Source organism: Vulpes lagopus, chromosome 8 (assembly GCF_018345385.1).
Source record: "Vulpes lagopus strain Blue_001 chromosome 8, ASM1834538v1, whole genome shotgun sequence".
NCBI lineage: Eukaryota > Metazoa > Chordata > Mammalia > Carnivora > Canidae > Vulpes > Vulpes lagopus.
The window spans coordinates 48965472-49206345 of record NC_054831.1 but is presented as its reverse complement, the minus strand read 5'-3'; the positions used below and the strand labels follow the sequence as shown (position 1 = coordinate 49206345).

General features: G+C 40.1%; 2 protein-coding genes and 1 long non-coding RNA gene across 3 annotated transcripts; 2 read left to right on the top strand and 1 right to left on the bottom strand.

Moving 5' to 3' along the window:
• Positions 1-6657: 6657 nt before the first annotated feature.
• On the top strand, positions 6658-15662 carry STOML3 (stomatin like 3). Its single transcript, XM_041767453.1, has 6 exons — positions 6658-6804; positions 6886-6958; positions 9963-10045; positions 11552-11755; positions 13418-13552; positions 15438-15662. The coding sequence occupies exons 1-6, from the start codon at positions 6658-6660 to the stop codon at positions 15660-15662; spliced, it is 867 nt and encodes a 288-aa protein (XP_041623387.1).
• A 5812-nt stretch (positions 15663-21474) lies between these two features.
• FREM2 (FRAS1 related extracellular matrix 2) lies at positions 21475-191283 on the bottom strand. Its single transcript, XM_041766940.1, has 24 exons — positions 185916-191283; positions 180728-180817; positions 117000-117146; positions 110838-111068; positions 101026-101151; positions 93046-93297; positions 64462-64611; positions 62115-62324; positions 60471-60668; positions 59516-59680; positions 58793-58975; positions 55263-55393; positions 53031-53189; positions 50948-51251; positions 48389-48520; positions 46404-46735; positions 35186-35378; positions 33405-33509; positions 31437-31564; positions 31202-31336; positions 30318-30444; positions 29295-29482; positions 28943-29089; positions 21475-27234 (listed from the first exon to the last, which is right to left on the bottom strand). Exons 1-24 carry the CDS (start codon positions 191083-191085, stop codon positions 26722-26724), a joined length of 9516 nt encoding a protein of 3171 aa, XP_041622874.1. The 5' UTR covers positions 191086-191283; the 3' UTR covers positions 21475-26721.
• Positions 191284-192010: 727 nt separating this feature from the next.
• LOC121497519 lies at positions 192011-219094 on the top strand. The gene is made up of 4 exons (XR_005989492.1): positions 192011-192077; positions 204089-204235; positions 211420-211550; positions 219034-219094. It is a non-coding gene; the product is annotated as an uncharacterized LOC121497519 (long non-coding RNA).
• The last annotated feature ends 21780 nt before the right edge of the window (positions 219095-240874 follow it).

The window sequence follows — 240874 nt, the reverse complement described above, 5'->3', positions numbered from 1 at the left end:
TGGAAAAAAAGGTGACGTGTGAACTGAGCAGTGTGGCTAGGTGAGGGAGAGGAGAGGAGAATGTGGGATATGAGCGCGGGACCAGGGGATACAAAGGCTCATGCAAAGGCACAAAGATGTGTGAGAACAGGGTGCTTTTTTACTGTAGGGGGTGTTTATGTGCTGTGAGCACATGTGGCTGAGGCAGCTAGACCCAGAAGTGAGAGACCAAAGCTCTGCCTCCTGAAAAACTGAATTACACACCTGCTAAGAGCCTGTGTGTTGAGCCTTGTCTCCTAAGGCACACTAGGGAGTTGCTGCTGCATTTGACTGATGGGATGAAGACTTATTGCAATTCCTCTTTAGGAAGCTGCAGGGCAAGGTGCATCTGCAGGGAGGTTGTGAAGTGGAACTTTAGTTGGGTGGGTGGGTTTAAATTCTTAAGCTGAAGGGGGGCATAAGGTATTAATAAATAGCATCTCCTTTTTTGAACATTTTAACATTCTATTTCAAAATATATCTTCAATATTTATTTAAAAGATCAAATGGTAAAAAGGAACTCTGTATACATGTGTCAAAAAGTTCATGTAACTCTCAAGCACAGATCATCCTTCTGTAGTTGAGATGTAATTATGATATTTGAGAGAACTCATGATTATGAAATTCTGTAGTCATAGGAACAGCAATGGTAAGATCATCATCTAGTTTTGATTTAGTAGTTTTACACTAAAGATTTGGTCTGTCTCTCTCTTTCTCTATCTGTCTTTAAGGTTCTAGAAGTTACCTGAAAGCACTTACAGTGAGGGGCTACATTGCTTTAAGGAACTAGGCACATTGAAGGGTAGGGCTTTATTCCCCTTGAAAATGTAGTTCTTGCCCATACAGAGGAGTCATCATTTGGAAGGACCAGAATATCCACAATGGATATTTAGAATATCTGGTAAATAAATAAATAAATAAATAAATAAATAAATAAATTACTATGTAAGTGGTCAAAATAAAAATTGCACTGAAGTTGAAGACTTTAGTCAAGACTATTGCAATAGAGGAGGGAGGCCAGAACTCAATCTGAATCAATAAGTCCTGAAACAAAGGGGTAGAGTGTGTTTAAAGCCAGGAGTGAGCTCCTGGAGAAATACTGGAGGGCCTTAGGTGGTGGTCAGAGGCCCTCTGTGTTTACTAATACTCTTCTCATATCTTTCTGACAGGTAGAATGCATATGTATGACTTGGAGCAAGGTGTCCACTCAAGTCAGGCTCCCCCATCCCACAAAAACTGGGAGGCCCACCTTCTCTGATGAATGGAATCATCAGGCTTCTATTTCTCCTCTTATTTTTTTTTAAGATTTTATTTTTTTTATTCATGAGAGACACAGAGAGAGAGGCAGAGACATAGGCAGTGGGAGAAGCAGGCTCCTCATAGGGAACCCAATGCGAGACTTGATCCCAGGACCCTGGGATCACGACCTGAGCCGAAGGCAGATGCTCAGCCACTGAGGCATCCAGCCATCCCATTGTTTTCCTCTTCTTAGCAACCACCCCATCCTCACCTCACACTTCCCCCAACTGATTCATATTCTCCACACAAGCATCTGAATTAACTATATTTACTGGATATCTTCACTCAGATAATTCCACCAACACCTTACCCTATCTCTAGCTCCATAAATGCCTAAATCATCCATGTTATTGTCCACATTAGAAATGCAGGGCTATCGCTGCCTCTTCCCTATCCAACTGCAGAAGTCAATAGATCTAACTGATTCCACCTCAAATCCATCCTCACTTACTCACTAATGCTACTGACTCATCAGTGCCACACCATAAGTTTGTGAACATTCAGGAAGGCTCTAGGATTTTGGTCTTAAAACAATGCTGTGACAAATGCTTTTTAATATGTGTGTGTGTGTGTGTGTTTTAAAAAGATTTTATTTATTTATTTATTCATGATAGACAGAGAGAGAGAGAGAGAGAGAGGCAGAGACATAGGAGGGAGAAGCAGGCTGCATGCTGGGAGCCCGACGCGGGACTCGATCCTAGGACTCCAGGTTTGGCAGGCGCCAAACCGCTGAGCCACCCAGGGATCCCCTAATATGTGTTTTTATACAATCATGTGGGATAAATGGCTGGCAGTGCAAGTGTTTGGTCCAAGAGATTAGTTTTTACAATTTTGTTAGATGGTAAGTGCCCTTCACTGATTTTGTACGAGTCCACACTCTCACCAATTGAGACACTGGGCCTACTTCCCCATGCCTGGCACCAGTACGCATCAGGTACTTTCTCAGTTATTACATTCTGATAGGTGAAAAGGATCTAAGTTTTAGACATATATTAAGTATTAAAAACTTCTTGTGCAAATGTCCTTATTAGGCTCTAAATACACATAAAGATATACTCAGTAGGAATAAGGAGTTGCCTGCATACCCAAAATTTGTATTTTTAAAAGACCACCTTCCAAAGCCTTGGACCATAGTGAGGTGGATGGGACTATCCTTATCCAGGATAAAAAGACACTCTGTGCATCCTAATAGAATCTCTGTTGCATTCGTGTTTATTAGTGTTTACTAGTAACGACGGCGGCTGTATATAAACATTCTCATTGTTAAAAAATGTAATAATCCAAAGCAATACAGATAAAGCTGAAATCCCTTTGACCATCCCCTGCTCAGTCCACTTTTATCTAGACAGGTCCCATAGTCATCAATTTGGTATATTTCATGATAGACCCGTTCCTAAGTATTTACATCCGTGTGTCCATCATTAGAAAACATGGCTTAGATTTGCAGATCTGGTGAGTCATGGCACCACACTAACACCTCTGCTTTGTCTGTTTTTATTTTTCAATATTTTGTTTATTTATTTGAGAGAGAGAGACAGAGTGCCGGAGAGCACAGCAGGGCGGGTGGGGGTGGGGACGCAGGGAGCCGGGGTGGGGCTGCCCCGGCCGGCGGGAGCGCGACCGGAGCCCGGCGAGCCCCCCCCCCCGCCCCCCCGGGCTCCCCATCACTTGTCCTTAAAGCAAAAAGAAAGACCCGGGATCCCCGGGGGCGCAGGCGGGATCCCGGGCCGCGCACCGCGGCGTCCGCCCTCGGGCCCGCACCAGCCGCGTCCCGCTCCCAGGCCCGCGGAGTCCACCTGCGGGGCCGCCGCCACCGTCACGGCCACCAGCCGAGGCTCGGCCCGCGGGGAACGGCCTTCGGGCCCCCGAGGCGCCTCCACCCTCGGACGGGCGGAGCCTGCTGTCGGGCGCCGCGCCGGGAGCGCGCGAGGGGCGGGGACCCCCGACAGGGCTCACGTCCAGCAGCCCCGGGGCCGTAGCGGCCGGAGCCCCGCTGGGTGGCCTCCCAGGAAGGGGAGCCCTGGCAGAGCAAGAGGGTCCCCCCCCCGGGGGTGCGACGAGGGCGGCAGAACGCTGGGTCAGCAGCGCCCCCCAGCCCGGGAAGAGGCGGGCGGGCTGCGGGGCGCAGAGCCTGGGCGGGGCAGGGCCCGCCCTCCGCAGCCGGGGAACGCCCTGGCTCGTGCCGTCCTCAGCGTCTTGATCTCTAAGCGACGCGGGACCCGTGAGCCCCACGAGCTGACGGACGCTCACGCCTCCTCGAAAGGCGCAGTGAGGCGAACGGGCCGACTGCACGGGCAAGCGCAGGCCCCTGGGACCTGGCTCCCAGCGCTGGAAAAAACGTAGAACCTGTCGGACCAGGGACTGGCCGTGAGCCTGGGGCCAGGGGTAGGGCAGGCTACTCCAGATCACTAGTACCTACATGACACGAGCGGTGGAGATGGATCTCAGTGAATAAAACAGGCGAGGCGACGTGCTGCTTATGTCTTGCTTTGGCTTGGTCAACAGTATTTAGATATTAGGTCAACGCTGCATATAATCCCTGCCCACAGATCTCTGTTACAATAAAATAGCTATTTCTTCTCTAAGCAGAAATAGCTATTGAGGTATTATGACATCATTTCAAAGCACCAAAGCAGAATGTGCATTATTACACTGAGATCATAACTCACAGCTTCCCAAATGGCAGGCATTAAAGAAACGCAGTATCACATTTTAGCAAGGTTGTGGAGCTATCTGAGCCCTCCCTATATGGGGACTCAAGATGCAATCATCTTGAGAAACTATTTCAAGTATCTGCTAAAGCTAAGCACAGTCTTGCTCTGTGACTCACTATTCCACTTCTAAGTAATACCTGAGAGAAATGAGTGGTGATTACAATGAAAATACATTCAAGAATGGTCATTGCAACCTTATTCATAAAATTCAAGAAATGAAGAGCCCCCCACATCCATCAATAGTAAAATGAATAAATAAAGTTATGGTACATTCAGCCAAAGGAGTACTACCCAGGATGAAAAAAGGCTACCTACTGCCATAGGCAAAACGTGGATGAATCTCAAACAAAATACTGAACAAAATAAGCCAGACTCAAGAGTGCATAATTTTTGATTCCATGTATAAGAATACATACTGTGTGATCTCCCTCATTTTGTACCATTTCACTCAAGAACAAGAAAAAATAATCTATTGTGTTTGGAATCAGAGTAGTAGCTGTCTCTAGTTTGTGGGGTTGTTGGTGGTTGGGTACTCCACTTAGAGCCTAATAAGGACATTTGCACAAGAAGTTTTTAATACTTAATATATGTCTAAAACTTAGATCCTTTTCACCTATCAGAATGTAATAACTGAGAAAGTACCTGATGCGTACTGGTGCCAGGCATGGGGAAGTAGGCCCAGTGTCTCAATTGGTGAGAGTGTGGACTCGTACAAAATCAGTGAAGGGCACTTACCATCTAACAAAATTGTAAAAACTAATCTCTTGGACCAAACACTTGCACTGCCAGCCATTTATCCCACATGATTGTATAAAAACACATATTAGGGGATCCCTGGGTGGCTCAGCGGTTTGGCGCCTGCCAAACCTGGAGTCCTAGGATCGAGTCCCGCGTCGGGCTCCCAGCATGCAGCCTGCTTCTCCCTCCTATGTCTCTGCCTCTCTCTCTCTCTCTCTCTCTGTCTATCATGAATAAATAAATAAATAAAATCTTTTTAAAACACACACACACACACACATATTAAAAAGCATTTGTCACAGCATTGTTTTAAGACCAAAATCCTAGAGCCTTCCTGAATGTTCACAAACTTATGGTGTGGCACTGATGAGTCAGTAGCATTAGTGAGTAAGTGAGGATGGATTTGAGGTGGAATCAGTTAGATCTATTGACTTCTGCAGTTGGATAGGGAAGAGGCAGCGATAGCCCTGCATTTCTAATGTGGACAATAACATGGATGATTTAGGCATTTATGGAGCTAGAGATAGGGTAAGGTGTTGGTGGAATTATCTGAGTGAAGATATCCAGTAAATATAGTTAATTCAGATGCTTGTGTGGAGAATATGAATCAGTTGGGGGAAGTGTGAGGTGAGGATGGGGTGGTCGCTAAGAAGAGGAAAACAATGGGATGGCTGGATGCCTCAGTGGCTGAGCATCTGCCTTCGGCTCAGGTCGTGATCCCAGGGTCCTGGGATCAAGTCTCGCATTGGGTTCCCTATGAGGAGCCTGCTTCTCCCACTGCCTATGTCTCTGCCTCTCTCTCTGTGTCTCTCATGAATAAAAAAATAAAATCTTAAAAAAAAAATAAGAGGAGAATAAGAAGGAATGAGGATTAAAAAGAAGTTGGGATAATGAATAGAAGGATAAAATAAGAATAAAAAGGTCAGCCTGATTTGTGTGTTCTATAAACTAGAGTTGTAAGACTTGAAGTGATTAAAGCTATAAAGTTTCAGTTATTGGAATATGATTTGAATTTAGCATCACAGAGTACTATTCTTGAAGCCAAAATGCCCCTGTTATCATAATGTGTGATTAGCAAAAAGACATCTGATGTAATGAGCCAATGTAACAAAATTCCTCTAGAAGTCAGAAATGTCAAATATCAGTGTCTGACACATCCCTGTAATATCTGTAAAATGGGAATAAAGGTAGTACTAGCCATGTACTAATGTAGATGTTAATGTATGGACCAAGTGCCATGGAAAAATAACTTCATGTAGTCCTCATTAAATCCTTCAAGGTAGTTGACCTCTATCCCCATCCTACAGATGAGAAAGTGGGGGCTCAGAAACATTGAGTGGCTTATCTAAGGCCCGGCACTTGTAGATAAGAGAGCTCTCATAGAAACTCATACCTACGGGCTCTTCAGAATGTTTTTCCTGTCATCCTGCCTCCCTTTGGGGATAATTGTACCTACCTCTGTGCTTCAGAGGTTGTCTTGAATTTCAACATGGAGAATTCTGGGCACCCAGGAATATGTCTTTTAAAATGGTACCCTAGTGATTCTGATGGAGGAAGTCTATGAATTATATACTGGGTAACAGTGTTTTATGTGTTTTGAGGATAATAAACCCTGTCAGTCCTACTAAATATAATGGTAATTGTTATTATTGATTGCTATGAGATTTTCTTGGAAAGGACAGGTCAATTTCAACCTAAAACTCTGGATGAATAGTGTGTGCATGCGTGTGTGTGTGTGTGTGTGTGTGTGTGTGTGTGTGTTTATTGCATTTACAGGTGTGCATGAATTTCAAGCTCCTTGTCAGCGCTTCCAGGCATGGCCAGCCCTCTTGTGTAGTAGCCTACTCATGCGACTGAATGGCTTTTCTAAGAACCATGTAAGGAGAGGATGGCCAAAGGGATCACAGGCTTGCTTTCTCTTCATTTCTTAGGCATCAGCAGTAAACGGCTTGGCGTGTGTGGCTGGATCCTGTTTTCCCTTTCTTTGTTGCTGATGATCATTACTTTCCCCTTCTCCATATGGATGTGCTTAAAGGTAACACCCTGGGAAATAAACTGGGCTCTTTCTATGAGCTGATGAACCATTAGGACTAAATTCTCTGCCTTAATCTCTTAGATCATTAAGGAGTATGAACGTGCTGTTGTATTCCGACTGGGACGCATCCAGGCTGACAAAGCCAGAGGGCCAGGTAGGACACCCCTGAAAAGGATCATGGGCACCTAATACCTATAACTGTTACCACCAAAATTTTCCCCAGCAGCCTCTCTTGATAAGCAAAGAAAAATCACAGGAAGCTGCTGGAGCCCTTGTCTGTTTGTAAAATGGGAAGATGTTGTTCTGCTATGTGAGTTAACAGGAGTGACCACTAGACCACTAGTTTGAGAGGTTGGAAATCTGACCTTGTCTCCTAACATTCCCTCTGAGAGATTCAGTGAACAGGAGCAAAGACTTGCTCTGTTACATTGGCCGGACTTCACTTGTTATCAAGAGCCCTAAAAGGAAGATAGAAGAATGAAGGGAGGGAGTAAATGGTCCAGTAGATGATTAAGTTACTCAAGGAGACTATTCCAGGATCTGGTTTTTGATTCTCACTCTTTGAAAAGAGCTAATGGAAAAAGTAAAAAGGAATTTCTTCTCCTGGCAAGCAGAGTAATAGAAAGCTGGAAGCCCTTGTACAATTCCTTTGATCAAATGTTGTGTTTCTTTCCATCCTTGCTCTACCTTAGAATGAAAACTGTTCCAAATTCTTCATGTTATAAGAAGATGGGATTTGGTGGAAGTGGGGGGGTGGACATGGGAAAGTGTTAGGTACTAAAACTCTAGAAGTTAGGTGTTGATTTAATTCTCATAACTTCTCTTGGTATGTATGTAGTGGAACTATATCAAATTGCTAATATTTGTTTTTGATTCTCAAGCATGACAATTTCACATGATAAATTCTAATGTTTTGAAAGGAGAGGCCATAAAGTACATTTAAAAAGTACTGTTATTTGAAGTACTTCTCTAGTAACATTTGTTTTCTGCCTCCTATTATGACTATAAGCTCTCGGGGGTGGGTGGGCAAGAACTATCTATTCACTGCTATACTGTATGTGCTCTGTGCTTGGCCATACACTATGGTAGGCACTCAGATATCTGTTGCAATAAAAAAAAAAGAGAAATTTCAAAAGCAGAGGCTTGTTAAGAGGCTTAGTCATTTCAAGTAGTATAAACCTACTTGTCTAATTTCATGAACAATGTACGGGAGAGAGGGCAAGAAGGACTTTTTATGGTTGTTCTTATGAGTTTGTCCAAATATAATTCATTCAACTGAGGTATAACAGGCCAAGGTTTACCCCATCCAGGTCACGTTGCATCTGGTGGGGCCAAGCTTATAAGTAAAGTAAAACTTCATTTGAAAGAAGTAGACTAGCTATAACTTGGAAGTCTCTAGAGAAAAGTGTATCTCTTTTAAATGAATTTTCCCAGAAGATTTCACCACTAAATGTCCCAGGATAATTACTCTCGTCATACACGTCTCTGGGGCAACTGAGTTCCCTCAGAAAGCCATAAAAGCTAGAGGGAAACAAGCCAAATTGCCAATTGTTTTCCATTAAACCTCTCCACTTTTGTAAATTGTAAATTATTCCTTAATAATGGAAAGTATTAATAATAATAAGTGTTACCACTTCTTGAGCACTTAATATATACCCGGCACTGTGTTTAGTACTTTATTTCATTATCGTGTTGAATCATGCTTAATCCTCACTACCATCTTCTAGAGATTCAGTAACTGAAGCTCAGGAAAGTTGTATGTGTTCCCAGGTCACAAGCTAGTAAGTGCGAGGGCTAAGACTTAACTGTAGTTTTAGGAGTCATAACCCCAACCAGTGACCTGGCACCAAAAAAGGAGGTAAATTAGGCCACAAGCCTCACTGCAAGTCTCAGGAGAGTTCAGAGACCAATGGAAAGAAAGCTCCTTAGCAGTGTTTTCTGTTGATGCTACCAGCCATTTGCATGGTACACAACCTACAAACTTGTTTCTCCCTTGAAAACAAAAACAACAGCACGAAATCTTTCTGGTGAACAAAAATGGATTGGTATCTCCATCTTGCTGACATCCCTTGTGGTTCTAATCTTTGTAACTCTTGCTGTAGAGAACATTCACCAGGCTCATGTTAAGGATCATGGGATCCTCAGTTGAATTTCTGTATCCCCACCCTTCCCCTACTCAGCCCCAAACCCAAATACTTCACAACTCAAAGAGAAGTGAAAGTGTTTATAATTGGGGGATGCCATTATCTTTGAACTAGAACATAACTCCGGAGAAATAGCAAATTCTGAAAAACATTGGTTTTAGGGACTTGGAAATGTATTTTTTTAAGATTTTATTTATTTATTCATGAGAGACACTGAGAGAGAGACAGAGACATAGGCAGAGGGAAAACAGGCTCTCCTCAGGAAGCCCGATGCGGGACTGGATTCCCAAACTCCAGGATCATGCCTGAGCTGAAGGCAGAGGCTCAACCGCTGAGCCACCCAGGGGTCCCAGGACTTTGAAATCTTAAGGAGATTTTAATTCTATTTCTTCAGTATTATTGAAGATGAATGAGAAAGCTGACAGTCAATGATATTTAAGATAAAATATCTATTACTTAAATCTTTTTTTGTACAGATATTTTTAATAAGGACACCAATTTCCAAAATATCCTTTTAAATTAATGTCAAGGGATGCCTGGGTGGCTCAGCAGTTGAGCATCTGCCTTTGGCTCAGGGCGTGATCCTGGGGTCCTGGGATCGAGTCCCACATCAGGCTCCCTGCATGGAGCCTGCTTCTCTCTCTGCCTGTGTCTCTGCTTCTCTCTCTGTGTCTCTCATGAATAAGTAAATAAAAAATATTTTAAAAAATTAATTAATGTCAAATTCAACTCTTGGGTAGAAGAAGGTTGAGTGTTTTAAAAGTAAAATCTAAAAATTAAATGTCAAGGATCTTTAGCTTTTTACCACAAGATTTTAATTTCTAGGGAATCACTTTTTTTAGTCACTGACTGGAAGGAGGAGCTAATTTTCCCTAAAGTTAGAGGAGTACATATTGAAGATTGTCTGAGAAGCATTTATAGTCTCATGAAAATAATGTGTCATATAGTTAGGAGATAATTTGTTCTAGTTAGTTTCGATAGGATAAACTTTAAGCTATCTTTTGTTTTTTATAGGTTTGATCCTGGTCCTGCCCTGCATAGATGTGTTTGTCAAAGTTGATCTCCGAACTGTTACTTGCAACATTCCTCCACAAGAGGTAATGCTGGGTAGGAATAAAACCTGTATCAGGCACCTGGGTCGCTCAGTGGCTGAGCATCTGCCTTTGGCTCAGGATGTGATCCCAGGGTCCTGGGATCCAGTCCCACATCGGGCTCCCCGCAGGGAGCCTCCTTCTCCCTCTGCCTGTGTCTCTGCCTCTCTGTGTGTGTCTCTCATGAATAAATAAATAAAATCTAAAACAAATTTAAAACAAAACAAAACAAAACCTGTATCTTCCCCATTACATGGACAGTTGAAGTTTTACAACATGTTTTCAAACTGTAAGGGACCTGCTTGAGGAACCAAAGGTGGGCTTTGCTTTTCCAATTGACAATAAAGCCGATGGCAAGGGCTGGACTGCTATAAGATTTGCAATGACTTGGAGGGGCAAATCCCAGGTAAGAGAGAGAAAAGATGCAGTTGGCAGAGAAACTGGGATGGAGAGCAGTAGATGAGAGGCTTGGAAGAGTCAGATAAGTCATATAAAGGAACTGAATTTAATTTGGTGGAGGGTAGGATCTGGTTAGGATATTATCCTCACTCTCACCTATCCAGAAGGTTTTTTAGTAAAATCTTTAGCATTCACTTTATTTGTGAGTGATTGGATGCAGCACAGCACAGTGGGTGTGGGGAAAGAGCACAGAGCCCATCTTCATTTGGATTTCAAATAATTCTTTTCAGTTCTTAAAGTGCTATAAATATCCAAGGCCAGTAGCAAGGCAATAGGGAAGAGAAACAGAATTACTAAGAACCAAAACGATCCAGGAAAAGGAAAGAAAATGTGAGTAGGGCCTATAGTGCAGGAGGGCAGAAATGATAGAAGATATGAGTCAATGTTAATTTTCTTTTCTCTGGTCCAGGAAACCCAGTCAAGACTCAGCAGTTTTAGTGACCAATCATGGTTCTTTTCTGGCTCCATAGTCCATAATCCTATATGGGAGAAGAGAGTTCTAGGTTCTACTACTTTGGGTCTGCCAGAGGACTCTCAATGGCTGCAAAGCACCTTGTCACATTATTCATAATATTAACACAGAGCCTCTATAAAAGCAAATAGAGGGGCTCCTGGGTGGCTCAGTTGGTTAAGCATCTGCCTTCAGCTCAGGTCATAATCTCGGGGTCCTGAGATCGAGCCCCACATCAAGTCCTACATTGGGATCCCTACTCGGTAGGGAGTCTGCTTCTCCCTCTCCTCTCTCTCTCTCTCTCTCTCTCTCTCTCTCTCTCTCTCTCTCTCTCTCCCTCCCTGTCATATAAATAAATAAAATTCAAAATAAAAAATGTTTAAAAAGCAAATAGATTTGTGCTTATTCTCACCATGTGCTTTTTCTCACCATGGCAAATCATCACCAACAAAGATGATATTATACTCTAGCCAGGGCAGATTTTTGGTAATGTTGGCATCATGCTCTCCTCCTGCAGAGAGGGCTCTTAGGCTGCCTGGCACTTTGTCATTTGCTGTGAAAGTCATAATGAACATGTGATTTTCCCTATCCTTGCCCTCTAGATCCTCACCAGAGACTCTGTGACTACTCAGGTGGATGGAGTCGTCTATTACAGAATCTACAGTGCTGTCTCAGCAGTGGCTAATGTCAACGATGTCCACCAAGCCACATTTCTGCTGGCTCAGACTACTCTGAGAAATGTCTTAGGGACACAGACCTTGTCCCAAATTTTAGCTGGCCGAGAAGAGATTGCCCATAGCATCCAGGTAAAGATGCTGAGAATGAATAGCCTGTATCTTTGGTTCCTTTATTTTAATTATCAGACTATCAAATATCAAATAGTAATTCAAAGAACCCCTGTCATGTGCATGCATGTGCATTCACACATGCAACACACACACACACACACACACACACACACAGCTGCTGTAAACACTGACCTTCAGTTTGTGGTTTTATTCCTTTACAATCACAAGGTGTAGATTTAAATATCTGAGAGGGAGGAGGAGAGCTGTAGGAATTGTACACCTTATCCATTTTCTTTGGAAACTTGGAAAATACAAGTTAGCATTGCACACATTAGGCTTTCCTGAAGAGGTTAGCATCCTTTTTAGTTGAAGTTGCTCCAGAAGGGCCACCACTTCTCAAACACCCCATGTCTTTCTGCACTTTAGTGGAATATTAGAGCAGGATTCAATTGAGACAGCAGAGGCCTGTGATCCCTGGAAAATCTGACATGGCAATACCTATATCAGTAATTATGTTGATAGTAATCATTATTCTAATATTGATGAGAATGTTGCAGGAATCCATCTCACCCCTTGCACGCCCTAGTTTATAGACAATTACATTTCTGTGTGGTCCGAAATCAATTATACTTTGATTCTGAACCTCCCTTCTGTAAGTTAGGAGGGAAATTCAGCTTTGGTCCTTGGCATCTCTTCCAGGACCTATGGTGGCACACAGACCCCAAAGTTTTATGAAATATTGTCAGTCTGTATAGCTCTGCAAATCAATTGTAAGAGCCCCATGAGTTTGACAACTCAGATGTTTCCCCAGCTACAGTCCAGTCACTGGGTTCTTGGGAGGTCTCACCATGTCCCACAATTCTGCAGAAATCATGAAAAGGCAAGAGATGGCTTGCCACTTGGTGGCAGAGATCTCTGCTGCTGCCCTCTGAGGGAACTACCCATCTGGTCTCACTATTTCTCAAGGCGTGCATTTTCATCCCTCCCTCTGCAGGATAACCAACGTGACATCATCAGTGGTCTTAAGTTTTTACAAAGGACAAGTATGTTTGATTTTAGGCTGCTTGTGCTAAATATATATATATATACCTGGCTACCTGGGGAGTAAAACTAGCCCACAGCAGAGGTTAAACAGAGCAAGGCACATAATATCTCAAAAAATACCCAATAACATTTACTGAGCAATTATGAGTCATTGGTAGATCTCTTACATGTATTATCTCCAAATTTCATAAAAATCCTGAAAGGAAACCTTTTATAGATGAGAACACTAAGCATCAGAGAGGTTAAGTGGCCCAGTGACTCACAGCTGCAAATGGCAGGGCCAGGACAATATCCAGGAGTGTCTGAGAAGCCCATGTGTCATTGACAAGAAAACGTGGGGTATTTGCTCAACTCTAGATGGATGGCACATATTTCATTAGGAATAGTTGGGGTGGGGGGTCCTGGTATGTCCTGAAAGATCTGTCAGTTTAAGCTTCTGAATTCTTCTTGGGAGTCACTTCAATTCCTGGGAGTCATCAGTAAGAACACCTTTTCCTTTCCCAAATTGTCTCACTCCAAATGCTGCAAATACTAAAGGAGACAAAGCAGAGGAATTTATCTTGCGAATATAAAGCATGTCAGAAATTTACATCATCTGCGTTCTGATCGATGTCCTTTCTTTTGCTTTGGAAACAGACCTTACTCGATGATGCCACAGAGCTGTGGGGCATCCGGGTGGCCCGAGTGGAAATTAAAGATGTTCGGATTCCCGTGCAGTTACAGAGGTCCATGGCGGCTGAGGCTGAGGCCACCCGGGAAGCCAGGGCCAGGGTAAGGGCCACTCCGTCTACACTGGAAGGCAAAATGCCCAGCTTTGGAGCAGATAAAGATGGACGTTGAATGACAGATCAGGCCTTCTCAATTATTTTGATAAGAAAAGGGGTTCTTTTTCATACTTTTTACTGAGAATTTCCTCCTGAATTAAAAGGTAATAGGCAGCTTAATACATCTTGAGGATTTTTTAAAAAATATTATATTTATTTATTTTAGAGAGGGAGAAAGAGTAAGTGTGAGCTGGAGTGGGAGGCAGAGGGGCTTTGGGAGAGGAACAAGCAGACTCTGTGCTGAGTGCAGAGCCTGATGTGGGGATCAGTCTCATGACCCAAGATCATGACCTGAGCTGAAATCGAGTCGAATGCTTAAACTGACTGAGCCACCCAGGCGCCCCTATCTTGAGGAGATTTGGCAACAGGTCTTGGGTCAAGGGGTGCTCAGTAAATGCTTAGTGACTTAGCAAGGTGGGTCCCAGGTTTGGCTGCATTTCAGTCCCCTAGACAGAACTGACGACAGCAAACAGTAATTGTCAGGCCTCACCTCAGACTCAGTAAAGCAGTCTCTTGTGGCTTAGGATTCTACATTTTTATAAAGCTAGTAATTATGACTTTTTTATTATTATTGAGGTACAATGCTAGATTGAGTTCAGGTGTACAACATACTGATCTGACAATCCTATATATTACTCAGTGCTCACCCCAATGGGTGTAGTCACCATCTGCTATAGCCAACCTGGTGCCTGTCTTTTGAACATTGCTGTTAAGCGTGGTAAGTTGTGCTGAACTGAAAGGGAGTGGTGATGGTGATGATGAAACACAATCCAGGCTAGAATTACAAGACGTGAGCATACCCTGGCCTCGAATGTTCTTGTGTCTGTTGGACCTGCAGCCTTCATGTCGGATGGATTTTCTGGAGTATCAGAAACCAGATGAGAGGCCTTTTGTATACTTCCTCAAGAACTAATGAGTTTTTCTCTACCCTCATCCCTCCCCCATCTCTGGTTTATCTGGGAAGCTCCAGGAGCTTCTCACCAGTGGACTTGGTGGGTGGTTTGGCACAGAGGTAGTGAGTACCCACTCCTGAGGCAACCGAATCAGCCTTGGGCAGGAGAGAACTAGAAGGGAAGCCAGCACTTAAGAGAGCCTTCCAGTGGGTGTTGTCAGACTGGCACTTACTGCTCCTGGTTAATCAAGAGCAGAGAGACTTGAAACAGTTCTTACATTGTAAGAGTGAGGCTCAACTGGCAGCAGAATGCAAGAAAAACATCTCCTAGGGCGAGTAAAAACAAGAGAGAGAAGCCAGGTGGAGGCCTTGGATTTCAGACTTCCCTGAAGGCTAATGCGGGGTTGGGGGCTCCAGAGAGATCTCCGAACAGAATTAAGGTGACCTCCCAGTCTACCGGGCTGGGTTAAAGGCGGTGCTTGTATTTGGTTTGCAAAGGAAATCTAGGGACTCATAATTTGTCAAATATCTCCCCGCTTCCTGCAACCTCCTCAGATTCTCCTACACCATTAGAATGTGAAACTGTCCCCCTTGCCAAAGAAGTAACTGGATGAAACCCGCATGGCAAAGTGGGGTCTGGCAGAGAGGCATCAGGATGCCACTGCCAGAAAGGGAAAGCCCTTGTTATAGTTGTCAACTTTTATGTCTGAGCTCTTTTTAAAAATTTTTATATTTTTAAAGATTTTATTTATTTGTTCATGAGAGACACAGAGAGAGGCAGAGACACAGGCAGAGGGAGAAGCAGGCTCCCTGCAGGGAGCCTGACGTGAGACTCGATCCTGGGTCTCCAGGATCACACCCTGAGCCCAAGGCAGATGCTCAGCCGCTGAGCCACCCTGGGGCCCCTATGTCTGAGCTCTTTTATTTCTGCCCCTTTTAGGTCCTTGCAGCGGAAGGAGAAATGAATGCCTCCAAATCTCTGAAGGCAGCCTCCGTGGTGCTGGCCGAGTCCCCCATAGCCCTGCAGTTGCGTTACCTGCAGACTTTGACCACCGTGGCCACCGAGAAGAATTCCACCATCGTGTTCCCTCTGCCCATGAATATTCTGGAGGGCATTGGTGGCATCAGCTACGATAACCGTGAGAAGGTTCCCAAAAGAGCCTGAGGTCCTCCCGCTGTCGCCAGCCATTGCTTTGGGAGTCCCTTCTAATTCTCAGGAGAAGCCAGCAGCTAGAAGTGCTGAGAATCGCAACATCACAGAAGCAGAGGGACTCGCTGCTGGAATAGCATTAGCAGGGAAACGCCATAGAGGCTATTAAAAAAAAATGAGGGCTGTGTACTACTTTTATTATTCAAGAGCATTAAACGACTTTGCATTATCCTTATTCGTCATTAGATAGCAGGCATTCCTGATTAGAGCAGGCACTTTCTTGCAGTAGGGGGAAAAAAATCTTTGGGTGACCGTGACTAAGATTTCAGCATTATTTTTGATTGGTTTTAAGAAGCCCTCAAGATAATGTATAAAGTAACAAAGGCCTCCTATTTCTATTAGATACTTGCTTTTTATAATGCCCAAGTGACTACTTGCTAGATCTCCAATAATTACAACACCCCCCCACAATGTTTGAAAGTCTGATTGATTTTGGAGTGAAAGACCCAAGTGGCATTGAGGTTTCCAGCTGCAAACTCATAGCTAACCCAGGGCAGACTGCACCCAGCTCTCTTGCTGCCTGGCACCCTGCCTGGAGCGGTGGCCTGTGCTCAGCCTCTGGGCACCTTTGTCAGCTGGAGGGAGAGGGCACAGTACTTACAAGTGAGAATGTTTATAATGGGTGCTGTTGGTTGGAATCACTGGAGAACATCATCCTGTGGACTTCATGTTTTCACCCATTACCAGTCCTAAGAGCCACCAGTTGTCAAGAATTGTTTGCAAACTCTATTCTCCCCCTCGCAAAACCCTCCAAACTGTTGAAAATAAAGAAGCCATAGAATAGAATACAGATGTGATGCATTTTAAAAATTGCTTTATCAGAGTTTTTTTTTTTTTTTTCCTACCACGGTACAATTTTCTTTTGAGTTCCATTTTGAGAGACAGGCTAAGATTTTTTGTTACCATTTATTGCATGTCTGCTATGTGTTAACACTGGGCTCAGTCCTTTATGGATGCCGAGGGGTATCTTTATTTTGCAGATGAGAAAGTGATGTCAAGAGGTTGAATAACTTGCCCAAGATACTGCAGCTAGTTTTGGGTTAGGATTTAAAACTAGGTCTGAAAAAAAAAAAAAAAAAAAAAACTAGGTCTGACTCCAAAGTCCTTGCTCTTAAACATCATCTAGGTTTCCTTGGGGGAGGTGGGAGGCGGGTAGGGATGGGGCTCTGCCCATTCCCTTTTGTATTTCAGGTTCTGGAAGCGTAGGTGTCCACTACGGTTTTGCACTGTCTTCAGGAGCGTGAAGCCATGCACGCACATGTGCACACCCCCCCCACCTATCTCACGCTCCTTTTCACACCGCCTGCATACTCTCTAGATAACCCCAGCCTTACATTCTCCCCACCAACGCCCTCATCTCTGCTCCCCCCCCCCTATGTGTTCCCCTCACACACATCCTGTCAACGTACAGATATTTGCTACATGTAAATGTAAAATAGGGATCTCATTCTACCTTTGGTTTTGTAACTGCTGTTTTCATGGAACCATATCATACTTGATATAAATTCTAGACAATTCATGGTTAATACATTTTTAGTAGATTCTACTGACTCTATAACTCTAGCACTCAACTTTAACTCACTGAGGTTCATATATTTTTTTTTTTCCTTAGAAGCTAAACACTTGCATTTTAACAAGAACTGGGGATAGAGACCTATCATAGCTCATCCCCAGCAGCCAGAATCCGAGTCTGTGAAGCGCATAGACACATAGCCAGTGACTGTACATCTAATGAATAGTGGTGCAGGGACTGACCACAGGCTTGGACACCTGTGGGATTGGGGTCACCTGAGGGGGGAGGCCCTACCTATACAAGGACAATTTTTGAGTGCCCTTCCTACTCTGCTTCCAGAAACCCATACTTCTTTTGTTTTCCACGATTGCACTAAAAATGCAAAACTTCATGTCAATGTATAGCAAACTCTAAACTGGTGGTTCTCCCTGAAGGTCAGAGTTCTCTCACTCATTAGATACTCTTTTTTGAAATGCACAGCCCACATGCATCCTCCTAGTGCCAGAATAGGGCGTGTGAGAGAGAGCTGTATCAGAATCTCTGGGCAGATGTGGTTTGGAAACTCTCTGGGGGATTCAAATTACTCCACTCCTCCCGCATTAAGCCTCATTAATTCTTTAGCATTGTGATAGGTCATTTATTATATTGCTTACTAAGGGGCTGACTGAAGAAGTCTCCTTTGAAAGAAAGTATTTTGGGGGGCAAATGGCAGAAAAGAATCAGGGAAGGTCAGGGCTCTCTTGGAAGGGAGGAGAGCTGGAAGGGAGGGCAGGACCAGGGCCGGCTAGGGGGAGGGGTAGTTGGAGGGGGATGACTGGGGGAGTGGGGGTGGAGGAAATAGCAGACAACCTCTCAAAGAGAGGGAAGCATCCAATCTTTTCAGATGCAGACCTGGATCATAGTAATCCCCAAGAAGATTTTTTTCTTTTAAGATTTTATTTATTTATTCATGAGAGACACAGAGAGAGGCAGAGATACAGGCAGAGGGAGAAGCAGGCTCCCTGTGGGGAACCTGATGCAGGACTCAATCCCAGGACCCTGGAATCACACCCTGAGCCAAAGGCAGACACTCAACTGCTGAGCCACCCAGGCGTCCCCAACTGTCTTCTTTATCTGTCTCATACTCTGGGCCACTACCTATCTGCCCAATCCCCCAAGGACCAGGTACCAGACAACTAGGGACAGTCCTATGCCCCAGACCCCACTGAAATTACTCAAATTGGTTAATCCCCAATCTGTTTATCCTGCCGTGGCTGTTTCTGCCCATGGGAACTACTGCTTTTAGCCACATTTTCTCTTGTTCCCTCTACCTCAGGACTGACCCTGTGTGCTTCCCTGTGTGTGGCCCCTTGGTGTAATGTGCCAGCTCCCTTTGGGATCTGTGGGTATAACAAACGTTCTTTTCAATGGCGATTGTTTCTTGATCTGTTGGCTTTGTCATATCTGAATAATAATAAAACTTAACTTTAAAAACACCGAATCATGAGCCTGGGGTTCTCATCCCCACAGAGAAAGTACTTTTCTCTAATTTATCTACACAGAGCAGACACCTGTTGTTGTTTTCTTAAAGATTTATTTGTTTGTTTAAGAAAGATGGAGAGAGAGAGAGAGAGAGAGGGAGAAAGAGAATGAGGGGAGGGATAGAGGTAAAGGGAGAGAGAGAGAATCTCCAGCAGATTCCATGCTGAGGGAGAAGCCTAATGCGGATCTTGGTCTCATGATCCTGAGATCACGGCCTGAGTCAAAATCAAGAGTCGGATCCTCAACCGACTGAGCCACCCAGGCACCTCAGAGCAGACACCTGTTTTAGCATGCAGAAAGTGACTCTGAAAATAATATACTCTCCGTAGGTCATACCCACAGAAAATCATATGTCTGTAAACTACAAACAAAACTTCTTTGATTCAGGCCCCTGCTTTGGAGGCCTTCTCTGAAGACACTTGGGAATCACCAATGCCTCTTAACTTAGTGGTGTCTTTAGAATTCAAGCCAAGTGGTGGTGTTCGTGTGCAGGGGGCGGTGGGGCTTCTGTCCTCATCGGAAGGGGTGGAACTGTGTCAGGCCACAGCCACTGTATTTTATTTATTTATTTATGAGAGACACAGAGAGAGGCAGAGACACAGGCATGTGTTGTAATGCCACGTATGTGTTTCGGGCTCATTATCTTCGGAATGGTTTCACCTCTGAGGAAATCCCGGGGAATATTTTTACCTCTTTCTGCATATACCCTTCTCCAGATGTCCTCCCCCTGGTGGGTACCCTGCATCATCTCTGACCTGCCTCTACTTCCTTTGAAGATAATCTAACTGTGCCCAATAACCTTCTCTACCACCTTTAACCACTTTGCAATCAGTCATACTTAAATTTCGAGGATGAGATCTTAGCATCTTGAAATGCCTTTCAGTCTGCTGGGAGTAGGATTTTCAAAACATGCTACCAATCTTCCTCTGTAGCAGCTTACTGGCATAGCTGTTGGGTAGGGGGGAATCAGTATTGTGTGGGCTCAGATTAGCCCAACTCTGCTCCTCCTAGTTAGGTCTACCTTCACTCATTCTGGTTTGGAGAATTTTCCCTTAAAGGGGGTGCCTCTGGGGTGATTGTGAATTTATGGCATGGAGATCTTATCTCCCAGTCAATATCCAGGTGTGGCTGGATCATGAATCTCCCCTTCCTTGGTCCCCTGCCCTAACTTCCTGAAGGCGAGGCTCTCTCCTTAGTAGCTGGGAAATTTCCCAGCACACACGCTTTTTCCTTTTCTTCTATAGTGAAAATGGACTGATCTTCTCATTTCTGTGGCTGATCACAGCGTTTCTGCTACAACTGGCCACTTCTTCCCCCAGTGCTCCACTCCTTTTCTTGAGATTATCCTTCAATAGCTCTAAAAGAGGCTGTCCTTGCATTTCCTTCTGGTATTAAATAGTTGTGGCCACCTATTAAAAATCTGACAATATAATAAGTCAAATGATAACTGATTTGTGTAAGTCCCCCAGCAATGGATCCAATTAGTTGATTCTTCTTCATTTGTGCAGCCTGGCAGGGTTTCATACCTGTAGTAAGGCCTAGACACTCTGCTCCCCAGGACAAAGTTACTCACCCAAATATGTAGTTTCTTCTAAGTATACCTTGCCTCTGACAGGCCTCCAGCTGTGTCTACACCTGTTACCACTGGTGAGTAAGCACTGAGATGCTGCAGGCAGATGCTGATGAGGGGCGGCAATATTTGGCCACCAGCATCAGAGAGGCACTGGGAGCACAGGTCCCATCCTGGAAGCCTGAAGGAGGGCATGCATGGCAGACTACGTGAATTCTTGGATTTTAGTGTAAATAAAAGTTACAGAACGAACCACAATCCCTTGACCATGTTAACACATTTATATTTACATGGGCTTTATTTATTTAAACATGTGATATATTTTGAGAAAACAGTTGTAGTTAGGAAACACAAGTGGCAGCAAGAATTATTTTAGACACGGAGGGAAGACTGAATGCCTCCAAATTATTTGCATAATTGGCTTCCAGGCATAAGCTTCAATAGCCAGCAAAATGAAGTACCCTAGCAAATAAACAACAACAAAAAAACCTAGACCCTGTTAGTTTTTGCAGAATTCCCATGGGAAAATCACAAAGGCTATTAAGCTCTGAAAATAATTCCATCACACACAGATATGTCACTCAGTGGCTAGATAAATATAAATTTACTGAGTGTTTTGGAGGGCTTTTGGAGGAAGCAGGCACTTAATGCAATTATAAAACACACAACTCCTTGTACAGGCTGAAGTTTTCTTTTAGAGACAAATGGGCTTAAATAATACCTTGCCAAAAACTTGAATTCCTAAAACCACAGAAAGAGACCCAGCTTTGTCCTTGTAATGTGTTTTTGTAATGTGCTCCATTTTGGGCCTTACAGAAATGACTTTTTATTCTTACCAGTAATTGCTTTTCTAGATTTTTCAGTGATTTGTATTGTAACGCTCTTTATTACTAATGTTAGCTTTTAAAAACCCACATTTCTCTCTTTTCTTTCTTCTTTTCAAAGTCACAGTACTGATGATTTTTTTTTTTTTTTTTTTTTTTTTTTTAGTACTGATGATTTTTATGTGAAGGGACGATCCAAACATTGGGAAAATAAATATCTGTAGTAGAAATTCACTTAGAGTTTTCAAGGAATCATGTGATCAGTGTAGGCAACATTTGGCTAATAGTGAAAGGAACACTGTGCATTTAATAATTACAATTGAAAACACTTCAATGCTGTTAACATTTTAATAGTTTTTTCGTTTTGCCATTTATTTCATCACAAAGTATTCAATCATACAAACAACTTCATATACGTGATCTCTGGCCTTTTATTTTTACTCAATTAAACCCTTAAAGGGATTGTGTGTGTGTGTGTGTGTGTGTGTGTCTGTGTGTGTGTCTTAAGTGTCAGTGTTGAACCTACTGAGAGAAAATCAAAGCACAGATCGTCATTACATTATTCAATATGATGCTTTTGATCTTTTGAAGGGAGCTCTTCTTTCTATCATCCAAAAGCCTTAACATTTTATAAAGAAGGGACACTGCACAAATCCTACGTTTACTTACTAGCTTTCAGATGAATAAGAATGCTAATTACGTAGTGGAAATGGCAATGGTTTCAAAACTAAAAGGGAAGCGTTACTGGAAGAATGTAAATCTCAGAGGAAGAAAAAAACCTAGTCAATGAAAGAAAGGAACCAAGGAAGGAAGAAAGGAAGGAAGGAAAGTAGAGATGTCAGCTACAGCAGGGTTTGGTTTTGGTTTTGTTTTTTTCTTCTGGATGTTGTTTTTTAATAAAACAATACTGAAAAAAGAAGCATACACAAACAGATATAATGGAAAAGGTAATACATGTACTTGAAAGATACGAGAGAAAGCAAAATTGTTTAAAAGTCTGTGAGTTCAATATTCTGGTCTGTTTTTCCAACAAAATTAAAATTGGAGGGAGGCTCACATTAGTATAGTTTGTTTCATCAACTTTAGTTCAACAGAGAACCAGTTTTTATTTAAAAGGTTTCTGTATGATCTTTCCAGTGAAAACTGTAGAAAAATATCATGCACTTCTATTTTAAAATCTTATTAAAATCAAAATAACTATCAAAGTTTAGTCTTTCATTCTCAACATCAAAGGATATGGCAACAAGAAGAAATAGTGAGGGAAACTTTGAACCTATGGATAATATTTTCTGAAAATTTTTATGTCATTACTGGGCAACACTGGAATCAATTCTAGGAAAACTCATTAAAGAAACGTAGTAATCTTTGAACTAATGTCAAAGAAAAATCCCATGATAGTGTGTTTACACAAATGACCACTCTGTTGACCTTCTTCAAAATCTCCATATGAACCCTTTCAGTTAAAACTGTATGTAGGGTCATCTTTTTCTAGAAATGAGATCTTTGGTTGTTTTTATACACACATGTGCCTGTGCGTGTGTGTGCGCGTGCGCACCAGATAATAGTAGTATTTATAGTTCTCTGCCAAAGTACTCATTTCTAAGCCATGGCAGTTGGTCTGATTGAACATTTAAGCCCTATTCATCATTTGCCCTACAGTTAGTAAAAACACCTGTTTTCTTCCTTTTGTTATTACTTTCATGCATAGAAGAAATGAGTCTCAAAGAATCATAGTTCCCTTGTTTTTCAAATGAATACCATTATGTAAATTTCAATTTTGCAAAACACTTGGATCTTTAAAGATTTTTTTTCTTTTTTCCTTTTAAAGGACTAACTTGGTCTCTAAGTCAAAAATAAATAGATATTTTCAAAATCGGAGCAGAGATCCCATTTCCAACTTTAAAAATCTAAATGTCATTAGATTTTTGCTCATTAATTCTGCTATTATTGTTACTTTACTGTTTCTCAATCTAGGACTATTTTAACCCTTAGCACTGATTTGTATGAGGAATGTCTCTGTGATTTTCATACAAGTCTATTTCCATTTTTAAAGTCGACCCTGGGGTTGGTACCCTGGAAAAGACTTAGAGGTATGATGACTTAATAAAGAAGTTGTTTGAGGCTTACAGAACTAAATCCCTTCATATTGAGCCTAGAGTTGGTCCTTCATATAACAAATGCTATGCAGTAGCATGGTAGAGGAATTCTAGTTGACAGTGTGGATGCTCGCGGGAGAATGCACTTCGGGAGGCGTTGGGGATGTTAATGGACGGGAACAAGAATTGATGTGCCATATCCTATCCTTGGAATAAAGTGGGCCTGTCCTCCATTAAGAGGAAAAGAATATGCAGGGCTACCCACATCCCTGTAATGGATTCTCTGTAGATTTGTGAAGGGCAATTCCATTAAGTTACTGATCTGAAATTTTGCATTACAACTATGATCAGAATGATCCATAGCATGTGGGGTTCTTTTAGATGAAAAACAACAGACTCCACTGTCGGTGCTCTGGAGAGATTTTTAAGTTGTGGTTCACAAACATGCCTGACTTGTTCTTGGTCCAGGGGAAAACGCAATGCAAATCTTGATTCCTGTAGTCTAAAGGAAGAACTACATTTGATTATAACCTGCCAGAAGACCAGGGAGGATATCTTGGCTTCTGTTTAATCTCTCCAAGTGGCTAATCCTAGGTGAGCATTTAGGAAGTGTTAACAGAGAGAATGAATTGTAATAAATAAAACCATCATTACAACGTAACGATGTATTGTAATGCTTATAGTTCACATGCTAGGAGAGCTCCTAAGGCTTCATATATATTTTTGTGCTTGGGGTTTCCTATGCAGTACAATTTCAATTATATAGTTTAAATTAAGGTCAGAAGCTACTGAGTATCTAAGGAGTGATTATAGCTTACATCCTGTTGTCTATAGGAAGTTATTTTATGTAATTGTTTTGATAATACCAGCATAATTCTCTAAAAACAGAATACTGGATAAAGGGTCTGTTTTATTGAACAATAAAGCATTTTTGCCTGATTCTCTTTTCCACTAGAAATGGTATTTTTATGATTAATGTATATAAAATCACACATTAAGTAAATAGATAGAAAGAAAAATCATTTTCTTTCTATTTACTTAATGTGTGATTTTATATACATCAATCATAAAAATCCAAGCATTTTATACTCAAGAAAGCTGTATCTGCCTATTTCCCACAGACCACAGACTCTTCTCTGTTTTCAAGGGGAGGAAGGAAAGAGAGAAAGGAGAGAAAGGGAAGGAATAGGCAGAGAGGAAGAAACTTTTCTTTGTTAAGTAAAGATAGACAGGTCCTGTATTTTGTAAGCCCTCCAATTCATATATGGCAGTCTCATTAGAAAAACTAATTGTATTGTGAAATCTGATATCAAACCAGTGTGGCCCAAAGGCTCAAAACAGACTTGTGGTGATGTTGCTTCAGTGATTAGTATATTCAGTGACAGAGCGGCTCACAATTGCACGAGAGTCAGGCTCTGAAGCAGCCTACTGCTTCCCAGCTACTAAAGGAACACAAAGTCAACTGAGAGGACTTGCTCTACCAGTCTTAGTGAAATTGAACCCAGTGCTAAGCTGTGAAAAGGCTTTTCGAAGCTTTTGAACCCTATTTGAAGCTGTTTAACTCATGCTCATTCCTATACAAGTTATGAGGTGACTAAAGTAGCTAAGCATCTACCAGAAGGCAAAGCAAAAGAAAAGGGGATAATTATGGAAGCATTCATGTTTATTCGACAAATGAACTCCTGGGCTATACAGTCCCTTTGGGGGACTTTTGAGTTATAGGTGGTATCTATAAATCCCCAATGGAAGGAGACTCTAGTTTACCATATTCTTTGAAAGACTTTGAATGTGAAGTGCAGAGCTGCCCAAAAGAAGAGAGGTATTAGATACTTCTCATCTGTCTCTCAGCACCAGTGTAGATTCCTTTTTTCAGTAAAGAGATGGATGGGGCTCACGGACACCAGATAAGATCCATCCCACGAGGATGTCCAGTGAGGCCAGGCTATGGAAGCAAGTGAAGAGATTCTAGGCAACACTGGAGGATTAGTTAGCCCCTAGGTACAGTTCTTTTTCTCCTGACTTTATTTTTGCTTGAAATACATTTACTAGCTTTTGGAAGATTGGTCATTGGACAACTGACATTTTCCTTCCCTTTCCAACTGAAATTTTGCCATTTGGTGAGAGTACATCTTTTTTTTTTTTTTTTCAGAAAGGCGATGGGAGCCTTGCCAAGCAAGCTCACTAAGTTTCTTGGTTTTTTAACACTGTAAGCAGTGTTACACATTATATTTCCAGATACCAAGAGGGACCTTGCTGCACCAGCTCACTGAACTGGAGATGTCAGAGAATGCTGCTCTCCTCCCGGATCAAAGAAGATGGCATCTCCAAGGCCATCTCTGGAATGACAGTTGCAAAGATTCCCATTTTTAGACCAGATGTTGATTAGAAAGTTAATAAAATGTGGCCAATATAAGTTCTGGACATGGTTGTGTGATTATACCACTCTGAGGGTCAGCTTCATGTATCATCTGTCAGAATGTTCTTTTATTCAATAAAGTATGTAGAAGAGGCATTTGGTCAAACATACTATATTAATAAATACCACTTTCTCCCTCCACCACCCGTAATGAGATTTCTCATTATCATTTATGGGTTCAATACTGCAAATATCTAGGCTCAGTTCTTAGAGAACATTGTCTTATAAATGTGAATCTAACTCTATAGCATTTCTTCATCATCAAAACTCCACCAACCCTCTCACTTCCCACAAATGTTGAGCACCAATAAGGTATACTATATCATGCAAGAGCTTGACTACAGGAGAGTCTTTCTTTGACAATCTCTTCCAGCCTTAACATATTCTTTGGTTTAAAGTTAATTAAGCAAATAAAACAAGGAGGCTCTGACGAGGTTGAAAAACAATTCAAATCCAAGCTAGTGAGTTACTTCCCCTCTATCTTTCCTTCCATTCCCTTCCATGTAGTATAAAAGCTGAATTATGGGTTGAGCCACCCCTGGTCATAATTCTATGCTGTTTTCGCCCATGAGAACACTTGTCCTAATAAACGGTGTGTTTATTATTCTTGCAGACTACTCATTAATACCTTTCTAGGAAGAAACTGTTATACAATGAATAAACAATGTGGTAATTGCACCTTTAAGATTCGTACTCATATAGCAACAATAGACTTATCTTAAACTTCTGAGAGAGTCTGCAGCACCTTTGAGTAGATCTGTCTCCACTGTGTAGAGAAAATGTCTAAAATTAGAAGTCCATTCCTGGCAGTCCATCTATGGCTCTGTGTCCCTGTGAATACATTGTTGCCACCTTCTGGGCCAGAGGAAAGCTGTGGTCTGTGGTCTGCATTTGTTTCTTTGATGCATGAAAGAGTAGACACAATTCAAATCCAAGGTTATTCATCAGTACAGTCAGGTCTTCTGAGTAGCTTCAAAACGGAAGTCCCCAGTTCTCTGCTGTTTCCAGAAGCATTTGGGTTTCTACTGTTTTTCTGAGGCACTTGGGGAAGAGGCTGAGTACCACCTGTGGTCATCAAACCTCTGAGCTGTCACAGTGGTGGCTCTGCGGAGGCATGATGGGCTTGCTGCTGCCTGAGCCCTTTAGAGCATCCTTTCTCCTGGCGCCCTTCTTGCTCTTGCACATCATCACTGTGATGGCAGCAAGGCAGAGGGTTAGCAATCCCACCGCGATGCCGCCAACGACTGTGACCAGGCTGACCTCAGAGCTGGAACGGTTGAGCTCCCGGGGGAGGACGCCATCAGGAGGAACTCGGCCTTGGGGGATCAGCTTCCGGCTGCTGCGGTCCAGGGCAATGTGCTGGATGTTTGTTCCCCGGTTGTTCTCAGCACCTATTTGCCAGGCCAGTGGGGGTGGGCTCCTGATCTCCCTCTTCTTCCGGCCCTTGCTAGTTGCCCGGGGCTTCCCTGGTCTCACTAAGGAGTGGTGCTGGTGCTCAGTGCTTCTTTTGCCAATGCCTCGATTGGCGTTGTCTTTTGATCTTACTGTGTAGACCGTGTGTATGTACCATTCTCGGCCCAGAGCGACCTAGAAAACACAACTCTATTTGTTAGAAAATTAAGTATCATGCCAACCTCATTCATGACTACTGCAAGAGAAATGAATGGCAGAGACCATAACATAATTTATTCAGTCTACAGAATTGATATACTTAATGTTTTTGCATGTGTAGTATGTGCAAGGCTTTGTGTAAAGCACTCTGAAATATTTTATGTGGCTCTTGAGGAAGTGTGTGCTGGTAAATACCTGAAATCTGTGACTGGTAGCCATTGAATGTCAGCACTGTAAAGAACTTTAAATATCACTTGGTTTGGGGTGCCTGGGTGGCTCAGTGGTTGTCTGCCTTCAGCTCAGGTTGTGATCCTAGGGTCCTGGGATCAAGTCCCACAACAGGCTCCCCACAGGTAGCCTGCTTCTCCCTCTATGTCTCTGCCTCTCTCTCTGTGTCTCTCATAAATAAATGAACAAAATCATAAATAAATAAATAAACAAATAAACAAATAAATAAATAAACAAACAAACATCACAGGGCTTAACTTATTAATCTAAAAAATGGGTAAATAAGAATGTCTAGCAATTAACTAACTTGCCAATATCACTCAACTAAGTTAGCGGTATCGCTTCTCGGCCTTTTGGTTAAGATCAAGTGAACTAAGTTAGTGGCAGAGGAAGGACTAGAACTCAAAACTCCTGACCCATGGACTCTCTCCCAGTACATCTGGCTGCATATTTACACATAAGACCATAGAGGAGGTCAGTTTTTCTGCTTTTTCAGGGCCTGTGAAAAGAAGGGATTGTCTGATGGCTCTCTGAAGCCGTCAGGATTTAGAAGGGGTCTAATGCATTCAGAGTTAACAGTGAAAACAATTTTCAAAAGTTATTCAAAATAACAAATACACTTCCTTAAGATTCTTTCTGTAGGGATCCCTGGGTGGCGCAGCGGTTTGGCGCCTGCCTTTGGCCCAGGGCGCGATCCTGGAGACCCGGGCTCGAGTCCCACGTCGGGCTCCCGGTGCATGGAGCCTGCTTCTCCCTCTGCCTGTGTCTCTGCCTCTCTCTCTCTCTCTGTGACTATCATAAATAAATAATTAAAAAAAAAAAAGATTCTTTCTGTAGTTTGAATAAAGATAACATGTTTGGCAGCCATCCACCTGCCTGGACAATTTTCAGTAAATTTCTGAAAAGGTGTACTTGCTTCCCCATTCACAATGGGAACACATCTCGGAATTTGTCTCATTTGCCCGCTCAGTCTTATGGTCACCTGTGTCTCTTTCTACTGTCTATTGCTGGGTTACGATATTCTTAGTTTATAAAACCTCTGAGGGTGGGGATTTACGAGTTGTGCACACTGGTTTTTCTGAATCCAGCAGTTGATACAAGATCACTCTAAGATGATCATGACAAGTCAACAGGAAGGAACTTTTGGGAATAAGAAAAGCAGAGTTTTCAAACATCAGACTTAGATTTACATTCTGGGCTGAATAAGGGTTTTCACTACACATAGACTTAAAATAATGCACTGATGAAAATAATAACAGCTAGAGTTTAGAGAATGCTCACCCCACGCCTACTCTGGTATGGGGTGTGGTTTACCTACATTATCTTATTCGATGTTACTGTTACTTATGCAATATTACTATCACTGCCATTTAGTATGAGACACTTGGATCATCTCAACATTAAGTAATTTGCGTGTGTTCACAGAGCTGTTTTAAGTGGCTTACTACTGGCCCACCTGAAAGAGTGGCATGGAGTCGACTTTAAATCCATCAGATCCAGGCTGATTCACTAAGAGAATAGCTTCAGGATCATCCATTGCTAGTTTGGCATTAAACAGGACATTTCCAAAACTGGTGGCTTGTGTCTCTGGTTGAGCTTTGTCCTTTAAGGAATAAGGAAAATGAGGAGTGCTGTAGATCATACCAACTTTTGCAAGTACAGAATGTTTTCTTTAGTTTTGTGCGAGTACAGATTACCTTAAAATGTCACCATTTACTTTCATTTGAAAAGACGCTATTGTTTTTGAGTATCAGACACATTTAACTTCGAACATCTATCTTGTTCATTGTTTGGGTCAAAGCACTTACCACAATTTTAAATCTATATAAGAGTGAAGGAGAATCGGCTAAGCAGCCATATTCTGCATTTGTGGGCTTATATTTGGGAACATAGCCATCAGCTCCAGTGCACAAGAACACCTTCTCAATGCTGCAGTAAAAGGAGTCACCCAGATTCTGGACAGGATCTACCATGACACGACCATAGATTGTATCACCTGAAACAGAGATGTGAAAATGTCACTTCTGTCCACGTGGCACTGCAAACAATTTGTGACAATAATGCCACTAGTGAGCACTTCCTTCTTTTCCTCCTCTGGCATCCAGTGTTGAAAGACCTTTAGGATCTCACTCACTCTCAGGCCTCAGATTCTGAGACCACTTTGGGGACCGGCCACAAGTGACTGAAGATTTATTGACCCTTGAATGCTCAGTCAGTAGTGGAAATAATCTCAAGGCTTGGCCTATAATTTAGTATTCATGATTGTACTGTGGTTAAAGTCAGCTCATATAAATAAATAATTTATGCAGAATGCAGACTAATAAAGTCTATAAAAAAGAAAAGATCGATAAAAAGCTGAGTTGGCTTTATTTGATTTTGAAAGAGAGCTTATGGAAATTCCCTAGTAGTCAATCATGTATTTCACAGCTATTACTGAACTCCCACTGTGTGTGTTAGGTGTTTTGCCAGGTGCCAGGAATGAGCCACTGAACCAGACAGATCTAACCCTTGCCCATGAGGCATTTACAGTGTCAAATATCTGTAGTATTTGCATCTATGCACCTTGAAAGAAGGGTCAAGAACAAAACATATATTTGTTCTAAAAGTCACTTAAGTAAGGGAAATAGAGATTAACTTCCCCAGAAGAAAAACCATCCAGTCACATATATCCAATTTCAGTGGCCTTATGCCATCCTGGCCAAAGTGGCCCAGTTATCTTCACAAAACCATCCCACCACGTTATAATTTCCCCTCTCAAACATGATCCCAATAAAGCAAAGAACAACAGATGCAGTGGCAAACAGCAGGTGTCGCGTTTATGAAATGGATACCTTCTGTGAAGGCAACATCACTCTCTTGCCCAAATCCCATGGATCCATCAGACAACCAGAGACTCTTCTTGGACAGGAGGTACATTTGGGTGTTCAAGCTAAACTCAGCCGCCACTGGATCACTGACCTAAAACCGAGTGTGAAAGTCCTTTGAGATGTTGTCGATTGTTCTGGGGGTGCACACAGACATTATTCACAGACACACACATTCGATGACATGTAGAACACTGAAGACTGCACTGCAATTGTCACATTAAAAAAAAAAACAAAACTAATGTAAGGAATTGTAACATGGGCTTTGAAATTCTTGAGAAAGTAAAACTGGTGAGTTGAAAGTTTTTTACTCCGACTAAACAGCATTACTCCAGTTCTTTTCCATTGGTTTAACGGGGTTTGTAAGGGACTTGTACATGTCCTGGTCAGGCAAAAGCCAACACCTAAGATAAGTCCTTGGACACAAAGTGTCATCACATTTCTTTTAATCCATCATGGCAGTTAGGCACCTTGAGATGGCACGAATAACAGGACATTTATTTCCTTGAAGACCAAGAACAAGACAAAGAAGGTACAGAAGAACTCTGGGGAGAGTCCTCAAATCTCCAAGGTGGCAAACTCCAGAAGGAGACAAGATCATGAGAGAAAAAAAAAATAACCCTTGTGTACTCTTCAACTACGGATTTTATATCCTGGACCAACAACAAAGGGCAGTTCTTTCCTGCTTCCTTCTTCTCTTGCTTCCTTCCTATCTGCTTTCCTTTTTTCTCAGCATGCAAGAAGTCAAGTTACTGTATGAATTTTATTTATTTTTTTACTGATAAAAGTAAGCCACGACCTCTTAAAGCAAGATTTGAGAAGTCACGGGAAGGTAACTCCAAGAGACACACCTGCTGGAATCGTATGTCGAGGTCAAAGGTGATGGGCTCTCTGGGGCTGCAGGTGACTGGCAGGCGGTACTCCTGATGCGATGGAGCAGTGCAAGGTAGCAGTTTTACGGTGTAGGTCCCCGAATAGTCACGTACCTTCAAGGAGAAGGGAGAACATTCATTTTTCACGTAAGGATCTGAGGTATGGTCAAAGGCAACAGAAAAGGAAAATTAAGTAAGAGCCTGAGTTACTTACTGCAAAGTCAGACACAAAGCTCCACTGCTGCACTGGCTGGTTATAGGTTGGTTCACTCCTGATGAGGCGCAAGGAGAAGGTCAGGCCCGGGTGATCAGCTGACATGATCATTGAGCTTGTAAAGGAACCTAGAAAATGCCAACAATAATAAGGTGTATAAAATAAATAAATTTGGTAGAATGGTTGTAAGAGCGCATAAGAGTTTAGAGTTTTCCAAGTACCTTATCATATATCGTTTGCATTTATTTTTTTTAAAGATTTTATTTATTTAATCATGAGAGACACACACACAGAGAGAGGCAGAGACACAGGCAGAGGGAGAAGCAGGCTCCATGCAGGGAGCCCGACATGAGACTCGATCCCAGGTCTCCAGGATCACTCCCTGGGCCGAAGGCAGGCACTCAACCACTGAGCTACCCAGGCGTCCTGTTTGCATCTATTCTTAATACTAAGCCTTCAGAAACACAGTGTTGGTATAATTATCCCCATTTTGTTCCCAGAGAATATGGACTGAGGCTGATTATAGTGACTCTCCCAAGATCACACAGCTAGGATAGGATATGTGCCTTCTGATTCCTAATTCAGGGCTTTATCCACTCTATGATTCTGTCAAAAGGGAATTGTGTAGAAATGCTCAAAGAGTTCAGGGCTACTTTCCAGAGAGGCACAGCAGAGCCATAAAAGCTGATGTGAATGTATTTATTGTGTGCCAGAGCTATGAGTTGAGCTTTAGTCTCTCAGCCTCCACACAGCTGGGCAAACCCAATTTCTAAGCGGAATCTAACTTTAATTAGATTGCCTGCAACGGTGTCTAAACAAAGATTCAGTTTGCCAGAAAGGTAGGCATGAGGGAGGGACCTGTAAAGACCAAGAAATCCTTTTCCAAGGCTGTCAATTAGAATAAAGCAAAATGATTCTTGAGTCTGTATTTCTTGTCATTCAGTTTCAGAAAAATACAACAAAACCTCTTTCTCTTCTGATTTTTCAGCCCTATTCCCTCCTTTGTTTGGAGCTCAGAATCAGAAAAACGAAGGCCGCAGAAGACAGTGAGTGAACTATTTTTCCCCGTCCATCTGACAATAGTTGGCAAACGGGCAAAATATGCAAAACTAAGTTAGTGATATGGAGAGTCAAATAAAATATTTCTAATGAAATGTCCTTTATAGTCCAAAAAAAGCCTGGACATTGGACTTTAGTGACTGCCTCCTTACTGGTATTCAAAGCTCAGTGTGCCACAGTTAGTGAAATGACATAGCCAATCTTTAATTGAAGATAATTAGTTCACATGTCTGAAATTTAAGTGTTGCAGTGAAGTGCCACTTCCAGCTCTATTATAAAGGTTTCTTACAGTGTCTAGAAAAGAGTTATGAACAGAGAAGTCCTTGCTGAACAAACAACCTAACTTCAACTTTTTATACAACAAAATTGAAATAGAGGAGGAGATTATGGTTGCTAATGCTCTTTATCCAAGGAAAACTCCACTTGAAACAAATGCAGTAGAGTTTTCTTTTAAATTTACTTTCATCATTTTGTATTTTCTCTCAAAGTCTACATCGATGACAATGGTTTTGTAGCTTCGGAAATGTAGCTGAGCAATCATCAAGCCCTCCTGTAGAGAAGTCACATTGACAGTTCATTTGAAATTAAAGGTTTCTTTTTTTGTCTTAAGATTTTATTTATTCATAGAGACACACACAGAGAGAGAGAGAGAGAGAGAGAGGCAGAGAGACACAGGCAGAGGGAGAAGCAGGCTCCATGCAGGGAGCCCGATGCGGGACTTGATCCCAGGACCCCGGGATCACACCCTGAGCCAAAGGCAGATGCTCAACCACTGAGCCACCCAAGTACCCCGAAATGAAGGGTTTCAAAGCTCACCGGGAAGCATGTTGAAACACGCACACATGTGGATACGGAAAAATCTGTGACCTGTTGTATAGGGAGTGGCTCCTGGTGGATAGCAGGGCTTACCGGGATGAGACAGCACAAACAATCCATGGAACTGAGCCTCTGTCTTGAAGTTCACAACCAAGCGCCCCTCTTCACCAATGCGCATGCTAGTCGGGTAGAGAGAACCTACATGGGGATAGTGCATAAGAATGGAAATACTGGTAACCAGGGACTCCTTATGTGCAGGATTTCTTCCAAGTTTGACTTCAGATATGTCTCATCTTTAAGCGTTCTAGCCAAAGGGTGTTATCCGAAGAATTATGAGTGATAAGTGAAGCAGACGTGTTCTGTTTCTTTGTTTTGTTCTGCTTTCTAACAAGAAAAGGTATCAAGAAGGGAGGCAAAATAGAATCAGGTAACATGAGTGACATCAATATGAAATATACAGATTGATTACAGGAGTCCAAGATTTTTTTTCCCCCTAAAAGCTTTAGTCTACATAAATGAAGCCAGAAATTGAGACACAGTAAAACTATCAAATTTTGAAGATTTGGGGACATGGAAGTGTGTCTCTGTTCTCCAGAAGTATTCCAAATTCTATAGGCTTAATAAAAACCCTGGAGCTTTCCCAAGACATCAGCAGTTTGACCAAAGTCAGTTCCAGATATAAGAAAGAAACATGAGCTCCTTATGTAGAACAGGAGAACCACAGCATGGGTCCATGTTAAAGTTCCCTTAAATATACATTTTCTAAGGCAAGATAGGGAATTAAAACATTGAAATATAAAATAATCTGGAATAATCGCCCAGGGTGATCATATTGCCTTTCACATAGTTTCAGGGCAATTTTAATCTGTTTATAGCGATTTTTTTTTTGAGATTTTAGTTATTTAGTTGGAGAGAGAGAGGAGAGAGCAAGCATGAGAGAGCCTGAGCAAGGGAAAGGCAGAAGGAGAGGGAAAAGGAGACAACCGCTGAGCAGGGAGCCCAATGCCAGGCTCAATCCCAGGACTACGAGTCATGATCTGAGCTGAAGGCAGATGCTTAACCAGCTGAGGCGTTTAGGTGCCCCTAAGACAGCAAATTTTGATGCAGTGTCACTAGTATTGTCTCTCTGGCTCCTAGAAAATAAGGCAGACATGATGCTCAGATAGGCATGGAACCAGAACAGTAGCAGGTGCCTGAAAAGAAACTGCACTCATTCTACAGATAGATAATTAGCTTCATGTCTCTGGACTTTGAATTATAATTCTGACACAGAGATTGAAACGAATTTTGGCAGATGATGATGGGCTCAGCAGTCAGTTGTACTTACACCACTCTTCCAAGATATTCAGCTAAAATATCACAGAATAATAGAATTTTAAAATAAAAAACAATTAGAAGCCTGGCCTACCTTTGAGAAGAATGTGAGTGCCACAAAGGTCAAGCAGTACGTTTAAGATCACAGAGCTAGTTGGCTGTGCAAGCCAGAGCTAGAATCCGGGATGTATCTCATTTTCAGAAACAAAATAGCACCAACATTTCTCTTGGGTTCATTTCTTATTTTCAGTTGGGACTTCCTCTACACATTTTCTAGGATCTAGGAAACCCATAGACTGCGTTGTGTAATGCATGAATGATCGATCACCTTACAACGGACCATAAGGGCTAAGTACCCATGAAGTGTATGCGGTGCTGCGTCACATACTACGCGGGATTCGAGGCACTGATATGATTCTGCTTTTCCGTGGCAAAATGAAAAACAATCTTACCTATTGAATATAAAAATAAAATGTATTAAAAGTCGCTTCTATTATTCCTAGCTACGGTGAAAACAAACAGACAAAGGCAGGGAGCCGCGCGTGCGCCCGCGCACCCACCTCGGAGCGCGGCCCCCGGCGGGCTGCCCACGCCGTCCCCCCACAGCAGCGCAGTGTCGTACACGAACGTCAGGCGCAGCCCCGCGCGCAGGTCGAAGTGCTGCCAGCCGCCGGCCCCCGCGGGGGAATGGAACACGTACGAGACGTACAGCGGCACCCGAAGAGTCACGTACGACTGCACCAGATTCAGGACCTAAAGCGATGAAACGGCACCTGTCAGCACGATCCGGGGGGCCAGCCTCGCAGAAGCCTTTCTCTCCCTTCACTCAACGAGAGGCTCTGCGTGGCCGCCGAGGCGGGGAGGGGCAGCATCTGCAGCTGCCCCCGCCAGTGCCGGAGCCACGAGCTGGCTGTGACCGCCCTGTCACCGCCCTGAGACCGCCCTGTGACCGCCCTGAGACCGCCCCGTGACCGCCCTGTGACCGCCCCGTGACCGCCCCGTGACCGCGCTGTGACCGCCCCGAGACCGCGCTGTGACCGCCCTGAGACCGCGCTGTGACCGCCCCGAGACCGCCCTGTGACCGCCCTGAGACCGCCCTGAGACCGCCCTGTGACCGCCCCGAGACCGCCCCGAGACCGCCCCGAGACCGCCCTGAGACCGCCCTGAGACCGCCCTGAGACCGCCCCGAGACCGCCCTGTGACCGCCCTGAGACCGCCCCGAGACCGCCCTGTGACCGCCCTGTGACCGCCCTGAGACCGCCCCGAGACCGCCCTGTGACCGCCCTGTGACCGCCCTGAGACCGCCCTGTGACCGCCCTGAGACCGCCCTGTGACCGCCCCGAGACCGCCCTGTGACCGCCCTGTGACCGCCCTGTGACCGCCCTGTGACCGCCCTGTGACCGCCCTGTGACCGCCCTGAGACCGCCCTGAGACCGCCCTGTGACCGCCCTGAGACCGCCCTGTGACCGCCCTGAGACCGCCCTGAGACCGCCCTGAGACCGCCCTGTGACCGCCCCGAGACCGCCCTGAGACCGCCCTGTGACCGCCCTGTGACCGCCCGGCCTTCCTCCGCAACACAGGACATGCGGGAGAAATCTTGAAAGTAAACTGCATTATTGGGGGTATCTGATACCTACGCAGTCCTTTTGGGGACATATGAAGTATTCCTAACAGCTTTATTAAGATAGGATTCACACACCGTATAATGCACCGATTAAAGTACACAGGACAACAGTATTTAATGTATTCGGCTTGGGGGGGTGCAAATTCCACCCACAATCAGTCTTAGAGGACACTTTCGTCACCTCCAAAGGGAATCCCAAACCTATTAGGAGTCACTTCTTCACTCCCTCCTCCTCCTCCTGGACCCTGGCAGCCACTAGCCTCTTTTCTGTCTCTTTGCATTTGCCGGTTCTGGACATTCCATTTACATGAGTCCTACAATTTGTAGTCTCTTGTGACGGGCTGTTTTTTTAACTTATGTTTTCAGGGTGCATCCGTGCTGCTGCACATTTCAATACTTTTATTTCTGAATAGCATTCCTTTGCATGCATGTGCTGCACATATTTATCTGTTCATTCGTTGATGGACAGTTGGATTATTTCCTGTTTTGAGCTGTTATGAAATAACACTGCTATAAGGCACTTTTAAATTATTATATAAAGCAAGACAGGAGAGATTTAGAAGCAGACATGTTTAGTAATGACATGTAAAAATAATTACTTGAAATGAAGTGTCTTGTTCTGAATTTTATACTTTCTCTTTTCAGGTATTTAGCCAGGTGAGTTAGGAGTAGTGGAGGATAAACTAATATTTATTTATTGAGCCTCTAAGTTCACAATAAAGGCTATTTAATATTTTTAATTTTGATATTTTTATTCTCCCCCATAATTATATTTATATGTATGTGTGGATGCCTGGAAGGTTGGATGGCTGGGGGATGGATGGATGGGTGGATGGACAGATGGAATAAATGATGCACAGAAAAGCAGAGAGAGGAAAATTAGGGTTCAAAGAAGCAAAACAAATTTCCCATAGAATTCTTTAAGTCTCCTGAATGGCCCTGCCAGTATTAGAACCCAGCCTCTGGCCTGTGTTTTTCTATTCTGTCACACCTCATCACATTCCAAACAAAGCTGAGGGCAGTCCTAGGATCACCTAACCAACCTTATCATACTTAATTCTCAAAATAGCTGGGCAAATATAGCTATCTTCTACACAAGAGGTGATGGACCTCAGTCAGATCATACCCTTTAGACGTTCCAGCTGGGCTTTCTGATACCATTCTTTTTTTTTTTTTTATGATAGTCACAGAGAGAGAGAGAGAGAGAGAGAGAGAGAGGAGGGAGAGAGGAGGGAGAAGCAGGCTCCATGCACCAGGAGCCTGACGTGGGATTCGATCCCGGGTCTCCAGGATCGCGCCCTGGGCCAAAGGCAGGCGCCAAACCGCTGCGCCACCCAGGGATCCCCTCTGATACCATTCTAATTCTATTTCCACACTGAGCTGGTGAAAGAGATCACATACATGTGTTAGTGAATAATATAAACCATGATAACAATTTATCGCTTTGTCAGAGAGTAAAAAATAAACTCGTTAAATTACAAAAAAATGATGACCTGAATTGCCAACAAAAATATATAGAAAGAAAACATCATCTGGGACACCTGGGTGGCTCAGTGATTGAGCGTCTGCTTCTCCCTCTGCCTGTGTCTCTGCCTCTCTCACTGTGTCTCTCATGAATAAATAGTAAAATCTTTTTAAAAGAGAGAAAAAAAGAGAAAAACCTTCATCCAAGCGAATTATTTGACTCTTAGCTGTGTAGTAGCCAGCACTCCCCATCATCCTCTAATCCAGCCAGTAGAAGAGGGGCTTAGCAACCAAAGTACTTTGAGATATTTATTAGTTAACAGTCAATATTACTGCATTCAGTGAGAACTTGATCTTGTAGTGCAATTTTAACACTCAGTGTAAAGAAGAGTGATTAAGTCAATGTATATCCCACTGGAAATTAATGTTTCATCCTATGATTTTAATAAACCATCGTCTTTAAAAAATTGGGCTTTAGGAATGAGTTTCCAATTAAACTTTCTAGTATAATTTTTGCCAACATTATATTTTATCAAATGTTACTGAGTGTGCTCTTTTGGAGAAAACTATAAATACTCACTTCCTATGAATAATTTACATGGCGCAAAGCTCCCTGACCAATTTTTATTTTCTTTCATTTGATTCTTGTGATAACCTGGAGTTTGACCATCTGTGGACATGGAATCAGCATCTTGTTGCATTTTCTTCTTCACCATGGCCAGGCCTTCTTTGTCTGCTTGGAATTTCAGTCTAGAGTAATTGGTGACAATGGAACAATGTCAATTATCTAGATCCCCTACCCGTTCATTCTTGTAAAATTGAAGAACGCAATGCCGTCAATCTAACTTCTGGACATCATCTTAATGAGGACTTAATTTTCTTTCAGCCTGCATCACAGGGATTTTTAAAGTATTTGTCTATACTAAAAGAAATAGATGTCAAATCTGGTATACTGCTCTCAAAGCAACTGTGACATGACAAAGGAGTTTACATGTCCTTACAGATGCTTGAAGTTTCTTCAACAAAACCAAATGATACTTCAAATTCCATATTTAGGGGATCCCTGGGTGGCGCAGCGGTTTGGCGCCTGCCTTTGGCCCAGGGCGCGACCCTGGAGACCCAGGATCGAGTCCCACGTCAGGCTCCCGGTGCATGGAGCCTGCTTCTCCCTCTGCCTATGTCTCTGCCTCTCTCTCTCTCTCTCTGTGTGTGACTATCATAAATAAAAAAAAATTAAAAAAATTCCATATTTAAAGGAAAAGTAGTGATGCCTGGCTGGCTCAGCGGTTGAGTGTTTGCTTTCAGCTCAGGGTGTGATCCCAGGTCTGGGGATTGAGTCTCATATCACGCTTCACGCAGGGAGCCTGCTTCACCCTCTGCCTCTCTCTGTCTCTGCCTCTCTCTCCATATATCTCATGAATAAGTAAATAAAATATTTTAAAAAATAATTAAAGGAAAAGTATAAGATACAAATTTTCTGGAAAAGGTCACTGATATAAATTTCTAGTACTGCAGCTGCTGCTACTAAGTGGCTAATAATGGGCAGCCAGTATATATCTGGAGAGTATTGCCAGCTGAAGAGACCAAAGAAATTCTGCTGGGCTGTGTCAGGTGGGGAGGACATGAGAAGAAAGGAAGGAAAATAAATATGCTAAATTAGAAATTATACATAGAATGTCACCTAAGGTGGGCACTCGTGTTGAGTTAAATCACACTAGATTGAGTTCTTCACTCATTCGGGCATCCAGTTTAAGCTACCCAAATTACATACTTCAGCTTTATTGAAGTAGGCAGTATATATACACACGGTTTCTTACAGAAATTGGCAGTATATACATGTACTAGTAAAAATTATCTATATTTACTTTGCTTCTCTGTAACTTTCATTTGAGCAAGGTTGTATTCTACATGTGTTGAACTTCAGCCTGTGAAGAAGTCAATTGGCTTGCCCAAGATTATTCAGTACAATCAGTGTTAACACCAATTATCTAGACCAGCACTACTCAACAAAAATACAATGTGAACCACACATGTAATTTAAAATTTTCTGGTAGCCAGACTTCAAAAAGTAAAGAGAAACATGTGAAAACTGATTTTAAGAATAGTTTACTTAATCCAATATGTTAAACATATTACATTTTAATATGCAATCAATATAAAATAATTTTTGAGATTTTTTTTTTGCTACTCTTTGAAATCCAGTATGTATTTTACATGAACAACACAGCTCAATTTTGAATGCTCTGTAGCCACACATGGCTAGTGATTACCATATTGGGCAGCACTGATTAGACTCTTCTAACCAAGGTCTTTTATTATTTCTAACCAAGGACAAACCTTCTAACCAAGGTTTGTCTTCTAACCATGCAGGTTGAAAACAATGATTATTTTAAAATACTTTATAATCCAATATCTACCCACCTTTATGTGGGATATGTGGTTTGTGCTCACTTCAAAGATTGCAAATTGAACTAGAGCTGTTAGAATATTATCTGAGGGCTACCAGTGGTGTGGATTTCCCACTGGTTGAAATTTCTTTCTGTTGTTCCTTCTGTTTCCAGGAATGTATCTGTGTCATCAAGATGGTGGTGTTTGTGAATGTGTAAAGATGCTCATAAATCTCAATAGCTTGCAGTAAAGCATGTCCTTAGCCAAGGGATTAGCAGTACTAGGAGTCTACACATCAAGGAACACTTGGAAGAAAGAAATTATCTAAATGACCAACAACAGAAGAATGGCTAAATAAGTTACAATGACCCACAAGGTAAAATATTATGTAGCCATCAAAAGTCATGTATCTAAAGAATTTTCCTTGTCATAAGAAAATGCTCACAATGTTAAGTTAAAAAGCAGTATACAAGATGGTACAAATAACATTACACTGCTATTAAAAATGTGTATGTACGTTGGAAAGCATTAGAAAATCTGTCTGTGCACAGTGATAATGGAATAATAAGGTTTGTTTTTACTTTTGTTTTTAGTTCCCCAGCTTTCCGTGATGCTGTCACTACTCTCACTTAAAAAACAAAGAAACTACATTATTAAAAAAATAATTTACAAAGTTGACAGACTGAGAAGCAACATGCTCTAGGAAAGTCACACATTCTGGATTCTTCTTGCTATTTCTTGTAAAGTGATTTAGAGTGACGTACATGTGAAAAACACTAAATTCAAGGACTAAGCATAAAATAATGGGATGGAAAAAGATGACTTCTAAAGCATATCCTTGCCCCAAAGTACCATGTTTCTTAGTCAAACACACAGTAACAAGGAAGAAAAATGATTCCTCAAACCAAATAACTAGGAAAAAACACATTTACTTTTCCAAAATCATTCCTTCTCCTAAGTAAATTACAATTTGATGTTTCAAGTGCACTTCCTTGGGGTTGCATTTCTGTAGCTTATTAATGTTCCTTGAATGATGTTATCAGTGTTTATGTAAGATTCTGACCTCACAACACCAATAGCCAGGATCCTGAAAAGTGAAATGAACTGAGGGTTTTCACTTGTAAAAGAAGTTGTTCTCTTTTCTTTTCTTTTTTTTTTTAAAGATTTTATTTATGAGACACAGACACACACACACACACAGACAGGCAGAGGGAGAAGCAGGATCCATGCAGGGAGACCGACGTGGGACTCGATCCCGGGTCTCCAGGATCACGCCCTGGGCTGAAGGCGGCACTAAACCGCTGAGCCACCGGGGCTGCCCAAGAAGTTGTTTTCAAGAGAAATATCACCACCAAAAATATCCAATGGTTTTAAAAACTTGGTTTAACTTTAATAACTATTTTGCATCATAAGTGCTTTTTATTGTACACCACAACAATTTAAGTTTTTATTTACAAAACACTGTCTTGTCACACACAACATACAGTGGAGCAGTACTCTTTATTTATTTATTTATTTATCTCTAGTTTTTTTGCTATCTGCAAAATCATTAAAAATGATTTTAGCATTGAAGATCATTAGAAAAGTCTGCGTTTCTTTTTCTTGGCAAGTAAAATTCTTAACTTTTATAAGAATGGGGTTTGACTCTTAAAATTCTACGTAGTATGGTCCCTGGCATAGAGTAGATGTTCAGTTCCTTTTTCTTTAATGAACGAATGCATAATGATTAAGGTGGGAAAAGCAGAAACAGTTTTAATATCAGCTAAAGCTAGCTCTAGTCAAACTGCATAAAACTTAATAAAACTTCATTTGTTATTTAGAGGTCACTATCTTGGATATATCAAGAGATTCCTTCAGCTTGGCAATTCTTTCTTAGAAGTTAAATAATCTGAATGTGAGAGGTTAGGGAAGGTAGAGAATCTTTTAGAGAGTGTTAGAAACCACTTTTCAATCACAAAAAGAAATGCAGGGGCTTGCCAGTGTTTGTAGCGGTAGCTTTAGCCACTAAGAATGCACAAAGAAAAAAAGTCAGATGTCATATTGTTCCTGGGGGAAGCAATTGCCAGTTAGTAAAATTTGTTTGTATAGTGACTGTGTTGATCTAAGGTGCTAAGTCTAGAAAAGGTCTAGAAGAGACAAAGCCACATCTATTAAAATACTTGGCTGGGGCTGTCTGCAGTGGCAGAGGACAGACAGACCTGGGGCAGCACTGGCTTCCTTCAGGATCTGTTGTCCAGCAGAGTGACCAAAACACCCATGAAGCTGCTATGAAGCACATTTAGCTCATATTGATGGTTTATCTTTACTTTTCCCCCATTTTCCCATCCTAAATTTGGAAACATAGAAGTTTGCAAAACTCTTATGAAACCCTAAAGCAGAATCTTTTCACCAAGTGTTTAGTTTGTTTTCCTTCAGATGTAGCCTCATAAAATGTGTTTTCATTTCTATCTGATCTGCTGGTACTCAGGTGATGCTGGAAACCACTGTTGGTAAGGCACCGACTTGAATAATTTTATCAGCAAGGGTGTAGATGTAATCTGGCATGTGTTTTCATGACCCCTGTAGGGTAGCATTATGGTCCCAAGGATAGACAGAGAAGTTCATTTGCCTTTCTTGCAATTATATCTGTGACCGCATCCATTCCTCACACACACCCAATAAAATGACATTTAATTCACTTAATTAAATGTCCAGACAAGAATCATGATGTAACTTGGTTAAAAGCACAGGCTTACAAGCAAATTGAGTTTGGGCACTTTATTTGAATTCTCTTTGCTTCAGCCTCCTCATCTCTGAAAAGGGGGAAAATTCATAGTTATTTCATAATGTTGCGAGCACAGAATTTGTGGGAATATGCGAAATATTTAGAAGAATGTGGGCACATGGTACACATTAAATGATTGTTAGCTATTACTATTATAATCATTGTTGTTATTGTTAGTACAATGATTAGGTATTTTCTCTTCTCCTATAGAACCCCAAACTAATGGGGAACATCAGGGAAATATCTGAAAGAACTATATTTTTTCCAATTTTAATTATTTTCTTCCTCCTCACCTATATTTAAGCAATGTGTGTGTTGGGGAGAGGTGGTGATTTAGGAGCATATCAACAGCTAGGAGAGAAGTAGAAGTTTAAGCCCAAGGAACAAAGTGGGGGGAAAGGAGATGACCATCTCTGAGCTCTACTCTAGAGCGAGCAACATGTCTTACTAGATTATATTAATGTTTAGTTTACACTGAGGCTTTTAACGTTTTATAACAAGATTCTGAAATTTTGGGATGCCTGGGTGGCTCAACGGTTGAGTGTCTGTCTTTGATTCAGATGATCCTGGGATCCTGGATTGAATCCCGCATCGGACTCCCTTTGGGGAGGCAGCTTGTCCCTCTGTCTGTGTCTCTGCCTCTCTCTCTCTGTCTCTCATGAATCAATCAATCAATCAATCAATCAATCCTGAAATTTCAATGATTTACATTGAACCTCGTCATCTATTTATGTTGATCATCATGGTGATGCTATTAAATTTATTTTCAACAATGCAAAAGCAAAAAAAAAAATCCTTTCAGAAGAAACTCCTGTAACCATCAGGCCAGCTTAAGAAGGTAACACAAACTAGTTAAGAAGTGGATGGGATAATTCTTCTATTCCTAGTGTTAGGTAACACAAGCCTTTCAAGTAGGTAAATCTTAACCGAAAAACCTGCAGTTGCTAGTTTTCACCTAATGGAGCAGAACCACTGGCAGCTCAACTATCGAAGCAGGGCAGAGACTTTCCCAGCTGGCAGTGGTAATGGGAAGGAAAAATACGAGTTAAACAATTAAAGAGAGGAACAATATTTAGCAAATACACAAGTGGCAAAGTTCAGTCAGTTTAGCTGAGCATTTTATGGTAAGATTTAGTCAGAAAGATAAACGCATCAGAGCTGAGCATTTAGCTGAGCATTTTATGGTTAAGATTTAGTCAGAAAGATAAACGCATCAGAGGGAATGGGTTTGTATTCAAAATGCCCTTCAGATCCTGGGGACGTTGGCAGATGTAACAGGACAGGACTTGAGCGGGCAAGTGCAGGGTTCTCATTAGAGAGGGCTATCTGGGTTGCAGATAGGAAAAATCAAAATGTGCTGGCATTTTGCGAGATGATGGAAAACATTCTTGAGGGTGAAAACAGACTATAGAGGAGATAAGACCCACAGAAGAGCCCCATGGTAGAAAGTGATTGTTAACAACGAGCTAGAACTAAAATGTAATCCTACCACCAAATCCAATTTTGTTTATGTGGTAGATCCTGTGACTTACACAAGATCCTGGGAGAAGAGCAACCAGAAAGAAAACAGGGATGATTTAAAAGTGGATTGAAGGGGCACCTGGGTGGCTCAGTCAGTTAGTGTTTCAATTCGTGATTTTGGCTCAGGTCATGATCTCAGGGTCATGAGATCGAGCCCCATGTCTGCTCAGTGCTGGCTATGGAGTCTGCTTCAGATTCTCTCTCTCCCTCTCCTCCTGCCCCCCCACCTCACCCTGCTCCCACTGCTCACGCTTTCTCTTTCTCTAAAAAAAATACAAAATACAAATACAAATGGATTGAAAACAAGCTCTGTTTGTTTCAAGTTAAAGGAATCAGAGATATTTGACCTACAAAGAAAAAGGCTGAGGTAGATTCATTATTATGAGTCTATTTTTATTCTGGGGGCAGGGCTTTTTTTTGCATGTCTTTCTGGTGGCAAAGATCCACTGGGGAAGAGGGACCAAAGAGGTAACACAAACAAGAGCTTATGTAATTTGCCCGAGGACGCAAAACTAAAAAAAACATCAGAGCAAAGCCAAATTTTGGTCTGCATTTGCTGGGTTCTAATACCCAAACCCTTTCCACTATTCTACCCTGTGCTCCTATTGGTGTTTGGGGATTTTCACTAATCCATGCAAATCTCTAAATATTTTACTGCTTTCAGAGGAGATGGAGATAATATCTTGGAGTCCAGTAGTCTCCAGACATAATGACTGGCTGCCCATTCCAAATCAACACTAGCTGAACGTGTCACGTTTCATAGCTCTGCCATGGGGCTAAACTGATACTCCGTTATTATCTCCATTTCTCACACTACTACTTGTTTTAAGCTTTAACAACACAAGGATATAGCACGGACAAAATTGGCCTCACTGGGGTTAAATCTTGAAAGACTTAGTACAGGGCAGCTCCAGTGGCGCAGCGGTTTAGCACCACCTGCAGCCCAGGGTGTGATCCTGGAGACCCAGGATCGAGTCCTACGTTGGGCTCCCTGCACGGAGCCTGCTTCTCCCTCCACCTGTGTCTCTGCCTTTCTCTCTTTCTTGCTGTGTCTCTCATGAATAAATAAATAAAATCTTTTTTTTTAAAAAAGAAAGACTTAATACATCCTGGGTACCATTCAAAAATTTAATGTGTAAGTCGACTCACATAAGCTCTTTTGTTTAGTCCAGAGTCATGTTTAGGACAGAGTCATGGCTTTTGGTTTGAACACTCATCATACTTTTGAGCCACACCCAGCATATTTCAGATTCTCTATCATAACTGCTAATGGAGACCTTCCTTCCTTATCATGTTGACAACTCTGTTGATGATGATGGGGGTGGGGATTGTGTGTGCATGTGTGTGTGTGTTGTGTATGTTATGTGGAAATGTTTGTGTAGTATGAAGAGGAGTCAGTAACTGTAGTGGAGAAATAACAATTAGCTTTCAATAAAAATACTTTTGACTATGGTAGTGATGGAGAAATGAAGCAGACTGGGAGGGAAAGGGAAGGAAACTAGGGAAGAATGAAGAGAATAAAAGGAGAGAAAGATGGCAGAAGAAGAAGAAAAGGAGGGAGAAAAATTGGATTGGCCCTAAGGATTGTAAATCCTCACTTTAGATGGTTTAGGACACATCATAGACATCTCTGTGTGTGTGTGTGTGTATACATATATATATATATATATATATATATATATATATATATATATGAAATGATAATGTATACTTTGAAACAAAATCAGTATTTGGATTTTTATATCAGAGTAGACTTGGAGTTTATGTTATACAGTGACCTTTTGATACAAAGATAATGTTATAAGCCCATTTGTTAAAAAAATGTGTCAAAAATTTAGACAGCTTGGTTCAGAAATAGACATGAATTTTCACACCACCCATGCGAGTTCCCGCTCCTACTTAATGATCTACACCACCAAGATGAAAGACTGGAGTTGGGATTTAGTCCTCATCTGTATACCTGAACAAAACCAACTGGTTTTTCCAGTGACGAAGCTCAGATGTTCAAAATTCCTACCTGTCCGTCTGTCCCGATGGTTCCTCCACAGTTGGTGAGAAGTTCTGACATGTCATAGTAGCTAACAAACTCCCATAAACAGGCTTCCAGGTTCAAGTTTCGATAGAAGCGTAAGGTACTGGAACCTCTGATAGATGAGCTGTACTGGTAAGGATGAGTCTCTCCAATTACTTCTGGATTTTTCGTAGCCTCAGTTAAGAAGCCATGGTGAGTCTTCACTTCAGTGTAATCTAGAAGATTGGAGCACTGGTGGTTTCCAACTCTTGAGCCATCAGGACTGAGGGTGAGCTCAAAGTTGGAAAGCTCTTTAGTGGAGATCACAGGGAGCATACCTGCAAGGAATAGTAACCATGTTGCCATTGTCACCAGCAAAGGACTTAGAACACTTATTTCTTTATCCTAGAGAAGACAAGTGTTATAAAATACTGTATAGCAATTACTACCAACATGGTATCCCAGGGATCCCGTGGCATTTTTCAGGAGATCTGTAACATTAAAGCTATTTTCATGATTCTAAAGACATTATTTGACTTTTCCAGCATTATTCCCTCAGTAGCACACAGTGGAGTTTTTTAGAGGCTACAAGTCCTCATATATTGCCATAGATTGAATGCAGAGGTAGATAAAATAATTCAGCTGTGTTTTATGAAGCCAGACATTAAGGGTATTTTCAAAAATGTAAAAAAAAAAAACAGCAATTTTTTTAATTCGTAAGTTATAGCTATTTTTCTGAAAAGCATGGTTTTCACATTAATATGTAATGGATTTGTTATTTTTAAATGAACGAAAAAATAAGTATTTAATGATTCCTTAGTTTTCATTTTAAATCCAGTCAATATTTATAGATATAACTCATAAAAACAATAGGCCTTTGAGATCCTATTTTTGAGGATGTCCTGAGACCAAAATGTTTGAAAGCTATCACTATACAGTATAAGCTAAAATATTTTAGGATTTGTGGGCCATAAGGTCTATGTGTCAACTGCTCGAGGTTGCCATGGTCAGCCGAAAGTTGCCACAGATGATTTGTAAAAGAATTAATATAACTGTACAATAAGACTTTGTTATGGACAATGAATTATAATTTCATATAATTTTCATGTTCCATGAAATATTGTTTTTTCCCCCAAACATTTAAAAATGTAAAAAATCCATTTTTTAGTTTGCAAGACCATATGAAAGCAGGCAGCAAGCCAGATTTGGCACAGGGGCCATAGTTTTTTGAGCCCTGGCATGAGCAATGCAGCAAAAAGAACCATGAGAAAGGTGTTTTCCCAGGAAAACCTTTCCATCTCTTGCTCTCAGAGCAGAACTCTGGCCTAACAAAAGAAATGGTCAGCTTCTATCATGTTCTGGCAGAGCTGTGGTTATTGACCACATCAGACAATGCAAAGGAGTAGCATGAGGGACCAGTCTTTTTTTTTTTTTTTTTTTAAGATTTTATTTATTTATTCATGAGAGACACAGAGAGAGAGGCAGAGACATAGGTAGAGAGAGAAGCAGGCTCCCTGCAGGGAGCCCAATGCGGGACTTGATCCCAGGACCCCACGGTCATGCAGTCATGCCCTGAGGCGGAGGCAGATGCTAAACCACTGAGCCACCCAGGTGCCCTGGGACGAGTCTTTCTATTAGGAACCATTATAAGGGGACACCTGGGTCCCCTGGTCACCTGGCTCATTGATCAAAGTCTGTTCCATCGTGCTTGGACAACGTATTAAATTTAATTGTACAGAATGCTTAAATCATCAGACTTTTTATTTTTTTATTTTTTATTTTTTATTTTTTTATTTTTTTTTTTCATCAGACTTTTTAAAAAACAAGATAGAAAGAAAGTAGAGTGACTTGAAAGAAACAGAAAAGCTTGAAGATCATATTGCAAAATGAACATTTATCATCTGCTTGGTGATTTCAAGTATTCAGTGGAATCAACCAGGTGCTGAGGAGCCCAAACCACTCCCATGGATGTGCTTACGCAAGCCACCTACCATCTATGTGTGGCATCGTGACGGTGAGCTTGATAAAGTTCGTGTACTCTGGGTCCTCGGGGCCTGTGTAGCGCAGCTTAGCTGAGAATGGCTCTGCTCCCACTGTCCCTGGCACCCTAGGCTGACAAAGACCTCAGGGAAAAATGAACATATTTATGCTAAAAGAACGTCATAGACAACACCTAAAGAATATTTTTAAGCTACACACGATAATTTTTTAAATAATAAAATTAAAAGTTCCCTGTGGACTGAGGCATGGCTAAAAGCAGCTATAAAAAAGTCAAAGGCCCTGGTGTGAGAAGTAAGTATAGCAGACAGTTTAGTAGCTACTTCTTATTTTATAAGGTTTGAGGAAAAAATAGTAACTGTCCAATGTACTTTAATACACACTGGACATTCTAGGTTATATTTACAAAATCATTTTAGTATAAAATGTGAACACAGTAAAAAAGGATTGAAAACCAACAGGAACAACAGCCAAACTGTGGAAGGAGCCTCGGTGTCCATCGAAAGATGAATGGATAAAGAAGATGTGGTTTGTGTATACAATGGAATATTCCTCAGCCATTAGAAACGACAGATACCCCTTTGCTTCGATGTGGATGGAACTGGAGGGTATTATGCTGAGTGGAGTAAGTCAATCGGAGAAGGACAAACATTATATGTTCTCATTCATTTGGGGAATATAGATAATAGTGAAAGGGAATATAAGGGAAGGGAGAAGAAATGTGTGGGAAATATCAGAAAGGGAGACAGAACATAAAGACTCCTAACTCTGGGAAACGAACTAGGGGTGGTGGGAGGGGAGGAGGGCGGGGGGTGGGGGTGAATGGGTGACGGGCACTGAGGGGGGCACCTGACGGGATGAGCACTGGATGTTATTCTGTATGTTGGTAAATTGAACACCAATAAAAAAATAAATTTATTAAAAAAAAAAAAAAGAAACCAACAGGAGAAAGTAACTATAGTTTAATTGAGTGAATTGGATGTTTACCCTAGAATAATATACCTATGACTAGTCATAAAGTAGCATTGTTTATAATCAAATAAACTAAAGGTGTACTTATTTTTAAAGCAAAAACTAAAGTCTCCTTAGAATCAGAGAACAAAATGTATACAGCAGAGTTTTCCCTCTATATAACTTCTTATGGCATGTGAATTAGAAGTTATAATTTATAATATACACACTGATACAAAACATACTGATACTGATATGCACATGCACATACTGAAACACATGATAGTGTAAGATTATGTTCTATTAACCATCTAACTATCTCTCAGTGAGTCTCTTTTGACACGAAAATCTTCCTCCAATGTGTCCTTCTAAAGAATTGTGATGTTTTCATTTTAATGTTATGGAAGGGATCAAGATGCTGGATTATAATCAAGAACACAATATATAATCTCTTTTCAATTTATACATAACAAAGGAAATAGACAAGTATTTATTAGAATAGCAATAAAATCAGAGGCAGGCTCCAGAACCTGGTCTGCCTGTTTTATTAATACAGGGATTCATTTTAAGGCATTGCTTAATTGTTTTTCCTTTTGGTACCAACGCAATAGTTTGGCTTTAAGAGATATTTAACAACCATGTGTTTTAATTCTAACAAAAGAGCATGTTTACTATATATGTGTTTACTATGTATGTTATCGATAAATATTCGTCCTGAGTATATAAAGGCGGGATGTGTAACCTTTCTTTATGCAACAATGGTTCTTTATGAATCAGTGTGTGTAAATAAAGTTTTAAAAATAGAATCTTATAAACAGACTTATTTTAAAAGTCTAACTTTAAAGTTCTTCTGCAGAATGAAGGATTAATACATAAAGTGGATTTCTTGTCTTTTCACGGCTGCTTCAGCTACATTCTATTCTTCACCCCCGATGTGTCTGGGCTCCAGCCCCGGACACAACCTCCCTTGTAATCACACAAGGTGTCGGCACCTGTACATATCTCTGCTAGCACTGTCATTCATTCCTCTGTCCCTGTCCCCAGCAAATTCCTACTTGTGCAATAAGCAGCTCATCATGTCGGAGCCACGTTGTCCAGATCTGACCTTTGCATACCATCCTGCTTCCTCTCACATGCTCCCCCATTTCTCTGCTTGTAGTTTCCAGAATATCTGGTGTTCTTTCCTGCTTCTATGAGTCATTGCTCATGTTTTTTTCTCTCTGCTATTTTCAAAATTGCAGTCTCCTGACCCACTCAGGGTAGAACTAGTCACTTCTACTGTGTGCCTTTTCCGGACTAATAAGGTTTATCTGTGTCTTCCGCCTGTTCTCCTCGAGAACAAGAGTCTTGCTTCCTTTTTCTTATCGCCAGCAGAAAGCATAAAGTCTGGCATATAACAGGTGATCAAAAAAATGTGGAATAAATACACATGTATTTTCTAATGAGTATTTCTGTAAACATGGACATCATTTCTTAAGTACTTGATGGCAAATATTAAGGAATGCATGCAGGCATTTGGGAGAACTAATCACCAGAAATCAGATATTCATAATATTCCATGGTACTTCAGTGGTCTTAATATGAGAATGGTAGCACATTACCTTCTTCTCTGCCGATGGTTACAATAGGGCTCATCAGCTCCAGGCCCTCATTGCCATTGGCATTCACGGCACGGGCCGCACACTGCACTCTGGAGCCGGGCTGGAAGTATATGGAATCTAAGGTGATCATCTTGGACGATGTAAAAAAGGTGTCAAAGTCCACTTCTCTCATGGGGCTGGTCACACCATCAGGCCCAGCGGGTGCACTAATTAGCCATCGGTACCGGGTCAAGGTGTCATTGATATTTTCACTTGCACAAATAGAACCTGTTTTGTCATAGTCTGAGTATTTAGGGTTGCAAGCCTATGGGAAACAAATAACCTGTTAGGGCCATAGTACAGAACAATGTGGAAGTTACACTTCTCAAGCTCTCTAGCCTAGTGTTTTCCTTGATGCCTTTTTCCATCTCTACACGCTATTCATGCAACCTTCACATTTCTATTCTAGCCCTAACAGTGTTCATGGACTCTGATTTCAAACAGAGTACTGGACATTTCCACTCTAACTTGATGCACATAAACTTGTTATGCTCTGCATCATCTCATGAATCTCCAAGTCCCAAATCATTCTTGTTCTCCCTCCCTCCCTCCTCACTCTCACCCCATCCCCCCCGGCCCCCACTTCCAGTGGGTCAGTGTCCTTGGCTGACTCTTCTTTTGCAATGTTCAAATTGGTGCCTTCCTTCCCATTCCCATCACCACTTCTTATCTAATTCAGGATCTTTCTAGTCAAGTGACACACTGTTGCAAGGTGACACTCCAAAATACCCTCTTCTCATGCCATTCTTCTGTACAAGATCCCCCCACTACCAACCAATGAAATCCACAGCCCTTAACACAACATTTGTTTATTTTTTTCAATACTTATTTATGTATTCATGATAGAGAGAGGCAGAAACACAGGTAGAGAAAGAAGCAGGCTCCATGCTGGGAGTCCGACGCAGGACTCAATCCCGGGGCTCCAGGATCACGCCCTGGGCCAAAGGCAGGCGCCAAACCACTGAGCCACCCAGGGATCCCCTAACATAACATTTAAAGACCTCTATAACTTGGCACCAAATCATTATTTGTGCCTTGGTAATTCAATAAACATTTATTGTGTGACTATTATACGTAGGGTCATTTTACCAGGTCTGTTGTTATACATCCCAGTTTTGCTCACAAGGAGCTTATAATTTAGTCAGGAAAAGGCAAGTAAAAAAAAGTAATAATAATATGCCATTTTAACGATTGTTAAAAAAATATTTTATTGGGACACCTGTATGGTTCAGTGGCTTGGCGCCTGCCTTTGGCCCAGGGTGTGATCCTGGGGTCCTGGGATCGAGTCCCGCATCAGGCTTCCTGCAGGGAGCCTGCTTCTCCCTCTGCCTGTGTCATTTATTCATGAGAGACACACAGAGAAAGAGGCAGAGACACAGGCAGAGGGAGAAGCAGGCTCCCTGCAGGGAGCCTGATGCAGGACTCGATCCCAGGACCCGGGATACACCCTGGGCCAAAGGCAGGCGCCAAGCCACTGAACCATACAGGTGCCCCTAATATGCCATTTTTTAATGATAATCCTCTAGATGTAGTTTGTGTTGTAATCCCTTCTTCCTGGAACAGCCTCCCCTTGTCTCTTATCATAAACTTTTAAAACCACATAAACACCCCAAGCCTCTCCTCACATGTGGAGCTGCAGCTCTAGCTGGTTTGTGACATTCTCATGGTAATGATCACTCTTGCCCTCTGGTAGAGTGACTGACTCCTGCATATTTTTCTCTTCCTTAGTTTTAAAGTTCCTTGAGTACAGAGTTCAACCCTTATTTATTTTTCTATCAATAGCAGACCCTGAGATAACACAAGATAACACACTGTGTATGCATCAGTTAATAAACCTTTGTTTATTTGTTTGTTGGATAAGGAAGAAAAATGGGAGCTTTATTTGATTAATGTTATATTTTCCTATCGTTCAAAGCTTATACCTCAAAGTAGTCCCACTTTTTTTTTTCTTCATGGCAAAGCCAATACTATATTGGTTAACATCTATAATTATTTTAAATAGCTATTTAACAATTTTTCTCAAATTTGTCAATTTCCTACTCACTGTAATACAGATAACAGGATAGCCAGACACAGGTCCTGCACTATCTTTAGCTCTGGAAGTGTCATCATACATCAGTAATGACACAATTTGAGGGACAGATGGGAAAGTGACTTCTGCCATGCTGTTCATTTCTTCTATATACACAATGGCTTTGGTGACCTACAAGGAAAAGATAATTATGCGTGATTATCAAAATACTTGGCTCAAGGAGTATCATTTGTACAGTATGATACCTAGGATGCTTGACAAGTCCCTGGCTTCATTATGATGAAAACTATCACTCGCAGAGCCCCAGCGGGGTAACAGGCCCTTTGTGGTTTGTTCTAGGTGACCCTGACACTTTGGCCATGTCTTATGGCACTGGGGGAAGGCACATGAGCCCAGAGCAGCCTGGGTTGACCAGTAGCCCATGAAGTATTTGGGTTCTAATTTTTTCTGCAAATTGGGATGATTGTAGCTAAATCTATCTTGGGTTATAACATGAAAGATCCATGAAAAAACCAGTTAGTTGGCAGGGGGAAGAAAGCTGAAAAGCAGGCTGAAGGAAAAGCAGATCCTAGGGCTCATGTGATAACATAGTCATGCTGACATGGATGCTGGCGAATATCGAGGCTTTAAATGAGCTAAGACCATTAAGGAGGGCACTGGATGTGAAGAGCACTGGCTGTTATATGCAACTGATGAATCACTAGCTTCTATTCCTGAGATCAACAATACATTATATATTAACTACATTGAATTTAGATAAAAATTTTTAAAAATAAATGAGCAGAGACCAGAAGTGTAGCCTGAAATCCGGGCAGAGTGAGACACAGTCACAGGCAAGAGAGGAATCTGGAAACATGTACTGGTAAGCTGCCAGGACACCTTGCTGATATATTTGTCTTAGCTCCTGAAAAACCTTCCAATATCTTACATATCATAGGTTGCAAATCTCTATCTACCAGCATTTGTAAAAGAAGCTATCACCTGAAGAGACTTGAATGAATCTCTGTTCCTTGCATCCCAAAGAGCTTAATAGAGTGCTCCATAAAAGTAACACTAAAAGAATAACTTTTAATGGGATCAAGACTTACAAAAAATATATGTGGAAAAAAATATATGTGGAAAATATATGCTCCATAAAAGTAACACTAAAAGAATAACTTTTAATGGGATCAAGACTTACAAAAAATATATGTGGAATAACTTTTAATGGGATCAAGACTTACAAAAAATATATGTGGAAAAAAATTTTCTGCCCATACTTCTTCATTTTTAAATATGACTTTAAAAAAAAGTTGGGATCCCTGGGTGGCGCAGCGGTTTGGCGCCTGCCTTTGGCCCAGGGCGCGATCCTGGAGACCCGGTATCGAATCCCACGTCAGGCTCCCGGTGCATGGAGCCTGCTTCTCCCTCCGCCTGTGTCTCTGCCTCTCTCCCTCTCTCTCTGTGACTATCATAAATAAATAAAAATTAAAAAAAAAAAAAAAAAAAAAAATGTTTAAAAAAAAAAGTAAGGCACTGTAGCAGAAATACCATCACGTAGTAAAAATTACAAAATGATAAGAAATACTTTGGAGGAAACAATCTTCCCAATTTGATCTCCTATTAATAGTAAAACAAATAATAAAAGAAATAAATTTAAGTATGGGTTTATCAACATCGGTCTGTGTCTACAATTATTTAGTTTTAAGAACTATTTGAGGTTTAAAGTTCAAAATTCTGTGGAAAAATGTTTACCTTGAAGAAAATCTGGTTGATGAAACTATGAATTTAATAAGCACAGAACATCAGTATTAGGATCATAACATTCTGGTCACTGAGGCTCTGGGCAGCAAGTTGATAAAACTAGGACTAGCAGTGGGAATTGTGAGGGTTAGCAAACTGTGTTGTGGATGAAAATGTATGTTTTAATGAGCAGCAAGCCTGAATTCAGCCTCATCTTTGTGCTGAGATGATGCTCTCTCTGGAAGTGAGTCTCAAACTCAGCAGTTACCGACTGAAATGGGAAGGCCAAGTGGGCTGACGTAGGGCTCACTGGCTCTGGTCTCTGAGTTTCTAGACACGTGATTTTTCAGAGAAAAAGTAATAGGAACACTATTTATGAGGTGATAAAGGGATTATGCACATCTCCTTTATCAAAGGCTTGCACAAAATCCCATTAGTCTATTGTACACGATGTGATGCTCAGACCCATTTTCCCCGATTAAAATGCTGGCTCTGAATTCATATCCATGTTCTGTTACGTACCTGCGTCTCTGCCACCATGTTCTCATCGGGTTTTAGGTGGACAGTGAAGGCCTCTCTCATCTCTCTGATCCCATCGAAGATTACTTCAATGTTAACAATATGCTGGGTTTCTCCCTCCTTAAATTCAATTTCTACAAATGCAAAGTCACAGATTTGAGACTTTTACATGTGAATATGTGAAGTTTGTCTCAAGTTTTCTTAACAGTGACTCACAATGAGGAACACATTGTATGCTGTGGCTCAGTATACTTGTGCATGCGTGTGTGTGTGTGTGTGTGTGTGTGTGTGTGTGTGTGTGTGTGTGAATAAAATGGAATCATGAGTTTGAGAAATATCACTTTTTTTCTGCTGTATGTTTTGCACCCAAATATTTTCCATTCTATTGCATCTCATCCAAAGAAGATTCTAATCAGAAACTACTAAATTGATTTGTTGACTCACAGCCTGAAAAAACACTGAGTTGTGGAACAGAAGATTAATCATGCTAATACGAGGCATAACCAGATAAACTGGCCTCTTGTTTTCAGAATTTCTGAAATGACAGGACACAAGTCAAGTGACTACAGTGGCAGATATTAAGTGTGAATGTGAATGGCACATGCAAGTGTATATATGGATAATAGAAGGTGGATATAAGACTGCTGAGCTTTTTAATATTAGATCAAATTATGTTTTCAAAAGACTTTCTGTTGTTGATGTTCATCTTGGAAATGCAGAAACTTTTTTTGGTAAATGTCAACAGGTATGCTTCCCTTAATCCTGTCCCTCCTCACTAAAATATTTGCTACATTGTCATGAAAATTAAACTCAATTATAAGAATCCTTTTTTAAAATGATTCATTTCAGGGACACCTGGGTGGCTCAGTGGTTGAGCATCTGCCTTCAGCTCAGGCTGTGATTCTCAGGTCCTGGGATCGAGTCCCACATTCCCACATTGGGCTCCCTGCAGGGAGCTTGCTTCTCCCTCTGCCTATGTCTCTGCCTCTCTCTCTGTGCCTCTCATGGATAAATAAATAAAATCTTTGAAAAAATATCAAATAAATTATTCATTTAAAAAGTCTTAAAATATTAAAAATTCGATGATTTTATTGAACTCAAGAGTCAGCAGCTACCCAATACCATAAGACTTGGATAAACTATTTTGTTGGTTTTACTATACCTTTTGAGAAACTGGCTCAGAAGAAAAATAAAAAAATATAATGCATAATTGTTCCAATTAGAGAATATAGCAGATGCTGTTTCTGATGCAACTGAAGTTCAATCATTATAATTCTAAATTATAAATTTTTTAAAATGTGGCAGAAGACAATGTGTCTTCAATGTGTTTTTCTTCTGCTACCTCTATTTTTTTTATTGTCAATTATGAAAAAGATTTTTTTTTGAGTTAGTCATCCAGATTCCTCTTTAAAGTAAGTTCTGTTTCTAGATATAGCCATTTTCTACATTAGCCTTAGCATGCTGTTGGTCTTAGTCTTAGTATTAGTCTTAGATTTCTCATACTCTGAGAAAGAATTTAGGGTTCTTGTGTCAGAGGATGAAGATAAGTGATTATTGCTGGCTCACCAATGTGTTCAGTCTGACTTGTATTACATTTCACTAAAAAATTAGTTTTTAGGGGCACCTGGGTGGCTTGATCAGTGAAGTATCCAACTCTTGATTTTGGCTCAGGTCATGACCTCAGGGTTTTGAGATCGAGCCCCGTGCTCTGCACGGGGTGTAGAGTCTGCTTAACATTCTCTCTCTGCCTCTCTCTCTCTCTCTCTGTCTCCTTTCCATTTGAGCACACCCTCTCTTAAAAAAAAATTAAAAACAAATAAAAACAAAGAAGATTAATTTTTAAAATGAAAAATATCTGAGGGTTTCAGAGGAAAATACAGATTTTTTAAAGTTCTTTTGCACGTTCCTGCCTGGCTAGTCTGCTGGTCATGACAGTACAGGCTTTTCTCAGCAGGGAATGGGCTTTCTGATTCAGTAATATTCCCATCATGTCAGTTCCCCCTCATATTTCACTCATTGAGTCTGATGCTCAATGGACAGAGCCACCCAGGAACCCCTGATATGTTTAAATTATTGCTTTCTTACAGTACACATGCTAGTTGATAGTTAAGTTTCTTCAATTACTTTAGTCCTTTATTTGTCATTTTAGATATTTTTAGCACAAAAAATATTTCAAGTTTCTTTTTTATCTTCATTATTTCTATTTATTTGTAAGGAACTGACCTGTTTTGACCATAAGGGAGGAATTAGAATATGGGTCAGAAGAGATTAAATTTTTTTATCATAAGCACTATATACAGCATGCTTACATTTATGGGTTAAGAGACACAAGCTGATTTACTGTCATTTAACCTTGTTCTGACATCATTGGACAATTTGCTACAGAAGTATAACTTTTATTTATGCTTCAGCAAAAGAATTATTTTGTTTCTAAGAAAAACATCTTCTGTTAAAGGTCATATTGTCCATCTTTAGAAGATGTTTCCTTAATGTAAAACCTGTTCCTGCTCATTATAGGAAGACTAGGTTTTTCTAATTTAGTGGCTAATCGGGTTTTTTTCCCTCTCCTTTCAGGTTGTAGGTGATTTATTTCGAATGTTATCCTTCTCTGCAGTGAGAATAATCTGAGGATAGCTCTGAAGCTCTACTGTTGTCCAACTGTTACCATATATGCAAAGAAAATAAGCTCCTTTGTAGAAGATGTTCTTTTTTTCTATTGTCTCATCAACTTTATTCCTGACTTAGTAAAACCTATTCGTCACTTTCTAAACTTTTTTTTCACAAGTTAGCAGATCAAGATGAATGCCTGAAGTTCTAGGATCAAGAACTACCAACAGGTAGTTAAAGGTGGGAAACTAGAAACAAAGTGGATAAGTAGAACTCTACATAATTTATAAACTTAATTTTGCACATCAATTTACATCTATTCTGTCAACAAATAATTCATAGAGAGAGAACTGATTTGTATTTATTATTCATAAAAAATAAATACTGAAATGGTTCAAAACTTTGAAAGAAGAGGAGGATAGATGAAAACACCCAAAACGAAATCCTAAGGCCTGGAAAATTCATGATCTCTTTGGTTGGCATTCCACCAACCTTTTATTGCCCTCCATTAACACAAAATTTTGTAGCTTAAAGTTTTAGATCATTGGTGTTCTATAAACTGAAAAAATATCTCAGCTATCCTGAATATTTTCAGTGTACCAGAATATTCTAGAATAGATTTTAGTATTTAATTACCATAATGAAGGTAAAACCTATTAAAAGTAACAATACATTCAGAATATAAAGTTATCTAGTCTATTCAAAATTTTCCTAAGTGCTCACACATAAGCCCTGTAAATCAAAAAGGGAAATTCTGGAACTAAAGTCTATTGCCTTTGTTTTTCTGAAGGAACTTGAAATTAATGTAAAGGAGTATGACTATTTTTATTTCACTGGATATTTCCCTTCTTTTTCTCAAGGCTGCCAGTGCCAATACATAGTGGGAGCACCACCCACCTGGGAGCAGACCCTGGGAACCCTCATACCTTCTGACACAGGGTGATAGTCTTCTCCAGAAGTGGCTGAGCCATCCTTGGTGTGGACTCTCACAATTGAAACCTTTGAAGTATCTCCTTGGCGAATCACTGGAATTTTCACAAATACTGACTGTCCTGGTTCCTTGGGTTCACTCACGCTAAATCTGGTTTCTCCAAATTTAATAACAGTCTCTAAAATTGTGGGAAATATGGACAAATTAAAATGTAAAGGAAATGTTTTTTCTTCATTTCTAATGTTTCGTTCTATATGAAGAGAGCTTAATTAGTATGACACTCCTGGCTTCTCTCTGTCCCCTCACTCATCATTATTGGTGAGTGGGTTAGGAGAAACCCAAGTGTTCCTTCCTTGGGATTTAACCAGCCTCAGGGAGCATGTACTCTGGGCAGCCTCTATGTGCCATGAGTCTTATGGGAGCAGGCCCCTGGGAGTGGGAGAGGAGGGAAAAACTGCTGGCCCAGGACTACCTCTACTCTACAGAAGGTATGAACATTTGGGATTTACCAGTAGATGTAAAGCATATTCTCCAACATAAACTTTCTATTTTAATCGTTTATTTGGTTTCCTGTTGGTCTTTGTCTATTTTTCCTATTTCTCAATTGCTTGAAAACCCTAGTCTGAAAAAGAGAGTTATTTTCTGAGCCACTTAAAACGTTAACATAGATGGATTTCAATTCCCAATTTACAAGTGAGGACAAGAAATAACTCCTTACTATCAGCATCATCTTGGATCCTTATCAGAGTTTCATTTTGTTCCCCAACTGCAGCCCCAAAGGGAGAGTTGCTACGTGGGGTTCCAAGAACCAGGCGGAGTTCTTCTACCTCTTCATAGAGTTTGTCATCCATCAGCTCAAGGACACAAGGCTTTTCAGTCTCACCTGGAGCAATGATGACAGCATGTCTGTTATATCCATCCCACCATCACATTCCAATCACATCCCCGGCCCAGAAGGATATATGAGCTACCAGAATATAAACACCACAAGGACAAGAATGTTGCCTTTTTTCCTGTTCTACTGATAGGGCAAAAGATAGTATCTGGCAAGTAATAAGCTTCAATAAGTATTTACTGAATAATGGCTAAACGTTTGAACATATGCATTGAGAGCCCCTATTTGTATGGGAAATTTCTTTAATGTCTGTTTTTAAGTTTTGCCACTCATCTTAGAAAACAAGTAATAAAGATTAAATACCAATTTTATGTATGAATTTCTAGCATTATGATCAGGGACCAAAACTTAGCAGCCTTGTACAGGATGATCAGAGTTAATTTCACACAGGGATTAGTTTCTAGTACAATTACTGGATCAAAGTGATCAAACATTTTAAGGCTCTAAATTGACATTAAAATTGTCGTGCCTATTTCCTTTCATTTCTCTCATTTGAACACTATTTCCCAGCATTGCAAAATATACACATTTGCTGTACCACCGAATACCTTTTGAATAAACAATACAGCACATTGCTGGAAACTAATTTGTAAAATGATAAACCAAAAAGACACTGATTCAATCTGTTACAATCCACTTCCCCTTATTATCTTACAGTACAGAGAAAGCCATGTCATAAGCATGTTGAAGTCAAGAACATACATTTTCCTGATACATATTTCTAATCAAAAACATGGCTTCCTCAAATTCCAAATAAACATGTCAAGCTCCACCTTACCAGGGAGGAACAGGATGACAGAGCTATCAATGTTTGGACGTTCCTCAAAGTCCGTCATCACCTGTGCGGACCCCTGTCGTGTGTAGCATCTCACTGAAGACCTATAGTGAATGTCTCCACTCCTGTGGATCATTGCAACTATCTGCCCATCGTTTTCATTGCCAGTATATACTCGTTCTTTGAACTGCATCTTAGGCACTGCAAAAACAAATGAACGCGTGGATCAAGATGAACAGAAATTTTCTTAAGGAAAATGGCTTTCAGAAAGCATGGTTTAGCAGAAAGAATAATGAAACATAAGTGAGCACTGGATTCCAGTTTCTACCCAGTCTCTTGACAATACTTTGGCCTTAAGGAAATCACTTCAATAAATTGTTTTGATTTTCTTATCTGTGAAATTCTGCTCTATTTCATGGAGTAGGCAGATGCAGTGAAATGCTAAAAAGTAGATAAAACCAGAGACTTTAAGATATCTATATCTATCATATGTTGCTTAATCATGAGCTTTTCAGAATTTCTGAAATTTCTGAATAATTTCTGAATAATTTCTGAATTATTTCCAAGTAACGCTTAATATTGTGCACACACTACAACCATAGACCATGTTAGAAAAGTTGATAATGGATATATTATACATATATTATATAAAGATGACAATGGATGTAGTATTATATACATAATATTAATGCATATATAAAATGTTTCATTATCTAATGATAATGAACATTATGTATATATTTTAGGTGATACTGATGATGGATGAATTAAATATAGGTCTCATTAACAATAGGTCACACTCTTCCAAGCAATGTCAAGATCATCATAGTTAAAATTATTCAGAATTCCTTTGTGAGGATGTGTCAGAGAGCTCTACCACATGGCCAGCAGCTGCTTGTCTTTAAACTATGTTTTTGGCACCTTCTCAGGGAAATTTCAAGAGTGTCTGGATGTAAGAAGATGATAGACTTGTGTTGAGAAGTAGAAAAAGACCATTACACATGGCTCTACCCATCTATGGCAAGGCAACACAATCAAGATATTGATGACAATCTCACTTTTTTTTTTAATGTAAGAGGAAGAATAAAAGTTTTCTTCTGAGACTGCCTGATTTTATCAAGATGGTCAGAAGAAACAGCAAAGACACAGACAGGATATTGCTATGAACTGAATTGCATTACCTCTAAATTCACAGGTTAAAGTCCTAACCCTTACAAGCTGAAAATGTGACCTTGTTTGAGGCTCTGGTCTTTGTAGAGGTAATGAAGTAAAAATGAGGTCATTAGAATGGGCTCTAATTTAATATAACTGCTGTCTTTATAAATAGGGGAAATTTAGACACAGTGGCACACGTAGGAGATGTAAAGACACATTAGGGACAAGATGGGTATGTACAAGCCAAATGAGAGGCATGGAGCGGATCCTTCCCACACAGTCCTCAGAAGGAACCAATCTGCCGACACCCTGATTTTGGACTTCTAGCCTCCAGAACCGCCAGATGAGAAATTTCTGAGTCTATAGTACTTTGTTATGGCAGCCCTGACAAACGTATACAGGTATATAAATCCAAGTTCATCATTTTTCTTAAGGTGTATATAAACTCCAGCCTATCATTTTACTCATCATTGTAAATTAATAAGCACTCACAGTCGGAGACAGAATCATTTATGGAAACCGTGGCTTTGCTGGGCTCGCCGAGGGCAGCGTTCATAGGCATACGAAGCACCAGTTCAAATTTCTCAATTCCCTCCAGCACTGGTTGCCCAAGATCATCCAGGATGATAACACGAACAGTCTGCATGTTGACTCCAGGTGCAAAATCTAAATTCCGACTGATTCCCACATAATCTGTTCCAGCTACACGCGTAACAGAAGAATTATTCCATTGGGGACGGATGAAATTAAAATTATGAGACACAAATTATGTAGATCTATTTATGATTCTTTAAAAAATATCTGTAAACCAGCATAACATTACAGAAGAATACATTAATGAAATGCAAAAGACTAGTATCATATCGGTTTTTGAGACGGTAGAACAAAGGTCAGGTTCTGAACTTCATTTTATTTAGGCCTAGCGAATTATTTTAGCTTTCGTTATATAACCCATCTATTTTTATTTTGGAATTCTTGAGTGGGGCTAATAAAAAATCAGGTCTGAAATAATCAGCATGACAATCATATACATGATTATCACAAATTACCTAGGAAATATATACATTTAAATTTTGTTGGGATCCCTGGGTGGCGCAGCGGTTTGGCGCCTGCCTTTGGCCCAGGGCGCGATCCTGGAGACCCGGGATCGAATCCCACATCGGGCTCCCGATGCATGGAGCCTGCTTCTCCCTCTGCCTGTGTCTCTGCCTCTCTCTCTCTCTCTCTCTCTCTCTCTCTGTGACTATCATAAATAAATAAATTAAAAAAAATTTTGTTAACATCAGTTAAACATCTGTATTTATTTTCCAAGTCTACAAGAGAATATCCTACTTCAATGTATGTTTGCCTGTTGTTGGTTAAAGCAACACATTTCAGATATAAGCTTTTGTCCCACATAATCCACCCACACTCACCTGAGGCAGAGAAATCCTTTATTCTCAAAGACCTATTTGATTTTTGGCTGACTTTTTCAGACCTTGGGACACAGACCTAGTGTTGACACCTCTATTTATGTCTAAATTAGTTACAAACAAAAGTGTCCATCAGTCTTTAGGCACAACATTCATAAAGACTGGGAATGGGCGATGAGGGTTTGATATTATTGCTTCTTTGTTTTTATAACTTATGTTCTTCTAATGCTCACTTTATATATATTCTCTTAACTTCTGAATACACGACTAAGAGTGTATCTGCCCTTAACTCCTCTTTTAAAATTTTTATCTGAATCTCCTTGTAGTTCTTCTTGTATTTTTCTTGTCCTCTGTTTCTTCGTCTTTATTCTCACCTCTCTCTTCTTCTGATTTGAATTTTTTCTTAAAAAATAACTAATTCAGTGAATCAAATACTTCTTGGACATTTACTACATTCAAAGCATTTTGCTGTTTCAACTACATTAAAAAGGTTAAAACTTAAGCTTGGCTTTTAAAATGGTTTGGCCCCTACTGGCTTTGTGTGGTGAGTGTGTGATGTGCGTATGATGCACATGCATGTGCATGTGTGTGCATGTGAGAAAGAGTGTGTGTTGTTGGCAATTTGGAAGGAATAAAAAAGGAAATTTCTAATCCTATGCTTACCCTATACTTTATGATCAACTCTTTGGAGATGTAAATTCCAGAATAAAAGGTAAGCACATATCACCTATATATCACCTATATAAGCACATATTCATTACTTACATAATGAAGTGTGGAAAAGTCTTTGGATCTAAAGCATTTATGGGGACATTTGGTTAAAATGAGGAGGAAACCAAATTGGAGATGCATGTACATGATACTTACACGTCATTTGGTTTCTGTGGGTGGTGGCCAGCATGATCATTCTTGTGCACACCAATGCCATAATATTCTATGGTAGTTTTACCAAGTGTACAGAACCAATTCATGCAAATAAGGGCAACAGAATTTAGTGTCATCATGTCTGCAATGCAGCCTCTGATTTGTGGCTTTTATTTATTTATTTTTAAATATTTTATTTATTTACTCATGAGAAACACAGAGAGAGAGAGAAAGAGAGAGGCAGAGATACAGGCAGAGGGAGAAGCAGGCTCCATGCAGGGAGCCCTACGTGGGATTCGATCCTGGGTCTCCAGGATTGGGCCCTGGGCCGAAGGCAGGTGTTAAGCCACCCAAGCTGCCCTGATTTGTGGCTTTTAACTGTGTTTTCTCACAGTAATAAATACAGTCTAGACTTACCAACGATATGATAACAATTTCAGAAAAATTTCTATTCATCCAGAATGCTTTAATAGGAGTGAAGTATTTTAGTTTTGAAGTATTTTGTGTTCTCTGAGTTGAACCCTAGAGAACAATCAAAAGAGCTGCTATAGGAAACTGCTCACCATCAGCAGAGGGAGGATCTGTTTTCCGAGACCTCACGGTGACACTGGAAGACCTGGACAGGTCGGTGCCTGTTCTCCACACCCGCAATTCCACATAGCCGGCGCTCTCGTCCACCAGGTACTCGACATCACCAAAGTAGAAGACAGGTTCTGTTAGAAATGAAACAGTGTGCCTGAGGTTAATTTTTTTTTTTTCCACATCAAGCCCAAAGGACGAAATTCCAGAGAAGAGTTAGTTTCATTTTACTGACTCCCTTATATCGTATTTTCTCCTTTCAGAAGATAACATCTCTTTAATCTGTAGATTTATACAATTTTCAGGTCAAAAGGCCTCTGCTGAAAACCAAAAATACTTATGGCTAAGTGCCTACTGGGACATTCTCATACTGAGGATTCAGTTACTCTGTTCTCCATGTACGGGATTACAAGGAACTCTAAATGTACTTCCTGTTAAGTTTAGCTGGTTAAATGACCCCCAAATGAAGCAAAATACACAGGCTGAAATGTTTTAAGTTTGGTAAGACTGCTCATTGTATTGTCTTTTACTCTGCCCTCATCCTACATTATGACATCTTCTCATCCGTTACATTTGGCCTTAATCCAGTGTATCTGGATCTATGATAATCACCGCACAATTAGCACCTATTGGCATAACTAGACTAAACATGTATGATTACCAGTCTTGAAGACTTTAAAGAGACCTGGACATGATTGCAGGTTACCTGTAGAGTTCTAGGGTGCCCTATACCAACTGAGGTTCCCCTAGAGAAATATGCTCATACCAAGGGATTTGTCTTAAACATGTAAGAAAACAATGTGACTTAGGTCATTAAGGTAGGACACATGCTTTGGAGACTCTGTATTTTTCTCCTGTATTGGTGATGAATTGACCTAATTATTATCACTCTGATTCTACCCGTGACTGACAGTTTACCTTGTAAAAGTCTGAGGGGTAGCAGTTAGTTGAATAACGGTGGACACTCAGTGATAATTTATGAACTTACTTATTTAAAAAACTCACTTTGAAATACTTACAGCCCATAAGAAAGTGTAGAAATAATACTAAGGGTATATTTTTACCCACTGTGAGCTTATTTTATAACCAAACTTTGACAAAGATAAGTTAATTTGAGCGTAGACACAGAATAATAGCTCTTTGAATTGAGAGGTTTTAGTCATCTGTGTCTGGTTTCACAAGACTCAAAAGGACTGAGTCTCAAAGGTCATATAGTTCAGCACTGCTCTTAAAACACAACACCCTTAAAGAGATGACCATCATGTTTCAGAGTATCCAACTGAATTACTAAACACACAAAAATCAAGCAAAACCCTACAATCATGGCTTATAACCAAAGGCAAGTTCATTCTGTGCACTGTTTAAATTGAGCATAAATAAATTCTTTATTTTTCTGTCCAAACAAATTACCTTTATTAAAACTAGATAGTTAAATTTTCTTTGTTTTTTCATGGGCAGGGGAGCATAATAAAAAGCATGTAGTTCCTCTGAACTCTTGAATCATACAAAGCCAATCTTGAAATTTTTGTCTGCATATTTTGGTTCACGGGGTGATGAATCTGGCAGGGCATATCTCACCCCTTTCTTATCCTTTCAACTTGGACGGTGTGAGGGCAAGTGAGTGTGTGTGTACAGATGGAGGTGTTAGCTTATTAACCTTAGTTAGGTAGACCTCAAATACAAGCCAATAAATTCCTTACATTTCTCACAACTAAATAGGTGGCAGAGGTGAAGAAAGAACTTGAGAAATGCTTATTCTGACCAGATGCCCAAACCAGCACATCTTTATGTTTTTTCAAAGGCTTTTAACATTATTATGCAGGCTTGCTCATTGATACCCAAGGTGATCTCTATCTCTTCACATTGCTGGCAAACCATAGCATCATACATATTAGGTTTCTGAATTACGGGACAGAGCCATGAAATGAGGTGAGGGGCGCACCTCTATAATAACAGCACCTCCCATCTTCCGGTCTCCCTCCTCCTCACAGATATGTAGTAATAATGGGATAGGTTAAGACACATAAGGGAATATGGCTGTTAAGCACCAAATGGGCTACATATCAGAGGCAAACTGATACAAAACATGTGTGTATTCAGATACATTCTGTAAATAATACATCAAATATTTTTATGTTATAGTTTAATGTGTACTTCATATAAGGAAAAATTAAGAGTCCTATGTAGTACTCGTAAAATTATCCAACTTGTCAATCAGTATAAAGAGTAATGATAATAGGTCCCATATTAGAAGATGAACTATGTATCTGACATATATGCTTTATATGTATGTGTGGTATGTGTGGAGTGTGTGTTGGGGGGGCAGTATGGTGTGTGTGGCAGAGTGGGGTGAGAAAGAGAGGAGGAGAGAGAGAAATGTGAGGGTCTGGCACATGTAACAATACAATAAACACTATGATTATGTGAATGATACATATAGTACTTCCATAATTGCTTATTATATGGTATGTTGTTACCTCCAGCAGAAAGAAAGGGGAAATGGAAGAAAGGGTTTAATCCTAAATGTCTCAATTTTACTATAGCAGCCAATAGAAGGCATTAGAAAAGATATTTATTTCCCTAAAATTAATTTTTTGAAAATCAGTGGATTTACTTACGGGATTCCTCTCCCTCTCTGGGCTTCACTGATGACAACTGGAAAATCGATCTATTAATCAACTGTAATCATTTCAGTTAAAATACAGAGTGATTAATGTAAGCTTAAAATACAATAGTTTTTTTTTTGAGAACAATTCTTTTTTTTTTTAATTTTATTTATTTATTCATGAGACACACACACACACACAGAGAGAGAGAGAGAGAGAGAGAGAGAGAGAGAGAGGCAGAGACACAGGCAGAGGGAGAAGCAGGCTCCATGCAGGGAGCCCAATGTGGGACTTGATCCTGGGTCTCCAGGATCATACCCTGGGTGGAAGGCAGGCGCTAAACTGCTGAGCCACCCAGGCTACCCTAAGAGAACAATTCTTGTAGTTTCTTAGGATATGAATAAAAATGAGTGGCTAGACATTAATATCTCTTTATCTTTTCAGTATGGTTGAATGAGGACTGAAAAGAATAATCATTATTACTTCAGTTTCTCAATACCTTGTCAAAAATCTCCACAACTTAAATATTGTGTCTAATTGTTACCATTTGGACAGAATCTCATGTAATATAAATGAGTTAAAAATCCTTCAAGCAATGAACTGTGTTATAATCACTCAAGATAAATGGCAAGATGCTCCTGGAACATTTTACCGTAGGTAATAAGCAAGTAAAAAGAAGCAAAGGCTAAATAAACCAAGACTGCCAACAGCTGAAGAATACCTACGCAGAATCCAAAAGAACTACTTGTTGTGGGAAATTGCTATAATTTATGAGAAGATTTTATCTCCCTTCTCTTCTAGAACATGTTTGTTTTGTCTAGGAGCTTGGTTTCTCTTAAAAGTTAACTGCGGACCATTGTCTATTAGTTTTGTAAAGACTCACAGTACAACTTCAGGTACTTTAGAAAAAGCCTATTTATTCTGTAATCTGATCTGAAATAGGCACTGTGCTGTGTAAGCCCATCGTCTTAGTGGAGAAAACTGACAGTGGCTGATACTACCTGGAATGAGAGAAGACTCTAATAAAGCCATGAATCCCATGGCCTTCTCCACAAATACAAAACAGTTATTCCTTGCCATTCCAGGGCCCATTAATGATACTCCAGAATATACGTTTATTCCCTCTGCGGAAGAAAGATACGTCATATCCAAATAGTGTGCATGAGAGCAGTGTAGGGGAGGTTTTAATTTAGCCTAGTGAAATAGCAGGAGAGCTATAAGGGAAGTTCAAGTATTCTCCTATTCTTGGCGGTGTTACACTTTGGGGTAAAGGGCACAGATGAAGGTATTGACTACAGACAAGTCTATGTTAGCTCATTAAACAATAACATGCTTGTAAAGAATTTACCTTAAAAAAATTAACACACTTTTCAGAGTTGGGGATACTTTCACCACCAACAGCCAGGATGGGATTGTGTCTGTTCGTTATAAATGTGATTGATGAGAAGGCTTGGCCTGCCACATAAGACACACACCAGCAACAAAGACAAAGGGAAAATAACTTGAGTTTCCCCACAGGGAGAAAGTAAACTTTTTTTCCCTAAGTCTGTGGTGTCTAGATTGATGTTTACAATTACATTGTGTCTCATGAGATGAAAGAAGTAGGTGCCAGTAGTAATTGCTATCTGGAGCCAAATCTTATTTACTCACATGTCCACAGACCATCAGTCAAGCAAGCTTTGTGGTTCTAACATGTTGGCTAAGAACAGAATGAAATACAAGATTTCATGCTGTCTTTTGGCTTAGTGCTGAAAAGAATACAAAGAAACCTCCCTAAATTATTTCCAACTCAGGTCTCTCTTCTGAGTTCTGGACCTAGATAACTAAGCAGGCTACTCAACCCGGTGAGGCTTCCACACAAACTTCTTCCAAAAGGTGTCAGTAGAGTCCCCTCCACTGCCCACTCCTGGTTTCTCTTGGGCTCACAAGTGCCACTTCCCTAGATTCAGCCAGTACACTTGCCATTTTAATTCCCCCAACAGCCACTCAACCACGCTCTTAACTAAAAAGGTCATTCCTCAAAGCAAACTTCATCATGGTGATCCAGCTGCAGAAAACCTGCCAGTGTTCCTCACTGTTCTTAGATTGTTCACAAATTCCTTAACATGACATGCAATACATCAGAGCCTCTGGTCTCACTAAGTCTCATTTTAGGCCCCCTTTTACTCAGTAGTCTAGTGTCTTGAATGTCTTAACTGTGTCACTTGTAATCTTTGCTATACCACCCCTGTAGTTTTCCACACTCCTTTCCTCCTCCTCCTCACGGGGATAACCCTTGCTCCTTCCAGACTTCTGTCTAGAAGCTACTTGTGCTGGGAAGCACCCTGTCTTCCCCATCAAAGCCCCCACTCTCTCCACAGGTGGGTTCTCCGAGTTTTCTAAGGAGAGGAATTAAGCCTCCTTTATTCACTGCTGTTTCTCCAATGCTTAATGTAATGAATACATGGCAGTAGGTGCTCAATCGATATTGCAGAATGAATGAACATCAATACAATAGGATTATTTGTTTTCAGGACAAATGAATAAATACATCTTTGTGGTGGATGAGTTAGAAGAGTATACTTTTGGGGCACCTGAGGCTCAGTCTGTTAAGTGTCCGACTCTTAATTTTGGCTCAAGTCATCATCTCAGGGTCATAGAATCAAGCCAACCTCTGGCTCCTCACTCAGTGAGGAATCTGCTTGAGATTCTCTCTCATCCTCTCTCCCTCTCCCTCTGCCTCTCCCCCCTCTCTGTTGGTCTCTCCCTCTCAAATAAATCAATACATTTTTAAAGAAGACTCCACTCTTAGCATCAGGTAGTGGAAGAAGCTTCTGAAGGAGGAGCAAGTGGTTGTCCTTGGAGTAAAATGACCTCAGAGGGCTGCCTTTTATATCTGGAGTAAGTCCAAGGGGAAAGGGAACTGAATCACAGTGAACTCAAAGAAAATGGGTTCTTTTTCTTTTTCAATCCTCTGTTCCGAGTTGGATGTGCATCAGAATCACCAAAGATTTAAAAACTGAATTGATGCTAGGCCTCTCCTCCCATTTATGGAATCAGAATTTCCAGCGGCTGCCCCTATTTTGTTTTTTTAATGAAAAATGTTTTTTTAGAGTAGTTTTCTGTTCACAGCAAAATTGAGCAAAAGGAAAAGAGATTTCCCATAGACCCCTCAATCCCCTCCCACACTGCACCAGTGTTTTAAAACACCTGTACAGGTGTCAGCAATCTGCATGCATGTTTTAGCTCATGTGCATGTCTTTACCAAATCACGACTACTTGCTGGATATCACACTGATTGTTTTGATTCAGGATCTTCATTCTCACGATAACCTTATGAGGTATGTACTGTGTTATCTTGTTTTCACATAGAAGGAAACTAAGGATTAAGGAGGTTAAGAGACTTGTCCAAACTCACACATAAGGGAAATGGTGGACACCCGGACAAAGCCCGAGTGCTTAACTGAGCTAACGTTAAAATGCAAGAGAGGGGGCTACCTGGGTAGCTCAGTGGTTGAGCGTCTGCCTTCAGCTCAGGATATGGTCCCGGGGTCCTGGGATCAAATCCCACATCAGATTCCCCACAGGGAGCCTGCTTCTCCCTCTGCCTATGTCTCTGCCTCTCTCTGTGTGTCTCTCATGAATAAATAAATAAAATCTTAAAAAAAAAAAAAACGAAGGCAAGAGAGGAATCATAAGACAAAAGGTTTTCAAATACCAGGTGTTGTATAGAAGTGTTGAATCACTACACCTAAAACTAATATAATATTGACATCTGCTTAAAGGCAGCTTTGTGATTTTATATCTTACATTCTCTAATCTAGCAGCAATAATTAAAAATTGAAGGTAATATGCCATTTCTTTTTGGTAGCTTTGATAATTTTCTCCTTTAATGTTAACATACTTGATAAGGAAAGGTAGACCTATGCTCAAAACAAGATAAACATCTCTGTGAACTAAAAAGGTAAGAACATCATAGTGGCAAGTGGAGCCAAAGTGAATGGTTCTACTCATCTCTGAAGTCTGGAGACAGGCTGTAAATCAACATTTGAGTCATAGAGACCAAATGAAAACATAATTCCACAGTGAGGGCAAAAATACAGATATTTTCTGGCAGCAAAGATGAAGAGGTTTTACTCATCTACAGATGCACACTGAGAAACTGCTAGAAGCACAGAAAAAATAAAGAAATTCAAAAGGAAGAACTGTACCTGCAAGAAGAGAACCAATAAATAAAATATTCTGGCAAAACTATAGGCATAAATAACAATCATAGTTGATATATTTAAATAGCAAAATAGCAATATTAACTAAAGTCCAAATATGACTTAAAGCAAAATTGTTAATAATGAATAACTCTCTAAATAAAAAGTTCACGAGGTTTAATCTAAAGTTTCACGAGGTAATAATCTTGAACTTCAAATAGGTAAACCAAAAATTGACAAGATTACAGGAAAGTACTGATTAACCTATAATTATAGTGGGTTTTTTTATTGCACAACTCTCAAAAATGATAGATGAGTTTGAACAATCTGTAGAAATATAAGAAAAGGCAACATAATCCTTGCCTAATGTATGTATGAATCTCTGCTCCTCAAAACAAAAGATTAGTATCCAAAATAAATTAAAACTCATATAAATCTGTATCAAAAATTCCTTTTTCTTTAAGGTTTTTTTTGTTGTTGCTGAGTTACAGACTGAGAGAGAGAGAGAGAGAGAGAGAGAGAGAGAATGCATGCAAGTGAGGAGGAGAAGAAGGAGAGAGAGAATCATAAGCACAGAGCCTGACATGGGCTCAATCGCATGACTCTGAGATCATGACCTGAGTTGAAATAGAGTTGAACACTTAACTGACTGTGCCATCTAGGCACCCCTAGCAAAAATTCTAACAGCAAATGGAAATACTGGAGTTATATAAACATTCAAGTCTCAGAAGAGGAAACTTTCACCATCATATGTAAATAACCTTAAAATGAGACATTATTTAATATTCGTAAGATTGGAAAAACCTAAATGGTGCAACAGGATGAGAAAATAGACATTGTCAGATGCTACTGGTGGGAGTGCAAATAGATTCAATCACTGTAGAGATTTGGCAATATCTGATAAAATTAAAATTGTATATTCAGCATGACCCATCAATTCTACTTTTTGGTAGCTTCCTACAGAAATTCTGCTCATGTATACTAAGAAACAGTTACAAGTATGTTTAATGCAACATTATTTATACTTACTAAACAAGGGGAAAACACAAAAGTCCGTGAATAAGGGAACGGATAATTAAAACTCATCTTAATGGAATGACTAAGTTGTACACCTGAAACTAATGTAACATTGTGTGTCAATCTTAACAAAACAAAACAAGACAAAAAAACCCCACACCTCATATAAATGCATCAAAATAACAGATCTTGAAAACACCATACCAATTTTTTTTTAAGAAAAAGCAAGTTGCAATAGATACATATCCAATTCACCATCATTGCTGCTTTGGGGGACTATGGTAGTTGAATGATATCACAAGGGACTTCGACTTTATGAAAGCGTTTAATTCTTTTAAAAGATCTGAAGCAAATGAAAAATGGTAACTGCTAGTTTTAGATGGTGTGCACCTGATCCTGTATTTTTTTTTACATTTTTGTAATAAAAAATTTTTACATGGTCGTTATAGAATGGTATGCATACGATGATTCATTTTATTAAAATGTATGTGTACGCTGTTAATGCATAGAAAAATAAGACAGAATATATGACAAGCTGCTAACTGGTTATTTCCCAGGGGTGGGATTATGAGGAAATTGACCTCCTTTGCTACATATTTCTTACATATATTAATTTGCATTGTAATTATTTAAACCTAATTTTTTTTCATGTAGCATCTTACATTGTAAATAAAAACAAGGAGGAAAAATCTGATGAACTTTCTCCTATAAATAACATCTTCAAAAACTTAGTTTTAAATAATTTTGACTGGGCGTTTGCCTACTTTTCTTTCAAGATATACTTTAAATACGTAAACATACATTCTTAAGAATGACCTCATAGTCTTTAAAGAGCATTTTCAAAATTCTTGTTGAAAAATAAAGTTCAAATGTGTATTTAAGGGGAAAGCTTAGAAGTATGTATCAGTTTAAAGGCATGTTTTGACATTTCTTTTTCTTGCCAACTATAATTTTCTCAGAGAGAATAAAGAAAAGTCAGTACATGTCTAGAATGCTGATAATTTAGGGAATGAATCTTCCCAAGATTTCAGCTGAGAATACACGGTGAGACTTTCTCCAAAAGGATAATGTTATCAGAGATTTTACTGCCAATATAGTTTCACTCCAAAACTCTGATTTTGTCTTACCCAGGGTCTCTATAAGTTTAAAATAAAATTTAAATGTTGCGGTCATCAGAGTTTTCCACCATCTAGTAGCATTTGAAAGTCTTTCTGAATGTTCTTTATTCAACAAATGTTGTTGAGCATCGTGTTTTCTAGAACTGGTGTTGTAGGGTTCTTTTGAGAATATTTTATTTTTGTTTCTATCCAAAATGGTATATTGCATAAACGGAGGGGAAGGAAAAACTGGTCATGAGCCACTAAATGATTCATCAACCCAATGGGATGCAACTTAAAATTTCCTAAACATTACTCTTTATGCATGTCAATGTTTCCTAAAGGTGGTCACAAATCTGTACTGTCCCCGAGGGGTTTTTAAAATGTAAATTCCTGGGGTCTCACCTCAAATCAACAAAATAAAAAACCTCAAAAAAATTTAAACTGTTTCAGGTCAACAGCCTGTCCAGTAGAAGTCTGAGAATCGCAATGTGTGTGTGTGTATGTGTGTGTGGGGGGGCGCAGTACAGAGACTGTGCCAGGCAACAGGTGCCGTGGTGCAGAGGCTCTTCACGTGTTGCAGTGTGCCAGAGGCAGCAGGACAGCATCTCAGAAAAGAAAATGTGAGCTTGCAGGCTGAGCAGGTTTTAATAGCAGTGAAAAGGACAAATGTCTCAGAAGGATTAGGAGCAGCCAAGGCCTGAGCATGCGTGGTGGGTTAAAAAGAGGTGAGGCTCCAGTATCTGGAGTTCCCCAGAGTGGAGAAGGTGAGGACCCAAGTTGAGGTGACAGCCAGTGGCAGCTGTGTGCATTCTTGCATTGGATGCCAAGAACTATCGAAAATGGGCCGTCATTGATCATTTTTAAGCAGAAGTGACACGACAGGAACTTGATTTGCAAAATGGGAACCAGGGTGGATTGAGGGAAGCAGGGCAAGACTAGAAGCTGGAGAAGGGTTAGGGAACTACACTGGAAGGAGGAGTTAGGGAGATCTTAAGATAGAATCTCAAAGTGGGAAAATTGAGAATTAGGCTTGGAGTTTCCAAAATAGAGGGGTGGTGCTTTGTGATCAATTAAATGTGGCAGGTGAAATGAAGTGGATGCCAAGGGATGTCCAGCTTGGTCAACGGGGCGGTTTTTTAATTGCGAAGGGTTGTCATTCATGGTGCTTTTGCCCACCGGTTGTTCTGTTCCATAATCATTCTCTCTATTTTCATTTGTTATCTTTCTTAAAACTCTTGGATGATGTCTCTGTGTCTCTCATGAATAAATAAATAAAATCTTGAAAAAAAAAAAGTCAGATGAGATGGGGCACCTGGGTGGCTCAGTGATTGATTGTCTGCTCAGGTCATGATCCTGGGGTCCTGGGATCAAGTCCCACCACAGACTTCCAGCAGGAAGTCTGCTTTTTCCTCTACGTCTCTGTGTCTCATGAATAAATAAATAAAATATTTTTTAAAAAAGCCAGATGAGAGTATCCTCTAGACTTTCACAGAGATAATATATTTAATTAAACCTAACGTTACAAGTGGTTGGCTTGTCACCAACCACAGGCTCTCGATAAACAGTAATCATTATTTTCATTATATAATACAGATACTTTCTATTCATATGTTTATTGTTAGATCTAAAACCTAATATAACGATAAGTGCTAGACAACTAAATGGTATGTATGTGAGAAAGGATATTTACTTACAGCAAGTGTGTGATAGGAAAAGATGTTATAGCCACACTGTGGAATACTATGTAGCCACCAAAGAGAATCCATAGAGTTTAAAAGTGATGGCATAAAAAGCTTTTCATGAGGGACACGTGGGTGGCTCAGCGGTTGAGCATCTGCCTTCAGCTCGGGTTGTGATCCCAGATCCAGGGATCGAGTCCCACATCAGGCTTCCTACGAGAAGCCTGCTTCTCCCTGTCTGTGTCTCTCATGAACACTTAAAATCTTTTTTAAAAAAGATTTTCATGATATATTGCCCTGGGAAATAAATACAGCATGAGCTCATATGTATAATATGATCATGTAGTAATAACAAATATGTAGTATTTTCCAGGCCTCTGAACGGCTCTAATACATATATCTCATTCAATCCTCCTAACTACCCTTTGAAGTAGGTACTATTACCATCTCTACTTTATTGATGATAACTACTGATGAAGTCTAGACATTTAAGATCAATAGCCAATACATGGAAAGGAAACCAGACCATCTGCCTCTAGAATATGTGCTAGTTGACACTTCACACAGCAATAATTACCTCTAATCAAAGTGAAAATAAATATGTGCATTTGAGTGTGTATATAAAAAAATCCACTCATCACACTCAAGTGACCTCAAGGAAGAGGTATGGGTTTGGTGTAGAAGATAATCAGACTCCCACCATCTAGTTGATGTACCTCTTTTTAGTATTCATGTAATAGTTTTGTGATAAAAATACTAATACTAAATGAGGATTAATCTGCATAACATACCTCCTTTAAATACAGCTGCAAAATATGATTAAAGAAAAAAAATATTAGAGAGCAAAAAGTCTGCCCTCTCCTGTTAAAATTTTTAAGACAGGGGCACCTGGGTGGCTCAGACAGTTGAGCATCTGCCTTCAGCTCAGGTCATGATCCTGAGGTCGTGGGATCGAGCCCTGAGTTCGGGTCCCTGCTCAGCAGGGAGTCTGCTTCTCCTTTTCCCTCTGCCCCTCCCTCTGCTTATGTTCTCTTTCTCTCTCTCTGGCATATATCTGTATCTATAGATCTATATCTGTATCTATGTATCTTTATCTATATATCTTTAAGATTTTTTTTTACCCCTAACAGGTTCTGGCATTTTTACCGACTTGCTGTGATATTTCACAGTGCTGTGGATGTGTACACTCTCTCGGGAACTGAGAGAGTTATTTCGCCTTCAAAGAAACCATTATCTCTGTATCCCAAGGCCCTGAAAAATTTGTCTTTCCTTTCTTCTATGTAACCCACTCCCAGTGGACAGCTGTCAAGACAGTCCTGCCTCTGACACTTCTCCCACTGCACTTGACACGCTATATTCAAATGACTCATCCACTCATTTGTGTTCCTCATTAGATCTTCCCAAAGGCAGAAATCATGTATTGTTCATCTGTAAACTCTAACGAGAAGCATGTAGACTGGCAAAGGAGGGGGTCATCAAGAAATGTGTGGAGACACAAGTGAAGATTGATAATTGCTTCCAGAGTTTCTAATCAAAAGTAATTATTGTGGCTCCAGAGCTCATCTTGTGAGTGAGAATACACCAATTAATATTATGGTTAATGTCATAGTAATATTACAATATAATTGCCACATTGACAGAGTGTGTGCCTCTGCAAGCCACATTAGAATGTCTAGAATTATTTTCCCTCTTTCTCTGAAAACAAGTATCTGGAAAGGTGAACATTTTCAGAAAATTTTCTTTAAAGATGTGTAACGAGAGTCTCCTTGAGTGACAAGACAGGAACACAACAGTCTATGTAAGAGAAAACTAGAATATTAGAACTCAGCTGTGAGATAAATTTCTTCATCAAAAAAATTATCATAGAAGGGAAAGGAAATGAGGTATCACTCTATGCTTAACCCCCCCCCATACCCTTAAAATTGTTACTGCTCCAAAAACCACTGATCAAAAGGCATACTTGTACATTTTCATTCCTACTGACTAATCTTTCTAAGTAAGATTTCAGAATCAATGGAGACTCTGACATCAGGGTGATTTATGTGGGAATCCCAAAAGCTGAACGAAGAAAGATTATGACCACCAGTGTCAAACACAATCTGTGTGAGTTCTCAGGAATAAAAGCATGTAGTTAACACTTGAATAATAAATAATCTTGACCATAGACTGCTCAACAATTGACACTTGAAACATGCCTGCAGGCGGCAGAGGAGGAGACTCCAGAAAAAATAGCTGAAACTACTCCATTTCAAGCTGAGAGGAATGTGCTTCTTTTTTTTTTTTTTTATAAGAATCCTTCTTCCTTATTCCTCCTTGTGAGTGCAACACAGTAGCAGCTTTGCCTTTGCCCCATAGCTTCTAGCATAGTACGTGAAGAGGAGTCTCCAGAGTCTTCCATCCTTTTGTGTTTTAGTGGGGGAAAAAAACACACCCAACTGTTCCACAGGCCATGGGTCTCTTTTTAGGCACTTCTGAAACATATGACATTGGGGAAGTCAACCTCTTTGGTTCTTGGATTTCTGGTCTCCAATATGAAGATAATCCAGTTGGGTCTGTGTGAAGTCACAGCACCAAGCTTTCAGGCCCATGCACATTCTTCTTGCCCTTCTTGGAGACTGGTGTTTTCCTTGGCAGCAATTTCTCTCATTTAGCATTCACAGAACCTGTTTGTGCTTACTTCCTGCATCCTTTATTGAAAAGAAGGTAGTTGCTTCCTCTCAAGGAAAGGAATGGTTAGAAGACCATTCCTGTCTCAGAAATGATTTGCAAACTAAAAGATAAACCCTAAACCAAGATGGTAAAAATGCAGACATGATTTCTCCTATGACTGATTACATTCAGGTAAAATGTACTCAGTAACATATAGGACTCCTAAGAAACCACCTTGTTTTATCATTCAGACTTGTGTTTTTGTTTTAATTTATAAAGAATCAAAAAAGTAATTTTTTAAAAAAGTAAAATTAAAAAATAAAGCCATAGGGGCAACTGGGTGGCTCAGTCTGTTGAGCATCCAACTCTTGATTTCAGCTCACGTCATGAATTCAGGGTCATGAGATGAAGCCTGTGTCGGGCTCCGTGCTCAGTGGGTAGTCTGCTTAGGATTCTCTCTCTCCCTCTCCATCTGCCCCTCCTGCATTCATGCTTGCTCGCGCTCTTTCTAAATAAAGAAAGAAAGAAAGCCATATCCCCTCCTAGCGTATCTCTCCACACATCCTGAGTTGGGATGGAGGAACAGTCATGGCTGAGATATGTGACCTTAGTGGTTAAAGGGCAGCTCAGAGAGGTCAGTAATGGAATCGGGCAGCTAAATAAATGGCTTTTATGGAGAAACTTAAAAGCCAATTCAAGGCTATTAGGGTTCAGATAAATATAGTGTCACTTAGAAGCTGTTGAGCATCTATAATCTAATAGCTAAATAGAAACTGAGCAGATAGAGTTGTCCAGAGCAATGGCGATGCTTCTTTGCAACCTTTAGGTGGGAGACTAACCATTGGTTGTCAGAGATGGACTTCAGAGAATTCAAGTGAGCTGAAAGGTATAATTTTTTCTTAAAATGTACACATTTTGTTATTTTAGCATTTTGTAAACACAGGAAATGTATTTTTTTTAATAAATAGAGCTGTATTCTCTTTTGGCTTTTTTTCATATTATAAAAAGTAGTAAATAATGGTAAGAATATTAAAGGTAGCCCTGGTCAGTCTGCTCTCTCTAGGCATTCATCCATTCATCTATTACATATTTACTGAACACCTATTATGGACTAAACGCCATGCTCCATGCTGGCCATACTGACGGAGACACAGCCCTTGTCTTTGAAGAGTTTCTGGTCCCATAATTGAAACAGAACGTCAATTGCACTGTTGTGTGGACAATAAGAATAAGGCTAGCTAAACAAACTGGTGTTCTAAGTACTTTACATATACTAACTTACTGATTCTTCATTACAGCCCTGTGAGATAGGTGTTACCCTGAGGAAACTGAGTACTGACAGGTGATCTATCTCCTAAGACAGAGCCAGGATTAGACACCAGGCAGCATGGTTTCTCAAGCATATAGCCTCCATGCATGAAGCAATTCTAGTTATGCTACCTGGTTTTGCTAATTACTGATGTTACAAATTATATCCATCTCCTTGCTCATTCTTCCCATCTTAAAATTACCATAAATAATCTTTCCCTCAATACTGCCACACCATAGTTCACAGCCAGAAGCACCACTATTTGATCTGAGAGTTTTTCCTTTCTTCCTTTCCCTTGAATAATAACTTAAGAGAATATCCATTATCTTTAACTTTTCAGCTCCCATTAACACTGAAATTGTTGGTACATGGCTTCATCCCCCAAAGCATCTGGTAATCTTCTCTCCAAGTTGACCGGTGCCCTAGTCCTTGCTAAATCCTCTGCCTATTGGGCATCTGTGTTCCTTCTTCTCTCTGTAGAATTTAAAGCCATGGACCATACTTGTCATCCTGAATCTCTTTATCCTTTTCCTTCTATAATACCACTCTCCTCTGGTTATTCTCTCATCTTTCCCCTGTTCCTTAATTGTGGGTGTTTTTCTTTTAAAGGACTAAAATAGGGATCCCTGGGTGGCGCAGCGGTTTGGCGCCTGCCTTTGGCCCGGGGCGCGATCCTGGAGACCCGGGATCGAATCCCACATCGGGCTCCCGGTGCATGGAGCCTGCTTCTCCCTCTGCCTATGTCTCTGCTTCTCTCTCTCTCACTGTGTGCTTATCATAAATAAATAAAATTAAAAAAAAAAAAAAGGACTAAAATAAGAAAATGGCCATTAGGTGTTCAACACATTACCTACACAGTAAGTACAAGTTAGTGCTAGTCAGTCATTATTCTTATTAGTAGCTGGATTTTGAGGCATTGATGGGAGTTAGCCAGGTAAAGCATGAGGGGGTGGGGGATGTTCCAAGCAGAAGCAGCCCACAGAGCTTCACCTGTTTGGGCAGAGCATTTAGAATGAATGGTACACTGCCCAGGGTGAGGAGGTGGGGGCGGGGTGGTAAGGAGAGAAACAGAAAGTAATGGCCAGGTCATACAGGACCTTGTGTGCTAAGCTAAGACGTTAGAACCTTAGCCTAGAAGTTGTCATGGAGAGGTGGGGTCAGTTTGTTTTCTTTTAATAGAGAAAGAGAGAGAGTCAGTGTGCCAGTGTGCCAGTGGGGGGGGGGGGGCAGAACGAGAGGGAGATAGAGAATTTTAAGCAGGCTCCACATTCAGTGCAGAGTCCTATCAGGCTCCACTTTACCACCCTGAGGATCATGACCTGAGCCGAAACCAAGAGTCAGACATTTCACCCGCTGAGCCACCCAGGTGCCTAAGGTGTGCTCCGTTTTAAGAAGGGGAGGGCGTGATAAAATGAGCATTTAGGGGTCTGGAGGATGGATAGGCTAGGGGTGGGCAAATTGGAAGCAGGGAGACAAGTTCATAGCAACTGCAGGAATCTGGGCAAAGTATGAAGCTAGCTGAACAAAGTGGCTGGCTGCTCAGCTGAGGAAGACAGTAAGGATACTATGGTCAAAGATAAAGGAGGCAGAGTTAGGGGTTTGGGGTGGGGGTGAGAGGAAGGAGTCTAGCACTGGTAGAAATGCTTATCAAGATTAGGAGCATAGGAGAAAAACCAGGAGGTTTTTCTTACCAGGGTAAGAACTACCTGCCCTACTCGTTTGTGTTTTCCTGATTTGCTTTGGTTTCTTTCGGAGGTTGAGTCACCAGACCCAGGGTAACTAGTGTGCCTCTAATACTTTTCCCTTACTGTTTCAAAGGAAAAGAAGATGATTCCATGCAGAAGTAAATTATTGGGTTTTCCATAATTACAACACAAGGGTTTGTCAGTTTCCCTCTTCACTGAAATGTCAAGGGATGCAATGTTTTGAACAAAGTAACGAAGGTCTCCTCAGAGAATTAATCACACATCTTCTCCTGCTAATAGTTTATTTGTCCCCTGAGTACATTGAACTGGATCCAGTAACTGGTTTTTAGACATACCGACATTTTAAAGAACTTCAAAATATGCATTCTGGATCAGCGTCAGTTAAAACACGCTAGTTAGATTCAGTGGGAAGACGGCGATCCTCTGGGAAGAGGGTATAAATTCTGTGTCTCTTTCAACCCCGATGCATAGTGTAGATAGCATCAGTTCACTGAGCTATATACACACCTTGCACCCTCAACCTGCAAGGTGTAATTTAGCCAACACCTATACCATTTACCACTGTATCTCATTGTTCTAGGATATCCCCTTGCAGCAGGGAGAATGTGAAGTTCTCTCTGGCCTTGGCTTTTCCAAGCTTTCTCTGGCAATGAGTGTGGTCTTGAAAAGTATAAATGTGAATTATGAATAAATGTGAATAAATGTGATTCTTGAAGAGGAGGAGGTGGAGGCGGAGGAGAAGGAGGAGGAGGAAGAGAAAGAGAAGGAGGAGGAGGAGGTGGCAAGAATGAGCTTCTTGTTGGTATTTTCAGCCCAAAGCTTTAGCTTTGTGATGTACTTCCTGGGGGTGTGACACAGGCTGTTTGTGAAACACCCTCAGGGAAATTGAAACAGATATATTGCAGCCTGAGGAGGTGTAAAAAGAGAGCTCTTTTTCTCTCACAACGCCTATATTCTGACTATTCAGACTTTTTAAAACGAGCTAATAATGCTCTAACGACCATTTAATTTATTTTCATAGGACTGTGTTTAAACTCGGAGACTGCTGATCTTGTCCTGTGACTTGGCTCATTCCCAAATGTGTGGTTGTCTTCACAATGGAGAGATTGTCATAGCCTAAGGGGACATGTGATAAAGCACATCAATTTGCCGGCTGCCAATTCGCCTGACTGTCTTCTCAGGTCTTTGTGTGGAGGAGACCTGGCCTTTCTGGAACCGAGGCCACACTGGATGCTCCTTTGAGAGCTCCCATTACCTGGGGAGCCCAGTCTTATCATTTGCCATGTTGGATCTGTTTGCCCCCATACATTGGGCCTGTCTTGTTTACCACCGTGTCTTCAGTGCTTTGGGGAGCACCCAGCAGTTAGTAAGGTGTGATAAATATGTAAAAGTGAGGACAGGACATATCTTCTGTTGCTTTTACCCTAGGACAGCATCTGGCATGTTAGAGATGCTCAGCAAATATTTAAAATAAATACATGTATGAACATATAGGATGCAAATGTGTGTTTCACTATGACAGGATGACGACCATTTTGTTAGAGAAAGGATGAAGAAGGTATTTATTTCCCTTGACGTGTGAAGGGAAATTTTTAGTTGTAATTTTAAGTGCTTCAAATGGCCTACTAAAGAAAAGAGGTAGTTTTGGTTTTGCTATCTTTTATATTCCCAAGGTAGATCATTATTGTGATTACTTGATATAATAGTGATAGAGTTCACTAGCTTTAACAGATAATATTACCATGTTCTTTACCAGGCAATCTTGTCTAGGTCAGCAGTAAGATTCTTTGCATCATTTAAGGGAAGATTTAAGGCTAATTACAAGAAAGGTATGTATAAGATTTATAAACTAGGAATAAAGGGAGAAAAAAGATCCAAATGTCTGCTCCAGTTAGAACGAACACCTGCTTCTTAGGGAGTTCATCAAACCTATCTGTACTGGGGCACCTGGGTGCTCAGTGGTTGAGTGTCTGCCTTTGGCTCAGGGTGTGACCCCGGGGTCCTGGGATCGAGTCCTGCATCGGGCTCCCTGCATGGAGCCTGCTTCTTCCTCTGCCTGTGTCTCTGCCTGTATGTGTGTGTGTGTGTGTGTGTGTGTGTGTGTGTGATGAATAAATAAAACCTTAAAAAATAAAAACAAAACCTATCTGTACCCTGTGAAAGATCACACATATCCATAAAGAGAAAGGAGGTACACAGAGAATGTGGTGACCCGGCAAAGAGCCCTAATTCCAGGAGAAGTGCTTCTGATTGGTGGCAGGTTTTATAAGGAAACAAATGAACAAGATTTACATTTCTACAGTGACCAATAAACTAGTAGAACAACGGTGTCGGAAAATAGTACATATATTCTAAAAAGTTTTTCCTACTTTTTCCTTCTAATACCATAAAAGGAGATACTGTTGTCCATTTAAAAATGGAATTTCTGAAGTGTGTTTTCCACAACAGACCACAGGTACATACGCCTTGTCTGGACTTAGTGAATAAATCATCATGCCTCTGTGAGTTCACTGTAGTATTTCATAGAATCTGGCCTTGCCTTACATCACAGGATGTGAAGGTCAAGTCTTTGAAGTTCTGCCTTTGGCCAAGTTGTAGCTTTGGGCTTTTGGCATTTTCTTTGTGCGTTATGATTTCAGTAAGAGGAGGCACTAGACCTCTGTATCTGTCAAATAATTGGCAATTTCTGATGCTAATAATAGCATTTATTAAGGGATCTTTTGTAATTTCAACCTCTCATGTTATTGTTTTTATTGTAATATCTCTTTTAGTAATTTTAACCTCACAAAAATCTGAAGTCTAGTATGTGAAAAGCCACTTTTCAGATTTATGATTTTTAGCACATAAAAATGTGACTGAGATCTTGAGGTTTCTACAAACGTTTAGTGATCTACTTCTAGGGTTTCAGTGATAATAAATCAGCAATATTTATCCTTTGATGTCTACAAGATGGTATTACATGGCCAGCACCCACTCTCCTGTGTGGAAGTGATGAGAGGCATTTAATGTTACTGTGAAAAATACAAAACAAACAAAAGACAGCATTCATTCATTCATAAGGACTTGACTGAGAGAGCCCAAACCCGATCCTTCAGAAGTGGGCAGATTGCTAAATGATGGAGAAAAAGCAGTGCTGGGGCATCAGGGTGGCTCAGGGATTGAGCATCTGCCTTTGGCTCAGGTCGTGATCCCAGGGTCCTGGGATCGAGTCCCACATCGGGGTCCCTACAGGGAGCCAGCCTCTGCCTCTGCCTGTGTCTCTGCCTCTCTCTGTGTGTCTCTCACAAATAAATAAATAAATATATATATATATATATATATATATATATATATATATATATATATATATAAAGAGCAATGCTGTTCCTCATCCAGTTGAAGTACCAGAAGGCACTACTATGGTTGCCTAATGATCCTTGGAATTAAAATTGGTAAAATGTGAACCTGAATAGTTTATATACAGAGTTCACACCTAAAGCCTGTACTGTCAGCATTTCAATTATTCTAGGATTCTCAGGTGCTGTATACATACATATAAGAGTACATAGCTTGTTTCACCTTGTCATGTTCTCTATTAAGATACCTCTTACTATCTTTGAGTAGTACATGTAGAATCAGAAGGCAGTTGTGTATAGTCCATGAGGTGGGCAGCTGAATGGTCAGTGCCATGGTCCCTCCAGTCTGCCCAGCTAGATGCTTTCCAGCTATGTGACCCTGAGTAAGTCACCTAACCACTCACAAATGATCAAATGGACGCATAATAAAACCTCACTTGTAGTTTGTGCGTCTGTGTGTAAAACAAAATAATTCAAGCAAAAAGCTTAGCACATCTAAGAAGATGCTCATGTCAGTTATTATTATTTTATGACATCTATGCTATCTATGAAGCCCTAAGAAATAAAGACACGAGTTAATTTAGTATTGTGACCAGTATGGTCCTACTCAAGATCAAAATCTTAATGTCTTAGAACCACCTTACCCAACCACACGCCTGAAGATTTACACCTCATGCAATTTAAGAGCTTATTTCTGGGCAGACTGGCCCTGTGTCCTGGCCTGATTCCCTGTGCTCACTTTCCTGTGAGCCACGAAGTCATTCTTCAATGTAAGTTATACAAAATGATTAGCTGGTCTCATAAAGAGCTCTGGAGCCTCTGCATCTTCTGGTAACAGCGGTGAATGTTTTCAGGTGCCTAGCAGGAGAGATTCAAGTGGCTGCTTGCCAAGTGTGTGTGTGTGTGTGTGTGTGTGCGCGCGCAGTGGAACCAAGCTCTCATGCCTTTCCTTCTGCGATCAACAGTTTTTAAAAGACTAAGGGAGTTCACAGTAGTATAGCAGCAAGGTCGTTTAGAACTACTGACCAAAACCGGTTGAGTCAAATGTACTCCCATTGCTAATGAACTCCCTTTGGACTCTAGCTCATGTGCCTTATTTTAAAACATGCCCCTGCACCTCAGTCTACTGTGAAGCTGTTCTGTGCTTACAGCTGGCCTCTGGGCTCTGAGGGCAGCTGGGTTCAGAATTAGGTAGAGAGGACCAGGAATAGGGACCCAGAGGGTCCCCTCACAGTAAGTCTCACTTCTTGGGACCCTCCTAACTCAGATTTAGTGAATGACTCACTCATTCACATCCACAAATGCTCTTTTTCTTACTTTCTCCCACTCATGCGTCTGTTAATAATGAATTAAGCCTGTAATTTCGCACACCCGCCAAAACCGTTATAATTTAAAAAAATGATATGAAGTAACTTTTTATATAAAAGGGCTTAAATTTAACTGAAAAGTTATATAAAATGAGGGAACTAAACCGCACCATTTTAAAGTTATTCTTTTTAAAGATTTATTGATTTATTTGGGGGGTGGGAAAGGGCAGAAGGAGAGAATCTTCAAGTAGACTCCCTGTGAGCTCAGAGCCAGATATGGGGCTCGATGCTGCAATCATGACCTGAGCCGAAGCCAAAAGTCAGATGCTTAACCAACTGAGCTACCCAGGGACCCCAATGTTAGTTATTTTAAAAAGAGGCAATATCTAAAACCAGTTTAAAAAAGGACCTAAAAGGGAACTTACTGTTTGGCAACTCCAATAATGTGCTTCATTTTGCACATTCCCACAATTTTCTTGTTATATAACAAGTGATACTTAATGACTCATCTGCAACTAACGGCCCTCAAATCTGTATATTAACATTTAGTAGACATACATTCTAATAACCTTTAATGATTATACTTGCACACCTAAACTTATTAGAAACACGTGAAATTGTACTGCTTAGTGATTTACACTTTTACCCTCTCCTCTCTTTCTCATGGGTCTCATGTATCCTTCTGCTTCCAATTATCACCATCAGGTGGGCAACTGTGCATGTAACACAAATCCCTAGCTCCAGCTTTGTTGGTTCTGTATTTATGGAGTCCTACTGCCCAGGTTCACTGGTGAGAACCCATAATGAACTTGAACTTGGTGTATTTAAATAGAATTGATACATTTTAATAGCATTTCTCATCTACTTGAAATCACCTTTCCCTTGGTGGGTTCCCTCACCTAACCTCCCATGGGACCTCCTTCTTTGAACCTGTCGAGTACATAGTTTTTTTAGAAACTTATTTTTTAAGTTTCCCTCCTCCCTCCTCTCTGCAGGTATTTTTAGTAGCAATTTGTTTCCTTGCCAGCCTGTCTCACTCTATGCTTTTGGTTCTAATCCTGTTCACTTCCATGCTATCGAATTTATAACCTCCCAACACAGCTCTGATTGTTGCGCTCTTTTTTCAAACACTTCCAGGTGCTTCCTATCCAATAAATTCAGAACTCCTTATCACATTCAATGGCACCATGGGAGGCTTCAAACCTCTTTCTCAGACTCTATGCTCATAATGATGCGCACCTCTCTTTTCTTTAGTGAGGTTTTAAAGTGCTTTCATACAGATCATGTTTGGGCTGCACAAAAATTCTGAAAGTAAGAAATTCAGGTGATAATATCCTCATGTTTCATTTGAGGAAAACAGACCTGAGAAGACAAGTGGATTAGTCAAGATTCCTTGACTAAAGAATATAGCAAAGTGTATCTACAGCCTGGGTCTGAGAGTTGACCCATGGAGTTGAGCACTCAACCTTCCTCAGAAAGGCACCCTGGTCAAACTGAGTGGTTCACTGGTCCTAGAGCCCTTCCCTCCCTCAAGGTTTCACTTATGTAATTTTGGAATACTTTGTTCTCCATTTACCTGAGTCCTTTCTGCCTGTGAAAGCCCTTCTCTGTACCCCCTCTGACTCACAGAGCGATCACGCGATTGCTTTGAATCCCACTCTGCCTTCTTAGTCTCCCTTTTACTGTTTCAAATTATTATTATAACAAATGATTCTCATGTAACCTTTTATGCAGCACTTAGTTTTTTTTTCTTTTCTTTTCTTTTTCTACCAAATAGACTGTAAGCATTGTGAGATTCTGGCCTATGTCTTAAATGTCTCTGTAGCTCCCTACCTATTGCACTTTGTGAACGCACAACAAATATTAGCTGTGTGTGTATATGATACGTGGGACTCAAATTTTTTAGATGGTGGGATATTTCATTTATTGTTTTATGTTGTTGTTTTTGAAGTGTAGAATACCTACATCATTGTATCTAGAATCCTTGCCATGTGGAAAACCCGGTATAATCTTTATTATTCAGTGCACTGTGGCAATACCTTTCACTCACTGAACCTCCACTGGCATTCATTAAATCCTTAGCATCACCAACTGTTTTAAATAGTCTGCTAATAGCTGCAATGAATTAATGATCTTGAGCAGTTAGAGACTCATTTTCCCATGTCTTGATTTTTAATCAAGCATACTAAATCAGAACGTAACCTTGTTACGTTGTTACCTTGCTGCAATGAATTAATGATCTTGAGCAGTTAGAGACTCATTTTCCCATGTCTTGATTTTTAATCAAGCATACTAAATCAGAACGTAACCTTGTTTTGTCAAGCTGTTACTTCAACAGAATTTGGCCCGATCCTTAAAATGACTGGTCTGGCTTTGCTGAATTGGAGCTTACCTTAATGCAAATAATACCGTTAAAGAAGAAAAAGGATGGTGAATGGGTCTTGAAGCTTGGCACAAATGAATAAAACATATTTCACCCACACGCTACATACCACAATGTATTTTTCTAGTATTAGAATGTTTTTTTTTCCTCTAAAGTAGTCCTGCTGTTGAGAAAGCTTTTCTGAGGTCAGTAAGCTTTTGAATGGCACTAAATTGAGTTACATTTACCATAGTGCTCACCACGCTGCCTCTGCCATGTCCCTGGCTCATATATAGAATGGTAATTTGTCCCAGGTGGTCAAGGAAGGCAGCCACTTTAGCTAAAACCCCTGAAGGTTGTCACATAAAAGCAGAAAATGGATTTTGCTCAAATGTTCCTTAATTAACTTCCAAAGACTGACAGCAAAGATGACTGCAATACTGTTAGCCTGGACTTAATACCCTTCCCAACGAACAGGTGCCGTAACCACTACTGAAGTACTGAGAACAGAAGACATTCATGGAGGATGCTTAGAGCCGCACAAAGTGGCAGCGTTATTCTTATGTCAGTGTGTAGCTCATGGGCAAGTCCCTTCTGAACACAACGAAGCCTTTAGCTGTTTCTTAAAGATTCAACACAAATTTGGCCAGGTGAATTTTTGCACTTCGAGCCTCTGTTATACACTCAAACCCTTGGCCCTGGGTGGGATCTTCTGATACTGGGACCTGTATCCATAAGTGGTCCAGGTCTTAATCTTCCCTCTGTACAAAAACATCAGTTCACAGCTTTAGTGAGGAATAATCTAGCTTTGGAGAATCAATTCACTTTTTAAAATTCTGATCGTTCTATGTTACAAAGTTCCAAAGACTATTTCTTTTTAGGGAATGGTTAGACCATTTGTCACCTGGTGTACCCATTATCACAGGAACAGACACAGCAACCAGAGCAAAGAGTGTTGTTAGAAAGTCAAGAGGAATGTTTCATCCAGGTTATGTAACAGGCCTGAACATATTCCCTACACTAGTTACAACTTATGGTGACTGCAAGATTGCCTACCCTCAGAACAATACACTTCCCCTCCCTATCAGTGTGGACCTATATTTATTCTTTTCTAGGTTCTATGACAATTTGCCTCCCTTCAATTGTCATTAGGTATTACTTATATTTTAATCCTCTTGATGAGTTTCAGGATTCATTATAGCCTAGTGATGAAGCACATTAAATCTGAGTGAAATAGACCTAATTTTAGGACATATATCCAACACTATACATCTGTGTGATCCTAAGCAATTTTCTTAGCCTGAGTCTAGTTTTTCCATCTGCCAACAGGAGGAGATTGGGCTTTGAGATTTAACGGGATAGATCATGTAAAGTTCTTGGTACACAGCAAGTGTTCAGAAGTGATAACTGCTCCTTTGTATTGATATTGCAGATGCATGAAATCAGACTTTCTCCCCATTAAACCAGCATTCTTTCTTTTCTCCATGATGAAAGTACTTTCTGGCTAGCAGTATTGTTTTCATTTATAAACTACGTATGGGACAGGCAAAACACACTTATAAGACGTCAACTTCTAAAATGAAAAAAATATAGGTAAAATTAGTATCCCCATTTTATTGATGGAGTATTAGAAACATGAATAAAACTTGACCAGACAGCTAGTAAGATATGAAGTATTCCAACAAAGATGACCACAAAACAAACTCCTCTTAAATAAACTTTGGATTTATTTTTCATATTATTTTTAAAAATGAGTGAAATATTTGCATGTTGAAAAAAAATCCCTCAAATAGACCTGTTAAAAATTTTCAATGAGCAAGAAAGGTTAAGATAATGATGTAGCTTATTGCATGCTAGATATTACTGATTTATAATGCTTTATAGCACTTAGACACTGAAATGTGTTTAATTCTTAGATTCTTTCTGGCATTTTCTTTACTGGGATTTCATACCCTTATAGAGACTACCTTCCTCTTCATTGTTTCCATTGTCTCCTTAGCATTTGTGGAGTGCACTCTTGTTTTTTAAAATAAGAGAAATGAGAAAAATATGCCCATATTATAAATAATACAAGCACTACTTTTGCATGTCCTCTTAAGCAATCTTCTCCCATGATTATATTATCATCAACAGAGACAACGCGCAACAATGTCTCCAGTGCATGACTACGTCTGTCCTAATCTTCAGACCCATATCTCCATTCTCCTACTTCATGTCCAGTGTTTTGAAGCTGTGCAGGCTCTTCAAATTAACTCGTTCTAAAAGAATCCATTGTTTCATCCCTAAACCCATTGTTCCCCTGCTTTCCCTAGCTTGGTGAACTGGACCACTTTAATTCGACTTCCCTAGCTCGAAACCCAAACATTCTTCAGACTCTCCAGTCCAGTCAATGGCCAAGTCATGCCCACTCTTTCTCAGCAGCATCTCTCGGATGTATCCTGGGCCCTTCATCCTCATACAACCACCCTGTTCAGGCCACTGTCACCTGTCACCTGCATTTCTCCAATAGTCTCCTGAGCAGTTCAATCTATCCTCTACATTTTAGGCAGGGCAGAGTGATCTTTATAAAATGCAAATCTGATTTTGTCATTCTACTTAAAACCTGTTAGTTGTTCCCTATTTCTGTTTCACTAATAATATACAACTACTCTACACTGGTCCTCTGAGACTGACCCCTTCCCCATTTCTCCAAACTCCTTTGGGCTCTGTCAAAAGATTTTTGCTCCATCCACACTTCCAGTCTCTTGGATGCATCGCATGCCCTTAGCCCCTGCACTTGGGAGTTGCTCCCCTAGAAAGCTACTTTCCTTCTCTCTTCCCTGGGGCACTCTGATACTATCTTCAAATTTTAGCTAACACATCATGTTTGGTTTTTTTTTTTTAATTTTTGTTCTGGGGATCCCTGGGTGGCGCAGCGGTTTGGCGCCTGCCTTTGGCCCAGGGCGCGATCCTGAAGACCCAGGATCGAATCCCACATCAGGCTCCCGGTGCATGGAGCCTGCTTCTCCCTCCGCCTGTGTCTCTGCCTCTCTCTCTGTGTCTCTCTGTGACTATCATAAATAAATAAATAAAAAATTAAAAAAAAAATTTTTTTGTTCTGTTTTGTTTTAATATTTTATTTATTTATTCATGAGAGAGAGAGGCAGAGACACAGGCAGAGGGAGAAGCAGGCTCCCTGCAGGAAGCCTGATGTGGGACTCGATCCTGAACCCAGAGATCACAACCTGAGCCAAAGGCAGACATTTAACCACTGAGCCACCCAGCAGAGCACTTATCACATTTATTTTATGCATGCCTCTTCACCTATTTGTGTATCCCCAAAGTGGGAAAAGCCCACGGGTTTGGAAGCTGTGGTTCTCTTGTTTGCTGTTGCACCTAACGGATGCTTGAACAGATGTACTCAGTTCACATGTTTTTGAACGAACAGATGTACGCAGGAGTGGATATTGGAGTCTCGCAAGGTATTGTTGAACAAATGAATACATATTCATTAAACAGCAATATTATATTATCCAGAGATTCCATCTCCTGAGTTACTGCAAAGACTCTTTAAAATGGAAATTTTCTTCTCCCAAAGCTAAATTTGTGCTGTACATTATTAAGCTAAAAATGTTTACATCCTTAATTTTAAAAAAGTTAGGTTAACAAATTTTGAACCTCTTTAAAATACAGGACACCATTTTATTTGTGAATAGGTAATGATGCATGTTTTGGTGAATATTTCTTTTTTGTGAATGCATTCAATGTGTATTTGCCTAGTTTCTTCATTACAGTGAAAGCTTTCTAAGGGCAAGGAGTCTTTATTTGTTTTTCTTTCTGTTATCTTTAGAAACTTTGTGGTGCTCCCCACAATGCAGGACATGAGTGAAAGTTGAATGATTCAATAAAAAACAAGAGATTCCAAACCAAAGCATTTTGCCCTGATACAGGAAGATTAATGGTGTACAGTAGCAAATATGTACCCTAGAAACGTTTTGACTCATGGAAGAAGGGTAAACACATTTTTGTTTCCACATTTCTCTTCATATTTGTGTGTAGAGGTTATATGGTAGATGTATTAAGATGACTTTCTTTTTCTTTTTTTTGAAGATTTTTATTTATTTATCCATGAGACACACACACACACACACACAGAGAGAGAGAGAGAGAGAGAGAGAGAGAGAGAGAGGGGGGCAGAGACACAGGCAGAGGGAGAAGCCTGATGTGGGACTCGATCCCGGGTCTCTAGGATCCCGTCCTGGGCTGAAGGCAGCGCTAAACCACTGAGCCCCCTCGGGGCTGCCCTAAGATGACTTTCAACAGCGAAACAGAGAGGCATCTTGTTAAGTGATGATAATTAAGGTCAGCTATAGTATATTGGGGAGTACATAGTGGATGTGGGAAATATTACTTGGCTGAAGGACACTAACTCTCTTACTCAAAAATTCTTTCTGGCTTTGAAAGTTAGGCAAATGGTAAGGATAAAGATTAGCCAGATGAAACAAAGAGAGTGTTTTCTGTTGTCTGTCTTTTGTACTTTTGCATGAATTCTTCTCAAAAGAGAAAACTCAAGGCACAAGCTATTTCTTTTTTTCCCCTTTTTTTCATGTCTTATTTTTTTTAAGTAATCTCTACACCCAACATGGGGCTCTGACAACCCCAAGATCAAGAGTTACATGCTGTTCCCACTGAGCCAGCCAGGCACCCCATCAGGCACAAACTATTTCTTGACCTGGGAAGATTAAGCCCTTCTGCTCCTTTTTCCATTTCAAAAGTGGAATTATTTTATGGTAATTGAGTTTCCCTCAGGAAAAGTGGTCTAGGATAAACCCTTCTCCTTTTTGGGGCGGGGAACTATCTGTTGGCTTTCATTTTCCATACATTTATTACTTTTCTAGTTATTCGTGTAACAGCCTTGTTCGATGGGTTTCTTTGTTAAACAAATTAGAATACTGAGAATAACATTGCAAAATATAAGCTTTTAAAAGTGAGACAAAACAAAAAGGACATAAATTAAGTTGATTACAATTGTTTTGATTCTTCCTCATGAAATCGGAAAAGTTTAACCACCTACCAGTAAATGGCATTGTAAAATAAAACTACAAAGAAAGAAAACACATGTAAGTGTGACTTTTGCCTTTTTAAAACATTAAATCAAAAAAAGACTAATAGATTGATGCAGCCAACTTTGAAATTTAATCACACTGTAAAACCAAGCATAAAATAAACATGCATGTTATGATACCTTTACACTCGCATTTGTCTGTCAGAGGTTGTGCCTCATGTTGGTCTGCCTGGTAGGAGGAATAATTTTCAAGTACTTTTTAGTACTTACCATCATCTTTGTCAGGGATGATCGTAACCTGAGTCCCTGGGAACTCTGATCCAATCCTCCCTCCCATGGGCATGCTCAGAAGGACATGGAATGTTTCCTCCTCTTCATACAGGGAGTCATCAATAACAACGATGCGACACATTTTCTCGTGCTCATCTTTGTCAAAGCGGATGACACTGGTGTGGTCCTCCGGCCTGGATATGTAATCTGAATAGGACAGCACTGATGTTGGTACAGTTCCGCCTGCTGTTCCTGGGGGCAGAGAATGTGAAAGGTGTTTATGCACCACAGGTTACATGGGTGTTTCCAGAAACAATTATTTTCTTTTTTTAATTATTATTTTTTATTGGAGTTCAATTTGCCAACATATAGCATAACACCCAGTGCTCATCCCGTTAAGTGCCCCCCTCAGTGCCCATCATCCAGTCACCCCAATCTCCCACCCAACTCTCCTTCCACTACCCCTTGTTCAATTCCCAGAGTTAGGTGTCTCTCATGTGCTGTCACCCTCTGATATTACCCAATCATTTTCTCTCCTTTCCCCTTTATTCCCTTTCACTATTTTTTATATTCCCCAAATAAATGAGACCATATAATGTTTGTCCTCCTCTGACTGATTTACTTCACTCAGCATAATACCCTCCAGTTCCATCCACGTCGAAGCAAATGGTGGGTATTTGTCGTTTCTAATGGCTGAGTAATATTCCATTGTATACATAGACCACATCTTCTTTATCCATTCATCTTTCGATGGACACCGAGGCTCCTTCCACAGTTTGGCTATTGTGGACATTGCTGCTAGAAACATCGGGGTGCAGGTGTCCCGGCGTTTCATTGCATCTGAATCTTTGGGGTAAATCCCCAGCAGTGCAATTGCTGGGTCATAGGGCAGGTCTATTTTTAACTCTTTGAGGAACCTCCACACAGTTTTCCAGAGTGGCTGCACCAGTTCACATTCCCACCAACAGTGCAAGAGGGTTCCCCTTTCTCCACATCCTATCCAACATTTGTGGTTTCCTGCCTGGTTAATTTTCCCCATTCTCACTGGTGTGAGGTGGGATCTCATTGTGGTTTTGATTTGTATTTCCCTGATGGCAAGTGATGCGGAGCATTTTCTCATGTGCTTGTTGGCCATGTCTATGTCTTCCTCTGTGAGATTTCTCTTCATGTCTTTTGCCCATTTCATGATTGGATTGTTTGTTTCTTTGCTGTTGAGTTTAGTAAGTTCTTGATAGATCTTGGGTACTAGCCCTTTATCTGATTGGTCATTTGCAAATATCTTCTCCCATTCTGTAGGTTGTCTTTCAGTTTTGTTGATTGTTTCTTTTGCTGTGCAGAAGCTTTTTATCCTGATTAAGTCCCAATATTTCATTTTTGTTTTTGATTCCTTTGCCTTTATAGATGTATCTTGCAAGAAGTTGCTGTGGTCAAGTTCAAAAAGGGTGTTGCCTGTGGTCTCCTCTAGGATTTTGATTTATTTTTGATTTATTTTTATTTTTTTTATTTATGATAGTCACACACAGTGAGAGAGAGAGGCAGAGACATAGGCAGAGGGAGAAGCAGGCTCCATGCACCGGGAGCCTGACGTGGGATTCGATCCCGGGACTCCAGGTTCGCATCCTGGGCCAAAGGCAGGCACTAAACCGCTGTGCCACCCAGGGATCCCTCCTCTAGGATTTTGATGGAATCTTGTCTCACATTAAGATCTTTCATCCATTTTAAGTGTATCTTTGTGTCTGGTGTAAGAGAATGGTCTAGTTTCATTCTTCTGCACATGGCTGTCCAATTTTCCCAGCACCATTTATTGAAGAGACTGTCCTTTTTCCAGTGGATAGTCTTTTCTGCTTTGTCGAATATTAGTTGACCATAGAGTTGAGGGCCAATTTCTGGGTTCTCTATTCTGTTCCACTGATCTATGTGTCTGTTTTTGTGCCAGTACCACACTGTCTTGATGACCACAGCTTTGTAGTACAACCTGAAATCTGGCATTGTGAGGCCCCTGGCTCTGGTTTTCTTTTTCAATATTCCCCTGGCTACTGGAGGTCTTTTCTGATTCCACAAAAATCTCAAAATGATTTATTCCAACTCTCTGAAGAAAGTCCATGGTATTTTGATAGGGTTTGCATTAAATGTGTAAATTGCCCTGGGTAACATTGACATTTTCACAATATTAATTCTTCCAATCCATGAGCATGGAATATTTTTCCATCTCTTTGTGTCTTCCTCAATTTCTTTCAGAAGTGTTCTGTAGTTTTTAGGGTATAGATTCTTTACCTCTTTGGTTAGGTTTATTCCTAGGGATCTTATGCTTTTGGGTGCAATTGTAAATGGGATTGACTCCTTAATTTCTCTTTCTTCAGTCTCATTGTTAGTGTATGGAAATGCCATTGATTCTGGGTATTGGTTTTGTATCTGCCACACTGCCGAATTCCCGTATGAGTTCTAGCAATCTTGGCATGGAGTCTTTTGGGTTTTCTATGTACAGTATCATGTCATCTGCAAAGAGGGAGAGTTTGACTTCTTCTTTGCCAATTTGAATGCCTTTTCTGTCTTTTTGTTGTCTGATTGCTGAGTCTAGGACTTCTAGTACTATGTTGAATAGCAGTGGTGAGAGTGGACATCCCTGTTGTGTTCCTGATCTTAGGGGAAAGACTCCCAGTATTTCCCCATTGAGAATTATATTTGCTGTGGGCTTTTCATAGATGGCTTTTAAGATGGTGAGGAATGTTCCCTCTATCCCTACACTCTGAAGAGTTTTGATCAGGAATGGATGCTGTATTTTGTTAAATGCTTTCTCTGCATCTATTGAGAGGATCATATGGTTCCTGTTTTTTTCTCTTGTTGATATGCTCAATCACATTGATTGCTTTACGAGTGTTGAACCAGCCTTGCATCCCGGGGATAAATCCCACTTGGTCATGGTGAATAATCTTCTTAATGAACTGTTGGATCCTGTTGGCTAGGATCTTGTTGAGAATTTTTGCATCTGTGTTCATGAGGGATATTGGTCTATAATTCTCCTTTTAGGTGGGGTCTTTGTCTGGATTTGGAATTAAGGTGATGCTGGCCTGATAGAACGAGTTTGGAAGTACTCCATCCCTTTTTATTTTTCAGAACAGCTTTAGAAGAATAGGTATAGTTTCTTCTTTAAACGTTTGATAGAATTCCCCTGGAAGCCATCTGGCCCTGGACTCTTGTGTCTTGGGAGGTTTTTGATGACTGCTTCAATTTCCTCCCTGGTTATCGGCCTGTTCAGGTTTTCTATTTCTTCCTGTTCCAGTTTTGGTAGTTTGTGGTTTTCCAGAAATGCATCCATTTCTTCTAGATTGCCTAATTTATTGGTGTATAACTGCTCATAATAAGTTTTTAAAATCGTTTGTATTCCCTTGGTATTGGTGGTGATCTCTCCTTTCTCATTTGTGATTTTATTAGAGTCTTTTCTCTTTTGTTTTTAATAAGGCTGGCTAATGGTTTATCTATCTTATTAATTCTTTCAAAGAACCAACTCCTGGTTTTGTTGATCTGTTCCACAGTTCTTCTGGTCTCTATTTCACTGAGTTCTGCTCGAATCTTTATTGTCTCTCTTCTTCTGCTTGGTATAGACTTTACTTGCTGTTCTTTCTCCAGTTCTTTTAGGTGCAAGGTTAGCTTGTGTATTGAGATTTTTCCAAATTTTTGAGGGATGCTTGTATTACGATGTATTTTCCTCTTAGGACTGCTTTTGCTGTATCTCAAAGCTTTTGAACGGTTGTATCTTCATTCTCTTTAGTTTCCATGAATCTTTTTAATTCTTCTGTAATGTCCTGGTTGACACTTTCATCTTTTCAGGATGGTCCTTAACCTCCACATGTTTGAATTTCTTCCAAATTTCTTCCTGTGATTTAGTTCTAGTTTCAAAGCATTATGGTCTGAAAATATGCAGGGGACAATCCCAATCTTTTGGTATCAGTTAAGACCTGGTTTGTGGCCCAGTATGTGGTCTATTCTGGAGAAAGTTCCATGTGCACTTGAGAAGAATGTGTATTCAGTTGCATTTGCATGTAAAGTTCTGTAAATATCTGTGAAAGCCATCTGGTCTGGTGTTTCATTTAAAGCTCTTGTTTCTTTGGAGATGTTGTGCTTAGAATATCTATCGTTTGTAGAAAGCGCTGTGTTGAAGTCTCCCAGTATAAGTGTATTATTATCTAAGTATACCTTAACTTTAGTTATCAATTGATTGATATACTTGGCAGCTCCCACATTAGGGGCATAAATATTCATGATTGTTAGGTCCTCTTGTTGGATGGATCCTTTAAGTATGATATGGTGTCCCTCTTCATTTCTTACTACTGTCTTTGGGGTAAACTTTAATTTATCTGATATGAGGATTGCTACCCCTGCTTTCTTTTGAGGACCATTTGAATGGTAAATTGTTCTCCAACCTTTTATTTTCAGACTGTAGGTGTCCTTAGGTCTAAAATGAGTCTCTTGTAGACTGCAAATAGATGGGTCTTGCTTTTTTATCCAGTCTGAAACCCTGCATCTTTTGATGGGGTCATTAAGCCCATTCACGTTCAGAGTTACTATTGAAAGATATGAATTTAGTGTCATCATAATACCTATTCAGTCGTTGTTTTTGTGGATTATTTCTTTGGGCTTCCTCTTTCTTTTACAGGGTCCCCTTATTATTTCTTGCACAGCTGGTTTGGTGGTCACATATTCTTTCAGTTTCTGCCTATCTTGGAAGCTCTTTATCTCTCCTTCTATCCTGAATAGATAGAATAGATATCCTTGCTGGATAGAGTATTCTTGGCTCCATGTTCTCATTTAGGACCCTCAATATATCCTGCCAGCCTGTGGAGAGGTCTGCTGTTCATCTAATATTTCTCCCCATATAAGTTAGAGGTCTCTTCTCTCTTGCTGCTTCTATAGAATAGATATCCTTGCTGGATAGAGTATTCTTGGCTCCATGTTCTCATTTAGGACTCTGAATATATCCTGCCAGCCTGTGGAGAGGTCTGCTGTTCATCTAATATTTCTCCCCATATAAGTTAGAGGTCTCTTGTCTCTTGCTGCTTTAAGGATTTTCTCTTATCTTTGGAATTTGCAAGTTTTAGTATTAAATGTCAAGGTGTTGAACAGTTTTTATTGATTTTAGTGGGGGGAGCCTCTCTATCTACTGGATCTGAATGCCTGTTTCCCTCCCCAAATTAGGGAGGTTCTCAGCTATGATTTGTTCAAATACACTTTCTGGTCCTCTCTCCCTTTCAGCGCCTTCTAGAACCCCAATTAAATGTCGATTTTTTCCTTCTGAGGCTGTCATTTATTTCCCTTAACCTTTCCTCATGGTCTTTCAATTGTTTTTCTCTTTTTCCTCAGCTTCCTTCCTTGCCATCAACTTGTCTTCTATGTCACTCACTTCACTCTTTTTCTACCTCATTAACCCTCATCGTTAGTACCTCCAGTTTGGATTGCATCTCATTTAATTGATTTTTAAATTCTGCCTGATTAGATCTAAATTCTGCAGTCATGAGGTCTCCTGAACCCTTTATGCTTTTATCCAGAGTCACCAGTAGCTTTATGATTGTGCATCTGAATTGGCTTTCTGACATCGAATTGTAATCCAAATTCTGTAACTCTGTGGGAGAGAGTATGGTTTCTGATTCTTTTATTCTTTTGTGGTGAGTTCTTCTAGTCATTTTGCTCAGTGCAGAGGGGCTAAAAACGAGTTGTACTGGAAAAAGGAAGAAAAAAAGAGAGAAAAAGAAAAAAAAAAGAAACCAAAAAAGGAAACCAAGAAAACAAAAACAAACACGCACAAAAAAAGAAGGAGGGTTATCCTGTGGTTCTATACACTGTAAATCCCTTGACTTCCCCTGGAGCTTTCCAGTGCTGCTTGGTCAAGAACTTGGTCTTCCCCTGTCCTTCAAGCTGGTCTTCTAGGGGCGGAGACTGGTGTGCTGAGTCTCAGGTGTGTGCACCTGGGGGAGCTGCCCTGCTCCCCCACCAGGTGCACGGCTCAGTGGGAGCTGTCTATCCTGTGAGGCCTCTGTTCCCTGGCGGCCCCTCTCCATCCAGGCACAGGGTGATACCAGGAGGGACAACCACACTGGCCACGGCCAGCTCTCTAGCCCTGGAATCAGCTCCCGCAGTAACTACATAACTCCCAGTCCGCACTGGCCTGGATGCTCCGGGGTCAGGGGGCACTGATCTGCACAGCTCCGGGCGCCCCACTGCAGGAGCGTCCTCACTGTCCTGTGCCCTCCCGCCTCTGCCTGTCCTCAGGGAGCGCAGGATGCTGGGCTGTGTCCCCTGGCCCCTGGGCTCCGCTGTGCAGCCCCTCCCGCGGAGCCCCCCTGGGCTGCTCCCGGCCCACTGGGGGCCCCACCTGGGCTGCTCCCGGCCCACTGGGCGCTCCAGCCCTTGACTGCACTCGGCCGCGGGGTTGGTCGCTCCCCCCCCCCGCCGTGCACTTCCTCTGTTAGTGACCCCAGAACCTGGGGGCCCCACTGCCCCTCCTGCGGTTCTGCCTGAGTTCCCTGCTAAGCGCCTTTCCGTCCAGGAAGAATCTGGTGGGGATTTTTTAAAGCTCCTGCTTCTCCAGGGCGGGGCAATCCTGTCCCAGAGGCTCTTGCCACCTGGCTTTAGCCTGGCTCCTCTCGGGCCCCTCCCCCACTGGATTTTTTTAATTTATTTTTTCCATCTTCCTACCTTATTAGAAGCGCGAACTCTTCTCTCTGTAGCATTCTAGCTATTCTCTCTTTAAATATCAGGCCGAATTTGTAGGTTTTCAGGATGATTTGAAAGTTATCTAGGTAAGTTGGTGGGGACAGGTGACTTGGGGACCCTACTCCTCCGCCATCTCGCCGGCCCCCTAACAGTTATTTTCATATGCAACATCTTCATGTTCAGTTCATATGTATGAACCTCCTCAGAAATTGCAATAGTGCCTATGTACTGTTTCAGCATCTTGAGTCATCTGCACAGTGGTCTCAAACATACAAAGAAAATCACATTTCAAGTGTTTTCCTCTCTACTTCCTGCCACTGGACATTCAGTAGAAGACAATATTACAAAATAATAGCACCTACAATTCCAATGCTTCCCGTGTGCAGGCAAAGTGCTAATAAGCACTTTTATATGCATTACCTTCTTAATCCTCTCAACACTCTAGTACAGGCTACACATTGGAGGTTTACAGAGGTTACACCACTTGCTCTGGGACCCAGAGCCCAAGGTGACCCTGAAGTCTGTGTTCCCGACCGCACTTCCTTCCTGGCTTTCAACTCATGTAACTACACTAAGGGGACTTATCACGATCGTCTCTCCGATATCAACCACATATATGACCTTTTCTTTTACATTCTTCGAAAATCTACCTGTTTCTTAGAAAGATATTATATTAATGAATATTATGTATTAATTTTAATTTTGTATTGCATAAAGTCACCTTTCAGAGGAGGCTTACCCAATGAGCAAAAGAAATATTTTCAAATTCAGAGGCGGCTTACCCAGTGAACACAAGAAATATTTGAAATTCAGAGGAGGTTTCCTCAATGAACAAAACAAATATATGGAAATTCAGAGCTTCAAACTAGTTTGAAATTAGTTTCTTTTCCTTGGGTCTATATTTCTCTGCTTCTCTCTCTCTCTTTTTAAAAAAGAATCCTCTGCTACTTGATTGAGTTTGGGTGGAGGAAGAAAACTTGAATTTCTTGCACTCCGAACAGCTTTTATTATCACAATAAGTAACCACACAAATCAGATATGTTTTGATAAGTAACAGCAGTGCTCCCAGGCCTTCTTGAAAGAGGTCCTCAGTAGTGTAATAGTGAAGGAAGACTTCTGGATAAATGCTTTTTTTTTTCTTCACCTTATGAAAACTGTAATAGTAAAGCACACCCCTCAAGGCATAATGTTATGGTTTCCAGATGTCAAAGAGGCTTATATATACATCTCAGGGTGGTGGGCGCAGTTCAGTTCTTTGGTAAACCGACGTACCTTGTTGTGTGTAACAGATCACCATCAGCTCCTGGCTCACGTCTCCACTCCTCCTAATGGGAATGAACAGCTCACCGATGTCTTCTTCAACAGAGTATTCAGACTGGGGAATAAATACAGTTGACTCTAAGGAGAAAACACAATCACAGCCACTATTGTTTTTGTCAGAGCTTCAAGAGCAATCCTATGCAAATTCAAATTGCTCTAACTTTTCCCCGTTGCATATTCTTTTAGAATAAAACCGAGTGAGGAGGAGAAAAGGGGAGCAAAAGTATATATAAAGCATGCAGGCTCTGGGCAAGTGAATTCTTAATCTTGAAATAAAATCCAAAGTGGCTTTTATCTCTACAAATTGCTTTTTTTTCTCAATGAATAAGGGCTCTTGACATACTTCCTTTAAAAGCAACTTTGTTCTTTGACATAGATCACCACCTTCCAATGATATAGTCAAATTTAAGAGGCAGAAGAGATGTCAGGGTCAGCATGTCCCACCTTGTACTTTACACATGAAGAAGCCTGGGTGCAGAGAGTTGAACTTGTTTGCCTACGCTTCTTACTAGATGAGTTGAAATTAAAATTTAGATCTCATAACGTGGACTCTAGTACTCTTTACATCAAATGTGTTCCTTTTGAATGATTAATGATTAAAAATATAATAATGCATGGTTCAACACTTGATTATTTTTTGTTTGGCTTGATTTTTAAATAGCAGTTCCTTGGGCACCTGGGTGGCTCAGTTGATTAGGCGTCTGCCTTTGGCTCAGGCCCTGGGGACTGAGTCCCACATCAGGCTCCCTGCTCAGTGTGGAGCCTGCTTCTCCCTCTCCTTCTGCCCCACCCCCTCCATGCTCTCACTCAATCTCAAATAACTAAATAAAATCTTAAAAATAAATAAGTAGCAATTTCTTTAGAATTCATAAGTCTATTAATCAGCTCTAAGGAACATACCTTTGGTATGTCCTTCCTCCCCTAGAAAAAGAACAATAACACATAGTATACAACATTGTATTTATATAATAAGTCTCAATGATTCATTTTTAAGGTAGTTGAAAAACACACTAGATAATAAAAATGGCATAACTAAATTGGTGAAAAATACAGCTCAATGTAAAAGTATGTTGAGTTTGGTAGAACATTTAGCTTGATAAATTGACATGATAACCCACAAACAGACACTTTGGTGACTGTGAGTCTGTTTCACTGAAAGTCGCACAGACACTTAGAAAATGCTTCACAGTTATTTTTAAAACAGCAAACCATACTGCTTTTGATGATTACAAAAGACCATTAGAATAAGACATGAGTGCTCAAGAGGGTCCATGATCCATCCTCTCCACCCTGCCCTGTGCCCCAGTTGCTGACTAATATGAGCCACATCAAAGATTTCCCTTGTGCTCTGGCTTCCAGTTGGGTCAGCCAAAGGGGAGCATGGGCAGGACTTGGAGGTCAAAAGTAGAATGAGGTCTGTGGCCTTCATTCCCCTGGCTCCTTCAGGGTTCAGGGCTGGCCACACCCTTTCCTCCCCAAGTAAAGGGCCCACTGGACTCCCTTGCTCACTCTTGGGGCTCAGCTAACTTCTTCTCTTGCCCTCAGGCCTAGAGGTGGTAATGGTGCCGTTTCTTACTAGACTTTAGTATGCTTGGTGGTTTCCCAATCTTTGCCTTTGACTTTGTAAATAGTCATATTATTACATTCTTTTTAAATTACTTGAATTAGTTTAAATTTAAATCATTAAAGAATTGAATGTGTCATTTGTTTTCTTCTGAGATTCTGATAGACCAGTTTTAAAAATAGTACTATTAAAAAGCCAAAATGGGTGGATACAAGATTTTATGACTAATTATTCATTTATCAAACATTGATTGGGTGACTTGTACTTGCCACACACTCCTACTAGGCAGAGGAGATATGGAAGTAAGCAAAATATCTGGTCTTAGGGGGTTTTCATTCTAGTTGGGGGTGGGGAAGAGGAACAAAATAAACAAATATACAAGAATGTATAGTATGTCAAGAAGTAACAAGTCATATGAAGAGAACAGAGTGTGCTGCAGGGGACAAAGGCCAGGGCAGGATATGTGCCATGGTGGGCCTGTGTTATATAGGTAAGTATCTCTGACAGAGTCACATTTGAGCTGAGATTGCAAGGTGGTAACCAGATGCCCTCCATGAATGGCTTACAGAAGAGAATTCCAGGCAAAGGAATGAACAAGTGAAAAGGGCCTCAGGCCAAGTTGTGCCAGGCGTGTATAAAGAATGGCCAGGAGGCCAATGTGGCTTGAGTAAACTGAATAAGTAAGAAAGGACAAGACATGAGACCAGTGAAATGGTGATTAGGTGGGTGGTAGAAAGATGGCTTGGTGCTTTCAGGATCACTGGGAGGACTTTGGGTTTAAGTCAGAGTAAAATATTATGCAAATAATCAAAGATTACCCAATGGGATGAAAACACATAATGGTTGTTCAAAGTCTGCCATAGCAAAGGAGTCAGCCATCATCACTTGTCTTTGGCAGACACTCAAAGGCAGGTGGAGGAGTTGTAAAGCTTTATACTGGAATAAAGGAGAGGCTGCAAGTGTGCCTTGACAAGAGGCTGTCGGTACAGGGAAGCTGTGGGCAGGCTAACTAGAAGTGGGGCATCCTATGTGACTAGTTACAGGTGCACATCTGGTTTCTCTGGTTGGTCTTTAGTTGAAAACGAGGACAAAAATGAGGAGGGAGGGAAGCTCTCAGTTATTGATCAAATTTTGACCATTTGAGGCTGATTGCTTCAGAGGCTGTGGTTTTGCTCCCCAGTTGTTGTAGACTGTGGGTCAGAGTTGTATTTTAATATGTGGTCTGTCCACTGTCTGTGTGTATATTTATCCATCTTTCAATATAAAAGCATGAGAAGTCTTTGAATATGGGGATAATGTAACTTCACATATTTTAAGAACATTATTTTTGGCTCTTGTGAGATAGACATTGAAGGCCAAGAGCTGGCGAGGAGCTTAGTTGGGAGGCTTTGCAACCATCCAGGACAAAGATCAAAGAAGACTGGATCAGGCAGTAGCAGCAAAGCTGATATAATATGGTTGTGTCCAGGACATACAAAGGAAGAGCCAGAAGAGTTTTCTTTTCTTTTTTTTTTTTTTTAAGATTTTATTTTTTTATTTATTCATGAGAGACACAGAGGCAGAGTCACAGGCAGAGGGAGAAAGCAGGCTCCCCGCGGGGAACCCGATGTGGGACTCAATCCCACAACCCTGGGATCACAACCTGAGCCAAAGGCAGACAATCAACCACTGAGCTACCCAGATGCCCCCCAGAAGAATTTTCTAATGGATCAGCTGTGGTATGTGAGAAAACAGAAGAGTCAAGGGTAACTCCAAGTTTCTTGACCAACTAGAAAGATGAAAGTGCTGTTTATAGAAGTGGAGGAGACTGCATGAGAATCAGATTTATGGGTGGATCAGGAGTTCCATTTTGGACATATTAAAATAAAGATTTATTATTTATTTATTTGTTTGTTTGTTTGTTTATTTGAGGTGTCTTTTAAATATCCAAGGTGAGATATCAAATTCGCCAGTTGGGTATACAATCCTGGATTTCAGTGGATAGGCCTAGATTGGAAGGATAAAAGTGGGAGTTACTGGCATGTTGTATATAAAGTCCAAGTCAGAATAAAATTATTTAGGGAGGGACTGTAGATAAAGACGACAATGGATCCAGGAACCAGCCTCAGGGCATTTAGAGGTCAGAGAGATAAGGAAGACTGAGCAAAGGAGGCTGAGAGGGGTCCCAGTGAAGAGAATAACCAAGGGAGTGTGGATAAGGGAGGCCAAGTGCAAAACATGTTTTTAAGATACAGGGACCGATCAAAGGTTTCAAATGCTGCTGACAAGTCCAGAAAGTTGAGAATCGATCATTAGGTTTGGCAAAGTGAAGTCATCAGTTATCTTTACAAGAACTGGCTCAGTGGAGCAGGGGGACAAAAGCCTGAAGGAATGGGAGAGAAACCGGAAGACAGTAGGCTGTTAATGGCAACAGAGTGACATCTGGAAATATCTTGTTTATTTTTAAGATGAGGTTTTGTAAGGGTAAAATTACTCCTACTATTATGAAGTAGGATTTTACCAAACATAAAATTTCAACATAGAAATGATCAAAGCACTTCATCAGAAAAAATACACAGAGCGCCACGGAACATTCAAGTCAGGTGTTCAATGAGTTCCAATGAGTTTCTTCATTAACTAACGGAAATGCAGTCTGGTATCACTTAGGTCATTTACTCCAACAGCATTAGTATAAATTTCACAAAAAGTTTTCTTTCTTTCTTTCATTTATTTATTTATTTATTTATTTATTTATTTATTTATTTATGATAGTCACAGAGAGAGAGAGAGAGGCAGAGACACAGGCGGAGGGAGAAGCAGGCTCCATGCACCGGGAGCCTGATGTGGGATTCGATCCCGGGTCTCCAGGATCGCGCCCTGGGCCAAAGGCAGGCGCCAAACCGCTGCGCCACCCAGGGATCCCAAAGTTTTCTTTCTTTATTAAAGTTTGCTGTGGACTGAATGTATCCCTTGAAATTTATACATGGAAGCCCTAACTCTCAAAGTTATGCTACTGGAGGTGGGAATGGTCAGGAAGTAATTAGGCTTAGATGAGGTCTTAAGGGTGAGGCCCTCATTTGGGGATTAGTATCCTTAAAACAAGAGGAAGAGATCTCTCTCTTTCTCAGTCTTTCCACTCACATGCACCAAAGAACCACCTTGTGATCACACAGCAAGAAGGCAGCAGACCACAAGCCTGAATCTGCTGGCACCTTGATCCAGGACTTCCAGCCTCCAGAATTGTGAGAAATAAATGTCTGTTGCTTATACCACTCAGTGTGTTAGATTTTGCTATAGCAGCCTCAGCTAAGGCAGAGTTGATCATATATAATACTTATCCTATACATCTAGTCTATACTGGCCAACTCTTTAAGATAAGTTATGCATATAAGTCCCACATAGGGCATTGTAACTTCAGACCTTGAGTCCTTGAGTTTTGGTTTTTCCTACACCTTAAGGACTTGCTGTTAGTACCACCAGGTTTGACTTATGAATAAAAATGGAAGCTAGGGGGATCCCTGGGTGGCGCAGCGGTTTGGCGCCTGCCTTTGGCCCAGGGCGCGATCCTGGAGACCCGGGATCGAGTCCCACGTCGGGCTCCCGGTGCATGGAGCCTGCTTCTCCCTCTGCCTGTATCTCTGCCTCTCTCTCTCTCTCTCTCTGTGTGACTATCATAAATAAAAAAAAAAAAAAAAAAAAAAAAGGAAGCTAGGTGTCTGGAGTTTGCTCTTAGCTCTGGAGCCCACTCCTGTACTTGGTCTGACAGAGGGTGAACAGGTCCAGCACCATGTTTAGGTCTTCTGCACACCTAACTTTGGACAGAAATGCGTGGTTTATGGGAGAAACTGGAAAAGGAGAGAGGGAGAAAAGCTTCCCCGGCAGATGTTTCAAGTTAGTTCCTCATCCAGAACACGATCTAAACACTTCACATACTTTTCCCTCCCCACTGGAACTTTCTGTGTGCATCTGTAAAGGATGGAGATTGTGGAATCAAACTGAAACAGGGGAGGATAAAAGCATAGAGGACAAAGTAGTGAGGGAGAAATCATGGCACCAAGAGAAGATTTTCCATGGGAGTGCCTCCAAGGCCACAAGCACCTGGGGCAAGCAAGAGGGGTGACAGAGAGAGGTTAAAATCTCTGCTTGGCGCTCTATTTTCTTTCTATTCCAGTTTTCCTCTTTGTACTGCAGACTTCAGTGTATGAGGAAACTGAATTTGTTGATGTACTCAGTAAATGACTAAACCCGTTTGTCTAGGAAGCTGTTGATATCCATAGTCATGGCACAATGGCATATCCCTCTTCCATGCTCCCAAAGCACTCTGTTGAGTAGAAGGAAAATCTCCCTTTCAGTCCTCCATTTTCATGCATCAAAATATGTCTGTTCTCAACAAAAATGTGGGCTTCTGAAGTCCCCTCTGACAGTTGAGCTGTGCCCGAGTGGCCCTGCTCTAGTTGGCAGGGAAGGTACGAGCATGGCAGCAAGATCTGCATGTGGCCATTAGGAGACTAGCTCCCTCCTATTCATGGCCACACCAGGACATCCAAGGATGAGGACTGGGGTGCACTCGTTCTCACTGGTGTCTGCTTTTTGAGGCAGGCTGCTGTCTTGCACAGAAGATGCAGGAAGACATAGTGACTGGACTCCCCACTCTTTAGAGAAGAGTCAACTGTATTCACAGCCAGATGGTCACAACATCTGGAGGCATGAGAGATATTGTAGAACATTCATATGGGCATGAGCAGTATGTCACGCAAATAAAGAAGCACCTAAATATATGTATTATCTTTGCAGGAGATGTAGATACTCATGAATTGAATAAAATGCATAGTTATTTAAAGTCTTTACCTAAATCACAACTATGTAACTTAAAAAATATAAATAAACAGAGTATTATAAGAGTATAACTATGAACACATGAGAATTCAGGATGTATGTATATATATATATATATATATATATATATATATATATATATGCTTTTGCGCGCGCGCGCGTGTGTAGAGAGTTTATGTTAATACATTGTTTGTCATAAAATATGGGAACAAACATTCTAAAATCTGTCACATGTGAAATTGAGAGCATTCTATAAACAAATAAAATGCCCCAATGGTACATAGGTCTACAAGGTAGCAAGGTAAAAGACAGTGAGTGGAAAAATGTATGTGTTAAGTACACTGTCTGCCAATAGTAAGTGATGAATTTCAATTATTATCATTATCAGTAGCTATGAGTAAGTAAAGAACCGGGAAAAGTATGTATTTGCATGTGTTTATATAAACTGGCTAATAGGTAAAAACAGCTTCCAGACTAAAAAGAAGCAGAGTTGGTTATTTCTTCTTATTATTCCCGTAACACTGTTCATACTTTGTTGTACCACATCACATTCTATTGAAAGCATTTATTTATTATAGGGCTCTCTTTCCCATTAGACCATATGAACTTTGATATAAAGAACTACATCCTATTATCTTTGCATCCCCAACATTATTGCTGGACTCAGCACAAGTATGAACTGGATACATTTTGAATGCATGCAAAATAAAATCTCATGTCATGTCCTGGAAATAATATGCAGAGGGGGAGTTTACATGCATAATGGTTCCTAGGGCTAGCAAATTTATATGTGAAGAGTTACAAGAGAGTGTAGAAGGAAACAATCAAAATTTTGAAACGATAGGAAAAGTGGTCCTTTATGGGGGAAAAAAAAGGATTCTTGAATCTCTCAAAATGAAATCTAACAGTGTTACTTGTGGTATTAGAAATAACAATAATCATATTGTGCTTTATGTTTCATAGAATCCTTTTATAAGAATGATGCATTATGAGAATCATTAATTTTTCTTATTTTGTACATTAGGAAACTAAATCTTAATAAAAGCTGTTTGATTTAAGGTCATAAAACTAGAAATGGTAGAACTGGGAATCAAAATCAGATCTTGTAACTTCAAGACCAATGGTCTCCAACAAGATGTGGAATATACCAAGCATTTTGGGATACTTGTCAGTTATCCTAAGGACGATCACAGCCTTGAGTGAAAAGGGCTGAACTTCATTTAGAAAATTCTAAAACAATTTAGGAGGCCACTACATAAAATGAAATTATGGCAAATTTGTGTGTGTCTGTGTGTGTGTGTTGTCTGCCTGTATTTTTTTTTTTAAGTTTTTATTTATTTATTCATGAGAGAAACAGAGAGAGAGGCAGAGACACAGGCAGAGGGGGAATCAGGCTCCCTGCAGGGAGCCCAATGCAGGACTGGATCCCAGGACCCCGGGGTCATGCCCTGAGCCAAAGGCCGACACTCAACTGCTGAGCCACCCAGGTGTCCCATGTATTTTTAAAATTCCACTCATCAGACCTATTCTGGGTATAGACTGTTACTCTGAGCATATACATAGGAAGGCACAAATGAGTTTAAGTATTTTTTTTTTCTTTTAGAGATTTGAGAGAGACAGCTGGGGTAGGAAAGGCAGAGGGAGAGAATCTTCAAGCAGACTCCCCACTAAGCATAGAGCCTGACTCGGGGCTTGATCTCAAGATCCATGAGATAACGACCTGAGCCAAAACTAAGAGTCCAACACTCAACCAACTGAGCCACCCAGGTGCTCCATGAGTTTAAGTGTCTTATTCCTTACAGTAAACTATGGCAATTATACCAACTGGCAAATAATATATCAAGAAATGGCATCAGGGATACCTGGCTAGCTTGGTCGGTGGAACATGTGACTCTTGATTTCAGGGTCATGAGCTCAAGCCCCACACTGGGCCTAGAGCGTACTTTAAAAAAAAAAAAAGAAAAGAAAAGAAAGAAACAAAAAAAGAAATGGCTTCACACAGGCTCTAACTGATGGGCAAGTTTATACGTATTACAGTTGCCACGGGCTTGTTTATTATGCTAGCACTCATCCAAAACTCAGAACTAGAAGAAAATTTAATTATTTATACCTAGATAGTGCAGATAAAACTAAATGTAATTAAATGCCAACTGTTCTTTAAAGGAAGTCTAAACATAATTGAACTTCAAATTAAACTAAAGGAGAGATGTTAAACAAACAGACCCAGAGCCCCATTTCTCTTACACTCTCTAATTATGTTCAGTCTTTTAACCCAGAGGTTTCCACACGTCTCCATTTCATGTACTCAGTAGATTGTATCTTCACAGAAAATTTAAGAGTTTTCAGCCCGACAAAATAAAGTAGGCTGGCAGTTGAAAAGAAAGTCACGTCTGGCTTCTGACAGGATTTCAGCTTTAGAAGAGTCTCTCCACCCTTTGTATAAATGCCAACTCTCAAAAAGCCATTCAACCTTTTTCTTTTCTTTCCTTTTTTTTTTTCCCCCTGACTGCACTGAGACAAGCCAGCACTGTAGAAGTATGGCAGGGGGAGGGAAGAGGTCAAGTTACACACAAAAGCAGTGAGATTCACTTTTACCAACATCAGCCAAAGGTGTGCCCTAACAAAGAAGCATCACCTGATATAAATTAAGAGCAAAAATACAAGACACAAGTCACCGAAGAGCAGGGAGAGGTCGGATATGTTTTATGTAACAAATGTGGAAGCATATGGGCCAAATGAAAATTTCTGGCTCATAAATATATGTAGGAAACTTGAACAATCAAATATTATGGGAAGCAAATTACTCCCTAAATGGTCTAATTCTTAAACTATTTGTTTAAAGGAAATTTTAAAAGACCTTAAGAAGTGAAGAACCAATTCAAAAAATGAGATGAGCAATATTCATTTCTAAAGGATAAAATTAGGGCAGCCCAGGTGGCTCTGGTTTAGCACCACCTTCAGCCCAGGGCCTGATCCTGGAGACCCGGGATCGAGTCCCACGTCGGGCTCCCTGCATGGAGCCTGCTTCTCCCTCTGCCTGTGTCTCTGCCTCTCTCTCTCTCTCTTTCTCTCTCTCTCTCTCTCTTTCTCTCATGAATAAATATCTTAAAAAATATTTTAAAAAATAAAGGATAAAATTAGAAGAGAAAGAATATGTTCATAATCCTATGTGCATTTGTGGTTCATTTACTTGGAACAATATTTCTTCCCTTATTAATTTATTAGTTTTTGGCTTCCCCTTCACATCAGCATATCTGAGAATATGGTCCCATTAGACTAGAACATTCTCCCCACAGAAACATTGAATTTAAAACTTCCTTTATAAGGTATTTTGTCATTAAAAACCCAATGGCAACAACACAAACAAGTTGATGATAGCTCTTACCATCTCCTGGGTCAATGATCTCCACTGTGGTCACTGTGGGAAACTCCAAAGCAGCCAGCACCGGCTCTGAGAGAACCACCTGGAAGGTCTCCGACTGCTCATGCTCCCCATCGCTCATGATCCGCACTCTCCAGGTTGCCCTGGTCTGGCCTGGGTTGAACTGTACTTGTTTCTGTGCTTTGCCCTTGAAGTCTTTGTCTTTTTCTGCAGTCCCATCTCTTGTGCCAATACCTTCACAAAAACATGGTTATCATTTTCTTAGTTTCAATTAGATTATTTAGGTTTTCCCTGTTGTTAACTTTTTGTGTTACTTTAACCTACATTTCACTAGATCCAGCTTTGATCCCATGAAATGGACAATTGGGTGCAGGTCCCACAGTGAAAGTGTTCTCCTGTAGGTGTGTTGGTCAGCTCATGATTGTTTTATTCTTACCTCATGATGGTTTTCCTGTATATTCTTTGAGCTATGTTTGTGTTAGATGGAACCTCTTATAAAGTAAGACCCCGTAAATTGATTATTCGTGTTCTGAATATTCTCACTCCTGCAAATTGGTTCAGTCTAAAAACCCTTCATATTTACTTTTCCATGTGTTTATGCTGCATGTGTCATTTGATAAATAACAAGAAAAATTCTCTAACTAGAAAATATAAACCAGTAAGAAACTCTGTTAGTCAAGAATTCTTTGATAATCAAAGTCGTAAATGACCAAGCATAAAAAAGAATTACAATATTGTCTACACGTTTACTGGAACTAGGACCCTTAGAAGAATCTAATTCAGTGATTCTCAGCATGACCACATCCAGGTTTTTTCTTGTGGAAGTCTTCAGAATTCCATGAAACCATGTGAACAGAATGGGAGAGCTAAATATTTATAGTTATTATAAGTAGTATGTTTGGCTTACTCTGATGGTTCACTCAAGGTCAACTGCAGTGAGCTGGGGAGGCTGAAGGATCTCTGAGTTTTTCACTACATTACAAGAGGATCCTTAACATTACTGTACCATGTATTCAAATCGTAGATTGTCTATAGTCAGCAGTAAACAAATTCAATGTCATAGAAAAATTATAAAATTGCAGTAGCACTTGTGTTAGTGTACCCTAAGTACTGAATCAGAACCTCTTAGCAAGTCAAGTTAATACTTTTCAAGCATATTTCTTTAAACATTGGCATTTTGAGAGAAGTTGGTAGGAAAAACAGGCTTTAAAAGGGAAAAATAAAATCTTGTAACTAGATTTAAAAGTCTGAAAATAAAGTCTTTCTAACATTTCTCATTTGTTTCAGAGAGTTGTTCTGTCTTCTGTTTAGATAACAGTCCTTATGTAAGATTAGTGTATTTATTGCTTCACCTGAATAACGTTACTGCTAGTCTCATCTTAAAATGAAAGTGAACATAAATATTTCATTAAAATATTTTTGTCTTACAGAGCTCAGAAAAACAACTGAGATACAAATGTTGCATTTTCTTTTTTTTTTTTTTAAGATTTTATTTATTTATTCATGAGAGAGACAGAGAGAGAGAGAGAGAGAGAGAGAGACAGAGAGACAGAGAGAGAGGCAGAGACACAGGCAGAGGGAGAAGCAGGCTCCATGCAGGGAGCCTGATGTGGGACTCGATCCTGGGACTCCAGGATCACACCCTGGGCTGAAGGCTGGTGCTCAACCCTGAGCCACCCAGGGGCCCCGCATTTCCTTTTTATTAGTAGATAAAGCATGATCTATTTAATGTCAGTAGGAAAAAGTGCACAGAATCAGGAATTTTAGCACTACATATTTTGTTCAATGTTACAGACTTCCTGTTAGCTCTCTGGTTCCTAATGCACACAGACAGGTTGTCAACACCTCTTGGGTCCACCATAATTCACTGCCAAGGTGATGATGATAGGAATCATTCTCTCTGAGGTTCCAGTGTACATGCTGCTCATTGATCCATCTATCCCCAGTGGCATGAGCCAGGCAAAGAATCTTTTATTTGGTGTCTGATAACCACTGCCCACTTCTCTGTTTTGTTTTGTTTTAGCAATCATGCAATTTTCCTTGGGATTCAAAAGGCAGTTAAAGACAAAAAGGAATGAGTATAATACAAGGAACGTCCACTAGTTCCAACTAGTCATCCTTACTAAGTGATAATCAAGTTATCCACCTAAAAAAAATTGTATGTTATAACACCAAATCTCACTGTTGCTGCTAAAAACATGTATAATTTTTTGGGTGGATTTTATAAAATATGCCCAATTATATGTAAGTTATAAATAGGCAAAACTGTTGATTCGCCAAGCAAAGAGGAATGGACTTCAATTTTTTTAAGATTTTATTTATTTATTTGAGGGGGGGGGAGAGGGAGAGGGAGGGAGAGGGAAAGAGAGATAGAGGGAAAGAGAGAGAGAGAGAGAGGGATAGCTAAAAGCAGGGGGGAGGGGCAGAGGGAGAGGGACAAGCAAAATCCTCATTAAGGAGGGACCCCAATGAGGGGCTTGATCCCAGGACCCTGGGATCATGACCTGAGCCAAAGACAGATGTTTAACTGAACGGAGCCACCCAGGTGCCCCTTCATCTTGTGAAAAAAAAAGACTGTTGTCTTAAATTGTTGATATGCTTCTCAAACATGAGATAAAACTAAAAAGGACAGGTTATATTTTTAGAGGATTAAAATAAGACAGATGAAATACTAAACTTGTTTTGGATCAAAAATAAAGATTTTCTTTTTATAGTTAACACACATACCTACTCTGAGTATAGTGCTTATCTATCTTGTTACTTATAGTGTGATCCATGGACCAGCAGCATAAGCAACATCTGAGAGCTTATTATTAGAAATGCAGAATTTTAGAAATCCCAGACCCACTGAATCAGAATCAACATTATAACAAGATCCAGGTAAAACTCATGTGCATTAAAATCTGAGAGTAGGTAGACACATACTAAATACTTCATAACTCCACAAGGACCTTTACTTACGTGCCCATTTTAATAAAGGATGAAGAAATGGCATATAGACTGGGGAGGCCACAGATTAGTCCACATTTTCATATAATGTGGTGGATGAGACAGTTCAAGTGCACACAATGCTCAAAAAATGCTCTTACTTGGAGATACAAATATTCAGCTGGTAAACCATATATGTTATAAGTAACATTATTAGATGGGGCAAAAAGAATTCTGGAAATCAAAAAGCTTACAAATTGGGCTTAAACTTACGTTTTTATTTTTTTCAAAAAGAATTAATTATTAAACAAAACATATTACTTTGATTTACTGAGTGAAACCACAATTGCATCTTTTCCTCTGGCATGAAAAAATGGCACAGAGGTCAAGCAAGGTACTTTCGGAAGGAGAGAATAGATTTCATACCCTACCTCTGCCACAGAGCAGCACTGGGATCTCAGGCAGGTTATGAACCTCCTCAGTTGTGGAGAATTTAAGAAGCACCATCGTGGGGTAGTTCAGAAAGTTAGCTCCGGGGCCAAATTTCAGCTCTGCCCCTTGGTAGCTTTGGACATCTAACAACCTCTCTGTTTCTTTACCTGCATAATGGGGTTTATCATGACACTGCTCTTATGGGGTTGACTATGTAAGGTATTGGGCACTAGGGCTGGCACATAATAAGAACTCAATAAATGTCAGCTATGATGGCCACTTCATAGTCCATTATGTAACACAATGCCTGGCACTGAGTAAGCACTCAAGAAAATATTAGGTTGAGTTAGCAAACAAAGTAAGTCGTAAGGAGTAAAAGACAAAAGTAAAAGTACCTAATGTATTTATTATTAATGTATTAATGTATTTAGTAAATGCTCAATAACTGGCAGTAATAAAAATCTTTGAAATTCAAACACCTTTATGAAATGCAAAGACATATTTAATTTATTAATGGGTTATATTGGTTATAAAGTGAAAAGTCACCTCTGAGAAAATATATATATATATATATATATATATATATATATATATATATACACTTCATGTAATTCATGGTTTACTAGCTGTGCTCCTGAAGGTAAGTGATTGTCTGCCTTTAGAGATGTCGTAAGCTATCTAATTCTAAAAGTTCATAAGTCAAAGTGGAGGTTTTAGGAAACAGGAACATGAAACACATTCATTGTAGAGCTTCCTGGAGGCTGCCTTCCTCTTTAATCTGCCTTCTATTCTCTATCCCAGCTTGAATCCTACTGCCATCTTCAGTGATTGATGGGTGTGGGCCACACACAGAAGTCTTTCCAACTTCCTATCTCCCCAAGTTACTAAGTAACGTGAGGTTAACCAAGGAGAGCTAAAGAACCTTTGTAGAATAGCTGGAGCTCATCTCCACCCATAGGAAATAAGAGTTCACAGAAAAAAATAACATTGGGAGAGAAAAAGAGCTCTTGTTTGAACATTTTAGGATTCAGCTTTAAAAAGAAAACGAAGAGAAAAATGTGGAAAGATTTCCCATTTTAAAATATCTTTCAACTATTAACTTTTCCATGAATTGCAGTGGATTTTGTGTATGTGAGTAAATTGAGTATACCCACCAGGAATTCAGGCAAAATGCAAATGGGTGAAGGCATCCTTAAGAATTGCTAAGGTTCTCTGTGTTTTAGTTATTTTCCCCCTATTCTCAAGCACAAAGCACAGTTAAGGCTCATCACTCGCAATAAGTAAAACAGGATGAGATTCCTGGTCTGCAGAGCGTGTGTGTGTGTGTGTGTGTGTGTGTGTGTGTGTGCGCAAAGAAAACATGCTCCTAACCAGAGAGCAACAGGAGTGTTCCCTGTGCTTTCAAAGGTTGGCACAGAGAGTGTAAATGACAGCTGAGAAGAGGTGCATGCGAATAAAGATGGAAGCAGAGCTGCCCTGGCTGCCCAGGGCCTGCAGGTGGACCCGTTCCCCTTGAGCTAAGTAATCCTAAGAGATGGGCAGACCGTAGTGTGAAAATCCCTCTTCTACAGTTAAAAAACAAAAACACTCCTTAAGAAAAAAGGGAGTAATTAATATCCAGCATCCAAACATCAGAGGGAACAAGGTGGGTGGGTGGGGACTGTGGCTGTGGCTAAGGCATGGTTTGTGCTGTGTGTGTGTGTGTGTGTGTGTGTGTGTGTGTGAGAGAGAGAGAGAGAGAGAGAGAGAGAGAGAGAGAGAGTGGGCACGTGCGAGTGCATAGGGATCTACTCATTAAGGCTTTTGCATTTCACGGACCAGAAAATTTTCAAATAATTGTTTTGCAGACAAACACAGGATTGCTCAGTTTTTATTCTTTTTTATTGCCAACATTTAAGATAGGAATCTTCCTATCTTAGCTGACAATGAAAGCTCTTTTACCGCATGAAAATTCTATCAGCCTAGATGTCTATAAAACATACAATACCAAAAATAATATGATTGCTTGGGGTGCTTTCACTTTTCATCAATATGCCAAATATTTTGTGCCATGTTAGTGTTTAAAGTTACCAATATACCTACTTTTCTCTATTTTATGCCTCGTGAAATTGAATGTGAGCTTGGATTGGCTTGAAAAAAGCCTTTCTTCTCTGCTTTTGATTCTCAGTTTGATTTAAAAGGGAAAAGCAGCAAAACAGTATTTAATATTTTACTGTTGGTTCTGAAGAAAAGCCATAATGTACATCTTTTATGTACTTTGTGTACTTTTATGTAACTTTTTGTGACCTGTGGCAGAGCATTCTAGTGCAACAAATAGTAAATCACACTTCAATGTGTAATAGGTTACTGAAGGGTTTTTCATTTGCTTATTATTAAAGTGGCCCTCATATATTTCTACATTGACATTCCTGCAGATTTGTATCTTATGGTTAAATTACTGATTCGCCTAAGCCTCTTCTAAGGTCTAGTGACATTTACAATTTTTTAACTTATGAGCGGCTACCGTCATTTTTGTAAGGTTAAATAACCTTATATCAGAGAAAGATCATATGTAAGGTAGAAGGTTTGGAGAGGTATATGCAATCGGTTACACATTTCCTATATTTGCAGCCTTTTGTCTCTGTGATTTAGCCTTGACACAAAACTCTTGACAGATTCTTTAGCAGTTAAAGAACCTTTAAATGTCAACATTCCCCTAAGCTTTAAATCTAGAGCAGTAAACTAAACATATTTTAATCATGGTAAAATTATGAACTTTCACTAGAAAAAGGGGGATTTTGAGACAGAAGCGCAAATTAAACTTACTTATAAATGAAGTCTCTCCCAAAAACCCTCTACGTTTAAGAACGACATCTAGAAATTTGGAGTCCTCATTGATCAGGTAATATTCCTTTTCAAAGGAGATCCACGCCCAATTCAGACGAAAATGTTGCTTGGTTAATTTGTTTCCTCCTAGAAAACAAAAATGTAAAGCCCCAAATCAGTGCTTTCTTGAATGAATGACCTTAAAAATTCCACGGATATCTTTAATGATGCAACGTTAAGAATCACTATAGTTACTTGGTTTGACACGCAACTCCAGAATACACACCTGGGGATACAGCTTCTGTTCGGCGACTGTCCTACAAAAATACAACAGTCGACATAATCCTTCACCAAATTCCCTGATCTTTAGAAGGCAACATGGGTAAGGAGCACACAGGGTAAGGAGCTACCGGGAAGGAAGGAAGGAAGGAAGGAGCGCGCGGCGCGCAGAAGCAATTCCATCGAGTTGCAGGACAGCCCACATCCCACAAGGTGTCGCCGGAGAGCAGGTTTTCTTTCTGAAGCGGGTCGCAAGGCTCATTTGTGAGGTTAAAAACACACACAAATTCACAAATACCTTTTTCTGGTTCACCGAGCAATTGGGTGGAAAGCTTTAATTATAACCACTTAAGAAAAAACAAATACCGCTTCTCCGCCTCCCTTCCCCACTCTACCCCACTCCACTCCGAAGGGCAAACAGCTCTTTTCAGCGCCTCCAGTCTACTCTCCAGATAAGGCTCCGGCCGCCTCCCAGCAGGATGGAGCCAGCCTGCCCGTCAGGAGAGGCCGAGCTGTGTCTGATCTCTAAGGTGCAAGCTGCTAGGCTGGGAACATGAAAGGAGAAATGGTTATCAGCTCGTCACTCTGCAGTATCCCTCCACTTCCTTTGATCTGCACCAAGTATTTCAGAGTGAAGTGAGGTTTATGGACAAAGGCATTGGTGACGTCTTCTAAGTCTTTCTGGAAAAGAGTGGGGAGAAGCCCAAATAACAAACACAGCCAGAGGCACCATTTTAACTCTAGTTTCTTCTCTTCTGAGTTCACACAGAGAGAGCTACTCTAGAGAAAAATGAGTCAGGAAAACCTCAGGACTTTAATGGACTGAGGGCAAAAAAATCTGCACAAGGGGAAACACCGAGAGAATGCGTACATGAAATCATGTTCATCTTGGCTAGAAATTTTTGACATAAAAGTCAGAGTGACCTGAGTTATCAGTTGACGAAGAAGAACACTCAGTGCAGCAGAAATTATTTAGGGAAAACATTTTTAAAATTACTGTGTTCGTGTCCTACTATTTGGAACATTGCTTCTAAAAAGTAATAGATAAGGAAGACGAGAAGAACATTTGATCAATTAAATTAACAAAGAAGACATTTCTGATCTCTCACTAGTTATTATATGAAAGCACCTCTGTTTTCTCTCTCACTTCGCCATCATTTAGACTGTGACTCCATCGAGCCCCAGATTTTTCCCCGAACTTCTTGTCACGCTGCGCCAAGTCATTCCTGGTCCATCCTAACACCTCCGGCCTCACGTCACGGTGCTTCTCTACAGAAACATCCAGTCACGCCCCACCTCTCTGAACACGCTGGCGGTGCCTGCACAGGCTCTGTCTCCTGCCTGGGTACCTGCGGCTCTTCTGGCGCGGGGTCACGATGCTGTGTGCTTCTACGTCGCCACCCAGTCATCACAGCCCTTGGTCCACACGCCGGTATGTGCTTCTCCTAACTGCCTGAGTTCCCCGGGACGGGACTGGCCAAATTCATCCTAGCTTCTGAGTCCAAAGTAGGGTCTGCGACACAATAAGGACTGAGGAAACCTAGGTAGTAAGTATGATTTTTAGGAGTAGAGTGTCTACTTTGTGACTCCTGCTTGTTTTATTCCTTTTTTTCATAATGCTTTTCAGCCAACACAAACCAAGCTCACTCTTCAGTTTTGACTTGTGGGCAGTAACACCTGACCTCTTCAGTTAACGCTTGTGCTCAACAAATGAATTTTAGTTGATAGTTCTGAATACTTTATTGCTCTTTCCTTATATCCAAGAAGAGATCACGAAGCACCCAGTTTCTCTATTTCTCTAAATTCTGACGCTCTTTAGCTAACTGTAAGATCTGATTCTAATCCTTTCCTTAAATATTCCAGAAAATATCACACTTCTAAATATTCCATATCTTAGGAATATTGAACCAGTGAGGCCTTGACATCCTATATAAAACAGCCCCAGTGCAAACCGCAGCGTGCTCTAGGCCCAAATTCGGATTAATTTTTTCTCCACAGTGCTTCCCATAACCTCGTATCCTATATATGTTTACTCTTTTGTCTATTCACTTTGTCTCGCCCTTTCGTAACACATGAGCCAGGAGGGCAGAGATTTCCTTCTGCCTAACTATTAGAGAAGTGCTTACTAAATGAGTGAGACACACTCTACAGTCTCTGTTGAAAGAAATTCAGTAGCGCTTCATTTCTCAGGCAATATTAATATCCTACATAAATGTAACAGAACTCTTTTGGTACTGAGTCTTTTGTTTGAAAAAAAGAAGTAATCGTTTTTAATAAAGGCTTTCTAAAACGTCCTGCATACTTCTATTCTTAAACCCTATGTGAAGGTTTTAAATGATTACCTATGAATGTAAATCACTGGGATTTGTGTTTATCTAGACATCCCCAGGGATTACTGATGATTCAGGGCCTCTTTAACCCTTTCCTTCCGTTATGAAGTAGCTTGCATGCATGGTCTTAGGAATAGCTAACTTCATCTCTACTTACAAACGTATAAAATTTTCTCGGGTTGATACTTACGTTCCAGATGAATGAAGGTGCCAGGTTACTGGTTAATCAAGGGTTTCAAGAGACACACAGTTAAACAAGTTTGCCAGGATTTCATATGTCTGCTGCTTTGAGATTTTATTTTATTTTTTTAAAGATTTTATTTATTTATTGATGAGAGACACATGGAGAGAGCCAGAGACACAGGCAGAGGGAGAAGTAGGCTCCATGCAGGGAGCCCGATGCAGGACTCGATCCTGGGACTCCAGGATCACACCCTGAGCTAAAGACAGATGCTCAACCGCTGAGCCAACCAGGCATCCCGAGATTTTATTTGAAATAAAATTCAGAAATAGTACCAAGAAACTTCGCTCTTGGTACAGTGACATGTGCTAGGAGAATTGTTTTAAATGCTTAGCATTCACTCTAAACCTGGGCTTTATAAGTACATATTTTGCTAGAAAATATGAAGTTAAGTGTATAAAGCTTAATGCTGAAAAAATGAAGTGCTACATCACCTCTGATTTATATTCATGTGAATCCTACTGCTTTTTGGAATTTGTAAAATCTCAGGTACTATTTCTCATGCAGGAGTAGTACAGGGATCTAAGGGATAAGCTGCACTTTATTGCAATTCTTGTTATTAAAACTGACCTTGCACAGTTGAACTTTGTATTTTATCTAAAGAATGAAAAGAGGGATCCCTGGGTGGCGCAGCGGTTTGGCGCCTGCCTTTGGCCCAGGGCGCGATCCTGGAGACCCGGGATCGAATCCCACGTCGGGCTCCCGGTGCATGGAGCCTGCTTCTCCCTCTGCCTGTGTCTCTGCCTCTCTCTCTCTCTGTGTGTGACTATCATAAATAAATAAAAAATTAAAAAAAAAAAAGATTTCAATGGTTTAAAAAAAAAAAAGAATGAAAAGACACATTATTTACTCATTTATCACATGCCATGCAAACTCCTCTAGAACCTTGATATGTGGGAATAATAAATGTTAATACTTTGACTAGCAATCGCTGCAGCTTACTGAATGTGAAATTGTAGGTGAAATTAACGTAAGCTATTGACAAATTTTTACTGCAATTTTACTTATTACTGACTTTATTATTTAATTTTATTTTGGGGGCTTATTTTATCACTTAGTTTAGTTTCTAGAACAGACTCTGTCATCTGTGATGCACAATGAATGAGTCTCAACGTCTCACTGGAAACAAGCTAAAGTCCCTAGCTGTGTCATAAATCCATAACAACAGGTGCCTGACAGCTGATAACCACACTCCCATAGGCTTTGTCCCCAAACCCTGACACTAAAGCCATTAAGAGTTTGATGAAAAGACCTCTTTTGAACTTTTCCAGCTGGTCTTTAGGATTCTTCATTTTCTTTTTCAGTGGGAACATAAGAAGTTTTTTTTCTTTTGTGTTTTGTTTGTTTTTGTTTTTGTTTTTGTTTTAGAATAACAAAGAATCACAACCTTCAATTAACCCCCCCTAAGAACACAGAGCTGCCTGCTTTCTCTAAAGACAAATTACACATCTTCAATACAAAACTAATGCCATACCTCTGACTTGTTTTGGTCAGGGTAATTTCTGGGTATCCATTTAGCTTTGACAATTTTTTAAAAATGTTTTCACAAATATTTTTCTTGGAGAAAAGTTAGTTACTGATAGAGCATAATTCTATTGGTTAGCTTTTTCTAGCTTGCTAACTTTTTGTTTGCCCAGAATAAAGTTCAAACTGAAAGCTGAAACTGGGAATCAACTGTATAGCCATTTTAAAAAGCTGGACATGTCTTTTAAGTGAGCGATAGAAATAGATATTTATATTAGAAAAGATTAAGGCAATGGTATTACCTGATTTACTGGGAAAATTAGGTGCCTACAGTTTGAAGCAGTTTTGTTCCTTTGCCTTAGAAGGCAAGGACAGTGGTTAACAACCATGCAGGTACCATCAACATCTGTGTTACTATTTATAGTGAAAATCAAAAACTAAAGCTAAAATAAGGGATTTATTTCATTGCCATTTCTGTACTAGAATGGTCTTTTTTTTTTTTAAGATTTATTTATTTATTTGAGAGAGAGAGAGCATGTGAGCAGAGGCAGAGGAAGAGGAAGAGAGAATCCCAAGGAGTGTGGAGTTCAACGCAGGGCTCGATCTCATGACCCTGAGATCACCAACTGAGCTGAAACCAAGAATTGGACGCTTAACCATCTGCGTCACCCAGATGTCCCTAGGATGATCTTTTAAACTTTGCTTTGCCTTAGAATCTTCCACACAAGAAACTTTAAGAGCTCCTAGAGCCCTGTCCTTTAGTCCTTAGATGGATTTCAAAGTTTACTGAAAATCCCGGATGCAAAGCTGAAGTCAACTTGGCTTTGAAACATCCCTCCCCTTACCCCTGAGAGTTGACATTCAATGATGGGAGATGGCATAAATACACATATGGCTCCCCTCCATATTCTGAGAACATACAGAGAGAATTTACAGGATGACTTTAAGTAGGCTCCATGCCCAATGTGGGGCTGTAACTCACAACCTTAAGATCAAGAGTCACATGCTCTACTGACTGAGCCAGCAAGGCACCTCGATAATTTTTAACCTATAGGAAAACAATATACACAGGATGAATTCTGGTGCAAAATACCTCCTAATCCCTCTAGAGAATCTCAATAATTTGTTCTGGGATCTCGGTTTAAGCATAGCTCCCATCCAGGATTCATGCCTATCCACGTTTGTCTGCAGAACTGGAGTGACAGACTCCATGGAAGCTGACTTTTTTGGGCTATAAAGGAGCTTCTGGAGAGAGAGCTCATTGTAAGAGACATGGATGGGGATACCTGGGTGGCTCAGCAGTTGAGCATCTGCCTTCAGCTCAGGGCGTGATTCCAAATCGGGGGATTGAGTCCCTCCCTCATCCGGTTCCCTGCGAGGAGTCTGCTTCTCCCTCTATGTCTCTGCCTCTCTGTGTGTGTCTCTCATGAATAAATATATAAAATCTTTAAAAAAAAAAGTAATAGACATGGATGTGTCGGCCACAATAATGTAGACTCTGTACAAAGTCTTTAACATTGTGGCAAAGTAGAGATTCAGAATTAAGTGTGAGGGTGTTAATCATCTCTAATTCATGCCCAGGCTTCTGAATGAACTTTTGGTTCCCACAAAAAGAGAAAACCGTAAGTGGAAATTTATTATTTTTTAAAGATTTTATTCATTTGAGAGACTTCGTGTAAGCGAGAGACAGAGGAGGAGCAGGGGAAAAGGCAGAGAGGGAAGGTGAGAAGTAGACTCCCCCTGAGCAGGGAGTTCGACGTGGTCCTCAATCCCAGCACTCCGGGATCATGACCTGAGCTGAAGGCACAGGCATAACTGACTGAGCCACCCAGGTGCCCCTCATAAGTGGAAATTTAAAGAGATACTTAACCTCTTTCGCACCAGGTTCAGTGCAGGATGTTTGAACATCCTCTTCATTGGATACACAACAACAGAAAAGTTCACCACTGGCGCCCAGGCCTGGTGGCTCCTGGGGCTGTATGCAGGTCCCTGCAGCAGGGCAGCGGGACACAGATACTGGGATTCCAGGCAGAGCTGTGGTGACACCATAGGGCTGCACTTTTTATGGGAAACACCCTTGAGCAGAAGCATGGGCTTGACCAACCAGAATTGGCACAACACAAGAACTGACCAATCAAAAGTGATCCTGGCCAAAAACAACTGGAATTCAATCTAGTACAGGTGTAAACGGGCTGAATATTAGGTCTGCACTGGGGACCTTGAAAACACTCGGAGGGGAGGGCTGGACACAACGGAGTCATAGGGTCATTTTGGTAATACCCACATCATCTCAATGCATGTCACAATAATAACCCTGCCAATGAGGCATTCCGACATTCTATGAAAAAGGAAAATACTGCCGGGCTAAATTATTAGCCTTAACCAAGTATGTGATAGATCAAGGATTCACTTGCAGCCTGCTAGTATTCTTTCTATGCTTCCTCTGAGTAACCAGATTAACTTCATTTAGGTCTGTATTCTATTTACAGATGACTCCAACTTCATTTTAATTTGCTCTAATTCACTTTACAAATGAGTGCTTCAGAATAGAAGCAAACCTGATGATCGGTGTGTTTCCCTCTACCAGCAGCAAACCTTCTCATGCTAATGAGAAGTGAGGCCGACAAAAGGCAAGAATCTGGTGGGAAAACAAAGGGGTGTTAAGGACAGTTCCAAATATTTGAGGCTGAATCATAGAAAAGTTAACAGGAGCTACTAGTAAGACCTGCTTGTTTTATGAATGAATATGGGGCCATAGCGAAAAGCCAGGAAGCTGGAAGGAAAACGCTTCCAGGCTGAATGAAGTGCTCCGTCAGGGCACAGCTAGGTCAGAGTGGCAAGCCTGAGCCTGCAGAAATCTTCCCTGTTTCATTCAGCTTGTCCGCCTCCCCAACCCCATCCTCCCCACCCCCCACAAGGAATGGAAAGTATTTATTTTCACCCCCTGTAACAAAAAAGAAATGAGGAGAACAATGAGCTTACATCTCCCAACCTTGGGCTTAAAAAAAAAAATTTCCTTAATCTAAACTTAATTTAACGGTGCAAAACTTTGCTTTCTTATTTAGAAGTTTAAATCCAGTGGAATGAAGGCCTCCCCTGTTGGTATGCACGGCCCAGACAAGGAATTCAGGTGTACATCCACAGAAGACAAAGGACAAAGCAAACATATAATTGCAAGGTGAGCTCTCATTTACAGCATGCAGGTTACTAGATGATTATCCGCAATCAAAATTAAAAGCTAACTTAGTCCTCTCAATGCTGTGCTCTGAGCGGCCAAGGAAACTTTGTTCTGAAAAAGAAAGTGTGATTCTGTGTTTTAAACAAGGACATAAGGACATAAACTAATTCAAGAAATAATTATGCAGGTGAACAATACAAATATAAACTTCAAGCATTTTGGAGCAAGAAGGAAGGCTGGATTTCTTATTTGCTTATTTTCTCCCAGCTGCATTTTATCAAGATCCAGAAAGCTGTGATTTAAATAAGATTAGCAAGCAGCCATTGGCAGAAGAGAAGTAAAACCTAGGGGTTTTCAGGTCTAGTCTTGTGGACTTTTTATTTAAACTGTGATTTCAAACATTGTTCAATATTGAACAGACAAGAGTCTGGCTCCCTGCTCAGCTGAGTGTCTGCTTCTCCCTCTGCCCTTTTCTCCTGCTTGTTCTCGATCTCTCTCTCTCTCTCTCAAATAAATAAATAATCTTTAAAAAAAGATTTATTGATTCTTTTTTTTTCGAGAGAGAGAAAGTCCACACACGACTGGGGGTGTAGGGGGTGGAGTGCAGAGATTCCCCAGCAGACTCCTTGCTGAACGCTGAACGCTGAACCCACCATGAGGCTTAGTCTCAACACTGAGACCCTGACCTAAGCTGAAATCAAGAATTGGTCTCTTAACCAACTAAGCCACCCAGGGGCCCCAACAAATAGAATTTTAAGAATCCCCCCAACCCTATACTTTCATAGAAACAATAACTGCTTTATCAAAAGCTGAGTTAAGTTTTGTCAAGAAGATCCACACCTTCTCCTGCCTCTGGGGAAAGGAAAAAAAAATACAAAACAAAACACCTGGTGCAGCAAGACTTCTTGCATGCACTGCCTGAGGGCAACACATTATATAAATTTATTAGATCTCTGGCAACACATTCTTAAAATAAATTTACTAGCCTGAAGGTCTCTGTTCAAACCAGAGCCTAATTCCTTTTGTGGCGCCAGACATCTCCCCCCACCCCAGGGAAACTCTATGGGGAAATGAAAGCAGTGCTTGGAGCACCTCTCCCAGTAACCGGTTTAGCACCATTTGGTTAATTCCCTGTGAAGTGAGGTTGTTTTCTAATTCCTATTTGTATAACAGCACCATGCACATAACACATAGCCATTGCGATTAACAAGGATTACAGTTTGAGCTACATTTTGGATTATCTTTTGAAAGTGTGCTGTATCCACACTGAGAGAAAAATATAAGAGAATAAAACCCCAGAGGTGCCTTAATCTGTTAAAAAAAGGAAGAAGAAGAAAAGAAGAAGAAGAAGAAGAAGAAAGAAGAAAAAAGAAGAAAGAAGAAGAAGAAGAAGAAGAAGAAGAAGAAGAAGAAGAAGAAAAGAAGAAGAAGAAGAAAAGAAGAAGAAGAAGAAGGAACCTTCTTTAACCTAAATTGTTTCTAGGGGATCCCTGGGTGGCGCAGCGGTTGGCGCCTGCCTTTGGCCCAGGGCACGATCCTGGAGACCCGGGATCGAATCCCACGTCGGGCTCCCTGCATGGAGCCTGCTTCTCCCTCCTCCTGTGTCTCTGCCTCTCTCTCTCTCTGTGTGACTATCATAAATAAATAAAAATAAAAAAAATAAATTTGATGGCCAGGAAGGAGGGATGAAGATGGAATGACAGCATAAGAGCCATTCTATGAATTAAAATACGGTGAGTGAATTTTCAGCCAGAATCCTGGAATATTAGAGCTAACTGAGAACACAATGGAGACACTTTAGAATTAGTCTGTTACTATGGCTGTTTTCAAGTCTTGAGTCAGGACACATGTTCATAGGTCTGTTTGTGCTCAGCAGCAAACATCAAGATTTGAAGTCTTGATTTCTAGACTTAAAATTTATTTATTTATTTAATTTTATTATTATTATTATTTTTAGACTTAAAATTTAAAAGAAAGATTGTGGCATCACATCTGGTTTTCTGGCTATTGCTCCTGTGACAAACTACAAAAGCCTTGTCTTTGAGGTCTGTCAAGGAAGGAAGGGGCTGAGAGGGGTGGGGAATGAAGTAGACTATCATCAATGTCATGTTTGTTTTCCACATTCTCTTTTCATTTATTTCAGATTAATTTTACAAAGCTAGCTTTTGTACTTAACTTGTGTATTATTTAATTAGTCAAACCCTTTGGTGACTGCTCTGATCCCTTTAAAATTATTCCAGAGCCACAAACACAGCCCTCTTTTTTTGCTGTCTCTGATTGATATAAAAGCCACTCGTTTGCATAGTTAGCTACTAAAGGAAAAAAAAAGACATAATAAGTACAAAGACAAGTCAGTATGGTCTCAGAGCACCAGCCCTTGTAGGAAAAAGATTTAGCCAAATACAGCATTACAAGAGTGTTCTGTTTTGTTTTTTAAAGACTTTATTTATTTATTCATGAGAGACACACAAAGAGAGGCAGAGACACAGGCGGAGGGAGAAGCAGGCTCCCTGCAGGGACCCTGATGCAGGACTCAATGCCAGGACCCCAGGGATCACGACCTGAGCCAAAGGGAGATGCTCAACCCCTGAGCCACCCAGCTGCCCCACAATACTGGTTTCTGAACAGAGCTCACAGCACATGTTGTGAAGTACAAGGATAGTTCACATGCAGTCCTCTCTAAGACTTAGACTCTAGTAAGGAGGGCAAACCAAATACCCTACATAAGTTATAATACAAAATGTAAAGGTAAACCGGTGAGCATGCAGTACCTCTGAACCACCCAGAGGAGGGAAGGGAAAGGAATCACAAGGAAACAGTTTCCAGAGAAGGAAAGCATGTGCACCAAAGTCCAGCTTTGTGGGGTTTGCAGAAATAAAGCGGGGAAGGAAGAAATAACCTGCAAAGTGAGGAACTACTAAGGGACATGGGGTAGATGAAGACATAATCTGAATTCTGCCTAAGAAATATTAACTTGGTAGAATTATTTAAGGAGTCATATGAATAGAGACAGACTAGGAATCAAAGATACCATTCACACATACCCCACAAATACCTCCCCTGCACAATGGGATTTTTTTGACAGCGGAAGAGAAAATCTGCATTATGATATAAATGAGTCTATAAATATTGCTGTAAGAAAAATAAAAATTTTGTATGCATTAAAAGAGCAATTCCTAAAATATTAAAATTCACCCATGAACAAACCAAATGGCTAACCAAAGATGCCCACAGTAAGCAGCCAATACCATGAATACTCGAACTACAGACCTGACATAAAGTCTTGCCAAACTACCACATCAAAGAACTCCTTATTAAAACTTTTTTGGCAACTAACTTTGTATGGATGGAAGTCAAGAAAGACTATCTTCCACTGAATTTTACCAAAGTTCTACAGTCTATACTTTGTAATAAGTATGTTTTAGAAAGACATTCATGTCTTTTTAAAACTTTGCAAAACTGTCCATTGCGTTTAGTCAATAATTTATAACTTGGATGCTCTTGCTTTCTAACCAGAAAGTTTAAAAAAATTTTAGTGTTTAATTCATTATTCCTGTCTGTTTAAAGAAAACTACTCATACTGAGGGAAAAATGTTATTATAAATCAGAAGCCATTATTAGTAACAATGATAAGGTATTCTAGTGATCCTTCAATAGCCATCTGGGTTAAAAACTTTTAAGTAAACATTGTCAGCAAGCTTTATGAGTAACTTTTGTAACAAACCAGGATGAGAAACTAAAACCTTTATTTAAAGGTCTCACAATTTAGGAATGCTATGTCCTCAGGGCTTGAAATTTTAGGCCTTATTTAAATATGCATAAGGGATACCTGGGTGGCTCCCCCGTTGAGGTCTGCCTTTGGCTTAGATCCTGATCCCTGGGATGGAGTCCCACATTGGGCTCCCCACAGGGAGCCTGCTTCCCCCTCTGCCTGTGTTTCTGCCTCTCTCTCTCTCTCTGTGTCTCTCATGAATAAATAAATAAAATCTTTAAAATAAATAAGCATAAAATCTGAAGTCATAATACATTTTTTTGGTTCTAAAGAAAATGGTATAAAGGAAAGTACTTTAAGAGCTCATTTATTTTGAGCAATAGAAAGAAACAATGACTACATTTCTTGGAGGAGTTTTGGGCCTAAGTGTTTATTTGGTAAAAATCCAAATGCATACCACAGGTGAAAGTTTCTCTCTCTCTGTATCAACCAACTTAAAAAAAACATGATTAGTGTGACAAATTCTTTTAGGCCAAGATAAACCATACAAGTCATAATATAAGCCTAAACAAGTAGTTCTCAGTGTGTGGGGGGAGGGGTGATGGGAGAGAATAAATGATTTTGCCCCGTGGGGACACTGGGCAATGTTGGGAGATGTTTTTGGTTGTCATAACAAGGGAGAAGGCGGGGAAGCTACTGGCACCTAGTGGGTGGAAGCCTGGGGGGTGAAGACCAAACAATGCACTAGACCGATCTCTAACCTCAAAAATGAATTAGAATTATCTGGCCCAACCATGCTATGGAGAAACTCTGGTCTAAACTTACTTTATACATATGTGTGTGTGTGTGTGTGTGTGTGTGTGTGTAATTATATACATATATTTACACACATGATATATATAAATTTTATTTTTTTTAAGATTTATTTATTTATTCAGAGAGAGAGAGAGAGAGAGGCAGAGACAGGCAGAGGAAGAAGCAGGCTTCATGCAGGGAGCCTGACGCGGGACTCGATCCCAGGTCTCCAGGATCACACCTCGGGCTGCAGGTGGCGCTAAACCGCTGAGCCACCTGGGCTGCCCCATATATAAATTTTATATATATAAATTTTATATATGTGTATATATATGTATATATACATATATAAATATGTAATATACACATACACAACCTAACATAAACATGTTACCTGACTTTACTCTTTAAATTTCATGTTTTATTCTTGATTGATAATACATGTGGTCAAATGATGGAACTGCCTCCTCTTACATAAATATGCAGAGCTTTTTAAAACCATTATGGATGTGGAAAAGTTACTACAACAAATTTTATGCTCTTGTTGCAGCAGTGAACCAGTAGTTTTTCTACACAAATTTATGGCCAGTCCTCTGGGAGGTAAGGACTGAGGATCTTTAGAAATGCACCAGACTGGGGACAGCTGGGTGGCTCAGTCGGTAAAGTGTCTGTGTTCAGCTCAGGTCATGATCTCAGAGTCCTGGGATGGAGCCCCATGTTGAGCCCCACATAGGGCTTCCACTCAGCAGAGAGCCTGCTTCTCCCTCTCCCTCTGCCCCTCCTGCCACCCATGCTCTGTGTCTCTATCTCAAACAAACAAACAAACAAATAAATAATGCACAAATAAATAAAAATCTTTAAATAAAAAGAAATGTACCAAACCGTGTCAAAGTGATAGTGTATGCATGATTTAGATTTTAGTAAGAAATAAAATATGTGGGTAATGATTTCCATTCTAGAGCTGTTGAGCAGATGACATTTCACTAGGATGCCTCTGAGCTGAGAGTATCAAGCAGAAGGGCTTTTCTGAGGCAATTACAGTAAGAAAGCAGACCTAGACACTGAACACAGGCCAGCCAACTTTCCATGACTTTCCAGAGCTGAAAGAAGAAACGTTGAATATTCAAATTCCTGTGTGTCCTGGCATCTACACACATATACATGTGCATGTGCACGTGTACACAAAGCCTTACTTTGCTTTTACAAAGAATAAAAATACAGTCTAAAACATTCTCCAAAAATATAGAATGCAGAGCCCTTTATACTGTTTTCCAATGAGAGATTCAGGAAAGCATTTCCCAAAATATGTTTTTTAAAACCTGTTTTTCCTGTTCATAGGTATTATGTTTAAAAAAAATCACTCTGAGCCAATGAGGAAGGAAATATCCTGGGATTAAGCGATGCATACGGAATTCTTTACTGCCACATGTCTTAGGGTCTTTAATAGGGAATGTATACTAAGACACATGGAAGGGATAGAGCATGCAGTATTTCCCAGTATCATTTCACCAAATGGAACCCATTTTTGAAGGTATCATTTTGAAGGAACCCGTGTTCGTACTTCGTGACAAATTGGCTCCGGGTATAAACCATTTAAAATCCAGATATGAGCAGACTCTTGCACAGTATTGACCATATCCAAGTAAGATAATTTCCAATTGTCCACATTTGACAGCAAAGGTTGGAATCTCACATCACAACTAAGGAGCTTTCCCTGTCTATTTGCTCTATAAACTATGGTTCAAGACAGTTCTGTTTCCTAAACTAGATGGCAAAGTAAACATGGCATGAGTGCCAACAAAAGTAAACTAATTTCACATACACACAACTGATTACTGGTCTCCTTGTTCCCGAGAGACCACAGGTATGGTCAGAGACACAAGTTTTGCTTTTTTTTTTTTTTTTAATAGCTTAACAGTATAGTGTCCCAGCCATGTTTTTTAATTAGTCAAATGCAGGATCAGATGTCACCAGAGACAAAGATTAGGATTTTGGCCAGTTCCAAAAAAACACAGCTGAAATCACTAACAATGTACAATGAGGCATGTCAGCCTCCCATTTTGAGTTGGATCTTACTCCCTGTGGATATTTGAACCCTATGATCTGCTCAACTCTGATAAGGGATTTAAAGGCTTACTAAAAAGAATGCTTCTGAAGCTATTAAAACAACCAGCACGGGAAGAACAGACTAAGCTGGGTTTTAGAAAGAGGATAAGGCTGCAACAAAAACTTCAAGGCTGATAAACAGATAAAAACAATGTGAAAGCACATTGTTCCCTAGTCTGTACTTCTTCCTCACCCTGATCAGTAACCACTTCCCATGAGAGTGACAATAAATGCAATAGTTCTGCATTCATCAATTTTAGAAGGAAGCAGAAAGACATCTTTGAGTCATCAGTGCATATCTCAACGGGCTGCTGTAATGATATTGACCAGTTCTACCAGGAAATACCTTTTCTTCACTGAAGAACCAAATGAATTCCACTACTGGGTTATATATGTATGGAACTGTACATCCACCAGGTGCTCTGGAGATTTAGGGCAATGCATGAATACACACACACACACACACACACACACACACACACTCTGGGCCATTAGGAAACAAAAACGGAAAATCTCTAGAAGATAAAATTCACACAAAGAGAAAACCAAATCATGAGTGCTTTAAAAAAATAATAGGAAAACTATCTTTGAGGAGTATAGAAGCTTCCCAGAATGCTTTAAGAGAGGAACATCTCATAAATCTGTGAGTACCTTGCTAACGATAAAGGGAATGAGATGTGGGGAACACCGTATTTCTTCCCTTTTTTACTGTCTTCTCTCAGTGGGGAAGGGCCAGGATAGGAGGGGGATGGGACTTAAACAGGAAATCCCTGAGAGACATTAGAGAAGCTGGATACAATGAATTTGCACAAGGGAACCACAATTGCCCTAGCTCGCACTGTGGTATCTATGCTAGAAGGCTGTACCTGGCCAGCATTTGCAATTCTGCCCTGGTTTCCACCAAAGACCCAGGCACAGATGCCAAGCAGGCAAGCTTTGTGTACCTCCTGTCTTGGCAAGCTTTTCTTCCACACCTTGACTTGTTCTCTGGGGTGGTCAAATCCCCTTCTGGGCATTTAAAGTCCTCACTCCTTGCAAGCTGTCCCTCCAGCTCTGCATTTTCATTCTTTACTTCTAACCTAATTACAAATTCTTGTCCCTGAACATTGTCAGCTATGGGACAACTTAGGTTAATTACATTTTTCACCCTAAAATATGCATAATTTTATTTTTGCAAGGCTTCTTATTAATGAGGAGCCTCTTGACCTTACCTATCCCTTTCCTAGAAGAGACATTTTTAAGTTCCACTAACATTGTTGCCTAATCTATACTGTTATTCTTGGCTAATCTAGAAAGGAGAAAAATTCATAAAAACCATGCGATTGACAGATGAATGGATAAAAAAGATGATACGTATAATATCATATAAAAATATATTACTCCGCCATCAAAAAGAGTTAAATCTTGCCCTTTGCCACAATGTGGATGGAACTAGAGGTTATTATGCTAAGTGAAAGAAGTTAGTCAGGGAAAGACAAACATCATGTGATCTCACTCATATGAATTTAAGAAACAAAACAGATGAATAGAGGGGAAGGGAAGGAAAAATAAAATAAGATGAAATAATGAAAGGGAGGCAAACCATAAGAGACACTGAACTCTAAGAAACAAACAGAGTGGTTGGAGAGGAGGTCGGTTGGGAACGGGGTAACTGGGTGGTGGGCATTAAGGAGGGCACTGGATGGAATGAGCAATGGGTGTTAAATGCAGCTGATGAATCACTACATTCTACCTCTGAAACTAATAAAAAAAATCCTATCACTGGTTTGCTTCATCTTCCTACCACCACCCACTGCCCCCACCCTTCACCCATGCCATTACTAGAGACAAGGTTTTGGCTAGAAAAATGATCTGAGTACTGTGAGTATAAATGTGAGCACTTCGATATGTTATGGCAAAATCCGGATCAGAGCCTCATTGCTCTTTATGGCCAAGACAGCTAGACAGCATTACAACTCTTTCACTGGGAAGAGTCTAAAGACACATGGAGCTCCAGCAGTACTCAGGTTTCTTTCCTACTTATGAACTTGTTTATAGGCCTCATCAAAAAATCAAATAGTCCTGGGATGTCAGGAAGAAAAGAGTCCCAAGTTATTCAGCCTCAGTCTAGAGTTCCTGGCTTGCACGAATGGTTTAAAGGCCAAGTGAGGACAGATGACTGGACATGAAAGCAACTGTAAGAGTTCTAGAAAACAATGTATCCCTGTACATCTTGTAATGACTGTTTGTGCTGCCCTTAGTGAGGCAAGATTCCCTTACGTCTATGTACACAGATCACAAGAGTGAGAAATGGGACTGGATTCTTCAGACAGAGGGATTGTGAGGCCTTGAATGTGTGCATCACCAGAGTGTGAACTTGGCACAGAGGCCAAAAACAGAGGCTAGTCATGAAAAGCCAGAGAAAGAAGAAGGAGGAAACATGAGGTAGGCAAGCATGGGCAGGCAGGAGTTCTCACTTTTGCCCCCAGCTCTGTTCTAAGAATACAGATAACAGCCCCACGCTGACCTTGTTGGCCTCCTGGTTCCAATCTGTGCTCAGGATATATTGGATTAAAAAAAGAAAAACCCAGCTTTTCTACAGCAGGATTTATATCCAAGGTGATGAGAGAGAACAGTGATTAGATCAATGTGCCAACCTAGACTTCTTAGGTCACTAGAGAAGGGGGCAAATTATGAGAAGTGTTTTAAATTTTATTTTTTTTCCCTTCTTAAAAATATTCTGAGAAAACCACAGAGGAAAGGTGGAAGTGACCCCTCGCGTTTTCAGGGAGCTGATTTTTTTTTTTAATTTTTTTTTTTTTTATTTATTTATGATAGTCACAGAGAGAGAGAGAGGCAGAGACACAGGCAGAGGGAGAAGCAGGCTCCATGCACCGGGAGCCCGATGTGGGACTCGATCCCGGGTCTCCAGGATCGCGCCCTGAGCCAAAGGCAGGCACTAAGCCGCTGCGCCACCCAGGGATCCCCTTCAGGGAGCTGATTAAGCACCAACCCTGATCTTTAGAAGTAGTTGTACCAAAATAAAAAATAAAGAATGATCTTATGAGATGTTAGGGAATGTACCCAAAGCTTTTAAATATGGCATGGCAGTCCAAGTAATTTATTTAAATGAGGTGTGTTTCGGGATCGGCTTTGCAGCTGAGATTGAACTTTCTATGAATATGTATCACAAAATATGAATAGTGTGTTCAACAATACTTTTTCCTTTTTTTTGTTTCAAGTATTTATTTAAATTCTAGTTAGTATATAGCACAATAAAGGTTTCATGAGTAGACTTTAGTGATTTATCACTTAAAAGTAACAGCCAGTGCTCATCACAATGCTTTTCTTTTTAAAATAAAAATACACTTTAAACAGAATTTAAAATAACTGAATGAGATTAAAACCTGGTTAATTTATGAATAGTTACCTCTAATCTTTCAGATTATACCATTTGTGTTCCTTTTAGTTCCACTTTCTTTGCAGGCATCAGCTTAATATATGAGGATTATTGGGCCACTCTTCCGAATTCATGTTTTAATGGCCATGACTAAATTAATTCTAAAAAAGTAAATTAGCTTTAGAGAAAAACAAGATGTAGTCTAAATGTATATTTTGACTTCTGGTGAGAAACAGGTAATTCAGTGAACTTCTATGTCATCTTGGTTTATATAAAAACTAAATAAATAATGGTTGTGATTTGTTACATTAGATCCTCTGAGTAAAAGTACTGTTGAAAATCTGCCTAACACCTAGATGAGGAAGGTGGCATTCCCTTTTTAAAGAGGTGACTTCTTTTCTATAGAATTATTTGTAATTATTTTAAATTTGGTAACAAGTTGGAGTCATTCAGAGAAAAACTAAGGTTTGCCCATAATCTATAAGCTAGAGCTGTAGTAATTGAATATTTTAGATGCTTTTGTTCTGAAAAACATGGATGTTAATAGTTTATACTCTTACCGGACACTTTTTAAAAATTTATTTATTTATTTATTCATGAGAGACACGGGGGGAGAGAGAGAGAGAGAGAGAGAGAGAGAGAGAGACAGAGAGAGAGAGAGAGGGGCAGAGACACAGGCAGAGGGAGAAGCAGGCTCCATGCAGGGAGCCCGATGTGGGACTCGATTCCGAGTCTCCGGGATCACGCCTTGGGCTGAAGGCAGCACTAAACCGCTGAGCCACTCGGGCTGCCCTAGCTGATGCTCTTTAAATTCAAAAACATCTGTGTGTTGACTCTGTTCACTTTATCTTTTTTCCACCTCTCTCCTTCTTTATTTGTAAGATTTAGGGGAATTTGTCTTTATATGTTTTGTTTCCAAAGTATTTCACTGACCTTCAGCGATATATTTACCTGTGATTGTTTCTATCAAAAAATACATGTACACCCATACACTGCTACCTGTTTTATTAGCCCATTTACTGTATAGGTAGTTATGAGCAGCTACCATGTATGGGGCACTGTGCTAGGTGCTGGGGACATGGATACAAAAGGCAAGCTCATGATGTAGTGGGGGGAAAGACAAAGGCATCTCTACTGCCCTGTTTGGTAAGGATAGAAATATCAGAGAACAAAGGGTACTACGGGTGTTAAGAGGAGGGACACAGACAGGCTTGAAGGTGCCGGAACAATGATGAACAGCTGTTATTATGCTGCTCTGTAATAAAGTGATGCCTCCTGGCTTATTGAGAGTTTAAGGCTTTCTGTACTGACACCAAATAGCCCCCATTGTGCCATTTGAGTTTCTGGGTTTGTTTTAAAAAAGATTTCTCTTCCTTCCACTATTCTAAATAGTCTGCTGTCACTTATGTTATCGATTTCTGCCTCTTTTATAGACTCTCTACCCCCATACTAGGGTTACCCATGAAGTCTTCTGGGAGCCTGAAATAATGAGACAAATGAATGCAGGCTCTAAATGAACCAAATGAGAGACACTTTGCCACAATCAGTCTTTTGGGGAAAAGGACAGTGGTAAAATACGTATCATCCAGAGGGATAAAAACTTGCGTGGAAAATTTACTCAAGCGTGCCATATATTGATTGTATGTCAACTGTGGATTTGGACATGAGGAGACTCCCCTTCCCCACATAGGGGCCTATCTATGAGCAAGGTGCATGGACTTAGAGCATAAGTTTTGTTCATGAAAGGTTCATTTTGCTTACTTACTCCTTTTTTTTTTTTAAGATTTTATTTATTTATTCGTGAGAGACTCAGAGAGAGGCAGAGACATAGGCAGAGGGAGAAGTCTGATGTGGACTTGATCACAGGACCCTGCGATCACGACCTGAGCGTAAGGCAGATGCTCAATCACTAAGCCACCCAGTTGCCCCTTACTTGCTCCTTCTTACCAGTGTTCTATATACATAAGTTTGTCAAGTATGCTGAGCTTTATGCATGTGAAATATTACAGTATTTTCAGTCCTAGTCCAATGTCTACATTATCCTAGAAAACCTAGTTCAGACCTTGCTTTTGGGCCATTTCTACCAACAATATGAATGCCTTTGCTCTGATGATTATTTAACAGTTGCAATAAGTTGTAAGTGTTGGTCCTTGCCAATGTAGAGAGAGGGGACCAAGTTAAATCCTAATTTAAATCCTAAACTCAAAACTCATTGGAAGAACTATTGTAGCTAGTAAAAAAATAAAAGGTTGAGGTTCATGATTAGAAAATTACACACAACTGACATTGTGGAATCTTCTACCTTCTTTGGAAGCCCCTTGAAAATTATAATCCTAAAACAAAAAGAATGGGATGATCCCCCAAGAACAAGAGAATAGGAAAGAATGCAACACAATCACATTTAAAATGTGGAAAACAAGAGTAACAGATTTGGAAGAGTAGAGAATGTTAAAAATGAAATCGGGGCTGGGAAAATCCAAAGACCTAATTTGTATCTAAGGACACTAAAAAGGCATCTACACTGATGGTACCACAGGGCTGCACACAGCTAGCGGGTTTTGTCTCCTGTGCCAAATTCACTTTCTGGTTCCCTTACTACTCCACATAATTGCTCTATATGAGGAATCTGATCCTATTTTTCATTTTAATGATCCCTGTCCCATATAAATTAGGGAATTCTGCTTCACAGAACACAGCAGAAATAGTCATTAGACTTACAGTGCCTGTTTTTACAGATCTCTAATAGTTGTATTCATTTCTATTCATCTGTTTTAAGTGGGTCCGTAAACCACTCAGGGTGAGTAGGGGCTCTAAACATAGGCTCAATCACAGGTAGAGACATTGAAAACCTGAACAGTTGGGTATCCTGTAAGGAAGAAATTTTCAAGACAAGAAAACTACTATCTACTTGTTATTTAATCAAAGTACTACTTTGCCTTATGTCAGTTCGATAACTCAAAGATGAACAGTAGAAAAAAATATTCAGAAAAACCCCAGTGCCTTCTTTCTCTCCAGACAATGGATCAGACTCAGCCCTGGATTTACACACTTTGGCTTTGGAAGAATTTTCAATGGTGTTTTGATTAAATGATTCCCACTTTTACTTCCTCACAAAAAAATGCATGCCTAGAGCGGTGGCTACATAACCTTCCATGTGGATAATGACTTTCCATGACTGATGGAACACAGCTGCTTCCTATCAGTGAGAAAATGAAAAGAATCCTTTCAAAAGGTTAGGGGTCAGGGAGCTCATTAAGTGAAGTGCTATTCAGGTAACAGCTTTCTCAGATTTGTGATGTTCCCTAGGAAAAACGAAGAGCAAGTAGGCCCAGTACTTTAATTCACTTCTGACAATGATTTCCCTGGAAAAACAGAGCCCCACACTTTCAGCTGTTTGCCACATAACTACCTTTGACAGACTCAAGCTGACTTCAACTGTCCCTGTATATTGATTTTTCAGAAAAATTTACTACGCTCCAAGTTTGTGGTAATTCCATGACTCGCTTCAGGGCACAAACCGTCTTCGTTAGGGAGAAATTCTGCTTATTTGTAACTTGGAATCAATATTTCTTCCATGTTTTATAATGTGTTAAAAGAGCACAGGATACTGCTGGCACTTACTCATTTTTCATTTCTGAATATCTAGCACTTCTGCCCCTTCCAAGTGCTGAATCAGGCATAAGCCTCACTTGTTTCTTTTGTGGCCATACTGCCCTCTTCTAGGGCAGGGTGGTTTTGTGGAAGAAACGTGAGCTTTGGAGTTAGCTATGTAGGAATGTGAATCCCAGTTCTCCCAATTACTATGCACCACTTGAGATACCTTATTAAACTCTGTGACTCAGTTTCCTACCTTGAGACATGGAGTAAATAACTTACCAGTAAGGAATTGTGAGTAAATGAGTATAAAGCCAAAATGTATATTCTTTAATATTATTACAGAAGTTTTGCGTGTGTGAATGTGTGTGTGTGTGTGTGTGTGTGTGTGGTGTGTGACCTGTATGTACACAAGAGAGTTGCACTGCTGAGCAGTGAAACTTTCCAGAAGAATTGTCTTCCTTGTCCCTATTAGAGAAGGCAAAGAGTCAAGCCTTGCAAGTCCAGTCCTCATTCCTATCTTCCTTTAAACTAATCACTATTAATGGGGCAAGCTTCCAAATTAATGTAACACATAAAAGTTTCCTGAAATCTTAATATGCAAGAACTCAATCTTCTTAAATGATCACATACAACTGTGTTTCTATTTGCAATTAAAATTTTAATTATTATATGTATTGGTGCCTACAGGGCCAGTAACACTCTACTAAATTTTTCATCATGACAAGTGCTGTAAAGTAATCAGACCCAGTACAGAATGATCCATTTGTTTCCTAATGAGGAATAATGCTTGCAAATAATCTTCAGTCTCTTTTGCTCTTGCAGCAAAGACTATAGCACAGAGAGTAACACGATCATTAAGTGCACCTACTGACTCCAAATAATATCAATTCATATATTTTCAAGTTCAGTTGAGAAGCCATGGCTTCTAATAGTGCACACATTGGTAAAACTCTATCTCACACTGTTCACATTTAAAATCTCATTTAGTTCACTTTGTTGTCATTTTTAATGTATATAAAACAAAATTATACATATATACATATTTTAAATATTTTGTTTATTTGAGAGAGAGCACGAGAGCACATGCATATGAGCAGGGGGGAGGGGCAGAGGGAGAGGGAGAAGTAAGCTCCCTGATGAGCAGGGAGGCCCAGCTCGGGGTTCAATCCCAGGGCCCAAGGATCATGACCTGAGCTGAAGGCAGATGCCCAACCAGCTGGGCCATCCAGGCGTCCCAAAATTATATATTCTATAATGTGAAACTGAGTATGCAATGGAAGTATTTTAAAATCATTTTTTCTCGGGGACCCCTGGGTGACTCAGCATTTTAGCACCTGCCTTCAGCCCAGGGCATAATCCTGGAGTTCCAGGATGGAGTCCCATGTCAGGTTCCCTGCATGGAGCCTGCTTCTCCCTCTGCCTGTGTCTCTGCCTCTTTCTGTGTGTGTCTCTCATGAATAAATAAATAAGTAAATTTTTTAAATCATTTTTTTCTCCATAAATTATTTGAGGAACTTTATTACTTACATTTTAACTAATTATTTATATAACAATATATTGAAGATATACTAAAATGGATTACTATCACAAACAACTTAAAATTTCCTTGAAGTTCATAAAACACAATGAAAATTCTCTGTAAAGATACAGATTTTTTGGGCTTTCAACTGCCACAAAGACACAGTTAAATTTTAAGAGTGGAAAGAACGGTTGAGGAACTATGATCCATTCTGTTATTTAAACAGATATAAATATAAGCCACTCTAAACTGAAGGATAAGATTGTATCGGCCTCAGCAGGCAAGGTCCTCTGAATGCACTCAGACCTTAATTGTGTATATAAATTTGAGGTTTTGACACCAGTATCACATTTAATAAAATAATCACATACTTTAAAAAGCAACTTTAAATTACATCATAGTATATAGTCTATTTTATCATCAATAAAACAAATTCTAGCAATGTACTACATCACCTAGTAAGACCTGGAATCCTGCTCTTAGGGGTACCAGGTAGGACCTCTTTGAGAACCAGACGAATAGCATGAAGGCAAACCATATTAGCTTTGTAAAGGTTGGGGGTGTTGGGGGTTTTGGAGGGATATGTACTAAAAGAGTGAATACAGGAGAGCCAGTGAAAGAAGGAAGATGAGAGGAGACTTCATGGAGAAGTTGAGACTTTGGCTGAGCCTCAGACAGAGAGATGATCAGAGCAGGCCGGCCTCAGGCTTCTAGAAAGAGCCCTTCTCGTACCAGCAGAAGAAGGTTACTACAGGTAGAACAATTTTGTTTCATGAAGCATCAGGTTGAAGCAGGCCCAGAACGCCAGGCAGAGCAGCTAACTGCTGCCTTATTTTTTTTTTTTCCTTCCCATAAAAATAAAAAAAGAGGACTCTACATAATGAACCCTCTGTTAACATTATCCACATCACAGCAGGTCTTCTGGTCCCACTAAAATTGGGTTGTGCAAGATCATCAATTAAATCTAAGTTGTCAAATCCATTGGGCAGGTTTTAGGACTTGTATTCCTTTGTCTGTTCTCAGTATTTGCCATTAAAAAAAGTCATATTGAATTATTTTTGAAATTCTCATAGTGATGGTGGTAATTATTATTTTACAATTATCACTACTTCATAATTTCTATTCCTACTCATACTTTCTTCACCAATAGCAATTATTGTGTACTTACTATGGGCTAGATATCAACGAGTTCTCTACATATATGATAATATCTCATTCTCAGGTAAATACTATGAGATCGATACTTTTATCAAGCCCATTTTTTTTTAAAGATTTATTTATTCATTCATTCAGAGAGAGCAAAGAGAGAGGCAGAGACACAGGTGGAGGGAGAAGCAGGCTCCACGCAGGATGCCCAACGTGGGACTCGATCCCGGGTCTCCAGTATCACACCCCAGGCCGCAGGCGGCGCTAAACCGCTGCGCCACCAGGGCTGCCCTCAAGCCCATTTTCAAATCAAGAAACTAGGGCTTGGAGAGGTTGGTTACCTTGCCTAGTATGATACAGCTAGTATTTCTGGGACCAAAGCTCAAAACTGATGTGACTCTAGGGTTTGTTTGTTTCCAAGCTCTCTGGATGTCTCATTTGTCTCAAGCTCTTCATGAGCTTCTCCTTCTCCAGAGATTCCTTAGCTACTCTCCTCTCCATGGTTCTATGCTTAGCAGTCTGCTGGTCTTACATTCTGTGTCTGACTTATCTTGATCCATTCTCATGGCTCCAGCTCCTATTTGACTCTAATTACTTTGAAATCTGTTGATTCATCCAACTCACGTTCATCAGTTCCAGAGGGAGATCATGCACCTTCCGCTGCACGTCTGCCGTGATGTCCTATAGGCACTTGGAACTCACAAACGTCCAAAGCTGAACTCATAATTTTTTCCCACAAAGATGTTTCTCCTGTTGTGTTCTTATTGTAGGAAAGAGTGCTCTCGTCCTCTCAGCTACCAAAGCAGAATATGAGTTGTGCTAGCTTCTGCCACTCATTTACTTCCATATCTAATCAGCCAAGCCCTAAACATCTTTGGAATCCATCCTTCTTTTTCTTTGCCACGGCAACTTTCTCATTTCAGCCCCACATAATCTTTCTGCAATAGCTTTCTACCTGACGTTATCTGTCCCCCATTTCACACTCTTCTATCTGCCATCCACCCTTCACTTAATTTCCTGATAATCTTCCTAAAGTGCTAGTCTATATTATACCATTTCCATTAGAAAATCCCTCACTAACTCCCTATTACCTTGAGGATAAAGTCTAAAACCTTAGAATGACATGCAAGAACCTTCATAGTTTGTCATCCTAAGTCCAGACTCATTTGCCTGGTGCCTCCATGCCAACTGTTCCCTAAAACACAAAGTGCTGGCCCAGAAACATGATGCATTCCACTCTAATTAATATTTAGTGAATATCAATTATACACCGAACACTGATCTATGCTGTTTCCTTCGCTGCTATATTCTGCTTTCTTAGAAATTTCTTGGGAGTTGCTTTAATTTACTATTAATTCCAGTTTTCAAATTATAGGTCAGAACTGGTATGTAGTCCACATATCAAAACAAAGTTTTCCTGTAGTCTCATGAATGCTAGATAATCTCTGGCTACTTGCACTTTGCCATAAACATTTGAGAAAAATATAATATTTTATTTTTTCCTTTAGATTTGTTTGATCCTGTTTTTAACTGCTAAAAATCTAAATAATAAAATCATGTACATTCCATCCATCTAGTATTAAAATAACAGCTGTTTAGAGACCTTTTTGAGTCCTAATGGTTCAAAAGCTAAATCTGTTCGTTCTTTTATTCATTTATTCAACAAACCTTGAAAATCCTTGATATGCAAGAGCTGCATTAGGGGTAAAAGATGAACAGATGAAGGAGACATAATCCCCAAGGGGAGATGGCCAGGAACACCAACAACTAAAATACCCACCTTTGGTACACCCCCCCCCCCCCAACACACACACACCCACACACTCATTCAGGACTCTTGTGGCAGAGGGAACAAAAATAAGTTGTTTCACATGAGTCACTAAAGAAGACATGCTAAAGCCAAATCTTCAAAAACAAAGAGGACTTAGTTTAAATAAAGAAGAGAGTATGGACATTTCAGCCAGAGAGACTCCCAAATACGGAGGCTACTAAAAGTAAGCGGTTAGAGAGAAAACAAATAAAAAGGAAATAAGGAAGCAGGAACAAAACTAAACAGCTCATATGTAAGCTACCCATCTGTATATCTTCTGCTGAAAATTAACACTATCCATTGGTTAATGGGATTTCCATCAAAAGGAAATATGTTGGTTTTTAACATCAATATAACTTTCTCTCTGTGGTGGTTTTTCATTATTTAAACTAAGAATGATCAGTTATTCTAAGCTTTGTCTTCCTAATGGTTGAGGTGTAACCAAGAATCTATGGGTCTCTATGTTCCCTAAGCCACATGTTCAGAACAGGCTTCCTGTATAATATCATGTTGCCTACCTAACATTAGAGAACATACTGTCTTAAACATTTGGGCAAAGGATGTAAAACATGGAAATATTTCATTGTAAAGCATCAGACAGATTTTATGTGTTGAAATAACAGAAAATATTCTAATGAATTATAAGTACCTTTTTTTCTTTCTAACTCTCTGGTTACAGACAGCAGTTTCGAAGATGTACCAGTGACTACAATCACGATACTTCCAAAAAGCCTCCCTTCACCCATCGGTCTCTCCACCTGTTTGCAGTCATCTGCTGTGGGGCCCATTTGTCTCCTTTTGAAACAATTTCCAAGCGCCCGAAGGCCAGAGAGCGTAAGCCAATTAAGGCCACTTGCTAAAAACCATCCTTTACAAATAGGTTACTTTCCAGTTAAAAATTATCTTTTCTGGGATCCCCGGGTGGCGCAGCGGTTTGGCGCCTGCCTTTGGCCCAGGGCGCGCTCCTGGAGACCCGGGATCGAATCCCACGTCGGGCTCCCGGTGCATGGAGCCTGCTTCTCCCTCCTTTCTCGCTCTCTGTGACTATCATAAGTAAATAAAAATTCAAAAAAAATTATCTTTTCAAGGTTTGAGGTCTCTTGTATCATTAAGTGAAGCTCTGGGGCAAAGAAAGCTTGGCTCCACAGGGTCGGGCGCTCCCCTTCCCAGCGCAGGCGGCTGAGGCGGGCCGGGGCGTGGACCTGGCTTCAGGCAGCCACTGGGAGCCACGCTCCTGGCGCCCTGTTCTGCCAGTTTTCACACGAAGTCGCAGCACCTGTGTGACTGGGGGGTCTGGCCAACAGAAGCCTACTTCCCCATCCTCATCGCCTAGAAACAGCGGCGGAGCCGGCGGTGCAGACGCGGAGGCCGCGAGAAGCGGTGGGCGTGGCGGCGGGCGCAGGTGCACAGCTCCCCTGCCCCCAGCCCCTCACCGGGCTCACCTCACCTGAGCGTTTCTGATACTGCAGGCTCAGCTTCCAGGGGTACTCTAGGAGCCCCCCGCCTCTGACTAACAGAAACAGCTCTGGACTCTTCACATCGCGTTAAGCTGTTTGGCAACACCTGCAGCGTCCTGAGTAGTTCGTGGGTAAGCAGTTTTTCAAAGTTTTTTCTACAATTTCTTGCTGTGATGACAAATGACTATTCCGATAAATGGACTTTTTGGTGTACTAAGAATAAAAACTGAAAAGGAAATGGCAAAGGAATGGTTTTTTTTTCCCCCACAGGTATAATCTGAGAAAACCACCAAAAAGAGCACGTTAACTCCCTCCCTTATTATTTTTTTTTTAAAGATTTATTTATTTATTTAGAGAGGCAGAGACCCAGGCAGAGGGAGAAGCAGGCACCATGCAGGGAGCCCGATGTGGGACTCGATCCCAGGTCTCCAGGGTCACGCCCCGGGCTGCAGGCGGCGCTAAACCGCTGCGCCACGGGGCCTGCCCTAACACCCTCTTTTAATGAACTTTACTTGCAAACACAGCCTATTGCTGCGGGTGGATGCTGCTGTCCTAAGTCCCCACTTATCTAAATTGGACCATGTAATTTCTAAACTAAAGGGCACATTTGGATTAAAGGGATTAACATTTTACACATAAGGGTGGTCTCAGTTTCTAACAACTATATAGGGTGAAGAGAATAGACTTCTTCATAAAAAGGAAAGTAGTGAGTAGTAGGTTTTCTTAGTATACTTCAACCAAAATGACATCACCGCAGATCAAATGGAGAATCAGATATGAGAATCCAGCTGTCTTCTATGAAGACATTAAATAGACAGCTAAAAATGTATATAGCAATGCTACTCTTCTCACTAAGAACACATAGTTATTTTTGATAAAATTGTAGTGTTATAGGTTCATTATTGTTATAGTTAAATGAGTATACAGTTAAATGAATTAATACATGAATACATAAAAGTCTTCTCAGCTTAAACTATGGTACATATCAATAGATATATCCCTAACAAAAGCTTTTTGAGGTCCTTAACAAGTTTTTCAGAGTGATAGAGGTTCCAGATCCAAAAAACCTGAGAACTGCTGTTATACAATATGCACAAACAATAATTTAATCACACAAGACTTCAACTGAAGAAAAATCTTTTAACTGGTTATATACGTAAAAGGCTTCATAGTTGCAAAACAAATACATTTCTTCCTACAATTTTCATCAAACCTCTCCTTTCTTATATTAGCCTATTCCTCTTGCCAGACTAAAAAATGCATGCTGGATACCGAAAGCTCAGTAACTGTGATTATTGAAAAAAAAAATACACACTCTATTTTTATAAATCAAAATCTCTTTAGGACAGATTAATTTTACTTGGTTTGTTTACTTGAAACTGGCTTTTAAAAATAAAACCATAAGTGCCTAATCATAAGGTGATCTATTTTATTATGTGATTGCTTTCCTTGCACTAACTTATATCTGTTAATGTATTCATTTGGCTTCCTAAATATTTATTTAAGTACCCACTTCTTTGAGACTAGAAGATTCATTTTTATTAGTAATTCAACATTAAAGGTAATTCTATATCATACAATCTGTCAAATGGAAGCTTGTGATTCCAGAAGATGTGTATCAGTGGTATTTTGTCCAAAAAATTTTAAAACAATAAAGCAAAAGAAAGGAATTTCAACTAAAGAATGATATTATGCCTCTGTTTCAATCCCTAGCTGCAGGTACATGTGGATTATAGATTCTTAAAAACTCCTTTGTTTTATTATAAGAAAAATCCTCTGCTGTTTTCCTAATACATTCCATCAGTGTTTAATGAAATCATATCAGTGAGTGGGACTCAACATTTTAACTGAAGGAACAGAATTTTTAAAAAATGTGTGTTTACTGGAGATGCTAAGGAGGAGTAGGATTTCATAAAATGTGTTGTCCTTTTTTTTATTCCTGTTCTAGTACAGGCACATGTTTCTGTGAGCTTTTCTGTGGTCTCCCGTTATCTTGTCTGTTGAATCTGCCCATCCTCAGAAAAAAACCGCTGTCCTTAGTGTCCTCTCCAACAGAGGCTGTTCTGTACCTAATATCTACTCTCCACAATATGAAAAGGAGGGGCTGATCCATTCCCTACTCCTTAGGGCCCCACAGAAGATGGTAGGTCTACTGCCATCTCTTAAAAACCTTTTTCCTCTTTGACTCCCACATTGTAGTCTAGACCTTGAGACACCTTGCTCTATGCTGGATGACTGTGGCAGCTGGTGAACAGTTTTCCTCTCTGTCATCTGCTGCCAGCCTTTGTGTAAGTAACTCAAGTACTACGATGAAGCCTCCTTCATATTCCCCTGTTAACTACCCTTATTACTCTTGCTTCAATGATTTCTTCCTTTCTGAACTTCCAACTTCATCAGTTCTACTGGCTTGCTTCAGTGATATTTTAGAAGGTCTGCAGAGCTAGAGGCACTGCACATACATTGTGGAATTTGAACCTGGTCTGTCTGGCTCCAGGGTCAGTTTTTCCCCCCACATCTTCTAAGCAGGGGCCTGGTCATGGTGATCTCTGAATCACGGCATAGAACCTAGTAGTCTAGCATAAAGCCTTACACACATCAGGAATTCAACAGACACTTGAATTGACAGTATACTTTGAAAATATGGCTTTGATAGCTAAATTAGTTTATGAGGTGAAAATAAATCACATATTATAATGAATACACAGTACTGATGTTTCCTCATTCATAGCAATTTCTGTTCATATAAATGTATATATATATATATATATATATATATAAAATATATATACAGCTTATGGACCTGAACAGTAATAGCTGCTTGACTGGCGTCAACTATTTATAAATCACTCTGTTCTGGCAAGATATTTTATTTTGCAGCTGTTAATATGGGTAAGCTTCAGGAGAGCTAGCCTGTCTGTTTTTTCAGAGTTGCTTCCCAGGCCTTGAACAACAACAAAATAATGATGACATGTGATTGTTGATGAGTTTTCTTCTCCTCTTGTCAGAATGCATATTCTGTTGACCATTCTTTTTTACTTGTCTAGGACTATTCTGGTTTATATCAGTTGTCTTGGTTTTCAGTGTGGTTGGTGCTCTCTTTCTCCTCAAAACTATCCTGGCTAGATAATGGATTACATAGTCCACATGACCTCTGCAGATAATGACAAGGGAACTAGATCATAGGAAACAAACTGAAGGTCACTGGAGGGGAGGGGGGTGGGGGCGTGGGGTAACTGGGTGATCCACAATAAGGAGGGCATGTGATATCGATGTAATGAGCACTGGGTATTACATAAGACTGGTGAATCACCAACCTCTGCCTCTGAAGCCAATAATACATTGTATGTTAATTAGTCGAATTTAAATAAAATTTTAAAAAGATTTTTTGGGGAAAAAAAAGGTCCCTGTCAAGCTAAGGCATCCAACAGAGGGCTTGCTGCTTGGCTACTTTTCATTGTCATCGTATAATTTCCAGGACACCCCATACCCCCTCCATTAACACCTATATACTGTCTTTAAAGCCAATTTATCTAAGAATAGTTTTTAATTATTCACTTTGTTTTAGTCATTGTAATTTTCTTGTTTCATACCTAGTTACTGAGTAAAATAAAATCAGTTAAGCAGAAATTCTTTATTTACTCAGTGGCTACAATTTCTAGAAGTTAATATAGACTTCTCAAAGCCTTCCTGAAACTTTTTTGTTTCTTGTCACCCATATGGAGAGTACTTTAATATAAGATTTTGAATGGAGCGCTGTTAAAAAAAATTGAAATTGAATGCTAAGCTTTGAGTTTTGCGTTTGAATTTAAATTCAGGAAGAAAAGTATGGATTCTTTTAATTTAGATGGTATTCATAGAAGCATTAGCATTTCTCCAGCAAAGACAAGAACTGTGGAGAAGAAAAACTTCAGAAAAATTGAGTTTCATAAGACTTTCATAGACATTCCGATGTACTTGAGGGAGATTTTAGACCCTAATTAAATTTTTTTAGAGACTTTAAGTACTCTCTATACCTAACGTGAGGCTTGAACATACAACCCCAAGATCAAGAGTCTTGTGCTCTACTGACTGAACTGGCCAGATACCCCCCTAGACTTTAAAACTTGAAAAATCTTGTCTTTGAAATTTATAAAATAAACAAACAATAATATTTCTGGCTATTTCTCTCATCTTACCTGCAGCACCTATAAAATGAAAGTGAGAAGCCTTATCTAGATGACAAAGCACAGTTCCATAAAAGTGTTCTAGCCTCGTAAGGGAAGCTCTGAATACATCGCAAAACACATAGGTCCAAATAATGGGTTTGGGGGAGGGTGGGGTAGGAGGGTGAGCTGCCTGAGGAATAGGCCAAATATAATTCTTTCACTTTCTTCTTGCAACTCTTTCCAAGAAAGTGCCAAGTCTTAATGAGAATCTCCAGCAATCCAGCATTCCTTTCTCCCAGAATAAGATATGATTCACACTGATAGAAAAGCAAAAGTGCACAAAAATCCCTCCATCACAAAAGTGCCTTTATTAATCACCTGCCCTGTACATAGTCCATATAGTAAGTTCTTATGTTCCATTTGCATTTTCACCACTGAATAACAGTTAGCAGAGAGAATCACTTTATAAGCAAAAAAGAATACCCTTTATAAATACCCTTTATCCATTAAATGTATACAAATCCATCCCCTCCTTTTTTAAGAAGACAAATGCATCATAAGCATACTGAGACAGTACAAGAGAAAACTGAAAAATGCCAGTTCTAGCAAAAACCTTTTTACATTGCACCTGGGCCCAGGTCTGCTCTGAGATGTGCACAGCAATGGAATCCCGGCTTAATGAACAATGGCAGTGTCCTTATACTCTTTCTAAACTCTTGTCCATCATGACTTTACTTGCCTCTATCACTCCTAAATAACTATCCTAATAATTTGAGCAGGGGGTAGAGTTGCTCCTCTTTATTTATCTACTTCATAGACTTGTAACTTTGTTCTGTTTCCTCTGTTTTATCACTTAACAAATCTGTATAAAACCATAGTTAGCCAACATAAGATACTTGATGTTTACTGCCAGACTGCATCTAGACTATCATTCCTCCTGATAGTGCTAATTCATTATATGAAACACAATTTTAAATACTCTGTAACTAGGCACCTTTGAAAAAAATATTAACCACTGTTTGACCATAAATGTTAAACTGCTAGTGATGAACGAGTCCACAGTAACACTTATGCAGAGGTCTAAAGCAAGCCTCAGTCCATGTATCACACATACAGTATTTTGTAGTAATATATCACTCACAAGTGAGTGCAGGGCTTTTGAAGAATTCTTTGGTATATAGAATTGACTAAGACTTAATCTAAGTCCTTTTGTAAGACTGAAGATGCTGAAAATAAAAGTAGCCCAAATCCTAGTTTGATCAAGAATTTAGTGATCATTAAAATAATCTAAAAATTATAATCTCATAGAAGCAGCCCAAGTGTCCAGTGGTAGATGAATAGATAAAGAAGATATGATGATATATATATATATTCCTATATATATATGTATATGAGAATATTATTCAGCCATGGAAAAGAATGGAATCTTGCCGTTTGCAATAATATGGGTGGAGCTAGAGAGTATAATGCTAAGCAAGATACTTCAGAGGAAATCAAATACCATGATTTCACTCCTGTGGAATTTAAGAAACAAAGTAAACAAGCAAAAGGAAAAAGAGAGGAGAGAGACAAAGTAGGAAACACTGTTAACTACAGAGAACACACTGATGGTTTACCAGAGGGGAGGTAGGTGGGGGATGGGTGAACAGATGATGGCAATTAAGGCATGCACTTGTCATGATGAGCACCGGGTGGATGTATGGAACTACTGAATTACTATACTGTACGCCTGAAACTAATATAAACATAAATATAAAAAAATAAAAGAGGGCAAGCATAAAAAATTTTAAAAAATCACAATCCTGGTGGTGTTGGTATAATGAAAATTATATGCTATTATACTTCTGAAACTGTAACAAATTCACATTCTTTTGGACAATGATGTGGCAGTACATTTCAAGGATGACATACAAATTCTTGGTACCATGTGATAAATAATCAGCAGAAGAAAGGTACCATATGCACAAAAAAATTCATCAGTCGATCCCATAGTGTGCATAGTGTGCATTCATGAGTTCTATGGAAGGACATATTCTGATCAGTATGCTAATTGGTATTCCCTGAAAAAGAAAATGTCTGTGATCAAATGAGTACAGGAAATTCTGAGTTAAAGCTTTACTTTCTTCAGAACTCTTAAACTTGTGTGACTCTTTGGGATGAAGATAAAGTAAGCATCACTTTTTAAATATATCTGACTATGAGACCGTGGAGCATCTCATGAGCTGAGCGTTCTGGAGAATACATTTGTAGACATGAAAGGGTGGGGAGTGTTTGCGGATGTTCTTTCTAAATCACAAAGCTTTTGTTCCCTGTTACATGGCCTTCTGAATAACTCAAATAGAGAACATGAGAGCTCATGCTCATTGTATATTCATTCATGCCTGTAGTACTAACCCTGCTTGGTGAAAATGGTAGTCCTGCCAAAAACGAAACCTGGTCATCATCAGAGACTCAGAATGCCACTAGGTAGAAAAAAAATGTATCATGTGCCCACCAGAGCAAAGCTTATCTGAGGATTCTGGGTCTGAACATACCATGAACTATTTATGTGAATTTAAGTATATCCTAAAACTCACTTTCTTCATCTAAGAAATGGGCCAACATCATGTCCAAAATATGTTTGTAAGGTTAAGTATGACTTACCTGAAGTTTTGGCAACGTTACTGGTGTATAACTACCTTTTCCTAAGCCATGTTCATACAACGAGTTTGAATTAACTTGTTTTGAGTTAATAGCTTTTTTTTTTCTTTTCTATACAAGCCATTTATTTGAAATGCCAACTATGTGTAGGATAAAGTCAGTGCTACATGCTTATCAGTAACAGTAGAAAAATAGAACCAGTGGAAACCTTTGTACCACTGTAATGATACTCAAAAGAGAAATCTATCGTTTTACAATGCTTCACACAGACGAATTCAAGTTTCGAGGTACCTAAATAAAAATACTATATATTTCTTTAAAAAACACTATGTACATTGAAGCGTAAACAAGTTTTACAAAGTACTGGTTATGCAGGTTGTAGAAAACACTTGCATGGGACATGAAATCAGTTTAAGAAAAATTTCTGAGCCTTTAGCATTGAAGGCACTTGACTTTATACCAGTAACAGCACAACCACAAGAAATGCAGTGTTAGAAGATGCCACCTCTCTGAAGTACAGATGTGGTACATAAACAGCAAGTGGGGTTCAGGAATCTTTAGCTTTCAGCCACCCCATCTAAGAGCAGGATTCCATACCCCCTGCCCATGGAACCCAGATACACAGTCACGTGTAGGTACACAATGAAGCTTCCAGAGCTTATCTTGTCTCTTAGAACCCACATAAACACACAAACACGAGAGGTTATTTTCAAGACACACACCTGCAAGTAATCTTTCTATAGGAACAGCCACAGCATTATAATATTCAGAATGTGGAAGAATGACACATGGTCTGAGGGTTTTCTAGAGAAAAAAAAAAGATCTGAAGACTTGCCAACAAAACAATTATATAACAGCTACTGCAATCTACAGGACAAAAGACAACATTTCATAAAACATTGTTCATACAACAGTGTTAATGGAAAAGAGTAAAATATCTTTTAGTGTGTGATGACAACTCTTTTAGTAACGTTATGTGTAATGAGGTTTGAAAGTAAACCACTTAGTAGACAAAGTAAACCACTGCAGAACGGGGAATAGCACCCATCACTGCTGCTTTAATAGTAACTTTCAACTGAAAGTTGAAGGTCAACAAAATAATAATTAAAAAAAAAAAGAGTCAAATAAACATTTCCCTTTGAGTTCGTTCCTAAGGTAAAAACATGAATGCCTCAGAATTGGAAAACAAGTGTCTTACAAGTGTTTCATGAAACGTGTTTCCCCATGAATGGCGGATTACACATATGAAAATCCCTATTTTGCTGAGTAGTTACTGAGAAACATTCACCCTTCCCCTGTGGAGATTGGGACATGGCAATGTCAGCCGTGAGCTCCTGTGGCTCCTGCTGCCCCCCCAGGCCCTGCAGCAACACCCACGTTCTCATGGACAAGGGCTGCCCGCTGGCGGAAGGTGAACAGCCAGTCAAAAGAAAACCCAATTAATAGGTGGCAATTGCAATAAAAAGTTATTGAGGACGCAAAACCAAGAATTAGGTAAAGTTTCACAGCTCTACAAAAAAGACTCAAATATAAAGATCTTGTTAAAAATCCTTAATATCCAACTGGTTCTGGAAATGCCAGGAGAGCTTAGGTCTAGGGGCGTGTGCCTAGAATGAGCTAATGGGCACAGGCCATGGTGCGTGGGAATCTGAAACAGCTGCTTTTCACTGATAATTTTTGCCTTTCATGCTGCTATTTCTTTTGGAGCCACAGGGGACTTTGAACTTAGCCATCAAAATCACAAAACTAAAACCAAAAATGTAAGTAGAGGACCAACAGCTTCTTGAAGAAACATGGACCTTCTCTTCCCTCTCCTGGAGCTAAATGGTAGTTCTCTAAACCACTGAAGGTGGCGATTGACTGACAGCCTGATTGTCTGCAGCCTTGAGAGGAGATCCTGGTATTTTGAGATATACTTTTCTTTTTTTTTTTTTTAATTTTTACTTATTTATGATAGTCACACAGAGAGAGAGAGAGGCAGAGACACAGGCAGAAGGAGAAGCAGGCTCCATGCACCAGGAGCCCGACGTGGGATTCGATCCCGGGTCTCCAAGATCGCGCCCTGGGCCAAAGTCAGGCGCCAAACCGCTGCGCCACCCAGGGATCCCTGAGATATACTTTTCCTGAAATTTCTAAACCAAGGGAAATGCCAGGTTCTACAGCCTAAATTTTATATTATACATACACTTTTTTCCTAAGAGCAATCTTACCCAGACTTCACATTTATCTTAGTACAGCATTAACAGATTTTAATGCCAAGTAAGCAATACAGAAGATTGGAGAGGTGGGTTCCAAACCCAGAGGCACACAGCTAATCTACCCTAGCCACCACACTTCACAAGATATGTTAGAAGTCCACTGATGTCTACCCTAGCACACACACCACACCTGCTTACCTTCTCCAAGTCATACCAGTCCACAATCCCACAGATTAAAGCAAGCTCCTCTCTGTACACAATTTAGTCAGATCAGCTACTACGAGTTTGAATTGTTTTTTCCATCATAAAATTACCCACTAAAATTATGAAATACTATTGGCAGAAGCAAAACAGGTCTGAAGAAAGATGATTGAGATGCTTTGCAGTGCAGAGAGGAGGAGAACATGGCAATATTTATTACATACACAGATAATTGCTGCCATTGCAGTTTGTTTGGTGTCCATTTATACATTTATGCACTACACTTTATTGATGGCTTACTCTGTGTCAAGAGCTACGCAAGGTGCCAGGTAAAATGGTAAGCAAACACGGTCCCTGTCCTCAGCCTGAAATACTTTAGCTATAAAAGTTTTCAAATGCATTTGAAAAGTGCAGTGTTGCTCTCCATTTTTTAAAGCATTTAAAATAAATAAATAGAACAATACATTACCAAGAGCGGTTCTTTTACAATTACTTACATTAATGATATAATAAATATTTCTATATCTTAGACTCAAATCTAAAATCTAAATACCTACGATTTAGAGTTGCTTTGGTGCAACAGATGAAAATTTCCAGGTGAGAACAGTTGAAATTATATCTAAGGCATAAAAACCACCTCTAATAAGCTTTGGGGAACTGAAACAATACCATCTTTGCACCTTAATTAAAGTCAGTCAAGAATCTTACTTTGTCAGGCCTGACAATTACCACCTTTCATTTCAACTATTTTAATGAAAATACCCAGCAACTTGGCAGACGTTTTACCGATTAACTCAACTACCACTTAACTCTTTTAGAAACATCTATCAGATTCCAAATTAAGGTGCAGCAACAGCTGTAAGTTCGTTACATGCGTAATGGGTAAATATTTTTATTTCCTCCACCCACAATCATATGCCTATACTGAAACATCACACAAGAACGGTTTGGGCAATAGGATAGGGTATGGGGAAGCAGCTGCAATTTCTTTGAGCTCCCCATGACCATAATCTTGACTAGTGAAGGGAAAAGAAAAAAGAAAAAGAAAAAAATATTTTCCAACCTCTCTTTTGGTTGCCTTTTCCAGCATTTACTGAGGGCATCTCAACCATTTAACAACCCTCCACCAGTCCCCCTGCGTATCATGTGCGTAGTGACACACATGATAGATGTCATTTACAAATTTATACCTCCAGAACGGTAGTGACTATATTTTTGATGCTCTGGCATCTGGGGCCTTGCTGCTGGTGGGGGAGAGACTGCTCCCTCCCAGTCAACCAACAAAGGTGAGCTGAGCCAAACTGAGAAGCAGCAAGACTCTTGGTCATTGTGACGTCATATCTAATCACCCATGAAGCTGGCCTCTCCAGGCTGACCAAATACATTTATTTTTGGCTTAAGGGAATTTCAATTTTCTTTTATCACTTTCAAAAGAAAGGCCCTGGAGGACACAAGTGACTGGAGGACACAAGTGAGTAATACTATCATAAGGATAATGTGTATGTTACATAAAAAACTATATTGGGAGTTACTCACTTTTCCTGGGTCTCTCCCATGCATACAGGAATATCCAAAAGGATGCATAGTATTTGCTGCATCTTCAAGAAAAAAATAATGATGACTGGAACCAAAGTCCCAGAGTTCTCCATAAGCAACCTGCCATGCTACAGATTCCTGGGAGAGTTATTTCATAGGAACTCTCTATTGTGGACTGAAGATTTGTTCCCTCTTCTCATTCATATGTTGAAGCCCTAACCCCTAGTGTGATGATATTTGGAGATGGGGCCTTTAAGAGAAGGTTGGGGTTAGATGAGGTCATGAGAGTGGGGCCCTCTTGACAGAATTAGTGGCTTTATCAGGGCAGGAAGAGAGATCTCTTTCCATCTTTATGCTCATGCCCTGAGGCCATGTGAGGACATAGTGAGAATCAGGCTATCTGCGGTCCAAGTAGAGAACTCTCACCAGGAACCAAAGTGATTGGCACCCTGACCTCAGAGTTCCCACCAAAATTGTGAGAAAATAATTTCCTTCTGTTTAAATAAAAACTAAACTAAACTAAACTGCTTCATAGCTATTGGATGGTGGATTCCAGTACTCTACCTCTAGTGTAAATTCTAATTGTCACATGTTTGCCATGGGGTCTTGGTTAAATTACTTTATCTTTCTGAATCTCTACATCTTTAAACTATAAAATATTTTATCCTAGAATGTTCTCATGAAAACGAAGTGAGATAATGCATAAGGCTCATAGTAAACATTCAGTCGAGTTTGGTTCCCTACTCTAAGCAGGGCTGACTTTCCATCTGTTGGCCATTCCTTCTTACTATACCTTCCACTACCCAACACAAACTAGTTCTAGATACTATATAACACATAGGACAGAAGGACTGGCAAGCAAAAGGACAATCTTTGAGCCTAGCCACACTGCATCATCTGACTCACCAGTAAATAAATCTCAAAGAAATACAAGCCTAACTCCAGAAACATTAGAATTATAACAAACACAGTGTTGGTAGAGCAAATAAGAACATGGGTTCTGCTACCCTTGGCTTGCATATTGCCTCTACTACTTACTATATGACCTTGAACAAGTTACTTAATTGTATCTCAGTCTTCTCACTTGTACACATGGAGGTAAGTAATAGACTCTACTTATAGGATAGTTGTGAGAATTAAGTAAGCTATTCACTACAAAGTGCTTGGAGTGAATGCCTGGGTTCCAGTCCTACAAGAAAAGATGTGAATGATTATTTTTCTCAATTCTCTCAGAGTGGTACATAGCTAGAACTGTTGCACATGCATGCTAAGGAAGTCAATTCATTTCATACAATGGATGCTTTTAGGCATTAGGGATTAATCCCCTCATGGAACCTCAGTTGAGAAGAGCTCAATACATAGATTTAGAAAGAGCCCAATAAATAGTAGTTGTTACTAAAGTTCTATTTAGAAGATAGTGAAGGTACAATTACATCACAGCTCACACACAAGGAGTCGAAGAATCCTTTCCACACATTTCTTTTTTTTTTAAGATTTTATTTATTTATTCATGGTAGTCACACAGAGAGAGACAGAGAGGCAGAGACACAGGCAGAGGGAGAAGCAGGCTCCATGCAGGGAGCCTGATGTGGGATTCGATCCCGGGTCTCCAGGATCGCGCCCTGGGCCAAAGGCAGGCTCCAAACCGCTGCGCCACCCAGGGATCCCTTTCCACACATTTCTTAATCAAAAGTTTTTCCTTCCCATTCCTTACCCCAATTCACCAAAAGCTAACAATGGAAACTGTTTTCATGTAAGTAGGAGCAGGGAAGGGATTTCAGGTAATCATAATTTAATTTAGTATTCTCAAATATTTCTTCTATGTTTGAAAAAAATGTATGCATGTGTTCACAAGCTCTCCACAGTGCGCATTTACTATGTGCCAGAGAGAGATGATAACTCATTTAGGATGAATAAACAAATTGACTGTGGTGCCTCCCCCCGCACCCCAGGGTATCTCCAGCTATGTTTTAAATACTTCAAAGCTTAAAATGTCAACATTCAGCTAAAATTTTTTGCAAACCTCTTCAACAGATTGTCAGAAATGACTAATATAAAGCACTTGAAATCTTATGTTTGATATTAACTCTGGGTCATAGACTGAATCTCTGAGGTCAATTCAACAGGCGTTAGGAGGGAAAAATATTACCAGTTATAAACTCTGTTTAATTTTCTTTAGATCATCTTTTTAAAGCAAAGGTTCTCAAAATGACACTGCCTGAGCCCTACCCTAGACCTACTGAATCACAAACTCCTGGGGTTGGGTCCATTAATCTGTGTTTTAACAAGCCCTCCAGGTTATTTTGATGCATGGTAAATGTGGGAGCCACTGCTCAAACAATATAGACTTAGCTTAGTTAAGTAAGCAAAAAAAAAAAAAAAAAAAAAAGAGGTCAGAATTTCAGGCAGGATTTTGAACCTACTTTTTCTAAATCAGTGTTTCGTAATCTTGGCTGCTTGAGGAATATATATATATATCCCAGCTCCAGAGATTCAGATTCCTGGACTGGATTTTTAAACCCCCACCCCCTACCCATTTTTAAAATCTGACCAGAGTCAGGGACACCTTGGGTGGCTCAGCAGTTGAGCATCTGCCTTTGGCTCAGGTTGTGATCCCAGGGTCCCACATTGGTCTCCCTGCAGGGAGCCTGCTTCTCCCTCTGCCTAGATCTCTGCCTTTCTCTCTGTGTCTGTCATGAATAAATAAATAAAATCTTTAAAAAAATCTGACCAGAGTTGATAATTTATTCTCTCTAAAGCTATATGTAATCTACAGGAAGGAAACTATCCATCATCTTCAAACTGTATTTTCAGGACTTCATTTTCTGGCACTAGTAGCTTTTGGAACCATAAGAGATAATAGACTTGTATTTATTCCACTAAAATGCAAGTGTAAAATATTACTTAATTTATGTTACTTAGAATAAAGTTTGGGAACTTTCATCAAAATAATAGGGTTCATTGGTGCTAAATATAAAGAGCTAGGCTAGCCTTGGAAATAAGAGTCATGCAACGGCTAACACTTTTTCCCCTGCAGCTTCACAATCTGTGGATATTTTATGGCTTGAATATGTGTCGCCTAGCCAACCACTCCTTTTTCATAAGAGTTTAAACTGCCTTTTGGACAAATATCAGCAGATGTCATCTTCGATACACCTGCTTTCGGCTTGGTTATGGGTCATGGGACTGTTCTGCCCTACGGATCAGCTTGCCGCTGTCACACGACAAATGCACCCACTCACTATGAAGCTCTTTGGCTGGCATTCCTTCTTCCCACCCCAGGGGGCTCCCCGGGCCATCCCTGCTCCCCTTCTAGTGTGCCATCTCCATCCACGGCGGTCCTTTGGGGTTGCTCTTTCTCACTCTTCCTGTCCCTGCCTATGTTCTCCATTACTCTCTTTCTTCTGATGTTTTGTCAAGTTTATCTCACTTTCCTCAGGATCTGGGGATATTCTGGACTTCATTCATATGTACCGTCGGCCAGTAAGAATTTGTTTTTTCTTCTGGACCTATCAAACACGTGATGACTAGCACCTGTTTTCATCGCAAGCCATGATCAAAAATATCTCCAATTACTTCCACTTTTTTTTTAAGATTTTATTTATTTATTCATAGACACACACACACACACACACACACACACAGAGGCAGAGACACAGGCAGAGGGAGAAGCAGGCTCCATGCACGGAGCCCAATGTGGGACTCGATCCGGAACTCCAGGATCACACCCTGGGCCAAAGGCAGGCGCTAAACCACTGAGCCACCCAGGGATCCCCCTCCAACTACTTCCACTTTTAAGGACACCCTGAATAGTACACCATCCATACTGTGGAGACGAAGAATACGTCTTAGAAATAGGACTCCTTTTTCTGGACCCCCAAATTCTGGATACCCTAACATCTATCTCCCTCCTCATCGCAGGCGGGTCAAGAGGTCCCACGTACAGATATAGCCTTTCTTCCTCCCTTTTGAATGGTTGCCTCTTCCTGGTTTCTTTAGCATCTGTCATTTTGCCTAATTATTTGCAAAACACTTCTTAGCATCTTCAACTGGCAATTCAGTTCAAACTGAGGATTTCAAATTTTTGCCCCTCAGGCTCTGGGCTGGAAATCTACTGTTACCCTATTCTGAGCTCAGGCTCAGAAATCCTGTCTGGGTCCAGGTACCTAATTTTTTAAAGATATTATTTATTTATTCAGGAGAAACACAGGCAGAGGGAGGAGCAGGCTCTCCGCATTGAGCACGATGTGGGATCCTGGGATCACACCCTGAGCCAAAGGCAGGTGGCTCAACCACTGAGCCACTCAGGCATCCTCAGGTACCTACGTGTATCAGGGCATGGCTCAGGCAACTTTTTTCTTTAATTTGTCTAGACCACTCTGGTCTGATTTTATAAACTTAGGATTTTGCATGTCAGATTAGAGACACAGCTAGAATCTACTGGAACATACATAAACCCTATAGCTTTAAGCAATGTAGCCTGCACATGCTAAGAATTTAGCAAAATTTTGTTCAATTGAATTGGCATCATTCAATGTCAATCTCTGCAGATAAACTTCCATCTCAATTATAAGTGATGGTGGGCCAGATGATTTTCTTTAAACCGTCAAGTATCAACAAGATTATAGTAAATACAGATTAATGATACAGAAAATACATCAAAGAAAATTACAATGCTGTTTGTACATGCCATGTATCCCTAAGTAACGGGGAAATCCTACCACTAAGACTAGCTGTGGGCCAAATGATGTAATAGGCTAGAAAGAAAATTAGCATCATTATGCTTTCCCTTTTAATGACCTTCTTTATTATCCTTTTCCCTTACTTCCTGTGTACTCAGGAAGCTGCTGATAAATCTTGTTTTGAGCACCTCCTAGAAATTCTTGATGACTTTTGCATATGCACTTCAAAGAAACTAATTCTAATGATGCAATTTCAGACAATATGGCAGGCAATAGGGTAGATATTTTTGCATGGGAGGACCTAGCTGTGTCCCTTGAATTATGCCAACATGTGGACAAACCTGGACCTGACTCATCACTTGGCAAATCCTACAAATCCTACAAATAGGATGATTTCCTACAAACAGGCAGAATAATGGCTCGCCAAAGAATCTACAACCTAATCCCCACAATCTATGAATATGCTAGTTTATGTGATAAGGGAAGTTAAGATTGCATATTAAATTAAGGGTGACATGAGCTAACGGTGACATGGGGAGATTGTCCTGGAATATCTGACTGAGGCCAATATCACCACAAAGATCCTTTGAGGTGGAAGAGTGAGGCAGAAGGTCAGCATGGCAAGAATACACATTCTCCTCTAGAGCTTCCAGAGGAACATAACCATGTCTACACTTTGATTTTAGCTCAGTCAGACCCATTTTAGAATCCTGACCTCCAAACTCTAAGATAATAAATTTGAGTTGTTTTAAGTCACTAGCAGCAACAGGAAATTAATATAGTAACTTAGAGAAATTTACTTCAATTCTTTGAGTTTCACTTTCTTCCTAAGTACATGGAGGTAATAGAAATCACTGATTGTTCTTATAACAAATCAATGAGTTGACTTGGGTAAATTTCTTGTCACATAGAAAGTATTCAGTACATACTATTCCTTACCTCTTCTTTCATTCTGCTGGCCCACTACCAAACTGCCACCATAAATCTTGCAGTGATGGCTACACTGAGGGCATATAATTAACAGATAATTGTCTAATAGTTTTTATAAAATAATCTCTTAAATGTATTAGTGTGATTTTTTAATACTAAAAGGAAAGGGAGAGAAACTGGTAGAACAAGAGCCATTAGCAAATATTAAAAGGAAACTCTGTTTATGTACAGCTTATCACTGAAGGATGTAAAATTACTTCTGAGCTAGTAGATGCTCTGTATAAGCATGCCAGGAATTCAAAGTTCAAAAGATCATTACACCCATACTTTCTTTCCATTAACACTAAGAGGGAAAAGGAATGCCAAAGGGGGTATTGGTCTCATCAACTCTTCAAAGCAATAAGAATGCTGCTTGATTCCACCTGTTAGCAGTGGAAGGGAGAACGTAGATGGATCCAAAAATATTTGGATATATATCCAAATATTTGGATATATATCCTTTTCACTCTAGAACAAGGGTGCCATAATTAGTCATGTTAATTGCATTGAAGTCATTTAATAACTCATCTCTTAAAAACATAGACCTTTTAAAATGTCTGCAATTATTCAAATAAATTATGGAATATAATTATACACTGGGATATAAAGCCATCATTAAAAAAACATTGTAGATCTCTATTGTTTTAGAAAGATGTCCAAAACATGGCATGAAATGTGAAAGCCAAGAATCAGACTAGGAATGTTGAATGATGCCTTTTTTTTTTTTTTTTTTTTTTTTTTTGGTAAAGCACATGATACGGAAAGATACACAGCTAAATGCTCATCATGATTTTCCCTGGTTAGTGAGATTATGATGATTTCTGTTATTTTTAGTTCTACATTCATGAATTTTCCTATAATGAATATGCATACCTGTGCAAAAAGAAAATCTTAAGTAAATCCTATTGATGAAAACTCACAGTACCAGTCTTTTAGGTAGTAAAATGAAAATGTTTTTAAGGAAAAGCTCTTAACTTTCTATATATTTATCAAGATAAGAATTTAGCAATCTTTACCTGAAAGATCATTTTCTCAAGTGAAGATTGAATCCCAGAAATTTAGAATTAATATCTAATCCAGCCTCACCCTATCTAATAATTAGTTTTAACACCCTTGACAACGGCCATTTAGTTGACTTGAATACTTCTACCGACAAGAAGATACAGGAAGATTATCATGACATGACAGTTTAGGTTAACTGCAGGCAGCACATCATAGCTAGCCTATCTATTCATATCTTTCTCCTACTTCCACACTTTGGTTGTGGTCCCAAACTTAAGGTATTTAGAGTCATTACAACAAAATTTCTCTTTACCTGGATGCACACATTGGGAACAAATAGAGAATCTAATTAAAACTTGTGCACATATGTATGTGCATACGTGTGTGTACGTGTGCACACGCACATGCATGCAGGCATTTGTAGGGAAGATAAGAGCAGATATAATTCCTGGGCCAATGAAGTGGGAATAGGTGTGATGAAAGGAGAAGGAGAAGTAAGGTACAAAAGAAAGCCTATAATGAAAATATGCTGTTGATGATTTGGAACCCTGAAGATGTTTCCTAATGGTTTTGCAGTATAGAAGCAGCTGGAGGCAGGCTGGTAAGAATTTTGCTTATACATATACTTTTCTAAGTAAATTTTTAAAAAATGTGAATATGGTTGGTACACAATCTTACATTAGTTTCAGGTTTACAACATAGTGATTCGACAAGTCTATATCTCATGCTGTGCTCACCACAACATGTTTACAACATCATTGGCTACATACTCTCCGCTGTGCCTTTTATTCTCATGGATTCTGCAACTGGAAGCCTCTATCTCCCACTCCCTTTGACCTGTTTTGCTCTTCCCCCTCCCTGTATCCCACTCCCTCTGGCAACCATCAGTTTGTTCTCTGTATTTATATGTCTGATTCTGCTTTTTGTTTATTCGTTTGTTTTGTTTTTTAGATTCCACATGAGTGAAATCATATGATAGCTGTCTGAGTTATTTCACTTATGTATCATTTTTGTTTGAAAATAGCAAAGCATGTTATACATACTGCTAATAGAAGGGATCACAGGAAGATTCATAATGGCTTTCTGACATGAGCAAGAAAAGGAGGCTTCCAAATATCCAATCATGTAGAAAGAGCTTGTTTCTGGATTTCTTAGAAACCTTTTTCACTCCAGTTCATCAGGATAAGAAAAGAAGAAAAAGGTCTCATCTCTCCAATGTCCCCTTAAACTATTTTAAAAGAAATCATTCCCCCCTTTTCTTCATACTCTGACTTAAACCAATTCTTAATTTAGTATGTAACTTTGGAACTCAAAAATTCTAAGCATAAATTATTTTCAGTTAAAATTTATATTCATGTAGCACTTCCTATTTTACAACAAACTTTGTGATATTACTTAAGTTAAGCTTAGACTAAGGTTATATTAATTTACCATAATGCAAAAGGTATTTTTATCCATACATGGGAAGCTGCAGAGTTGGAAAAATAAGAGGTTTGACCAAAGTTATGGAAAATACATGGCCAAGATAGGATTTAAACTCGTTCTCTAGACTCTAGATCCTGCATTCTCTCTACAATACCATGGATCTTGAAATGTAAATGTCTCTAAGCCATTAGCAGGGGCATTATGGACATTTAAATAGAACAATTTTGTGGAAAACAAATGCCTTCTATTAAAAAAAACCCAACTTGGTCCATTAGAAGTAATTGTTAGTAGATTTTAAAAATTAGGTTAGGATCTAGAAACTAATTAGGGCTATTAGACTTTTATAGACTCTTCTGCTAAATCTTGTTGTCTAGAGGATTATATTAAATTCTATGATAGTAGACACCAGAGTTTTTCACCAGTGGGACTATTGACATTTTAGACTAGACAGCTCTTCGCTGTAGGAGGCTGTTCTGTGCATTGTAGGATGTTTAGCAGCATCTCTAGCTTCTCTGCCCACTAGATGCCAGTAGTATTTCCTCCACTCCAATGTAGTAAGTCAAAAAATGTCTCCAAATGCTGCCAAATATCCTCTCAGGGACAAAATCGCCCATAGTTGAGAATCATTGGTCTAAAAAGGGGAAGAAGAGCTTGCTTTGAGGTAGAGTGATCTGACAAGTTGCACAGAAATTAAGACATGAGTGGTCCTTTAAAGATAAGTAGAGCAGGGCACCTGACTGGCTTAGTTGGTTAAATGTCCTAGTCTTGGTTTCGGCCAGGTTATTATCTCAGGCTTGTGAGATGGAGTCCTGCATGGGGCTCCATGCCTAGCAGGGAGTTCGCTTGAAGATTCTCTTTCTCCCTCTCCCTCTCCCTCGCCCCACTAAAATCAGTCAATCTTTAAAGAGAAGTAGAAAAACATGAAATCATACCTTAAAAGAGGGATAACATGAATAAATGTGTTGATTGGGGAGACTGTAAGTAGGTATAATGGTAAGAAATCCATTTGAGGGGGAGTATAGGTAAGTAGGAAGAGATACAAAAGGAGGGGTTGGTTGAGGCCATACAGTAGCTGCTGTAATTGCATTACCTACAGCACAATCTAGTCAGTAGATAAAGGAAGAAAATAGAAGGTTTGAGCAGGTCAGTGATAAAAAAAAAATGATGCCAAGGAAAGATAAATCAATAATAATAGTATATATCACAGATTCATTACCTTCTATGCCCACCTTCCTTGTGTCATGTAGTCTGTAAACACTGCTGAGAGACTGCTACATCAAAATTATGTTCTCATTTTTACAGGTGGGAAAACAGAGGATTAAGGGACTTGAAGCTTAACAAAGCTTAACTGACTTGCGTGCTATCACTCTGGTAACAGGTGGCAAAGCTGAGAACTGAGTTTTCTGAGTCCAAATCCAGGGTGAACTCCAAATCCCATTAAATTACAAATGCAAAGACTTCCTCTGTGAAGTATTTTGTTCAGGAGGAACTTGCAGTTGGGGAGATGAGAGAGGGAACATCAGTTAGAAACGACTGGAAAAATTCAGCAATTCCCAGTACTCAAAAGATGCCCACCGAAAGGGTCCAGTGAGAATATGCAAATGGAAAACAGCCGGTTGTGAGGACTGGTTAGGTGGAGGATGGGGGAGGAAAGCTAAAAGATGTACAGATGACTGAGAGGACAGACCTACCATTAAGAGAAATGAGGACAACAGAAGAACAGTGTCTGATAAAGTACCCTGACTATAGTAAGAATTACGTGCCAAATTAAGTTGCCATCCAGAAGTAATTCAGAATTTAAAGAAATATTTCCAATCTTTTTTTTTATTATTGTTTAAAAGGTCAATTTTGGAGTTCATCGCAGGAAAGTGTTACTAACTTATTAAAGTATAAAACTGGTCCCCCCCCCAAAAAAAACAAAAAAAATTTTAAAAATTTTTAAAAGACTAAAAAAAATAAAAAATAAAAAATAAAACTGGTTCCCAAATAGGAATCTACTAGGATCCCACTCCAGATGATGAACTGATTCCTTAAGTCAGTTTCAGAAATTCACAAGGTAAGCCACTGTATTTTTTTATTTTTATTGCTTTTAAGGTTTTATTTATTTATTGATGAGAGACACAGAGAGAGAGGCAGAGACACAAGCAGAGGGAGAAGCAGGCTCCCTGTGTGGAGCCCGATGTGGGACTCAATCCTGGGGCTCCAGGATCACGCTCTGAGCCGAAGGCAGATGCTCAACTGCTGAGCCACCCAGGTGTCCCAAGCCACTGTATTTAAAACTGTTTGTGGTTACTGTCAATTTTTTTGTGAACGGTAATAGTAAAGTGTTAAATACTCTTTTTAATCCCTGGTTTGAAATTACATGGATTCAGTTCACTTCAGTTTTTTAATAGAAAAAACTGCTTTAAAAACTCTAAAATGATGATTTTTAATATTTTAGTAAGTGGTAAGACTTTTTAAAACAATCTGCACATGAATATCATGAACTGGCGATTTATTTGATCAACACATTGAAACTGCGAATTTCTTTCTTTCTTTCCTTCCTTCTTTCCATTGTTCTTTCTTTCTGTCTTCCCTTCTTTCTTTTTTTCCTCTTTTGTTTCTTTCTTTCTTTTTCTAAACAGAGAGAATCTTAGGCAGGCTCCATGTGCAGCGCAGAGCCCAAAGCAGGGCTCCATCTCACACCCCTAAGATCACGGCCTGAACCAAAATCAAGAGTTGGATGCATTATGGACTGAGTCACCTAGGCACCCTAGGAATTTTCTTTTAAAAGACAAAGCTTTCTCTGAAATCTCAAAATCAAATGCTATATGGTATCTATCATTCTGAAGACTATAACGGATGGTCTTCACCACATTCACTACATACATTTGTACAGTGAATATTTTAGTCAAGCAGGTGAAAATCGATTTAAAGATGGACATCTTGAAAAAAAATGACTTATTTCTGACATTTTTACTTTATCACATCATTTAGCAACATCATTTATTTAGGAAAATCTCCAATATAAAATGCTTTAATAATCCATTTTATCCCTTACAGTGTTACTTTTCTCCCAAATTAAATGCAATAGATATCAATGTTTTAATTGACTTGGTGCCTTTTTTATGAATGTTGACTTTTACCATATACAGACTTGAGGTGGGCTTAGACATGAGGATGTGCAGGGAAATGGCTGGTGGTTGTCTCAGTTTTGTCAAAGTCATGTTGCAGAAGGGGAAAGAATGAGTCTATTAAGATAGGGTATAGGGCAGCCCGGGTGGCTCAGTGGTTTAGCGCCGCCTTCAGCCCAGGGTGTGATCCTGGAGACCCAGGATGGAGTCCTACGTCAGGCTCCCTCCATGGAGCCTGCGTCTCCCTCTGCCTCTCTCTCTCTCTCTCTCTCTCTCTCATGAATAAATAAATAAAATCTTAAAAAAATAAGATAGGGCATAAATTCATTTCATTCTCAGCAGTGTCTTAACATAAATCAATAAGATTTAGTGTACTTATTAGAATAAGTAAGTCAAAGAAATTTCAGCATCTGCAAATGCTAAAATGCCTAAAAGCTAGATCTCTGAACTAGAAACATATCCATACGCATAGAAAAAGAAACTCCACTTTATAATAAGCAAGATAGAGTGATATCACCATTAAAGTCTACACAAAGAATATTGGAAAAACATATGTTTATATATACCTATGTGTGATTTTTTTTAAAAGATTTTATTTATTTATTCATGATAGACAGAAGGACAAGGAGAGGCAGAGACACAGGCAGAGGAAGAAGCAGGCTCCATGCCGGGAGCCCAACGTGGGACTCGATCCCAGGACCCCAGGATCACGCCCTGGGCCAAAGGCAGGCGCCAAACCGCTGAGCCACCCAGGGATCCCTGTGATTTGATATTTAAAAGTGAACACTAACTTTCATTACTTTATATTTTTTAAACTGGTAAGACTATTCTGTTTTCCTTTAGATTCCTCTCCTCCACTTCTGAAATAATTCTACATAACTTTAAGAGAAAGTAGAAACCAGTTACTTACATTCAGCATTTATTCACACTTCACTCTGAAAATATTTATTGGCATTCTACTCAGTACCATGTGGAGACTAAGCATTGGACAAGGACACACAGATATAAATGAGGCAGCTCCTGCAGTGGAGAAGCTTTATAAACACAGATGTATGTAAGGGGTGCAATACAAAGTGGTATGCTCTGAGCTGGTATACCAATTGCTAAGATGGAGAATGCCATCCGTACTGATTAACAGATAGAAGATTCAAAACTTTTTAGGATCAAGATTCCAGCCCCCAAAGCCTTGAAGAGCTCATATTGTTAATCAACATATTACACTACCTCTCCCTGATCCTAAAATACTAAGTTCCACAAACCCTGCACTCTAGCAAATAATTTTTATAACTTTGTCTATGAATAGAGATATTAAATATATAAGACTCTCTTATATTTTGTAAGTCTTAAAAATAATTTGGATCTCATTGATTAATTCAAAAAAATCTAGTACATTTAATACCATGAACAATATGATTGACGTTAAGAGCAATTTTCTACCAATTGGGAGTTACTAGGCAACAACCAGTTTTAAGGACTAAGTCAGGGCAGCCCTGGTGGCTTAGCAGTTTAGCGCTGCCTTCAGCCCAGGGTGTGATCCTGGAGACCCGGATCGAGTCCCATGTCAGGCTCCCTTCCATGGAGGCTGCTTGTGTCTCGGCCTCTCTCTCTCTCTCTTTCTCTCTCTCTCTCTTCATGAATAAATAAATTTTAAAAATCCTTAAAAAAAAAAAAAGTTCCACTAAGGGCTAAGTCATTGGAAAAGTCTGATCCCATGTCAAATCATGGCCCTGGAAGGGTATCTTAGCTTGTGAAAGCTGCTTTAAATAAAAGATGGTATCAAAATAAAACATACTTAAATTATTAGTGATTTGATAAGTAATCTGTACCATAGCAATATGCTTGTAAGCACTTTTATATATATAATATTTTATATTGTATAGTATATTAACAATCTTATACAGTATATTATTTGTGCTGCCACTTCTATTACCTGGTAAGGAATTTTATGTATACATACTCTCTCTCTCTCTCTCATATATATATATATATGAGAGAGAGAGAGATGATATATATTAATTGGCATGATTTAAATCACTATATAAATCTATATATGGGTCTCTACATAAACATTTTGAATATCATCCCTGAATACAAATATGAGTAGTCATGGAAACACAGAGCAAGGGATGTCTGACCCTAAAGACATGAGTTGAAGTCAAGGAGAAGCTGCTATCTGAAACGGAGTCTCTTGCAGAGGCAAGAAGAAGGACATTCAGGAAGAATGAGAAAGAAAAGTCAGTGCACATGAACTAGCATGGTGCGTGGGGGAAACCTCAGTAGGCTGTATGGCTGGGTAGACTGGACATGGCCAATGTATACATCAAAAAGGGCCTGAATTTTTTCCGGGGTTTAAGAAGACACCATTAGCGAGTTGGAAAATAAAGGTGGCTTCAGATTTGCATGTTAGAAAATCAAAACTGTGGCAGCAGAGGGGAAGATAAAAGTTTTGTTTGTTTGTTTTTTTAAAGATAGTTTAAAAATCACATTTGTACTTTTAGGTAATTATGGAAATGGTACATCTGGATCAGAGGGGACAGCAGCAAGAGACAAATCCATTAGGAAACTTGCATTATGAAAAATTTATTTCTTTGCTTGATAAGTAGTTATTGAGTATCTGTGTGTGCCAGGCATTGAGGATACATCAATGAAAAGCAAAGATAAGAATGCCGGCTCTCACAGATACAGTATTGTATTACAGTGGTGGAAATGGCTAACATTTCTATGGCACTGACTCAGCACTGATCATTATTTTTAAGCAGTTTACATCTATTAAGTCATTTAAGATAAACCTCAACATGGTTCTAACGAGGTCAACAGGAATGGAGTTAATGAAGGTATCTGATTCAATAGGAATTCAGGATGCCGGTAAAATTAACTGGATTTAGTAACCGGATAGTCACACATGGTAAAACAAAAAGACTCCTGAGCTGTAGGTTGCAAGGTTAATTTTTTCTTACCAGTTAATAACAATTTCTGAAATGGTTCTGTGTACCCTACTTTCCTTAATTTTACAAAGATTCAGTGCCCTTTACTTGGGGCTATTTCTACATAAAATAAAAGTAAGAAAAGAATTATGGGAACCCAGAATGGCTCTTTCCTGTCTCTTGGATTTCTGAACTAGTTTTGCCACTTTATTTTCAATTTCTGAAGTGGCTCTCCTGAGCTAAGCTTGAGAACACTGTTTTCTGTGTTCTCAACTCATGCCTCTAACAGCCATATAAGTGGAGTCAAACGTAGCAGGTGGGGGCATTACCAAGACGAAATAGTCAAACCTTTCTGAATCAGCAAAAAAGTTTAAAAAATAAAAAATTAAAATTGGAGAGCAGGTACTTCTGTGGTCTCAGCCTGGAAGAATGTGGTCAGATCTCTCTTGAAACAAAGAGAATTGTGCCTTGGCCTCCTTCACCAAAATACTACTGAGGGTGCTATTTTCTCAGCTTGGTTCAAAATTAATGTGAAGGATTAAAAATAGTTCTAAACTGAAGACCAAACATCGCTGATTATCTTCCCTTCAGCTTTTTCTTTTTATGTCTTGATATAGTTGATACTGACACCCTTTGCAAAAAAAGTAAATCTTAGGTTATATGGTTCCTCGCCATGACTGAATAATTCATTCTGGTAATTTCTACCTAACAATGTAAACATCTGAAGCTACATTGTTTCCTTAACATGGCATTTATTCCTCTCATGAAAAATGACTTAAATACAACTACTTGGCAATTCTTAGGGGCAGAACCAGATTTATAAATGAGTAATTTCCGTAAGTTTACACTGAATATTAAAGAAAACAGAATATTAAAGAAAATTATTTTTGTCTCATTTACACAAATTTTTCTTGGTCTCAGGAAATGTATGTTACGAAATAGATCTACATTTGTGAAGCAAGAACAAAGACACCTGTATTTATTTGTGTGTGTGGCTCATTCACCACTTTTTCATGAAGTTAAGCCTCACTAAATTTTATTTTTTCCTTATTTGCAATCAGGATTAGGTATTACATTTGTCCCTTTGACTTCACTGGATAACTACAGAAAGACACCTGGCTTTAATACTTATTCCATCAGTGTCTCGAGCTGGTTAGGGCTCAGCTCGGTGTGTTAGATTTGCAATCGAAACTTACATTTGAGTCTCACATTTTCTAAACCCAAACGTTTCAGAATGCTATTTTTTTTTAAATTTTGTATCTTTTAAAGATTTTATTTATGTATTCATGAGAGACACAGAGAGGCAGGAACACAGGCAGAAGTAGGAGCAGCCTGCCCGCAGGGAGCCTGATGCAGAACCGGATCCTAGGACCCCGGGATCGCGACCTGAGCCAAAGGCTGACACTCAACCACTGAGCCACCCAGGCGTCCCGGAGTGTTACTGTTTTTTATAAAAGCAGGTTCCTATATTTAATCTTCAAGTTTATAAAATCTACACTCCCAGTTATTAAAAAAGAAATAAAACATATAAACTGAGCTCAAGAGAGATTGTATTTTGTATTTCCGTTCTTTGACCAGAGGGTCTCAATTGTTTGCTTCATGAAAATTTCTGTTAAGCTACTTACTAATGGCAAAATGACTTTGGAAGCATTCTTAGCCTTTAAACTCAGCATTACAGAAGTGTTCACCATTTCTCCATTTGCATCCCTGTCTCCACCAAAAACAAATAGATAAACTTTCTGAACAGCTGCCGTGAGAAAGACTGGAGAGAAGAAGGAGGTGGGAAATAAGCAAGAAATGAAAGAAAAATTGGGAAAAAAAAAAAAAAGCCCTGGAAACCCTTCAAGAGGTAACCTCAAGCATGGTAGCTCCTGCAGTCATTACTCAGAGGCAGGAAGTGTGCTGCAGGAATGATCCCATTTCCATGAATTACCTTACTTAACCTTCAAAAAGAACCTTATTAGTTAGAATACTATATCATCCCACTAGGCAAATGAAACCAAGGCTAAGAAAAAGACTCAGTCACTTAGTTCAGGGTCACATCACCAGTTACTGCAAAGGGCAGAGCCAATAGTCATTCTGGTTCTAACTCCAGAGGCTGTGCTCCTAACTCCTCTGATGGAAGGCAAGATAAGCAGGGTCAATAGGCTGGCCTTCCTGTATACACATTTCAAAGTAAAGCATCTCATAATTAATATGCTCAAAATGACCTCTTAGTTTCCTCTCTGAAAGCTTTTCTACGCCGACCCCCACCCAAGTCTTTTCCATCTGAATGAATAGTGCCTCCACTCTCCTCTGGCCAAGCAGCCCAGAATCATGCTTATATTCTCCTCGCCCCCACGCCCCATAATCTAATCTGTCAATAACTCCTAGAGGTTGAGATCCAAAAGTATATCACATCTATCTTACTGCACCAGCCTCATATTGATCTCCCTGTTTTCCCCTGGTTGCTTCCCCTGAATCCTCTACAGCTGCAGGAGTCATCTTCTCAAAAAAAGTAAACTGGACCCTGCCACTCCTTTGCCTTAGAACAAAATCTAAATCACTGTGCTGGGTTTATGAGGTTCTGCACCATCGGGCTCCAGTCTAACTCTAGCCTCACCGTGCGTGGCACTTTGCTTTGTTAACTGAGCTCCTGGCACGTTGATGCCCTTCCGGTCATTTGAACACACAGAGCTCAGTGCCTTTACACGTGCTTTCCCGTCTGCTAGGAACACTCTCCGTCCCGTCTTCCTGTGGCAGCTTCATCTCATGCTAAATCTACGATCAAATATTACCCTTCAGAAGCCATTCCTGACAGCTGCTATCTCGGATTTAATGATAACCTCCCTAATACTTTAAACACTTCATAAATAAATGTTTTATTTGTCTACTATTTTATCATCTGAGCCCACTGGAACCTCAAGTCAAAACATCACAACTGTTATGTTCATCACTGTTTTCCCAGAATCCAGTAAATGTCTCAAATATAGTGGGTGCTCCAAAAATGCTTGTTGCATCATTTCCATAAATAAATGAACAGCGAACCTCTTTACAGCAAATAAGTTTTGCCACAGAAACTCTGACCCTTCTCTAACATTACATTCTGCCTCTCTTTGGATTGGCCCGGGTTCTAGCAAATATAGAATCATACCAATTACAACTGTGTACTACATCACTAAATACTACCTTCTATTTTGCCCAGCCACCCAGTGCAAACTTAAAGGAAAGGATGGGAATGTTATTGAATTATGTAATATTTACTACACATAAAATATTTGACTTGAGATTATGGTATTTATTTTATTTTTTTAAAGATTTTATTTATTTATTTGAGAAAGAGAGAGACAGCGAGCACAAGCAAGAGGAGGGGCAAAGAGAGAGGAAGAAGCAGGGGAGCCCAATGTGGGGCTCGATCCAAGGACCCCGGGATCACGACCTGAGCCAAAGGCAGCCACTTAATCCATGGAGCCACCTAGACGCCCCGAGATTATGGTATTTTAATCACCTATGAAAGATCTGCTTAGTCTTAAAAGTTGACTATCATTGGTTTTGAGAGTAAATATAGAATTACACTAAGCCTCTAGAAACGTGACTAGTAAGGTTTCATATTCACCAGAAGATTTAGCCATTTAAGAAAATTTTCCTGTAAGCCAGTAAGACAGTATGTCTATATGATATATAATTTTGGAATGAACCCAAAGAATAGTGACTAATTACATTTACTTTATACTTTTCTATTTAAGAGGTGTAACTTTCATGGACACAGTACAGGTACCTTACAGTCATGCTGCTAAAGGCAGGGCTATGCTATAGAAAGACCTGGATGATTTGAGCAACTGTAAACTGTTGAAAAGAGAAAGGCTTACAAATGTTTAGCCATATTAGCCAACAGCCCTTCCCAGGACATGTATTCTAGTAGAATCTTATGCTCTCTCGTAGATTAGAAATACTTGTCGCAGTGCCTGACGTTACTTCACCATCTTATTATAACTCCATAAGGCACTGGTAGCTTTCCTCTGGCTCTCATGTCACTGGCAATTAATTTTATTGCCAAGAATGCTTGCTTTTTTCTCTAAGCTGAGTATGTCTGTATAATCTTTTAATGCCTGTACTCAAATCTCATTTTCCAACTTACTGCACTTATTTCTATTTTTCCTGCCTTTCCTTAAAATTCAGCTAATTAATAAAAAATAAATAAATAATAAATAAATAAAATCCAGCTAGTTGTCAATAATGACTGCCTTAAACCCTGAGTACCTGGTCACTTTTGAGCAAAAATCTGTGCTCCTTCTAACTAGAACGAAGAGCTTCTAGTCTCCTTGTATCTCAGTAGTCTGTCATCAAATATGGAATACAATCTGAATGCCTTGTCCTTAACTGACATGTCATATAAAGAAATGACTCCACAGCTTCTTCTATTATGTCAAGATACTATTTATATCTGTCGATAGCATATGAATTAAGGATCTTGGCAAATGAAAAACTGGGCACCAAAAGACATAAAGACAGAGGCAACAAATGTCTGGCTATGGACCAGATGCATTGCAATGGCCAACACAGATACCGTATCTGACGCCCCAGTCTTAGTGCCAAAGCAGGAGACGCAACTCTCCAGCCGCACCCTAGTCACATGAGAGTTCAAATGAGGAAGCAGCAAACTAATTTTCACAATGGGGAGAAACGTAGGGCTCCTCCTCCTCAGTATATCAAGCCAGATGGATGATCACACCCAATTCTTTCTTCTGCCCATCAAAAAAACATCTTGGATCTGATGCTGAGGGCTTGAGACTTAAACACATGAACAAGAAACTAATAAAAATGCATGTAATGGGGATCCCTGGGTGGCGCAGCGGTTTGGCGCCTGCCTTTGGCCCAGGGCGCGATCCTGGAGACCCGGGATCGAATCCCACGTCGGGCTCCCGGTGCATGGAGCCTGCTTCTCCCTCTGCCTGTGTCTCTGCCTCTCTCTCTCTCTCTGTGTGTCTACCATAAATTAAAAAAAAAAAAAAAAAAAAAAAATTAAAAAAAAATGCACGTAATGACATTTTAATGGGGACCGAGGATACTTTATGCTAATAAGAGCTTTCTACTTCTCTACCTGGCACCATGTCTCTTATCACAAGAGGCACAAAACTGGGGTAACTAAAAATACTTAAGGTAGTAGCGCTGACTTTAAAATTACACAGATTCGGGACGCCTGGGGGGCTCAGTGGGTAAGCATCTGCCTTTGGCTCAGGTTGGATCCCGGGATCCTGGGATCTAGTCCCACATGGGGCTCCCTGCATGGAGCCTGCTTCTCCCTCTGCCTGTGTCTCTGCCTCTTTCTGTGTCTCATAAAAAAATAAAGTCTTTAGAAAAAAAATTTTAAATAAATAAACTATACTGATTTATAGAAAAATACCTATTTTCCTTTGAATTTTAAAGATGTACAATTGTTTATATAATATATGACAACTTTATTTTTTTCCGGAGAACTCTTTAAGAATAACATGAGCTCCCGACTGTTGGTTACTGGGAATCTGAGAATCTCTTCGGTCTTCTGTGTATTCCACTGAAAGTTTCAAAGAAATTTTCACAGCGGTTGGTTTCATGTGTTTAAAAATGTGAAAGCTCTACTAAAAATCTTTCTTGGTGCCACAGGGATTTAAATTAATACTAGGATAAGACAGTGTTCTAAAGGAATGCCAAGGTCCACTGGCAATTGTTTAGAGAAGCTTTTCTTAGAATATGATGTAATTGATCTTTATATAAAAAGGGAGTGCCGTTTGCCCATTTATCTATTTGTTCATTTTAATATCTGTTAAAATATTTACCCTGTTTTCAACCCCAGGGAGGCACTGTGGTACAAAGATAAATGACACCTTTTTTTTTTTTATTTGAAGGAGTTCCTTCTCTATGGGGGGAGGTCTTCTCATCAGCAAATAATCAGAATACAACATTCCTGTAGATAAAGGTAGGGATACAAGCACAAAGAAGGGTGTGGCTACCTTTGTCATCACAATGTTGGGAGCAACTCTGGAGAGGAAATGTCACTAGAGTCAGGTGTGTGGAAGAGGGATAAACTTCATCAGGGTTGAGGGTGGGACACACCAGGAACAGTGGTGTGAGGTCAGCTTTCACATCACAAGGAAGAGCTAGAAAAGTTCCTCAGAAAAAAAGACTCAAAAGAGACAAATCACTTTCATGTTTGAATACTTTACAGGAAAATCACAGGGCATTTAAAGGCTGAAACGAAATCAGAGAAGATGTTCGATTAAGAGCAGGCTAAAAGACTACAAGCTTTTGTCTTCTGCTAAAATGCTGAGCACTAGATCTGGAATTGGACTTCAAAGAGGCAATTATCAAAGGAGGATGTTTTTTCCAGATCTGTAGTATTTTTTTTTTTTAAGATTTTATTTACTTATTCCTGAGAGACACAGAGAAAGAGGCAAGAGGCACAGGGCAGAGGGAGAAGCAGGCTCCTTGCAGGGAGCCCGATGTGGGGCTCGATCTGGGACTCCGGGGTCACGCCCTGAGGCAAAGGCAGACACTCAATGGCTGAGCCACCCAGGTGTCCCTGTAGGATTTATTATATTGAGCTCATCTCAGGAAGATAAAAAGGGTGAAACAAAAAGAAATGGAAGATGGTTCGCTAAATCCACAGGTGATTGCTATGCTGCTCCTTAGCGGAAGCCATGGATAACAAGAGCATTTTCCCCAAATTCAGAGTTTGATTTGTATATAAATTGTTATAAATTTTAACTGTATAGTAGTTCACTGGCCTCAGAGTACCTAGGTTGATGGCCTTTTCATATACTATTTTCATGTTCTTTACTAACATTCCAAAAACTGTATTTCATTACTAAATGATCATTTTAAGAATTACACTATGATAGACTATGTAATTTAAGATTTTAAGGACTGCATAACATTTTCAGGACTGCCATTACTAAAAAGCTGCTTCTATGTTTATTGGGCATATAGAATAATTTCCAGATTGTTGTTTGAGTCCCTGGTGACATGAATATGACTGCAAGTTTTTGCTTCTTAAGAGTCATGTCTTAAGAGGATTATTACATCTTGCATAACTCCAACTACATATTCACAAGTTTTTCCGAAGCTTTTTCTCACTCTATAACTTCACATACATTATGGAAGTGTACCTGTTTCATCCTAACTCACATATTCAGTGTGGTTTTTTTTAAGTTTCTTTATAATTTAATTGATAAAACAAAAAATGGTACTGTAAGGTTGATCTGATTTGTGTTTATCGGTACTTTAGAAAGACTAACTTTTTTTCCACATTTATTTTTTAAAAAGACTTACACTAAGATATCAGAAAAGAATGCTACAAATTTGAGTACATGGTGACCTCTAAAGAATTCTAAAATAAAAATTCACACTATATAAGAGATGAAACTTTTTGCCTATCGATAGATCCTACTCCGATTTCATTCTCACCAGTAAACATTCTTAAAATCTTGGTCAGAAGAACACAGAAAACATTGAGTTAACTCCCCTCTTTGCCTATCCTGAATAAATATGGAAGTTACTGCTTATATAAAGAATCCTGGGATTCAAATTAGCCTTTAGTAGCCTGGTTATGAAATTTGAGGAAAGTCAAGTACCTATTTTTTTGTGTGCTAGAACCATTTTAATATAATTATACATATCTGCCAAATCCAGGAAGAAAAGGTTTATGCATATGTAACTTTTCCAGTGAACGTCTATAAGCATAAATGACAATGATCTCAATTTATAAACTCATCAGGGTCAGATTAACCAATGTCTCTTTACTGCTAGGCTGATCAACAGTAAATTACAGATGAATTAGTGTCCTTTTGTTTCTCTTCTTTCACTCTCCTTGTCCAGAGACATTTCGTTGTAAAGTTTCTGTGCAGCTCACCTCCAGCCAAAGGTAAACTTTTTAGATAAGTACTCAGTTGCTCTGAATTTGCTTATAATTATAAACTATTTAATCACAGAAGAACCCCTGCAGAAGTGGAGTTTAAGGCGGCATATATAATAGGAGATCACAGTTTTGAGGTCTAGCACAGATTAAAAACCACAGATGTACCATTTATGTAAGACATACACGGATTATCTCTTAAACTACATATTGACTCCTTGTGAACCTTATTTTTTATATCAAGTAGTGCATCTAGGAAGGTCAATTATCTATTTCTGTGGCTCAGTTTCCTCATATGCCAAAAAGGAGCAGTAATGTTTTTGTTTGTTTTTACTAAGCTTACATGAATGCTATGAAGGCAAAACTGCATAAACAGAAACCATACATAAGATTAAGATCCAACTGAAAGATTCCTAAAATATAAAAATCTGTGTGTGTGTGCATACACGTTACTATATGGTAAAATCCTGACATTATCTATTCTTCAAATGAAGTACTTTTTCTTGCTGCCATTTGGTAACAGCCCCAAACTAAAAAGTGGTAACTCTGTTCTGAGCACCATCCCATTAGTGATGGGTGGTCCTAATCCATCACTACATGGTAACAAGATTTCTGTGGCTGGGCAGTTTCTTATGCTGACTTAATTAAATCCGAAACAAAAGCTTTTAGTTCTCTGCTTTCCTAAATCTGTTCTTGACTTCTGAAAGTAAAAGTTTTATTTGATTTTCTAGGTTACTCAAGGATTATGCTTGCTCCAGTAATTTCCTTAGTCACTGTCCTAAAAGCACTCTTAAGGACTTGGAGAAGGTGAATTCAATGGTTTGGAAAGAGAATTGGAGTAGACAGTTCTTAATTTTAGGCCATGGTACCCAGATGTGAAAGACCAGAAGCATTTCATGTACTTTGTGTAGATGGTATAAGGATATGCTTACCATCTTTGCATAAAAGAGATGATAATAAATCACAATGGCTGAATTCGGTAGCCAAACCCACTGATCCAAAGAGTCTGTCATCACCTATGTGGGAAGAGTGAGTCACCCTTGATAGAGGTCTGTTACTTTGTGGACAGACAGACACATTAGGAGAAGTTAGGCGACTTTTCTGAGACCTGGATCCCTCCAACTAAAAAACATGAATAATGCTTATTCATAGGATTCAAGTACCTCCAATAATTCCTAAGACATGTAGATCTTTGAGAAGTGTCAAAACATACATGTGTCTTCATAAACATATATTCTATTACATAAAATTTACATTATTAATCATGAAGATTTTGAAAATAAAGGTTCATATTACATTCTATAAAAATTGATTTCTTTCTAGAGTGTGTTTTTAAAAAAATTATTCACTGTATTACCAAGACATATCTAATTGGATCAAAAACTCAAAATTCCGGGCAACCCGGGTGGCTCAGCGGTTTAGTGCTGCCTTCAGCCCAGGGCGTGATCCTGGAGACCTGGGATTGAGTCCCATGTCGGGCTCCCTGCATGGAGCCTGCTTCTCCGTCTACCTGTGTCTCTGTCTCCCTCTCTCTGTCGCTCATGAATAAATAAATAAAATATTTTTTAAAAACCTCAAAATTCTTAGTTTAATATTATTTTTATAGAAAGGAAGGATATCTTTATTTTTTCTGTTACCACAAATATTGCCAGTATTTTTTTTTTTTTTATTTCTGTTTGGCAAAATTCCTCATACTCCCTAGAGAAGTGATTTGGTTAAAGATACTTTTTAAATAGTATTGCATTTCTCATTCAAATGTTAGAGTATTTTACAAGACAGTGCAAAAATCCTAAGAAAAAATAAGTATCAGATTAAAACAATTTTGAAATACATACATGAATTTTTATTTTTTCATCTTGCAGGTTTGTGTTTCTGTGTTTATTCTGCCAGAGGTAAATTTTCTTATATCAGGTGAATTAAGATAGATTCTGTTCCATCGATAGTTGTCAGAATCTGCCTGAGCCCCGTAAGTGATGCCATATCAGCAGCGAGAAGAAAGCTCTAGAACAATATCGCTGGAATGTTTCCCTCTCCAGCTCTAAAAAAGGTCCTGAAATGATTTATTTCCTATTTCTATAAACACAACTCTTAGACACTCAGCTATATTTTCAGCAAATTCAAAAACAAACCCAGTTTCTTCAACTAGACATTCCTCATGTAGTATTTTGAAATACGATGCAGTATAATGTTTTCTAAAGTTTAAATACAGGGCAGCCCCAGTGGCACAGCGGTTTAGCACCGCCTGCAGCCCGGGGCGTGATCCTGGAGACCCCGGATCGAGTCCCGCATCGAGCTCCGTGTGTGGAGCCTGCTTCTCCCTCTGCCTGTGTCTCTGCCTCTCTCTCTCTCGCGCGAGTAAATAAAATCTTTTAAAAAAATAAAAAAAGTTTAAATACAGATCAAAGTTTTAAAGAAAATGCTACCATTCCATCCAGCTAAGGAAAGAAATGTGCAGAATAGCAGAGTAGCGCTGTGTCAAATGGAGAATGTAAAAAGTGAAAGGAAAAAGCAAAATATTAAATATGATATCTTAGAATTAGAACCATTTGATTTCAAACATTTTTTGGTAATCTTAAAGAAAATCATGCTTTTGCTATTGAGGTATATTCAGTCCCCCTAAGTGACAAACCTGGTACCTCAAACCAGTAATTTAGTCTATACATCCTGATCTACTATGAAGATTTGAATTATTTCAGAGTTCTACTCTAAAGTTCTGTTTAGTAACAGCAGACTTTCCCATTTGAGCATCAATATTCAATAAACACACTATTTTTTTTATATATTGGCTTCTTAGAATTGGTTTCATCTTAAGATTCATTATACCAATATGCAGAATATTAAACTATGATTTGGCTACCATAAAAATAAAGGCATCAAATTTATTAAACATCCAGCCTCTAGGGAAAATCAAATAGTTGAATCCAAATTAACATACTTCTTTTACGTCCCCAGCACACACCCCAACAGATGTCATTTTTCAGAGCTGTGGTCACGTATGTCCAGTGATATTTTAAACACATGCTTTTTAATGCTTCAAAAAATATGGAAGGTAAGCATGTCATCTTTTTGAGAGATGACATAATAGCGTGCTTTTTCTTAAAAAAAAAGCATCATAAGAAAAGAGAGAACTGGGTCGGAATCATTTCTTTTCTCCCTCTTTCCTCTCTTACCCATATATTCCCCCACTTCCTGTGTCCTGTTCACACAACACATGTGCTCCCTGAGGTTCTTTCACTTCTCCTGAGAGCCTGAGAGAATAGAGGCATCTTTGTGATGAATCTAGAAGTGGCCAGTCTTTCTCCTGCCCTACAGGATTAGGAAGAGAGCTGAAACGAGAGTGACCAACAGCCAGGGCTCACTGGGTGAGCAATGACAATAAAATTGCTCAGGAGATTCAGATCACAAGCCACGGCCTATCCTCTGCAGTACTCATCAGATTTCACTGAGGAAAATTTTAGCTAGACTCAGTCACAAAATCCCCCAAGCTAAGAAAATCATTAGCCATACTGAGATTGGTAAGATAAAACACACTTAGCACTGATTTCCTGGTGAATACAATTATCCACCAGCATTAGTCCAAACAGCACCCATGTACAAATGAGCAAAAGGCACCCATATTGGGCAGACACACCTTGGTAGGCACATAGCCTAAGTGTGGAGCGGGCTGGATTCCAATATCCTCTTGTCACCTCAAAAGGACACCATCATGCAGAACATATTCTGAACAACTGGACATGGGGATCCTATTTACATAGATCTTTCTTTTTGGTGCTTTACAAATCCTAAGATGAAAATAATATAACTGGAACATTTATCTATCCTCATGGCCAAGTAGTACTGTGTCAGATGGAGAATGTAAGATTATCTATTGGCAAATGACAAATTCATTCAGGATAAATTCAGGTGAGCATAAAAGGATACTTGATACAGATTCTTTGTAGTGAAGTCATCAAAGAACAACCAATAAAAGCCACTCTCCCTGTTATACTAACATAAGAGTGAATACTTACCACCATCTTCAACTGTAAAATGGAACACATCACTTGTGGCATTGGCCCCCTCTTTTAAAACGTAGCATATTTTCATGTCATCAATGTCAGCTAGAAAATAACCCAAGAACAAAATGATTCATTACTAGGGCGAGATTGGTGACCCATTACTTATGGTAGATCTGACTGGCTCTTCCTCTTCCGTAACTGTGGTTAGCTTCCCCAATTCTAAGTGAAGCAGTGCTATCTTATTTCTCCTATCTCTAAGCCCCATGATTTCAGCTGTCCCATGGAAATCTGATCCCTTATCCAGACAGAGTGCAAGAGTTAGGTTATAATAATAGCAAGGTGTTGCCCCTCCCAATGGTATCTGCATGTTCATACACCAAAGAAGTGACTGTCTTAAATACGGAATGTCAGATTCCATGACAGGTGGAAAGGGAGATATTTTGAGGCATAGCAGATTTCTTGGCACTACTGAAATCAGACTCTTTCCCTCCCTGTAGCACTGGCCCTCTGAGGAAAGAACTTCCCTGCCCTCCTCTGGCTAACGTTTCTTACCTCTTGCAATATACAGTGGGCTGTTTTTAAGCTTTCCAGAGTTTGAAAGAAAAAAAAAATCAAGGACATTTTAAATCCCAAAGATTGAAATAACTGTCATGACTCCAGAAAGTAATTAGAACAGAAAACATTTAATAAAAAACTGAAAACTTTATTCATAGTGAACAGTTATTCTGCCTCAGGAATGCGCTTTCTGTTGCTTCCTGTCTTAGCTCTCGAACTTGCCGGCACAGCTTGTTTTCCATATTGACTAAGATATAATTTAAAAATGTATTTACCCATTTTACCAGTTCCTCTCCTTAATGAGGCCACATAGACAACATAATAAACCAAGTATCAGCCTGTTCGGTGATGCTCATGACACGGCATTATTTGATATGGGCCAGGCAGTAAGTAGTTATTTCTAAGGCTACCTACAATCAAGATCACAGCTACAAGTAGCTTCCACAATAACATGTAATGTTTATTTGGTTAGGGTGTGCTCTATAGTTTTCTATTTTCTAAGAGTTAGTTCATGGTGTGAATAAGAAAATATTGTTATATATAAGAAAACAACTTTATGAAAGCATAAGTTCAAGTGATGCAAGCTACTGGGATCAACAAATGACCCTATGAATTTCTAGGACTCCACTTGACAGATGTGAAATGTACACTGTCCCTTGGCTCATAGAGTTCTGAGAGGTGACTTGCTTACAATCAGACATCTGAGGAGGGAAAATCTGACTTAATAATTAATGGTACCTTTTTGTAAAAGGGGTACTCAGAGATGAAGCCAATTCAAGATGTTTCATTTTCCCTTAGCGTTTTATTTTTAACTCTGCTCTAATTTCCCCAATTTCTGCCTAGTGTCATTTGTATCTTTCTGCGTGTCTATCTTTCTCAGAAGACTGAAAACTTCTGGGATTGTTTGTTTTCGTCTCAACTTCCCACAGTCCTTTGCTTAGAGTCTAATATTCAGTAATGGCTCAAACGAAAGAGCTCAGAGGTCTGGTGGACCGCACTTGGGCCTCTACCTACACGTGTGTGATGCTTCTACAGAGGTAGCGTCAAGCCTCTGCAGGCTCTTTATCTGTCTACTCTTACAACTCTGACCCCTTACAACCTTTAATTCCTCAAGAAGGAATGAAGGCAACTGTCTTCTGAGGACCCATCTTTAGCCTAAGGACAAAGCCCTCTGGTCACATAGCGGAAGACCTTTTTCCAAACTTCCCTATTCCTTCTTTAACTGTGTAAAAAAATCTAAAGGTTCTACTATGAGAAAAGGAAAAATTTATTAGCACGCCCAAGCTGTGTACTGATGTTTTCTTGCATAAAACTCTAGTATAAGAGACAGTTTCACTGAAATAAATCGCCACTTCAAAACTGATTTCTTAAAAACTTTTTTCTAAAGTGAACATGAATGCAATTGTGACACGCAGGTGTCAAGTTTTCCCTCCAAGTTGGGGCATGCAATATTGATTAGCTGGAACAAACCAAAACTCTTTTTTTCTGTATAACTCAATTAATAACTCATGGTTCAAAAAGGGGACTTCTAAAAAAATCTCAAGTAAGTAAAGCCTTTGACCATAGTTCTGGTATTCTATAGGAACCTCTACAACTATCAAAAACATCATAATTTATATATAAACACTCACTTCTGAAGGCACAGTAGTATTAGGAAGATCAAAACCTAGGAGCCAAAAAAAAAAAAAAATGCTATTTCCTTTCAGTAAACATCTAAGAATTACCTGGATTTTCTTCTAATCACTGATCATGCATTGGATTTATTTCAGTTCATGTGTACAAGCATTCCATGATTTTGTGTTTTCGTTTTAATTCTAAGTTCACTGACATGCCTGGTAACCACATCCTGGTTCAGACTCTTTGGAGAAATTACTGCAAGTGATCTATATCTCCCACAAGATATCGTTGTGTACTTACTATAGAGAAAAAAGTCCAGGTCCTTGAGACAAGTGATTTAAGCCCAGGATGGAGACAACAGGGGCATCTTGGTGAAGAGGCAACATTGAAATAATTTATTTCTTTAATTTGTCTAATTCTACCTTGTTAAGTCTTCCTAATAAGAAATTTGAATGCTGTTTAGAAATGAATGGAGTTTCTTCTACTAGGGACCACTTAGTGAATCGGTTTGGGAATAACCTTTTTTTTTTTTTTTTTTGTGGAGGAAAAAACTAAACCTTATTTATTTTTTAAAACTGAATCACTAGGAAAATAGATCACAGCCTTGAGACACCAAACGCAGGCTATATTATCATTTCAAGTAGTAAGTTGGTAAAAAGACAGTAAGGTCTTTATCAAAATGAAAAGGTCCTAACCTTCTTTGACCGCATATGCTAACTTGACTTAACCCGGAGCACTGAAAATCCATCAAAATGTAGCTCAGCTTAAGGTTACGGAAAAACAAAAACAATTCCAACACAGCACTGTCCTCACTAGAGACGCTACTTTCGTTTCTCTGCAAAGAGAGAAGCCACAGTAGTTCTATGATGGAACCTCTCCGTTTTTACTCACCCACCTGTTCTCCAGAAGTAACCAGCCTAAACCAAACTGCAGTCTCAACTTGTTCGAATGAGTGTTCTGTGGTGAACTACCAACAGTTTTCCTAGACAGTATTTGGGTTCTTATTGGAATGTGATCATTTCTCTTAAGAATGTATCTTCACTTTTTATAATAAACTGGCTAATCTAGATTTCCAAATGACCATAAAGGATAATCATGGTCAGTGTCAGTGAGAGAGAGAGAGCACAACAGTCTGCAATGAAATAGCATAACTTGGGGTTCAATATTTATGAAATAATATTCTAATATTTTAAGCTGTTGGACTTGGTCCATAGAATTTGAATTAAATTGTCTGCCTGTCTTCATCTAAAAATTCCTTAAAAAAAATCTTAAACATCAGATTATTATTTCAGATCAGAGGAGCAATTTGAAGTAATATTTTCTATCCTGTAATATATACTTTTTATCCTCTTCACTTTCCATGAAAAGAAAGCAGTCTAAGATTGCATGGCATCTCTGTCCTCAGAAAGCCTTCACACAGAAGTTTCCTGCTGGTCTGGCATAACACTTGGCACTCAGGTTTTCCTGTCCCTGCAGGCCCTAGAATATAGTCAGGCTTTCAGCCAAGAATCAGGAGGTTGGGAGTGCAGGGCTACTTGCCAGCATCTAAAACAGAGAAGCAGTTCACTTTAACACTATACTTTGCAACATCCGTTTATTAAAGCATTTGTTAGAGCAAACACTGTTGCAGGAAAAGAATACCCCCACTGGGATGCCCTGAGGGTAAACTTTATCTCTACTCACAGAGCCCACATAGGGCCAGATGGAGTTTCCATCCTTATGTGGTGAGGTTTTCGTGAAAGCCACCCAAAGCCCTCTGTTGTGAAGGTCGCACGTCGGCGAGAACAGCCCTAACTCCCAAGCCAGCATACTGAATGGGCTTCTCCCTTCAGTCACTGAGTAAACTCTGCAGAGGTCACCTGCCCTTCCTGTCTCAGACTGTGTCCACACACAAAGAAAACTTAGATTAGCAAAACGCTCTAGCCTTAAGAATGCAGACACTTGAAGCAACGGGTGTCTGCCACTGTGTTTGAAAGAGGACACAGAGGACATGCGAAACGAGGAAATAATTTCCTCTTTCTCTTCTGCTGTTCATCTTAGTAACGTATCTTCAGGTTCTTGACAAAGTGAATGTGTATTCTGGTGATGGGCATATTGTCGTATACATCAGTATGCGTGCTCTGTGTGTGTGTATATCATGACGTGCTGTGTGTATGTCATGACGTGTGCTGTGTGTGTATGTCATGATGTGCTGTGTGTGTGTATGTCATGACGTGCTGTGTGTGTGTCATGACGTGTGCTGTGTGTATGTCATGACGTGCTGTGTGTGTGTATGTCATGACGTGCTGTATGTCATGACGTGTGCTGTGTGTATGTCATGACGTGCTGTGTGTGTGTATGTCATGACGGCATACCTTGTACACGTAATTGTTATAACTCTAGACATGTGCTTACCTCTCAGGTCTCTGGTGTTTGCCTAAGTCATAAGATATTACAGAGGAGTTATAAATCTACAAAGTCTCCATAAATACATTTTTTCCCAGGTACCAAGTTTCTAAGAACTGTAGCAGGATTAGAACAGCGCTTCCACAGTTAATCAAAGTGACGTAAATCTGAAGGCTCGGTGTGAATGGTAGGAGAAAACGAATTAAGTTCGTTAAACGAATTACAGTTAAACGAATACACAGAATTTAGAAAGCACATCTTTCTCTAAGGTGCCAAAATGCTCCCGAGTCCCCCGCAGCGTCTCCAATAGGCCACTCAGAGGACAGGGGTGGCAAACAGGTCAGAACTGAAGAGCCTGCCTCAGGGTCAACTCACCCAAGTCCGGCTCCTGCCTTGGCAGCGTGCCTGATATTCCTTCTAAGGCAGATTGCCACATGGGACATAGGACAGGAAGGGAGCTCTTCTCCCAGAAAAGTGAGTCCCTTTATTCCTCACCCCACCCCCTTATGATCTATTTCCCTTTCCTTTCCTTCCCTTGGACTCAAATTTGATCCCCTACTTGGAGTTTTTGGGGATAGCCGTACCCTCAGAAAAGAAGACTCATGTTTTCTGTTGGGCATAAAGAAAGAAAAGTGTGCCATACCTTGTGTAAACTGAGTGACACTGTGGTTGCCTCTGTCCAAATTGAGGAGATACCCATGTTGAGGAGCTCCTGTCACAATAAACCTGAGAGAAAAACGTAAGCTGTCTCTGTCCTCTGCTTTCAATATTTTGCTTGTGATCATGAACCCCAAGTGACCGGTAGCCAGAGGGCGAAGCGTGGAAGCCCCTTTGTTCACTGCAATCTGGGGGATGCTGTCGTCAACAGCTAAGACCTGGATTTTCATCACTTGGGGTCTCCTCGTTTCAAATAGCGTATCAGGGAAGACATAGAACTCTGTATGAGAACTGTCAGTCACCGTGAAGGAGAAGCTGTCTTCGCTTGACTCCGTGCCATCATGTCTGTAGCTGATTAAGTTTTCATTCAAGTCTTGCTTGGTAAAAACCATGGCAGGTCTGGTATTGTTGAATAAGAGTTGACCATGAACAGGCACCTGGGTGACAATGAACTTCAGGAGTTTGTCAGGAGTATCTGGGTCTTCGGCAGTGAGTTCAAAGGGAGTGATCAGCTTGTTTTCACCCTCGCTGACAACCAGGTCATGGATGGTGACTACTGGCTTTTTGTTATCCACATCACTAATGGAGATACGGAATGTCCGGAAGACAGGGTTACGTCCATCCGTGACTTGAAACTCAAAACTGTCCATCTTGACCTCATCATCAGCTGTGTGGATGTAGTAGATTTTGTTGCCAGCCAGTTGGAGCTGAGTGAAAGACATGATGGAAGCTCCACGTTGATCTGTGCACTCTAAGTGACCTCTCGTGGGAGCCCTGGTGATGGTGAAAACTAAGTTTTCATCAGGACTGTTCAGGTCACTTGTGCTTAGGAGGTCTGTTGTGAGGGTGACTTTGCCTCCTTCTTTCAAGGATACCCCCTTGCTTATCACATCTGGGAAGACAGTGTCAATACTCCCGACGGAAATGTAAAAGTAGCGATCTATCAGGGCGTTTATTCCGTCAGTCACATCAAATTTAATTAGGTCTCGAATGCCCTCTAGTCCAACATGGACATACCGAATTAAGTTTCTGTCCACTTCATCCTGGGTAAAATTCATGCTGAGTGTGATATTTTCAAAGGCACCTGTAGGTTTTTGCCTCTGCAATAAGCCATGTCCTGGCCCATAACGAATAATATAAACCAAAGATTTGTCTTCCGAATCTAAATCAGTTGCCATTAACATTTTGTTGTTGATAATTTTGGTTTCCCCAATTTCTATTTCTAGTCCATTATTGATGGTCATTCTGGGGGTCTCATCATCAACTGGGATAACAATAATTGGGACCGTCCTTTCCACTGAATGCCTACCGTCTGTTAGTCTAATCACAAAACGGTCTTCCTGGGTCTCAGAGTCATCATGCTCATAAATAATGCTAGAACTCTCTATGATCTGGTCCAAGGTAAAGCTTTCAACCAAAACTGTGCCATTTATCAGCTGGTTCACAATGTGACCCCGAGTAGGAAATTGGGTAACAGTAAAAGTTAAGTCATCGGGGGGAATGTCCGCATCAGCAGCATTGAGGATGGGCGTGTCGATCACCAGACTCATGCCTTCCATCACCATAAATTCTCTCATAAATATTTCTGGCTGTTCATCGTTGGTGGGAATGATGACAATGGGGAATAAATGTCTCTCTGAAAAGTTAATGCCATCGGAGCAACGAAATATAAATCGATCTTCCACAGGTTCTACCCCTTTATGGACGCTCTGGACATAGTTAATATGACCCTGCCTGAGGTCTTTCATGGTAAAGGCACTTATGGCAACTCCTGCTCTTGATTTCTCAGAGCCTGGGGCTGGAGAAATGTTTTCAACATAACCGGAGGTAGGCTGAATAACTATAGTGCATAAGATGTCATCATTTAGTGAATCGATATCTTCAGCACTTATATGTGCTGATGTTACAACACTCTTATCACCTTCCACAACTATAAACTGTTCACCTATAGAAATTTCTGGAGCCTGGCTATCGACAGGGAGGACGGTCACCCACACGGTGACTCCTTGGATAGTATTGCCACCTATTACCCATTCTTGAGACATATCCGACAGGCTCAGGTTAAAAGAGTCCCCTTTGGGCAACAGGCCTATCTCACCACTAGTGTGGGCATAGACGACAGAGCCCTCTAAAATGTCTCTTTGGGTAAACTGCTCTGCTGGAACTCCGTTGACCAGGATTTCACCATATAAGGGTGGATCTTCCAAGAGGAAAGTCAACATCAAATCATCAGTGTCCTCATCAGTCCCCTTGATAACACTGGCAGTGATTTCGGTAGCTCCATTTTCTAAAACATCTAGATATGACCCCAGAGTGCCAGCAGAAAGGCTCAGCATGGGCACCTCATCATCCACTGGCTGGATGTTCACTCTGAGAGTGATTGGCACCACGTGGTGCGTGTCGCTGACCTCCAAGGAGCAGCTGTCGGTGAGGGACTCATCTCCATTATGCGCATAGGAAATCTGACCCCGTTTTATATCTTCCAAGTGGAAGACCTCCCCTACGTGCAAAATCTGTCCAGACACTCTCATGTGGCCGTGTTTGGGTGCCTGAGTGAGAGTGAAAGAGATGTGTGCCACGTCTGTGTCTACGTCATTCACACGCAACTCGGTCTCGCTCAGGACATGGTGGCCCTTCTCCTGAACAGTGAAACCAGTGTTGAGGATCTCAGGTGGTTGGTTGTCCACTGGTTGCAGGTAAAGGGTGAAGGTGCCTGGGGCCACATTTCCAGCTTGGTCTTCCACCTGGAACTGGAACTGGGCCACTCGGGCAGCCACTCCTAGTTCTTGATCTGGAGGTTTGTAAGCAATTTTATGGTGGTTGATCTGGGCTTGGGTGAAATGGGCTACCACGACCGAGGGCTGGTCTGTTAGGACCAAGGAGCCCAGGGGGGCTGGCGAGTGGTTTTCATCTGTGTCCATGGGGGGCTGGGTCACTGTGTAATGGAGTTCCCGGTCATCTGTGTCCAGGTCGGTGTAGCGCAGCCACTTCTTCCTCAGCGGGGTGAGCTGGGACTCCTGCACCACCATCCGCAGGGGACAGCCACTGCCCAGCTCTGGAGGGAGGCGATCCACCGGATGAATGCGCACCACAAACCTGTGTGGTCCTGACTGATTAGGGGGGTCATGGTTATCTTGGACGCGAAACGTGAACTGGTCAATCACTGGCCCAGGACTATGGGGCCCAGAGTGCCTGTAGAACAGCCTCCCCTCTCTTATGTCCTGCTGCCGCCATTCTGTCACTGCTTTCTCATAGAACTCTCCCTGTTTCCTCCAAGGGCTCCCAGTAAACTCCTCCTCCTCCTCCTCGTGCGGAGGATGAGTTTGGCGGAGAAGCAGATGCCCTATAGCTGAGAAGGGCGATTCCAGCACAAAAAGTAGCGTAGAGTCATCTGAGTCAATGTCAGCTGCACTTAGAGCGAGGGGCAGGATGGGCACCGTTTCACCTTCCGCCAGTGTCAGCCCCGTGTTAGCATTGAGGACTGGTGGCTGGTCATCCACAGGCACTAAGGTGATGGGAAACAGGAACTGCACCTGGTGCCTGCGTCCTCCGTCCACCATTCGAAGTACAAGGTTGTCACTCAGTGAGCCATCTTTGTCATCATGATGGTAGACCACCCGGCCGGCTGCTAGCTCGGCCACCGAAAAGGTCTTAGGGGCCGAGCTGCCGTGGGTGGCACCCAGGAGGACAAGGTGACCATGCCGGAGCCCAGCCACCACCTCCAGCTGCACTGCCTCCAGGTCATCCTCATCGCTGATGACCAGGTTTTGTGGTCCACTGCCCGCAGGGCCTGTAAGTGGCCGGGACTGGCCCTCATAGAGAAGGAGGCCTGTGTTCCGGGTGACCACTGGAGCCAGCGTGTTCATGGGCTTCACCACAACCATAAAAGCAAAAGGGTCTGAGGCTGCTCCCTCCGGATCCACTACCTCCAACTCCAGTTCAAAGAGACGCTCTCGGTCGGAGTCCTCGGCCGGCGGCTGGTAGGCAATCTTCAAGAGCCGCAGATCCCTCTGCGTGAAGGAGGAGAGGGGCAGGCTGCGGTCATCGGTACTTACCAGGTAGCCCTGGCCCAGCTGCAAGGGAGCGGTGAGGTTGAAGACCAACAGGTCAGCGGGCGACTCTGCATCCTCCGCCGCCAGCATGTCGGGGGTCAGGGCGGTCAGGACAAACTGATCCACCTCCACCATCATCATGGCCACAAAACTGGGCTTGGGCGCGGTGTTCTCCGCCCCTCCGCGGATTCTCACCAGCACCTGGAAGTGCTCCCGTTTCAAAGCAGGCCTGCCCACTGGCGAGCCTCGAGCGCGCAGCTCCACCACCATGGGCACCCAGTCCCTGTTGGGTGACGGGCCGGGGGCCGTGTGGCGGTAGCGCACGCCCAGCTCCAGGAAGGCCGCGCAGTCCATCAGGAGAGGCTCCCGGGCGCCCCCGTCGCCGGCGCCGCCTGGAGCCCGCGGGTAGCCAAGCAGTTCCCCGTAGCGGGGCAGCGCGCTCAGGCCCGACAGGATGCCCACGCGGCACTCCTCGCTCTCGGGCTGGTAGGCGAACTCCAGGCTCCGCGCGTCCAGGGCGTTGCTGGTCCCCAGCAGCTCCTCCACGACCAGGGGCAGGTTCCGGGTCACGACCTCCAGCTGGGTGAAGACCACCTCCACCTCCAGCGCCAGGGGGAGCACCGCCGCCCCTCCCGGCGCGTCGTAGCGCAGCTGCAGCCGCACGCGGTCCCGCGACGGGCTGCGAGCGCCCAGGTGCGAGTAGCGCACCTCCCCGGGGCCGAAGTCGCACGGGAAGCGCCTGGGGCTCAGGCGGCCCGGCCTCTGGGCCAGCGCGTCACTGTCCAGCACGGTCACCGCGCAGCGGTCCCCCGGCTGCACCTGCAGCACCAGGTCGCGCCGCGGATCCAGCCACACCTCGCGGCCGAAGGGCACCCGGAGCCCGCGGTTCGCCAGCACCACGGCCTCCTCGGCGAGGACCCCCGCAGCCCCCGCGGGGTCCGGAGACAGCAACTCCCGGCCCGGGCCAGCGGGCTGTGCCCGGGCGCGGCTTACCGGGGACAGGAGAAGCGGCAGCAGCAACAGCAGGGGAGGCGGCAGCCGGGGCACCGGCTGAGCCCCGGGGGCGGCGCGGGACGCGATCCCGGGGGCCCCGGCCGCGCGCATGGTCGGGGTGTGGGGGGCGCAGTCAGTCCCCGCAGCGGGCGAGAGACCCCGCGGGAGAGCGCCGGCAGCTCCGCACTCCGCAGCCGCCACCGCGCCGGGGTGGGAGTTGCCCTGCGCGGGCCGGGCTGGCGCTGCAGCGAGGGGGACCCCCCCGGCCCGCCCCGGCCGCCCCGCCCCGGCCGCTCACTGGCTGCGAGGGCCCAGTCCCTCCGCCCCGGCTTCCCCGGTCCCGGGACCCCGGCCCCCCCCCGAGTACCCCCACCCCCCGTCCTCCCCGGAGGCCAATCGTCGGTCCCGGGGGGAGGCCCGGAGTCGAGGGTTGGGTAGTGATGTCCGTCAATCAGCTCCCAGGGCTGAGGCGGGGAACCCGCGGGGGGGAGACGCGAGGCGCTGCGAGCAGTGCAGGAGGCGGAGGGACCGGCGGCCTCCGGCTGCCCCTGGGCTCGCGCCCCTCTGCGGCGCCGCGGTTGAGGCTCCCGCGGAGGAGTCGGGACACGCCGCTGGCTTGAGTCCGTCCTTCAGCTGCCTGGGCCCCAGGACCACCCATGTTAGCTCCCACCCCCTCCATTTCGAAACAGCCTCGCGCGGGTGGGTGTGGGTGTGGGTGTGGGTGTGGGTGTGCGTGTGCGTGTGTCATTACTGCTCCCTGAAATTTGCAAGCCCGAGAGGAAAGTGATTCGCAGCGTCGCTTGTATTTGAATCGAAACCCAAAGCAATTTGGGAAGAAACTCGGGGCACATTTGCAAAAGCGCAGCTGGCATGAGAAGCCGAGGCCAGAGCAGGTTGCTCAGCGAGGCCCCCCCCCCCCGCCCTGCTCGCCGCCTCTCGTAAATCACAAGGGGCACAATGCTTGGGTTGGTGACTTGTGAACAAGCCCCTCCTCGGCAACCAAAGTTCGTTCGGAGTATAAGGGGGGAAAGAGGGGCGGGGAGGGACATTTGGGACGCAGGAGAGATGCAGCCCGATCGGAATCGCGAGACAAGCACCGAAAAGTAAGTGCTGGGAAAGGCCGCCCCGAGTAGCTGTGGCTAGAAACGTTCCCGTTCCCTTCGCAGCACTTGGACCAAGTGCAAACTAAACCTACTTGTCAGCATCACATTCCTCCGCAAGCCGGGAGAACTGATAAATCTCCGGAGGGCGAACGAAAGTAGGTTAGCCCCCTTCCCTGTCGGCCGGCTCTGGAGGCCGAGCTTGAGCTCCTCCTGCCCCCTTGTGTTCCTCTGGTCTCAGAAGTGTGTGGATTCCCCTTCTGCAAGGTCTCCCTGCGCCCACGTCTTGGAAGAAACGAGGAGGAAAACAGAGGAGCCCTCACTGTTAAAACCCAGCCATTTCCAGATTAGTTTCTTGAGCAGTCCGGTTTCCTTATCCTGCCTGATCGAACTGTTTTGGGTAATGTTCTTTTTTGTTCAGTATCACAAATCGGGTTATTGGTTGGAATATCGAATTGGAATAATGGTCATCCTGCACTTTCCCCGTTTAAAGATAGATTTGGGAAACGAAAGAGTGTAGGTGAGAAACTGCTATGACATTTTAAATTTCAATTGCAACTGAAGATATAAAATTCATGTGTGGATGCATTTCAGGAAAAAGTATGTATCTCATTAACCCTTTCGGGGAGTTAGCCTCCGCTGCTCCAGCCCAGAGTTTTGATCCCTGCCTGGCACACTCACAGCTACTTTCCAGGCCACAGGTCAGCCTCTACACAGAGGATTGCTGGGAAGCCTCAGATTCCACTCCAGGAAGGCCACTGGGGCGTATCTGTCCCTGGGAGTTAGAAATGGAATATTCTGAAATCTTTCAAAAAGAGCCAGGGAGAGGGAGAGGGAGATTATTTTCAAGGAGCCACTCATACAAGCAAATGACATTTAGTTAGTTGAATATGACTTGAACTAATGCTTCAAGCTTTGCACTTTTGGGGAGCTTTGAACTCCCACTCAGATTGATGAATGTATTTTGCAATTTAGTACAATGAGCATCCAGGAACCTAAAAGGGATGTGACTGAAATTTGAAAAATAGGAGAAACACTCCCCCACACCCCACCCCTAGTCCAAGGCCACCAATTTCCAATTCACTTTGGTGTTATTATTTTATAGCTTCTTATACTTACTCATTATTGCAAACAATTCAAATGGAAGTGACGAGGGGAAATTTTACTCTTTCCTCTTCACAAATAAAACAAATGGAAAGATGCCAAATGAAACAGAATCTCAGTTTCAGAATATGGTTCTTTATATATTATATTTCAAATCCTGGTTATATACTTTGATTGAAAAATGTCAACTGGAAGCAGAGTGATTCTTGTTCAGGCATTGTGACCCTGGGCATACTCTGACCAGAACCAGACCAACAGCCTGACCCTTGATGCTTCTCAGTGGCTCCAAGGTTTTCCTTTCTTCCTTTTAAAGTCCAGCTCTGTTTGACTTGCAAGCTATGATAAGATCAGCATTTGAAGTATGGTAGTATGCCTGAAGGGCAGAGTTCAATATTTTGTTTCATGGTAAGAAGAATAGAGGGCCAGTTATTTTTAAGTAGCCTAAGGAAATCAATAAACTGTATCTTTTTTTGACTTTTTGATTTAGCCTGCCTTGAAGTGATGGAATGATTCTTAGGATTTTTTTTTTTTTTTTTTGGAGGTGGGGCAAATGCCTTTGTTATTTGTTGTTTGAGTTTTTTTTTTTTCTTTAATCACATAGTGTAACACATACTGTTATTTCCTTAAATATATTTTGCATTCATGGTTATTGATAAAATAGTGACATATTAAATTCTCATCTGAAAGCAAGTTTTAGTGATGATGACAATATAGGATAGATACCTCAGTGTTAAAAGATTTCTATTGTTCTTAATTGGTGAGGAAATATTTTGTGGCCAATAGTCTTAATATCATAAGGGATTAAATAAGTTGGCAAACTTGTAATTTTTTAAATCTGAGCTTATTCAGTTCTCCTTTCATTAGCCTTATAACACCTACTGTGCATCCTCTGGGCAAAATACCCTTTAAAGTAAATTTTTAAAGTCTCTAAGCATATGAAAAACACACTAAAATCTCTCCTCAAAGTGACTACAACTGAAACTAGTCATTGTTAAAAGTTAAATGATCTCTGACCTAGAGTTAAGCACCAGAGAACTTATTTCCTAAAATAAAGAAGGTTATGTGATGAATGTAAGATGCAGGTGAGATACTCAGGTGTATACTGAAGGCCCGTCTGGGACTCTGGGTGAACATACATCTGGTTAAATTGTGAATGTTACATTGTCTTTCCAAAGTTTCTCTTTTCTTATTTTCCTCTCCTGGCCTGCAGGACACGCCACACGTCCCTCCCCCGCCCCCATAGAGATAATGGCCTCAAGGATACCAATAGAGTACTTTCAGATGAATGATTGAAGCTTTATGCCAAGCATTTTAATAGTTCTCAATAGAATTTTAGTCTTTGAGAGCTTCAAAACCATGGCTTGCCTATAAACATCAAACTTGACTGATTTTGCAGAGCAACACTGAAGGCATAAATAGCCCTGGGCTGACTGACCAAGACCTGGGTCCCAATCTTGGCTCTGATATCCACCAATTAACTATGTGACCTGCAGCAATTCTCTCTTTTTTGCAACTACAGTCTCCATTACTGTAAACCAATGGACTCAGTCTTCTTGGACAAATTCCTTCTGGCTCCCCTTTGGTTTTGGTGTTTGGTGCCATGAGACCAAAATTACGGATGACCTGCCATTTTGTTTCCTCATGGTACTTTTTAGTTTACTGTGCTCCGTCCATCTGCAGTATTCTCCCTAAATGCCTGTGGGAATCCATCGGAAATTTAAGAACGATGCTAACTTTGCAGACCACTTGCTGCAACCTCCTCATTTCATAGTTGAGGAAACAGGAGCAAGGAGGGTAAGACCCAGGAGTGAAGCTGGAAAGGCAGAGAGATGACCAACATGACTGCAAGGTCCGTGTCCATATCTTACCTTAAGCTCCAATTTAGCCTTTAAGGATGATGTCAAATACCTACTCCCCCATGGAAACTTTGTTCGTCTACTCAATTTAGTACAAGCTCTACGTGTTTTGACTCTCTAATACCACCTTCTCCCCTTTGCACCGTATGCCTTTGCTTGTGTCTCTCTTACGAGATCACTCTTACTATATGTTGGGTTAGAGTGGTCTGTGTTCTTGTGCCTTTTGAAAGCATCTGGAGCCTACAGCCTGCATTTGCTTATCCTTTACCTTCATCAGGATTTTACTAAATACTCATTACATGAAATTAGATCACAATTTCTCATTTCCCAAGCAATTTCACTTGAATAACTCAGCCAGATTTGACAACAGTTTTGCAAGGTAACCAGGTCTGTTGTTCAGTTTTCTTACTAGTGAGCAACAGAAACGGACTGGCTGAAATAAGCAAAAAAGGAAGTGAAAAGATAGGGAGACGCTCCCATAATTTCTGGAAAGGCAGCAACATAAGTCTCGGAAATTCTTTGAATGTGAACCAAAACCCAGAGCTTCTGCTTGATAATGGTCTGCGGGGATAGCACTGAGCCACCACTAGACACTGGAGCCTCCAGGTGACACTCCCACTGTGGCCAACACCAAGTGTAAGTCGGCAGCCCTGATGCCACTGCCTCTGCTGCTCGTGGACTCAGGTGTCACTGCAGCCAATGACCAGCGATGTTTCCCTCTCTGTCACTATAAAATCAAAGGTCTAGGCAGGATCAGATTTTAACAGGTTAAGTAGCAACATTATCATTTAATGTTTGAGCGAACAGAGACATGGCAGGTTCAGTGATTTTTTTTTTTCAGGTTCACACAATTATCGACAAAACCAGAAGTAACTAAATTAGATGAAATACATGAGTTTGAATTCAAGTAGTCTACTGGAAGCTGCTTTTCTTTTTACATTCTGAAACATGCCATTCTTCACTTTTAAGAACCTTCCTACTTTTTTTCTTCCCCCAAGAAGGGTTATTGAGCACTATAGAGTAGGGGAAGTGGCTCACAGCAGCCTTATCTTCTGACAGCCTTTGGTTGTGGGGATCGCTGGATGTCTGTACTTGGGAACCTCCTCAAACCCCACAGTCGTGAAGATCTCTCTTGTGGCGGCAAGTCATACATGGAGGAGAGAGGTCAGCTCACCAAGGCTGCGGAGGCCTGTGCTGAGCCAGCAGGAGGAGTTCAGTGTGGCCTGGAGGTCAGCACAAGGCCCTGACCTGGCACCCTTTAAAATAGTTTTCCCAAAGATTTGGCTTGTGGCTTGTTGAGCTCTTTTAAGCCAGTGATCCCGGGCATTCATATCTGAGGATTTTCCACTTGTAAGTTTTCAAACAAAACTCAGAATGAAGTGGAATTTAAACACAGTTTGAACAAGAGACTGCTGCTCAGCTGAACCAACAAGAATTGAAACAAAGAACAAATAAGGAGAAAAGCTCTTCTCTTATTTGGATTTAAATGTAAATTTTTTTTTTTTTTTTTTTTTTTTTTTTTTTTTTTTTTTTTTTTATGGCATGACTTCCGTAGATTTCTTACAGCAATCCTATTATTTGACTTTCATTAACAGGCCTCTGTGGAAATGCTCACTGTGTCCTTGGCACAGACAAGAGGAGATTGAACCAAAGGCCCCCTTAAACAGTGCTCTCTCCTGTCATCTCTCTGGTGTTTTAAGTTCTAAGTTCTGTGAGAGGGTGCAATGCAAGGGATACATTTAAATTTTTTTTTTTTAAAAAAGGTCTATTTGTCTAATCCTTAGACCATCCAAGGTCAAGTGGCAAGTAAGTTGCGGAGCTAGAACTCCAACCCACCTCCGTAGGATTTCAGTGCCCCTCTTCTATAACCAGAATAACATATTTCCCTCATGTATGTCCCAATATCATTCTATAAATTGTTTACATTATTTAGAAATGCAGATAATTGTACATTTGAAACTGATATAACACTGTATGTAAACTCTACTGGAATTAAAATAATTTCTAAAATTAAAAAAAAAGATCTATCTAATTTGAATCTGGGGTGAGTGGTGCCCACACTTCTAGAGGGGAAAAAGCTCCTTTATTTGAGTTGTTCTAATACAGAAGTACAAAGTCATAACCTACAGAAACTATCACAGATTTGTTTTCAGGAATAATTACTTGAGATGAATCAGTTCTTGAAAATGATTTCATTAACAGATCACTTAAAAATTTCCAGAAATATTCTCTTTTATTGTTTGTGTATGCATCAGTCTCCACAATGCCATTTCCCCACAGTTTTCTAGCCTTGACTGGAAAGACACCAGCCTTGCTCCTGCCAGCACCAACCCTGGGCTGTCCAGCAGGGCTCCCCAGATTCGCTCCCTGGAGGGCCAGTCCTGTTATCTTTTTGGCAGGTCCGCCAAATTCCAGTTCCCCATCCTCTACCTTCCTGTCTAGTATTTACCTTTCACCATCTAGATTAGAGGGTCATTTGGCTGCAGCAAGAAATCCTCCAATGACAGAAGATTTGCTACTCGGGTGGAAGTCCGGTTCATCACTGAAAAGCTGTAATTGTTAGAAAGCCCATCCTTCTATAAAGTTGGAAACTGCCTTCTGGTGACTTCCATCTGTTCTCTTCTGTGGCATGAAATGGATTCTATCTACTCCTGCTTCCACCTGACAGCTCTCAGGTATTTGAGGTCAACAATCTGACCCCCACCATGTTATCTTAATCCAGACTAAATATTGATGCTTTGCTCAACTATTTCTTATGACACGTTCCCCAAGGCCCCTCGCCATTTTGTTCACTGAATCTCAGTGTCTCTTTTAAAAGGTGGCACCAAGGCTCAATAGCTTTCTTGGGATTGCCTAGCTGATAAGTGACGGGGCTGGGATTTGAACCCAGGTAGTATAGATCCAGTGATGGGGTTCTTCTGTCCTAGACAATTCTGTCAACATTGTGCCTCAATCATTTATGGTTTAGGGATATTTTAAAGTAGAACAAGCTACATCATCCCCCTAAACAGCTTTTGACACAGTAGAAGGAAATTAACTGGAAAGATCCCCAGCTCCATTCTTACCTTTTAAATTCTCAAAAAATAATAAATGATAAATAAATAAACAAATAAATAAACCACAGCATAAATTAAAAAGGAAAAGAGAAGAACAGGAATGCTAAGGTATGAAGGGTGTGTACGCTGTTACCACATTTGTTTATTGTTGATATATTAGTTACTTTCCAGTGATTGGATGATATTTTTATTCCTTTGAAGTCATCGTTGCAATTTCAAGAATTTATCTTAGGAACTAATCCAAGGTTGAATTAAGCTCTATATAAATAAAGATGTTTATGGTACTCTTACTGATTTTAAAAAGTCACAAAGAGGGAGGTCTGGGTGGCTCAACAGTTGAGCATCTGCCTTCAGCTTGGGGCATGACCCTGGGGTCCGGGATCGAGTCCCACATCAGGCTCCCTAAATAGAGCCTGCTTCTCCCTCTGCCTGTGTCTCTGCCTCTCTCTCTGTGTGTGTCTCTCAGGAATAAATAAATAAAATCTTTTAAAAATTTTTAAAAATTCAAAGCCACAAAGAAAACTAAGTGTCTAAAACAAAATTGTCTAAGTGTCTAAAATGGAAAGATTAAGGAAAATCTAGTTTGTTGATTCATTTCATTGGCATGTATATTTTTAAAATGATAATTATGTGAGGGAGCAACATGGAGGATGTATAATATTAAATATGTATGCTATGATCCCAGTATATGAAAGTAATATACGGACAAGAACTGTGGTAATATGCAAGACAGAAATCATTGCTCTGCTATTGGTAGATTTGTGGATGGCACTCTTTTTTTTTTTTTTTTAGTTACCATATTTGTTGAATTTATTTTAAAAATTAAAAATTATTCAGATGTTTTTTTTTTTTTTTTTTTTTTATTCAGATGTTTTTTTAACAATAAATTTATTTTTTATTGGTGTTCAATTTGCCAACATACAGAATAACACCCAGTGCTCATCCCGTCAAGTGCCCCCTTCAGTGCCCGTCACCCATTCACCCCCACCCCCCCGCCCTCCAGATTTGTTTTAAAAGCTACACCAAAATCTTTTGAAAAGTGAACCAAAGTCCCACTCTTGAATTAAATTTATACAATAATTCAACATATTTAGGCCCGAATGCTTAATATAAATATTGGTCTTGCTACAAATTGTAATCCTTCCTCTCACTTCTCTTAAGACATTGGCTTGCACCTTAATAACAATTGTCATAATAAAAACAGGATATACCATATGCTTTATTAATGGGCCAGATTATAAATATGGTTGCCAGAAATGTATACCTGTTCTTGCTATTATAAAATATCACGTGAGCTACTTCTACTGCATTTATAGGCCTTTGCACTTTAGGATAGTGAATCACTTGTAATTGAGGGCAGAAAGTGAAAAGTGGAAGGTACTTCTTCATGACCGTTAATGAATATATGCTTTACCCAATAAATATATGTAGATGTGAATAAAAGATTTTTAATACAAAATGTATTCAAAGTAATGTTATTTATTTATTTTTTAAAAATTTTAAAAGATTTTATTTATTTATTCATGAGAGAGACAAAGAGAGGCAGAGACAGAAGTAGCCTTCCTGTGGGGTGCCTGACACAGGACTTGATCCCAGGACCCTGAGATCATGACCTGAGCCAAAGGCAGACATTCAACCACTGAGCCACCCAGGCATCCCGGAATGTTATTTATTGAGCTTAGAAATCTGAGAATATCAGGGCATCTGGGTGACTCAGTCAGTTAAGTGTCCGACTCTTGATTTTAGCTCAAGTCATGATCTCAGGGTCATGAGATCAAGCTCTTCATCAGGCTCAATGCTGAGCATGGAGCCTGCTTCAGATTCCTGCTTTCCTTCTCCCTTTGCCCTTCCCTAAACTACTGTTGGGGGATGCACACGTGCTCTCTCTTAAAAAAAGAATCTGAGAATATCATTTATGTGCCTTACTAACTTTCACACAATGTTAGAAATAATGTGTAAACTGTTGATTCGATTATTTAGTGATTTCTAAAGCTCAGTACAAGAACATCTCTTTTCTTTTCCTAGCTTTACGCTTACTTCTTATATGTGTGACCTTACAAATGTTGCTTAATTTCTGTTCTCTATATTCTTTGATTATATAAGAAAAAGTTGGGCAGCCTTAGTGGCGCAGCGGTTTAGCGCTGCCTGCAACCCGGAGCGAGATCCTGAAGACCTAGGATCGAGTCCCGGGTCGGGCTCCTGCGTGGAGCCTGCTTCTCCCTCCTCCTGTGTCTCTGCCTCTCTCTCTCTCTCTATGCTTATCATAAATAAATAAATCTTAAAAAAAGAAAAAGAAAAAGTTTTTCACTGAACAAGATAGATCATTTTAGCCATATGGTAAGGATCAACATATTTATGTTACCTTTGAAAATGGGTTTTAAAGAATAATACCAATATCCAAGATTTTGAGTAAAAATTTCAGTTTTTCCCTGAAGAATCTATATTCAGGTTGAGTTATCCAGTCACTTAACTTACTTAAATGTGTAAATGTAACATGCAGTATTTGATTTTTATATATTTATATATAATTAAAATTGTAGATTTGTTATTGAAAATTTTGAACTCTTATTCAATTTAGCTTTGTCAAGATACATTTACCACAGACATCCACCTGTGTGCACAAGAAGTTACAAAATGGATGTAAGGCAGAATGTAGGACTTAGAATTAACTGAGAAGTCACTTTACACACTATGGTAGGCAAATGATGCCTTTTTATAAATGAGCTAATGATATTGAGTTCTAGGCTATGACTGTCCATTCCTATCACCTTGACCGCATTAACTCCATGTTCCATGCAAACAAGATAACACCAGGAAATCCATTTAGATGAATATGTTTAACAAGTGCTGTTATTATTATTCACCATACTTTGGGTTGCTAGGGCCAGATGATTAGGGTGGCTACAGGAATAAGGAGAAAAAAAAAAGACTAGAACATTTGGAAGTGAGAATGTGTTCACCATAAGTAATTTGAGAAAATAATTTTGTTTGTAAAATGTAATCATATTTCCTACTACTTGTAAGAATATTCAGATTTCTCACTTTCCTTGTTTTACAACTTAAGAAAGCTTACTAGAATAATAGGTGACTAGAAGAACAAGAAAAGTGAACTCTACTGAAGTAATTCCTGGATCTCCTTAAAGTTTTCAAATTCCTACTGCTTTGAACTTAATGCACCTGCTGCATTCCCATAACTTACATACAATTCTTATCATTGGCATTGACTTCTTGGAAGGAAACAGTAGTTTTTTTACTTCCCTTTCAATTAGTTTCTTTGAGTTTTCTGACTCAATGCATCAAAATCAGTATATAGCATTAATAAGATCAGTAACTATTTCTTACATGCCTATTATTCATGATTTTGAGCTTAGAGATGGTGATTAAAACCTTGTCCTGAACTTTAAGGGTAGGACATCAAATTGAACAGACCAGCCCGGAATTAGAAGGAAATAAGGGACATTGGAAGGGAAGTAAGAATAATATACAATTGAATAATGAATATTGCAAGGTGGATTAAAGACAGTGTTCAGGGGAGCAGGGAGTAAAAGGTACTCTAGGTACATGAAATAAGAGGAAGGTTTTCATGAAAGATGTGGGCTTCATTTGGAAAGGGAAGGATGAGTTTGGATAACTTAAAAAGAGGAGTGCCACAAGAGAAAGCTCGGAGGTTTGGTTAGACCTGCACCTGAGTAGTGATAGTTATGGTGAAAACAGGCTGTTTGTTGGTATAAGGAAAAGTATTGATGAGTAGACTGCAGTTTCTCAGGTTAGAGGTTCACTAAAACAACAACAACCACATATTAAGATTTAAAAATGAAGATAGAAGGAGCTATTGGAGATTTTGAAAGTGATGGATTGATTATAGCAATATTTTAGGAAGACGAATCTGGCACCAGCTCTCTGCAAGGTGAAAAAGAATGTAGTGCCTAGGACATCATCGCAATGGGATAACTGGTGTCACTGCAGAAATAAGGAGAAAAAGAAAAGACTAGTCTGTTTAGAAGTAAAAATATGACCATGCAGGTAACTGGAAGAAATAATCATTGGATGTTTACTGTGTGCAAGGGACTAACTATGCTTAGAACAGACAGAAACATAGGGAGTAAGGAAGAGAAAAGAATTAAAGACGGCTGTCTGGTTTCTGATGGGAAGAGTGAAAAACGGATTTCACCAGGAAGAGGACGTGTTATGGCTCTAGCATGTGGGAAGACTTTAAGGGAGGGGCCCAAAGAACTGAAACTCAACACAATCTAAATAAGAGATTTTGTCTCAAGTTTTTCCAAAAGAGCGTGCGTTAACGTCTGTGTGTACATACCTGCATCTACCATCCTACTATATCTATGATCAAAGGAAGGGAGACTACAATTATATACACAAGGATATTATGTTTCTTTGATCTACTTCTGGTGTAAAACTGTTATGTTTAAAGATATTCATAATGGGCTCTGCTTATGGAGAGTGGTTGTAATGTTTCAAATTCCAGCGGGCATTTTTCTTCTAGCTCTTTGCACTATTATTTAGATTTTGAAATAATATAATTACAGTATTTCGACTGTGTACCTTGCAACTTAAATTCTAGAAGTTACCTTCTTTTCATTATGTAGCCAAATTAATATTTTTTTATACTTAGCTCTTTGAAACTACACTGTGTATAAAACTTCTCTTTCTCTTTCTTTCTTTCCTTTTCTTTCTTTCTTTTGTCCTTTCTTTCCTTTTTCCAGACAAATATTTTATGGCACACTCATGCTTATTCTTCCTAATGCCTCAAGATTCCTGCATGTTGATATCTGTCTGGCTATGTATTTGACTACAGCTTTCCAGTGTGGGTGGATGGTTTTTGTAAAAATATGCAGTTAAGTTAGATGAGTCTTAACTCAGAAAAAAAATGTATATATATGTTTGGGTTCTGTGTTTTATCTAGAAACATGTTGCCTTTATAGGTATGCTGATGTAGGTATATGATATGGCACAAGATTATCCTTTTTTTTTTTTTTTTAACCATAAGCCATGATGGAATATCTGACTTTAACTGCTCGCTCTCTGTTTCCCAGAGCATGTGGCCCATAGTTCTCACATATAATTGTGTTTCCAGTTAGGCTACTGTGAGTGCTTAAAAATACTATCTTGGATGCTGAGTCTGCTCTGCTGGCCCTTGCCTGTAGGAGAACTATTAAAAGAATAATGGAAATACATATACATGTATACGTAATATAGGGATCCCTGGGTGGCGCAGCAGTTTGGCGCCTGCCTTTGGTCCAGGGCGCGATCCTGGAGACCCGGGATCGAATCCCACGTCGGGCTCCCTGCATGGAGCCTGCTTCTCTCTCTGCCTCTCTCTCTCTCTCTCTCTCTGTGTGTGACTATCATGAATAAATAAATAAATAAAATCTTAAAAAAATATATTGTGTGTAATCAAAATACTAAAAATTTATAAAACATTCCTCATTTTGAGAGAGTATTCTATGATATCATGTGGGAGTCGATGTCACTGAAAGTAATGGTGTCATATAACTATAAATATCAACATATTTCGCAAGTGTTCCAGATAATATTAGATAGGGGTAAACCAGTCTATTAAAAGAACTAATTGATGCCTCCAAATGCAAGTAGATTCTAAACATGCTGTCTTTCTTGGAATATGTTGCCTGCCCCCATCCTGGTGATGTGAATAAAGGAAGACAACTCTTGTAATATCAGAATCCATCCGACTCCTCCAAAAGAACACAATCAATTCCTTTCCTGATACCATTGCAATGACATATTAGATTTTAATAATATTAGAAAAATCTCAATGATTGTATGAGAAGCATTGGGTCTGATTTATAGAAGTTCTTAAAAACTAGCAACAGAAGTCAGGCAGTTGGAGGGGGGTATATAAAATACAACATCCCACTTTGCTGATGGTGTTCATCATTAACAGTGTCAGTCATATGTTCATTAATGTATAATGCTAAAGCTGAGACAAGGATTCTGAGCTCTGTGCTTGTCTTTCCATAAGCCAATTTAAATTACAAGGAGTGCCCAGGGCATACTGATTTCATGAGACCCTGAACCCATCATGGTGCAGCTCTTCCTGGGATGGGGAATGGCAGCCACGGCCCATCACAGAAGCATAGATAAACTAAGATATTCCATTACTTCTCTGGTAAGTAATACTTCCTTTTGGGGGATTTGGGTGAGGCAGCATATTCTCCCCTTATTAAAGGATGGTAGGACAAAACACGAGAGTCGAAGCAGACAATATCTGGTTCATACTCAGGGAAGGTTTGTTGAATGAATATTGTGTAGGGATGCCTGGGTGGTTTAGTGGTTGAGCCTTTGGCTCTGGGGGTCCTCAGATCGAGTCCCGCATGGGGTTCCCCACATGGAGCCTGCTTCTCCCTCTGCCTGTGTCTCTGTCCCTCTCTATAATCAATAGAATAAAATATTAATAATAAAATCTTTTAAAAATTGCATAAATGCTCTAGACGCTTAAGTCATGAAGCTAAAACAAAAATAAAATCCTGTCCTAAGGAGCTCACCATTTAATGGGGCTAAAAGACAGACCATCTGATAGTGACAAAACACTTGAGTAAACACTCTAACGGAGCTATGCCCTGGAAGCAATGGATGGGTAGGGGGGAACTGCATCTCTGCCTGTGGGAAAACAGGCAGGAGGTTTTCACAGTGAAGCGGAAACTCAGCGGAGGCCTGAGCAAGGGATTCGTACCCGTCCATCAAGTCGACAAACTAGAGGGCATCTCATCACTGACCTTGATGCCCCCATGGCCGATTCAGTTACTTGTGGCTGAAGCTCAACTTGACACTTGCCCTGCTGAGCCACTAATTGCAGAAATACCTTTGATCATGTTCTCAGTTTCCACTTGGATACAACCGGTGCCCTCTGTCCCTCTTTCCTTTTAACTGACGTTTTGCTTTAAGCTTTGTTTGCCCAAATCTAAGTTCTTACTTAGCCTTTCTCACATCCTGTCGCCCGATCACCCACTCTGAGCCCTAACTTTGATACTGGATATCTTTTTAACTTTCCTGGTTTTAAGAACAAGAAAGCATGGTAACCGGTGCTGTCAGAAAACCCCACGGTGACAGGTGCCTTATGACTTGAGAAAACACAATAATATTTAGGGGCAAGTGTGTCACATTGACCTCAAGGCATTTATCGACAGGCTGAAAACAATTAATGAGTGCATATTTCTGCACTTGCGAAGAGCAAATTGTTGAGATAATTATTACTGGAGAGTCACCTGTGAATTCTTTCTTTTAGAGTCCCTTGTCTTTCCCTCACTGTTTGGAATCTCATTTAAAAACATCTGATAAATGACTCTTTGTCACATACTGCTCTGCGCAGAAAGAAAGTTACTTAATTGACCCTCACCTTTGGCTTTTTGTGCTTGGTTAGTCATTCTCAACCAAGGGTGATTTCTGTCCTCAGGGACTATATATATATATATATATATATATATGACCATGACAGAGAGAAACTCCAGAAAATATTGGAAGTAAAGCTCTGAATTAAGTGAAATCAAAGAGCTGGAGATATTAAAGAAAGAGAGACATCAACATGCATTCAGTCATCACTGAGCGGGGAGAGAACAACAGGGCCCGGAGTACAGCATCCTTGGGTGACCCTTTGTGGGGGAGAAGTTATCATTACTGTAATTCTACTTTACCCCATAGGCTGGCATGGCAGTAGCATGATTTACAGTTCTCTGCTTCTCACCAATCTTTTTTTTTTTTCCCAGCCAACCTTTTCCTTGTACTTCTGAACAAAACAATTTTGGTTTTCAAATGGGACTTGTCGTGTGGACCTTGTTATTTATTTTTTATGGCAGCAATGAACTAATTTTTGTGAAGTATTTACACCTGTGGCAATTTTATCAAGGTGATTGACCGCTTCCCTATAAAATGCACACCTGCACATTCCCCCAGAAGTTTCCTTGAGGTTTCAGGGAGTTCATATCCCCATGAACACACCCCCCCACCCCTCCATCCCCCACCCCCTGCCAAGCTCATCCACAGAGTCCAGGAGTTCATGGATCTTAGATTTAGAACACCTGCTTTCTAGAAACTAAAAGCAAAGCACACAGAAGGCTAGACTGATGTTTCGACATAGGAATTGAAGGGGAATGGAGCCTGGAAACGCAGAGCTGTGATAGTGAGGGGCAGTAAGAGAATCTTCAGATTGAATCCCTCTGCTGAATCATAAAAGTCATCCTATATTGTCCTAGTTTCTGAACGTTTTGAATTTTATTTTTTTAAAGATTTTATTTATTTATTCATGAGAAACCCACAGAGAGAGGCAGAGACCCAGGCAGAGGGAGAAGCAGGCTCCATGCAGGGAACCCGACGTGGGACTCGATCCTGGGACTCCAGGAACACACTCTGAGCCAAAGGCAGACATTCAACCTCTGAGCCACCCAGGTACTCCCGAATGTTTTGAATTTTAAAACTATTAAGCTAAGGTGGACCAATGCCAGGACGAATATCCCTACTAAATAGCCTTGGATTCCTCATAAGTGTGCTCGGGATGAAGCCCTGTCTCTCAGCTTCAGTGTGGCTTCAGCTACGGATGCAGATGCTCAGATGGAAATGAAAAATAGAAAATACTGTGTGGAAACAGTGTAAGCTTCCTCCATGGGGAGTATGTTGCTTTTCTTGCCCAACTTATGTTAACCTTGGTGTTTTCACTGATTTACTTCATGACCGTGGGCAAATGATAACCTTAGAGCTGTAGTCTCCCGCAAAATGGGAAAAACTTCCATTTACATCACCTGGTGGCTGGCACCATGTGTCTGTCTTTGATTCTCAAGGGTTTGAAGGCTGTAAAAATTCTGGTATGACTGCAGGCAAAATACCTACATATTTGACATAATTTGCTCTTAGGCAGATTTTATTATGCAAACAGAGAAACGACACATCATCAAGTTTGAACCTGTAGAGCACAAACAGTGCTCTTTCTCTCCACCCCTGAGTGTCTCTTTCTGCCCTAGTAAGCGTGAAGAAAAGCAATGGTGCCAGTCTGAGAAGCAGATACAGGTTTCTAGAGGCAGACCACATGCAGAGGTACCATACGTTGCATGGGATGTAGTAGAGTGAGTTTGCAGGCAGTGAGCTAGGTCCCGAGTCCAGTCTTTGGTTCCAGGCCCCGCCGTCTTGAGTTTACGTTATTCACATTTGCTCAGGCTTTGAGCTCCTGTTGCTGAATTAGAATATCAAACCAAACTAAACAAAGCAATGCAAATGGTCTCTGCCAAGGAGACCGTCCAATCGTCCCAAGACTAGTGATAGAAAAGAAAATTGCAAATTTTCTCAGCAGTGTGGAAGCAGTCCAAGGTGCCCTCCCCACAGCATAATGTTCATGGCTTTACTAAAAGTTCTCTCATTTGTGGTATGAAAATGCAATGGCATCCAGAGATTTAATGGCAGATTCCATAATCCAAACGTAGAACAAAAAAGCTTTTTTTTTTTTTTTCTTTTTTTTTTTTTTAGTTTTGCTTTCTTTATGTAATGACTAAGGATAAGGAGGTTTTAGCTGCTGCTTTGGGACCTAACACTGCAGGAGGTGTGAGGTTCTGCCAATAGCCACTGCCCAGTACTAGTGGTCACAGAGGAACAGGGGAGCCAGACAGCTGGATGTGGTGAGAAGATACTATTATTTCAGGAGAGACATTGCAAGTGAGTCAAGTAAACGAAAGGTACAAAGATAGAAAGATTTCAAGAAAAGGTATTTATGTGAAGGGGTCTGAGAAAAATGGGGCAGTTAATTATTGTGCAATTTAAAGAACAAGAAAGTTAGAGATGCCTGGATGGCTCAGCGGTTGAGCGTCTGCCTTCAGCTCAGGGCTTGATCCCAGGGTCCTGGGATCAAGTTCCGCATCGGAGTCACCGCAAGGAGCCTGCTTCTCCCTCGCCTGTGTCTCTGCCTCTCTCTTTGTGTCTCTCATGAACAAATAAATAAAATCTTTTTTTAAAATTTTTATTTATTTATGATAGTCACACACAGAGAGAGAGGCAGAGACACAGGCAGAGGGAGAGGGAGGCTCCATGCACCGGGAGCCCGACGTGGGATTCGATCCCGGGTCTCCAGGATCGCGCCCTGGGCCAAAGGCAGGCGCTAAACCGCGGCGCCACCCAGGGATCCCAAATAAATAAAATCTTTAAAAAAAGAAATAAAGAACAAGAAAGTTAGCACTACTGTTTCTCACTTTTGGTTTCTGGGACACGACAGCAGTACTTTAATTTGCAGGAAAGCCAGAGCATAAAGCAAGGGTGGCAAGAATGGGAAGGAGCTCCTCTTCATCCAGCATCACTTAGTGAATTTTCATGATTCGAAATTTAACATGTCAAAGGCTCGTTTGTTCACTTCAAACTTAGTTTTTTTTTTTTTTTAAACCTTGTTCTTTCTTAGAAGGTATTAGGGAGTTGTGGGTATAAAAGCACTTTGATTTTCTGCCGCATAACTCTGTAATCTCTTAAATTCCCAATTTTCTCATAATATTGATCTCTTAGGTGATTGTGATAATTAAGGTAAAGAGTATCACCACTGAGATAGAGGATAGCGTGGGTAACCGTGGCTCTCCCGACTTTCTTCCTTGCAAAAAACTTCACCAGTGTATTCAGTAGTTAACATAAGACTCACACTGCCATTGTGTGTAGATGTGTGTGTGGGTGTGTGCACGTGTGCATGCATGTGCTTACATTTCATAGCTTTAAACTCCCTGAAAAAGGATTTCTTTTTGTCTGGTTTTGGTCCGTTTGTGCCAGGAAAGTGCCTCGCACATAATAAATGCTCAGTAAATGACTGTTAATCAAGAGTTATGTTGCTTTATTAACAAATCCTTTAATCGACTTTATAATGTCCTGAATTAATACAAAGAAAAAAGCAAGCAAAACCAAATCTCATTGGAATAGTTAGTGAGAAATACTCATATAATCCCATCACCACCCGGAGCAGCTAACTCTTAATATTTGGGAGAAGCTAAGAGCATCCCTAACAGAATAGTGCTGAATAATAGAGTCAATTCCTATTTATATCTCCCAAGTGTTACACAGATTGTAGGGAATTTCAGCATTTCTCTCGGAGAGAGATTAAGAGATGAGCAGAAGCAAATAAATGCATGTGTTGCACGTCAGGAGGTGAGACTATACATAAGAAAGACCACCACTGCCCAAGGGTGTGGGGTAGCATGAGAGGAAGAGATCCTCCATCCTATCTTTGGACCAAGACCACACCTGGGAAGAAGGGCAATAGCTTCTCAGAAATTTATTTAATTTGGGAGATTGCAAGTGTCTCTCATCTTTTCGAAAGGTAAACAGAAGCCCTGCCACCTCCTCCTGACTCCTATCTCTACCCTCTACACACACAGGGGAAGAGAACACCCCAAAGGACATTAACATTGTCTCTGTGCTCTGTGAGAAAACCTGTATTTTGAATTACTTGTGAAGAAGGAAGGAAGAAATGTTCAGAGTAGAGACAGTCTCTCCTGGAGCTGGTATCATCAGAACTAAGCTTTTGAATTGAGAAAAATGACACTAATGTCCTTCTTGTCCACCTTTCTGTTCCTAAACCTCAGATGTGTCAGATACACAGTGCTCAGAATTTTTTTTAAAAGATTTTATTTATTTATTCATGAGAGACACAGAGAGAAAGTCAGAGACACAGGCAGAGGGAGAAGCAGGCTCCATGCAGGGAGCCCGATGTGGGACTTGATCCCAGGACTCCGGGATCACGCCCTGAGCCAAAGGCAGATGCTAACCACTGAGCCACCCAGGTGCCCAGTGCTAAGAATTTTTTTAGAACAAAATACATTTTACCTTATGGTCCCCTCCTCTTTGAGCGAGGATAGGCATGGGGGTTAGGTGCATCACCTTTCATGTTTCCCATAGAAGCAGATGATGAAAAGCACCATTGTGTGCCTGAAAGCCTTCCAAACAGGCAATATTAGAATGAATGTTAGAATTTAAACCTGGAATTAATGCTTATAGTGAAAAAAAAAGTGTTTTCCATATGTTGTCTTTGGGAGAATTTCCCATCCAATTTTTTTTTAAGATTTTAATTATTTATTTAAGAGAGAAAGTGAGAGAGAGAGAGCATGAACCTGAGCAGGGCAGAGGGAGAGGGGGAAATAGACTCCAAGCTGAGCAGGGAGCCTGATGTGGGGCTCGATCCCAGGACTCAGGGATGGCTTGAGCCACAGGCAGATGCTTAACCAACTGAACCACCCAGGTGCTCCCCCTCCCAGTTTTAACATGAAGACAAAATTGGTTCACTTCTTGCTTCCAGAGAGGAAACGGTTAAATTTGTTCCCAATCTAAATTTTTCCTGCGTTAGTTTTTGTTGTAATCTCAACTTGTAAGAGTTGCTGCCTGTAAACAGCTGGAGTCGAGCTCAGGTCTTCATTTCCATGACTACTATAAACTCATAGTAAGAAGAGGATTTGGAGCTGATTTTGTAATCAGCCCCCTTTCTTCGCGAAGCATGGTTAGCAGATAAAATATAGAGTTTTTAGAAAAAAGGACAGTGGAAACTTCTGCCCCCATTCTCTTCTTCTAGAGAGAACAGAAAGAAAACTACTGCAAGCCTGTTTATTTAAAGCCTATTTCAGAGGGTTTACCAAGGAGGCCAAAACACACGAGGCTATTGTGCTTTTTAAATTTTGTTCTCTAATCTATCCATCGATAAAGAGCAGAGCTTAGGATAAGATAGCAAGAGATTCCAAATTTGCAGAGTCTAGATGGATCAAGATTTAAACAAAAGAGGACAACTAATATACTTGTTAGAGCACATTTTTTCCCCATTCTCTACCCTATCCTCACCTGTTTCTCACAAAGGTAATACAACATGATTGATCTCATTATCATCTTTAAAGTTCAAGGTAACTACAGACAGATTTTTGGGAACAAGGGAGTCTGGATCTTTGGATCATCCCTTTCTTCTCTGGGTGTTTTACCTCAGAGCCAAAAAAAAAAAAATCAACTTTTTCTCTCAAGTTTCAGTTTAAATTTTAGGTTCTGTGTGATCACCAAATAGTTTGGGGAAAAAATATATCTTTTTTTCCTTCTGAGTTTCTAGGAACCAAAGAATAAGTATATAAAGAAAATGGTTTAAGATGTTTTGTATTCTGTTATATTGTCTTGTTTCCAATATTATCTGTTTTTACATATTCATATCTGTTTCTGTATTCTTCATTTATTGTAGCAGTATCATTCATTTATGTGAAGGTGCAAAATTATGGTGATTTCTTAATGTCTCGCAAATCCCAAAAATTACATAAAATACTCAATTTTTAAAGAGAAATATTCAGTTCTTCTAAGCTTCTCTTTTGTCTCTAGCTCACCCAGCAATTCCAAAGCCTTTTGATCAAACCAGTCACAGTGCGATGTCATCTCCACGGAGCCTCGGCCCTATACAAGTTTCAGGTCCCACTGGAGCTGCTGGCACAGAGGAAGGAATTCAGTAATGGGTGAGTCTCAGGGCAGAAGTGTGTATGTTGTAGGTCTCCTTCCAGTACTTTAGTCCAAAGTAAAGGTCCTAAAGGGGTACGGAGATTTCAGATTCAAATTTAACTAGACCCAGATTGGGTATTAGGGCTTTCAGCCCACGGCTTCAGTGTCTTCAGTTCTAGAGTGGGAAATGGGCAGACAATGAAGCATAAGCCCAACTGTGTGTCTGGGTACACATGGAAGGCATATGTGTATGGTGAGGGTTAGAGGAAGGGGACGGGGGTAGACTGTAGAAGAGGGGGTCAGGTAAAGGATCAGCGTATGCTTACGGCAGCAAGATTAATTATACTCTGCTGCTGCTGCTGCTGCAGCTGCATGTTGGCTGTCTAAGCCCACTAGAATGCAGATTGCCAAGATGAGGACTGGCTCACTATCTGAGCAAGATCGAAAGTTCAAAAAAGTTAATGCCCACTTATGAGAGAAGCTGGAGAATTTAGTCAGTAACTAGTCCATCTTGGAAAAAACCCAGACAAGAACATACGAGCTGGTTTTGTGTGTCTCAGGATATGTGCGAAAATGCCCTTCTTCCATTCATCATGGGCTTTGATATCTTTCAACCCACTCCACGTAGTCGAGCCACACTTGGATGTATAGGTACTGTTACCATCTCAAGTGTGGTAGAATAAAAAACATGATAGCCCATGAAATAGATCAACATTTGGTTCTATTTGTTTTGTGACAGTGGACACAGCACAACGTTTTCATTAAAATAGAAACAAAAAAATCATGATACAGCATGAATGCCATCTCCTATGTGTTTATTGTTACTACACCAGCTCATGACCCATGAATCATGAAGGCTCCTGCCTTTAATTTAGGTAGGGGATGTTGCTATTTGTACCTTTTGATGCTGCTTACCAGATCCAGTATATTGCAAAGAAAGCAGGTATCTGCTTTATGGCAGAGACTTTTGATTGTCACAGATTCCATTTTCTCTTCTTGGCCAAGTATACAAAGTACATTGTGTAGCTTCCTTTGAAGTTAATTTGGTGCTGTGTGACTGAGTTTGGCCATGAGAAGTGGGCAGAGATGAGGTACGTAATTTCCACCCCTGGTGATAAGACCCCATGTGAGATCTTCCTGACTTTCTCCCATGTGGGGAGATGAAAAGATAAAAGAAGCCTGCATTGCTGTTCCATTGCTTGGGGTACAACTTTTCAGACCACATCTAATCGCTGTGTGATTAAGAAATGGGTTTTCCTGTGAGAAGCCCCTGAGATTTGGGGGCTGGTTTAGCCTATCCCAGAATCAAGAGGGATAAACTCGCTTGTTACGGGGACATTTGAAATTTACTGAGATACATCCTAAAGAAAAAATCAATCAACAGCAGGGAAGAGGCAGTTAACACATTTTTCTTTTGGATAAACTGGAAAGCAAGGGATCTGAAGCTTAAAACCAAGCTCAGATAACTTCATGTTGTTGAGTGAATTATTTATTGCTGTATTACGAATTATACCAAACGTAGCCATAAAAACACTAAACATTTGCTATTTCCAGTTCCCGGGGTTCAGGAATCTGGGAGTGGCTCAGCTGGTAATTGTAGTTCAGGATCTCAAGTGAGATTACAATCAAATGTCAGTTGGGGCTCTAGTCATCTAAAAGCTGCACTGAGGCTGGAGGATCCAGTTGCAAAAGCAGCTCATTTGTATGGCTGTCAGCTAGAGGTCTGTTTCTCTCCCATGGAACTCGTTAGGACTCTTCACAGCATGCAGTAAATTTCCCCCAGAGTGAGGGATCCCAGAGAGAAAGGCAGAAGCCTCTGTCTTTTATACTTAGTCTTGGAAGTGACCTGCCATATACCATACAATTCGGACTCTAACTTTGGTTATATTTCACAGATGAAGAGCACAATCTCCTACAAGGCTGCCCTCAAGTTCAAACACTAGCTTCAATCTCAGGGTTCCCAGACCACCTGCACTTTTGAACAACTGGCTACAAATTTGTGGGTTCTCACTATCCCCTCAGGCTCAGTAATTTTTTGGGATGACTCAGAACTCAGGAAGGCACTATGTTTACAATTATTACTAAGGATACAGATCACAACCAGCCAAATGAAGAGTCTAAATGGCAAGGTCTAGAAGGGTCTCAAGCACAAAGCTTCTTTGTCTCCAGGATACATCATCCTGGCAGTATTGTCGTGCATTATTACCACCCAGGGAGCTCACTCGGCTTCTGTGATGTACAGAGTTTTCATTAAGGTTTTGTTCTGTAAGCTTGATTGACTGAATCTTTGACCACGGTACTAAATTCAGCTGGCAGCCTTCTGTTTCCTCCCAGGAGACCTGAGTGGCATCATGTGGCTCTAAGTCCTACCCCAGTAGTCACATGGCTGTTTTTTCTGGTGTGGCTTGCCCTCATTGTGGAACTATCTAGAATCAGCTGATCAACATAAACCATGGTGAGGTCTGAGGGGTGCACTATGAATCACAGACACTAACCCTAACTTTTTGTCCCAGGAACCAGGATGAAGGCCAGGAAAATTCTTTATTATACAATATCATGCTTCTGCCATATTCTATTTCTCTACAGACCATCTCTAATACAATTTGAGAAGGGTCTACACTATAGTGCAAGCACCGGAAGTCAGGGATCATTGGGAGGCATCTCAGAGGCTGCCCACTACACTTAACAAACAAAATCAAAATATTCACATATTTTTGGAATAACATTGGAATTATTACATAGCAGGCAATCAACAAATAATTTGGGTGTGAATTGAAATGTGGTGAGTGAAATGTAATTTTTTTCTTTTGGAAAAATGAATCACATTTAATTTAAAATTATATCAATCACATTTAGCTCACATAATAGTATTTAGGAAAGAACTAATGGAAATATGAATTTGTATTGATGGGGTAAATTTTTTTAAAGTAATATTACATTGAATATAAATTAAGAAAAGTAGTTTTTAATAAGAAAGCTTTGTAATCTATCCTAAGATAAAAGAGGGATGAACAAAGATCAAATAAAGAAAACCAGGATCTTTTATTTGGCACTCATTTTTATATCAATATGTCTGAGTTAAGGGAAATTCTTCTGCTTTCGTGCAATCAATTTTCTTTCCTTTCTAATATGACGTAGAAATTAATTGTAAGCACAATCTTTCTACTAAATTACAAAGTAAAAGGATTTAAGGAAAGTGTAAGAACAACCAGAATTAATCTTTAACTAGACTTAAAATAGCAACTCCATTATATGGCTCAATAATTAATGAATACAGTATATTTAAATAAGTGTGTTATCTTTATTTCTTTAATCATAAATTTAAACCAAATGACTTTGGATGCTATCATACTTAGAAAATGTAACTAGGTATAATCTATTTGAAGATTAAGTTACAGATTTAATTTATTTTTTTAAAGATTTTATTTGTTTATTATGTGAGAGACACAGAGAGGCAGAGACATAGACAGAGGGAGAAGCAGGCTCCTCACGGGGAGCCCAATGCCAAACTTGATCCCAGAACCCTTTGATCATGACCTGAGCCAAAGGCAGACACTCAACCACTGAGCCACCCAGGTGCCCCTACATTACAGATTTATTTTATTCCCAAATCATATGTGTTTTGATCCTCTGACCTGAATCTTTTCATCATTGAGGCTTGCTGGTATAAACTTTTGTTTAATTCTGTTGACTCTTCTTTTGACAAGTGGCCTTTGAAAAGGGCCTCAAGGACCAGAAGGGAGTATGCTCTTTTACAGAAATTATTTCTTATCTTCATCTTTATTGAGGAATAAGAGATTATTATAAAGTCAAAACAACTCATTCTTTGCTTTTTTTCCTTTGTGCAATATAGCAAAATACACAGTGCAGTAGAAATCTCTCAAGAAATACAACTTTGGGTTTGAGAGTTGCCTTTTTGAGGAGTTATTTAAAAAAATAAACTAGCTTATTTTTAAATCATCTTGGATTAAATCTCAGCAATTGTCTGGCAGCATAGATGAAATATGCATAGAGGACATTCAGAGGCCAATAAGGCTTAGAAGAATTATTTTATTTATATCCACAAGAAGACAAATATCAAGGGTATTTGAAAATAAATCAAGCAGGCAGTGGAGGAATCAGAAATTATGACTTGATGACAAAAAAGGCAATTTCTTGCCTGGATATTCAGATAACAGATTACAAATTCCCACGAAAACACGATCCATGTATCAAAACTTCTCAATTTAACTGAAGGCAGTGGGCTGTTAGGATTTAGTAGATTCTGAGACGCACCTCGCCAAGACTGGATTGCTAGAAAGATAAATTCTAGTCCTGTCCAAGAATTTAAAAATCTCTAGAAAAGCTCTATCTTTCATCAGTTTTCATTCTGATGAAATCTAGGAGTCTGTCCAGCAGATAGTTCAGTCCACAGTGCATGATAGCATAAACTGCAGTAGCATTGACAGGAAATAGAGTTGAGACCCAAAGCTACTTTAAAAGACATCCCATCTCTGGGTGAGAGTTATTTTCAGAACAACAAATTAAATGATGGTATCTGGGCCAGGACTTGGACCATTTAAAAAAAAAATCACTGAAAGCAGCAGCAACTATTTTTTGATCATATAACTTCTATGAAGGTCTATGTTTGACTTAATGAAGAAATAAACAGACATCAAAGACACCACTTTACTTTCAAGGTGTTTAAACAGAGTATAGAAGGACAACTCATGAATAAAATTAATTAAACATAAAGAAAATGATCCAGCAATTTCCCTGAATTTGTGAAGCTAATGTCTGAGTAAGCCTGTAAGGCACAGGGATCTCTGAAGTAAGAAGAGCTAGTTCCCTGAGTAAAGAGGGGAGAAAGATGGTATTTACACCAGTTTCATCGGAATCGTGGAAATCTGAAGATGAATAGAGCCAGGAGCCTGAAAAGGTCGATTTGGGAGCAAAAGTGCGAAGTGAAGGATTTTAGTACTTTTTACTTTAGATAATAGGAAGTTCTCAAAGATGGGTCTTTCAGAAGGATTAATAAGTTGACCACCTTCAGAATGAGCTGTAGATAGAGAAATGCACAGGCAGAGAGCAGGAGGCCACTGGGGTAATGGAGATTAGGAGGACATGAACTTCTACAATGGCAATCGTAAAGTGAATCATAGGAAATTATTGATAGTTGACCATTTGGGACCTACATAAATAGAAATTTCCTATGGTTTGATAAAGTAAAGAGCTGGCGAAATTCAACATTTGAACAAAATATGTGAAAGTGACTTGAAGAAAAATGCTACAACGAATAGAAATAAGAAATCTAAGCTAAGAAGGATGCCCAAGTGGCTCACTTGTTAAGTGTCTGTCTTCAGCTCAGGTCATGATCCCGGGGTCCGAGATGGAGCCCTGCCTCAGGCTCCCTGATCAGCAGAGTCTGCTTCTCCCTCATGCTCTGCCCTACACCTCACTCATACTCTCTTTCTCAAATAAATAAATAAAATATTTTTTAAAAAGACACTTAGGGAAGGAAAACCAAATGGCATGCTTCCCACACTACCACACTCCCCAGTAGCATGCTTTTTAGATGAAGTGGTGAGGCTAGGTAGAAAAGCCCAATTTTAAATTTATTGGATTCAAAGTGGCAAGGGGGAAATGTCTACTGGCAGTTGGAGATGCAGAACTGGAACTAAGGGTAAAGTCAAGGATGAATATATGTGTTTGGAAGTTCACCTTATAGGTAGAAACTTATTGAGGCCAGGAGAATGAATGGGATCTCTGAGGAAGGAATGTTGGGTGAGAAAAGAAGATCAAAGACCCATTTTTAAAAGGGAGGGACAAATGGAGAAGGAGGGATCAGAAGTTGAAGGGGAAATGGAGTGGTTCAGTGGGATTTCCCCTATAACATGAAGTGAGAACCAGTTATTGGTCTTAAACTTAGAAGATGATTCATAATTTGGGAGGAAGCCAGCTCAGTAGTGGGATGGGGATGAAGCCAGACTGTTTAGAAAAAGTGAGGCCATGGGTGAAGGTGGCTGTAGCTTTCTATGAAAGACAGGACAGGACCAGCCTGTAAATCTGCCTAATTAAGGGAAGCAAAATTTCAGCTATGCTCTATAACTTTGGCCCCTAAAAAAGGCTAAGCAGTGATCTCTTAAGAGTACTGTGCATGGGGATCCCTGGGTGGCGCAGCGGTTTGGCGCCTGCCTTTGGCCCAGGGCGCGATCCTGGAGACCCGGGATCGAATCCCACATCGGGCTCCCGGTGCATGGAGCCTGCTTCTCCCTCTGCCTGTGTCTCTGCCTCTCTCTCTCTCACTGTGTGCCTATCATAAATAAATAAAAATTAAAAAAAATATATTTAAAAAAAAAAAGAGTCCTGTGCATGTTTGGGCTTCTCTATGGCACTCGCAATCATTTCCCTTTGAGCACTCCGGAATAAAAATAGATGAAACTGTCTTTAAGAAGTTCCAGTTTACAGTTAAGAATGAGAGCCATGTTGACCATGTTGACCATATTGGTGTTGACCGTGTTCTTGTGAATTCCCACACCTACCTCAGCTGCCAGGCCTGAAGCATTCACATCCAGGTGCAGGAAGGCTGTGGAGGCAGTTTGTACAGTGCAAGACTGCCTGGGCCCTTGGACCAGGAGTCAGGATAAATCTACAGAAGCTGGTACATGCAGCTGTGGCCTAGAAAGAGCTGCTTCCTGTTCTCAGTTTTTGTTTAGCCCCAACAGTGGAACCTTAGTCAAATGCCATCCACAGCAACCATCATGACTCAATACATGAACTTACTGATTCCAATTTATATTATTTCTTTGTGAGACATTCTCATAATTTGGGTTCCATGGTTATTACATTTATTTCTATCTTATATATGTTTTTATTGTTTGAGTTACCGAAAATTGTTTCAAGAATTACATCAGCACCATGTGGGAATTGCAAATAAAGCTTGTCACAATCTGGACAATATGAAGATAATAGGAAAATAAACTAGATCATGTTCACACTGCTATATCCAACTGTACATTGAATCTTGATTTCAATCACTGAAATATTTTTATTATGCTAAAGAAAATTTTCCTCTATAATTTTTTCCCTAACTTGGTATGATTATGTCTGTAACTTTAGTATTAAACTAAACTTTTCATTTAGACTCAAAATGACTTTAGTATTAAACATAGTGTAGTGTTAAGAGTCATTTTCTTGTAGTAGACATCACACAGAAATAGGACTCTATATAGACTTTTGCTTTTTTATGCATAAATACCCATTGTGAGGCTTATGAATTAGAACACTCTACTCTCTGCCTTCTGAGCCAGACTCTGATCCCTACTGTCAGGGAGATGTCTTAGAACCAGCTTGGACCAGAACTGGCAGGACTGGATGGGAGATAAAAGGGCAATCTACTAAGTACTTATATTAGTTGCATTTTCTAATGCAGGCTTATTTAATTTTTTTAGCTTTATTGATGGATGTTGAAATGAGGAATGAAGGAGATAGATTTAACATTTTCTTTTTCTTTGAAAGTAGGCTTGATGCCCAATGTGGAGCCCAACAGAGAGCTTGAACTCAAAACCCTGTGGTCAAGACCTGAGCTGAGATCAAGAATCAGACACTTGGGGATCCCTGGGTGGCTCAGTGGTTTAGCGCCTGCCTTTGGCCCAGGACGTGATCCTGGAGGCCTGGGATCAAGTCCCGCATTGGGCTCCTGGCATGGAGCTTGATTCTCCCTCTGCCTGTGTCTCTGCCTCTCTCTCTCTCTCTGTCTCTCTGTCTCTTTGTGTCTATCATGAATAAATAAAATCTTAAAAAAAAAAGAATCAGACACTTAATTGGCTGAGCTACCAGGCACCCTAACATTTTCTTGACATAAAATAAAAGAGGTAAGAATAGGATATGGGATTTTACTATAAGTAACATCATTAGAATTTACTATTGTGAAGAGAAATTGTAAGGAGCTCAGATATGGGTAAAACAAATGCCTTTAGTTTTTGAAGAGCTTATAATCCAAGGGCCTACTGAGGTCACACTATGATAAATGATAGCCACTGAAATTTATGTCATAATATGGAAAATACAATTTAAAATTAACAGAAAAGGAATACAGTTCCTTCTACTTTTTGTGTGGGAGGAATATGTGGGTTACTAATAATGGTGCCCTTCAATCAACAAAATCTATTGGGTGCCTACTGCATGCCAGGTGCCGTTCTAGGTTCTGGGAATGCATCAGTAAAAAGTCCCTGCCCTTGTGGAATACACCATATGTACCTCTTGTACTAGGCACTGAGAACATAGAATGTTTCTTAGCCTTAACAACACTCTCCCAGACGTAGACAGATTTGCAAACATTCAAGTAAATGCAAAAATACCATCTACTAAGTGGAGAAACCATTTCTCAGATAAGTCACACTGGTGGGGTGACATTTATTTAAGAGTATTACAGGAAAGCTGTTGTCTTAAATAAAGCTGGTGAAAAGTCCTTAGCTAAAATTATGGATGCCTAGAAAATGGATATAATACAGGACATTAAATTTAACTTCTGTTGTTATTTCCATTTTGAGATTGGCAAAACCAAGAATAGCAAGTGACAAGTATCCCTATGGCTTAAGGAAGTTGTCCAAACATCTGTGCAGGACTTCTGTTTATGCTTCCCAACTGGGTAGTGTTGGTTGAACCACTCTGAATCAACTTATTTTTTTCTTCATTAGTTCTGTGCTTAAAGCTGCCCTCTAGGAATAAGACATAGAGAACTCAGTTTTATGAACCTGGTTAGTGCCAGATTTTCCTGTCTTTGGTACGTACACCAAAGGAAAAGGTGTCTTTTAACAATAACGCTGTAACAAAGACAAGTTTTGCTGGCTGATTTGTACATAACCAAAGTGCTAATTACTGTCAGAAGAGAGGTTGATAAATTCCCCCATAATCTATTCTTCATTACCAACTCATATTCCTTGGGCCACATAACCATCACCATTCTCATTAGCTAGACATAAATGTCTGCCTGAATTGTATCCAAGATGTATCAAAGAAAAGACGTAAGCATCATAAAATTCTTGCTCTGACCTTTTCTTCAGTGTACTTCAAAGGATTCCTTTAAATAGTGTTTGATCTCTTCTTTTGGTAAAGAGCCACAAACTAAATAAAAATACAGCTATTCTAATTTTACAAAAGCCATGTGTAGCTATTACTTGGTCTTCACAATTATTTTAGTAAACAAAACGCGGGTCTTGGTTACAAGAAACAGCTGCCACCTGAAAAAGAGAAGCGCGGTGCTTTTTGCTGTTGGCATCAGATCAAGACTTCCATTCTTTTCACCAAGATTTTCTCATTGGGTTAAAAGACGATGAAACCATTGCAGAAGAAATAAAGATTTATTCCATAACTGTTTTCTTGGTGTCAGGGTAGAAACAGAAGCTTCATCTGGTCAGTGTTCCGTTAGTTTCTTTTCTCTTTAGAAGAGAAAATGTTTGGGACCTAAATAGGAGCTCTCTTGGCCTCTACATTGAACGGGCAAACATAGTGGTAGGCAAAACTCTTGGGACCTGAGCACATGGCAGCACAGTGCATCAATCTGTACTAGTAGTCATTGTTTTCTTTACCCCCAGTACATGCACAGCTGAGAATGTTACTGAGGCAGAAGCAGGCATAAGATTCAGCTGTCTTCTCCTATGCTAGACATTCGATTTGCCAGAAATATAAAATAATGCCAATTTCTCACTACTTTTTTTTGTTTTAGAGAATGCAGTTATTTCTCATAAAAATATATTTGCTTATGGTAACTCTTCATGGGATTATTGCAGTTGGATTAGTAAATTAATAAATTAATAAATACATCCTTTAGAAATTTCTCAAGTTTCTAATATAGCAAATATAGAAAAGATATCATCTACATAGGCAAAAATTTTTTGAGGTCCTCAACAAATACTAAGAACATTATCAAGAGCATGAAAAGCTAAAAAGCATAGAATTGTTTTTCTACATTATTATGCAGGAATAATCAGGAAAGAGGGTTTTTGTTTTGTTTTTTTTGTTTTTGTTTTTTTTTAGCAGCAAAAATCAGGAAGGATCATTGTCGAGTGTGTGTAAAGGACTAGAACATTGGTTCGAATGTAATTCGGGGCTTTGTGTTGGGAGTTCCTGCCATCTCCCTCAGACATATTCAGATAATAGAGATCTTAGTGTGTAATTCAGGAAAATAATTTAGGTGAGCCAGGGTAGCATTGTGTGATACTATGGAGATTGGAGTCAGAAGGCTTGAGTTTGAATCCTCCCTCACCATAGTCCAGTGGTAGAATCATTGGGCACAGTATTTTCTTTCTTCATGTCTCAGTTCATCTGCAAAATGGGAATAAAAGTACTTATGTAACTTACTGCTTTGCCTACAGGAATGGTTATACAGATTGAATGAATATGGATCTAATGAGTTAAGAGCCGTAAAGCCATCAGGGGTGTGACAGCATCATAGTAACCATTCGTTAAATACTATCCAATACTCTGCTTATTCCTATCCTATATCCTTTCGTTCCTCCTACGGCTTTCAGTAGCTAATATTTTATTTTATTTTATTTTTAAAAATATTTTATTTATTTATTCATGAGAGAAAGAGAGAGAGACAGAAAGAGGCAGAGACACAGGCAGAGGGAGAAGCAGGCTCCATGCAGAGAGCCTGGCGTGGGACTTGATCCTGGGACTCCAGGATCACGCCCTGGGCTGAAGGCGGCGCTAAACCGCTGAGCCACCTGAGCTGCCTAGTAGCTAATATTAGGTGGTCACTTGACAAAAATACGACTCCCTCCACCCCTTTTCTTTCTGCTGAAGCATTTCTTCTCCCATCTACTCTAACTGGGCTTGTGAATACACTGCAGGAAGTTTTTAGGATGTCAGTAACTAACACTTCAGATAAACAAATCTGGGAATTTCCAACATTCCAATAAAACACCACCATGTAAACTATGCCAAGAGAAGCAACATCCACACCAACTTAAAAGTGGAGAGACCATGCTTAATACTTAAATCTTTATTTTTGTTTAACGTTCATAAATCTTTGTAAATAGGCTAGGACCTTGAGACATTGTTCTTGGGTTAGGGAGTTTTGGGAAACAATCCGAAGTTGGTAATACCAGAGGAGAATAATTCCTCAACAGTGGCAAGGATGGAAAGATTAATGTAGCAAATAGGGATTTTTGTTGTAATGAAGGTCTAATTCATCTTAGAATTGACATTAAACTGACTGGCTACGTGTTTGCCATTTGGCTGTCTTTTCTCTCAGTGTCCTTTTTACCCCTTTTGTGCCGCCTCTCTCAGTGTCCTGGTGTTGGCACAATCTAACGTCTTGATTGTAAGAAAAGAACACTTTGCCTTACTTTACCCCAGACGAGTTGTATCAGGAGAGAAAATAATCAGATGAAGGATCTTTATAAAATTGACCTTTTGATATCCATCATTCAATTTGTCTTGGTTCATAGAACTCACCCACAACTAACCGTTCATGTAGAGAAAACTGCTCCTTTACAAGAATGAAGAATGAGATTTTGTGCAGTACGAGGAGAACAGGTCTGACTTCAGAGATTCATGGTAAGATCTGTAGCAGTTCATTCTATAAATATGTTGCATTCATACCTATTCAATTCCATAAAGACAAAAGGAGTCTCTAGTAAAGCAAGCGAGGTGCATAGACATTGTCAGCTAAATGTAGATGTAGACAGACATATATAATTTATGCTATTAATATATTAGCAAAATTAGCTCAGATACGTTTTGTTTTATTTTTTTTTAAGATTTATTTGTTCATTTTGGAGAGACGGGGGCAAGGGGGTGGTGAGGCAGAGGTAGAGAATCTCCAAGTAGACCTCTGCAGAGTCCAATGAGGGGCTCGATCCCACAACCCATGAGATCATGACCTGAACCAAAACCAAGAGTCAGATGCTTAACCAAGAGTCAGATGGTGAACTGAGTCATCTAGGTGTCCTGATCCCAGATACATTCTAAAAAGAGTTGTGTGCCCCAATTCATCATTCTCTCAAGTGAACATTTTCTAAGGCCTAAGATCTCTCCTACATTTCTGAGCAGAAAAATAAGAGTATATTCCAACATCATCTCCAATGATATTATTAAATTTGTACTCTGGAAGGTCTGCTTTCTTACCTTAGATTTAACAATAGTTTTGTTAGCTTTCCCACTGTCTGGTTGTTGAAAGTAGGAGACCAAAATATATGAGATTTATTATATAACCTTTTCTCTAAGTATCCTAAAAATATTTCATTGTTGATTGATTATTCCACCAAAGTATGGCTTTTAAAATCCCTTTTGCTTAAACTTTATTCCTCACTTTTATCTTTCATTTCCCTAAATTTAATTCACATCTCTCATCTATTTTTTTATTCCTTTTTTTGTATATTTATTTTTCTTTGTTCACTTCTCTACCCTGTCTTCATATACATTTTTTTATGCTCCTCCTAATTCTGCCATCTATTTATATCCCCTAAATGCAGGCCAAATTTCTTCTTTCTTTTCTTCTGATCTGTCCATTAAGGAAGTATTTAGTGCTAATTGTCTTATATACAGAATTGCATTACAAAGGCAATTTAAAATGTTTTCCTCTAATTAAGAAAAAGAAGCATAATTTAAGGTTGAGAAAATCATTAGAAATTGCATCATTTGAGTGTTGGTGGAAGAACATTTCATGCACAATTTGAATAAAGGTGACTTTCAAATTTTCTAACATTTCTCAATAGTATAAATATTTTAATGCTGACGTTCATCTTGTCTTTGAGAGTTTAATAAACAAATAATCAAAACTTAAGTCATAAAGAATGTATATTCCTAGTAACTAATGAGTATTCAATAAATGTTTGAACTGAACTGGATTGTTTGTTGAAGTAAGAAAAGAAATCCCACATGGACATTCCTGAAATACACTGGAGATTTAGTTCAAGGTTCAAATGCAGACACTTAAGCTCAAATGGAGTGATTAATGGTCCTCATTGCATAAACAAATAAGCTAGGAATGCTGAACTATTTCTTTAGGTACATGCCTTAAAACCTATGAAGGTCATGACCTCAAAGGCTCTATTACAATCTTCTCATTTGGTTATTTTGTATATGTCACATCAAATGAATTAAAGGACATTTTCTTGGTTATGACTTTCTGGTTACAAAATATTAAGATTTTTTTGTTTAAAATATTTGAATACACAGTTTTATTTCTTTGGTAATACAAAGCTTTCTGAAATGATTTTAAGTACATTTATTATTACTTTTTTTTTTTTTTTTTAAATTTCCCTGGTCTCCGGACATTTCTTCTCTGGGATGAAATTGTAGCAAGTTCTTTGTCACTAAAAATGAGGGGCCGAGATGAAAGTTTTCATATAAAAACAGTAACATTATTGTTTGGTATGCATGCCTGTCATCAGAAATGGTTCAGTCAGAGAAGCAGAACCAGTAGGAGGTATACATTAAAATATTTGTTGTAAGAATTTGGCTTCTGTAGTTGTGGGGGCTAGTTAGGCAGGTCCCACATCCATAGGCCAGACAGTAAGGCTGGGCAGGCTAAACCTCTGGAGCTGAAACTGTTGTCCACAGGTGAAATTTCTTCCTTATGGAAGCATCAGCTCTACTCCTAAATCTTTCAGCTGATGAATTGGGCACACCCAGATTATTTGGGATTATCTCCTTTACTCAAAGTCAGCTGATTACGTACTTGAATCACATCTACAAAATACCCTAAAAGCAACAACTAGATTCATGTTTGATTGAATAATTGGGGATTGTAGCCTAGCTAAGGGGACACATTCAAAGACTATTATAAACTAGAAACGTATCAGTTTACTTTTAATGACCTTCCCCTTTATTTATTGCCTTTTAGTCCTTTTGACTTTCTATAGTTCTATATTGTGTTGATTCAAAATGAGTTGTTTTTTTTTTCTTCAGAAAGGCTTATCTTTTCCATATAATAACAGTTGTTGAGAGCCAGCTCATTTTGCTCATAATACTTCATCCCAGCTGGGCAGCATGATTATTAACTTGGATAGGTCATTAAGTATACTGAAGCTTTATGTTCCATTAGGCACTTTCCAGTAGAACTAAATATAGAGTAACTTCCTTCTTAAGATTTATAACTTAAGAAAAACAAAGTGGATGTAAAGATATACCTAACCTTAATAAATGAAATTTCTCATGTTTTTATAAAGGTTATGAATATATTTGAAGAGTAACTGTTGTAGGGTTACAGGGTTCCTTGTTTCAGGGAGTGGACACAAAAGGGTAAAGTGAAAGTTTGTTAAGTAAACTGAGAATAGAAAAGAAAGAAAAAAAGCTCTCTAGTTTGACAGGGGTCCCAAATGCCTTGCCTAGGTTGCCACTGAGGGCTATTATGGTAAAAAGGGGGGGGGGGGGACTTGGTAAATTTCTTGTCAACATCATGTGGATTTGTAAATATCATGTCTATATTTAGAACAAACGGTGGACTTGTTTTTATTGTGAGAACAAACAACCTGTTCTTGTAAATACCATGTCTATTTCTCCGTGGCTGGGATTTCTGTGAGCCTGGTTCCATGACTCCCTGCCTCAGCCTAGTCACTCTACCTAGCCTCATCTGTCCCTTACTCATAATTAAGAAAGACTTGTAACCACTGTATATTTCTAGGAAGCATCTTGAGCTTATGTTAGAAATGGCCACTTAAAATCAGTCAGCCCTCAACTTTTATTGAATATTTACAATGTATAGAAGTAGGCTCCAGACATTTGGGGTTTTACAGTCTAACTAGTGAGACAGATCATATTCGTTTGAAAGATAATGAATTTAGTGGCATACAAGCAAATCCAAGTACAGATTTCCTGTGTCAGTATGAGCTTATGTTTTCAATATGGTAAGGATTAAATACTGTAATAGTAATTGATACACAGAGGATTTTTGTTTTCATCTATAAAGCATGCCATGTTAACAACCTTGGAGGGTATATAAGAAGCATTATTGTATCTATTAGTTGTGAGAATTATCCAAGTGCAGAAAGTCAAAATAGTCATTTAGACTATAGTCTAATAGTCACCTAGTAGACTATATCTTACTTCTTGTATTACTGTGAAGAACCCCCCCCCCCCCCCCCGCCCGCAAGTGGGACAAGGCCTAACCCTGAGGCAGCTCATCCAGGCGCCTCCCATGAATTCAAGTAACAAAAACATTCTGTTTTTGCGAGATAAAAAAAAGAAACTATCTCCCCTCGCCCTGACTGGGAAAGTCCCTGAACATGGTCGTGCTGACCTTCAAAGAAATCAATGCTATGCTACTCCCGCGGTTTTTTTGCCTTTAAAAGATGCCTGTAATTGCTAATCGGGGCTCTGCCACCTCGGAGAGCCCGTTTGCGCAAACGTCCAATAAACCCTCTTGCTTGTTGCATCTGCCTGTCTGGGGTCTGAGTCTCTGGGGCGTCCACCGGGACGCGTTGGCACCCGTGAGCCAGGGTCCAACAACTGCAGGTAATGCACTCAGGATGTAGCAGATGCTTTAAAATACTTCTTGAAGAAATGGATCATTTTTAACTGAAACATACTAGGGATGATTTTTGCACTCTTTCCATGATCAATGTCAGCTAATCAGGACAGAAATCTACACCAACATGGTTTGTACCATAGTTCACTAGATAATGTGTGTTTCAGGGATTTGCTTAGAAATTCAAGACATTTGTATTCAGCAGTTGCTCAATGGATTCTATGATCTATTTCAATTCATGTAAACACCATTTTTATTAAGCAATTACGAATACCACATATTTCATAAATTACACTTAGTTCCATCTTTAATTTCTCTCCATCACTCTTGCTGTCTCTCTCACACACAAAGACATGCACATACCATCTATACATGCTTCTTCCTCTATATTTTCCACATCTTTCTGATATTTCCTGTATTTTCCTTATTTAATTCTGCTGAAATCTCATTTCTTTTATGAAGTATTTGCTATAAAGCCTGTGCACAGCATTGGTTTATTATTTGGGTTTTATGTTTGGCATTATTTTCAATTTGGTTTTGTGCTTCATTTATATAAATAGAGTTACGTGTATTATTTCTCTGACAAATGTTTTTGGTGATGATGATGTTTGGGTATCTATCCCTTGCTAAAATTATTACTGTATTTACAAGGAAACGTACTACAGTTTAAATTATTAGCTTATTAGAATTTAAATGATTCATTGCCTATGTATATATTTAAAAACCATTCTCTTCTATTAGAACCTAGATTTTCTGTATACTTGGTATTGTAAGTTATAAAGACATCAATAATGATTAATACAAATTTATATCTGGGGAAAGAGGGAACTTTCTGAAGTGTCAGAAATACTTGATTTGTTTAAAGTGTGATTTATATGGATACTCACATTTGACAAAACTCATCAAACATTACATTTGGATTTTTGCATTTCAAGGCACATAAATTACACCTTAGTTAAAAATTCTTAAATATGAACGAGTGGGATACTGGAAGAATTAAACTGAAAAGGATGGAATTCTTATCTAAATGGGTATCATTGAGCTGTTCCCAACTTTGCCATGGACAAATTTAGAGAAACACTGGAAAGGAATTTTTCATTTAAAGTGATATGGCTTCTTAGTCTCCCGGCTATTTTTTACTGTCAATGTTGCTTTGCTCTTGTTAACAGCAATAATGAGAGGAACTCTCTGAGTAGAGGAAATATATCCAGGATATGATGGAGAAATGAAAAGTGGGTCCCCTGGTTTTGATTTAAGATATATGTTTGTTTCATAAACAATAATTTCTAAAAGTATGATTCCTAGTTGGATGTGTATAAAATCTAGTAAAATAGACATTTATAATGAGAAAGTATGTTTATAAAATATGATTTTCTTAAATTTGAAAATATTTTTGTTAACCTACAAAACTAGGGCAGAGAAATGTTTGCCAGGAACATTTATAGCTAGAAGACATTTATCTTTATCCCTCTGCCTAAAATACTTTCTTCTCACTTTTCCTTCTGTCAAACTCTTAATCATTCCTAAAGACACAGAAAATATTACTTTTTCTGTTAGACATTCTAGATCTTCCCTGAGGTGACCACATTTTGCTCTTCCCAAGTCCCCTCATCTTTCTCACGGAATGCTTATCATATTTTTATGTAATTACATTGGATCACCTTTATGTTTTCAATTAAAAGCAGATGTTCAAAGATAGACTATATCTTGTTTACTTCTTGTATTACTGCAGGTAATGCACTCAGGGCATAGCAGATGCTTTAAAATACTTCTTGAAGAAATGAATAATTTTTAACTGAAACATACTAGGGATGATTTTTGCACTCTTTCCATCAATCAGTATTGACCAAAATAAGTATTGCCTCAAAATGATAACTTTGTTGTGATAAAGGTTGATATTAAAGGGGAAAGTGGATGTTTGGTTCTAAGGTCTCATTATAAAACATTGATAATAATTGATAATTTATCTTGATTGATAATTTGATAATTTAGTCAAACGCATTTATTTCTCTTGGTAAAAATATACCCTCTAAAATGTCATCTTATTTCCTTGCCATTTTCTTCCCTCAACTCTGTGCTCTAAATCACCAGACTGAATTCAGCAGGTTCCCATTTTTTTCTATGTTTGACATACCCTTCTCTGCTTAGGAAACTCCCACCTTCAAGACCAAGCTCAAATGTCTTCCCTTTTTATAAATTAGTACTAGTCCTCCCTGGAATACTTATCTGCATTTTTATCTAATATCCAGCAGTACTTTTGATATATATTTTTTTATTTTTTAAAAATATATTTTTTAAAGATTTTATTTAGTTATTCATGACAGAAACAGAGAGAAAGGCAGAGACATAGGCAGAGGGAGAAGCAGGCTTACTCAGGGAGCCTGATGCCAGAGTCAATTCTAGATCTGGGATCATGACCTGAGCCAAAGGCAGATGCTCAACCACTGAGCCACACAAGTGCCCCATGTTTTTTAAAAAGGTTTTATTTATTTATTTGAAAGAGGGAGAGAGAGTGAAAACATGAGCAGAGGAGGGGCAGACAGAGAAGGAGAAGCAGACTCCCCACTGAGCAGGGAACCCATCCAAGGGCTCCATCCCAGGACCCTGGGATCATGACTTGAGCCAAAGGCAGACACTTAACCAACTGAGCCACCACATGCCCCTTGGATGAATTTCTCTATTAAAGCTTTGTCATTTTATCTTTATTTAATTATTATTTATTATTATCAGATAGTAAGTATCTAAAACCCATTTGTTAAACTCAAAACTTATTTGTTAAGATTTGAAGAAAGGATTCAATCCATCCAACAATCTGCAAATGAAATTATCAGGAGGTGAAATTTGTGGCAAGGTGAATTCCCTCTCAATCTATAAAAGCTTAAAAAAAAAACAAAAGGTAAAACTTGAATGGAATTATATAAACTAATCCTGATTGCTTTTTGGATTACAAGACCTTGTCCAATATATTATTGTATCTTCAGGGCCCAGCGCTGTGCTGACACACAGTGCAAATCAATAAGTCATTATTGAATTCATAAATAGATATATGGGGGGTTATATCTGAGATTCTTAAGGTTCACTTGTTTCATAATCTTGTTTGACATATTACCATGAGACAAATGGGTGTAATGTCTATATGACTATCAGCTATAGTACTGGTCTGAAAATTTTATAAGGACAGAGCTATACTTTGTTAGCCCATTGGTTCTCCACCACTTACAGATGTTAACTATGTTTTGAATATTGTTAAATGCTGACATCCTAGGCATTTACAGAATAAGATTTTGCTTTGGTATAAAAGAAAATAATCCTACTTGACAGCTTTCACTCTAGTTATCGAAACTATCTTTCTAATAATGATTGAGTTAATTTGAGCCCATTACATGGTTAATTTGACATATTGAGGCAGGGATAGCAATATTTTCAGTCAAGTATCTTGATATTCACGTAATGAAATAAAACATAATATTTATATATGTAATTTCCTCAGTAGCAAAAATTTACAGTTGCCAAGAAGCGCTTCCCCTCACAAATCAACATCACAAATGTTACCTTTATATTGAATGCTTTGAGTTTTCCTCTAATGCAGTTGTCATGAATGAGAGTCTACATCTATTATAGTTCTACATCCTTTAAAATAATTTCTCTTATCAATTCTGCTTTTAATTAACTTCATTGGAAAATGAGTGAGTTTTTATTCTGATTTTGCTCACTTAAGGAAGAAGAGAGAGAATTATATGGTTACATTTTATTGGATCAGGAAGCAGTAATGTGTGTTGTATGTCAAAGATAATTCAGTATATTTGCACGACATAGCCTGGAATCTGTTGAAGTAATGAAATCTGTTAGATTTAAATAAATAAACTCATATAAAAAAGTAAATTTTAACTCTTACAAGAAGTTCAAGCCACAGTTAGCTGCTTGATTCTGTGGCTTTTGGATGCTGAGGATAGAATCTAGGGCTTTGGGATGGTTTGGAATCACCTATTGTCAAGAACATACATTCCCTTCAAATTGAATAGGGTCATGTCCTCATGTTCTATAATACACATATTATTCTAGATCAACATTGTCCAATACAACTTTCTGTGATGAGGGAAATGTTCTATGCCAGAATTGTCTTTTGTCATCACACAAGACTACTGAGCATTTGATGTGCTGCTAGAGTGACTGAGGAATGGAATACTTCACTTTAATCTTTACTGATTTAAATTTCAATTGCCACCTGTGGTTAGTGGCTACCATCTTGGACAAAGTAGCTCTAGAGAGCCTATTATTAAGGAAAGTGCCTATGGCACTTTCTGTAAAAATTAGTCTGTGGATCCACTAGAGGGTGGTAATAGCAAAAAACAGGCAATTAACTCTATTTGCACAAACAGATAATTTCCTCAAATAGTACCCTCTTCCCTTCTGCGATCAAGAATGAAGGATTCAGAAAAAGTGAAAATTGCAATAAAAGCATAAAATGGGATCTCTTTTCACTTACCAGAACAAAGGATGATTGGACCAATTGTAAGAGTTATTAAAGTGTTTCCGCTTAAAAACTGAGGGCTTTTACATATTCCAAATATGCAGTTTGCTTTTAAAGTCATCAAAGATCTTCAGAAATAAAAAGTTACCATTGGATGAGGCAGTGGCATGTTAGCTTCAAAGAACCCTTTTTTGGGGTACTGTACTTGAAACAAGTCTACCTGTCACTTGCAAGCTGTGATCGTTCGAGGTGATGCACGAAAATGATAGGTCCTCAAAAAAAAAATAATAAACCTGTTTTCTACTTTCATGGCTTTGAGTATTTCATCTCTTTTTTCATTCCATAAAAGCTGTAAGATATGAACACACCAAGGACTCAAAAAATAGTTACATAGTTTCTTACTAAAACTCTTAGCAAACAATGAGGATCAGGTGGTCAAGACATTGTTTTGGTGCCTACATTACCCGGTCAGCCCAAAAGAAGAGCAAAACAAAAACCAAGAACCCTGTTCTACGAATGTACTATTGCTTGGGTCATAACAGAAGTGAGTGTGGAAAGGATTCAGGGAACTGATTCTCACTTCTTGGAAAAAGTGGCCCACAGAATTGATAACCTGACTTTCGCACATGGGAAATAGCATTGTTACATGTGACACAGTTCACTTGGAAAAGCGAATCGTGGAAATGTCACCTGATATCAAGACAAAGATGTTCAATTATTCTTTTTTTTAAATTTTTTTTTATTTATTTATGATAGTCACAGAGAGAGAGAGAGGCAGAGACACAGGCAGAGGGAGGAGAAACAGGCTCCATGCACCGGGAGCCCGACGTGGGATTCGATCCCGGGTCTCCAGGATCGGGCCCTGGGCCAAAAAGGCAGGCGCCAAACCGCTGCGCCACCCAGGGATCCCAATTATTCTTTACCATAAACTATACATTTAGTATTTTCAGTCCTTACCAGTGCCTTTTGAATGAAGGTAATTTTGAACAGTTTGGTTGATCATGAGTGTGGTATATACGGATTGGTGGAAAAATGTGAACATAGATTCGGTGAGCATCACAGCACAGGGAATAAAAACTTTAATGGCTAGAAATAATTTTCTGAGCCTTTAAAGCATTGTTCCACTGTCTTCTAATTTCCAAGTTGTTCAGAATAACAGCTTTACACAAAGAACTTCTCTGATTCATTATCAGTAAAATGAGGATGGGAGTAGAACATACCGCATGGGGTTCTTAGGGCTATTAGGTGACTTAACACACGGGAAGTGCTCACAACAGTATCCAGTACATAGTAAGCACTCAACTAGGTACTATTGTTATTAGCTTTCCTTATCCTTTACATTTGGCAACTCTGCAGACTATTCTCTATTATTCAAAAATTGCTAAATAGAAAGGTTTTGGGGTTTTTAAGATTTTATTTATTTATTCATGAGAGTCACAGAGAGAAGGAGAAGCAGGCTCCCTGCAGGGAACTTGATGCGGGGACTCCATCCCAGGCCCCAGAATCATGACCTGAGGCGAAGGCAGACACTCAACCACTGAGCCACCCAGAGGCCCCAATAGAAAGGTTGTTGTTGTTTTTTTTTAATAATAAATTATTTTTTTGGTGTTCAATTTGCCAACACACAGGATAACACCCAGTGCTCATCCCGTCAAGTGTCCCCCTCAGTGCCCGTCACCCAGTCACCCCCACACCCCGCCCTCCTCCCCTTCCACCACCCCTAGTTCGTTTCCCAGAGTTAGGAGTCTTCCATGTTCTGTCTCCCTTTCTGATATTTCCTACCCATTTCTTCTCCCTTCCCCTCTATTCCCTTTCCTATTATTTATATTCCCCAAATGAATGAGAACATATAATGTTTGTCCTTCTCCGATGGACTTATTTCACTGAGCATAATACCCTCCAGTTCCATCCATGTTGAAGCAAATGGTGGGTATTTGTCGTTTCTAATGGCTGAGGAATATTCCATTGTATACATAAACCACATCTTCTTTATCCATTCATCTTTCGATGGACACCGAGGCTCCTTCCACAGTTTGGCTATTGTGGACATTGCTGCTAGAAACATCGGGGTGTAGGTGTCCTGGCATTTCATTGCATCTGTATCTTTGCTTTTCCCCTTAGAAAGGTTTTTGAATCTTGATTCTCTATATACCAACTTCCCAAGCTGCTCATTAAGGTCTACCCTTCAATCTTCCACAATTTATGTTTTCTTATATTCTGGAGTTCTCTGGACCTTGAGATTTTACTTTTGTTACACATGGTGATCAACAATGTCAATAGCTCATATACAGCAGGATGCCTTGTTCCTTTTTCTCTTTTCTGGTCAAATCCTTTTATATATTTTCAAATCAATCCTGCCTGGGATTCAGACAAATTCCCATATATCTCAGAGATTGATAGTCATTGCTGGGCTGGAGTGCTATACTGTTAATATCTTAGTATCTTGTGCTGTCTCCAGCCTTTGAAAAAACTTTAAGCATTACAAAATTAAAGTAGAAGTAACATAATTAAAAGTGAAAATGATTCAATAAACATACGATGAAAAGTAAACCTTCCTTCCATTACAGTTCAAATGTTCTTTTTTTAAAAGAGATGATTGCTATCAGCTTCTTCCTATCCTCCAGAGATATTCCATGCATACACAGGTATTACACCTCCATTTTTTTGTATTCAATGAGAGCATATTGGATGTATTATTCTGTACTCTAAGTTTTTTAATCCTTGTTTACTTTGTACTTTAATGTATATTATTCAACTTTTATTTTAACCAATATTGTAAAGGTAAATGGTTTTATAAGAAAATTAGCTCTACTAGGTCAAAGCTAAAAAAATTAGTATCCCTTGTTTTCATTCTGATTTTCACTGCTCAGCAGCAGTAGTTCACAACTCACATGGCTGTTTCTTTGGTATTTCCCTCCCTATTTATAAATACGTTTCAATTGGTATTTCTGACTTTTCAGTGTCAGGTATCAATGAGAGAGTTTGGGAAAACTCACGTATCTGAAAAAAAGATGTTAATTATACTTTCCCACTTGAGTGGTAATTTGGTGTTTAGAAATAATTCTCTGAGTTTCTAAAGCATCGCTTGATTGTCTTCTAGTTTCTAAGTTGTTCAGAAGCTGATGGCACTTTGATTCTTGATACTTTGATTTTGATCATTTTTTCCATCTCAGTAATTTTTATAATTATCTCTTGACTCACTGAGTCTTGGGATTTTTCTGATGCTGTTTTTTTATGCAGATCTATTGTCTTGGAAACTCAGCAGGCCTTTTCCATCAGGAAACTCAAGCCCAGTGCTGGGAAATCATGTTTCCTCTTTAGCATTTTTTGTTCTCTGTCTGGAAGCCCCTATTTTAATGGTGATTCCTAATTTTCTTATGAAATTTAGATTTTTAAAAAAGTTTTTTCCTTCTACTTTCTGAACAATTTCTTCAACTTTCTTTTTCCAACTCATTTTTTAAAAATTTCCATTTCTGCTATCTTATTTTCAAATTCCTTGAGTTCATTTATCAGATTGCTCCATATTAGAATAACACTCTATTTTTAGCTTAAGAATACTCTATATTGGGATCCCTGGGTGGCGCAGCGGTTTGGCGCCTGCCTTTGGCCCAGGGCGCGATCCTGGAGACCCGGGATCGAATCCCACGTCGGGCTTCCAGTGCATGGAGCCTGCTTCTCCCTCTGCCTATGTTTCTGCCTCTCTCTCTCTCTGTGTGTGACTATCATAAATAAATAAAAATTAAAAAAAAAAAGAATACTATATATTCTTGTACCTTTGAAGATACTAATTTGAGTTTGAGGAAATTTTTTTTCTTCTACTTGCGTTTTCTCTGTTCTCTTCTGAGTTACTTCTTTGACTACTTTGGCTTTTGTATTTCATATAGAAACTAACTAGAACTTGTGTGTGTGTGTGTGTGTGTGTGCTATAGGGGAAGGGCTGTAGGATGATTTGGCTGGGTTATTTTATTGGAGAAGCTCTCAACAGTTGGCTCTCCATGGATTCTCTCTTGGTCTGGATGGTTTCCCCTGGATGGATTCCCTTTCCCTGAAAGGGATTCTCTATTCTGTCTGGAAGGATGAGTATCTAATGTTTTCTCAGAATTGACTGGAAAAACTGGTGGGATATTTTCTTTTCTTATGTAGGTTTTTCACTGAATCCTCAGTTTGCAGCTTCAGTGGCTAACTGCCTTGCCAGCAGAGCCTGGTATCTGGCTCATAATCCCCCAACTCAGCCTTTCTGGAAGGCACCTTGGCTTTCTGCCTTGGTGGGCAAGGGGCAGTTGCTCTGCTGGGTGGGATAAGGGAAAGAATCTGAGGAGCAAATTGCTACTAACATGGATATTTAGCCCGACTTAGGTTTATTCTTAACTGCATTCTTACTTTTAGAGGCATATGGTCCTTTTGGAGGCATATGCTTTGTTGGGTTTCTGCTGCTCAGATGGCTTTGTTGCTGACCTTCTCGGCTGCCACTCGGGTCCTCGCTTTGTCAAGTTTGTGAAGTTAGTTGCTAGGTGTTCACTTGTTTTCCAGCTTCTAAAATCTGGCTGTTGCCATATCTTGTCTTCTATTTGTCTGTGAGGGATATATGCTTTAAAAAATCCCTTTATCATCATCTGAGTGCAGTTTCAGGAGAGAGTAGAGGAAAACACATTTGTTCAATCTACCATGTCTCTCACCTACACTTTTCATAATCACTTATTTAACCCTGTACATTAGCTCATCAAAGACTCCTGTCTGGGCTTTAACCACGTGGAGTCTGGGCCTCTGTCATCATTTTCTTGGCTCCCTATCTACGATTTTCTTCCATCTGGTTCATCTCTTACACGTTCCTTGCTCCAGTGTTGTTTGGAATATGTTATTCCTTTTAGAATGCCTGCATAGAGTCCTAATTGACATAAAGCTAAAATGTATCTAATGAGGTCAAACCTGTATAATCCATCTTCTAGATACTTTAGCTTGCTGTCATTAAAAAAACAAAAAAGACAAAAAAGCCTTCTTAGTTGCAATAGCCTGGGAGAAAGACTGTGGCCTCAGAGGCCACCTCCCTCCTCTTGTGGGATACTCTATACTGTGTTTATGCTCAGTTGCAGTGAACTGTGATTCTGTTACCCAAATTGTGTTTACCTACCACTAGATGTCTAACCGAAACTTAAATTTATTTAAATAGTCAATTTAAGCATTTTAGAGATCAGAGTTGCTGAATAAATTATTTCCATTAACTCTTTTTTATGGCTTAAATAGAAATGAAACAGATTTATTAATGCCTAAGTGTTTTAAATAAATAATTTAAATTTGATTAGCTGTTTACAGTATGACGCATTTTTTTAGAGATTAAGAAATTAATATCAAATATAAAATACCCATCTGTAGTTGTGATGACAATTTAATAAACAGTGCAGGGATTAAAGATGTAGCCACCCTCTAACATACTCAAACCATTCTTTGAGCCCAGTATATTCAGAAGAGTGACATTTGCTAAAAATAAGCATTATTTTTATTGTGTCTGTGTTTTGCTTTATTTGAAATTGCACTTAAAAGTTTTCAAAATAATCAGTGTTTATATAAAATGTCTTATCATTCAACCTTGCTAGAATAGACACAAACATTATTTACCAATTACCTCGTAGTAACCTTTCTGAGAGTGCATTTCCTGTATTATACATACCCGCAATCTTCTCAGCCACAAACATTTCACAATGTGCGGTTAAAGTTTAATCGGCCTTTGTTGATAAGGTGCATTGATGGAGAGTGGACCAACCTGTTCAACTTGTTCTTAATGACATACCATTCAGAACAGACGTTCAGCTAAGCTTTGCCAGTCTCCCAAAGTGCCGGATGCACATTGGCATGTTCTTCTTTCTACTCACTAGCTACTGTGCTTTACGTGGCACTCTTCTGAACAATAAATCCTTCTAGTAAAGTCTGTGTTTTTGTCTGTGAAGCTTAGATTTATCACAAATTTCAAAGTTTACCAAGAAGGTAGTCGACTTATATATCCCTATACAACCTGTACATTTGGATATTATATGCTTTCCAGAGCTTTATTTCAGCAATTATCAAAAACAAAATAACAAACAAAAAACCACAAAAAACAAAAACAAAAAACCCACACTTTTGCTTGACTACTATTTATTTCCCTGATATATCACTATTTAATGGCCTTGGAAATTAGTCAGAAAAATCCTAACAGATCCTAAGAAAACAGCAATGACAATGATGGTCACATAGAGCACTTTGCCCCAGAACAAACACAAATTAACTTGAAAATCTTGGCTACTGGTTCATCCTAAATTATATCTTGCTCTGAACAAATTTTAAAGTGGCTTTCACCAAGGTTACCTAAACATTGATTATTTTTTCTAATTATTGATTTTTTTTCTTTTTAGAGACAGAGAGCATGAGCAGGGGGAAGGGCAGATGGAGAGGGAGAGAGAACCTTACTTAGGCAAGCTCCACGCTGAGCAGGGGACCTGACTTGGGGGTTGATCCCATGACCCTAAGATCATGACCTGAACTGAAATAAAGAGCCCACTGCTTAACCAACTGAGCCACCCAGGTGCCCCCTCATTGATTTTCATACAAGAGTGTGTTTATTTATTTATTTTTTTTTTATTTTTTTTTTAATTTTATTTTTTTTTTTTATTTATGATAGTCACAGAGAGAGAGAGAGAGGCAGAGACACAGGCAGAGGGAGAAGCAGGCTCCATGCACCGGGAGCCCGATGTGGGATTCGATCCCGGGTCTGCAGGATCGCGCCCTGGGCCAAAGGCAGGCGCCAAACCGCTGCGCTACCCAGGGATCCCACAAGAGTGTGTTTAAATTAAAAATGACATTGACATAATTTACATAACTTTAGAAGGTTCTCTACAGAACATGTTCAACCTCCTCCTTATGATTCTCTGAGAATAATGCTGAGATGTCCAAGAGACTTGCTAATGTCAGAATGTGTACACATCAGAGAATCAATGAAATAAAATACCACATGCATTGAGCACCGCTTTGTACCATGTGGTGGAGGTCTCTAAGAAGAACCAACAGGGCTCCTTCTCCATCAAGGTTCTGCACAAATTAAGATGTAGGCATCAGAGAAGAGTAAGGTTGCCTTCATCACTGGGGGACAACTTCCCCTAGGCTTGCCCTCAAGAGAAATAGGCAGGGCATGCTTGATTTATTTTTACTAAAGGTATCAATCTGACAAATTACTCCACTTGGAGCTGACTGAGTTGAGTAATGGGGTATAGAAAGCCCAGTAGTCCCCAGTAAATTCCCTAAGAATTTTCATGGAAAGTAAGGAGTGGGTAGAAAGTATTTTTCCTTAGTATTGTGGGTGCCCCACCATGATTATTTATAATTACATCTACTTCATGCTTATTGTTTTACATCTTTCTTTCTTTCTAGTGAACCAGTAAAGAGTCATCCACTTAGTATTTCTAAAAGTTTTGCCTCACATTTAGTAGGGGTTTCAAAATATTCTCATGTTTCTGTGTTGGAGAGTAAAGGTTTGAAGCTCTCCCATGATCCTATAAGACAGAACCTTTTCCCATCCACTACAGAAAACTTATAAAAATGTTCATAGATTCCAAAACTTTCAGATTCTGTAAGGGGTGTAGGATAACAAATGGTTAGGAATCACTGTCCTCCAGGGAAAGCAGGACTTTCTTGATACTTTGCTTGGTAAACCCAGCCATCCTGTGTCTCTGAGGACAGACTGTGCTGGGAGAGGGTAAAACTTCATTTTTTTTTTCCCCTGGTTGATTTGCTTCTACCATTTCACATGAGAGTCTTGGAATTATCCTGTCTTACTGCTATTCACATCACATATCCAAAAGTCCTACACTGAAAATGGATAAATCTTCCTAATCCTGGTTGTAACTTGGCCTGAGGCTGATTTCCTATCTAGGGGGAACTTTTCCAAGTTCTTAGAAAAGTTTCTGTTAAATCCTTATTTTATGATGCTATCTCTTTGACTCCAAGCAGACCTTACATATTTGGATTCTTGAGTCTGAGACTGAGGGTTGGGATGGGATTACCTATAGATGAAACACTTTTGCGTGACTGTTTATTCAACAAATACTTGTTGAGCATCTACTATGTGTCAGGCACTGTCCTGGGCCCTATGGGCATGAAGATGGATACGACATGAAGTTTATTTTCAGTTTGGGAAAGGAAGTGGGTTATAGATATTGTCTTATTTTTATGTATGTTGGGCCAAAGTAAAGTCCATTATATATTCCCAGTAAGTACAGAGCCTGACAGAAAGGACAAGAAATAGAAAACTGGAACTTTAGGGATGTCTGGGTGGTTCAGCGGTTGAGTGTTTGCCTTTGGCTTAGGGCATGAGCCTGAGGTCTGGGATCAAGCTCCCCTTCAGGCCTTGCAGGGAGCCTGCTTTTCCCTCTTCCTATGTCTCTGCCTCTCTCTCTGTGTGTCTATCATGAATAAATAAATAAAATCTTTAAAAAAAGAAAACTGGAACTTAAAAAATTTTTTAGTTTTTAAAAATATTTTTAGAGAGATAGAGAGAGTGGGGGAAGGCAGGGAGAAAGAGAATCTCAAGCAGGCCCCATGTCCAGTGTGGAACCAGATGCAGGGCTCAATGTCACAACCCCTAAGATCATGACCCGAGCCAAAATCAAGAGTGAGATTTAACTTACTGAGCCACCCAGGTACCCGGAAAACTGGAACTTTTCAAACACTTTAAAAATAATTTTATCTATGAGGTTGCAACGTGGGTAAAATATCTTAAACCAGAGTCTGAAAATCTTATTTCCCCCTGGGGTACTAGTAATTTCATTTCCCACCATACTAGTAAATGATTGACCGAAACTGAAGTCAATGCCCCTTTACAGGAGTTGATGCAAATGCTGCCCATTTTTAGTAACAGCATGAACAAAACTGTGCCTCTTCTGAGTTTGCTTGTGCCCTTTCTTAAGTAAGAGGAACTCAAGAAGTCATAATACTCCCACCCTATTCCTTAGCATCCTTCAAAAGTTGGGACCCAAAGCAGGCCCACCTAATTGACCCTCCTACCCTTCTTCGTACAAAAGTAAAACTGTTTTCTATTTCTTTAAGCCTTTTCCTTGGGTGAGATCATCTGAGGACCTTAATTTTAAGTCTTCAGCACCTCATTATGTCCCTCCCTTTGCACTTTTAAATCTTTCTATATCATGAGCTTCAGAATGTGTCAATGGTGTCTATAAGCGTGAGGAGTATATTTATCCTCATAACATTATTGAGCAAGTAATGTTTGCAAGAAATGGTGCAAGGTGTCAGGAACATGTAGTGAACTGACCATAGTCTCTGGAGTTGTGGAACTTCACTTAGTAGAATAGACGTTAGACACAAAATGGCATAAGTAAATGGTAGTTGTAACAATCCCTATAAAGGAAATGGGTGCGTGTGCACCACATTTT

Coding starts and splice junctions, on each gene's coding strand:
- FREM2 (XM_041766940.1), bottom strand. CDS start 191,085: ATGCGCGCGGCCGGGGCCCCCGGGATCGCGTCCCGCGCCGCCCCCGGG. Junction 64,612..93,045: donor CATCCCTGACAAAGATGATG/GTAAGTACTAAA, acceptor CATTTCTAACAG/AACCTGTCTTCTACTTTGGT. Junction 55,394..58,792: donor CTATCACCCTGTGTCAGAAG/GTATGAGGGTTC, acceptor TTGCATTTGTAG/AAATTGAATTTAAGGAGGGA.
- STOML3 (XM_041767453.1), top strand. CDS start 6,658: ATGGCCAAAGGGATCACAGGCTTGCTTTCTCTTCATTTCTTAGGCATC. Junction 6,959..9,962: donor TGACAAAGCCAGAGGGCCAG/GTAGGACACCCC, acceptor TGTTTTTTATAG/GTTTGATCCTGGTCCTGCCC. Junction 13,553..15,437: donor CCCGGGAAGCCAGGGCCAGG/GTAAGGGCCACT, acceptor TGCCCCTTTTAG/GTCCTTGCAGCGGAAGGAGA.